General features: G+C 35.9%; 1 protein-coding gene and 1 long non-coding RNA gene across 6 annotated transcripts; one reads left to right on the plus strand and one right to left on the minus strand.

Moving 5' to 3' along the window:
• Nucleotides 1–11,431: 11,431 nt before the first annotated feature.
• LYPLAL1 (lysophospholipase like 1) lies at nucleotides 11,432–50,184 on the minus strand. 5 transcript variants are annotated; one of them, XM_054436971.2, is made up of 6 exons: nucleotides 50,024–50,160; nucleotides 44,743–44,842; nucleotides 44,563–44,589; nucleotides 30,877–31,043; nucleotides 13,645–13,760; nucleotides 11,432–12,796 (listed from the first exon to the last, which is right to left on the minus strand). In XM_054436971.2, the coding sequence occupies exons 1-6, from the start codon at nucleotides 50,112–50,114 to the stop codon at nucleotides 12,560–12,562; spliced, it is 738 nt and encodes a 245-aa protein (XP_054292946.1). In that variant the 5' UTR covers nucleotides 50,115–50,160; the 3' UTR covers nucleotides 11,432–12,559. The 5 variants fall into 5 exon arrangements, with proteins under 5 accessions (XP_054292946.1, XP_063528131.1, XP_054292964.1 ...); XM_063672061.1 differs by having other exon boundaries at nucleotides 30,877–30,995; nucleotides 50,024–50,135; XM_054436989.2 differs by lacking the exon at nucleotides 50,024–50,160 and adding an exon at nucleotides 48,973–49,075.
• Nucleotides 50,185–50,216: 32 nt separating this feature from the next.
• LOC134740317 (uncharacterized) lies at nucleotides 50,217–230,939 on the plus strand. Its single transcript, XR_010127702.1, has 4 exons — nucleotides 50,217–50,537; nucleotides 67,833–67,912; nucleotides 73,999–74,091; nucleotides 228,836–230,939. It is a non-coding gene; the product is annotated as an uncharacterized LOC134740317 (long non-coding RNA).
• The last annotated feature ends 57,419 nt before the right edge of the window (nucleotides 230,940–288,358 follow it).

Below are 288,358 nucleotides of genomic sequence, written 5' to 3' on the forward strand. Positions count from 1 at the left end.
TGATCAGACAGCAGCATTCACGGATCACGAAAATCCGCGGTTATGCAGACACCACTGCTGATACCCAGGCAAACAGGGTCTGGAGTGGACCTCTAGCAAACTCCAACAGACCTGCAGCTGAGAGTCCTGTCTGTTAGAAGGAAAACTAACAAACAGAAAGGACATCCACACCAAAAACCCATCTGTACATCACCATCATCAAAGACCAAAAGTAGATAAAACCACAAAGATGGGGAAAAAACAGAGCAGAAAAACTGGAAACTCTAAAAGCAGAGCACCTCTCCTCCTCCAAAGGAACACAGTTCCTCACCAGCAACGGAACAAAGCTGGATGGAGAATGACTTTGACGAGCTGAGAGAAGAAGGCTTCAGATGATCAAACTACTCCGAGCTACAGGAGGAAATTCAAACCAAAGGCAAAGAAGTTGAAAACTTTGAAAAAAATTTAGATGAATGTATAACTAGAATAACCAATACAGAGAAGTGCTTAAAGGAGCTGATAGAGCTGAAAGCCAAGGCTCAAGAACTACGTGAAGAATGCAGAAGCCTCAGGAGCCGATGCAATCAACTGGAAGAAAGGGCATCAGTGATGGAAGATGAAATGAATGAAATGAAGCGAGAAGGGAAGTTTAGAGAAAAAAGAATAAAAAGAAACGAACAAAGTCTCCAAGAAATATGGGACTATGTGAAAAGACCAAATCTGCGTCTGATTGGTGTACCTGAAAGTGACGGGGAGAATGGAACCAAGTTGGAAAACACTCTGCAGGATATTATCCAGGAGAACTTCCCCAATCTAGCAAGGCAGGCCAACATTCAGATTCAGGAAATACAGAGAACGCCACAAAGATACTCCTCGAGAAGAGCAACTCCAAGACACATAATTGTCAGATTCACCGAAGTTGAAATGAAGGAAAAAATGTTAAGGGCAGCCAGAGAGAAAGGTCGGGTTACCATCAAAGGGAAGCCCATCAGACTAACAGTGGATCTCTCGGCAGAAACTCTTCAAGCCAGAAGAGAGTGGGGGCCAATATTCAACATTCTTAAAGAAAATAATTTTCAACCCAGAATTTCATATCCAGCCAAACAAGCTTCATAAGTGAAGGGGAAATAAAATACTTTACAGACAAGCAAATGCTGAGAGATTTTGTCACCACCAGGCCTGCCCTAAAAGAGCTCCTGAAGGAAGCACTAAACATGGAAAGGCACAACCGGTACCAGCCACTGCAAAATCATGCCAAAATGTAAAGACCATCGAGACTAGGAAGAAACTGCATCAACTAATGAGCAAAATAACCAGCTAACATTATAATGACAGGATCAAATTCACACATAACAATATTAAGTTTAAACGTAAATGGACTAAATCCTCCAATTAAAAGACACAGACTGGCAAATTGAATAGAGTCAAGACCCATCAGTGTGCTGTATTCAGGAAACCCATCTCACATGCAGAGACATACATAGGCTCAAAATAAAAGGATGGAGGAAGATCTACCAAGCAAATGGAAAACAAAAAAAGGCAGGGGTTGCAATCCTAGTCTCTGATAAAACAGACTTTAAACCAACAAAGATCAAAAGAGTCAAAGAAGGCCATTATATAATGGTAAAGGGATCAATTCAAGAAGAGCTAACTATCCTAAATATATATGCACCCAATACAGGGGCACCCAGATTCATAAAGCAAGTCCTCAGTGACCTACAAAGAGACTTAGACTCCCACACAATAATAATGGGAGACTTTAACACCCCACTGTCAACATTAGATAGATCAACGAGACAGAAAGTTAACAAGGTCTTATTGTATAGATTGAGTTTACAAAGCTGAAGAGGTTGATGCCCTGAAGTGTGAGAAACTGACCCCTCACAATCAAAATAAATTCTTGCAAGCAGCTGCCACATTGCTCAAAATTGAAATGTGGTTTGCTGACTGCATAGTGCCACTCTCCTTCTCCATGGAGAGCCCTTTGATCCATCCCTCCTCCTCTCACTGCCTTAAGTGGCATGAGAAGGATGATTTGAGATATGACAACATCTCCCTGCTCCCAAGAGGGATTAAAAGCCATACATCTATTGAATATTTTGAAGAATGTCAGGTAGGGAAAGGATTCCAACTTTTGTGGCTCTGTTGGATTCTAGCACATGAGTTATCATCCTACTGGGTCCCATAGGGTGAGGATATGTCCAAATTTGAGTTGGGGCAGAGATTGTAGTGGAGAAGGGAAGTTACCATAACCTGAGTGTTGAGCCCTCTATTGTTTTAACATATTGTTGTTTTGGCTTCCACTACTGAAAGAATAAGTGGTGTTGATGTTTTACATGACTATACTGTGAATGCCTGCAAGTACCAAAAGGGATTTTACTGATCGGAAACAGCCAGATGTAGAGAGGTGCTAATACTTCTGCAGTCCCACATCTTCAATGATTTCTTTGAGTTACACATCTCTGTGACTCTAATGCTGCCAATGGGAGCCTCTGGCAAACGAAGGTGGCCTCCACTTGGAGGTGCCCCTTAGACTTTGGGCTTTGCCTCCTTGAAACAGCTACCAGCAGATAGGCCTCTTTTGAAAAGCAGCTATTAGTTTACTATTGGGTGCGTTCTTGTTGAAACTGAGCACCTGACCCCCAGGGGAACTGTAACTCTTTGACTTGATATTTCAATTTTGGCAAGATCAACTCAGACTCCATAACTAACAAAGTGAAAAGGGTCCAAAAAAGCTCACTTGTCAAATAGAAATGGCAAATCAAGAACACAGCCAGCCTGGCTTTGGTGACATCTAGGTGCTACATGAAAAGATGCAGCTTTTCTACTCCACCACCTATAGCAAGATGCTGGCCCAGTGGAGCCCCTGATTCATAGAGGTTCCCCATAATTGCTTGGCCTGCTTCCCCAATGGTTTGGCTAAGCTGAAATCTGCTGGTGTCCACTGGGTGGCTTCAACTGCTCAGTCTCAGGCAGGACCAACTATTCAGAACTGAAAATAGACACAGTCATCACTGCACTTAGTGGGCAGAACTCAAGGCTGTTCTCACAGCTCTGGCAAATAATACCCTTGATGCGTAGGCTACAATTGCATGCTAGAATTTTGATTCCTGCTAAAAGTTGACCTGGTTGTCTTGCAATGAGGGCAGCCACACAGCATGGGTCATTGACATCGACCATATCTGTTTCTGACACATTAATCACATCTGCCCTGTGACGTCTCCTAGGGGTTGTAAATGCTGCCTTACTGCAATTAACACTTTTTCAGGTTGTGTATTGGTGTTCCAGTCTCATTAAATTTACTCTGGGCACAACATGGTGGCCCATGAAACTAATCTGTTGTATTTTTGACTTTATGGGCCACTTGGTGTCTGACAATAACGTGCCTTTTATTGCAAAACAATTCAACAATGGGCTAGTAGTCAGATTTGATGGACCTTTTATGCTCACTATAATTCTCAAGGATCTAGAATTGTTTAACGTTGGGCGTTCTCCTCAAAAATCGACTCCAGAAATGTCACGTCTGGCTATACCTCCCACACTTTCTTCTGGTTCACATGCCTTAGTAAGGCAGTTTGGTCAGTAAATGCAGGTGTTCCCAGAAAGAGATCATCTCCTTTCAATGATATCCCAGATAACGGTCAGAAGGAAAGTGCTGGGAGCTACTTTGAAAATCTGGCATTCCACCTGACAATTACTGGGCATGATAATGCTCTTTTACCTAATGGGTAGCCCTAGGGAAAAAGTCCTTCTTTTCCCTAATGGTAGTTGGTACTAGTAGATGGCTGGCCTGGTTGATACACCTTCTGAGAGGCTGCTTAGTAAAAAAGAGGCAGGATATTTAAACTTAATTCTGGTTAACAGATATGGATTTACTTGTTGCAATGACAAGATCTTAGATCAAAAAGATAATGGCTAATTGGTCGAGTACATTACTCGCCAAGTGCCCCTACAGCGGTCCATGTAGGCCAAAGTAGGGTGGCATAATGGGTCTCTTGTATGTTTTTTAAATGCTCTAGTCCTTTTTGCATCTAGTCCTTCTGGAAGAAAGCTCTGGATTAGGGCTGATTGGAAAAAAGATGAAGTTATAGCTTCTGAAATGGAACACAAAATTATAATTATAGGGAAAGCAACAATTCTAGGACCTGAGAACACTCCAGTAGCTACACAGAAGGGAGAAACTTTAATGATTGCTATCTTCCACAACAACTCCTGGAGCTTTCCTTGCAAAGGAAAACATGATGTTGTTCTCCCAAACTGTTGCAAGCACCTTAAATTTAAATTAAAGTTGAAATTAAATTTGACTGCTAGGCCTGCCATACCTCAACAGAGGACTCACTAGTTGATCACTATTCTCCTTTACCTTACTGAGAAGTTTATGGAAATAGCAAAAGAGAGCCCCAGCTCCTGTACCACACCTGGGCTTGTGTGTTTGTGTGAGTTTACACAGACACACGTGCACACACACACACACACACACATGAATCCACCTACCAATACCCCCAGGATCTTCCCCATTTCTCATAGAATAATAGTTGTCACTATTCATTCTGTGGTATGGACAGATGCCACCCAGCCGGTGGTGCCAACAGCACAGGAATGCCCCTGGGCATCCCCTGCATAAACCAAGAACTGCACTCAATTGTTTTAACTGGGAACTCAAAGGCTTACCAGATGGCCAGAAGACCACACTGATGACACGGTCACCTGTTCCTGTGACTGATATTGGTCCTGTCTGAGGTGGCCTAATAAGTGTTAACTTGTCTGTAGAAAACATGGTGACTTTCACCTTTTGTAAGAAACTTTGGCATTTAAGGAAATACCACAAATCACTCTTGTAGACTTCAGGTGACTGCAGGGATCTCTCCAAAATGAGGCTTACCTTGGCTATTCAGGAAAACTTTCTGGAGAGAAAACTGATTTGTTATTTAAGCACAGTCTGAGGGCTCATGATCCCTACAATGGGAATAACTATGAGAATAATTAGAAAAGTTGGTATGAAGTTTGTGCCAGTCTTTAGCTAGAATGATTAATGATACCATCTTGGCCCTGGAAGCATTCAGGTCCACCTCAATTCACTAGCTATGGATGCTGTGAATGGCAACACTGTCCTAGACACTTCCTCCTTGCAGGCCAAAGTGGAATCCGTGTACTTGCTCATACATCCTACAATGCTGGGACTAATGTTTTGGACAAAGCAGGAAGGTCAATACAGAAACTTAAGGAGGAGGACAGCTGGCCTCCTAATGCACACCTTTAATCATGGGATTTGTTTGGCTGGATGGGGCCAGGACCCTGGGAGGCACAGTTGAGGTTAGTACTTCAGGTTGGCCTCATTCTGGTACTTGCATTCTTATTTATGGTTGTCTTAATTCAATGCTACATGAAACAAATTGAACTGATTTCATTGCAGCTAAATGGCAGAATTGAACAAATATGAAAAAGATAACACATGCATGGGTCTGTATCTTACCTTCAATATAGGAAGATGCTTAGTCTTCCCTTCAGAAGAGTTTACATGTGTACACTTAGGGTGTACACATGTAACATTTCTTAAGGGAAACAGAATTATAATATACCAAAAGCCTATTTTTTCTCTCTAAATACAGTTCTAGCTCTTCATGTGTTAAAATTACTCAAAGGCTGGTGAATCGGCTGTCTTGAGTGATCATATAGTCTGAATTTTCTTGAAATGTTTACATCAAGTGTGTCCAATTTTTTGGCTTCCCTGGGCCACACTGGAAGTATTGTCTTGGGCCACACAAAAAATACACTAACACTAACAATAGCTAATGACCTAAAAAAAAAAAAAAAAAAAAAAAGGCAAAAAAAGTCTCGATGTTTTAAGAAAGTTTATGAACCTGTGTTCATTCATTCAAAGCTGTCATGGCCCACATGTGGCCTGTGGGCTGCAGGGTGGACAATCTTGGTTTACATGCTTTTGGCATTTTCTTGAAATATTTGGTAATTTGTAACTACATGGCTTTGCTAATTCTGTGCTCTTGTCATATGTCAAGAAATTCTTTTCATCTAATGAAGACATTGTTTAAATATGTTCTTGGTAATAATAATCTGGACATTTTATTTTACATATCAAAGTACTACACATGCTCAATTATAACCAGTCTGCCTATTTTGTTCTCAGTTCATTTTGTTATACTTCAATTGAACTATCCAATTTCCTATAAACAATATATTTAATTCCCTTACTACTGATGGTCATTGCCTATTCAGTTTTCAGCTGAGAAAAAAATCCTATCAATAAACATTTTACTTCTCTTTAAGGATTATAAAGTAATAAAGCCTGTTATAAAACTTCAAGCAGAAGAAAAATATAATAAAAAATGAAAGTCCCCCTTCACTCACATCCTAATGTGTCTCTCTCCTCCTTTGCAAAATTCCAGTTTCCCCAACACATAAATATAATTTATTGTGATACTGATTTATGCTTTCTTCTTGCTGCAATTTCTCATCACTCACGTAAGAAAGTATCAAGGCTACTTCAACTTCCTGGCCTTAGGAAATGTTTATATGTGCAAAGCAACAGAAAGTTTTGGGGTGGGGGGCATGCAGAGAATGGTTGAGTGGTTTCTTAGGAGAGTAAAACCTTAAACTCCAGGGTTCCCAGCCTTAGCAATGATTTGTCAGGCTCAAATATTTGGCTTTAAGAGACCACACATATGTGGCCAGTCACCCTCTCAAGGTGAATGAGTAGATAGTTGAAGGTCTCCTCTGAATATATTGCCCTGTGCAAGGGGCCCAGACCTTGCATGGTTTAGAATGAAGAGTTCATAACTAAGACTGAATATCCTATCAGCTAATTAGATGGAGGACCAGGATTGAAGATTATATAAAATATTTCGATATATCTTCCACACATAACTCAGTCTGTGAAGAAAGATTTACAACCATCACACACACACACACACACACACACACACACACACACACACACACACCCCAAACCTGGCAAAACAATACTAACGATACCTTGAATCTGTTTAATTTTTCATTTTGTTAAAGACTTACAGAACAAGCATTCATTAAAAAATCCGGATTTCTTTCCTTTATATTTGGTATATACACTGAACATGTCACAGGCATGATATCTATGACACATGCATATAACATGTATGCTACTCTTAAGGCAAAATGCATCCATAAGGATTTTAAACATGAATGGCACAGAATATGGTCAAGATAAAACATTCAATATTTCAAAGTGAAGGTCATTAAAAGCTTTAGAAAATTAAAGCACTGCATGAGTTGAGTCTTCTCTGAAGGGATTTTATTAAATTCTCAGTCTTAGAGGAAGGAAGAGACTTCTACTTTTGACCAATATGATTAAGATGGAATAATGGGGTCCAAATTAATTCTACTTGAAACTAGAAAGCTGTACTACATATATATGTTTTTACATATTGTACTCTGGCAGCACAGGACAGTCATTCCTTAAGAAGGGAAGACAAATGAGGTAAGCTCTAAGGAATGCCCCGGCTTACTGTCTGAATCAGTTTTCAGATTGCAGCCTGAGGAGGGAGATCTACCTGGGGCCATGAGGATACTGAGCTGGGAGTCCACAGAGGTCAAGAGCTTAGAGTTCACAGAGTAGAATACTGCACACAGAGTGCCAGAGATCTGCAGAGGCGTCCCCGCAATTCTTCATTAGAGTATTAGTCATCAGATATGTGTGAGGAAATCATGAACCTCCCGAAAGGAAGAGGAGCAATAGGTGGGGCTCACATGACGATGAGAAGTTTGTGTTCCCACTAGCTATAGTGTAAAAACCTCACAATCCAGACAGTATCATATAGAGTATGACAAAATGTATTGCTTGAGTAGTGTGGCAACATGAGTCCTGAACTAAACACTGCTCTGCTACCACCAGGAAGCCACAAAAGAAAGCCTGAAAGGATAAAACAGTTTTTAATACTTTTCAATAATTGTATTCCATGATAAAACTTGTGAATATTTAGAAATGCAAAAATACCAAGCACTTAACAAGATAGAGCTCACATGTCTAGATATTATAAAGGGACCAACAAAATACTACCCTTAATGAGAATAAAAATATATACAAACTCAAAAATGATAGACTCAGAAAATATTAAAAATTGCTATAATTATATTCCATATATTCAAAAAGGCAGAGATTAAGCCTATTATATAGAAAAATGTAAGAAAAAAACTAGAGATGAACAGTATCTGATATGAAAAATAAAGTGCATTTTAGAATAAAAGATCAATGAACTTCATAAAGTATTTCAGGCAGAAGGAAAATGACACCATATGGAAATTTAAAGCTATATCATGGAATGAAGAGATTAGAAAAGGAAAATGTAAGGGTAATATAAAAAATTTTAAAATCTTTTTAAAGGATCATTTAGCTTCTAGCTGTGATGTAGGAACAGGGAGTCTTATTCTTTCACCTGAAACAAATAAAGAAAGAAACACAGCAAAATAATGGAAAAAATGTCTTTTCAAAAGCAGTGGACATTGGATAGCAAAGGACAGTGAACCCTCAGAAATGGGAAACATACAGGGTGAGCTTTATGACTACTCTGGCTTACTGACTTAGGTGAGTCCCAGTCCACAGTACAGGGAGGGGAAATCCATGCAAAGCCTGGTGGACTCCCTGAGGTGAGACGCAGTTATGAGTCTGAGTAGATCAAGCTGGCTACATTTGATAGGGCAGAGTATCAGAGACAAGTGAACTGCACAGAGAGAGAAGTCCTGAGATCTAGAGATGGTCTATCTTGAGTATTAAGCAGACTACTGATCACCATCGGTGTGAGTAAACACCCTCAGGCTGGGGAAAGAACCACCCACAAAGATCAGAGGGCACTCCAAGCACAAGACATGTGAGAAATTATACCAAGACACACAATAATCAAGTTGGTCAAAATCAGTGATCAACAGAGACTACTAAAACCAGCAAGAGTAAAAAGACATAATAGATACAGAAGAACAGAGATAAAAATGACAGAAAATTTATTGTCTGAAATAATTCAAGTAAGAAGATAGGAAAACAACATGTTTAAAATACTAAGAGAAAACATGTTTATCTGGAATTCTACACTCAGTGAAAACACCTTTCAAAAACAAATGTAAAATACAGATTTCATCAGACACAAAAGCTGAAATTTATCACCAGATTTGCACTCCAAGAAATATTAAAGAATGTACTTTAGTCACAATGAAAATACCAGAAAAAAAATACAGATCTACACAAAAAATTGAGGAGCACTAGAAATGGTATCTTCATGGGTAGATAGGTAAGATTTTTTCTCATTATGTAATTCACTTTAAAGAAAAATTGCCTGGGCCAGGTGCAGTGGCTCAGGCCTGTAAATCCAGCACTTTGGGAGGCCAAGGTGGGCAGATCACTTGAGGTCAGGAGTTTGAGACCAGCCTGGCCAGCATGGTGAAAACCCGTCTCTATTGAAAATACAAAAACTAGCTGGGGATAGTGGCAGGTGCATGTAATCCCAGCTACTCGGGAGGCTGAGGTACACAAATCTCTTGAACCCAGGAAGTGGAGTTGTAGTGAGCAGAGATCACGCCACTGTACTCTTAGCAGACTAGGTGACAAAGCAAGACTCCATCTCAAAAAAAAAAAAAGAAAAGAAAAATTGCTGGTTTAAATAAAGTAATATGAGGTTGATGGTACATGCAACTTATATTTATAAGCAAAATAACAAACGTAGCATACAGGCTGGGAAGGGAAATATGAAAGGTTATTATAATAAATGTGAAGTGGCATAATACTGCTGTAAGAAGATAAAAAGTTACAGTATACAAAAATCTCTGGGCCCAGATGATTTCACTAAAGAAATCTACCAAACAGTTAAGGAAAAATTAATAGCAATACTATATAATTTCTCCCAGAAAACAGAAGAGGAGAAAATACTACCCAATTTATTTTATGAAGCTAATACTGTCCTGATACCAAAACCAAAGATAGTACAAAACAAGCAAAAACTGCAGACCAAAATCTTTCGTGAACATAGACACAAAAATCCTTAACAAAGTGTTAGTGAATACAATTCAGCAATATATAAAAATTATACAATATAACCAAAGGAGTTTATTTCAGGAATGCAAAGCTGACTCAATATACCAAAACTGAGCACCACAGTAACAGACTGAAGAAAAATCATAAATATATTAATTGTTGCAAAAAAATCATTTGACAAAATTCAATAGCCATTCATTGTAATAACTCTCAGAAAAGCATGAACAGAGAGGAACATCATCAATTTGATAATGCATATCTATTAAAACACTACAGCTAACATATTTAATGACGTAAGACTGAATGCTTTCTCCTAAGGCTGGGAACAAGACAAGGATGTCTGCTCTCACCACTCTTGTTCAGCATAGCACTAGAAATTGTAGCCAGTGTAATAAGCAAATAAAAGAAAATAAAAGGCATATATTTGGAAAGGAAGAAATAACACTGTTTCATTTTGTAGATGACATAATGATCTTTGCAGACAATCCTAAGAATCTACAGAAGAACTCCTAAAATTAATAATTGAGCTCTATAAGATCAAGACCAACATATAAAAATTGTGATTCAATATGCTAGCAAAGGGCACTTGGAAACTGAAAATGGTACAAACCACTTATAATCAATCACAAAATAAAATACAAGTATAAATCTAACAAAATAGGTACAGAACTTGTATGGAGAAAGCCTCAAAAACGCTGATAAAAGAAATCAAGTATCTAAATAAGTGGAGTAACCTATCATGTTTGTGGATTAGAAGATTCAACATAGTAAGGATGCAAATTCTCCCCAAATTGATATACAGGTTTAAAATAATTCCTATCAAAATCCTAGCAAGAATTTTTTTTTTTTTTTTTTGTAGATACAGACAAGGTTGTTTATGTGGAAAGGAAAGGAACAAAAATAGTCAAAAGCAATCTTGAAAAAAAAATAAACTGAGAGGACTTACTCTACCTGATTTCAAGACTTATACAGTTACAGTAATTAAGACTGTATGATGCTGGTTGAAGGATGGATACATAAATCAATGGAACAGAAGACAGAACCGAGAAACAGATCCACAAAGGCAAGATCTAGCTGAATTTTGACAAAGGTGCAAAAATATTTCCATGGATGATAGTTGTTTCACCAAATAGTGCTAAGACACTGTTAATCAGCATATAAAAATTAACATATTCATTTAGAAAACATAAATTAAGCCACAATATATTACTACCATATACTTACTGAATGGATAAAGGAGTCGTAATGAGTGTTGGCAAGGATCTGGAGCAATAATACTCTCATACACTGCTGCTAGAATGTAAAATGGCACAACTATTTTCTCAAAGAGTTGGCTATTTCTTGGAAGGTTATAAGTATGCATAAAATATAACCCAGCCATTCTACTCCTACTTATTTACCAAAGAAAAATAACATAGGTTGATGCAGAGACTCTTACATGAATATTCATAGCAGCTTTATTTATAACAGCCTCACACTGGAAGCAACTTAAATATCTGTTAGTGGTGAATGTGTAAACAAATAGTGATACATCCACACAATGGGTTACTGAGCAATAAAATAGATGAACTATTGATGTATACAACATGGAAAAATCTCAAGATAATTTTGTTGAATGAAAGCAGGCAGGTATTGTATGATTCTATTTATACAAATAGGGATAATGTATATTTTATCAAACAAACAGTTGTGAGGATCAAATAAAATTAGATTATGTATGCATGAGAACGAACTAATACATGAAAATGTTGTCATTTGTAGTATTTTCATTGAAGTAATACAATTTTTCAGTCATCTAACAATGTATTTCCTGGAACCAGATCATGACTCTCTTTATGGTTCATCTTTATTGAGTGTTTATTATTTATTGGCTTTTGGCTATTTATTTAAATCTCAACAAAAATCCAATGGGATAAGTACTATTAGTATCATTTTACAGATGAAATTGAGACCTAAAACAGAGTAGCAATTTGGGTTAACAGCAATAGAGCTCCACTGAGAATTAGGAGACCTGAATTTCTTGTCTTGACCCACAAGCTGTGGGAAAGTCTTTAACCCCTCTATTGCTATTATTAAATACCAGTAACAACTTCTCAGCTTACTTCACAAAGCTCTTGTGATGATCAAATGAAATAATGTGAAACCGGTTTATAAACCTAGAGTATTAATGTTATTCCGTGGAAAATTACATAAACACAAATATCTTTGGAAAGGTAATGTAAACAAAGTTGTAGAAAAGATAAAACAACACTATGCTAAGTCCTTTCATGTTTTTTCATTGTCCTTATTTATATTAGTTTAGAATACTTTATTTCAAAAATTTAAATGTTTAAATACTTAAAAGATTTCCAAATATTTACAGAATTGTGTCTGAAAAATTATGCACAGATGTTTGTCTATTGTTTTTCTTTAATAAAATTAGCTACTGTCTACAGTGATAAGCATTTTAATAATAAATAAGTCAGGAAAGTTATTTCTTAATATTTTAATTACCATTATAATTTGGCAGTAAAAATCACTTTTCACAAAGACATTACACTTACATTAACAAATCACTCGATTCACTCATTTTTGTTTTTCCATTTCTCCTGGCAGCTTTCTAAGAATCCATAACTTCAATATGTCTAACTCAGTTTTGCTTAGCTCATGGTAAACATCTGGAAAACTATGCAACTTCGTGGTCACTCCTAGAGATTTTAACATTGAGTTTGTCTCTTCTGCCCAAGAGTGAAGAACTAACTCATCTGCAGTACCATGACACTGAAATAATTCAGGAAGTACACCATTACTCTTCTGAAGAGCCTAGAGAAGAAGATATAAAGACAGAAAAGTTTAAGAAATTCCATTTAAGATCATTCTTAGAAATCAGAGAGAGCAGGAAAATTCCAATTTTACCAAGTCTTCAATAACTAATGGGAAAAAAAAGACAGAGAGAGTACTGTCTGAGGTATACATTGGTGGGCCAGGCCTGGGGACTTAGCTGGTTCCTGGCATCACTCAATTTGTAACCGTGTGTCACTTACATTTATTCTATAGAGGACGTCTTAAAAATGGCCAAAGCATTTCCTAAAGAAACTGATGACTTGGGAAGACAGACCTCTTCATACAGTGTGGAAGGAGGGAGGAGTACAGAGCTAAGGCACAATCAAGGGGACAATTACATTTTAGTTCTCTATTCTGTATCTGCTTTATCATTTCCACTTCTGGTACCGAAGCTGTAACATTATAACTGAAGCTGCATCATATTCATAGATGAGGATATTGCTGCATAATAAGTATGTGCTATGTAATTGATTTTTGTTTTGATTATGTTCATGATGCAATAAGCAAACCCAGCTATAACCATCATGCAGTTTTAATATGTATAAAATTTACATATACGCTCCCCCACAACCACACACATAATTATCCTTTCCTCCTTGACATTTTGCTTAACAATATTTCTTGTACGGGGATTTCCAAAACATTAATGATCGGCTGGAATTTAATCACTATGACTCATTTGGCCATGAATTCCAGGAATGGTCAATCCATATCAACTGTGCATCAACTGTGTGTGTGTTTTACAGCTTTATTACCGATTTTGCTTTAGTTTCAATATGTATATATTTCATCTTTTTTTCATTTCTTTTTTTAAATCTGGAACTTACCTGGTAAACAGCCGATGCTTTATTCAGAAAACTAGAAAGAGCAAATACTCCTGCCACATCTTGATGATTTCTATATGCTAAATGCATTGCCATGCTTCCTCCCATAGAGAATCCTCCTAAAAGCAAAAACATACTTAAAAGAAAAAGTAGAACACATAAAATAATAATTTAGGATATGACATATAACAATTTTCCATATTTTTAAAATATCTGGAGACCTTTAAAGAAAATGCTAAAAAGAAATTTCGTCTACTCTAAGTTTCACAGACAAAGGCCTGTGATACGTAAATAACCCTGTTCTCTCTGTGTCACCACTGGTAGAGAGCTGTGCTCTACAAGGAGCTAGGATTAAACAAATATATCATGTTCACCAAGTAAAATATCTATCGTAATTCAAAATGAGTCATATTACAAGCATTACTTAAATTCTCAATATTTACTTATATTTTGTTTACACTTACAGAAACCCTCACACTGTAACTACAATTAATAATTTGCACCTTTTTGTCTTACTTGCTAAGCTGTGAGCTCCATAAGGAGTTATGTTTCTGGTGTCTGCTATATAATAGATGCTTAGTGAATTGTGAATTAAGAATGATAAAAAAAATTTGAGGAGCTAGTCAACACATTTTTGGATTACAATATTATTTTGGAAACTAATTTATGGTGGTATAATAAAAATGAAACATGTATGCCTATATGTAGTTTTTAAAACCAAAGTTTGAAAAAAAACATTAGTCAAACTGTTATTCTCTCTTTAATGTACCAACTCTATGCCAGTCACTGGATATATGCAGATTAAAATACACAGACCCTCCTGTTCAGGGGAACTTTGACAAGGAAACACATCCAACACAGAATATGGACATAGGTGTATGAGGTGACGGCAGCAGAGGATGGTGATTCCAGGCCTGACAACAAGTCAGTGACTCTGTGTGACATTCCTAAGCTTGAGAGAAAGCTAAATGACATCTCACTATATTCCATGAGAAAATACAGAATGTTAATCATGTAGCCACACACTCATAGAAATACAAAAATATACTTTGATGTAGAATTCAAATCTCCTAATTTCAAGTCTGCTGGCTTTATTTCACTTAATATAAGTGTAAAGCTGAGCTCTTAAGAGACCATAAATTTGAATTTACTACAATAATCTTTTATACATGGAGGGAAATGAGGCCCAAGATTAGGTACACATTATTTTAGATATAAAACCATTAACAGTAATTTTGGAATTCGGATCTTTTGCAACAGAGTTTAATATACTTTCTACCATCCCTTGATATTTATTAAAATAGGACTACTTTATCTAGAATAGGCAGGTAATATTATTTTGGACTCAGAACACAAATACCCGAGAGAGGATTACCAGTCTGGCAAAGTTTAGATTTTTTTAAAAAGGCACACTGTGTAAATAATGAATAAAAGTTATCTGTGATTTTCAACATACCAGCAAGAAATAATAAGGTCTTATCGCAGCAGTAGCCCACCATGGACAAGAGCCACCTGAAAGGCTCTTTCAAAATACCCCCAATAACTCCAGATGCAGATACATCTAATTAGAAGTTCATAAATGAGCTTGGTGGGGGAGAAAAAAGCATAAGCATCTTAACACTGTATGTAAAATTTGCAAATGTACATTAGATTCCCCAAAAGGTTAAAAGCCACTGGGCTACATTATCCATGAATTTGTGCATTAATAAATCTTTGACACGTCCCATTTAGATATGAACAGCTTACATAAATACACAAAATTAGTATTTCTGGTAAACATTTATTGTAAGTACACAGAAATAATTCTCAACTTTATTGTTTTTTGCTACAATTCTAGTTATAGATTTCCCTCTGCTTATGAAGTTTACTATTTAATAACATCATGAGGGTTGTAAAGCGAAGACATTTTGAAATAAAATTCTTATCGATTTAATTTATTGAATATAAATTATTTAGATTTTGAAACTCTTAAGGGTAAGAAACAGTTTTTCTTCAATAATCAAATTTTCATTGAGTGCTTATGATTAGCTGAACAAAGTGTCTCTGTGGTGCACGCATACTAATGAGTCAGTTTCAACTTTACATGCTCAGTGGTAAGTATAGTGCTTTGCACATAGCAGTTAACTCAATAAAAATTTAACTGAATTTTTAGAAACCGTATGTTATGGGTTTCTAATGAAAGTAGTAAAAAATTTACAAATATCTCTTAAGCTTATCAAAGAGACAACACTAAGGAAACTAGTTCTAGTCCTGCCTGTGATACTCCCAAGCTGAATGTCTTTGTGTAAATTATTTAAAATGCTGGATTTCATTTATAGTAAAACAAGATAGATGGACTAATCTCTAGATTTTCCATCAACCTTTTAAATACAAATACTTAATCAGTTATAAAAACTAAAATTGCGAGAGCTTTTAAAATGTACAGTTACTGTAAATACAGAAATCTACTTTCAAGTTTACGAATCCCCTATCTCTCAGAACACAATTCCAGCTTTCCTAGAAGTTCACAGAATAGATCTTAGCAAACACTCACTTCCTTCATCTCTTCCAATCTCCCCTCTGTTCTTTACAGCCCATTTACTTACAAAGGAATTGCTGGTTGCTTAAAATCAAACACACTGTTAATAATAAAACTACATCTCTAAAATAGGAGAGAATGTGAGAGAGGAAGAGATGGGATTTGAGCAAAGAGTGAGACACGGAGAATAAAAAAAGACCATGATGTTAGGGTGGGGGCAGTAATTACATGTGCAACTGGGCATTTAACAGTTTCTCTGTAGCAAGGCAATATTCTTTAACAGAAGGAATCATAACAAGTTATACTAGAAATTTTTCTTAGCATTGAATTCCTTAATGGAATTTATTAAATGGATCTTTATTAAACATAAAAGTTCAAAATCAGACATTCTACATACTGCCACTTCTGCTGCTGATTCTTTTCATAAAATTCTGGGACATAAAGACTTAACTTTCACTAGAATTTAAAGATGATGGGAGCTGGGATTTTTGTGTTTTATTCACCAATGTATCCCTCTACGCTTACAACAGTGCCTGGCACACAGAAAGTGCTTATACTTATTAAACAAATGAACAATGTAACTGTAACTCAGTAACAATATCTCTGCAAAGAGACAAATTTATCATCAGAAAATATAGGTTTTTGGTGATTTAATTTGATATAAAAGTAAAGCTTAAAAAAACCTAGGAAATCTAGGAATGAATGATTAGTGTGCTCCAAGCCCATCATTCCTAATCTGACCTCTTAAAAATAAAGATTTTAGACCCAATCCCAGACTCACTAACAAAATCTCACTGCATATGTCTAATTTTTAAAAGCTCTTATGCCATAAATCAGATGTCTGAGAATCACAGCTGTGTGGCAAATAATTCAAAATTAAGTAAAATGGGTAAAAACAGAAAGTTAAAATATGGTCACCATTTAAAGAAAAATCCACACGCGATAGATAACAAGGCTGCAGGGGCAAATTCATTATTTTTTTCTGAGAAATTTAAGAGCCTGAATTATGTGTCTGCCAAATGTAACTAATTAATATTTGAAATATGCGAGTGTGACCAAGGAACCAATTCTATATTTTATTTAACTGAAGAGCCACATGTAGCTAGTGGCTAGATCATCTAAGCTGTACGAATGATTGAAAAAAGCTTCAAAATTTATAAATGAAGCAAAAATAAAATTAGTATTTCATAGATAATTCTGAGGCTAAGATAAAGATTATTAAAAGATAAAATGTAAATAAAAGATTAGTAGGCAAAAACTTACATTAAAAAGAGATTTTAAAAGCATAACTATCAAGAAAATTTTACATATGAAGTGACAAACACTTCATTTTTGTTGACCAGGGAATGTAATCACTTTATGTAGTTTCAGAGCCTTTTGATGGTAACAACTTAAAAAAAAAAAAAGAGAGAGAAAGAAAACATTTACCGGCACATAAAATGTCATTATGAATACACATAAATGCATCCTGCAGACATTTAACTTCATGTTTAATTCTCATAAGTTACAATGAAGAAAAATACACTCATTGAAATATTATTATTTTAAGATTTAATCTAAGTCCCTTTCCCATTTATGATTTTGTGAGGTAATCTGTAACTCCTCACTAGCCGTCTTTGACAATACAATGACCTTTAGCATAGGACACTACTGTGAAAAGGGACTTTGTGTATTTTTTCCTAACAGAAGAAAATTTAACACAAAGAACTAGTTATTTGAATTCAATTTTCCACCTAAGAGTCTAAAAAATGATATAAAATCTACTGTTCAATAAGTAAATACGAAAATAGTAAATCCACTGTAGGTAATGGTTATAACGGGTATTTACGGTTGCTGGCAAAGTATTTAAAATGTCAAGAGTTAACATTTCAACATACACTTAAGATTAACAAGCTGAATAAAACATGTTAAAAAATAATAAACCTGGCTTTATGAACTCTTTGTATAAAATAAAACAGAAACAATCTATAAAAAGACTATATTGGGAACATTAACATAATCAATCTGAAAGTAAAATCCTTAAAAAAATCCACTTACAATTAAAGTGTGCTATCAACTGAAAAGAACTTTAAACATGCAATAAAGTCCATTACCATTCTAAATTTCAACAGCTCTTCCATTTAACTGGGGTACTATTATAATTATTATTCAGATTTGGGAATACAGAAATTATGACTATTATATTTATTTGTATATCTCCTCTCATACAAAACTTGTGGGATAAACAAAGTATTTATTTTCCTCTATGGAAAACTGTTAGAACAACAGTCCAGAGCCTTTAAAGTCCTACTAGTTGTTGAAGAAACATAAAATGTTTAATTAAAATACATATATGTTCAAAGAAAGTAGAAGAATGCTATCATTCTGAAGTTTTAGCTCCCAGCTGGGCTACAGAGAAAACGTGTACAAGTTCAGAAGAAGGCAGGCTGGAAATTTTGATGCTGGACTTCATCTTGGGAATTCTAACTATCCCTTCATTTATTTTTATTTTTAATCTTATTGCAAAATTAATATACACCCATTGTACAAAATGTTTCTTGTACAAAAGTTTCTTGTACAAAATTTTACAATAGTTTGTACTGTACAGAATAATTTTGACACGTTCTCTTAAATTTCATTTTAACAGTTAAACTACTCTACATGTTCAATTTATTTTTTTCATGTAATACTAATTTGAAAGTCTTTCTACAGAATTACAAAATTTTATAATTATTTTTAATTGAACACATACTTACTGAGTGCTTTTTATGTGTGTGTGCATATAGTACTTAATGGTTACATAATACTCAATTCTATTAATGGGCCATCATTCCCTTAACCATTCCCATCATGATGGATATTTAGATCATCCACGTAAATTACTCCAGTGTAGTTCCAGAAAGACTTGATTCTCTCTGCTTCAAAATTCTGATAATATGCTTATATTATCAAAATTCTGATAAATCTGTTCATATCATTTGTCAGGTTCTATACATCCTAGATCTAAGTTAAGCCTAAATTATATCAGTAGTCTCTCTTAACAACAAATTATCACCACCTAGTGGCCAATAAAGGAAGGTATTATGGGGACCCGGGTTCTAGTCCCAACTCTGTATTAGCCAGGAATCACCTTGAATTTTAGTTTCTTCACCTCTGAAATGAAAATAATTATATCCTATTTTACTTTTACCTACTGCAAGGCCCAGGAGATCTAATGTATATTAAAACAACTTCAGAACTTAAAACATTACCTAAATATAAAACACTGACATGCAATGGCAATTTAAAAACTATCCAGTGCAATATAGATGCCAATTAATTTAAAGCTATCTCTACCATATGTACTTTCTAAGCACAACAGTACACAAGGGAAAAATGATATACCTTTCTCCAGTTTCCTGTCTTATACAGAAACAAACTAGAAGGAAATGAAGAGTTCAAGACAGGCTTTAATAATGATGGAGAATGTACTGCCAATAAAATGCTTATATTCTGCACACTGGACACTTTTAATATGTTAATAAAGCCAGAAGGAGGCAGGATAATCTATTATTAATAATTTTCTCAGAATACAGAATTTGAATCCTGGTTCTGTCAATGACTATATTGCCAACTTTCGAAAAGTAATTTAAAAGTCACTATTTTATTGCCTGTTTTCCCTAAGTTTTATCTTAACGTCTGGTAGAATCATACGAAACATAAATATACAAAAATAAATTTTAAAAAATCAACATTTTTCTTATATTCCTAATGTACAGAGTGAGGATCCATGAATGTCTCCAAGGAACCCCCTTTAATTGAACATCCCCTGTAATAAGCCTTCTGCTGAGTTCTTCCTATCTTAACAAAGTTTGTTACTTTTTTCTATTAAGAAAGAAATGCATATCCATTGCAGAAAGCTTAGAAAGCAAAAAATTTTCATAGCTAAACCCCACAGATAATTAAAATTTTAAATGTAATTTTACTCATCCTGGTATTCCTCAAGTCTTAAAATAGTGTGTCAGTTTAGCATTTCATCATTCTACTAGATCTATTGCATTTGCTTTCTTGCTGTTTTTCTGACCTTCACACTGACTAGTCAGCCCTCTAGAGTTGTCAGCATAATCTTTCTAAAATGCCCATTTGATCATATCATTCACTCCTTGTATATAATTCAATGATACTAGGATTTGGGATGTACACCAAACTATTTCCTGGAAGGATTTAATGTGTCCCTTGCTTTCTTTCATGAACATGTTTCTCTCCTTGTTTACCAGTCACATTCTCAATTATTCTTCAAGACTCAGTTGCCACTTCAACAAAGTAGTTCCCAACTCCCAGAAAGATTTACTTCTCCCCTTGCTGCTTACACTATACCTTCTACATTGTTCTTCAATAATACCTGTACAGTATTAGAATACTTGACTTCCCTATCTGCCTTACTAGACTGTAAATTTCTGTTTCTTTTATACTCCAGCACATAACATTTTATTGACAATTTGAAAATATAATTTAGTGAGAAGTATCATTTTTGACCTGTCCAAGCTAGACACACTACCTAGAAAAGGCAGAAGATCATATACTGTAAAAAAAAAAAAAAAAAAAAAAAAAAAAGTTTCTAAAACTGAGTTCAACCTAACAAAACACCACTAATCAAATCCACAAAGAATGGGCTCCTATCTACATCAAATACAGAGAGTAGTTTCGTTTATAAAGTTACACAAACACAACTACACTCTCAGACATTGGGTCCCATTAGGACATACTGTCTTACATTAAATCAGAAATCTGAACAGATTATTAAACAAAATAAATAAGGTTAACAACTTTTGAACCTATTACCTTCATATTTCTTTTCCAATCTTACATTTTGCTAGTTTTTCCCATTATAATTCATTTTTAAAAGAAACCTAGCCTGGGCCAAGCATGGTGGCTCACAGGTGTAATACCAACACTCTGGGAGACTGAAGCAGAAGATCACTTGAGGTCAGGAGTTTGAGACCAGCCTGGGCAACATAGACAGACTCCATCTCTACATAACAGAAGCAAACAAAAAAAACAGCCAGGCATGGTGGCAAGTGCCTATCATCCTAACAACTCAAGAGGCTGATGCAGGAGGATCACTGAATCCAGGAGTCTAGGTTGCAGTGAGCTATGATCACGCCACTGCACTTCAGCCTGGGCAACACAGCAAGACCCTGTTTCAAAAAACAATTACCTAACTTTATTTCTCACTATGGATTGTGTGTGCTTAACAAAAATTGTTTGGAATCTCAAATGCATTTTTCTTCTATTTCCCACTGAATCCCTCCTTCATTAAAACATTATGAATAGCACTTAAATCTGACCTAACAACTTAAATGTACCCAATAGACACTGTACAAAAGTATAAAAGCTAGTAGAAAAATACTAAACAGTAACTCTTGTTTAAATAATCTAGGAGCAATGAAAAAGAAAGAGGGAAGCAGAGCTCATATACCACTGAGGAAAAAGCAAGCAGCTGGTAGGGAAGAAACAACTAAGCTACCTGTAAGTCTCCAAGTGGTACCACTGTTCCAGTATGGCCTTTTGCTATCCAGGTGACCATAGGATGAGTGGTATGAAGTATGTAATAATGGCAAGAAAACTTTTTCAACATTACATGTCAGACACATTTGTAAGTATTTCACACGAACTGACTAGTTCAACTATCACAACTCTAAAAGGTAGGTATTATTATTATCATCCAAGATACAGAGAATAAGGAGACTGGACACCTACAAACTGGGGAATATAGGATTAGAACTCAGCACTCTGAGTCTAGAGCCCAAGTTCTTAATTATGTTATATGATGTCAGCTTAAGGGCATTTGTAATTATGATGTTTCTAACTCAGGGAATACATACATGAGAAGTTCAGCTAGATCACTGGGGTAAACAACAAATATATACGAGAGGTTCAGTTAGATCACTAAGATAAACAACCACCACAACAAAAAACTGCAACAAAAGACTTGAATACTATTTGCTCTATGAATCAATAACTAATGTATGTGAAGAATCCAGTATATGAAAAGTGGGGTAATAGGACTAATGTTTTGTCACAGTATAAGAGGTCAAGAAACGTGTGTTTTGTGGCATGTGTATAATTCCATAAAACTTAGTGAAGAATTATTTTCACTGGCTGGTTAAAGAACTATACAGTTAACAAAAACAAACATGACAGCATTTGTACTTTTGTGGTCTCTTTCTGTATCTCAATGTAGAAAAAAGAGGCTTTATAGACATTAATTAGCTCATCTCACAAAAAATGTTTTTACCCCCACTTTAATTTGGTATATTATATATTATAATATGAAATTAATAAATCTTAGATTTTATAATTTCATAATAGTCAACATATCTTCCAAAAAGAAATTTTATTCTCATAAACCCAAAAGAGGATTAACAAAATACTGACCATGTAACTGTTGCTTTAGAATTATAAATAAGACTGTCTTTTAACAAGGTTCTCTTGGTACTTCAGAAAATATTTAGTTTTCCATTATATGGTAGAAAGAAACAAAAATAAACTACAGATGAGTCAAATAATTCAGTGTAAAAAAAAAGCAACACTAGAAAAACCAGTAGAAAATTTATTTTATATTCACCCACGTTCTAATGAGAAAACTTACTTAAACTCAGAAATTATTTCAAAAAAATTATAAAAGATTTTAAAAGTTTTTTATGTCAAACTATAATGGAATTGAAAATAACAAATTAAGCGCAAATTAAAATTAGTTACCACTTCCTGTGTACTTATTTTGAGAAAAAATTTTTCAAGACCATATTAATCAATGTAATAAGGTTCTAATTCTTCTAAAGATGGTTGGAAGTATCAACTGGTATGCTTTTTTTGTGAAAGGAATTTGATAATACGTATTAAGAATCTTAAAAAAGTTCAGCTAAATGTAAGAATCGTTGGCTTTAAAATGAAATCAAGTTAGATTCAAAATTCATATTGGCTCCCAAACCTTAAGAAAATCCAGAGATTCCAGGTTAGTGGACTGCTTCCTTGTACCAGGAGGCAACTCCGGGGAGACAGAAGCTCCTGTCCTCAGGACCCTTCCAGACCTTGCCACATATATCTCTTCACTTGGCTGTTCCTCTCTTCTTTATAGTATCTTCTATAATCAAGTGATAAACTTTATACTCAAGAGGAAATAATCCAAGCAAGGAAGAGCAAGCAGATCAAGATGTGTAGTTCTTTTGGCTGCCGAGTTGTGGTTTTTGACAGATCATGGCATCAGGAACACTACCCCCTAAAGAGATCTTGTGAGTGCTGAAGGCCAAATGCTATGAAGGCCAAGGGCTGTGGTGATGGATGAGGTGGTATCAACAATCCAACAAGGAAAGCAGGTCTACAGATCAACTGCTTATCCTACGTGGTGGCAGTGACAGTACCAACCCTTGGGTGATATCAATGTTTTGCACCATCTAGAGAAGATGGAATGCCAGTTGATGAACTGACCTCAAACCATCTAGAGAAGATGGAATGCCAGCTGATGAACTGACCTCAAACCATCCTGAAATGTGCTAATAAGTGGTGGGCATTTCAAGAGTTGGTTGGCCATGGTGTTCCTCTGTCAGATACTCTTTCTTATGATGGCTATAAAAATTTTGCTAAAATGATGGATGAAGCAGAAATACTGGAGCTACCAATGGCAGTGAAGAATACATGGGGTCATAGAGGAAAGCTGTTTTCTTGGCTCGAGATAAGCACTATTTATTTGGCTGATCTAAGCTATTTTATTCATCATGAAGCTCTATACCAATTCCAGAAGCATGTAGAAGAGTTTCAGGGACAGGATATACGTTCCATTGTCATTGGAGGCTGTATGGTTGGCACCATGTTACGTTGTTCAATAGATGGAAGGATGCAAAGCAACTGCTCACTAGGTGGTGTGGGGATGATGGGCTCACTGAGTGAACAAAGGAAGCAGCTAGCTGTCCAGGTGTCTAATATCCTGGGGATGGATGTGTGTGGCACCAATCTCTTGATGAAAGATGATGGCTCCTTCTCTGTCTGTGAGGCCAGTGAAATTTGCTATTTTCCTTCAGATGGACCTTAAAGTTAATTTCTTGGACACTTGAAGGCAACAATATTCGAGACCAGCCTGGGCAACACAGTGAAACCCCGTCTCCACAAAAATACAAAAAATTAGCTGAGCGTGGTGGCGGGCGCCTGTAGTCCCAGCTACTCGGGAGGCTGAGGCAGTAGAATGGTGTGAATCCAGGAGGTGGAGCTTGCAGTGAGCCAAGATCACGCCACTGCACTCTAGCCTGGGCGACAGAGTGAGACTCCATCTCAAAAAAAAAAAAAAATTAGCCAGGCCTGGTGGCGTGTGCCTGTAGTCCCAGCTACTCAGGAGGCTGAGACAGGAGAATTGCTTGAACCCAGGAGGCGGAGGTTGCAGTGAGCCGAGATCTTGCCACTGCACTCCAGCTTGGGTGGGCCACAGAGCAAGACTCTGTCTCCAAAAAAAAAAAAAAAAAAGATCAGTATCAACCAGCTTTAAGAGAGGTTTGATCATGCTTACTTGTACAATTTTTCCCCATTTTAAAAAGAAGTGTTATAAAATTTTTTTCCATAGACTTAAATAATATTAAAATTGAGTGAAAGGTTGATTACTCATGAACAGAATAATACTTCTTGTCTGTACAGTATCTCATTTCACCTCTTAAAAAAGACACAAAAGAGGAGTTTCTAACTTATCTTCGGATATTCTAATCATACATAAAAGAATTTGCCTTGCACAGGGTAATTGAGGGACTCACATACATATATTAGTACCTCCAACTCATTAACAGAAAGAAATACTAAATACTTTTTTTCACTGAATGACCATACTTTGGAGTACACATACTACTTGGTATCGAGAAATAAATGGGGAAGAGAACTGCTTAATTAAATCATCATTCATATGTTCACGTATAGACCTTCTGGTTGCCACATATATTATGATATATATACTTTGAATAGTTATATGTCATGTGTAAGTAGACAAATGCATTTAAAAACACAAACAGAACAACCTCTGTATTTGATGAAAAGCTCAAGTTTGTGTTGGTGGGATATGGGAACCAGGAAAAATGTATGTAGCTTTTTTTCAACTTAACCAACTATATCATAAGAAATGTCTGAAATTAGTTCACTTCTAATTTTACTTACCATCTTTTGTGCATTCACATAATATTAAAACATAGCTTTAGTAACCTATTTCTGGGCTGTAAACTCATACATTAGAATGAAAAGGGGAGAAATGGTCAACTTAGATTTTATAAACATGGATATCTTCTTGAATACCCTTAAAAATTAAGGTAAAGAATAAGAAAAAATTATTCTGGAAGAACCCAAAAGAAACAGCAATAGATATTTAAGTGAATGTTAAATTTATTTTCTAAATGTTTAATAACTTTTATGTAATTTCATTTCCATTATGAGAAAAAATATATCAAATGTGTAATCATGACAGAATCTTAATTACTGTAAATTTTTTGTTAAAATTGTAATGCTAAACTATACTTTAAAAACAATTATTTCTGATTTTTTTATATCACCCATGAAAACTGGATTTTATATATAGCATATATAATATGTACATATATGCATATATTATAAGTATAAGCTATTCTACTTTGAGTTTTTAATAATAGCTTTTTTTCTTTTTTGGTGCCTATAATTGACTGGTCATTTCTGCCAGCTTTTCTACAATGAACTTTGAAATATTTCTGTATATGCTGTCAATCAGAAAACTACCCTGGAGCATTAGAAAAATTCAACAAGAGACTTGATTTAATCAATCACATTGTCGGACTTTGAAAAGATATCAAAGGCACTGATTTTTAAAAATCATCTTTTTCTCAAGAAGAAAATGGAAAAACAAATTATCTTCATTCAGTGAGCCCCAAGTTTGGGGTCTGGGGGGGCTTACAGACATTGCAAAATCAAGTCTTGTGTTGTATTTTTCTCCCAGGTGACCTTTTTTGAGGTTTATGGGCAATCTGGCTGGTAAGACATGATTCCCTCTAAGAAAATATAGGTGCTCAAACAGGTAACCTCTCCTGCTACTGTTTTTATGTGTGTGTTTAACTTCATTTAAGATTTGTTTCTGCTTTGAGAAGTGTCTGTTCATGTACTTTGCCCACTTTTTAATGTTTTTTTTTTCTTGTAAATTTGTTTAAGTTCCTCGTAGATTCTGGATATTAGACCTTTGTCAGAAGGATAGATCGCAAAAATTTTCTCCCATTCTGTAGGCTGTCTGTTCACTCTGATGATAGCTTCTTTTGCTGTGCAGAAGTGCTTTAGTTTAATTAGATACCATCTGTCAACTTCTGCTTTTGTTGCGATTGCTTTTGAAATTTTCATCATAAAATCTTTGCCCGTGTCTATGTTGTGAATGGTATTGCCTAGATTTACTTCTAGGGTTTTTGTAATTTTGGGTTTTACATTTCAGTCTTTAATCCATCTTGAGTTAGTTTTTGTATAAGGTGTAAGTAACGGGTCCAGTTTCAATTTTCTGCATATGGCTAGCCAGTTTACCCAGCACCATTTATTAAATAGGGAATCCTTCCCCTACTGCTTGTTTTTGTCAGATTTGTTGAAGATCAGATGGTTGTAGATGTGAGGTCTTATTTCTGAGATCTCTATTCTGTTCCATTGGTCTATGTGTCTGTTTTTGTACCAGTACCATGCTGTTTTGGTTACCGTAGCCTTGTAGTATAGTTTGAAGTTGGGTAGCATGATGCCTTCACCTTTGTCCTTTTTGCTTAGGACTATCTTGGCCATATGGGCTCTTTTTTGGTTCCAATTTTAAAGTAGTTTTTTCTAATTCTGTGAAGAATGTCAATGGTAGTTTAATGGGCATAGCATTGAATCTATAAATTACTTCAGGCATTACGGCCATTTTCATGATACTGATTCTTCCTATCCATGAGCAGAGAATGTTTCTCCATTTGTTTATGTCCTCTCTTATTTCCTTGAGTAGTGGTTTGTAGTTCTCCTTGAGGAGGTCCTTTGTATTCCTAAGTATTTTATTCTCTTTGTAGCAATTGTGTATGGGAGTTCATTCATGATTTAGCTCTCTGCTTGCCTATTGTTGGTGTATAGGAATGCCTGTGATTTCTGCATATTGATTTTGTATCCTGAAACTTTGCTTTAGTTGCTTATCCACTTAAGAAGCTTTGGGGCTGAAACAATGGAGTTTTCTAGATATTGGATCATGTCATTTGCAAATAGATACAGTTTGACTTCTTCTCTTCCTATTTGAATACACTTTTTATTTCTTTTTCTTGCCTGATTGCCCCGGCCAGAACTCCCAATACTATGTTGAATAGAAGTGGTGAGAGAGAGCATCCTTGTCTTGAGCTGGATTTCAAGGGGACTGCTTCCAGCTTTTGTCTATTCAGTATGATATTGGCTGTGGGTTTGTCATAAATGACTCTTCAGACATTTCTCAAAAGAATACACTTATGCAGCATATGAAAAAACATATAAAAAAAATGAAAAAAAGCTCAACATCACTTATCATTAGAGAGATGCAAATCAAAATCACAATGAGATGCCATCTCATACCAGTCAGAGTGGCAATTATTAAAAATTCAAGAATTTTTGAATTCTTGAATTTTTAATATGCTGGCGAGGCTATGGAGAAACAGGAACACTTTTACACTGTTGGTGAAAATGTTAATTAGTTCAAGCATTGTGGAAGACAGTGTGGCAATTCCTCAAAGACCTAGAACCGGAAATACCATCTGACCCAGCAATTTCATTACTGGGTATACACCCAAAGGAATATAAATCATTCTATTATAAAGATACATGCACACATATGTCCATTGCAGCACTATTCACAATAGCAGACATGGAATCAATCCAAATGCCCATCAGTGATAGACTGGGTAAAGAAAATGTGGTACATGTACACCATAGAATACTATGCAGCCATAAAAAGGAACAAGATCATGTCTTTTGCAGGGACAAGGATAGAGCTGGAAGCCATTATCCTCAGCAAACTAACACAGGAACAGAAAACCAAACACTGCATGTTGGAAGCTGAACCATGAGAACACATGGACACAGAGAGGCAAACAACACACACTGGGGCCTGTCAGGGAGGCGGTGAGAGGGAGAGCATCAGGATAAACAGCTAATGAATACAGGTCTTAATACCTAGGTGACAGGTTGATAGGTATAGCAAAACACCATGACACATGTTTACCTATGTAACAAACCTGCATTTCCTGCACATGTATCCTGGAACTTAAAATAAAATTAAAATTTTTAAAAGATTTGATTTTGTTGTACTAGGATTTTTTAAAATGTAATATACTGCAGAAAATCCATAATATTTCTAGTACTCAAAGATGAACTAGATAAAGTAATGGAGCTGGGAAAGGAAGAGAGAGGATGGGACAAGAGACAAATGGACAGCAGTTACCATTCAGTGTGATAAACTCTTCAATACACACTCATTAAGAGTACTACTCAGAGTATTTTCTCCTTTTATCTATTTTTTTTTTGCTTATGAAGACTGTACTTTTATTTTTTAAAGCAATTTCTCATCCTGATCTTTTCCTTTCCTATTGCCACCACACCACTTCAGACTTTCATTATATTATACTGGTTTCTCCATGTCAGACTTCTCATCCTTTTACTTACCCCTTCTGCCAAATCAGTTTTTCAAAGTACAATTCTTATGACTTTAAGACATTATTTAATGATCCTTTACCAATTATTACATGTTATTATACCTACAAAATAAAGGATTAAAAACTGAACAGAGTATTTACTGAGAGTCTAGAAGAAACCAAATATTTTGTTCATCTCTCAGTAAACAGATATTATATTACTATTTCCATTTTACAGATTAGGTAGCAAAAATTAAGTGTAGGTAATAAGTGGTGAGCCAACTAGGAAGTGATGGACTGTAGATTTGAACTCATTTTTGTCACCATTATGCCATCATGTTCTAGTCTCTTACTGTGGCTATCTGAGTCAACAGGTACTTTCTAGTTAGACACAAACTTTGTTACAGCCAACTACTGTCCAGACAGACAAAAACAAAAATCATTACTTTGTCCACTTCTATTTTACTGTACAAATCATTCCCTATACCTAGACTTCTACACTGTAATAGTTAAAATTTTAATAACTTGTGCATCTTAAATGCCACTGCATCTTAAATGCCACTGCCATCTTTCTATTAAATCTTTCTCTTATAGCCCCAAATGCATGTGACTACTTCTTCCTCTGAATTGCTATAGTACTAACTGACAATTTACTGATTGAGTAATGTTATTCATTATAGATTTCCTGAGTATTTGCTCTGTGCCAGGCATTGTGATAGGTTCTGGGAAATAAAAAGAAATATACACTATCACTGGCTTTGAAAAGCTATTATACCACATTACAGCACTCATCACAGCCTGGCTGGCATTATAGTTACCACTTTAAGAATCTCATTGGCCCTTTCAGGTTGTAAGAAATATGTAAGGCAGATAGATCTTGTTTTATTTATCTGCATGTCCCTGTGAACATCTATAATACTGCGTGGCACATAGTGGGGACTTAAAAAATACTTACTAAAGATTGAATGACGACTGAACGATACATGATTCACATGTTTGGAATTCTAACTACTTCATAATCCCCTAGACTAAGATGGGCATCCCTTCCCTATGCTCTTCCTAGTCCTCCCATAATGCTCCATGTTTATCTCTATTAGAGTTAAACATCAACGTTAAACATGGAAACACAGAAATATAGAGTTAAACATAATGAGGAAACTAAGGACCAGAAAGGTGATGTTATCATGCTAGAGGCCACGCTGCTTTCAACAAAGTGGAAACTAATGCCAAGACAGAATAGAATGGATTTTATCCATTATATCATGTTGTCTCTCATGACTCAACAGACAGTTCAGTACTTCAATAAACACAAAGAAAGTTCATTAGTTTACCCAAATCCCATCTATAAAGAATTTCAATGTGCATTTTAATGTTATTTAGAACATAATGGAGATACTTAATTTGCTTTTTAATTCCATCATTAAATACAACTCATTGTAAGTTAAATAGTTACATTTGGAAATAAAACCCTTTCACCAAAATATGTCGTGTACCATTCATAGTCTACATGCCCCATCTCACTTTTGTATGTATTAGAAAAAGAGATTTTAATAATTTATGTATATGCTAAGTACAGAAACAGAAAAAGGTATTAAGCAGAATAAAGAGCTTATATAAAGCTACTTATATTCCCTTAGGAACAGGGCTTGCTAAAGACAGTTTAACGAAAATTTATAAATACTTTATTCTTGTGAGATTAACTCTGAAGATTTTAATTTTCATAAATTTAATGGTATATTTTGACTGTATATCTTAATAATGGCAATAGATGTTTAAACTTATATTCATAAGTTTAAATAAGTAACTGAAGTAGAATGTTTTAAAAATTGAAATGAATAATCTCTTAACTGAAAATTAAACTAGAAGAAAAATTTTAACTGCCACAAGACTCTCAAAATCCATTATTATTCAAAAAGAAAATCAATTAAAGTTTCATGTGCTGCTGTTTATAATTCTAATATCTTTGAAATCCTCAATATGTACAGTTTATCTGAAACTATGACTGCATCGAATGATATACAAGTGCTTCTAAATAATGTTCCAAGTAAGATTTGATGTATAGAATTAGACAAAAGTGAACAGCTATAAATTACCAACATTTAAAGGTCTTACCTATTAATATCCTGTTCTTCTTGATGCCACTTTTTACTTCATCAATCAAATCAGTAAGCACTTGACACATGACATCAATTGATTCAAGGTGTTCTGGGCAGTCATTGGTTATTTTAAATCTGTCAAACCATACATTGGAGATTCCACCTTTCATAGGAGTATATGATCTGTTTAACAACCGCCCCCCCAAAAAAAAAGAAAGGAAAAGGGAATATGAAAATGGATGCTTTAATTACCAAAATATTAGTGTTTTGAATAAATGATTTCAATTTCCTCTAAGTTTTATAAGTTAAATGCATATTAAAACTACTCTCATATATATTGTATTAACTATCCTATACTTATATTTAATCCATTAAAATTTACTAATGCCAGTTCATATCATCTTTACCTACTCCCTCTATCTTTTAAGAGGTAGAACAGTTACAGTACCAGTGAATCTTAATCCATTCATTGTATATTCATGCTCTGGGATACTATGTTGGCTAAAAAAAAATACACACACATACGTGCACAGGCACACACACCATCAAGATATTCCAAACTGTAATGGAGTAAAGGGGGTCCTGTATTCAACTATTATGCTGGTAGATGTAAATGAAAGGGGAACCAAAAAAAAACCTTAGAGATTTCTGTGGGTAAACACAGAGAGGGATGGGGGATGTATTAGATAAACACAGAGAACAAATGTTTTCCAAATATGAAAAACAGAAGAGTTGCACAGAAGATAATGCTTATCCCTTGGCATGCCCTGCTTTCTCCTCACGTAATGATGAGAAACAGAGTGCCAAAGAAAACATAGCCAGTGACAAAAGTGCCTATAGTAATTTGAAAGAACTCTAAACCAATGACAAGTAATATTTCCCTTTGATGAACCCAGACACAGGATTCTTTCCACACCAATACCTCCTCTACTTTGCCATCTCAAATTTAGCTGTATACTGTCACCCACCAAAGTTAGTAAAGTAAAAGCATGAAATGTGCAGCTAAATTGAAAAACAAAAATAGACAGCTAAAAGACAACAGGTGAGACCTGAACGTGCTTTTGTACTTCTTCTCTAGTGAAAAACCCAAGTAGAACCTCAGCATATTCAAGGAGCTAGAAATATTCAATTGTCATTGGCCTTGGGATACATACAATCTTTAGGACCAGTGGGTGGTGCTGGAAGGGAACAGAATTACACCATTTTTCAATATTGATCATACCACCCCAAAATAAATGGACATCCACTTAAGGAGCTTGAACGTCAAGGTTATATTTGGAAAGTTTCCCAGAGAAACTAAAAAAAAAACCTGGAAACAAGAAAGTTGGACTGACTAAAATTTTAACAGAAATTCATATACAGCGGATCTTTTATTTACTCAAATAGAATCATATAAACATTACTTTGTAACACATTTTCTAAAATTTAAATGGATATGATGAATACCTCTGAAAGTCAGTACATAAAAACTTATATGTTTTCCCTAAGTTTATGCAGATACATAAAATTTTTTAAATAAGAGATTATATATATATACACATTGTTTAGATGTTTTTCATGTAAATCTTATTCATTTTTTACCCATCTCTACATTCCTCCTCTTCTCTCCAACTCCCTCATACATCTTGTCCTTTACATTCGGTAAACTGTGTAAATGATCTGAAATATATCCTTCAATGTTATTCTTACACATTAAAATATGCATATTTACAGGCTATTTCTTGGCGCACTATTTCTTTTCAAAAATAATCTGTCTGATTCTATTATGTGCATCATGCTTTTTTCCTTCAACAATATCTCATGGAAATCCTTTCATCAGTTACAGTTCTAACTTATCCTTTTAATGGCTGTATTATATCCTATGATAAGGATATTCTGCAATTTAATCAGCCATTCCCCTAATAATGGGAATTAATTTGGCACCCAGCTTTTAGCCACTAAGAACAATGCTTCATTAAACATATGTATATATGTTTTTATCTACTGGAACTTTTATTCCTACAGAAAAGAGTCAAGAAACAGGTTGGATTAAAAGGTACAATTTTTGTCTTAACAGATGTCTCAAAGTTGCTTCCATAAAAGTTGTAAAAATTTACCTTTCTACAGGAAAGGTAGGAAAATATCCTTTTGCCCACAGCAGTAATAGCAGTAGGTGCTGACATACATTAAAATGTTACCATTTAAGAGTATCAATTGAAGTTTTAAAACCAACTTTATTGAGGTATAATTTACATATATAAACTATATTGAACTACACACATTTTAGGTGTATAGTTCAATTACTTTTTACAATGCAACCACCATCTCCACAATGATACAGAACATTCATTTTCCTTGGAAAATTCCATCATGCCCCTTCACAAGCAACTCCTGTAACCTTCCCAGGCAACTACTGAGTGAGTCTATCAATATTGATTTCTTTTGCCTGTTCTAAAACTCCACATAAGTGGAACTGCTGACTGATGTCATTTGCTATTATTTTTTCCTATTGTCATTTCAATTTTTTTTCTTGTTTAAAAGAGTACTTTGTCTATTATTGACAAACATTTGCTACATTTATTTCAGGTATTTTCTTCCAAGTCTATTTTGAATATTGATATTATGTTATTATGTACTGAAGGTTTTTTTTTTTTTTTTTTTTTTACTGGATAAAAGACTCTACATTTGATATAATGTCTTTTTTAAAAAAATTTAAATTTCTGGGTCTCCAGATTTGCTTAAGAAGCTCCTGCCAATCCATACTTTTTTTTTATAGAAGCCCAGATTTCCTTTTAAGATTTTTGTTTTCATTTTTACACCTAAGCCTTGAATTTTGGGGGAATTTCATACATGGAGTAACCTAAGGATTCAAATTCATTTTATCCCATAGGATAGTCAGTTGTGCTTGCGCTATTAAAAGGAGAGAGAAAGGGAGGGAAGGAGGAAGACACCCTTCTCAGCAAACAGTGAAATTTTATCTTTGCCATATATTTTATAGTTCTGCATTATCTGGTCTTCTCTCTAACCCTGATTTCTGTGAGAGAAGTAAGCCCTAAGACATATGCTATATATAACGAACTGACTTCCCTCTAATACATATAGAATGGTTCTAGTTCTGTATCGTACATGCAGTGGACGGGGGAACAGTCACTCAAATAATTTTCTATGTCTTGTGATTCAGCTGAAGAGCTTTAGTTGAGAAAGGCTCTATTTTGTTCCACTAATCTATTTATCTATTAAGTTAGTTTCTATTAAGTTAGTATCTATTAAGTTAGTTATTGAGTTAGTATATAACATTAATCATATTATAGTGGTTTTAGAGAATATTTTGAAGTTGTGTAAGGTAAGTTCCCCTCTCCTTACCATCATTACTCTAGTCTGTGTTTTCATACTTGTCCTAGCTATTCTCAGGCATCTATTGTTCTTGATTATCCAATAAATTTATCAAAAAATTTAGTAAACTTTAAACTACTTTCAAATAATTATCCTTAAAAAATCCTTTTGGAATTCTAATTAATATTGCATTATTGTCTGAGAATTACATTTTATGACATAAACCTATGAGGCGGGCAGATTTTTGCAGACTGAGCTTTTCCTCCATTGCTCTTTATCTAGGCTCTCAACTGGTGCAGAAAAGATAAAATCTTGCACCAACTCTATACTAGGACTCCAACACAGCATAAATTATCCCACAACCCCATATGCCTTCTGACCCCAGAAGCTGTGTGGCTCTAGAAAGGTAGATAAATTGGAATCAGAAGGGGAGAGAAGGCAGAAAGCATTTAAACCTTCCTCCTCCCAGAATCCCTTCTCAAAACTAGCTTCTTAACTAGTTTTGAGTTACTCATTTTCATTACTCTGAAAATGAGAGTAGGTGCTTTCCAAATAGTCATTGTCAGACAAAATGAAACCTCAAATTGCAGTCAAACTGTCACTAAAATCACAGTGAAGTTCTAAATCAAAATATCAAAAATACAACACTCACTTTAAAATTCAAATGAGCCTATTACCCTTCTGAATTGTTCTACTTCTCTTTTCATTTTACTCTGCTATTTCTGTGTTTATTTGTCTGTCTAAATACTTAAATAAGGATGATATCATAGGCTAAAATGTGAATCATTCTGGGAACTCAGCCATTAATGGAAAAAAGTGGCATTCACTTAACTTTTTTCTTTGACAATGCCTTAGAGATAGATGCTCAGTAGAGGTAGAATCCCAATGTACGTATTTTACTAATATGGTAGCTAAGAAAATTCAAATTCTGTTCAAACGGAGTGATTGAGAAAATTTAACGAGACAAAAATAATTTAGAACTTTCTTGCTAAGAAAGCATAACCAAGAATGTATAAATCTCCTAAAATATTAGAATAACATTTAAATAAAATATAAAAGTTTGTTTTTTAAACAGCTAAAAACTATCACAGATGTTATACTCATTCACCTTCTTCCTCAAATAAATCACTTTATTAGCTGGTATAAAACTCCTCAGACATTACCACAATAAATAAATATGTTTGGCAAAGAACATCTGTGTGGTTCCTAAGTTAATCAATCAATCAACCCATTACACATTGGTAAAATATTAAGCTAGAATAAAATGTCCAAGGTTAAAAAAAAAATTGTTGACATTCAGCTTGATACCAAGTTGTTTTTGATCTGTGTTGCCTTAAAGTCATAAAATCGAAAGTTCATTCATAACCTTTAAGTTAACAAATTGGCACCAGTCTTCCTCTTTATCCTCATTTCATGCCACTTCTCTCTCCCACCATTCACTAGGTTCCAGTCACATTTGTCACTTCCTTTTCTTCAAATAGGACAAGTTATTATTAGTTGAGTGGCTTTGCATCTGATATCCCCACTACTTAGAGGGCTCTTTGCAACATTTCTGCATGGTGGGCTCTGACTGTTCATTTAGGTCTCAGCTCAAGTGTCACCTTCTCAGGGGAGCTTCTTTGACTCTCCAACTGAAAGTATACCTCCCTTTTACCCTGCAACACACACATATACTCTCTATCCCCAGTCTTAATACCATTTATCACTATTTGAAATTATTACATTTAATTTCCCTTTTATTTTCTGTCTCTACATGAGCTCACTGAGAGCAGGGACTTTATCCTTTCCACAGATACAGCCCCAGTGCTAAGAACAAAGCCTGACATAGAATAGATGCTAAATATTTGCTGAATCAATTTCAGTAATCATTTGTGTCACTTGGGAATAATTTGTGCCAGCTAGAAATAACAATGTCTAAAATTATTTTATTTTTGCTTTGAACATATTTTGACTTTAACTCTTATAAAATCTACACTGTGATTTGTAGAAAACAGTCCATTTTTGTTTCTTTTTTTAAAAAACATATCTAAGAAAACTTTTCCATACTAGTACGTATTTAAACATATCTAATACTTACCAAAGAAGTACATTATTTCTTCAAAATAGCTGTTTTTAGTAGGGTTCCTTACTAGCATACTTGTAGTACAGATCTACTGTTATCAGGAGAGGGCTCTCCTACTATCATGCTTCAGATAGGAATCCTAAGTGATGGAGTAAAGAGGAATTCATTGTTTACTATGCCTAAATAAAAAGTGCCTAGTTTATTTTAGAATACATATTTACTGAAAAATACAAACACGGACTTTGTGTGGAAAAACAGTGAATCCAAAAGTATAGGCACTATGCAAATCTTATTACTTTTAGAATTTTTTAAAACACCAACAGAAACTATATTATCATATAAATCATAAATGGCTTGTTAAAAATTATTTTTAAATGGAAATTCTAATAATAAACACAAACTAAGAAAATCTCTAATTGTAAATATAGCTAAAGCATGTCATAGAAATAAAAATCTTTATTGGGCACTTCAATTAAAGAGTCCAAATTACCACAGTGAAAAAAAAAAGCAGTATTTTCCATCTAAATCAACACAGCAAACTGCTGACTTTTACTGAATATGCCCCTACCTTAGCTGATTTAAAACATCTATTAAACATAGTTGAGGAAAAGGGATACCTTATAATCAAAATGGTAATTCACAATTTAATCAAAACACACTTATATGCTGTAATAGACCACAACTGAGAATATACAATAAACTATTGTTCTCCTCTTAAGCTCTTTAAAATATGGTTGACTGTTGAAAACAAAAATTACAACCTTGTTTGGTACAGTTTTCAATGTATGCAGATGAAATACATATGAAAGCTATAACATACACAAGATGAGGATAAAGGGACCTATATAGTTACAAGGAAAAAAAACAACAACAAAGAAATCTAAGTAGGTAAAAAAGCTTTGCTATGTATATCATAATCCCTATGGCAATCAGAAAAAAAAATAAAGTAAAATGGTGTATTAAAAAACAAATAATTCAATAGAAAGTGTAAAAGGGACAGAGGAATGAAAAGGAGTAGACCTAAATTCAAGCATATTAATTGTTACATTAAATGTAAATTGCTTAAACAAATCACTTAGAAGACAAATTGTCAGTTTGGTTAAAGATGAAAACCAACCCCAACTATGTGTTGTCTATAAGAAATCCACTTTAAATACAATGATATAGGTAGGTTAAAAGCAAAAGAATGGAAAAAGACATATTGTACAGCTCTAATCAAAAGAAAGTAAAAGGATGAAAAATGAAGTGCCATGTAAACAGTAAGCATAGGGAAGCTGAGGTATACTATATTTTTATTAAACACAGTACACTTCAGAGTATTACCACAAATTAAAAAGGAACATTTTATAGATAAAAGTAGCCATAAAAAAGACAATACTACTACATGAATATGCACCTAATAATATAGCCTAAAAATACATAAAGAGAAAACTGACAGAACTAAAGGGAGAAACAGACCAATCTACAATCATAGCTAGAGATTTTAATACCCATCCCTTGGTAACTAATAGAACAACTTAGCAAAATAATCACTAAGCATATACAGTTGGTGTAATGCTTTCAAATACCTTGAACCATTAACATTTATAGAACACAACACACAGAAATGCACAGTTAACAGTCACCAAGATAGACCATATGCAAAGCCATAAAAAGGTCCCAATGAGTATCAAAAGAAGAAAATCATACAGGATATTTTCTCTAACAATAATGAAATGAAACTAAACATCAACAGTAATAAGAATATCTAGAATAGCTCCAAATATTTGGAAACAACATGTTTCTAAATAACTCATGGGTTATTTAGGACCCAGAACTTAAGGGTTATTTAGGTCCCATGGGGTTATATAGGTCCCAGAACTATATTTTCCGTAACTGGCCAGAATAATACCTTCTATCCCACATGCCCTTCTTACAGTGTAACTCTGTCTCACATTTCATTAAGAAACAGAAGTCTATGTTTTCTCTGCTTGATTCTAAGCAGTCTTTTAACTAACGAGGGAAGAGTACTATGTTACTGTTAACACTAGGTCTTTAGGTCTGGTTCTCTTTAGACACTTGCTCTTGGAATCCAGCCTCCATGCTGCCAGGAAGCCCAAGACACTATATGGTGAGGTCTCACATAGGTGTTACATTAATAAGACCAAAGGAAGGTCCCAGTTAATATCCAGCATTATGCCATATATGTGAGTGAGCCTTCAGATGATTCCAGTTCCTAGCAATCACATGACGAGTCATCACCAGTCTTCGAGTTTTCCCACAGGAGAGGCCCCAGATCAAGTCATAACCACTGTCCCCCTTCTGAATTCTTAGCCCACAAAATTTGTGAACATAACAAAACTATTATTATTTGGGGTGGTCTGTTATACAAGTACAGCAATGGGACCATGAAGATTTGAAAACATTTCAACATAAATAAAAAGAGAGAAAAAAATTAGTGGAACTTAGCTAAAGTAATGATTAGTGAGAAATGTATAGATTTAATGTAAATAGAAGAAAATAAGAAATATAAGAATAGATATAAATGAAATACAAAGCAAATAAGAGAGAAAATAAGAAAGCCAAAGCTGGTTCTATAAAAGATTAATAAAATTGGCAACCTCTTGGTAAGATGAACCATGAAAAAAAAGAGAAAATATACAAATTATTACCAGTAATGAAATAAAAGTTATCAACACATCATAAAAGCATTAAAAGGAAATATCATGAACATCTTTGTGTCAATAAATTTGACAAATCAGAAAAAAGATACAAATTTCATGAGAAACACAAATTATCAAAACTGGCCTAAAAATAAATATAAAATCTGAATATCCTGGTTCTATGAAAGAAATTGAATTCATTATCAAAACCTTCATACAAGGAAATCTCAGGTCCAGGTAATTTCAATAGTGAATTTTATCAAATATTTAAGGAAGAAATAACATAAACTCAGACACAGAGAAGGGAATCCTTCCCAATGCTTTTAAGATACTAGCATAACCCTGATGATAAAGTTTTTCAAAGGTTATTAAAGAAAATCACAGAACAATATTCCTCATGAACACAGACATAAAATTCTTTACCAAAGTATTAGCAAAACAAATTTAGGTACATATAAAAAGGATAATACATTACAAAAGGGTTTATCCCAGGAATGTAATGCTGGTTTAAGACTTGGAAATCCATTAATGTAATTCACTGTGTTAACAAAATGAAAAATAAAAACCATGACTATTTCAAAGGACACAGAAAAGCATTTGATAAATTCACAAAGAAACCTCTCAGCTAATTAGGCAAAGAAATGTCCTCGATATTAAAAAAAGGCATATATACAAAAAAACCCTAGAACTAACATCACACTTAACAGTGAAATACTGAACACTTCCCCTCTAAGATTACACAGGAAGGAAGTACTCACTTCTATTTAACATTGTACTAGAAGTTCAAACAAGTTCAAAAAAGCAAGACAATGAAATAAAATGCATACACAAAATTCATAAGGAATATACTAAATAAGTACTAGAAATAAGTGAATTTAGAAAGATAGCAGGATACAAGGACAAAATAAAAAATTAAAATTTATTTCTCTGTACTAGCAACAATTTGAAAATTAAATTTTTTAAAATTCCATTTACAATAACATGAAGAAACAGAATACTTGTAAATAAATTTAGCAAAAGACTTCTACACTAAAAACTCCAAATTGCCTCTGAGAGAAATTAATAAAGACCTAAGTAAATGGTGAGACATACCATGTGTATGTATTAGAAGGCATCTATTTTCTCTAAATCAAACTAGATTCCATGCAATTTCAATCAAAATCCAAACAGGTGTTTTGTAAAATTGAAGAGCAGGTTCTAAAATTTACACGTAAATGCAAGTGACATAGAATGAGCAACACATACACCTCTTGGTTTCAAAATTTTTTATACAGCTGTGATAATTACAACAATTTTGTACTACTGTAAGATTAGACCAACAGACCAATGGAATAGAGTCTAGATAAGAATTCAAATTATGCTCACAAAAAGACTTGTAACAAGAATATTTATGGTAGCATTATTCACTAGATCTCAAAACTGGAAATGATCCAAACATGCAACAACAGTAGATAAATAAACAAATTGTGTTACATTTATATAATACCTACTTACAATTTTAAAAATTGAACTATTGATACACACATACAGATGAATCCCAAAAATACCAAGTTGAATAAAAGAAGCCAGACACAAGATTCCATTAAATCATTCATTAAATGACTCAATTTAACTGAAATACAAGAACAAGCCAAACTATGCTATAGTAATAGATATCCAAACAATAATACATGAGATGGGAATTGACTTGAAAGAAGCACGAGGAAACTTTCTGGGGTGATGAGAATATTCTCCAACTTAATTGAGGTAAATAGGTGCATAATTTTGCCAAAATTCTCTGTACTATAATTTATCAAAATTAACTATGCACATACAATTTTTGTATTTCACTGTAAATTTTAAAGAAACATGTTAGAACATAGTCCACAAGATGTCATTAAGAATGTGAAGACGCAAACCACAAAGAGAAGGTATTTGTATTCATATATCCAACAACAATAATAAACTGTATCCAAAAAACTACAGAACTCCAACAAATCAATAGAAAAAGATGACCAAATAAAAGAATGGGCAAATAATCTGAGTGGGCATTTCTTTTGAGGATATTTAAATGCTCAATAAGCATATAAAACAGTGTGCAACATCATTAGTATTAAAGAAATATTAATTAAAAGCACAAAAAGATACCATTACACATCTACTGGTTTGGCTAAAATTAAAAAGACAATGGAAAGTGTTCAGGAGGATGTGAGACAAATGGGAATCTTGAATACTGCTGGTGAGGCTGTCAATTGTTACAGCCTCTCTGGAAATATGCTTGGCATTGTGTACCAAAGTTAATAAAGCTTAACCTGCTTTTATACATTTCATTTTCACTCATTTCTATAAATACTGGCTTGGGTAAAGCCACATAATAGTAAGCATCACTTCCATGTAATGAGAGATTAGATACATTCTAGGACAAAACTGGCCAACTAACAGGCAGGTAAACCCTGAATATCATTTACATGCCATCAATGGAATGATTTTACAAGCCAAGTGACATCTTCACTATACCCTATAGGAATAACATAGTCAATGAAATATCCATAGTACAGAAAAACTTATGGGTTTACAAGTGGTGAAAGAAAAGAAAACAGGAGAGAGAATAAATACCAGAAATGTGGACAATATCGGAAAGTATGTAGCAACATGTTAAAGCATGAAACCTTGATAAATTTTTAAAAAGGTTATTAAAATTCATTTTTATCCTGTACCAATCACATTAAAAAGAGTGAGAGTTAAGGAAGGCACGTATCTATCACAGGCCTCCTTTTGATGTCACCGGAAAGGTAGCAAGCAAGGTAGATGACACCAGAATCTCTCTTATTAGCAGCACAAAAAACACTGCCATAATAGATGGAAGGTAGCAACTATCCTTAAAACCCCAAATGAAGTCATATTATGCTACAAAAGCAACGACAATAAATCTATGCCCAAACTGCTTGCCTAAACAAGGTAATGTGTTAGGAACATCAGTCAGAAGTCTTAAAACAGCAAAGTACACCATGAATGCCAGAGCATTCTAATAAAATACTATCAAACAGCATTCTGAAGTTTGGAAACCAGTTAAAAGCTACAGGCTTAATGATACCGCAGTGCTCCTCAATTTGAGACTCATTAGTTAAAAGTGGCCCATAATCTTGTGCTCACTCAATTAATCTATTACAGGGTCAAGTCCTAGGACAAGTAATTGCAACCCCTTATGAACAACAATTCTTAGGTTATTTACCACAACAAAATACACTTTTTAAAACCTCACACATGCATAAACTATTACACAATTAAAATGTTAGTATTATATATAAATACCCACAATTACTCATTCCTATTACACTATTTTAAATTATAACAACAAGCAAATACCGCAAGATATTTATTCGATATTCACTAAACATCTTCTATTTGTCAGGTTCTATGCTAAGTGCTTAGAGATACTGTATCCCTCAGTATCTGTAGGGATACGGAAGTAAGTATCATATAAACTGCTCTAGAAAATTAAGTCTAGCACAAGGTAGGAAAAAAATCAGCTAATTATAATATATACCAAGAGTCAACTATGTTTGTTCTGAAATTTGTTTATGCCAGTTTCATTTTCTATTGCAATTAAATAATTTAATATTCAAAGTAATGTGTTGGAAATCTTCTATGTTTTGCTACTAATAAGTGAAAATTTGAGCAAACCAATGAGTATTGTACGCATAAGTAAAAATGATGACTTGATCTAGAACAGTGGCTCCCAATATATTGTATATGGGAACTCCTCTTTAAGTTCTGAAACTAAGCTGTAGAAAATGGCAGCCCCTAACCACATAAGGTTATGAAGCACGTAAATGTAGCCAGGGCAACTTGAGGAACCTAATTTTTACTACTATTTAATTTAAGTGTAATTAGTTAGCATCAGAAGTAAGATGTGTCATACATGTAAAATATGCCAATTTTCAAAAATTTAGTGTGAAAATATAAAATATCACTTTAATAATTTTATACCGATTACATTTTGAATATTTTGAATATACTGGGTTAAATAAAATATATTATTAAAATTAATTTTACATATTTCTTCCTTTTTATAATGTGGTATCAAGAAAATTTAAATTTGTATGTAGCTCATATTACATTTCCATTGGTGAGTATGGTCTAAAACGTCTGATGATCTGTTCAAATAGCTATTGATTATAAAACTGTTTAACAAAAAGTTACTATGAAGCTGGTCCAATGATTTCATATTTTACTAAATCACAACAGCACCCACAAATAATGCTTAGTGCACATGGAGATTTTTGGATTTTCTGAAATATCTCTGGCCTAAAGTTTGAGAAATACTGTCTAGAATTCCTATCACAATTGGTAATGACATGAAATTCTTAAGATAAAAAATATTAATTCCTAGAATAAGGTTTTCAGTGGTCTTATGATTAATCAGACAACTGCATTTATTTCTTAGGCAGAAATGAACTTATCTTTCATCCCTGCAGAAATACCACTATGTTTCTTCCTTCCAACTTCAACTATCCTAAAAATCAGTAACAAGAAGCTTTTTTGACATTTTCAAAGACATGCAATTTATAGCACAAAAATAACCTCTGGAGATTGGGTCTTTTAACTACATCACCAAACTTTTAAACTCTACTAAAATTACATTTAAATAATAACTCCTTTGAGTCTTCAGTCTTACATTATCATTTTGTTCTCCTGTTTTCAATTCTGTCAATTAAAGTAAGTAAATTCTTATTAGTACATATAAAAACGACCTTGAAGTTCTGGTTTTATTTCTCCTTAATACTAAGTTAATGGAAATATAAAGCAAGGCATTTGCATAGTATGCCTGATAAGAAAAAAGTCAAGAACAGGCCAGGCGCAGTGCCTCATGCCTGTAATTCCAGCACTTTTTGGGAGGCCGAGGTGAGTGGATCACCTCAGGTCAACAGTTCCAGACCAGTCTAGCCAACATGGCAAAACCTTGTCTTTAAAATTAGCTGGGCGTGGTGTCACACGCCTGTATTCTCAGCTATTCAGGAGGCTGAGGCAGGAGAATCCTTTGAACTCGGGAGGCAAAGGCTGCAGTGGGCCAAGACTGCACCACTGCACTCCAGCCTAGGCAACAGAGTGAGACTCTGTCTAAAAAAAAAAAACAGAAAAGAAAAAGAAATAAAAAAAATCAAGAACAGATTACGAGAAAAATCAGATTGGGGCGTAGCTCCACACATTTCACTTAACCAAAAAAAAAAATCCCAATCCCTGATTTACGGCATGAGTTCCGAATAAAAGACTATGCAGATGTTAATTTAATATTTACAAAGAGCAGTTTGACCTCAAAACTATAGCAGTTTTATTACTGTGAATTTTTTGCACACACCTACAGGTTATATAACCTAAATATTTATTAAGTAGTCAATTCCATCTTCCTATTCTGGTTTACTGATTAAAAAAGCATAACGTTGTTTCTTAATAATCCTTTTAAATGTGGAAAGAATGCCATAAAACCCTTTCCCAGAGATTATGAACTCTGGCTTAACTAAATTATTAGAAAGATTATACTTGTTGGAGTTATTAAGTTTCCTTTCGGGGTGAATGTAGGGGAGAAGTATGAAAGTTGAGCAATCTGCAGGGCAAGAGGAAGCAGAGTTACATAAGCCATGCTTGGGACACAGTTTAAATTCAGAGCTTTAGGGAATGCTTTACAGAAAGGGAATAAATTACTCACCTGGCAAAACTTGGTCCAACAGTGTAACTGCAATAAAAAATACATTCTGGGGACAAAGTACTCTAAATTAAAGCATCTTAAATACAAAGTTAAGCTTAAAGAACACCTAGCTGGCACATCTCTTTATATATATTTTATGCCACAGAGTTATATTGACAAGTGAGATAAATTACTGCATACCTGGGAGGAGCTGTTGGATAAATAATTTTTATGTGTTGGAATGTTAAATCTTGATTTAAAACCTGCTTGATCCACATTCGTAATCCTTGTCCAGAATCACCTGATGAATCACAAAATCTAGATTAAAATAAATATTTTAGTAATACAATGCATTTCAAAGCAGTCTAAAACTTTTATGTCACACAGAGGATGGAATAAGGGATTTAAAAAAGCTCCATACATCATAATAACCATATAGAAACTGACTTACTAATATGAATTAACTAACTAGGTCTCAATAACTAGCAATAATTTTGATTATTTTACTCCTGGCTTCACCATTGATTACTCTGAAGATCTTGTTTAAGCTTAAGTTTTAAGTTACCTAATTTGTTTAGTGGGTAGTACAGGAATAAATAAATAAATAGATTTTTCTAAAAAAAAAATTATTTCTGTATTTATATGTGACTTTTAATAGTCATTTCTTATCTTATTCTTAATAGTAATAAATTCCTAAAGTGATTGTTAAACTTCTGTAGTTAGAAGAACCTAATATAATTTTCTTGGTTAAAAAAAGGCCAAAATGTGTATTCAGTGTAATTTTATTTTTAACTTGAAGAAATCATAATTTAATTTTGACAACATGTTTACATGACCTAAAAGAATTATCTACTCCAAAGCTGGTAAGTAATAAAAAGCCATACAAATATTAATGTATATGTATTTACAGAAAAAATGGAAAGAAATGTAAGTCCATCTTATGGAGTCCTGAGGAGGAAATTAAGAGGTCACAACTTTAATTTTTTAATCAATTAACTCATTAAGATACCAGTTCAAAAACTGCCTATTGAATCCCTATTAATGTGTCAAGCACTGTGTTCACTGCTAGAGAGGCAATGATGGCGGGGTGAGGGAGGAATAGAGTCCCTATTCTTATGGAGTCTGTAGCATATTGTGAAAAACAGAAATTTGTCAAAAAATCACACAAATAAATGTGAAAGGCAAATGTACTTGCTTCAAAGATGAGACACTTGGTGTTGCAAGTATTTACTTTATTCACAACTGACTGGGTTATGGAGTTCAAGAATAAATGCACTAGCCTATAAACTCTGTAAGAGGAAGTTTATTATGTATTTTATCTCAGTTATTTGTTCACATAGTGCCTAGAACAGGACTGACAAAAACTGGATATCCAAAGATGTTGCTGAATGGTTTGAACTAAAGTCTACAGGATGGTGAGAAGTGCAGGGCAGAAGAAAAAAGTACCCCAGGCCTAGGAAAGGGCAGGTGCCAAGATTCTGGACAAGAGGGAGCAGTATGACATGTAAGAACTGAAAAGCAGAGAATGAAAAGAGCAGTGTCTATAAAATGAGACCAGAGAAACTGTAGGAACCTGACAAATCTGTTCATGGAGAAGCCATGAATATTTCTGACAGAAAGGTTGGCATGATTCTAAAGGATCAATCTGGAAGCTGTGTCAAGACAGAATTGAAAGAGAGCAAAAGTAGATGTACAGAGATCAGTTAGGAAACTACTGTTCATGCTTAGACTACAGTGATGATGTAGATAGAAACATACTAGAGAAATTTAGGTGGTAAAATTAATAGAGATTGGCAACGGATTTGTTATAAAGGGTCAACAGTAAAAGGTTTCATGGATGACTAACTGGCTTTTGGCCGGAGTAACTGGGTGAACAATAATACTAGACACCTGCCTAGACAGGAAACATAAGCAACAGGCATACACAGGTTGAGTGTGAGGTGCCTCTTTGTAATGCATACAAGGTCTTATACCATGGGTTGATTGAGCAACTATGGACAGCTAGAGGGGAGGACAAAATCCAGCCTAGGGTCCTTAAGGAGGATAAGCTAAGAATGAGTTTTACATTATTAAAGACTCCTTTCTTAAAAAGAGAGAGAAGGGAAAAACATGGGGAAGAGACCTTACATGGCCCACAAAAGCTAAAATGCTTACCTGACCTTTTGCAGAAAGTTTGCCAACCCCTGCCCAACACTACCTGGATGCCAGTACCCTCTTGGATATCCCTTCCTATTCTTCTCACTCCAGGCACACTAGCCTTACTGCTGTTCCTTGAACATGTCAAGGAACCTACCCTGGAGCCTCCGACTTGGCTTTAAAGCCAAGTCTAAGTCTAGCTGTAAAGTTTCATCTTCTGTCATCTTTGCAGTGAGGCATAACCTGACTACTTTATTTAAAATTGTAACACTGTTCCAACTTCTCATCCATGGAAGCATCCCCTTATCCTGCTTTCCTTGTTTCCATAAAACTTACTACCTTCTAATATAGTACTTATTTACTTCATTAGAACATAAGCTCCATGAGAGCAGTGATTTGTTTTTTCATTGCTGTATGATCAGAGCACAGAACAGTGCCTTACACATGGAGGCTGTGATATATTTCTTGAATGAACGGATTCATGAATGAATGTCTATCAGACAGTTAGATGAACTTGTCTAGAGCTCAAAAATAGAATCTATGAATCTCCACAGAAATTCAAAGATTCTATTTTTACCTATACACCAGTGACACAAATGGGTATCTCTAGGAGACTTCTGTGATTAGCCTAGGGAGAAAAATGTAGAGTGAAAAGACCTTGGACCAAATTTAGAGAAACCCCATCATTAATGGCCAGGTAGAGGAGGATGAGTCTGCAAAAGAAACTAGAAGGAGCAAATCAAGACAGAAGAAGAACCAGGCAGAGTTTTTTGAGAAGAAAGCTGAATGCAGATGACAGTTCACGTAAGAGGACGACTGAAAATGTCCATTATATTGAGTGACATACAGCTTGAGCTTACTGGTGACTTTACCAAGAAGCTACTCAGTCAACTTGCCAAGCCTTACTACACAAGAAGAAAGCCATAAACAAGACACATGGTTTGGGCTTTGTGGACCTACTAGCTTAGTGTGGAATACAGACATTACATTACATAATTACAAGTATGACGAACACCACAGAAAGAAGAACCAGTGTCCTATGGGAGCAAATAAGAGTGAATTAATCTGATCTGAGAGACTGAACAAAACTCATTAACCTATCATTTATTTTTATCATCTTAAAAGACGGTCTGTCTTTAGTACTTTATTAATAGAAAAGGCTCAGATTAAGTTGGCTACATACAATTTACACTCCCATATGTTCTTCTATGGCTGCTATCTCCTAGAAGAAAATCTCAAGCTTTTAAGGATTTTTATTTGAAAAAACAAAATCTGTCTTTAATAACATTTTTTCAGCCTCGAAGAGTAAGCATGCAGCTGGAAAACAACATCTATCCATTCACAATGTCCACTTTTTAAAAAGCTAGTACCTTATTCCATAGTAAAACTGTTAAAACTGGTTAACAATATGGTAAAACTGAGTGTGATAAAACAGAATTGGTTTGCCCATATTCTAATTAAGCAGAAACCAAACATCTCCTATAACATAACCACATACATTAAAGTTGAATGTAAAATCACTAGCTGCTAAAAACCTACTGGATGATAAAGACCTACTCCCAATGATAAAGATGACAAAGACCTACTCCCAATAAGGTTTTATTTACTTCAGTGGAGATTTAAATATATAGGAATCACATTATACTCGCATACTTGGCAGAATTCTTTGAATAAATTCTTGGTTCAAAGTACAAAGGAAAAAATACATACATACATGACTCTGAATTTTAGAGACATACCCTTACAGGTTATAAAAATGTAATCTGAAATTCAAAAAAGGATAGTTATTTTAAGCACAGAGTTCCAGGGGAAAAAAGAACATAGTCTGGCAGTTCTTCCTAAAGATAATGAGAATTGATTATGAGAAAGGGTACAGTGTTGGGGAATTTCTGGGTACTTAGAAATGAACACTCTTGGAGCCCTAAATAGTACTACCAGTCTCCTAGTTATTAAGAACCGCTGTCATCTTGCACACGTCACCTTCTAAATATATGCCAAGTCTTTCCCTTTAAACACTATTGGCCCTCTTCTTCCCTATCTTCAAAACAATACATCCTAGTTCAAGCTTTTTCACCTTACCCCACTAAAGCCCTGAGTTTGAGGTCGGAGAGCTTTGGGTTCTAATTCCAAATCTGCCACTACTCACATTAACAGCTAAGAGACCTTGGCCAAGCTGCTGAACCTGTCTGGCCTCATTTTCAAAATAAAGAGAATACCTCCCACAATTGCCCTTTTCCAGGTCTCTGCCCAGTACCTTTCCAATTCCCTTCCAATCACCGTCCCTTTTAAGCCTACCCGTCTCGGCTCAAAGACCACTTTCTTCGAAAAGTCTGACAAGCTTTTCATCTTCCAAATGCCTTAATAATGCCTAACCACATTTTTTTCTCTTACAATTCACTTGGCAGGAAACCATGCACCGTCTTGTGATCTTCCATGCACTGCTGACTCAAACTAATTGGATTGTTTTTGTTTTTAACTTTAGGTAGGCCCCCTGAGGACACCGGCTGCATCTCATTTCTTTAAAAAACATTTCCTGAGAGCTTACCCTGGGCCAAGCACTGGGGGTGCAAAGGTTGACACAAGGGCCCTTACTCTCACAATCCAGTGGGAAGCTCACAATCCAGTGGGGAAGAGAGACAAAAGTGATTACAGATGAGTGTTAAGAAACGATACAGCATTAAGTACACATTACTAAGGGCAGGCAGTGGAAGATATACTCCTGCCCCTGTAGTCTATCTTGGAAGTTTAATGACACAGGCGGGTAAAGGGAAAGGAAGGAAAGAGAAGCAGGAAAAAGGAAAGGGAGAGAAAGCACTCCAGCCATGGCACAGTGGCTTACAGAAAACAGATAATCTGTAAACAGTATCTAAGTTAACTGTGAATCTCAATTGTCTACATTAGTATGGGAGCCTGGAGAAAGCAATGGGCAATTAGGACTGAAAAATCACTAGTAGCTGATAATGAAAAACACTAAATAATTTCCCTCTAGCAGAAGACTTACCTTACTAACTTGCTCTGTTTAAACTTGGGGCGAGGAATGGGGAGGTGGTAAAGATTGCACTGGAGAGAATGTTGTGGGGATGGAGGGCTGGCTGAGCGGCGGGACACAAGTCCCCAAAGCGAGGGTGGTGGGCCAGTGACCGCCCGATAGAAAGAGGAAGACTAACTGGGGAGGCTAGGGGCAGGTGGTGCTCCCCGTGCATCCACAGCCGGGGCTGGCGACGGGGAAGCCACCCACTGGGTCCTATTTGGGTCCGGCGACACCTCCACTTGGGCAACACTGGGGTAACCGAGGGGAGGATGTTTCCCGAGCTGTAGAAAACCAGGACGTAAAATTGAAATCCACCTGAGCCATGCAGGAAGATCAGAGAGGCACTATGCCTCCCAGCCGGCGACACGATACAGCGTTGCAGAACCGACGCCGACGCAGCCGCCATCGCTGAGACCACTGCCAGTCATGCGGCTCCGCCCCTGCGTTGCTGCGCGGGGCCGCGCACGCAAATACGCAGGCGCGCGCGGGAGCACGCCCGGGAGCGCGCATGCGCAGCATGGCTGGCCCGCTCTGAGGAGTTTTCAATACTTTGGGGTCAAGTTTGAGGCAGTTGTAACTGTATTGAGTTTAGTTTTGCTAAAAATGGTATTCTACGTGTGTCAGCCTCGTATGGACTTCTGTAATGACTAATGGATATGTTTATATCCTGAGCATTTGCTGTAGAAATTTTAAATGCAATCCCAAAACTCAAGATTACCTTATTTGGAGAAATATTAGTGTTACTATGTTTAAAATTTAATAGATAGAACCATATTTTATCTTTCACTTTGGGACTCGCACAGGATGTTTGCAGCTCTTGATATACAGGGTAAGCAAAGCATATAATAATAAGTTCTCTTCATGTCTCTTATTTTTAATACATAGTTTACAAAGCAAATCTAATTTAATGAGATTCTGCTTTATATACCCATTAGAATGGCTCTTATCAAAAAAACAGAAAATAAGTATTGGTGAAGATGTGTAGAAATTAGAAACCTTGTGCATAGCTGATGGGAATGTAAAATGATGTTGCGGCAATAGAAATAATTTGGTGGTTCCTCAACAAGTTAAACATTGACTTAGCATAGGATCCAGCAGTTCCACTCCTAGGTATATACCCAAAAGAGATGAAAGCAGGGACTCAAACAAATACTTGTACTTCAGTGTTCTGTAGCAGCATTATTCACAAGTACCAAAAGGTGGAAACAACTCAAATGTTCATCTACAGATGGAGAGATAAACAAAATGTGCTATGTACATATTGGAATGGAATATTATTCAGCCTGTAAAAAGAATGTGATTCGGATACATGCCACAACATGGATGAACCTTGAAAACATTATGCCAAGTGAAATAAGCCAGACACAAAAGGACAAATAATTGTATGATTCCACTTACATGAGATATCTAGAATTGGCAAATGCATAGGGATAGAAAGTAAAATAGAGGTTACCAGGGCCTAAGGGAAGAGGGAGTTGGGAGGTTGTTGTTTAATGAGTACAAGAGTTTCTGCTTAGATAGTGAAGCATTTTTAAAAATGGATAGTGATGATGGCTGTACAACATTGTTAATAACTGCCAGTGAACTGTACACTTAGTAAATTTTATGTGTATTTTACCATAATTTTAAAAATACTAAAAAATGGAATTCTTTCCTCTATAAAGGCCAAAACATAGGTATCTTTTAATACTGAAGGCAGTGGCCCCAGCAGGTTGCTCTTGCCTCATGTAAAATTCAACAAAATAACCCAGTAAAAGCTTAAGTACCATTAAACATTGGCCTTCCATTCATTGTAGTCTGCATTACATTTTAGCAATTACAACTTACCTTTTATTTATTCCAGGTAATAACCCTACTTCCAGGTAACTAAACTGTTTACTATCAAACGTTAGTTGCCAAAATCAGCTCTAAGCTATCACGGTGTTGTATTAATACCAATACCGTCAACCAGAATGGTCCTACATGCCATTAGTTAACCAAATCAAAAAGAAATTCTGAGTCCTTTCTCCAAAGCCCATAGATCTGCAGCAGAGAGTTGTATAACTGAAGTCCCTGAGGAGGACAAACTAGGGTAGGCTGAGCTCTGATAGCCAATTCTTAAAAAAAATACCTCTGTCTTTTGACCTGCCTTCCCCATATGAGTTCTAGATAACCTTCCCTACTAGCCAGGTGAGAAGAGGGCAGTGCTACTGGGAAAGACCACTTGGAGATATATAGGGAAGGCTTTAAGTTCTACTCTTAGAACTCCATTTACTACCTGAAAATCTTACCGTGCACCACCCCATGCTTTTGAGACAGCAAAAAATCAGAATATAATTATTTAAGAGTAATGATTATTAATAATAATAAGCAACTAATATTCATGGGATTCACTAGGTGCCAAAAACTGTCATAAATTAATTCCAATAAAATTCAGTACTATTACTATCTGCTTTTGTCGATGAGGCTCAAAGAGGTAAGGAACCTGGCTCAAAGTCGTAGTGCCAGTCAGTTGTAGAACCTGGATTCACATGCTGGGCTTGACTCCAGAGCATAGGTTCTTAACTATCACCCATATTTACACATGAGTGCTCAGAAATAAAGCAAGGGCATGTCCCAACTCTTATTTCAAAAACAAAAGTCTGAAATTTGTGTTGTGGCCCTTTAGAGTCTCTATTTATTAGGTGTTCCTGTGCTTTAGTTTTTCCCAAGTCTCCTGCTATTAGTTCCTGATTTGTTCTTCCAGCTATTCTACCAGTTTAAACAGGTAGATACGCAGGTGGTAAATACCAGAAGAAACCTTCTGTATTCTGAATTTCACCGAGAACTCCAGCCTTCCCAGATTCATTATTAGAATGAGCCAGATTCTTCCAAACTTAACCAAAGCGCTATTTTATTTCCAGTGATTTAAATGCTTAGCTATTGTTGCTATTCCTTTCATCTTTGTTTGTTTATAGGACAAGCAAAGGTTTTAGATTACCTATATTTAGAGATCCCATCTGGTAGGCAAACTGTTGAACAAAAATGTTTTGTTCCTTTCATGTTACTGTACTACTTTCAAATGTAATTAAGTTTCAGGATGACTATTTGCTTCTTTTGTGGTGGATCTTTTCCCTATTGAAGGTGGGGGAATATTATCACTGGAAGAGATTCCTATTCATATATTCTTTTACTCTTTATATAGCTGCTAATTATTTTTTGTTGTTACTCATTTGCTTTCTGCCAATCTATATGTACCTCCTTTTGGTAACTTCAGTTCTAAACTTAAAAAAGCAAGTAAACAAAATAAAAGAAAAAGAAAAAGTTCTCCTGTTTTGCAGGGTTTCAATGTCAATTAGGATCTAATAATATACATGGCAAATTTGGAGTTTAGTTTACTGTTCTTCAGTGTGTTGAGAAATGCTTTAGTCCACACTTGGTTTTCAAAACAGAAAAGCAATTGAAAGTTCAGCCATTAAGATTGGTATATTTTGCCTGGGTGCAGTGGCTCACTGTAATCCCAGCACTTTGGGAGGCCAAGGCAAGGCAGTTCACTTCAGGCCAGGAGTTTGAGACCAGCCTGGCCAACATGGCGAAACCCCATCTATACTAAAAATACAAAAAAATTTAGCCGAACATCGTGGCGCATGTCTGTAATCCCAGCTACTCTGGTGACTGAGACACAATAATTGATTGAACCCCGAGGCAGAGGTTGCAGTGAGCCAAGATCTCACCACTGAACTCCAGCCTGGGTGACAGAGCAAGACTCTGTCTCAAAAAAGAAACAAAAACAATGAACAAGATTAGTATACTTGGTATTTTCAAATGATAACAGTTAAATGAAGTTGCATGAGTCATGCAGACAGTACACAGTTACCCATTTGTTGTTTGGCTCATTCTTAAGCATCAAACCATATCCTCTCTATTGGTTAGTTTTCATCTGTTGCATCATTCAGAGAGAGAGAGAAACACACACACACACACACACACACACACACACACACACACATATAAACAATATATACACATTGCACAAAATGCTTTAGCTTTAGGTAATTTAACATTTTGTCATAGATAAACAAAACGATTTCTTTTATACATTACCCCTGTCCATTCATGAAAGAAAAACTAGAAACAAACTTAAAGGTCTTGAATTCTTACAAAACAGGAAAACTATACTTTTTAAAAATGAGATTATAAACTTTAACATAATCATTGCCTCAGTTCTGGGGACCTTAATCTTTTCCAGTCCAGTCTTTCCAGATACAGATATGGGTCATTCCTCTACTTCACCTTACTACTAGATGTGCATGGTCTCATTCTCCTTTTAGAGCAGATAGGTCACCTGGGGCATTGTGAGATGGACTGAGATGGCATTGGCAGTAGGGGTAGGGGAATACATGAGCTCCTCAAACACAGACCAAACGCAGCCTTGGAGAATGGATATGATTACTCTGCTAGATTATTAACAGTCAGTGTGATACACACCAAAGCAGTGTGTAGGCCCTAGAGGAAGACAGTGAACTTTCCTCCCTTGGGTGCAGGCTACAGGGTCAGTGTTTATGCTTGGACACCAGAACAATGTTCTTTGCATTGCCATTTGTCTCCTCTTTTCTGGGAAATGGGTCTTCTTCCATTTGAACACCTCTCATGGCCAGTTCTCAAATTCCTAAGTTACCCTCTGGTAACACTTCTTATTCAACTTCCACTCAGTGCTTACATGAGTCTCAGGAATCCCTCCTGCAATCTTCATATTTGTCTCTGTGCTCTAGAACCTATTACTTTTTTCTTCTATAACAAATTTTGAGGCTTTTAAAATCCAGGACAAGAATCGACAGCAACTCCTAATCAGGTTTTGGGCCCTTGAGGGCAGGGAAGTTCAAATCCTACCATGAGATGAGGGGAAGTCATTGCATTGCATACGTCTATTACAAAGAAAAGAAATAAAAGCCAAAAGAGTAATTTCCTTATGAATGCAGTCAGAATATCTACTGTATTTTGCTACATTCATTTAAGAGAAGATTAGATAGGTAGATATAAAAAATGTTGAAGTAATGAAATGATAGGAGTTCCTGTTCCAGCTTCGGGGATGACAAGCTATGTAACATTAGACAGGCCATTTAGTCTCACTGGACACGTTTCTCCAATTGTGAAATAAGGGAGCAGGACTTGATGGAGAAGCCCCAGGTTCTGTGATTCTGAGATCCTGAAAGAATTTAAATATGTGACATGTGCCACTCATTTATGAATATACCTCTGATGTTTAACTCTACTTATAAAATAATGGTTCAAAAGTCTTAATTGCACTACATAAACTTTTAGTTAGTAGTATGAGAAAGATCAGCACATGTGATTCTCCTTCCTCCTTGTATGGCTGAGTTTAGCAGCCTTAATCTCTTCCTGCTCTTTCTGTGACTACTTTTAAAAGCCAGGAAAAAAAGTTTAAAAAGATCTTTAAAAAAAGATAATTAGAAAATATAAAGTCAATTTTTGCAATTTGAAAAATGGAAGTGCACTTTATTCTGAAGTAGACTATTTTCAGGATGTGTCTGTGTATGTGCATATTTCTCTGTGTATATATATTTATGAATATTTTCTATATATGTATAATTGGCATCAAGGTATGACAATGGATTTTCTTTTGTTATAACTATATATGAAGAAAATCAAGAAGCTTTGAAAAATCTACCTTAGTTTATATTTGAAAGACAAATTAATACAATTATTTTGTCTATGATAATTTCCAAAGAATTTACTTTCTTATAGATTGATGGCAAAATGTCAGTCTTCAAGAGCAGATATTCTTTGTGTAGGTTAAAAATGGATGCAAGTGTATATACCCAAAAGTATTGAAAGCAGGGGCTCAAAGATGTATTTGTACACTCATGCTCATAGCTGTGCTATTCACAATAACCAAGAGGTGGAAGCAACCCAAATGTCCATCAACAGATAAATGGATAAATAAAATATTATATATACATGTAATGGAATATTATTCAGCCTTAAAAAGGAAAAACATCCTGTCACATGCTACAACATGGATGAATCTTGGGGACATTATGTTAAGTTGAATAAAGCAGTCACAAAAAGACGAATACTGTATGCTTTCCCTTATATGAAATATCTGAAGTAGTCGAATTCATAGAAAAAAAAGTATAATGGTGGTTACCAGGAGCCGGAGAGAGGAGGAAAAGGGGATTAGTAGTTTAATGGATATAAATTTTCAGATTTGCAAGTTGACAAAGTTCAGGAGATTTGTTTCATAACAATGTGAATATACTTAACACTACTGAACTGTACACTTAAAAATGGCTAAGATCATTTTACCTTATGTGCTTTTTATCACAATAGAAAAAGGATGCAAGTGACAAGAGAAGTTTAAAGTAGTGATTATTCAAAATGTTTGTCATTCATTATATATTTTCATTCATATGCATTTATTTAGTTTTCCTTCACGGGGGTTAACAAAATAATATAAGTGAAAACAAATATCTTTATTAGACACTCTTGCAAACCTGAAAACACATACACAATTTCAAAATAATTATAAACAAAATCGTCATTGCACTGTGGTAGAAGGTGCGATGGATTTGAGGTAGGAAAACCTAGGTTTGAGTACTTTTCCTGCATGGCTAGCCCTGTGAACTACTAAATTGTAGTTGCCTTAATAGCAAGAACTGTTTTATTTCTTTGTATCCTCCTGAAATACCTAGAACAGGGTCTCAGATATTACTTGTTGGGGTTACATTATGCTTTTAATTGAGTTATATTTTGAACAGGAAGGATGAACAAAGAGGGAAGCGCTACACTCCTCTGGCATCTACTTGTTATTCCGGCATGTAAGCAGTAACCAGAGGTACACAGGTGACAGGCCACCTGTTAGAGAAAACTAGCCAAGGCCAGGGTCAGGATCACAATATTAGGACTGGTTTTTAGCTTAGTGTAGGAAGCAAAATTTTTGAAAATTACAAAGCCCAATGTCAAATCTTGTAGTGAGAACCAAGCAAAGCTAGAACATGACCCTGAGCAAGAAATAACTAGGTCATAAAAGACAAGGAAACAAAAGAGCCATAATACAGGAAGGCTGGTAGCTTAAAGTGTGGCATGTGTGATTGGAGTACTGAGGTCAGTCAGCCAATGAAGAAGAGACTGTACTATGGCAAGGCAATTAAATTGATGGTGACAATGGTAGGGGGTATTTATAGTCTCATTTAAGATTTAGCTTAAAGTTACAGACCCTCTCAAGTGAAAGGGAAACCAATATACACCACACACACACGCATACACACACACACACACACACACACTACTCTGAATGCCCGTTATAGGGTTTGTGAACCCACCAAAGCTAATGAGTGGACCGCTTGAAATCGGTGGATCTCAGAGTGTGACTCACCTGCCTCATACTTTTATACTTTTGAGGGCAGAAACACATAAAATTAATGGCCACAGGTCCGTTCCAATTCCCAACAAGGTAAAGCTTATGAGAGGTCCTGTGCTTTATGTCCTCAACTAAATCAAAGCAGTACTATTTACCTGGTGCTAGCTACAACTGTCCAGTTTAGTTAGTATAGTAAAAATAATTAACTTTTATGGTGGTTGTCTCAGAAATTCGTCTATTATATATACCTATCAGTAAAAAGTTTTTAGAACATCTCTTATAGATGTGTATTTTTTATTTATAAATTATATGAATGCACTATTGTAATGCATTATGTGCATACTGAACATAGAAAAAAGTAGAAATGTAAAACTGGGAAGAAAAGTAAAATATAAACAAATTCTAACATTTTCTTTCCACATGCCCAAAGAAGTGTCTTGTTCACCCTTAAGGTGTAGTAATCCTATTTAGAAAAATGCTACTCTTTAGATTAATTATGCAAATCTAAGCATGGAAATAAAAGCAAGTAATGTCATTTTGATAGTAATGCCTCATTTTAAGAAAGTATAATTTATATCCCAAAGTCTAAATTTACAAGATAGAGTACGTATAACTTATATTTCAATGAGTGTCTGTTTCTGTGACCTTCTTGCAGGCAAAATTGGATTTCTTTTTTCATTTTGATTTCTCAATGTCTATAAAAGCATTCTTCACAGAGTTGTCTTTTTAAAAAGATGCTTTTACAGTGCATCTAATAGAAGGATTGATACCAGTTTTCCTAAAGCTCTTTAGGAACACACCTCTACTTATGTTCCCAGTTTTATATCTGGAGACATCCGGTCTTATATTCCACTCTTTTTACCATGTTGAACACCAAGAGTGTTAAAAATGTGCTGTGCTACCTCCTGTCCCTTCACCTTTGCCCATTCTAATCTCAGCCAGGCTTGTAGCCCTCCTCTATGTACTTCTTCAACTGCCTACTCATTCTTCAAAACTCAGGTCTGCTGTTTCTTCCTTTGATCAGTCCTCTTCTACTGGCTTTTAGCAAGCTCAGCTACCACTAACATAGCCATTTTCACATTTGACTGTTTACTTTTCTACCTTTCCCTCTTTATACCAACATTGTGGGCCTGAGAAACAATAATATCAACACAAATAAAGAGCTTCCCTTTAGTGTTGGCTCTGTGCTAAGTCCTTAATCATTCTCTCACTTAAAAATAGGATGCAGGTATGTGTGTGTGTATGTGTGTTTCTAGAAAGAATTTTTGCTTATTTTTGTCTCATATTATTAATTTATGCTCACATGGTCATTATAGAATGCATAATACACAAAGGACATTCACAAATTATATTAACCACATCTGTTTCAATAGGAAAAATATAAAAGACAAGCAATTTACTCAATAATTTAGATTAAAAAAAACACACTACACATCAGTTTGGAACCTTAACTGACAATCTCTACTGTTGCTTTAATGTGTACCAATGACAGTCTTTGAAAAACTATTTATCCAGGTATTTTATTTCTCTTTTCTAGCAGTTTGTATATTCTTCTTGCTAGCATTAAAATCGAAATGGAAAAATGTTAATAATATTTTATTTATGAAGACAAGTGAGTTGACTGTAATAAAAATATTGATTCATGTCTTGCTTTTCAGTAAGAAATACCACCCATGAAGTCTGCTGGCACTTGCTGCTAGTAATAATATAATTTCAAGAAAGCCAGAAAAAGTGCATGCCTTCCCTTGCAAAAGTGTGAATTATTTATTTTTCTTAATAAAAAATGTAAAGTGCATCAATGTTTGGCTGAAAACAATTTAACAGCATATTTTTACCTGGAAAATGGAAAACATCGAAAGGGCTTGTCATAAATTAATATAAACCATAATAATTTATCTCCCTTTCTATAGAGTGTAGGCATATAATTTAAAATCTAAAAACAATTAAAGGATTAGATAATGAATTACGTTCAGCTTTCATTAATTTAGCTATTCTTTTTTTTTAAAAAAGAGAAAGTTCACCTATGCTATACAGATTTAAGTCTTCCTCTTCTCCTCAAAAAAGTATCCTATTTATGTAGGATTTTTACATCATGCAGATGGAGGTGATAGACAAAAAAGGTGTTTTTCATGGTTATTGAAATCATCATATATACTAACAATTTCCCTCTCTTGCCACGCTTGTTAGAGAATAGTTGAGTTCGGTCACATGGCATGGTTAACATCTGGAAGTCACTCAAGGTAATAACTACCACGGATTTGTTGCTTATTCAGAGGAAACATACCATAATGGAAGTAAAGAAGGTGAATTTTATGTCTCTTTTGACACACAAGGACTCAAATCCCATCATTGTCTTTACGTCATCCATTACGCCAGTAAAAAGATTGAACTCTCAATAAATACGTTCTTTGTCTTAAAACAAACTTCCAGAAAACGTAAAAATGCACTGCAAATGAAATCTCTTGATTATTTCAGTTCAAACAGGACATGATTTTCATTTTGACCCATGGCCCTGGCCATAAACACAAGGTGCATGCATTTTTTTCTACAATTTGTGCTTTGTGTAAAGCACCAAGTTTCTCTCATAACATTATTAACCAGACTTGTTCATTTCTGAGTATGGAAAAAAAATACAGAGTGTAATACAAAAAGTTTAGCCATACTCTTTATACTGAATAGCAATCATTTCACTGTGTTCCACAGATCTCCAAGGCATTTTCAATAGTATCAATCTAAGAAGCTTCTCTAGCAATTTGTTTAAATCTAGTTTGATAATTACAACATTTTCATTTTGTCCCTATGACTATTCCTGTAGATTCTATGGCATTTGAAAGGTACATATGAGCTCAAAAAAAACGACACAAATCTTGTAAAGAATCAATTTTTGTTTTTCATTTAAATAGTGGCCTATGTCACAAGTTAGAAAAAAAGGAAAGGTTTTTCTTTACATACAAAGCTTATGCTAATTATGGCAATTATTTTGGGATCTGTAACTTAAAATGAAGCTCTTTTAAGGCAGAACTTTAATTTGCTATGGTTCTTGTTCTCAGAAGCTGTATGTGTTTTTAATTATTGTCTTTATTGACCAGTGATTGGCTAAATCCTTTTCTCAAAAGACGTCACCACGTTCCACATTACTATGTTCCTAGCTGTTCTACTGATGTTTCTTGCCAGCCTCCCACATTGTTTGAAGAAGTACTTACTGCATCTGTAAGAGTTTGTCTGTCAGGATCTTGCTGTTTGCAGTTCATCCACTTAAACTCATTAAAGCCTTTAGGGTATTTTGTGCCTAGACCAGTGAAGTTGTATTGTGATCAACATAATTTGAATTCAAGTGGATTAAAATCTCGTTGTAAGGGATACAAAATCAGCAATAACTCACATACCCAGATGTCTCTTTCTAGTGCAAAATTGTCCAGTATTCACCACTTGCCAGTGTGAGCAGGAGAGTCTTAAAAAGTTTTTAATAATCTTCCCTTCCAGAGTAAAATCAGGAATCAGTTAATTTCCCGGAGATTATGTGGAAATGAAGCAAACTTATCTTCACAGTGTTAGTCATCCTCAAAGTTCAACTAGATACCAAAAATTTAGTATCTATTACCTCAGGATGGACAATTTCCTGAGGATCACTAGTAGAAACTTTTCATCAAACTTGATCAAGTTTATTAAAATGTTAATAGCACTGGTAGATTGCCTGCTACCTTGAGCACTGTTACAGAAGGTAATTGATAAGCCTGTACTCTTGAAAAACTTGTTAGAAACTACTACAACTAACCAAAATGGTTGTTGTTTTTCCATTTCCATGATATTTAACATTGGTAACACTAAGTGTGGTAACAGGGTGGGCACGGTGGCTCATGCCTGTAATCACAGCACTTTGGGAGGCCGAGGCAGGTGGATCACCTGAGGTCAGGGGTTCGAGACCAGCCTGGCCAACATGGTGAAACCCCATCTCTATCAAAAATACAAAAAAAAAAAAAAAATTAGCTGAACATGGTGGCGGGCGCCTCTAATCCCAGCTACTTGGGAGGCTGAGGCAGGAGAACCGCTTGAACCCAGGAGGCGGAAGTTGCAGTGAGCCGAGGTTGTGTCATTGCACTCCAGCCTGGGCAACAAGAGCGAAACTCCATCACACACACAGACACACACACATTAGAATAGTAACAATAACGGGAATGGATTTGTTCCTGGAAATCATCTGCTATTTGCAGAATTTGCATTTGTTTGTGAGGGAAAATACTCCAGTGATACATTTTACTGAATTATGGAACATAAAAATGGTAATATCACACAGCTTATGTAACTGCAGTCTTTTATTGTGGCCTTTAAAATACACTCAGTACACTCACATACTTTTTGGGAATTTGAAAAAGGTCACTTTTCAGTGGCTTCTTCATGTAATTCCACATTTTAAAAGGTGCAACCAGAATTTCCTTATTTGGTTCCATTATTTACTAATCTACACATGATTTAGACTACCAAAATTGTACTTCTCTTAAATGTTAGTTATGCTTTTTGGGCTTCTAAACTAATATTTATTTTTTTGTCATTATTTATTACTACAATGTGTTATTCAGATGCTATGAGTACTTTGACTATATATTGGTTGAATTCATTGAAAACTTTATCCAACGAAATAGTATAGAATGTTCATAATTGTAATGTTCTGTGCAAAATGAGAGATAAATCAGACTTTAGTTCTACCTTTAAGGAGTTTACATTTAGTAAGGAGATAAGAGATGTACACCTATAATATAACGTAACTGACAATAACTGCTATAATAAGGCCATAGCAATTTTTTTTTACAAGTTCAGAGGAGAGACTATATTTCTAGCTGCGTAAATTCAAGGAAGGCATCTATAGAACAGACAATCGCAGTTCTCTAAATATTCTAATCAGAAATTCCCAGCCACTTGAGTCAACAGCACCTAGGAGCCTTCAGGTAGGACTTAGAGCTACTCTGTGTCCTCTCATTTCACCGAAGTTTAGTATTTCCCTATGGGAAAGGAATGTACCCTACCAATGCACCCTTGTGCCTCTCTTTTCTTGCTTACCTTGTTCTGGCTGCAGCTCATTTATTTCAAGCCCCTGTGTAAAGAGTTTTTTTTTTTTTTTTCTTCCACGATTGATTTGGGATCTTTTGCTAAAATAGCACGCTCTCTGTGATTTATTAGGCCTGTGTGACTTGGATATAGTAAACTCGCAATAGACATGTACTGATTGAATGTTGAATGAGTGACTAGTGAGTGATTGAGTGAGAGGGTGAATGAGTGGGTGAATGACCATCAGCTGGGAAACAAACCAGCCCAAGAAAAACAGCTGGGCCCTGACTATATTATGTCATGTAAATTTCACAAGCACTCTTAGCATCATTCTTTGAACTCTATTGTAGTTATTCAATAAATATTTGTTGGACATGATGTTCCTCAAAATCCTCAAGTTGTTTGTACACTCATATTACAGTATTTACATTGTTAGGGAAAGCTATCTCCTTGTAAAAGGGATAATCCTGTTTCACTACTGCATAAATAGATCATTATGTAGTGTTTCCAACAGCTTTTCTAGAAATAACCCCTTTGAGGTTCAAAAAGGAACCAAAAGTGATTAGATTTTACAAATGTTGTGCCACTTCTTATTACATGTAGTATTCAACAAAAAGAAAATCCCACAAGACAATTCTGTTTGCCCCATGGGCCAACTACCATAAAGTCTCATTGTTACAGCATCTACATTCTGGCATTTGTTTGTCAAAAATGGGGTGGAGGTAAAAGTATTCTTTTTGCCAGTTTATGTGATGCCATAAAGCAGCATTTTTCATTTTTCAACACTTATTAGCTCAGCTCCCCAGCTGTGTAGCACCACGCCCTGGTGTGAAATTGAGAGAGAGAACTCTGAAAAGTTTATATTGGCTTAAATTTATAGCTTTCTTTTGGGTGGGGGAAGGGATTTTTAAAAAGGACATTGTAATTTTGTGATGTTGTATTACAAAACCTCTATAATATGAAATAATAGCTATGGGAATAATTATCAGTATATTGTGTTTGGCTCCCCTAAAGCAATATTAACAGCTCTGTATTTAGAAGAAGAGTGAAGTAGGAGGTTATTAATTATTAATTAATTGATTCACCCATTTAATCTAAGCACTTTTATATCCTGCAAAATGTACAGCTGAGTGTCTTGCATGAAAAATATGTTCAAATGTGTGAGCCAATAAAGAAAAATACAAGCTCAAACTCCACTTAAACAGTTGGATTTTGACATACTTATTTGTATAATTGCTTTAAAACTTTATATCTCTTGTTTTCTGGAAAGCAATTTCAAAAAGACAAAATTAAATTGATTTCACTGAAGTTTGGTATGGTCACCAGAAAATGGGTTAAAACAATTATTGTAGCATGATGTAGCACATTAAAGTGAAATGATTGACTACAAGCTAAAAGTTTTAAGACGAACTTAATCCTTGGCTTCTTTTTTCCTGCTCTCACACACACTCTAACATGTGACAAACAAGGAGGAGATTTTTTAAAACATTTTAAAAACTACATCTTGAGTGAGACAGTACAAGTAAACTCGATCAAACTCCTTATATTTATGTTGTGTGAAAGGCTTAACTATCAACACAAAATCAGGTTTTTAGCTTTCTTCTAAGTAATACTTTATATTGGAAGTAGAGTGGACGAAGAAAGAGCTTTTACACATCCTAAACAAACTTGAAACAGATGCACAGATATCTTTCCAGCCAGGGCGGGAGGGGAGATCCACGAGTCAAGACTTGCACGCTGCCCAGGCTGGCACTGACAGTACATAAATACCTTCCTGTACTGTCAGAATGAACTGAAAGCAGCCTTAATTGGCTTGATGGCTTTGTTTGCACATGTAAAATGCAAAGTAGCAATTGCATATCTTCTAAAATAATCTTGAAATTCCAGGGCTATCTTCAGTTCAATGAGCTCTTTTAATCTCTATAATCATAATCTTATTCCAGATAGAAGACCAGGACATTGGACATTTCAGCAGGCATTTTAAAAAGTAGCAACACTAATTTTTATGCCAAATGTAAGGATTATTCTTTAGAAATAAGTGAGACATCTTAAAGAGAGCTCACTGATGCCCAAATTCTATCTTTTCGCCATGGTTGTGAGATAGAAGGAAAGAGCAGCAGCTGGAAAATGAGGCTGTTATATAGCCATTTACAGAGAAAGACTCATTTTGAGTACAAAGAACTGCACCTGGAAAGAGGATAAAGTGGTTTCACAGACAGCACCCAGTAGTTTGAACGGTAGAAGAAAATAGGTACCATCACTCAAATAAAATCCACATGGGCAAAAGTTACACATTGGACTTCTTGACCAGCGTTAATATGTAGCCCACATTTTTACTTGGGAAGACACAAAAGACAGGCTAAGATTTAGAAATTCATCTCAGATCAGAGGCCTTTTTTCTATTTTTTTTAACATAGGAGTGACATGTTCATGTACGTAACAGGCTAGCTCTGGCACATAGAAATAACAATAAGAGTGAATGAGAGGCTATAAGAAGACACTCAGTAATCTTTTTCTTTTTCATTCTTTTTTTTTTTTTCTTTTGAGACATAGTCTTGCTTTTTTGCGTAGGCTGGAGTGCAATGTCTCACTGCAACCTCCACCCCCCAGGTTCAAGCGATTCTCTTGCCTTAACCTCCGGAGTAGCTGGGACTACAGGCGTGTGCCACCACACCCAGATAATTTTTGTATTTTGATTAGCGAAGAGGGGGGTGTCTCACCATGTTGGCCAGGCTAATCTCGAACTCCCGACCTCAGGTGATCCTCCTGCCTCAGCCTCCCAAAGTGCTGGGATGACAGGCGTGAGCCACCACACTCAGCCCTTCAATAGACTGAGAAGGATGGGAGAGAGGGCAGATTGGAAAGGTTGAATGGTTTAGGACTTGGTTATCCATTTGACTTGGAGATGAGGTATAGGAAATAATCTAAAATGGCTATTTTAAAGTGTTCTGGTGAAGATATTAACAAGTATAAAGAATACAGATGAAGAAGCAAGTGTAGAATGAAGATAATTAGTTTAACTTTCGGTGGGTTGTTTGAGGTGTTAATGGGAATTTGGTGACAGCTGGGAATTTTGGTCTAAAGCTCAGATTGGGGATAGAAATAAATTTTGGGAGTCATTAGCATATAGGAATCAGAGAAAACTACAGGAATTGAAAAATCATTTGGGGAGAAAATTTGTAGGAGAAGAAAAGATAACTTAGAAATCATTTTTTTAAACCCACATTTAAAAGCTAGATCAAAGAAGACAAATTAGTGAAAACTTCTCAGGAGGAACCATGAAAGTAGAAGGAAATATAGTGGAATGTCATGAAAGCAATGGAGACAGTTGTTTTGAGATGTAGGTAAACAACTGTGGGGTGCTATAGAAGGACGAAATGAATCCATTGGATCTAGCAGGTAAGGAAGAGGTGACCAGAAAAGTTTCTGAGAGCAAGTTCAGTAGAAATGTGGGACTCAGGGTCAGATTGCAGTGACTCAAGTTGGGAATCTGGAATGAGAAAGCGTTCACAGCGAGTGTAGTCTATTCCTTTAAATAGTTTACTTGTAAAGCCAAGGAACAGACAGGGCTGGAAAAAAAGGTATTTTAAAATATGTGGATGATGCTAACTTATTATAAACTGACAAAAGAAGCCAAAGGAGAAGAATAAACAGAACAATCATGTGCAGGAAGTCAAAGATGAAAGGGGAAGGGAGCCAGGGCCTGGAAGAGCAGGGCTGTGCTGCCTCTAACACTAGAAAGGGAAGAATGGGTGAAGAAATAGAGGTAAATCTGAATGTGAGAATACGTTACACCCTGCAATGGCCATTTGCTAAGAATAAAGGAAATAGAAAACAGATTAGAAGCTTAAAAACAGAGGTTTAAAGGAAAAGAGAACAGAGTAAGAATAGGGAATAATTGCTAATTCACTGTAAATACAAACAGAACATTTAAAGGAGCTAATCAACATTGTCATCAAATTTGTACCAATAGCTTCTGGGGAAAAAAAAGAAGAAATAAACAATGTATTGATCTATTTTTGGAAATAGCAAGGCAGGAAGTCAAGGTGGGGTGGAGCTATTAATGAGACTGGCAAGGATGTAGTACGGTATGGTTGAAATAGGAAGAGAATTAAAGCCAGAAAGGGCAAACAGACAGGAAAAATGATGAAGTAATAAAGCGTGTAAATCTTCAATGGGGTCTCTGAGCCAATGTAGTGGGAATGAAGGAATAAGAGCGATGAAAGGACAAGAAATGACATATTAAAACATTGAAAGTTAATTATTTCAGACGTAAGATATTATGATGCAGAGTATGGTAGTGTGAGAAGGCCCCAGACTGTTAGGGTTTTAAGGGTGGGGAATAGCAAGGATATTCTGTGTCCAAAGTCAAAGAAATGGGGACAGGCTGAAAGAGCGCTCATAAGGCCCAGAGAAAGGGGAGGTCCAGCTAGAAAGGAAGCAGTGATCTGTCTGGAACAGTAGCTGCGTGCTGAAATTTGAAAGAGAAAGATATCTATATTTCTTTTTTAAACTGATAGATAGACTGAGCTAATTACAGAAGGGTTTGAAAACCTATTGAGGGATGAGAGCTTTCGTCTAGTGGACAATTGGAAACCATAATGTTTCCAGTGGACAATTGGAAACCAAAATGTTAAGCAGCGGGATGCCATGAAGAAAGTGATGTTTTTGACACATTTACCTGGATGGAGACTGTGGAGGTGATTTCAGAGAAGAGGAGTCTATACCTTCATGGTGTCATCAAGAGGCTCAGAATACAGGAGATGGGGGTCTGAGCTTGGGAACAGTGACATGAATCTAGACAGCCCCAGCTAAGAGAAGACAGGATTTGATGACAAATTGTATACAGGGGAGATAGAGAAGGAAGAGTTAAAGTGGTTCTAACGTTTCCGGGCTGAGACACCAGAAAACTATCTTTCTATTAGGAGATATGGGGAAATTAGAAAGGAAAGGGTGGGGGTGGAGAGAGGGAGCTGGGGAATCAGAAGATCTGCTCTGATGCTTCTTGTTTGTGCTATGAAAAAATTAATTTCTTATGAATCCACAGGATGTCAAAAGCTCATAAACAGAGTTATTATCATGTTGTTTTATTTTATTAAAACTGATGTGTGACAGAGCAGTACACTGCTGAGAGATTGTCAGTAGCAGATATCAACCTGGTGTGAAGAAATCAGAAGTTGGGTGCCTCATTTGGTAATTTGGAAAAAATACTTCTGGTAAACAGACTGTTAATGATGTCCGTGTTCCAATTAAAAAACTTTTTTAATGGAGGATAATATGAAAAAGACCATTTAATCACACCTTGATTTTTTTTCAGTCACAGCTGCATATGGGTAGCAGGCACCATGCAATCAAACCTTTGATTGCAAAGCATAAAATTTTTACAGGCTTTTTTTCCCCTAATAAGTGAAAATTTGGGGTCTCCTCTATGTTGCATTTGGGTAATAATCTGGGACAAAATATTTGAAAGTGTGTAAGTGGGCCTAGTTCAAATTTTTTTTAAGAATCGTCTTTGATGGTTCCTAGTTACTTAGGTTGTGGAAAAAAAGTAGATTAATGAATATTGTAAATGAACTTTACTGTGTAATAGATTTAAAATTGGGCTAGATAGATCTGTAGTAACTAAGAGTAATGAAAATATTTCTTGAATTGGTTGTTTCATAGCAGAAAAATGACGGCATTTTATTATATTTTTGGAATTAATTTTTTTCTAAAATATTTCCTTTAACTTTATTTTTATAGAACTAGAACGTGTCTTTTAAGAGCATGCGGTTTTATAATTATGTGGAAGTATGCTACGCAAGGGAAAAAAGGCTCTTGCTGTAAGTAAATTTTGCCCTAATTATTGGACCATCAAAAGTGAGAATAAATGTTGCCAGTATTGGCTTGTGTTTTCCTCGTGTGGAGTAAGATTCAAAATTTTCCCCACGTAGAGTGTGATTTTCAGAATTTTTACTTTAGTTTTATGTTTTGAATCTCTGATTCTTCAGGGATTCGGAGAGTCATTGAAATACCTTTTCTAATTATTTCTAGAATAAAGAGTAATAGTAGTGGAGTAGTAATAGTCGATTTGTTTTCTAGGGCTGTATCAAATTACCAAAACTCGGGTGGCTTAAAAAGAGAAAAAATTATTCTCTCACAGTTCTGGAGGCTGGAAGTCTGAAAGCAAAATGTCAGCAGGGCCATCCTCCCTCATAAGGCTCCAGGGAAGAATTCTTCCTTGCTTCTTCCAGCTTCTGGTGGCTCCTGGCAATCCCTTGTGTTCTTTGGTCTGTAGTAATATCACTCCAGTCTCTGCCTCTAGCTTTGCATGGTGTTCTCTGTATCTCCAGTTCTTCTGCATCTGTGTCTCTGTGCCCAAATCTCTCTCTCCTTTCTTCATAAGAACACCAGGCATTGGATTTAGTGCCCACCCTAAATCCAGGGTGATTTACACCTGAAATCCTTAACTAATCACACATGAAAACACCCTATTTCCAAATAAAGTGACTTTCTGAAGTTCTGGGTAAACATGAATTTTGGGAGGACAATGCTCAACCCATTAAAAGTAGTAGTAATCATGTGTTAGGCTTGTATTATTTTATGTTTTGAAAGTTATCAGCCAGAACAGCTGTAGAGGGGAGGGCCTGCAAGGGTAAGTGGCCAAAAATGTGGAGGCTTCAGGATATAACACAGGAAGTGGTCTGGCAATAGAGCCGTCCCTCAGGCCTTGCATGTTCCATAGAGGATTCACCAGATGGACCTGCAGCAAGATCCTTGGCCTTGCATAAGTCTTCCAAGACCCCCTGACATTTCTATATGTGGAAATACAGTCAGCAAGTTCTACCCTGATACCTAAATGGAATTCACCACATACTAGACTAGACCAAAAACGGGGTAAAATGAATGTAGAGCTTGGAAGCACACCAATTTAGCCACTCATTCAAGTGTCACTGTTTTTCTTAACAAATATGCTAATAGCACCTAACACTTGTGAAGTATGTGTTTTCTCATGGAATGTCACATGTATAAGCAAGATGGAAAGGTGAACTGGGACTCAGAGATTGGTGAAAGAACATGTGGCTCATCAATGAGTCCAGTGTTTCCTTAGCATCTGCTTGGTTCTAGGCTATGGCTAGGAGGTCTCTGAACCAGAAACAGATTAAAGGTTGGCTGATTACTGGTCCAGTGGCCATTCATTATATCATATGCCTTACGCAGTAGTGGCCATGAAATGGGGCTCTGGGGTTGGAATCTCAGTTGTTCAGTTCGCCTCTCTGAACCTCGGATGTTTCATATGTAGATTGGGAATGATAATAGTAACTACTTCATAGGCTTGCGGTAAAGATTAAATCAGTTTATAGAAGTCCAACATTTAGAACGGTGCCTGACACATACCAAGTGTTCAACAATATTCAATTATTATTACTGCTCTATATGAGGAACTTTAGTTGAGCAAGAGTGTGTATATCTTCCTTTACCTCAAGAAGGTGATTATTATTATCAATACTAACATATTTGCATAGTGCTTACAATTTGCAATCATTTTTATACAATCCTTTTAAAACCCATTCAATTTAATCAGTACAGTTATAGGCTAAAAAACTGTATTTCAGAGAAGTCAAGTGACTTGCTTAGGTACATTGAGTTAGTAACAGTTGTGGACTGAAATCTACGTTGTCAGCCCCATAAGCTACTCCTTATATATTAGGTGAGAGGGAAGATAGTTGGTGAATATACAGTAACTCTATCCTAGGCTCAGCGATATGGAAAATTGAACCGAGAAGCATCCCATGAAATGGAAAATGAACTGATTTCAAAGTCAGAAAACTTGCATTTTAGCTTCTTCTCTGACATTTGAGCTGGAAAATGATGTCCATGCTTTTGCAAAGTCAACTGACTATTAATGAGATGAATCCTCACTCCTCAGGTCCATGTGATATATTTCAAATGGTAGAGCTCTGAGTTGTTAACATGCAAATCCTTCATTCATTTGCTGAGTTTGTATTTTCTGGAAAACGGCAGTCTGGCTTGTGGAGCAAACATATTTGTATAATGTGCTGGTTGCCATGTGTTTGGGAGAGGTTCCCATGCATTGCTGTTGATGCAACAAGGATGGGGCTTTTAAATGTTGATACTATGAAAATGTAATGTGATTGGACTTGGACAAGTGCCTGAACAGACCACCCATCATATTATTTTGCTGCCAAGCAAATTCAATTGAGGGCTTTGAAGTTTCTTGATAGGGAATAATTCACCTTTCATTTTAAATGCATGCTGAGTTGTACTGAAATATTCATGCTGAAAAGTACTTTTTGTTGCATATTTTTTCAAAGAACTTTCCCTTTTTTCATTTTTATTTTTAGTATTTACTTGGAAAAAAAATCCTACCCTGTTGAGGGAAAGAGAATACTTGGTTTTAGGTGTACCATAAGACTTTAATTAGTGTTTGAAGGTGATCTCTCAGAAGAATGACCTATTTTGTGACCTTTCCTGTGTTTGTTCACCAGATCTAGTGACTGGAATTTGCCTTATTCCTTACTTCTTGCCCTGCTACATACTCTTCCATATTCAGAGGAAATTCTCCCACTGGAGACTAGTGTTATACCTGGCATATAGCAGGCATTTAATACATGCTTGATCATTTGAATTGTGCGTCCCATCTCAGTAACACAGGTAGTTCTGGGTCTTAGCTCCCTTCTTAATTTACCTGTGCCCCTGACTACTGAGAACAAAGTTTCTATTTTGAGAACATCCCCATTACTCTCACACTTTCCTTCCCCCACACTGTGAACCCTGATTCCCTGAGTGACAGCTCATACTAAGATTTACCAGAGCCACCTGCTCCAATAAGTACAATTGTGACTGGCGTGTAGAGGGTGTGAGAGCAACTAAGCAACCATTATTTGGGAAAATACTATGAAATCATATCTTCACAGTTGCTTACAGTAACTCACAGCTACAGAAGCACATCATTAGTTTCTCAGTTGGAAGTCTTTTTGTGGCAGCACATGATTTCTTTCGCCCTTGAACTCCCTAAAGGTTTTTTCTTTACTGTCTTTTCTTGTTAGGCAGTTTTGCATAGTGGTTAAACATGTGGATTTTAGAACCACATTGCCGGGGTTTGAATGGCTCTACCACTTACTGTGTGATCACAGGCAAGTTACTTTCCTTTTTTTCCTGCTCCAATTTTCTTATCATAATTCTTATTATGGACCTAATAACATTACCTAATAAATAGGAATTAATGTGAGATTATATAAAGTACATATTTATATACCTATAAAACAAAATCTAGCATAAATACTCAATACATTATAGCCATTATTAGTCACAACTTCCAAACAGCCCTTAATCCTCCACCACTACAATAAAATCTCTGCTGTTAAATTCCCACAAACATGCAGCCTTAGGGGTACAGATGGGATGCTGAACAAAGTTCGTAAGCAAAGGAAAAGTTTAGGTCTCAAGAAATCTCAGAATAGAAGCCATCATTCATGTCCCTGACAGTCACTGGAAATAAAAGGGGTAAAGTACTGATAATTCTCTTAATTGGTGATTCCAAATTTTACATGCATAGAATCTCTCGGTGAGCTCATTAATATGTGAAGGATTTGATATGTTTGAAGTGGGGCCCAATAAAGTGCATTTGAAACAGGGTCTCAAATGAGAGAATGGTGCAAATAGTCTACAGATCGCATTTTGAGAAAGCTTTTCTAGATTTTGGTGAGGTACCGCTCTCCTCTTGCTCATTCATTCATTCATTTGATATTTGTTCTGAATACCTGCGATGGGCAAGAAATATCATGCCTGGAGCTTCGGAGGCTCCAAAATGAATTAAACACTGTCTTTGTTTTCAAGAAACCAAAAATATAGTGAGGAAGATATGTCACACATATTTTTTAATTTTGTAAGGAAATGAATGAAATGCACTACATATATTCTATAGCTAAGCAGTGTAATTAGAGGGCAAAACTTGATCAGTTGGGTTAACATAAGAATGGACTCCCTAAATTCACAAGGGACACATTCAAGAATCTTGATTTAAGAAAATGAATCGTAATATTTTAATAAAATGGACCTAGAATAAACCATAAGATCTAAAAAGTTTTCTATACTAGAAATGTGAGAATGTAAATAGGGAAGGCTTAGAAATACCCATCAAAGCGGACCCTCAATTAGCTCAACTATTTTCTTACTTCATCTTTAACAATTGAGTTAGTATTTGCTCCCAAAGTATGACCATGAAGAATTTTCCTTCCCTGTGTGCATAAATGATTCCGTTCCTAAACCCACCACCAGGGAAATCCTGAGAAGGAGAAAGTGTCGCATCCAACAGTCATGTACAGTAGGATGGTGCTGTTTCTGGCAGCCTCACTGTAACAGTTAAAATAGAATAAACCTTTTAATTTCTTCTTCCACCATTATTAGATCCTCTGCTCTTTGACGAAAGTCTTATTTACCTTTGCAGCCTGTTCATTTGCAAGTCACTGTGAAAGTGAAATTACTGGCTGGGCTCAGTAGCTCATGCCTGTAATCCCAGCACTTTGGGAGGCTGATGCAGGTAGATCACCTGAGGTCAGGAGTTTGAGACCAGCCTGGCCAACATGGTGAAACCCCATCTCTACTAAAAATACAAAAATGAGCCTGGTGTGGTGGTGCGCACCTGTAGTCCCAGCTACTCGGGGGGCTGAGGTAGGAGAATCACTTGAGCATGGGAAGTGGAGGTTGCAGTGAGCTGAGATCACACCACTGCACTCCAGCTGGGGCAACAGAGTAAGACTCTGTCTCAACAACAACAACAACAACAAAAAGAAAGTGAAATTACTGATTTTAACAATCATGTGTAAAAATGATGATTGGCATTTTTCTGATTGGGACCTCAGGCAGTATCTAATTTAACTATAAAACTTGAAATGGAAATTCAGAGAACTAAGTGACCTGTGTAAGGACAAGTAGCTGAGTGGTAACAGGTCACAGTGTCTCAAATCCAGGATTACTGATACATTATTCTTTGTAATAGGTCAGTGGACCTATTACATATTTATGATCATGCATCCCTACTAGTAAAACAAATAAACATTTTGAGCCAGTCCTTCCAACATCTTTGTACTTATGTGTAAAATGTTTACATGTGCTACTAACTAGTATATTAATTGTATTATACAATATATTTTGAAAATAAATTTTTAAAGGATGAAATTTAAAATAAATAGTATACAGATGTAGAAATTTTTTCATCGCCCTGCTTTGGAGCAAGGCCACTCAGACATTTATCTTAATAGGGCAAAATGATTTATGTCATTTATGTCAGGGAAATAAAAAGTCCTTAATGATTATAAGCAAGGGGTAACATACTTCCATCCCTAGTGCCTTATTTCCATAACACCTTGGTCCAGGAATGTTTATTAAATGACTGGCTCAGGACTCATTTCTGCACTTTTTTTCACTAGTTTTTTTGTTGTTGTTAAGTTATACTACTCTAGTTTGATAAAAGAAAAGATTAAGACCTTTATTTGTGAAACTCAGAAGGTAGATTTTATGCTGTGTATTGAAAAGTGCATTTTTTTTCTCTAAATACCACACATATCTGTTTCATCTCTCTTTAATTCCTGGGAGAGCTGATGAAAGAGAGCTGTTTTTCTCCTTAGGAATTTCCTTCGGATTATTCTTATTTCAGTACACTAATCTTCTGTTTTTAAGTTTCTTCTACAGAAATTACACGTATCTCAAAGCCAGAGGATTTTTATTTCGAATTTTCAAAGGGTAGCAGAAGGAAAGGAATGCCTTTAGACCTAAGATCTTGTTTCCAAAGGAGTCCTTAGAAGTAACAGGGAAGGCTTGGAGTTTGGTAATGAAGGAGGTAGTGGGAGTGGGTGGAGGGAAAAATAGATATCAATATGAGCAGATTCTCTCTAATGTTTTACAGAGTGTAAAGGGTCTTTATAAACACAAACCGCAAGGAACCTGGGATCTGACAGCTGTTGGAGGAATGCCTGTGAGGAAGGAGGAGGAACAGAAGGTATGGTTGCTAATTTCCAAAAAAAAAAAAAAAAAAAAAGAGATGTCAGCCATTTTAATGGGAAAAATAAAGCCCCACGGGATGAGATGATAGATGACAGAGCACAACTAGCCAGCATTCATAATGCTGGGACCAAATATCTTTCATGAAACACTCAGACACAGGTCTTTAGTGTATGTTTCCCTGAGTTGGTAGAGAAATGGCATGGATTGATCCCATGCTTCACCAAAGATACTGGAGTTAGACTGGAAAGTGAAGGAATAATTAGCTTGTGGAAATAATCATTAAACAGATAACCTTATACTTGTTCACTCAGACCCCAGAGACAGCCAGGTAAAAATTTCCATCTTTTTCTTTCTCTCTCTACATACACACATAAACAAATTATAGTAGATAGGTCATGGGAGATTACTGAATTGCACTGCTTAATTTTCTTAATTTACAACTGGGACTGATGGGTGGCAGCTAGTTCTGACTCATACAGGTTTTGCACCATCAAAGGTTTATATCCTCTAAAATAAAAGTGACAAGAAAGAGAGTGAACTATCAGAATAATTCCTCCCAGCTGCAAGATTTGGAGCTAAGTACTGTCAAAGGCAAAATGTGCCTGATCCAGTTAAGAACTCCCTCATTCTTTATGGAATTTGAGTATTAAATGAAGCCCCAAGATTTCTGGGTTCAGATTCCAATTGTTTACTAACTAAAATAAAAGAGCCCACAAAACTGTTCAGGAGGCTTTGTGCTTCAAATCATTCTTACCAAACATGTTGATGAGTTAAGTATAAATTAATCAGAAACATATGGTTCAAGTTTCTGTGAAAATCCACAGGGTATATTAAGGGAATTAAAGGGAAATGTGTTAGGCCAAACATATTTAAGAATTTAGCAAAACTGAAATCTACCAAAATAGTTTAACGTTTTCTGGTGCATCTATTCCAGTTTATTCTTTTTTAATAGTGTGTTTTCTCAATTGCCTTAAACTTGCATTTTTATGTGATGTGATACATCCATAAATAATTGTAACATATAATAATGAAGTTGCCAATCTCGTTCTTTATATGAATCTGAAGTAATCAGATTTATCACAGCAAAAGATGCTCTAGTTAGAAAAAATTCAAATATATAAAAACATTAAGGAATTTGGACCAATCACAAATAAGCTAAATTGTGAAATGGTGAACTCAAAGTTATGTAATATATTGAATTTAAGTCATTTCAAGTGTATACATTATTTTTATTTATTCATCAAAATTTAGTATTGTTTAAAGCATTGTCCATAGGTGTTTTGGAGCAAGGAAGATTTTTTAAGAATAAATAAATCAAATGTGGCTCATGCCTTCAAGGAATATAGAAGACTTTAACTCAAACTATGTTAAATTATCATAAACTCAGAGATATGATTACTTACTACATAGTTTAATTATAAATAATATTATAGAATTTCTTTTTAAAGTGGCTCTTCTAAAGTGGGGAAAAGTCTATTATTCCCCAAGGAAAGCATTCATAGAGTTAATATTCGTGTAACTTAGCATATTACAGAAGACAAATTTTTCTCACTGTAAAAACAAATGGAAATTATCTCATACATAAAATGCTTAAACATAGTCCGACTTTTTAAAATTCACAGTGCTTCAAGCGAAAGAAGATTGGGTTAATTAGATTTTGTTATTGTCAGACCCTATGATATTTTAGGGTCCTTCAGTGACTCCTTCTAATTTCACTAAAGAATATTATGCACAAGTGAATATATAAAGCATAGTGGGGAAGAAAATTTCTTATTTGTTTTCTACTATCAATATATCACTCAGAACCATAGTTCATGTGAATGATAAAAAAAAAGAAGAGGAAACGTGAGCTTTAGGTGTCAGAAGATACCTAAAGATAACTCTCAAAAAGCATCTCACCAAACTATATTTCTGAAGGAAACATGAAGTTTTATGTAAGGTGTATGCACTAAGGCACTTACCTCCATATAAGAATATAATTGTCATGGTGTTTATCATTTTCAGACTTTCCAGGTGTCCTGGAGAGATTATTTTCCTTCTTACCTCATCTTTCTTGGAAAATGCAACATGTTAGGCTGACAATATCTTTCAGCCAATGGCATTCGATAGAGGCAGCTCCCTGGATCTGAGCCTTTTTTGGGGCTGTGGTAATTTAGGGTCCCTGCTTAAAATGGACCCCTTCCCTGACAGAGAACTAAGGCATGGGTGAGGCTGCTGCAAAGAGTCAGGCAAGCAGGACCCAGCCAAACTGTGGGGGTGACATTGCCACCCCAGTGTGTCTGGAAGGCAGAACATTGAGCCAAAGAGGATTGTTCTTGAGGTTCAAGGTTTCATGGAGCTTGCCTTGCTAGGTTTTGGACTTGCTTGAGATCTGTCACTCTTTTTTATTCTTTCTTATTTTTCTCTTTGGAAATCCGAATGTCTATCCAATGCCTGTCACACAATTGTATTTGGAAAGCAAATAACCAGCACAGCTGGAGAGAAATTTTGCCTTAGGATAAATTGTACCTTGAGTTTCACCCCTATCTAATTTAGATGATATTTAGATGCTAATTTGGACTTTAGACTAGAGTTGATGCTGAAATGAGTAAAGATCTTTATATAATGTACGATTGGGCTTCTGAAACCCAAAAATCTTGCATCTTCTCAATCTAGCTGTCACCAATGGCTTTCTCAATCTTTTTTAATTAAACAAAAAGATATGGGCTTATCTCTTACTTCAGAGATATTTTTAAATAAAAGAAAATGCAATCAGATGCAGAAAGAAAATACTATCTTCCTATGAGGCAGTTGGGAGGGCAATGAGCACAGAGCAATTTCCCAGGGGGCTCTTGGAATGGAATAAATGTATTTTGCATGTAAGAAGGATATGAATTTTGGAGGGCAAAGGTGGAATACAGTGGATTGAATGTGCCCCCATCACAAAGTTAATATGTTGAAATCCTAACCCCCAATGTAATGGTATTAAGAGGTAGGCTCTTTGAGAGGTACTCAGGTCATTAGGGTGGAACACTTATTAATATTAATGTCTTTATAAAAGGGACCCCCGAGACCTTTTCCTCTCTCTTCCTGCCATGTAAGAACATAGCAAGAACAAGCTGTCTATGAACCAGGAAGCAGGCCTTCACCAGACACCAAATCTTCCAGTGCCTTGATCTTAGACTTTCTGAGCCTTTAGAACAATGAAAAATAAATTTCTGTTGTTTATGAGACACTCAGTTTATAGTATTTTGTTATACCAATCCAAGCTAACTAAGACACTGTCATTAGTTGGCATCCAGGCAGTTATGGTCCTTGAAATATATGTTCTGATTGAGTCCAATCCTATTGGAGAGATGATTATGTCATGGAAACCTCATTGTTGGAGCTGTTAGCTTGAAGTGTAAGGGTGCTAGGAGGGTAGAAAGCAACTGCAGTACTATGGGCAGCTCTGATGAGTGGAGGAGCAGAGCCTTGGAGCTCCCAGTCTGTGGAGAAATCAGACAGTGCGTTTATTATTATTATTATCAGTATGTGGGCAACTATAAAGTAGATCATTTGGTGCCCCTGTGGAGGTGTTTAGAGGCATTTGTGGGGAATTATCTGTGTATCAGGAACTGAGGGCTCTCTAAAGACCATGACTAACTCAGATTCCGGCTTGTCTGGCATCAGTACCTGAGATCTCATCAGTGAGTGTAAGTACAGCAGCTGAATCTTCAAAGAGCTTTGGTTCTTAATGGGCATAGGGGGCTGGGAAGTAGTGGAAACAATAGCAGGAACCAAATGAAGACACCAGAGTCCCAAGAATGGCTTCAAAATTAAGGTACAGTTTTATTCCAGGAAAAATGCAAGGAATTCAAATAAGAGTGAAGTAGGGTAGAATATTGGGGTAGTAGTGAGAAGTAGGAATGAAATTTGGTAAACCTCAAAATCAATTGTCTAATTTAGTTAACTTGGGACACAAATTATGCACCAAGACATTAAAGATTAACTTTTTCTTAGAGGCAATTCCAAAGCAGCTCAAGAAACCTACTTCATTGAGAATATGATTCAGCATTTCAAAAATTTTTAAAAAGACTTCAATGATTTTAAGTATGAGAGAAACTGATAGAACTAAAAATTTGTCATAGCCTAATCTGTCTTAATATATGTCCATTTCATCATATTATTTTCTATATTTGTCTATATTTTGTTTGTTTGTTTCTTTTTTTTTTTTTTTTGAGACAGAGTCTCACTCTGTAGCCCAGGAGGGAGTACAGTGGCATGATCTCAGCTCACTGCAGAGTCAGCCTCCGGGGTCAGGTATCCTTCCACCTCAGCCGCCCGAGTAGCTGGGACTACAGGTGATGTGCTCGGCTAATTTTTTGGTTTGTTTGTTTTGTTTTGTTTTTGTAGAGATGGGGTTTTGCCATGCTGCTCAGGCTGGTCTTGAACTCCTGGGTTCAAGTGGTCTGTCTGCCTCATCCTCCCAAAGTGCTGGGATTACAGATTGAGCCACTGCACCTGGCCAGATTCTTATACAATAAAGATTCCAGGAAAAAAAATAGACCAGATTGTGGTATTTTAAAAATCGCTCAAATAATTTAAAAACAGAGATTGCAAAAACAGACATGTTAATGGTAATAAAGAGAGCTCTGTTATTAGGAAGATAGAGTATCTTGAAGACTTATTCTACAGATAGAATGTAAAAGAGAAAAAATAGTTTTTTGGAATAGTATCTATATAGTTTAGATTGACCAATCAATTACTTGGAACATTTCATCTATTTTGCTTTTTGGTAGAATCACAATACTTGGAATTTGAAATGATGAGGCAGTCACTTTAGCTATCCTAATGAAATTTAATCTACCTTCAGCACACCAATCAATTGCTTAGTTATTATCTCTTAAAGTTAATATGGAAGTCTACTTCACTTGAGGGGAATATATTTTCGGCTTCAGATTAAGGAGGATGAATTTAGCAAATGAATATTTACTTCCTCTGCAGTGAAGTGAAAATAAATTAATGAGAGTTAGTGACTGTACATACTTCTGCTTCGTGTTGTCAACAGCATTTATTTGTCATCACTCTCTTCCTCAAATGCACGCTCTCTCACACCTCTCTGCAAGGATGTCCTTTTCCACCTTACCATCTCAGCAAATTCTTAACTTTCATATAAGAAGTTCCTAACCTTCCCTCCAACTGCTCAGAATTAAGTACATCCTGCCCTGTTCTCAATATGTGTTTTTTATACTTTTAACAATAATTTCAAAAGTATACATCTATCTCCCTGTTTTTGTGATGGTTGCATAACACAGCGGTAAAAAGCCCATGCATGGGCACTAGAAAACTTAGACTCAAATAAAAGGAACTGGCTCTGAGATCTTGGGCAAGTTCCTCAAATCTTGAGGTCTTTGTGTTCTCACCTTACATAATGAAGATGATAATTTAATTTACCTTACAGGCTTTTTTTAAGGAATAAATGAGTTAATATATGTAAAGAACCCACTTATATTAATATATGTAAATGAGTTAACATATGAAAGATTTGTATTTTCTCATCTATTATATCTATAGATTTACATATATATAATTCTATAGTCTATGTTTATCAAAAAATGTATTGGTATAAATATTGCTGAAAAATCTTAAGTTGTATACTCGTATTTCTCCATGCTGTATTTATATAGCACAAAGAGGGCACTTGACAAGACACAGTTAATGTTGTAGAACGTTAATTCTACTAGTAAAAGTTAAAAAAATCCTTTGAAGCTATCCACATTAAAAAAATTAAACAGAAGACTGCCAGATCTTCAATACATACTGCCTGCCCTCCTCTGAATTTAAATTCTCAACCTTACTTTAGAAAAATAATGTTTACCTCTGTTTTGAATTTTTACTAATCCAACCAGGCAGAAGAGACCTAAATAAGCTTACGTCTTAACTAATTTTTTCTTCATTTCTTCTAAAACATGTGGAATATGTTTGCTTTACTGTTTAAAAGTGTTGTTTTATTGATCTTTTTATATGATCCCTTTACAGCAAGAGGTTTTGATATAGTCAAATAGTATGCTATAGATTATGTAATAATAATGATATGTTATTAAGACCTGGTGTATATTTTCCCTTATCACTTGCCTGCCTTTCCATTGATGTTTTAATTTCTATCATCCCACTCTCAAACCTTTTCCCAGTTATTCCAGGAAGTGGGTTCCCAGTGCTAGCCAGCTGCCTTTCTCTTGGCATTGCTTCTTCAGGAAGTAACAATCACTGGGTCTATTACTCATGTCAATTCTTCTTCCCATCTTCAAATTCTGATTTTGATAGAAGAACAGCTTTTTCCTTTGCTCCTTTATTTTGAGAATATATTTCAAGAGCCTATTATTTTCAGCTAAAATACTTTTCCTGTGGTTTGGCACTCATTTCTTTCACCCATCGCTAAAGCTAAAATCCCTTATCTTGCTTCTAGTTATTTTTACATATGGCACCTCCAAGTTCACATTACTAGATTTCTTTATATTTTTTGAAGGATTTCTGCATGTAAAAGTTTTATGTCCCTTTCCCACTTTAGTGTGGTGGCCTATAATTTCCTTGTTCTAGTTGGTTTTAACTTGAAATATTTTCAATTGCTGAATCTTGAGCTCTTTCTTAAATCTGTTTCATCTTCCTATGGTAGGTTTCCCAGAAGCCCTCAGAAAACCAAATCAAGATGCTTTTTTCTTTCTTTCAAAGTCAGTCCTCAATTATTCCTATCATATTCTGAGCTGGATTCATACTGAACTCGTGTCTGGTCATCTTATGTATATTTTCCTAAAAGTTGGATAAAATATATTTATGTTTCCTGCCCTCTTCATTGTGGTTTGTTGGCCTCAAAAACCCTTTACATAATGTACGATTGGGCTTCTGAAACCCAAAAATCTTGCATCTTCTCAATCTAGCTGTCACCAATGGCTTTCTCAATCTTTTTTAATTAAACAAAAAGATATGGGCTTATCTCTTACTTCAGAGATATTTTTAAATAAAAGAAAATGCAATCAGATGCAGAAAGAAAATACTGTCTTCCTATGAGGCGGTTGGGAGGGCAATGAGCACAGAGCAATTTCCCAGTAATATGGGGCCTCTGATGTAGGCTAAGAAAGCGCGGAAAGCCACACAGGAATATAATTAAAGAACTTAAAAATCCAGAATAGATTCTCATACTTCACTTAAAAGATCTCCACCATCAACAAACCAAGCAACAAAAACAATAACAAAAAACACTGTTTCTTTAAGAAAGTCCTCATCCTGGTTCTGCATTAGTCATGGAAGTTACTATATTATTATAGTACTTCTACTGCTAAAAAAAAATTCCCATGTCAAATTCTTCTGCTCTCCTTCTCTCTCTCCTCTACTGCAATTTTAATGTCTATTTCATATAAGCACACTTTACATATTATTTCATTTAATCTTCACAACAATTTACAAATTAGACATTAGTACCTCATTTGCCAGATGAGGAAATTGAGGCTTCAAAGATTAACTTCTCAAACTGATTCAGCTAGAAACTTAATTGGGACAAATACTAACACATATATATTACATATACCCTCTATCCCCTTTCCTGCCCCAATGCATTTTTTTTTTAAGTGTAGAATTCCATAAAAAAGTCAGAGACATGGAAACTCCAAACTGGTAAGCCACAGAAGTATTGGCTGTAGTTTAGTATTAAAGCGCTTTCCTGATGGCCAGAGATTTGGGACTCCAGGAAGTTTCTTTTTGTAGGCCTATGTGAACAAAAACACATGAGTTACCATAAAGAAAGAATATAAAATATTGTGAGGGGCATCATGCCAATGATTCCTAAGTAAGATAGGAGGAACTGCAGACCAGAGATTCTATTGTAACTATCATTGTATCCTCCCACTAAGCACATTAGCTGATGCTACCCAATAGGTACTTAGTAAAAGTTGAATTAATTAATAATGAGTGTATAAAACAAGGTGAATCAAAGAAAAAAGAATTGATGATTGCTATGGAATCAGACAGGGACACTGAGAACATCAACATCTGATCTAGTATCTGACACATATTAGTGGTAGCAATTGAGATTGAATACATGCATGAGCTTTGGATAAGTCTGCTTTTAGGTAGACACCTGAATTTACATCTACCCATCAACCAGTGATGGCTTTTTTTAGCCACCTGAATGGGATTCAGCAATTTACACCTGTGCTTTTTGTTCTTCAGATGCTTCCACAGCCTTTGAGTACTGAAGGAATGGGTAATTGCAGGGGAGGCGGGGACTCCATGGCGTTATCCATGCTGGTCCTAATTCTGTTGTCACAGCTCCATAGAATTCATTTGTGACCCCAGGCCCTGGGAAGAGAGGAAATCTTCAAGCTCCCTTCATGCAGTAGAGAATCACTATTCTAGGACTAAATAAAAACCAGCAGAGAAAACCCCCTATAATTTGCCGAGACCAGAGGTATGCACATCGCTATAGTGGGGTCTGCTGAGAAGTAGCGGGACACAGCAGTTATGATCACAGGCTCTGCAGCCAGGCTACCAGATGCTAATAGTGTGACCAGTATTAGCATCCAGTGCACAGTGCTTAAATAAGGATCAAATGAGCCAATGTATACAAATTGGCTAAAGCAGCGCCTGACGCTTATTAAGCTCTGATTCCATTAGCTGTTAGTAGTAGTAAGGCAACTATTTGTAAAACGGAGAGAAGGAAACCAATGTGATTGGGGTATACGAGGGGTGTGAGATAGGAATTAGAAGTATGTACATAGAAAAGAGGCAGTAGTAGGAGAGAATGGAATGTAGCCAGATGTGTGGAGACATTATTGTTCCTGATGCTGTCTATATTGCTTTGTTGGCTTGCCTTTGTATTAATTCCAAGCAGGTCCAGGTTGGGGAGTCCATGGTTTATACTGGAAGAGGGGAGGAAGATAAATGTCAAGAATAGGGAGAAGGGCAGTTACTCAGAATTTCTGCTTGGTTCTGGCTTTCTAAATAGGCCTACTCAGCTGTTGGATAGGAAAATAGCTGGTAGGTTTCCAGATGTGTGTCAGGAAAAGGAGGAAAAAAAGTAATGACCTAGCAACCTGACATTAGGATCATGACAGGGACATGAACTACGATAAAAAAGCTGAAAGAGCTCACAAAATTTTAATAAACAGCCCAGCACTCTTTCTCCTCAACCCTCGACCCCAACCACATTTCTGGCCAAATAAGTTGTTAAGATGCTGGTAATTCAAACATGGAAAATTCCATGGCTACTTTAATTCTGTTAGAATTTTATAAAGCCACCTTCATACAATTAAACTGAACTCTATGTACCCAGTGCAAACAAGGGAGAAATTTTACAATTACCTGGTTTGCTTGATCGATTCAGACAGCCAAACTGGGTTAGTCATTTTGGTATGATTACTTGATCCAAAAAAATCCACTTGGAGGCTTGAATTATCTAGTTTAGCTGTCTAAATTGATCAGATTAATCAAATTTTAATGAAGTTTTGGGTTGAATTTCATCCAGGTTTGATTTTTTATTCAATCATTGTCTATATCTCTAGCTGAAAATAGCAGTACAATCAAAGGGAGTTAAAGCAATCTGAGATAATTTAGTAATACTATAAAGCACTTTGTCTTTATTCAGTTATTACCAAAAAAATGGCAGTGATTATATCCGAAATATACCCATATGGTCTGTCCCCTAGATCTACAAAGTTAATCAAATCAGTGTAGTCAGAAATCTGTTTTCCTTGATCAGCCGTATTCTTGCATGCCCTTGATCAGGCGTTTGCTGCTGAGACTAAGAGCATCACAGAACAGCAGCTGTGGCAATTGCTGTGACACTTAAAATATTTTCCATGATTATCTTTTTCTCCCACAATCCCTTCCTTCTTTGCTGTCTCCTCCATATATTCTTTTCTCTGTTTTTTTTTGTTTCTCATTTTAATTTTCCTTTTTATTCATTTTCTAATTTTGTAAGAGTTCTTGTGGACCTATTTATGTCCAACTGCTAGGGGCATTCAGTGCCTGGGGTCAAGACAGGGTGCTAACATTCAAAAGCAGTGCAAATATTCAGAAGACTAACAAGCACTGCTCTCACACGTCTCCTAGGAAAAAACTTCAAAGTGGCCTTTGTTTTCCATTTTTTTAATTGTAGTAAAATACACATATAATAGTTACCATCATAACCATTTTAAGTGTACAGTGTAGTGGTATTAAATACATTCCTAATAATTTGCAACCATTACCACCATCCATCTCCATAACTCTTTTCATCTTGTAAAACTGAAACTCTATACCTATTAAGCCAAAGCTTTCCATTTTTGCCTTTCTTTAGCCTGTGGCAATGACTATTATATTTTTTGTCTCTATGATTTTGACTACTCTCAGTATCTCATATAAGTAGGTTCACACAGTACTGGTCTTTTGTAACTGGCTTTTTCACCTAGCCTAATGTCCTCAGGGTTCATCTATGTTTTAGCATATGTCAGAATTTCCTTTCTTTTTATAGGCCGAATAGTATTTCATTGTATTTGTATTACCACATTTTGCTTATCCATTCATTCGTGATAAACACTTGGGTTGCTTCCACGTTTTAGCTATTATCGATAATGCTCATATGAACATGGATATATAAATACCACTTCAAGACCCTGCTTTCAGTTTTTTGGGTATATACCTAAAAGTGGAATTGCTGGATCATACAATAATTCTATTTTAAATTGTTTTAAGAAATACCATACTGTTTTTCACACTTGTTATTCTCTGTTTTTGTAAATAGTAGCTATCCGTATTAGTAAGGATTTTCCAGAGGAACAACCAATGAGAGAGAGAGAGACAGAAATTTGGAGATTTGTCATAGAAATTGTCTCATGTGATTATGGAGGCTGAGAAGTGCCACAATATGCCATCTGCAAGCTGGACAACCAGGAAAGCAAGTGGTGTAATTTAGTCTGAATCCAAAGGTATAAGCTTCAGAGTCTGAAGTTTCCAGAATCAGGAGTTTCTATGTGTGAGAGCAGGAAAAGAAGGATGTGCCAACTCAAGGAGAGAGAGAAAATTTACTCTTTGACTACCTTTTTGTTGTATTTGGGCCCTCAATGGATTGGATGATGCCTACTCACAATGATAATGATGGATCTTCTTTACTCAGTCAACTACTATTAATAATAACTTCTGAAAACATCCTTAATGACATATCCAGAAGTAATGTTTTACCAGCTACTTGGGCATATCATAGTCCAGTCAGGTTGACACATACAGTTAACCATCATACCAACCTAATGGGTGTAAAGTGTTATCTTGTTGTGGTTTTGATTTGCATTTCCTTAATGATTACTGATGTTGAGGATTTTTTCATATGCTTATTGGCCATTTGTACATCTTTTTTGAAGAAATGTCTATTCAAGTCCTTTACTCATTTTTCAATCAAGTTTTTTTTTTTTTTGCTGTTGAGTTTTAGGGATTCTCTATACATTCCAAACATTAATTTTTTATAAGACATTTGATCGTAAATGTTTTCTCCCATTCTGTGGGTTGCCTTTTTACTTTGTTGATACTGTCTTTTGAGGCACAAATTTTAAAAATTTTCATGAAATCCAATTTGTCCATTTTTTCTTTTGTTGACTGTAACTTTGGTGTCATATGCAAGAAGTCATTGCCTAATTCATTGTTTTAAAGATTTTGCCCTAGGTTTTCCTCTAAAAGTTTTATAGTTTTAAGTCTTACACTTAGAATTTTGATCCATTTTGAGTTAATTTTTTATATACGGTATTAGATAAGGGCCCAACTTTCTTCTTTGGCATGTGTATACCCAGTTTTATCGTAACTATTTGTTGAAGAGACTGTCCTTTTCCCATTGTCAAAGTTCTTGCCACCCTTGTCAAAAATTATTTGGCCATATATGTGAAGGTTTATTTCTGTACTCTTTATTCCATTCAACTACATGTCTGTCCTTATGCCAGTACCACACTGTTTTGTTTACTGTAGCTTTGTAATAAGTGTTGAAATCAAAATGTGTGAATCTTTTAACTTTGTTTTTCTTTTTCAATATTGTTTTGTCTATTTAGGATCTCTTGAGATTTCATATAAATTTCAAAATGGACTTTTCTATTTATGCAAAAAATATTATTGGAATGTTGACAGGGATTACATTGAATCAATAAATCACTTTGGGTAGTATTGGCATTTTAATAATACTAAGTCTTTTGATCCATGAATATGGAATGTGTTTTTATTTACTTACATCTTTAATTTCTTTCAGCAATGTTGTGTAGTTTTTATTTTACAAGTCTTTCATCTTTAGTTTCTAAAGTACTTAGAAATTGACTTTTCAGTGCTATTATAATGGAATTTTAAGTGTTATTTTCTTTCAGATTGTTCATTATTGGTGTATAGAAATGCCACCAATTTTTGTGTGTTGATATTGTATCCTGCTACTTTGCTGAATTCATTTACTAGCTCTAATAGATTTCTTATGGAATCTTTAGGATTTTCTACATATAAGATCATATAATACGCAAACAGAGATAATAATTTTACTTCTTTCTTTCCAAGTTGGATGTCTTTTGTTCCCTTGTCTTCACTAATTGCTCTGGTTAAATCTTTTAGTACTACGTTGAATAGAAGTAGTGAGAGTGGGCATCCTTGTCTTTTTTTCTGATCTTAGAAGAACAGCTATAAGTCTTTCATCATTGAATACAATGTTTGCTGTTTGCTTTTTATGTATGACTTTTATTATGGTCAGGTCGTTTCTTTTGATTCCTAGTTTGTTGAATATTTTTATTGTAAAAAGGTATTCTGCATCAGTTGGGATAATGATGTGCTTTTTGTTCATTCTGTTAATGTGGTATATTACATTGATTGATTTTGTATTTGAATCATTCTTGCATTCCCAGATTAAACCTCACTTGGTTATGGTATATAATTCTTCTAATATGTCACTGAATTAAGTGTGCTAGTATCAATGTTCACAAGAAATATTGGCTTGTAATTTTCTTTCCTTGTAGTATCTTTATCTGGCTTTAGTATCAGAGTAAAGCTGGTAAAGCTGGTCTCAGAAAGTAAGTTAAGATGTTTTCTCTCCTCCTTTTTTTTTTTTGGAAAAGGGTAAGAACAATTGGTATTAATTCTTCTGTAAATGTTTGTTAGAGTTCACCAGTGAATCCATTAGGTTCAGAGCTTCTCTTTGTTGGGAGATATTTGATTACTAATTTAATTTCCTTACTAGTTATAGGTCCAATCGGATTTTAAATTTTTTGATAATTTAGTCTTGGTAGATTTTATGTTTTTAGGAATTTGTCAATTTCATCTACTGATCCAATTTATTGGCATACAATTGTCCATGGTATACTCTCTTATAACCTTCTTGTTTGTGTAGAATTGGTAGTCATGTTTTCATTTTCATTTGAGTAGCTTCTCATTTTCTTAGCTCAGCCAACTGAAGTTTTGTCATTGTCGTTAATCTTTCCAAAGAACTAATATTGGAGGGCTTATAATTTTCTCTATTGTGTTTCTATTCTCTATCTTGTTTATCTCTGCTCGAATTTTTATTTTTTTCCTTCCATCTGGTAGTTTTGTGTTTAGTTTGTTCTTTTTCTAGTTCCTTCAATTGTAAAGTTAGATTGATGATCTGAGACCTTTCTTGTTTTTTAATGTAACCAGTTATAGCTATATGTGTCCTCCTTAGCACTATTTTTGCTGCATCCCATAATTTTTGGTATATTTTCATTTTCATTCATCTCCAAATATTTTCTTCATTTTTTGATCCAATGGTTGTTTAAGAGCATGTTGTTTTATTTCCACAAAGTTGTGAATTTTCCAGTTTTGCTTCTGTTACTCATTTCTAACTTTATCCCAGTGCTCTCACAGAAGATACTTTGTATGATATCTATCTTTTAAAATTTATTGAGACTTAATTTGTGGACTAATATATGGTATGTCCTGGAAAATATCCCAAGTGCACTTGAGAAAAATATGTATATGTCTGTTAGATCTTGTTGGTGTATTGTGTTAAGTTCTCTGTTTTCCTACTTTTGTCTGGTTGTTCTATTCATTATTGAAAGTGATGTATTGAAGTGTTCAATTATTATTGAAGAACTGTCTGTTTTTCCCTTCAATTATTTCACATTTTCCTTAATATATTTTGATGGCCTGTCATTAAGTACATAAATGTTTATGTTATCATATAAACTGTTATATCTTCTTGATAACTTGACTCCTTTATCATTGTATTATAACCTTTTTGTCTCTTGTGATCTTTTTGACTTAAAGTCTATTTTGTCTGGTATTAGTGTAGCCCTACTTGCTCTATGTACTATTTTCATGAAATGTCTTTTTCCATCCTTTCAATTTCAATTTTTGTGTGTCTTTGGGTCTAAAGTGAGTCTCTTATAGACAGCATATAGTTAGATTGTGCATGTTCTTTTTTTAATCCATTTTGCCAATCTCCCTTTGATTGAAAAATCTAATCAATTTATATTTAAAGTAATTACTGATAAGAAAGAATTTACTTCTGAATTTTGCTATTTGTTTTCTATGTAACTTTTGTAGCTTTTGTGTCACCCATTTCATGCATTGCTGTCTTCTTCTGTATTTAGTTGATTTTTTGTTTAAACTTCTTTCTCATTTCCTTTTGTATATATTCTATAGCTATTTTCTTTGTAATTGCCAGGGAGATTATATTTAACATCCTAATGATGTAACACTCTGATTTGAATTTATACCAGTTAACTTCAATAACATACAAAAACTGTACTTCTTTAATAGCTCAGTTCTTACCCCATTCAATTTTTGATGTCACGAAATTACATCATTAGAAATTGTGTGCTCAAAAATATAAAATATAAAATATGAATTTTTCTAAATACATTAGAATAAATTATGTAGAAAACAAAATGTGAGGTTACACATCAAAGTTGCAATAATATTGGGTTATAGGACAATACTTTTTAAAATGTCTCTTAAATAAAAGTAGAGTTACAAACCATCATTACAATAATATTATACCAGCTTTTATTATTGCCCATATATTTACTTTTATTGAGATCTGTATTTCTTCATATGGCTTTGCATTACTGTCTAGTGTCTTTTTTTTTTTTTTTGAGACAGTCTTGCTTTGTCACCAGGCTGGAGTGCAGTGGTGCGATCTTGGCTCACTGCAACCTCCGCCTCCTGGGTTCAAGTGATTCTCCTGAGTAGCTGGCACTACAGTTGCGTGGCACCATGCCCAGCTAATTTTGATATTTTTAGTAGAGATGGGGTTTCACCATGTTGGCCAGGATGGTCTCGATCTCTTGACCTTGTAATCTGCCTGCCTTGGCTTCCCAAAGTGTTGGGATTACAGGCGTGAGCCACTGCACCTGATCCTGTCTAGTGTCTTTTTATTTCACCCTGTAGGACTCCCTTGAACATTTCCCTTAAACATTTGCAGGGCAGGTCTAGTGTTTATCCAGATATTTTAAAACTTGTCCTTTATTTTTGAAGGATACTATTGCAAAAATATAGGATTCTTGGTTGACAGTTTTTTTTTCTTTTACTACTTTGAATATATCAGCCTGATTGCTCCTGGCCTCCAAATTTTCTTATGAGAAACCCAATAATGTTATTGAGGTTCCCTTGTATGTGATGAATTGCTTTTCTTTTGGTGCTTTCAAAATTCTCTCTTTGCATTTGTCTTTCTAAAGCTTCATTATATGTCCTGGTGTGGGTCACTTTGAGTTCATCTTAGATGGAGTTTGTGGAGGTTAAAGTAACTTCATCTTGGATGCTAATCTGCCATGTTGACTTCTGATGAACTGCAATTCTGAGAATGCCTCTTAGATTTCTACTTTCACATGCTTATTGCAAATCCTGTCCTTAGGTCAAAACAACTTTGATATTATCATAAATGTATACTTACCATAAATGCTGCCCTTAGACAAATTTTCAATGGTATGTAAGTGCTGGGTCTAGGGGATAATGACATGAGGATCCACCATGTCGTGTTGTGGCCTTCTGAGACATGCCTTCTGTTTCTAAGTCCCTAGTAAGTGTTCCAGCCACACTACCCTCCTAGGTGCTCCTTTGACACACCAGGAGCTACTTGGAGCTTGCTGTATTCCTGTCCACTCTTCCCAAGCTGTTCACATGGCTCACTCTTTCACATCTTTCAGCTCTTTCCTCAAATATCTTTTTAATTAGAGTTTCCCAAAAACTTTAATTAAAATTGCTACTGAAACCAGTTTTGCAAAAATTACAACAGTGAGGAAATTATGACAGTGAAAGTGATCTAACCTAACCAACCCCATCTTACTTTTAATCTTCAAACTGCCCTTTGTCATTCCTAGGCATGGGCCAAAGGAACTTTGGGAAAAATTTATAGTTTAAATAATAATAGCCCCTCCTCAAACTAAACTGCCTTTGTAAAACTAATGAAAGGCCACCAGATTAGGAGGATGAGAGGGGCCTGAATTCTGCTAAGATGTAGGTGTAGTTAAATAATTACCAGCTGTTATTCCAGAGGTCACAAGATTCACAACTTCTTCAATTACTCCTATAAATAACATCACTATTGTAGAACCTAAAATTGGCCTTTTAAGATGTTTTTTCAGGCTTCTGCCTTTTTGACAACCAGATGGTCCCACCTAGACTAGTGAATCCTCTGTGGCCCCCACCCACAAGGGGACTCAGTGCACAATGACTGTTTTCCAAACCCCTATGATTGCATCTCCAACCAACCAGCAGCACCCATTCCCTATCCTCCTACCCACCAAATTGTTCTTGAAAAACCCTAACCTCTCGATTGTTGGGTCAGCTGATTTGGGTCATAATAAAACTCCAGTCTCCTGTTTAGCTGGCTCTATGTGTATTAAACTCTTTCTCTACTGCAATTCCTATCTTGATAAATTGGCTATATCTGGGCAGCAGGCAAGACTAACACATTTGGTGGTTACACTACCCACCCAACACTTCCTATCCTCACCTGCTTAATTTTTTTTGACACTCTTTGTCACCATCAGCACACTGTATTTTATACTTAATTATGATGTTCAATGTCTATCTCTCCCTACTAGAATGTAAGTCCTGAGGACAGAGATTTTTGTCTTTGCTTTTTTTCTCCCTGCTTATATCCCCAGGGCACAGAGCAGTATTTGGCAGCTTCTTGATATATAATAAATATGTGTTAATGAGTGCCTATATAATTAAACTAATTTGCAAATGCATTGGCATGAAAACAACTGCACACATAGGAATTTTTAAAGAGATGTTTATTAATATTTTGAGGATGTGTTTTTTGAATAATGCTTAAAATAAGTACTTCTTTTGCTAACAAACAGGCATCTAATGAAAAAAGAAATTGTCATTTTCTTTTCTGAATTCCAGTCACCTTCTTTCTTCCCTGCCTGGGCCAGCCAGAAGAAAGGGTAGCATTTTGCTAAGTTCTAAAAAATTGTTCATTCTGCTCTATGTCATTTAGTGTTAAATTCAATCTGATTATTGTCTGTATATTATAGTTATATTCTTATGTTATGAATGTCTTATAGAAATGCAATTACTAGGAATTAATGCTGATCATTTCAGAAAAAATACAAAATTAATGAATAAATACATGTAGACCTGGTACACGCTGTGTAATAAAGCAATTATGCATATCCTTCAACTAAAGTTTTGCCTATGTTCACAATAATCACTTCTGCCCATTTGAGGATATATGTGCTTGCACATCTTGAAGCATTTAATGTTCTTCACATCAAGTTTTGGCACCTCATAGAGCATAAGCCATGCCTAGGATAGTTAATCATGGAAGCTGACATTGTTCATTTTCTGACCTTAAAGTTAAAACTTATTTAAGGTAATCTTTTGTTTTTCATATTTTTTCACCAAAGTAAAACTTCCAGAGTATGAAAATAATGCAGTTAGGGTAACAGATAAAAAAAAAAACACTGTAACTTTTTCTCGTGGGTATATAATGGCAAGGTCAAACTAAGGTGCCATCTGTCTAGATTCCTGTCTCAAAATTCAAAAGGAATAACTGAGCATTGGGAAGCCTGCTTCACTGATAAAAATCAGTGACCAACACAAGAAAGGGAAATGGTGAAAATCCTTATCATTGGCCTGTTTTTTTCTGTGTGAATAGGTCGTCAGGAGGAACCATGTATGGTGGCTATCTGGATGTTTGTTTCCTAAGAGCCCAGTGAGATTTTCTACTCCCTCCCCAAACTTCCTGCCTCTATTTGAAGTGTCTCTACAGTCTGATTCTCTTCATCAGCTATCCAAACTTATTTCCCAGTAATTTCATTCTAAAGCCTCTGTTTCTGTCATAATGATCCTGACTGTCTCCAGCCCTATTGCACTCACAGCTGTTTCTGTGCCATGTTTAAGTTGTTCCCTTTGCTCATATTCACCCTCTGTTCCACCCCGCCACAGTTTTAGAAATTTTAAAAACACATTTAAGTTTTACCTCCTCTAAGATACATTTCCTGGAGAAACCAATTCATACAATCTCTTTTCTCATTCTTTAAAAAATTCATTAATTAATTAATTCACACTATATTTGTAATCTACTCATGTGCCAGATCCTGCTGGAAGTAATGAGGACAAAAGTGAATAAGAATTAATAAACTCAGCTAGGCACAGTGGCCCACACCTGTTTTCCCAACACTTTGAGAGGCCAAGGCAGGTAGATCACTTGAGGCCAGGAGTTAGAGACCAGCTTGGCCCACATGTGAAACTCTGTCTCTGCTAAGAATACAAAAATTAGCCAGGTGTGGTGGTGTGCACCTGTAATCACAGCTACTCGGGAGGCTGAGGCATGAGAATCACTTGAACTCAGAGGCAGAGGTTGCAGTGAGCTGAGAATGCTCCACTGCACTCCAGCCTGGGCGATAGAGCAAGACCTTATCTCAAAAAAAAAAAAAAATTAATAAACTCGCAATTCATGGTGAACAATGATGGAAAATAACAGAGTGTTGTGTAAGTACTCAAGAGGAGTCACTGGTTCCTGTCTGCTGCTCTTTATATATTTTACCCAAATTCACCAATTTCAACATTTTGTTACATTTGTTTTCTTTCTTGCTTGCTTTTTCTCCCTACATTTCCTGAACTACTTGTGAATAGATTGCATATATTATTTCCCTTTACTCTTTAATAATCTGTGTATTATTTCCAAAGAACATTTCTCACATAACCACACTCAAATGGTCAAATTCAGAAAATGTACAATTGATACAATATATACTTTTATGCTTTGCTATTTTCCCTTGATATATTATGGAAGTAACTCCCTACTGGTTCAGTGAATTCTTCTTCATTTTCTTTTATAGCTACATAATACTATACTATTGTATTGTGTGCATGTAACATAGTATATTTAACCAATCTCCTATGCCTGGATATTTAGGTAGTTTCCAATATTTTGCAATTACAAATAATGAGGTAATGAATAACCCCTTGCATGTACTTTCATATTGTTCAGGATAAATCCCAGGAAATGGAATGGCTGCACGAAAAGATAAATACATACACAGGTTTGTTAAATATTGCAAAATCTGCCCTTCCACAAGAGTTATGCCATTTTGCCTTCCTTTCAGCAACATATAAAAGAATCTTGCCAGTAGTGTATTTATATGCTTTTGAGGTTTTGCCAATATGATGGATAAGAAAAGTTATCTCAGTGAGTTTTAGTGTACCTTTCTCCTTCTATGAGTAAAGTAAGCTTTACATTAAGGGACTACTTGGTTAATTATAACTTTATGCTTTTGCTCATTTTCAACAAGATTTTAAAAGTCTTTTTTCTCAATTTTCAAAGCTTTTTACATATTAGGAATATTAGCATTTTTCTTTCATATTTGTTGCAGTAATTTTTTTCTGTTTTCCATTTATCTTTGAGTTTACTTATGGTAATTTTTTGTTTGTTCAATTTGTTTTGCCATTCAAAAGCTTTTTAATAATTTTTTATGGTAATTTATCAATCTTTCCTTTTATTGCATCTAGATTTGGGGGCCATAGTTATAAAGTTTGGCTCTATATCAAGATTAATAAGGAAGAATTCACTCGTGTTTCCTTTTAGTACTTACATGATTTCATTTATTACATTTAGATTGCTCGTAACATTTGTAGTTTATTCTTGGTAATGGTGCAAGGAATAAATCTAGTTTTATCTTTTACTAAATGATTACCTAGTTGTTCCAGCACCATTTATTAAGGAGGTCTTCTTTGTCCCATTGATAACATCTTTTACATAGCATGTATATATATACACACACACACACATATATACATGTACATATATGTGTACACATGTATATGTATATGTACATATGTATATGCATGTGTACACATGTATATGTACATATATATACGTATGTGTGTGTATATATGTTGAAATTGGTGAGTCTGGGTAAAGTATATAAAGAGCAGCAGGGAGGAATCAGTGACTTCTCGTGAGCACTTACAACACCCTCCGTTGTTTTCCATCATTGTTCATCATGGATTGTGAATTTATTAATTCTTATCCACTTTTCTGTCCTAATTACTTCCAGCATATCTGGCACATGGGAAGATTTTGTTTATAGTGTGAATGAATTTTTTATAGGTGTGTGTGTGAGAGAGAGAATCTAGTTTTAGACCTGATAGTCTACTTAACTCGTCTGCTTATTCTTGCATCAATTCCATACTTAATTGCAAAGTTATGCTTATTTAATACAGTAGGTCTTAGCCACATGTGGTTACTGAAATTTAAATTTATTATAATGAAATAAAATTAAAACTTCAGTTGTTTAGTTGCACTAGGTATCTTTTAAGTGTTTACTTAGCCACATGTGGCTATTTCATTGGACAGTGCAGATATAATAAGTTCCATCATCACAAAAGGTCCACTGGATAATGCTGTTAAAGAGGTTTTTTAGTATGTCCTAATATCTGGTATGGTTAGTACTTTCTTATATCTCTTTAAAAAATATTTTTTTCTGGCTTTCCCTTTTGGTCTATTTAATTTTTATTTTTTGAGATAGGGTTTCGCTTTGTTGCCAAGGCTGGAGTGCAATGACATGATCATTGCTCATTCATTGCAGTCTTGACTTCCTGGGCTCAAGTGATTATTCTACTTCAGTGTCCTAAAGTGCTGGAATTACAGGCATGAGCCACTGCACTTAGCTACTTTTTAATTTTTTTTTACAGAAACAGGGTCTCAATATGTCGCCCAGGTTGGTCTCAAACTCCTGGCTTCAAGAAATCCTTCCACCTTGGCCACACCTTGGCCTCCCAAAGTGTGGGGATTACAGGTATGAGCCACTGTGCCTGGCTGTTTATTTATTTTTTTATATGAATTTTGTTATCACCTTGCCTAGCTCAGGGAAAAAGCTCCTCGGTATTTTATTAGGAATATATTTAATTTATAAATAACTTTGGGACAGCTGATACAATTGATGATGTTGAGGTGTACTTCCATTTGTTCATGTCTACTTTTGGTTTTTCAGAAGTGTTTTATACAGTAGTTGCCCCTTATCCACCATTTTGCTTTCCATGGCTTCAGTTACCCAAGGTCAATTGTAATCTAAAAATATTAAATAAAAAATTCCAGAAATAAATAATTCATAAATTTAATTTAAATTGTGAGTTGTTCTGAATAGTGTGATGCAGTTTCACACCATCTTGCCTAGGATGTGAATCAGCCCGTTTCCAGCATATCCACATTGTCTATACTACCTGTCAAGGAGTCACATAGTAGCCATCTTGGTTATCAAATCAATTGTTATGATATCGCGATACCTGTGTGTTCAAGTAACCTTTATTTGATTTAATAACGGCCTCAAAGCACAAAAGTGATGATATTGGCAATTCAGAGATGCCAAAAGGAGAATCCAAAAAGTGTTGTTTTTAAGTGAAAAGCTGAAATCTTTGACTTAAGGAAAGAAAAATATTGAATACCACATCTAAATCTTCTATCCATGAAATTGTGAAGAGGAAAAAGAAATCTTACGTAGAAGAAAAAAGAAATCTGTGCATAGAACATGTAGGGTTTAGTACTATCTGCGGTTTCAGACATCCACTGGGGTTGTTGGAATGTAGTTTCCATGGATAAGTGAGGACTACTGTAACTTCCTTCATGTCAGCTTCACACATTTCTTGTAAGTTTATCCCTCAGGATTTTACTCATTTTTATGAAAGCGTTAATGGAATTTTCTCTTCTATTATATCTTCTACCTGCTCGTTATTTATGTACAGGCTTTAATGTTTATCTTATATTCTGCTATTTGACTGAATTATTTTATTGTTTGTTTTATTATTCATTTTCTATTGTTATTGGATGTTATTAAAGGCTTTTTCAGCATCTGTGGAGATAATTATGTGATTTTTCTCTTTAAGTCTATTAATGTGATCATATTATTTAGATTTTTCAATAGTAAACAATTCTTACACTTCTTATATCAATCCTTCTTAGTCATGGTAATGACTTCTTCTAAGATCCCTCTAAAGTTACTTGCTTGCCTGTATTAATGAACATTTTCTGATCCAAATCTTCTTTTTACCAGGCTCCCATCTGCCAACAGAGATATCTTCTGTTATCTCAGTTACAGTTTTTGATACCAAAAATTTCTTCTGGTCATGACATCTGCCACTCATCACTGTCTGAACTTAGTGTCTTCACTGGTTCAATGCCTTTTCCTATCCTCCCCCACCTTCCCATTATTATCCCACCATAGAGAACACATCTAGTCTGAATCAGCTCCATCTACATACATATTGTCGTGTCTCCTGTGTACAGCTACATCATATATAAGTGATAGCAATTACTCTTGTCCATTCATTTGCTTAACAAATATATATTCAACATGAACTAACTACTGCATGCTGTACCATCTGCTCAACTATCTAAACTCACAATCCCTGTCCTAATTGAATTTAAAGTCTTGTGGGAGTTGCAAACAAATTAACAAAAATTATCTTTAATGAGAGGAGCACTGTGTGCAATTAGGAAGTCAAAAAAGACTTCCTGCAGTTAATGATATTTACCCAAATCTGAAAGACAAAAATATGATGAGGGGAAAAACAGAGGGGAGAGTATTCTTGGCAGAGTTTATAGTAGGTACAACAGTGTGAGAAGACCATGACATGTGTGTGGAACTTGGAAAGGTCACTATAAAGAAGGGGGAGGGATGAGGAATGAAGTGATGATTAAAGTATTTCCATGACTGTTCCTATTGTGGTCATCTTTTTCACTGAGTAAATTAATATCTGAAGTGGTCTTCGTTTTTACATTATGTCATTTTGGGTTTCATCTGTGGAACCCTTTCCCTGGCTAGGAATCACGTGTTGCAGAGCAGATATCTTACACTCTACTTTTCAAAACATAAACCAGTAACTGCTCCTAATGAAGAAGAGGCCATTGTTCTCTTTCACTAGGAAAAACTTTATAAACCTCAAATATATTAATTTATTTTGTCAAAACTCACTGCCTTGACAAATAGGACCTAACTCAGAGACCCTAGTGACTGGGTCGGACACAAACTGTGTGTTTCTGGCCAGAGCATGTAAGAGCAAGGAGCTCAAGTAGATCCAAGGATGCAATTGAAATTAAAAGCCAGCACAGTTGAAGGGCTCAACCTTAAGAAGCAAGGCAGAAGGGGCAGAAACTATCAGTTTATTCAGGAATAAGGCATTTGGAACTAAGGCAAGTGAGTATTAGACTAAAACAAGGGATTTGGACAAAAGAGTGGGAGTGGATTCTGGATAAACTCCATGAAATGTTGGAGTAGCCCCAGGGACATTTTTATAGGGCACATATGGTCTCAGCTGTGAGGAAGGAGCTGTTAAGGGCTAAGCTAGATCTTGAGGAGGTCTCAGTCTTTTGTGGATGAAACAATAGCAATGCAGTCTGAGAAGTTGTATACTTAAGGCATGCTCCAAGTAGGAGAAAGCTTTAGGATTTTAATGAGGACTTTATAGGAGTGGCATTTGAAAGATATAAGTTGGATGATTGAACGAAGGTAAGGAAAGCCTAAGAGGAGCAAATAGCATGGGTCAGGGTGGATGTAAAAAGAGCATCATGTTGCATTTAAGAATCAGTGTCTAGACTGTAGAACAGTAACTTATGTGGAATATGCCAAAGGTATGTTGGGTCCTGTTAGGTACAAACTGGTAAAGATGCAGTAATCCTAGAAGAGTAGGGCTAGGATTAGGAAAATTAACCTCAGCATACACTGGCTTCAGATAGCTCATTGGGCACTATTTGGATTGGCATCGATGGGCTAAAGTTCTGACCTATTGCGTACAACACAGCTGTAGGAGTCTCAAGATGATGGTGATAACAAAGTCTCATCTCATGTAAGTGACCATTTAAGTTGGGTCAGATCTCCAGCCGGCAGTGAAGGTCCAGTGATATGACTGTTACTCTAGTTATGTAGCATGCTACAAACCTGTTCAGGCAGGCTAACCTTCAGTACAAAGCTAGAATCCTGGTGTTAGAAGTGGAGGGTGAACAAGGAAATTAAAGCCTAAACATATAAGAATTAGACAAACATTGAAAAGTCAGTGAGAAGGCTGAATCTTGGTGGGCTTATACATGCTAAGGGTTAACACACAGCATAACAATAACCAGTCTAAGGGCAGGAAAACTGGACCCTACGGCCTGATCTTCCCAAAGAGTTTAACTGACTCGGCAGAATCTATTCCAAACCTTGGTATGGGCTGGGCACAGTGGCGCACGCTTGTAATCCTGGCACTTTGGGAGGCTGAGGCGGATAGATCACTTGAGGCCAGGAATTTGAGACCAGCCTGGCCAATATGGTGAAACCCCATCCTACTAAAAATACAAAAGTTAGCCAGGAATGGTGGTGCACATTGGTAGTCCCAGCTACTCTGGAGGTTGAGGCATGAGAATCATTTGAACCTGGGAAACGAGGTTGCAGTGAGCTGAGATCTTGCCACTGCACTCCAGGCTGTGCAACAGACCAAGACTGTCTCAAAAACAAAAAAACAAAAACAAATCAAACAAAAAAACCTTGGTATGGTTGTGTTCTGAGTGAAAATCTTTGGAGTCCATAGCTGAATAGGTTGTAGTTATATCTAATCAGCGAGTTTTCTATGTCTTGTTAAGAAGTCTGGGCTTTATCCCTTAGGTAACTGAGGATCTTTGAAGAATTTTTGGAAGTGAAGTAACCAAACATAATTTTTCTTTTGGAAGATGACTCTGGTGGTAATATGGAGGACCGATCTGGAAACTTGTAATCTCATCAGGAAACTTGTAATCTCATCAGGAAACTTTTTTTCCTTAAGATAGGTTACATAGTAATGGTTTGAATTGAGTCAATGACAATGGACATAGAAGTAGATATAAGGGAATACCAATTTACTCCTTTATGAATTGTTGTTTCTAACAAGATGTGACTTATGACTCTTTGAAAAGGCAATTAATTTACCTGTGTTGTTTTGTAAACACTGCCAACCTCACACGTAAATGGAGAGAGGTAGCCTTTATATGTGTGTCCACCTTTCTCCCAGATCCACATGACAATCCTCCTATTTATTGGGTGATAGATACCCTAGACTGACATTAGTGTCTTTTTGTAAGTGCAAGGCTTGGCTCTGTTAGTTCCTAATAAGGTATTGAACCTTAAGCTATCACTCATTTTTTTTACTGCATCTGAATAAAATCAAAGAATATATTTGGAATGAGGGGGTCAGTAGACATAAAAAGTCTCAATCTGCTAGGTGAGAGCAAAGGAGCTACTTATGTTCCCAGATAGGAAGACTGAGTTCACTGAGAATAAAGATTTTGGCTGCTTCACAGCCTTGACCAGGTGATGCAATAAAGAAATAGAAACCTTTCACCAAAAACGGAGTTCAAGCAGATTGGGTTTCACGAGATGATTTGGAAAGTTTTCATCGAGCGCACATGCAGAGATTCCAATAGCAAGTGATAATGGACTCTGAGAAGCTCTTCACATGCATTGTATTTGTACTAGATAATTCACACTAGAGAGAGGCAATGAGCTAAGCTCAGTATTAATTTCAGGCCTCCTCCCTTCTTATTTAAAGGAAACCCATGCTGTTTTACAAAATTGTCAAATTTGGCTGCATTTTGTCTGTTACTGTAATTGACCTTCATCCCAAATGTCAGGTGGCTTTGTATAAACCAAAGCAAATGGCCTTTTTTCGGTGTGTTTCTTTCTTTCTTGTTTTTATTATTATGGATCACAGTTGTGTGCTAGGTAACTATAGGGTAATATTGGCAAGCATGTCACATTTTGTCTTCTTTGCTATAGATATACATTATAAAACTAAAGAAAAAAGACTTCATTGGCTATTCTCTCTCCATCCTGACCCATGGATAATTTTTTTGTCCCATACTTCTTGCCCCAAATTAAACATTTTAATGTACTCTCAATTTACAAAATGAGAAAAAAATCTATTTACTTTAAAGATGAAGTACCTGTCTAAGCTGCATCTATATGGAGCCTCTGGCTTAAACATTTCTGTCAAAATCTATTTTGTTACCCATTCAAAACCGGAATATGCACATCTCCAAGGGCAAATAAACAGCCCAAGTTAAATTTAAAATTTTGCAATTATTGATTTTGAAGTAGCCAATATGCTTCAGGAAATACCTAGAAACTTTTATGCTTTATTTCAGGACACTCAAGAAACAGAAAGCTTATTTAAGCATGTATCAAGATGCAAAATGTTGTAATAACTAGGTACAGTGGTCATCAGCTATCCAATACCTTTGGACCACCATCTTCTACATTTGTATAGTTCCCTACAGTGTAAATCCCACTTTCCAAGGAAGAATCCCTTTCTCCTGAAACAAACATTTAATTTGGTTTCTATAAATAAAATACACCTGGAGAAGACTTTGCTTAGAAACTGAATCAGGCAGACAAAACTGAAAGATACGATGCCTTCCTTTCTCAGAGTGGACTGTGGCAGAGCTGTAATCACAGCTTTATGAATCTCAAGATTCCTTATTTTGGCAGAGGCATCAGCTTCCTTGGTGGGCCTGTTGGGAGTGTGATTCTGGGAGTCATTCCTGGAACTTAGCCTAATGTCTGTTTCCTCAGCCTCACGATGACTCTGTGAGCCACCCAAATCTTGTAACAAAATCCTTTATTCCTAAAGAAGGTAGAGTGAATTCTGTTATCGCAACTAAGAATACTAGCATATTTGATAATTGCTCTGCAGGATGGATGATACTAGCAGCCAGTTTGAGCTGGGAACAAATCAAATTATATAATAGCAAGAGCCTTGGCATGAAGGAAAATGATTTTAAAAGTGGGAGAGATCTAACTAATTTTGACTGTGTTAATTTAATCTTGTGTGGTCCACAACATGATTTGAGCATCTGAACGACCATGTCTTATATTTATTTAATATAAAATAAAGCCCCTAATGTAGTTTAGAATATTGATCTTGAAAATATTTTACCATAAAAAGTAGTCTGATATTAATGTAGTATTTTCATAGTGCCATTTTTTTAAATGATAATATTTAATTATATTTTCACAGCACATTAGTTGGAACTTGGAATACTGTGTAGAAAATAAAACATTCTTTAGGCATAGAAAAAAGATACCTACCTACACAAATGCCTTTGTTTCACTCCAGACCTCCTGATTCTGAAATTCTAGTAGTAATCCCTAGTACTTTACAGTTTTTAATAAACTTGCAAAATCATTCTTAAGCATAATAAAGTACAAGGAGCAGTGTTTTAGAATACCAAAAGAAAATTATCTTTAAAGAATTCTAATAAATTTATTTCAAAATTGTTGAAATTTGTTAATAAATTTACCACCCAGTTTTCAGTTCAGTGACTTTCACTCTAAAAGTTAAACACTGCATAAGAAAAAGTTGTTCTTAGAGATGAAATTTAAGTAGTTTTTTTTCCAACTATCTTCTAAAATTCACAGCCAACAGTTTAAATATTCAAAACAAACAAAAGTTCAACTTTTACCCAATCATTATTTCTCAACTACTTTTTAGCCTTTTTTTCTGATCAGTATAATAAGAAAAATGATCCAGGGGAATGTGGAGCAGTGTACAATTCTCTTCCACTTAATTCAACATTTATTGAACACATTGTGTAGTAGTCATTGTGCTAGGCTTTAAACTTGACATAAAGTGAAATAAAATAAAATAAATCAAAAGGCCGTGATTCTTGTGTCTGAGGAATCCAGTCCAGGAGGAGAGATGGACATGTGGACAGTTTTGGGGTGCACACATGGTGTTTAGGAACATAGATCAACGATTCTCATCCTTGGCCACACACTGGAATCCCTTGAGATGCCTTAAAAATACTAATGCCTGGCTCCCACTTCCAGAATTTCTAATGTATTGTTCTGAGATGTGTGGGCTGGACGTCAAGATCTTAAAAAGCTCCCCTGCTGATTCTAATGTGCAGCAGCCAATTGAGGATTAAGGTTCACAGTTGGTTCCTAGAGGAGATGATACATAAGGCAAGCCTTGACGTAGATGAAGTAGCTGTCATGAATCAATTGGTAGGTCTGCATCATAATCTAACAAGTCATTTGTTCAATTTATTGTTTACCAGATTAATAAAACTATTTCAAATAACGAAAAAGCCATAATAAAGTTATCTCCCATCTATAAAAATAACTATCTTTATTTTTTATCCTTCTACTTTATTTTAGTATACAAGCAATTTTACCTATTTGATCTCATTTGATTTTTTTCAACAGCACCATGGGAGTGAAAAAAAAATTAGAGGGGCTTTTTTCAAGAATATGACAGTGAAGTTGCTGTGCACGTGAGGGAGTTCTGCTACCCAGATTTCACTGTGTAAGCCTGGGCTTTTTTCCAGCAGCTGTTCTTATTCTTGGGAGAAGTCAAGAAATTCAAGTTAAAATACCTTGGACTTGAATCAAAAAAAGTAGAGACATCTGGAGAAAAGAGTGATGCAAGGCTATATACTTGGGTGGAGGTTAAAGGAAAGGCAAGGGATTCAGTGGCCAAAAAGCAAGCAAAAGGGGTTGATGGGCCATGCTACCATGACTCCGCAATAACAGATAGCACTTGGGAAAATCAGCAGGTCATGTTGAAAACAACACATTCTGAGAAATGATGACAGATCCATTTATTTGCGACTTGGATTTAACTCATAAAAACGAACAAAGGAGGCTGCTGAAAGAAAATGTTCTACAGGAAGAGCCCTCAGAAAATCAGAAAATGCAAACTCAGGTTTTACTTATCAAAGAGCATGCTCTTAGTTTTAAAATAAGTACGGAATCTAAAATCCAGCTGTCAGATGCAGTTTGCATGTCATTTAGCCTTTCTTTTCACTGGTAAAGATATGTATTTTTTGCTCTATAGAATATGAATTAGCTTTGTTTTCTATAACTTGTTTGTGTCATAAAATTATCAGTCTTCTTTAAAAAAATTTAGGCTGCAGAGTCATGCTAAGTCATTCATCCAGGCAGAGCCTGGATTACCTAATCAGAAACAGATGGTGCAAGGGTGGTGCCATCAGTGCACATTTAGTTGCACACCCTTTCAGATTCATATAGAAATGAGTGGAATATTAAAATTGGGACACACCTATATGTCAGGAAAATAAAATAATTTAACGTAGGGAATCATTATTTTCCATAAATATCTCCAAAGCCTTTATGGAGAAATAACAATAGAAACTATGATCTCCTCCTTCTTTCTTATATTAATACTTTGTTTAAGATGGATTGCTTCTCTGAAATTTCCTCCCTGACTCTACCTACCCTTCCCCTATCCCTGAACTTACAAAGCTTCAGTTTGATGTCCCTCTTCTATGCTCTCTCAGTGCCATAAAATTATTACTATTATTGGTTATCTCTCTAAATTTTAATTATATGTTTATATCTTCTCAACAATTAAATTTATCCTTTATGACAATTAGTAACAGTGTAACTTCATAGTTAATCATAAAATTAATAAGCTATATTTGCTTCTCCTGCTAGAAAGCTACATGTAAGCAAAGACTATTGGTTCTGTTCATTGTATAGTCCTATACCTGCTTGGATCCTGCAGATATTAGACACTTAAAACATGTCTGGTGAATCGAAGAATGAATGAATGTAGGTGAGCTATTCAAACACAAGGACTGGATCTTATTTCTCTCCATTCCCAGTATTTAATTGTCTTCTTGGTAGAGGGACTGAGAATCCTAATACTTTCAAAGGCTAGGCAGATGACATAAATGTGTGAAAAAACCCTGCCCCTTGTAAACCTGTCAAGAGTGATGAGCTTGCAACAACCAGAAAGGCATGTATTACTTAAAATCATGCGCACTAAAAACACTTTTCTTGCTGAAAAAAAAATGTCTGCAGGCTAGATTTTCAACTAGTCTACCAGGCTAGATTTTCAACTAGTCTACCAGTTTTATTGCTATTTCTAGGTTTTTAGTAAATATTGGTTAAAAATTGAATATTTTTGTTAATCCTTCTCTGTAGTCTTTGCTCAAAGTATTATTTCTCCATGTAACATTTTACTTTCAAAAACTCATTTATTCCTCTTTGTCATCTGTCTTGGCATATGCTTATTCTATATAACACTACTGAAATCTATCTAAAATGCTGTCATCCCCATCAAAATATTATTTCTCCAGGAAAGCACCATAAAGTAGAGGTTTCAATAATGAGCTCTAGTGCCAGCTGTTCACCTGCCATGCACTAGCTATGGGAGATCTGGACAAGTATCCAATCTGTCTGTATTTCACTTTGCCCATCTGATAATAGGGATACTTTTAGTGCACAGTGTGTGGCACAAACTAAGTGCAATAGAAGTATTTGTTAAATAAACTTTTTAGAAAATAAAATGAATTAGATGTAAACTTGCCTGCTTTTTTATATGTATGACTTCTGTGAAATTGTTGACTATGGATTGTTCAGTACATATTAGTCACATTGCTGTAAAAGTGCAGTAAATTAAAAAATTCAACTGGGGTAAAAGGATACTGAATCCAGATGAAAATTTGGCGGGGGTGGGGGGTGTCAGGAGAAAACATTCTGCTTTATTTTTCTCTTTAGCACTTATGACATAATACATATTTATTAATTTGCTTATTGACCTCACTCCACTAGGATATGTTCCATGAAAGCAGGTAAATTGTTTTGTTCACTGTTATACCTCCAGTGCTTTGCATATATTGAGTGCTTAATAAGTAGTTCTTGACTGAATGAATGAATAATACATTTGAAAGGCAGTCATATTCTTAGTTGAATTTTAATGAATATTAATGGATATTAATATATCCATTATATTAATTGGATAGCTTGGAGTTCGAGGTTTTCTTCTTTGGACAATATCTAAAATGGAGTTGTGATATCACTCCATTTCTCTTTTCTTTATGATATAAAGTAATTAATTTTTCCTGCTCTGAGGGCCTAGAAGATGCTACCATGTATTTATTTTTTATTTTATTTTATTTTATTTTTTAAAATTTAACTTCTATTTTAAGTGCAAGGGTACATGTTCAGGTTTGTTAAATAGGTAAACTTGTGTCATAGGGGTTTGTTGTACAGATTATTTAGTTACCGAGGTATTAAGCCTGGCACCCATTAATTACTTTTCCTGACCTTCTTCTCTCTTTCCCTTCACCCTCTGACAGGCCCCAGTGTGTGTTGGTCCCTTCTTTGTGTCCATGTGTTCTCATCACTTAGCTCCCACTTATAAGTGAGAACATGTGGTATTTGGTTTTCCATTCCTGAGTTAGTTTGCTAAGGATAACGGTCTCCAGCTCCATTCTTTTGCTTAGGATTGCCTTGGCTATTCAGGCTCTTTTTGGGTCCATATGAATTTTAAAATAGCTTTTCTAGTTCTGTGAAGAATGTCAGTGGTAGTTTAATAGGAATAGCATAGAATCTATAAATTGCTTTGGGCAGTATGGCCATTTTCACGACGTTGATTCTTCCTATCCATGAGCATGGAATGTTTTTCAATTTGTTTGTGTCATCTCTGATTTCTTTGAGCAATGTTTTGAGGTTCTTCTTCAGAGATTTTTTCACCTCCCTGATTAGCTATATTCGTATTTTGTGCATGTGTGCATGAGTGTGTGTGTGTGTGTGTGTGGCAATTGTGAATGGGATTGTATTCCTGATTTGGCTCTTGGCTTGACTGTTGTTGGTGTATAGGAATGTTAGTAATTTTTGCACATTGATTTTGTATCCTGAGACTTTGCTGAAGTTGTTTATCAGCTTAAGGAGCTTTTGGGCCAAGACTATGGGGTTTTCTAGATATAAAATCATGTCATCTGCAAACATGGGTAGTTTGACTTCCTCTCTTCCTATTTGGATGACCTTTATTTTTTTCTTTTGCCTGATTGCCCTGGGTAGGACTTACAATACTAGGTTGAATAGGAGTGGTGAGAAAGGGCATCATCATCTTGTGCCAGTTTTCAAAGGGAATGCTTCCAGCTTTCGCCCACTCAGTATGATGTTGGCTGTGTGTTTGTCATAGAGAGTTTTTAACATGAAGGGGTCTTGAATTTTATAGAAAGCCTTCTCTACATTTATTGAGATAATCATGTGGTTTTTGTCTTTAGTTCTGTTTATGTGATTAATCACATTTATTGATTTGCCTATGTTAAACCAACTTTGCATCTCAGAGATAAAGCTTACTTGATTGTGGTTGATAAGCTTTTTGATGTGCTGCTGGATTTGGTTTGCTAGTATTTTATTGAGGATTTTTGCATTGATGTTCGTCAAGGATATTGGCTTAAAGTTTCCTTTTTTGTTATGTCTCTGCCAGGTTTTGGTATTAGAATGATACTGGTCTCATAGAATGAGTTAGGGAGGAGTCTCTCCTTTTCAATTGTTTGGAATAGTTTCAGCAGGAATGGTACTAGCTCTTCTTTGTACCTCTGGTAGAATTCAGCTGTGAATTTGTCTGGTCTTGGGCATTTTTTGCTTGGTAGGCTATTCATTTCTGAGTCAATTTCAGAGCTGGTTATTGGTCTGTTTAGGGATTAAATTTCTTCCTGGCTCAGTCTTGGGAGGTTATGTGTGTACAGAATTTTATCCATTTCTCCTAGTTTTTCTAGTTCATGTGCATAGAGGTGTTCAGAATATTATCTGATGTTTGTTTTTATTTCTCTGGGGTCAGTGGTAGTATCCCCTTTGTCATTTTGGATTGCATTTGTTTGGATCATCTCTCTTTTCTTCTTTATTAGTCTAGCTGGTAGTCTATTTTAGTATTTTTTTAAAAAAAACAGCTTCTGGATTTGTTGATCTTTTGAATAGTTTTTCATATCTCAATCTCCTTCAGTTCAGCTCTGATTTTGGTTATTTCTTGTCTTCTGGTAGCTTCGAGATTTGTTTGCTCTTGGTTCTCGATTTCTTTTAGTTGTGATGTTAGGTTTAACTTCAGATTTTTCTAACTTACTGATGTGGGCATTTAGTGCTATAAATTTCATTCTTAGCACTGCCTTAGCTGTGTCCCAGAGATTCTGGTATGTTATATCTTTGTTCTTATTAGGTTCAAAGAACTTCTTAATTTCTGCCATAATTTTATTATTTACCCAGAAGTCATTCAGTGGCAGATTGTTCAATTTCCATGTAATTGTATGGTCTTGAGGATTTTGAGTGAATTTCTTAGTCTTGATTTCTAATTCGATTGTGCTATGATCCATAAGATTATTTATTATGATTTCAATTATTTTGTGCTTGCTGAAGAATATTTTACTTCTGATCATGTGATCAGTTTTAGAGTATGTGATCTATTTTAGAGTATGTGTCATGGGGCTACAAGAAGAATGTATATTCTGTTGTTTTGGGGTGGACAGTTCTGTAGATGCCTATCAAATTTATTTGATCCAGTGCTGAGTTCATGTCCTGAATATCTTTGTTAATTTTGTCTTGATGATCTGTCTACAATTGTCAGTGGGATGTTAAAGTCTCCCATTATTGTTGTTTGGGAGTCAAAGTCTTTTTGAAGGCATCTAAGAACTTGCTTTATGAATCTGGGTGCTCCTGTGTTGGGTGCATGTATATTTAGGATAGTAAAATCTTCTTGTTGAATTGAACCCTTTCCCATATGTAATGCCCTTCTTTGTCTTCTCTGATCTTTGTTGTTTTAAAGTCTGTTTTGTCTGAAACTAGGGTTGCAGCCCCTGTTTTCCTTCTGTTTTCCATCTGCTTGGTACTTTTTTCTCCATCCTTTTGTTTTGAGCCTACACATGTCATTGCATGTGAGATGAGTCTCTTAAAGACAGCATACCAATGGGTTTTTGTTCTTTATCCAGCTTGCTTACCATTCTGTGTCTTTTAATTGGAGCAGTTAGCCCATTTACATTCAAGGTTAGTATTGATATGTGTGGATTTGATCCTGTCATCATGATTTCAGCTGGTTATTTTGCAGACTTGTTTATGTGGTTGCTTTATAGTGTCACTGATATGTGTACTTCAGTGTGCTTTTATAGTGGCTGGTAACAGTCTTTCCTTTTCATAGTTAGTGCTTCCTTCAGGAGCTCTTGTGTGCCACATCTGGTGGTAACAAATTCCCTGAGAATTTGCTTGTCTGAAAAGGATCTTATTTCTTCTTCACTTAATGAAGCTTAGTTTGGATGGATATGAAATTCTGAGTTGGAATATATTTTCTTTAAGAATTTGAATACTGGCCCCCAGTATCTTCTGGCTTATAGGTTTTCTGCTGATAGGTCCACTGTTAGTCTGATGGGCTTCCCTTTGTAGGTAGGTGACCTGGTCTTTCTATCTTTCTGCCTTTAGCATTTTTTCTTTCATTTGAACCTCGGAGATTCTGATGATTATATGTCTTGAGGATAATCTTCTTGTGAAGTATCGTACTTGAGTTCTCTGCATTTCCTGAATTTGAATGTTGGCCTCTCTAGCTAGTTTGGGGAAGTTTTCATAGATGATATCCTGAAATATGTTTTCCAAGTTGCTTATGCTGTCCTCATCTTTTTCAAAGACACCAATGAGCCACAGATTTTGTCTCTTTACATAATTCCATATTTCTCAGAGGTTTTCTTCATTGAAATATGTTTTTCAAGTTGCTTATGCTGTCCTCATCTCTTCCAAAGACACCAGTGAGTCATAAATTTGGTCTCTTTACGTAATCTCATATTTCTTAGAGGTTTTCTTCATTCTTTTTTATTTTTTCTCTGTTCTTATATAATTGTCTTATTTTTGAATGCCAGTCTTCAAACTCTGAAATTCTTTCTTTGGCTTGGTCTATTCTATTAATACTTGTGATTGCATTATGAAATTCCTGTAGTGTGCTTTTCAGCTCATCATGTCGGTTACATTTTTTTTCTATACTGGCTATTTTGTCTGTCAGCTCCTGAATTGTTTTATCATGATTTTTAACTTCCTTGAATTTGATTTCAATGTACTCCTGTAGCTCAGTGATCTTTATTCCTATCCATATTCTGAATGCTATTTCTGTCATTTCCACCATCTCAGCTCAGTTCAGAATCCTTGTTGGAGAGTTGTTGTAGTTGTTTGAAGGAAATAAGGCATTCTGGCTGAGTTTTCAAGGTCCTTGCACTGATTCTTTCTCAACTTGTGGGCTTATTTACCTCCAATCTTTGAGGCTGCTGACCTTTGGATTTTTTAAAAAATCTTTTATCCTATCTGAGTATCTTCAGGATTTGATTGTCATATAAGGTGGATTCAGCTGACAGGCTTCATTTCTGGAAAATTTTAGGGGCCAACCCTTGGCTCCTAACTCCTGGACTAAGTGTTCTTACTCTGGGATACTTGTATTGGTCCTCAACTTTGTTCTCTTGCTCCTTGAAATTAGGAATCCACTGCACTTGGGGAGCTAAGGTGTTCCCAGTGTTGGGTTGGTTGCTACACTCCAGTGGGTGGTGTCAGGCAAAGTGTTTCATAGTGCAGTGACAGCAGGCTCTGTCCGCATTAGCCTGTGCCAATAGCAGAAGTAGTGGCAGCTGAGGCAGAGTGCTAGCAGGCGCCTGGATGCCCTCCTCTCACTCAGGGGCAGGGCACTGGTGGGCACAGGTCTGGTTTCCTTCTCTATGCCCTGCAGTCAGGGATGTTCACTCAGCATAGGGGAGGATCCATTGTTCTCTGTGTAGTGTTAGTGCAAGGGCAGAGCACTGGCAGAAGTGGGGCTGGCTGGCTCTGTGCCTACCAAGGCTCAGTCTCCATTGGAAGTCTGTGGGTGATGTGGGAATGGACTGCATTCCTGCCCACTGGTGGGGCAAGGAAAACAAAACCCACCTGCACAGATATGCACCAGCAAAATGATGTGGGAAGTTGCCATGAGCTGGGAGGAAGCTGCAGTGTGGTGAAGGAGCAGGTGGGCTGGTGCGTAGGGGCTGCCTTGCTAGAGCTCTCTGCTGGTCAGGCACAGTCTGCAAATGCAAAAGCTATGGCCTGGGCTCCTCAGGCACCTAGGACTGTCCTGCAAGCAGGCATGGCCAGGGTGGGGCCTGAGAGAGGCCAGCATACCAAAGAATGCTCAGGTCAGACTGGCCCTGTCTGATGGGCAAGACCACCCTGCAGAGTTCAGGTCTGATAGTTCCCCTAGGTCTAAAGCCTCCTATAGGAACAAGTCAAGCTTAGAGGGATGGCCACCCCTGGCTGTCCTCTGCTACAGATGCTCCCACACCAAACTCTCTGGGCCCTACATCTGCTGGCTTCCTGCCCCATCACTTCACTAAGCAGCTCTCTGCCAACTTGAGTGTCTGTCGTGGTTAAGGGAACTTCTCCTGCTGGGATATAAGAAGCCCATGGTGAGAGGGGGTTTTTCCTTGCCAGTTCAACTCACCCATTCCCCTGGAGCCATTGGGGACTGGGAATAAGTCCTCATGTGTGGTAGGCCCATGCAGATTCCCAGCTTTCTCCTCCTTCAACTCAGCTTCTGTGTCTTCCCTCTATCCACTCGCAGATCCTTCCCTCTGAAGATCTATTAGGAGCATGCCGGTTGTCTCAGTCCCTCAGTGGGAGCTGTTCTACTTGGTTGTGTCTAGTCAGCTATCTTGCCCTCCTTCTCAATTATTTTTAACAGCATCATTGAAGTATAGTAAAAATACAATAAACTAAAGAGATTTAAAGTGCAATTTTATAAGTTTTGTCATATGTATACACCTGTGAAACCATTACCGCAAGCAGGATAGTGAACATAATGTATTCATTATCCCCAAATGTTGCCTTGTGCCCTTATGTAATTTCTTTATCCTTTCTTTCCTGTCCCACACTCCCCAGGCAATCATTGCTCTGCTTTCTGTCACTATAGATTAGTTTCCATTTCTTATAGTTTTATATAAATGAGTCATTCAGTATCTATTCTTTTTTCTTTCTGATATTTTCACTCACCTTAGTTAGAGATTTATCCATGTTGTTGCATGTATCAGTAATTTGTCCATGTTGTTGCACATATCCATGTTGTTGCACATGTCATTCCTTCTTATTACTGATTAATATTTAATTGTATGGATCATTCATAATTTGTTCACTCATTCACCTGTTTATGAACATATAATTGTTTCCAGTTTTGAGTTATTGTGGGTAAAGCTACAATCAACATCTTATACCAGTCTTTGCATGAATATATTTCTTCTTTTCTTTTGGGTAAATGTGTAGGAGTAAAATGACTAGATCATATTGTACCATTTTACATTTCTACAAGTTCTTCCACATCCTTACCAATACTTGGTATGGTCAGTCTTTTTAATTTCAGCCATTTTAATAGGTATGTAGTGGTATCTCATGAAGGTTCTGATTTGCATTTTCCTAATGAATAATTATGTTGAGCATATTTTTATAATTTTACTTGACAAATATATGTCTTCTTTGGTGAGATGCTTGTTATAATCCTTTGCCCATTCAAAAAACTGGGTAATTTTTCTTTTTGTTATTCAATTTTGAGAGATCTTTATAGACTGTGAATATAAGACTTTTATCAGATATTTGATTTGCAAATATTCTGTCCTCATTTGTGTCTTGTCTTTTTATGTACTTCACAGTGCCTTTGAGAAGCAGATATTTTAAGTTTTGATGAAGTCCAAATTATCATTTTTGCTTTTTTCATGGATTATGCTTTTGATGTCATGGTTAAGAAATATTGGAATGTGGTGAGTCTCATGGCAGCAAGGATGTTTTTGATAAGCAAGTGTTGGTTTCGAAGAGGCAATGGGAAGCAAGAAGGTCAAGAACACAACCCTAAGATATAAAGGCATGAAAGGCTCAGTAATACTCAATTTAGAGGTTTTAATAGAAATCTAGTTTTAAGTGAAGAGAATAGCTACTACCTATAGTTGCTCATTGGAAATTTCTAGTGTGCTTTAGCCAAATCCTAATGCCTGGATGGACCCCACCCCCAATACATTTAACTATAATATCTATGAATCAAATGCAGGCATTAGTATTTTAAATTTCTCCAGACAATTCATATATGTAACCAGGATAGAGTATTATTGAGTTGAAGCAAAAAGATAAAGGAACATTCTGGAGTTACATCATCAAGATCATGGAATAAGAAGTCCCAGAACTCATTCTCCCACATTTAACAACAAAATGCTAAATAAAATCCCTTTATAAGAGGTTTAGAATATAGTTAAAAGTTTGCAGTATTCCAGGTGAGCACAAAGCTGAGAACCTATGAAAATGGGTAAGAAGAACTGTTTCACTTTACCCATGCCAGTCCCTCCCACAAGACAGCACAGTTAAGTGTCAAGAGAGCTCATCTGGACCATGACTTCTCTCTTGAGGGGAAATAGTGAAGCTTCATGTCACTCTTCTTTCAGTGTGCTGTCAAAGAATCTGGTTTTTGTCTCACCTCATATGTAGTGTTTATGGATCTGCCATAGGATCAGATGCCTTTGGGAAGTTAAGAACAAAGAAAAACGGGGAGCTTCTTGCTATGACTGGTACAGCACTGTGAGATTGAGAGAAAGTGCAGAACTGAGGAGTTTTCCACAGTAGGAAGGAAGAGGCAGAGTACATGAACATCTATGGAAACAGTTTAAGAGTCTCCCAGAATCTCTAGCAATAAAATCTGGTTGATGAAAATCTATCTCATCTAAGTTAGTCTATGAACACTGGGAAGGGTGGCTGATAACTCTAATGTGCAGATACCAAGGCAAAGCTACACGGATCATGATGAATCAGGGAAATGTACCATGACTAAAGGAAAAAAATAAATCTTCAGTAAGCATCTCTTAAGAAATGGAGATCTATGAATAGCCTAACAAAGAATTAAAAATAATCATTTGAAATAAGCTCATTAAGTTATAAAAGAACACAGACAGACAACTAAACAAAATCGGGAAACTAACACATGAATAAAATGAGAATATTAACAAGGAGATAAAAACCATAAATAGAAAACCAAACAGAAATTCAAGAGCTAAAGAATGCAAAAACTGAATTGAAAAATTAAATAGCTTCAAAAGCAGCCTTCAGGAAATAAAAGAATAGCAAACCCAAAGAGAAATCATGTAAAATCGTCTGTCAGAGAATCAAAAATAGAAAATGAAATACAAAAGAGTAAAGAAAGCCTAAGGGACTTATAAGAGACTATAAAAAGAACCAATATGCATTATGGGGGACCCAGAAGGAGAAGAGAGACAGAAAGAAGAGCAAAATTTATTTAAAAAAGAATGACATGTTTTAATAAGAGATCTGGGAAATAAAAACAAAAACAGACAAACAAAAAAAGAAATAATGCCTGAAAACTTCCAAAATCTGGAAATGTAAATGGACAACGAGATTCATGAAGCCCAAAGAATGCAAAAAATAGTGAACCCAAAGAAGTGTACACAAAGACACATAGGAATCAAATTATCAAAATTCAAAGACAAGGAGAATTACGAAGGGAACAAAAGAAAAGTGACTTGCCATGTACAATGGAAACACCCTCAAGACTAGTAGTGGATTTACCAACAGAAGTCTTGCAGGCCAGAAGAGAGTAAGATGATATATTCAAGTTGCTAAAAGAAAAAACAAACAAAAATCTATCAACCAGAATACCATATTAAGCAAAACTATCCTTCCAAAATGAGAAAAAGATAAAGACTTTTTGAGGCAAACAAAACCTGAGAGTTCCTCACTACTATCACTGTCTTATAAGAAATACAAAAGGGAATTTTTCAAGTTAAAATGAAAGGATGCTAAATAGCAACACAGAAACATAAGAAAATGTAAAACTTACAGTAAAGGTAAATATATAGACAAATACAGAATATCATAATATAATGTTGGTATGTAAATTGCTTTTAATTTTAGTTTAAAAGCAAAAGACAGAAGTATTAAGAATAACTATAAATACAAAATTTGTTAACAGATATACATAAAAAAGATGTAAATTGTTTCATTTATAACATAAAGTGTAGGGGGTTGCTAAAGTGTAGATCTTTTGTATTCTATTATATTACGTTGGTGCAAAAGTAATTGTGGTTTTGGACCATGGATTTTAAATCATTATAACTAGGCTCAAACACATCTTTATTAATCAAAATAGGAACCATTACAATCAACACATTTTTGCCAATGAGAAATAAGTTTGTTTATTCCCGTAGCATAAAATTCCGTGCTTTGGGATTTGACGAACTCTTGGAAACCATTTTCTGCATCCTGCTCATTGTGGAAATGTTTTCCCTGCAAAATGTTGTAGAGATGCTTGAAGAAGTGGTAGTTGGTTGACAAGAGGTCAGGTGAACATGGTGGATGGGGCAAAATTTCATAGCCCAATTCTTTCAACTTTTGAAATGTTGGCTATGCAATGTGTGGTCAGGCATTGTCATGGAGGAGAATTGGGCCCTTTCTGTTGACCAATGCTGGCTGCAAGCGTTGCAGTTTTTGGTGCATCTCATTGATTTGCTGAGCATATTTCTCAGATGTAATGGTTTTGCCAGGGTTCAGAAACCTATAGTGTATCAGACTAGCAGCAGACCATAACCTTTTTTTGGTGCAAGTTTGGCTTTAAGGAGTGCTTTGGAGCTTCTTCTCGATTCAACCACTGAGCTGGTCACTGCTGGTTGTATAAAATCCGCTTTTCATCGCATATCACAATCCAACCAAGAAATGGTGCCTGTTGAATGGAATAAGAGAAGATGACACTTCAATATGACAATTTTTTTCATTTTAGTTCAGCTCATGAGGCACCCACTTGTTGAGCTTTTTCACCTTTCCAATTTGCTTCAAATGCTGAACAACCATAGAATGGTCAATATTGAGTTCTTCAGCAACTTCTCGTGTAGTTGTAAGAGGATTAGCTTCGATGATTGCTCTCTGTTGGTCATTGGCAACTTCCAATGACCAGCCACTATGCTTCTCATCTTCAAGGCTGTCATGTCCTTTGCAAAACCTCTTGAACCACCACTTCATTGTACGTTTCTTAGCAGTTCCTGGGCCAAATGCGTTGTTGATGTTGCATGTTGTCTCTGCTGCTTTACGAACCATTTTGAACTTGAATAAGAAAATTGCTCAAATTTGCTTTTTGTCTAACATCATTTCCATGGTCTAAATTAAATATAAAATAAACAGCAAGTAATAACTCATTAACAAAAAAGAAAAGCAAGAAATGCACATTAAAATGACGTATAACATAACCACATTTACTTAAAAATGTATTCCAATATCAAATGGCAAATTTCAACAATGCAAAAACTGCAATTACATTTGCACAAACCTAATAGTTATGTTTCTAATGAGCTTAGACTGTTATACCTATAAGATGTTTTATGTAAGCTTCATGGTAACCACAAAGAAAATATCTATAGAAAATAAACAAAATAATTAACCAGGTATGGTGACATAAGTCTGTAATCCCAGCTACTCAGGAGGCTGGGGCAGGAGAATCACTTGAACCTGGGAGGCGGAGGTTGCAGTGAGCTGAGATTGAGATGGTGTCACTGCACTCCAGCCTGGGCAACAGAGTGTGACTCTATCTAAAAAAAAAAAAAGAAGAAAGGAAAGAAAGGAAGGAAAGGAAGGAAAGAAGGAAGGAAGGAAGGGAGGGAGGGAGGCAGGGAGGAAGATAGGGAAAGGAATCAAAGGCTATCACTAAAAAATCACCAATGAAACACAAAAGAAGACAGCAAGAGAAGAAAAGAAAAATGAAAGAACTACAGGACACTTAAAAATTTAACAAAATGGCAATAGTGAATCCTTCTGTATTAATAATTACTTTAAATGTAAACAGATTCAGCTGTGTAGTTGAAAGATATAGTAGCTGAAGCCGAATGGATTTAAAAAAAAAAAAGACCCAACTATATGCAGTCTATAATAGACACACTTTAGATTTAAGGACACACATAGGCTTAAAAGGGGAAGGTTGTAAAAAGATATTCCATATAAATGATTAACAAAAGAGATTATCTATTGCCTCTAAGGGTGGCTGCCTTTGAGACTTCACCTACATAATAAGAACCTTCATCTCCACAACCATTCATCTTAACTCAGACGCTCCTTTCTATTGATTCCAGGTCTTTCAATGATGACTCCATCAATCAATTGCCAATCAGAAAATCTTTGAATCCACCTATGACCTGGAAGTCCCTGTTTTGAGTTGTTCCACCTTTCTGAACCAAACCAATATATACCCTACATGTATTGATTGATGTCTTATGTCTCCATGAAACACATAAAATGAAGCTGTAACCCAATCACGTTGGGCACATGTTTTCAGGACCTATGTCTTATACTTATATAAAACAAAATATACTTTAAGTTAAAAAAAGTCACAAGAGATGAATAATAACATTACATAGTGATAAAAGAATCAAATGATCAGGAAGGTATAACAATTATAAATATGTAGCACCCAACATTAGTGCACCTAACTATGTAAAGCAAACATTGACAGACGGAAGAAATAGAAAGCAATAGATAATGATAAGAGACTTTAACATTCCTCTTCCAGTAATTAATAGAACATCCTGAAAAAAAAAGCAGTAAGGAAACAGTGGACTTGAAGAAAACCATAACTCAAGTGAACCTTTCAGAAATATAGGTAATATTCCATCCAACAACAGCAGAATACACATTCTCTTCAAGCACACATAAAAGATTCTGTAGGATGGATTAGATGTTAGGTCACTAAAGAAGTGTTAACAAATTTAAGAGTATTGAAATCACTCCAAGTACATTTTTCAACCACAGTGAAATAAAACTAGAAATCAATAGTAGCAGAAGTATTGGAAAATTCACAAATATGTGGAAATTAAATAATACACTTCTGAAAAACCAATAAATCAAACAAGAAATCAAAACAGAAATGAAATATCCTGAGACAAATGAAAACAAAAACACAACATACCAAAATTGTGGGACACAAAAAAGAAAGTACTAAGAGGGAACTTTATAGTAAGAAATACCTACATTAGGAAATAAGAAGGATCTCAAATAATATAACTTTATACCTCAAGAAATTAGAAAAAGAAAAATGAACTAAGCCCAAAGTTAGCTAAGGAAGGAAGCAGTATAGATTAGAACAGAAATAAGTGAAATAGATGAAAGAAAAACAATAGAAAACATCAATGGAATTAAGTTGATTTTTTAAAAGATAAAATTGTCAAACCTTTAGTTATATTCATTATAAAACAGAGAATACTCAAATAAAAAAATCAGAACTGAAAGAAGAGACATTACAACTAATGTCATAGAAATAAAAAGGATCACAAGAGACTCCAATTAACAATTATACACCAATAATTTGGATGGTGTTCAAGTTAAACAAATTTATAAGAGTTACAGGAAAGAAAAACAACATACAAAAATTATTTGTATTTCTATATACCAACATGAAACTCTCTGAAAAGGAAATGAAGAAAATGATTATATTGATGAAAAAGCCAAACTCTGTAAAATATCTAAAGATATTTATTCTGAGCCAAATATGAGTGAACAAGGCCCAAGACACAGACAGTCTCAAGAGGTCGTGAAAACATGTGACCAAGGTGGTTGGGTTACAGCTTAATTGTATATGTTTCATGGAGACATAAGACATCAATCAATACATGTAGGGTATATATTGGTTTGGTTCAGAAAGGTGGAACAACTCAAAACAGGGACTTCCAGGTCATAGGTGGATTCAAAGATTTTCTGATTGGCAATTGGTTGAAAGAGTCATTATTTAAAGACCTGGAATCAATAGAAAGGAGTGTCTGGGTTAAGATGAGTGGTTGTGGAGATGAAGGTTCTTATTATGCAGATGAAGTCTCAAAGGCGCCACCCTTAGAGGCAATAGATGGCAAATATTTTCTAATTCAGTCCTTTTAAAGGTGGTAGATTCTCAACTAATCTCCTCAGGCTCAGAAAGAGACCTGGAAGGGGAAAGCAATTCTCTACAAAATGTAAATTTCCCCCACAAGAGAGAGCTTTGCCAGGCCACTTCAACTTATGTCAAATAAGTATATTTTGAGATTAAATACTTCAATTTCCTTTAGGGCCTGCTATTTGTCATGTGATGCTCTGCTAGGATTGGATTGAATTTGGTATCATATTGCTACGAATAATCAGTTTGTCAGTGTAAAGATCTCTATTTTAATGTTAATGCTGGTCAGTTGTGCCTGAATTCCAAAGGAAGGAGAGTATAATGAGACATAACTGAACCCCCTTCCCATCATGGCCTGAACTAGTTTTTCAGATTTTTTTTTGGAATCTTCTTGGCCAAGAGAAAGGGTCCATTCAGTCAGTTGGGGGGCTTACATTTTTACTTTTGGTTTATAATTCCATTTATGATAGCATCAAGAATAATAAAATACTTAGGCATAAACTTAAATGAAGAAGTGAAAGACCTGTACATTGAAAACTACAAAAAAATGCTGAAAGAAATTAAAGAAAACCAAATAAATGGAAAAACACCCCATGTTAAAACCTATCAAATTTTGTACGTTAATTATGTACAGCTTTTTGTGCATAACAATTACACCTTAATAAAGCTGTTAAAATAAAGGGAACATTCTGAACAATAGTAGAGGATTAAGAGAGTTGGCTGACTGCAAAGGAGAAGATTCAAGAGTTTCGGAATTGAGTGGAGGAATCAGAACTGGATCAAGGGTCAGCAAAGTCAGTTGAATGAAATATTAAGAAAACATGTAGAATAAGCTTTGAGATCACAACACCTTTGAGGAGATGAGTACAGTAGCTGATGACCAAATGATGTAATTACCCTGGGATGGAGTGATGCCAGTGCCTGTTCACCTCTCTGTTGGCAACCGGAGACACTGTCAGTTGGATTGGATGATCACTATGCTTAAAATGTTTCTATTATTATTACTGCAACTGCTGTGACTCTAAGGACAGACATGATGACAATTACAAAATACCTCTTGAATCTTTTCATTTTCCTCCACATTTACCATTTTATTCTACTCCAGGCCACCATCATCTCTTACCTGGAACATTGCAATAGCCTCCAGACTGTAATCTCTGCTTTTGATCTTCCCTAGTTCTAGGATAATTCACCAAAAGTCAACCAAATGTGGGATAGTTTATTTGCTAACTCTCTTTAAAGTATTTGTTTCTTTTTTTATTCTTTTTTTTTACCATTTATGGCTATGTTCACCTTGTCTCTGCCTCAGTTTCCTGATGCAACTGTAGCCAGAAGAGGAGTGAGAAGAGGGCATTGGAGTGAATGAGAAGAATATATTATAAAAGAATATTGCTTGATTAAAAAACATTTTTTACTGGATAATACTGGTTAATTTACAAAAATACCAAGGAGGGCTTTAAAATTGTATCTCACACATATCTGGATCTCTTTCACAGTCTCTGCACTTTCCCCACATTCCCTGTGAATTTTTTGTTTCTTCTTCCTTTTGACTCATTTTTTTTTTACAGACAGGGTCTTGCTCTGTCACCTAAGCCAAACTGCAGAAACATGACCATAGCTCACTTTAACCCCCAACTCCTGGACTCAAGTGATCCTCCGGCCTCAGCCTCTGGAGTAGCTGAGACTACAGGCACACACTACCACAACCAGCTAATTAAAAAACAAAATGTAGAAACAGGATCTCACACTGTTGCCCAGGCTGGTCTCCACTCCTGACCTCAAGCAATCCTCCTGCCTTGGCTTCCCAAAGTGCTGGGATTATACACATGGGCCACCATGCCCAGCCTCTTCATCCTCATTAAATAGTATTGTTATCACAAATGCATGTATACCTAAAGTAGCTATATATTTAGTTGAGCTTGTTTTACATTTCTACACACATAGTATTGTTACTGAAAAAGCAGAGGTTCAGTTTAGGTCCTGTCGCTTGCCACACAGAAAGCCATTCACTGAGATGCCAATTATTGACAAGGAAGAAGGCTTTAATTGGATGCTGCAGCTGAGGAGATGGGAGCTCAGTCTCAAATCCGTCTGCCTGACTGACTAAAACTATGAGTTTATATAGCAGGGAACAAATGCAACAATATGCAAGAAACGAGAACTAGGGAGGGGCAAGCAAGCAATCATAATGAATGAAGGATCTGGCATCTCATTGTCTGGATGTGGTACTCTGATAAGTTTCAGTTCTTTGGTACTTTGAGAGGCTTGAAGGTCATTTCCTGAGGAAGGAACTCAGATCAAACAGATGTAAGTTTCAAGCTTTAAGACCATAAGAGTCAATTTCTATGTTTACCCAAACAACTATCTATGGGACTGCTGGGTTGATTTCAGCATTATATTGTATGCAGTCTTCTGGGTCTTGATGATTTTTATTCAACAGAGGCTTTTGTGGTTTATATATGTTACTGCATACAGTAGATTTTTTTTTCATTTTCACTGTCATGCAATATTCAAATATGTGATGGCACCACAATTTTTCATCTATTTCCTGTTAGACTCTGGGAGACTTTCAGTTTTCTGATAATATAAAGAGTACTGCTATACACATTTTACATATCTTTTTTTTTTAAGAAGGTAAACAACATAGTTTTTATTTTTATTTATTTTTCTTTTTATTATTATTATTATTATTATTATTATACTTTAAGTTTTAGGGTACATGTGCACAATGTGCAGGTTAGTCACATATGTATACATATGCCATGCTGGTGTGCTGCACCCATTAACTCGTCATTTAGCATTAGGTGTATCTCCTAGTGCTATCTCTCCTCCCTCCCCCCACCCCACAACAGTCCCCAGAGTGTGATGTTCCCCTTCCTGTGTCCATGTGTTCTCACTGTTCAATTCCCATCTATGAGTGAGAACATGCGGTGTTTGCTTTTTTGTCCTTGTGATAGTTTACTGAGAATGATGATTTCCACAGTTTACATATCTTGCAGTCACTTGAATAGTTTTTCTAGGATATATACCTAGGAGTGGAATTTCTGAGTTATGGTATATACAATGCTCAACTTTGGAACATAATGATACACAGTTTACCAATGCAGTTGTACAAATTTATGCTTTCAAAAGCAATGTATATAAATTACTCACTCCAACACTAGATGTAGTCAGACTTCTTAATTTTTGCCTATCTCTCAGATATAAAGTTTCTCATTCTGGTCTTAATATTCATTTCTCTGATTGCAAATGAGAGGAAGCATCTTGTATAGCTAGCAATTCCTTATCCATGAAATATATATATTTGTGTCAGTTTATCTATTAACTTATTTGTTTTTATTATTAATTTGTGGGAATTCTTTACAAATACTTAATTTGAACTCTTTGTTAATAATATATGTTACAAATATTTTCCCTTGGTTTGTGGCTGGTTTTTTACAATCTTTCTTTCATTGACATATCTTTTGCTGAACATATGTTCTTAATTTTAATGTAGTTAAGTTTATCATATTATTTTGATTAGTGATTTTTGTATTTTATTTAAAAAGCCTTCCTTAACCAAAGGTCAGAAAGATATTCTCCTATATGTTCAACTTAATGCTGTTTTTCACATTGAATTTCTTACCTACCTAGATTTTTAAAAAATATTTTCCTTTCTGGATAATGACAATGATACTACCATTTACTGATGAGTCCCTTTCTCTACTGACCTGCAATATATATGTGTCATATATGAATGTTTCCTAAATATTGGGTCTGTCTTGTATTTAATTTCATTTCATTGGTAAAGTTTTCTTTCTCTGACTCACTCAGTGTCCTACTTTGTAGTTTTAAAATAATATATCTAAATATCTGCAGGGTAATTTACTTACTTTCTTCTTTTGTTTCAGAATGTCTTGGTTATTCTTGATCCTTTGCTCTTTCACATAAACTTTATTATTAGCTTGTCAAGTTCCACTTGACTCCACTCTAGGTTTGGCAAGCATTAAAGTCCTTACAGTTTTAAGTTTTCTTATCCCAAAACTCATGTCTCTTTCCAAGTTCTTTTTTTTTTTTTTTACATTTCTTTAGCAGATTTTTATAATTTTCTGCATATAGGTACTGTCTACATTTCATTAGATTTATTCTCAGGTTTTATATAATTTTCATTGCTGCTATGAAAATGTCACCTTTTAAAATTATATTTCCTACTGAGGACGTATATTGATTTTTGCCTATTGATCTTACAGCTGGCTCTCTTGCTAAACACCCTTATGATTTCTAATTATTTGTCTTTGGATGTATTCGTCCATTTTCATACTGCTATGAAGAAACACCTGAGACTGGGTAATTTATAAAGAAAAAGAGGTTTAATGGACTCAGAGTTCCACATGGCTAAGGAGGCCTCATAATCATGGAGAAAGGCAAAGGAGGAGAAAGGCATGTCTTACAAAGCAGCAGGCAAGAGAACATATGCAGAGGAACTTCTTTTTATAAAACCAATAGATCTCATGAGACTTATTTACTATCATAGAATGGCAGAGGATAACCCAATCCCATGATTCAATTACCTCCCACTGGGTCTCTCCCATGACACCTGGGGATTATGAAAGCTACAATTCAAGATGAGATTTGGTTGGAGACACAGCCAAACCATATCATTACACCCCTTGCCCCTCCCAAATCTCATGTCCTCACAATTCAAAATACAATTATGCCCTTCCAACAGTCCCCCAAAGTCTTAACTCATTTGAGCATTAACTCCAAAGTCCAAGTCCAAAGCCTATAAAATCAAAAAAGTTAGTTACTTCCTGGATACAATGAGTGTACAGGTATTGAGTAAATAGACCTGTTACAAATGGAAGAAATTGGCCAAACCAAAGGGGCAACAGGCTCCATGCAAGTCCAAAATCCAGCTGGGCATCAAATCTTAAAGCTCCAAAATGATCTCCTTTGACTACATGTCTCACATCCAGATCACACTGATGTAAGAGGTGGGGTCCCACGGCCTTGGGAAGCTCCACCCTTGTGGCTTTGCAGGTTATAACCCCACTCCTGGCTGGTTTCATGAGCTGGCATTGAGTGTTTGCAGCTTTTCCAGGTGCATGGTGCAAGCTGTTGGTGAATCTACCATTGTGAGGTCTGGAGAATGGTGACCCTCTTCTCACAGCTTTCACTAGGCAGTGCACCAGTGGGGACTCGGTGTGGGGGCTCCCACCCCACATTTCCCTTCCGCACTGTCTTAGCAGAGGTTCTCCCTGAGGGTTCCTCCTGTGCAACACACCTCTTCCTGGACATCCAGCCATTTCTATACATCCTCTGCAATCTTGGAGGAGGTTCTCAAACCTAAGTTCTTGATTTCTGTGTACCCACAGGGCCAACATCATGTGTAAGCCACCAAGGCTTGGGGTCTGCACCCTCTGAAGCAATAGCCTGAGCTGTACATTGGTCCCCTTAAGGCATGGGTGGGTCACAGGGCACCAAGTCTTGAGACTATACAAACCAGCAAGGCCCTGGGCCTGACCGATGAAACCATTTTTTCCTCCTAGGCCTACAGACCTGTGATGGGAGGGGATGCTGTGAAGACCTCTAACATGCCTTAGAGGCATTTTCCCCAGTGCCTTGGCAATTAATAGTTGCTTTTAAGAGCACCAAAGTCACCTCTTGCATGCTTTGCTGCTTAGAAATTTCTTCCACCAGGTACCCTAAATCATCCCTCTCAAGTTCAAAATTCTACAGATTTCTAAGACGGGGACAAAATGCCACCAGTTTCTTTGCTAAAGCATGAGAAGAATCACATTCGTCCCAGTTCCCAGTAGGTTCCTTATGTCCATCTGAGACCACCTCAGCCTGGACTTCATCAGCCATATCACTATCAGCATTTTGGTCAAAACCATTCAACAAGTCTCTAGGAAGCTTCAAACTTTCCCACATCTCCCTGTCTTCTTCTGAGCCCTCCAAACTGTTCCAACCTCTGCCTGTTGCAAAGTTGCTTCCACATTTTCTGGTATCTTAATAGCAGTACCCCATTCTACGAGTACCAATTTGCTGTATTAGTCCATTTTTATACTGCTATGAAGAAATATCTGAGACTGGGTAATTTATAAAGAAAAAGAAATTTAATGGACTTACAGTTCCACATGGCTTGGGAGGCCTCACAATCATGGCAGAAGGCAAAGGAGAAGCAATCACATCTTACATGATGGCAGGCAAGAGAGTGTGTGCAGGGGAACAGCCCTTTATAAAACCATGAGATCTCATGAGACTGTTTCACTATCACAACAACAGCATGGGGAAACCAGCCCCGTTTATTCAATTACCTCCCACCAGGTCTCTCCCATGACATGTGGGGATTATGGAAGCTACAATTCAAGAAGAAATTTGGGTGGGGACATTGCCAAACCATATCATTGGATAATCTGAGATTTTGAAAGCAACCGATACCACTTGAAAATTATGATAATTTTGAATTTTTTCCTTTCTAATTCTTATGCATTTATTTGCATTTTCTTGAATTACATGCTAACTAAACTTAAAGGAGAATGTTGAGTAAAAATTGTAATATGAAATATACTTGTATTAATTCTAAAGGGAACTCTTCTAATGCTTCTCCATACTGAAAGATGTCTCATTTTTGGTAGACATACATTATAAGACTAAGGAAGTCCTTTCTTGCTACTGTTTGGTAAGAGGTATCATCGTGAGGGTAGGTTAAATTTTATAAATTATTATTCTTCATATAGAATAAAACATTTCAAAATTTATTCTGTTTATTTGCTTAATGGCATTTATTGATTTTCTGATTTAAACTGCCTTGCAAGTTTGTGATAAAACCCAACTTGATTATTTGTGCTTGTATTTTTTTAGCTTGTTAAATTTAGTTTTGTAGTATCTTTAACAAAAACTTAAATCTTTTTGTGAGTGAGACTCACCCACAATTATCTTCTCTATTGTGTTTGTGTGGTTCTGATACTAGGGGAATACTGCCCTTATAGAATGAGTTGAGAAATAGCCCCTCTTTTTCCATATTCTAGAATTGCAATGCAATAGAGTGGCTGCTCCTTGTAAATCAACTAAACAATCTTAGTGTGATATTTTCTTTTTAGGAAGATTTTCAACCCCCAATTCATTCTCTTCAGTATACACAAGATTAATTAATACAGGCTCTCAATTTGTGTCTTGAGTAAGTTTGGTATGGTTTTTATTTTTAGAAATTTTCTTTATCTAAATTGAAATTTATTGTTTTTATTTATTTTATTTTGCTTTCATATTTAAAAAATCCCTGTTATGTTTGTGATATACCCACATTTTCATTTTTAAATTTTTCCATTGAGATTTCTTTATATTTTTGATTAAGTTATCAGAGGTTTGTATTTTTTATTTCAATGTAACCAACTTCTGGTTTATTTATATTTCCTATTATATCTGTTTTCTGTTCATTGATTGGCATTGATACATTCATTCTATTATTTTTTTAACATGACAATTGCATCATTAATTTTCAGCATTTATCTTTTCCAAAAAATAAGCACTTTAAAGCTATAGATTTTTCCTCAAAATATCAATTCGGCTTTATCTCTTGCTTTGATATTTTCATTCTTATCTAAGCATTTTATAATTCCTATTATGGTTTATTTTTTATGAGGTATCTTAACTTATCAATGGTTTTCTATTTTCTATTTTTATTTTTTAGGAATGCATAATAGGTATATATGCTTATGGGGCATATAAGACATTTTGATAAAGGCATACAATGGGTAATAATCACATCAAGGTAAATGAAGATCTTATTCATTCTATATTTTTGTACTCATTTCCTTCCCAACCTCTGGTAACGATTATTCTACTCTCTATTACCATGAATTAAATTGTTTTAAGTTTCAACTAACAAAAATAAGGAAGAACATGTGAAGTTTGTCTTTTGGTGACTGGCTTATTTTAGTTAACATAATGTTCCATCCATATCATGGCAAATGACAGGATCTTATTTTTTAAGGCTGAATTATACTTCATTGTGTATGTGTACCACATTTTCTATGTCCATTTGCCTGTTGATGGAAACTTAGTTTGCTTCTAAATTTGAATATTGTGAATAGTGCAGCAATACATATGGTAGTACAGAAATATCTTCAACACACTGATTTCATTTTCTTTGGATAAATATTCAGAAGGAGAATTGCTGGATCATTTAGTAGTTCTATATTTAGTTTTTTGAAGAACCTCCATACTGTTCTCTATAGTGGCTAAACTCACATACATTCTCACCAATGGTGTTTGAGGATTCCCTTTTCTCCACATCCTTGCCAGCATTCATTATTGCCTTTATTTTGGATAAAAGCCATTTTAAGAGGGATAAGATAATATTCGATTTGCATTTATTTGATGATCAGTGATGTTGAGCATCTTTTCACATACCTATTTGCCATTTATATGTCTTCTTTTGAGAAATGACTATTTGGACATTTTGCCCATTTTTAAATTGGATTGTTAGATTTTTTTCCAATTGTTTGAGCTCCTTGTATATTCTGGTTATAAATTCCTTGACAGATGGATAGTTTGAAAATTTTTCTCCCATTCTGTGGGTTGTCTCTTCACTTTGTTAATTTTTTTATCTGTGCAGACACTTTTTAACTTGATGTGATCCCATTTGCCCATTTTTGCTATGGTTATCTCTGTTTTTGAGGTGTTATTCAAGAAACCTTTGCCCAGACCAATGTCCTGTGGAGTTTTCTTTTGATAGTTTAATAGTCTTAGGTCTTAGATTTAACTCTTTAATACATTTTGATTTGACTTTTGTAGATGATGAAAAATAGGGTTCTAGCTTCATTCTTCTGCCTATAGACATCTAGTTTTCCTAGCACAATTTATTTAAGAGATTGTCTTTCTCCAATGTATGTTCTTGGCACCTTTGTCAAAAATAAATTCAACATAGCTGTATGGATTTTTTTCTGATTTATCTATTCTGTTTCTTTGGTCTACATGTCTGTTTTTATGCCAGTACCATGCTGTTTTGGTTACTATAGCTCTATAGAATAATTCAAAATCAGAGAATGTGCTTCCTCTCATTTTGTTCTTTTTGCTCAGAATGACTTTGGCTATTCTGGGTCTTTTGTGATTTCACATGAATTTTGGAATGATTTTTTTCTATTCATGTGAAGAATGTATTGGTATTTTAATAATGATTGCATTGAATCTGTAGATTACTTTGAATAGTGCAGACATTTTAACAATATTGATTCTTCCAATCCATGAGCATAGAGTATCTTTTCATTTTTTTGTGTTCTCCTCAATGTCTTGCATCAATGTTTTATAGAGTGCATTGTAGATATCTTTAAATTCTTTAGTTAAATTCATTTCTAGGTATGTTATTTTATTTGTAGCTGTTGTAACTGGGATTACTTTCTTGATTTCTTTTTCAGATTGTTCACTGTTATAATATGTAAATACTATTGATTTTTATATGTTGATTTTGTATCCCTCAACTTTGCTGAATTTGTGTATTGGTTCTAATAGATTTTTGGTTAGGTCTTTAGGTATTTTTCAGATATAAGACCATATCATCTGCAAACAAAGATGACTTACTTCTTTTCAATTTGGATGTTTTTTATATCTTTTTCTTGTCTGATTGCTCTAACTAGAACTTCCAGTACTATGTTGAATAATAGTGGTGAAAGTGGATGTTTCGGTTTGTTCCAGATCTTAGAGAAAAAGTTTTCAGTTTTTCTGTATTCAGTATGATGCTAGCTGTGTGTCTGTCATATATGGTTTTTATTGTGTTGAGATATATACTTCTATACCACATTTTTAGGGCTTTTATTATGAAAGGAGGTTGAATTTTATCTAATGCTTTTTACCATCAATTGAAATGATTGCATGTTTTTGTCCTTCATTCTTTTGAAATGATATATCACATTTATTTATTTGCATTTGCTGAATCATTCTTGCATCCCTGGCATAAATCCCTCTTGGTCATGATGAATTGTCTTTTAAATGTGTTGTTGAATTTGGTTTGTGAGTATTTTGTTGGGGATTTTTGCATCAGTATTCATGTGGAATATTGGCCTGTAGTTTTCTTATTTTGATGTCTCTTTGTCTGATTTTGGTATCAGGGTAATACTGGCCTCACAGAATGAGTAAGGAAGTGTTTGCTTCTTTATTTTTTTGGACTTGTTTGAATAGGATTAGATTAATATTAGTTCTTTAAATTTTGGGTGAAATTTAGCAGTTGAAGGCTTTGGGTCTCTGATTTTTCTTTGCTGGGATACTTTTTATTATGGTGTTGAACTCATTACTTGTTTTTGGTCTATTTAGATTTTGGAAATCTTCATGATTTGGTCTTGGTAGGTTGTATGTGTCTAGGATTTAATCTATTTCTTCTAGGTTTTCCAATTTACTGGCATGTAGTTGCTCATAGTAGTCTCTAATGATTCTCTGAACTGCAGTATCAGTTGTAATACCTCCTTTTTATCTCTGACTTTATTTATTTGGGTCTTCTATCTTTATGTCTTTGGCTAAATGTTTATCAATTTTATTTTTTTAAATAAGCCACCTTTTTGTTTCACTGATATTTTGTATTGTTTGTTTTGTTTCCATTTCATTTATTTCTGCTTTGATCTTTATTATTTCTCTTCTCCTACTAATATTGGCTTTGGTTTGCTCTTTGTTTTCTGGTTCTTTAAGATGCATTATTAGGTTGTTAATTTGAGGATTTTCTGCTTTTTTGATGTGGAGTTCTTATTGCTATAAGCTTTCTTCTTAGTATCGCTTTTGCTGCATTCCATAGGTTTTGATATATTGTGTTTCCATTTTTGTTTGTTTCAAGGAATTTTTAAATTTTATTCTTAATTTCTTCATTGACCCACTGGTCACTCTAGAGCATATTGTTTATTTTCCATGTGTTTGTATAGTTTCCAATATTGTTCTAATTATTTATTTCTAGTTTTATTCCATTGAGAATAAAACTGGAAAGATGAGACACTTGATATTTTTTCAATTTTTGAATTTTTTAAGACTTGTTTTTTGTTCTAACATATGATCTATCCTTAAGAATGAGCCATGCCTTGAGGAGAAGAACATGTATTCTGCAGCTCTTAAATGAAAGGTTGTGTAAATATATATTAGGTCCATTTGGTCTATAATGTAGATTAAGTCCAATTTTGTTGTTGGTGGTGGTTTTCTGTGTAGTGGTTCTGTCTAATGCTGAAAGTGGGGTGTTGAAGTCTCCAGCTAATATTGTATTAGGGTCTATCTCTCTCTTTAGCTCTAATAATATTTACTTAATATGTTTGAGTGTTCCAGTGTTGGGTGTATATATATTTACAAGTGTTATACCCTCTTGCTAAGTTGACCTCTTTATCTATAATGACCTTCTTTGTCTCTGTTTATAGTTTTTGTTTTGAAATCTATTTTGTCTGATGTAAATATAGCTACTTCTGCTTTTTTTGTTTCCATTTTCATGCAATATTTTTCAGTTCCTGTATTTTAAGTCTAAGTTAGTCTTTGTAAGTGAAGTGTGTTTCTTATGGGTACCAGATTGTTCGATCTTGTTTTTTTATTATTATTATTGTTCAGGCTCTCTATGTCTTGTGATTGGAGAGTTTAGTCCATTTACATTCAATGTTATTATTAGTATGTAAGGACTTACTACTGCCATTTTGTTATTTGTTTTCTGGGTGTTTTATATGTGCTCTTCTCTTTCTTCCTTCCTTCTTCCCCGTATTCCTTTTTGGGAAGTTAATTTTCTTTGGTGGGTTGTTTTAATTTACTGATTTTCAGTTTTTTGCGTATCTGTCGTAGGTTTTATGATTTGAGGTGACCATGAGGTTTGGAAATAACATCTTAGAACTCATTATTTTAAACTGATCACAACTTAGCACTGGATACAAAACAATCCAAACTAACAACAAGGAAAGAGAAAACTAATAAAAGCTCTACACTTTAACTTAATCCCTCTGCTTTCTAACTTTTTGTTGCTTCCATCTGCGTTTTATTATACTATGTCTTAAAAGTTGTAGTTATTATTTTTGATAGGTTTATCTTTAGTCTTTCTATTCAAGATATCAATAGTTCACGTACCACAATTACAGTGTTATAATATTGTGTGTTTGTTTGTGTACTTACTATTACCAGTGAGTTTTGTACGTTCAGATGACTTCCTATTGCTAATTAGTGTCCTTTCTTTTTAGATTGAACAGCTCCCTTTAGCATTTCTTATAGGGCAGTTCTGGTGTTGATGAAATCCCTCAGCTTTTGTTTGTCTGGGAAAGCCTATTTCTTCTTCATGTTTAATGGGTATTTTCACTGGATATACTCTTCTAGGATAAAAGTCTTTTTTCCTTCAGCACTTTAAATATGTAATGCCACTCTCTCCTAGATTGTAAGGTATGTTATTTGTGTCTTTTCTCTTGCTGCTTTTAGAATCCTTTCTTTATCCTTGACCTTTGGAAGTTTGATTATTAAATGTCTTGAGGTAGTTTTATTTGGATGAAATCTACCTGATGTTCTGCAACCCATCTATACTTGAATTTTGATATATTTCTCTAGGTTTGAAAAGTTATCTGTTATTATCTCTTCGAATAAAATTTATACCTTGATCTCTATACCTTCTCTTTAAGGCCAGTAAATCTTAATTTGCCCTTTTGAGATATTTTCTAGAACTTATAGGCAAGCTTCATTCTTTTCTATTCTTTTGTTTCTTCTGACTGTGTATTTTCAAATAGCCTGATTCTTTCTTGTGCTTGATCAGTTCTGCTGTTGGGAGACTCTGATGCATTCTTCTGTATGTCAATTGAATTTTTCAGCTCAGAATTTCTACGTGTTTCAAAAATTACTTCAGTATCTTTGTTAAATTTATCTGATAGGATTCTGAATTCCTTCTCTGTGTTATCTTAAATTTCATTGAGCTTCCTCAAAATTTATATTTTGAATTTTCTGTCACTCTTGGATTGATCAGTGGTGACTTTTTCAGTTTGTTTGGTGAGGTCATGATTTCCTGAATGGTCCTGATGCTTCTGGATGTTTGTGAGTGTCTGGGCATTGAATAGTTAGATATTTATTGTAATATTTGCAGTCTGCACTTGCTTGTACTCCTCTTGTAGAGGGGTGATGCAAGCTCCACTGTGACTACCACACTGAGACCGTGCTGAATCACACCCAAAGATAGCACAGCACTGGGTCTTGCTCAAGACCCATGGTGACCACTGCCTAGTTACTGCCAGTGGAAGGAAGGAGTCTCCCCCAGGTTACTGAGCTGCACTGCCTGGGTTGGGGGAGGGGTGATGCAAGCACTCCCTTGTCCACCTGGCTGGTGTCTCATTAGGTCAACCCAAGTCTACTGCCTTCTAGCCCAGCACAGCACCAAGACTTGCCCAGGAATTGCAGTCCTTGTCGCCTAGACTGCCTTTGAGGTTTTTGTAGTATCCCAGAGTGCTTTGGCCCATGGTAGTGGGGCTAGCCAGAACTCTGGTTCCAACCACTGGGAAGGGCAATTCCTCTCTTGCTGGGACTGATATAAGTGTTCCCTCCATGGGCACTGGCTGAGTTCTGCCATATGTTGTTTTCTACTGTGGCTGGGCTGCCCTGAGTTCCAATGCAAAGTCCCACATCACTGCACTCTCTCCCCCACAAGAACACAGATCCTCTCTGCAGCATCAGCAATTCAAGACTATCTTTCCTAACCTCTTCAATGCCTCTTTCTTTGATATGATGTTAGAACCTGGTACTGTGATCACTGACTTGATTTTTGGTTCTCATAAAAGTGCTTTCTTGTGTGGATAGTTGTTCAATTTAGTGTTCCTGTAGGGGGACTATTGTTGGAGAGTTCTATTAGGCCAACCTGCTCTGTGTCTTCCCCTATAGTTTCTTTTTGACTGAGTTACATTCAAATTTATTTTTTACACTTTATAGAAATATTAGGGAGGTTAAAATTTATCCTTTATTTACTGAGCTCTAATTTAACAGAATTGAAATTGTGGTCAGAGAATGTATTATGTTTGACACTAAGTCTTTGAAATTTATTGAGATTTGCTTTAAAGCCTAGTGATATGCCTAATATCCCATTCTATTCCTATGTGGAGGAATCATAAGGTGAGAGACAGACCCTTTCTTTCAATATATAGCACAAGGGTTCTTATTTATCCTCTAGACAATAGCATACAGATACATGTCTCAAGTTTACCTAGTAAGAGTCTCTTGCCTGTAGCTTTGAATAATGAGGGTTAGAGATTTTTCCCAGCCAATGTGGAAGGTTCGAGAGACTACTGGTGTGGCAGCAAGAATCCAGTATCAGCAGTATCAATTTCTGTGTCCTAAGCAGACTTCACGCTCATAACCTGCTTTCTTTATTTTTCTGCCAGAGTCTCATTTTCAACTCCTGATTAATTCTCTAAGTTATTGATATCTTGCCAATACATTCCTTTTCTGATTAATGTAACCAAAGTCAGTTTCTGTTGCTTAGAACTCAGAATTCTGACAACTGTGAAACACAATGCTTCTGAGGGAATTACAGCATATTACTTTTTGCTTTATTTTATTTAATCTTTTGTTTCTCTCCTCAGGAAGTGTTATTTATTATCCTCATTTAACAGATAGGAAAACTGGGGATTCAATATTTGAAGCACTTTATTCAATACCACACAGCCTGTAAACTGTGAAACCAGAATTCAAGCCAGCTCTGCCTGATTCTTGAACTGCTACTCTTTAAGCCTTCCAGATATTCAATGGGTGATTTTAAACCTTTCTTCCTGACTCTAATATTCTATGAACTGAAGAATAAATACAGATTGCCAAGTGTAAATCAGGAATAGCTTAGGTACTGAGAGGTCAAACTCTAGAAGCCACAGATATTCATATATTCTTAAGTTTTAATTGGGAAAAGTACTTCTCCTAGGCTTTTTACTTCATATACTCTGTGAGATGAATTTTTAGAAAATGACCTTCTCTTATTCACTGCCCCAACTCTGCAAATTTGCCACACGTGCCTTGGCAACATGAACCACCATAACACAGAGGGGCTGGTGACTTAACATACTTTGTCATCCCTCTGGCATAACAGAGGGGTTCTTTTAGGTCATGGGTCACTTTTCTTCTTGTAGGTTTATTGAAAGTTTGTGTGTTCATGCTCATTAAGTAACTTCTAGCAACCTTGGCTAAATAAGTTGGTAAAAGGCTGAACTCACAGTCAGTATTGCTTCATAATACACACATGCAGAGCTCATAATATATGTGACAGTTGACTCACTTAAATCACCCAATTAACTTTTTGCAGTCCTGTATAAATATAATAAAGTAGCTATAGAAATGAAAGATGTTTTCAAGTTAAATTTAACTCCACTGAACTCATAGAATCAGAGTTAACTTATATTTCATTTTAGGTGATTTTAGAGAAAGTTGTTTTAAAGGCAAAACATTCTTAAAAGATTGAATTTGTTTCTACCCCCATTTTTCTTAATTACTTTCATGAAAAACCTATTGATTTTATAATCTATTAATTTGCAGTGGAGAAACTGTGCTCTTTTGTTGATGTAGAACTAATAATGTACATAAATGTTTATAACTTTTAACCTCATATTAAATATTTTTTGTTTTAAATCACACATAGCTGGCATTTTAAGGTATTTCTTGTTTTTTTTTTTCCCCACTTGCAGAATACTTTGATGTCTTACATGGTACAACCAAACTTAAGTGAAATAGAGCTGTGAGGACATTTTGGGGAGAAGTGACCTAGATAAGCACTGACTGTTGCATTCATCTCTCTTCTTGCTGATTGTGATGATTTCCTGTGCCATAGCAGTTCAAAGTCTGCCAAAAAAGGGAAGTAATTGGGGTCTCACAGATAGTATCCAGGTACACAAATGAAATTAAACTATCTCTGTGAACAGGAGTTTGCTTTTTGAGAGGAGTAGAATAGAACAGAGTTAAGGAAGAAGTGTTAATTTTAGCTGGCACATACCAGTTGAACAATTCTGGTAGTGATACTGTTGTTTTCCAGGTGAGTAAAAGAGTCATGGAAATTAGCATACAACATAAAAATCTGTAGAAATCAAGGGAGATGTGTTACAAGAGTGGCCTAGGGAAATCCATTTGGGGATGAACAACAGGAATTCCTCATTTGGGCTGCTTCTGTTATTACTCACTCAGAGACTAGAGCAAATTGTTAGATTGTCTATGGTGTCCTTTATCTATCCTAAAATGTAGAAAGTGAAGTAGGGAAGGATGAGGAGTTGATGTGCAGAAGAAGAAGCTGAAATAACCTTCCCTCAATTATTTTTCTTAAAATTGGCCTCTGAAGGGAACCTGAATGTTTATGCATTATTTCACTCTGTCTTACACTCTATTTGTGACAGATAAATGAAATGGTAGACTGGCCATTCTTTGGCTAATGTCAGCAGCCGAATTAATCAAACTGTGGGAAGTTGCTGATGTATTTATATGAAAATAACTTTAAAAAGGCCCAATTGTGCATCTGATTTGTTTCATGGTTCAGGCTGAATATATTTATCTGATATATTGTGTGATAATATTAGTAACTAAAGCCCCTAAATTAGCAAATGGTTTGCCTACATCTCCAAGTCCTTTTTCTTTCCATCCTATGTGACTGATATTCCACCTGAATTGGGGAAATTAATTATCAAAAAGTGCCTATTTGTTTCCATCTTCTTTCTTATTCAAATACTATTTATTTTAAATTACTGTTTACTAATTAATGCTAAATAAATGTAATGCACTTTTAGCTAACCAGAGATTTATAAATAAATTTATTTCTTCATTTTCTCCCCGGATTTTCTGCTATTTATTATTATTTAAGTTTTAGTGCTTTGAGAGTACAGCTGGTATTTCAACAGCACTTTCCTCTAATGCTTAATCCTAACTCATAACAGAAATATGTATTAAAAGCTTGCGTACATGCATATAAAGAGAAAACATTTTTCTCAGTCATCAACACTTCACATTAAATCTTTGGAATATTTAGTGCCTTATCATCATTTTAATTCTTATTCTGAGTCACAGACAGCATGAACTGAGTTTACAGGGTAATCACTGCAGTAACATTTTCTTCCTCTAGGATTATCTTTCCTGGGATTAATTATATTGAGATCACTGCCCTGAGTCATAGTCTTCTGTATTTTAATAGGGTATCAGGCATGGTTCAGATAAAGAAACTTTATTGGGGCTATTTTTGTATCCTCTGTGGATTGGGTGAAGATGGAATGTTCTTTGAAGAAATTGTGAGGAAGAAAGAACACAGTTTTCTCCATTACTATTTAACTTAACAGAAATTTTGATCAGTTGGATTTTAAAATCCATATTTCAAAACTTTCTTAAAAGTTTACATACTTTAAATTCAACATTTTAAAAATTAAAATTAAAAATAAAGTATGTGTGTATGTATATATTCCTTAAATAATTTTAATAAAAATTTTGTTTACATTTATTTAGGTTTTTTGAAGTATAAATTATATTATAGTTTTATTTTAATCTCTCAGATGAATGCTTTTTTATGTACCAGGTAATTTTCTTGGTACTGGGATACATCAGCAGATAAAAAACCAAGAACATGTTAAATATCTGTTCTCCTGGAAGGTATAGTCTGTGACAAATGGGGGAGGCTGAAAAATAAATAAACAAGTATATGGATATTATGTCAGATGTTAATGAGTGCTGTGAAAGCAGGAGAACCCAGCAGGGTTAGAGGAATAGGGAATGTGTACGTGTGTTTTTTTATTTTTTCTTTTTTGTTGGGTTGCCATGGAAGGTAACAGAGTACTAAAGCAAATTAGAGAGTGAATGGTTCATGTAATACACACAAAATGGAGGAAATAGCAAGAGTGAAGTGTCTGTGGTGGTATCTTGCTTAGTATTCCAAGGAACAATAAGTAGCCTAATATGACTGGACTGAAGTGGGCTAAGAGGAAAGTATTAATAGTAAGAGATGAGGACAAAGAGTTATCAGGGGGTCAGATTTGCAGGCCCTTTTTGGTGCATGTGAAGGACTGGGTTCTGTACTTAATGAGATGGAAAGCCATTGAGAGTGACATGATCTGATTTAAATTTTAAGAGAATCACTATGGCTGTCTGCTATGGGGAAAAAAGTGGTGTATGTATCTCTCCATATTTTGGTATAATAGGGAGTTAGGCACTCTAGAAAATGTATCTTAAATATAAAATCAGAGAATGAAATAATTACTCAAGCCAGTCCTCTTATTTAATGTTCTAACCTAAATCACTACTAATTACAAGCAGAATTTATTTTTGCATGAAGCCTTTTGTATGATCACTCTTCAAATATAAACACAGAAAAATGCCTCATATAATACCATGTAAATTAATTAAGAAAAAATATAGTGAATCTCAAAAGAAAGAAAGGAAATCACTAAGTGCCAGAAACAAATAAAGAACTCAGTTCCAAAAGGAACCTTGAAGTGATACCCTAGCAGTTCATAAGACTGTCAGATGCAGCCTTGAGTCCCTCCAGGATAGGGGATTAGAAAAAATATCTTCGAAGATTTTGAAGACAGCCCTAGCGAAATGCAAAAACAATCTTACTGACTTCCCAGGCTCTGGAAGTAGCTATAAATCATCTCCTGAGAGAAAAGTCAAGAACCCAAGCTGCACCAAAAGTATGTGGTCAAAATTTGCAGTAATACATAAAGCAGGAATAATAAGCTTTGAAATTCATTTTTAAAAACTGGTCTGATACCAGAGGAATCTTCTGTACTGAGGCATAAACAATAAAACCTCAATAACTCTATAAAGAAAATTCTGCATCCCTGGATGTATGGGACACACAAAGGAAAAAATAAATCACCCACTGAAAGTGATCTCTCTCTGTGCGTATACAACTTATTTATTTTTCACAAAGACACAATCTATAGAGAGAGTTAACAGAGGAAAGCAGTCACCAACTAAAGATAATATGTCGCATGTATACATATACAGACACAGATGCACGCACACACACACACACACACAATTTTTATTTACAGAGACACAATTTTGAGAGAGAGAGTAGGCAGAGAAAAGCATGAAAATAACATACTAAAAACAGAGATAATAGAACAATTTGGAAGAGATTAATAAGTATGTTCATAGTTCTTTAACAAAATATAAAATTATCAAAACATTTGAAGAAGAAATAATAACCTAATGTAATGACAGATCATAAACACTAAAGAACAAAATGAAACTATTAGAAATAAAAGTAATATAGTCATTGCTAAAACAAAACCCTGGGGAGGAGGCAGAGCAAGATGGCCGAATAGGACCCTCCAGCAATTGTCTTCCCCACAGGAACACCAAATTAAACAACTATCTGCACAAGAAAAAGTCTTCATAAGAACCAAAAATCAGATGAGTGATCATTGTACATAGTTTTGACATCATATCAAGGAAAGAGGCACTGAAGAGGGTAGGAAAGACAATCTTGAACGGCCAACACCACCCCAACTCCATCCATCAGCAGCAGCTATATGGAATGGAGAGAGAATATGTGTGCTTGCAGGAGAAAGAGCTCAGTGATTGTGGGACTTTGCATTGGAATTCAGTGCTGCCTGCCACAGTGGAAAGCAACATGTGCAGAACTCAACCAGCAACCACAGAGGGAACATTTAGACCAGCCCTAGCCAAAGGAAAATAATCCATGCCAGCATTTGGAACCTGGGTTCCTGCTATTACCACCACTGCAGGCTAACACTCTCTGGGGTCCTAAATAAACTTGAAAAGCAGTCTAGGCCACAAGGACTGCAATTCCTGTGCAAGTTTTGGTGCTGTGCTGGGCTCAGAGCCAGTGAACTTGGGGTGCACACAACCTAGTGAGACACCAGCTAGGGTGGCTAAGGGAGTGCTTGTGTCACCCTCCCACAGCCCCAGGAAGCGCAGCTCACAGCTCCTTCTTTCCACTTGAAGAGAGAAGAGGGAAGAGAGTAAAGAGGACATTGTCTTGCAACTTGGATACCAGCTCAACTACGGTATAATAGGGCACCAGACAAATTCCTGAGGCCCCTATTTTAGGCCCTAACTTCCAAATGACATTTCTAGACACACCCTGGGCCAGAAAGGAACCCACTGCATTGAAGGGAAAGACCCTGTACTTGCAGGATACATCACCTGCTGACTAAACAGCATTTGAGCCTTGAAAAAACATGAGTGGTAACCAGGAAGTACTCACCACAGGCCTTGGGTGACACCCATGTTGGCTTCAGGTGTGACCTAGTATATTCCCAGCTGTGGTGGACACGCAGAGAGACTCCTGCTTGAGGAAAGGAGAGGGAAGAGTAAAGACAAGTTTGTCTTGCATCTTGGGTATCAGGTCAGTAAAAAACAAACAAACAAAAAAAACAACAGGCTTCTTTTGTTCCAGGCCTTGCCTCCTGGATGGCATTTTTGAACCCACCCTGGGCCAGAGGGGAGCCCACTTCTATGAAGACAGAAACACAGGACTGGCAGCATTTACCATAAGCTGACTGAGCAGCCATTGGGCCTTGAGTGAACATTGGTGGTAGCCAGGCAGTACTTGTCTTAGTACTTGCCTCAGGCCTGGGGTGTCGGTGACCACAGGGAGATCATCCATCTGCTTGAGGAAGGAGAACAAAGAAGGTAAAGGGCTTAATCTTGCACCTTGATTGCCAGCTCAGCCATAGTAGAATACAGCACCAAGTAAATTCCTAAGGATCCTGATTCCAAGTCCTGGCTCCCAGATGACATTTTAGGACTTGCCCTGGGCTTAGGGGTAGCTCGTCATCCTGAAGGGAAAAACACAAGCCTGGCTGGATTTGCCACCAGCTGAATAAAGAGTGCTTGGGCCTTGAGTGAACATTGGCAATAGACAAGGAGTGGTCACCATGGACCTTAGGCAAGAGACCCAGTGCTGTGCTGGCTTTGGATCTGACCCAGCATAATCTCATTGGTATTTTACCTCTTGCCCCTTTACTTTTTAGTTTATCATATACACCATGTTTACTAGTACTAAAACTGTCTTAAAATATTGCAATTTTGACCCTTTTTCTAATTGAACTTTATGTTTTTATAAGCACATTTTATTACATATGAATGAGACTTTACTATGTTATATATAAATCTTAATTCTGTAAATAATATATCGCTTATCTGAAATATAGCTGATATTTGTTTCTTAATTATTTGGCTATTCCCTATATGTTATACTCTACTAAAGATCATGGGATTTAGATTCAAAAAACTTACTTCCTAGCTCTTATTATTTCTGTGATCTTGCAAAAGAAAACAAAAGTGAACCATTGTTTTTTTTATCTGTGAAACAGGAAATGTACTTCACAGGATTGTAATGAGAATTAAATTAGATAATATACATGAAAATCACTTCTGAATTGTCAAGTAATTTGTTAATACTGTCACTATTATCCAGATGTTTGGTAGACTTAAATGATTTGCCTTTGCCTGTATACTGTAAAGAAGCAGCATTTTGGCATTACCAGTTCCAAAACCCAAAAGGATACAGAAATCCCGTAACAGAAAATTAAACAGTCTAACCTGGATTCCTCCTACCCCCGCCCACCACCTTCATGCTGTGATTCCCAAGATGATTGGAGGGAAAATGCCAGAAACAGATCCATAAACTGCCCATGAGACATACTATAAACAGAAAATGAACCTGTCTTATGTCAGGGCAGGTGACTGAAAAATTAAAAGAGCTTAAGGATAGAAAACTCTGCAATTCCAGATGGTCTCCCTCTAAGGAGTGCACGGGCAATAAGTGACTTGGGGAACCTGTGATGAACATGTGCGAGTCATCTCTGAAAACGGAGGATGCACAGGTGGCTGGTTTTGAATTGAACACCACACCTGTCTTTGTAATAATGCTTGCAATTCGGCACTGCCTTTCATCAGGGCTTCTTGACAGGTTTTGCAGATATACCACTGCAGCTTTTAGAAGGGATGTTAAACGCATTTTGGAGAGAGAAATCTTAGAATTCTATGATAAAATAAATGAAGGTTGCAGAGTGGGCTAGAATAGAACAAAGAAATCCTGATAGCCCCCTTTAAGGAAATATGTTGTATGGTTTCTTTTTTTTTTTTTTAATTAAAGCTGATCTCTTTTAAAATTTCACTCAGAAATTAAACAAACATTTACAAAGCACCTACTCTGGGACAATACACGAGGCACAAGTAATATACAAAAATGAGTAGAGATTAGTCCCTGCAAACAATAAATTTATATTTAAGGGCTAGAGAAAGTAGAGAGGCATTCATTTATAACATGGCTATAGGCCAACATTTTTAAGTAGAATAATATTGGCATAAACAAATGTTAGGTAATCATGGAAGACAGTGATTTTGGTGAGTAATTGTGGAAGACTTCACAGAGTAAATGGCAATAGTATAGTTAATCGCATTTTTACAGAAATGTAAATAAGGAGAGAATGGTCCAGACAGAAGCAGTGGCTTAGGTAAAAGTACATGCATGTGAAAGTTTCTGACAAGTTTATAAATGTTCAAATAGTCTGGGATTAACAAGTATCTAACAAGTCTGTATCGTCTAGATTATAGTGCATGCATGTATGGCTGTGTAGATGAGTGTGAAAAAGAAGAGATAAGAATGATTGGGGGAAGTAAGCCTGATTGTGGGGGTAGGCTCTGGTTATATTGTGGAGACTTTGAAACTATGAATAGGAATTTGTTTTCTATAGAAAATGGGGCAGGGATCAGGGATAGGAGGGGAATGTGAACATAGTAATGCTGGTGGAAATGTGGACAGTGAATTAAGGAGGGAAAGGAAGAGGGTAGTAAAATGGCTATTAAAATGAATCAGCTGACAGATGGGGCTTGAAAGGAGAAGATGGAGTCAAGATATTTCAGTCATATAATATATTTTATCTCTGATTAAATGCTGAGGGTTAGGGAAAAGAAAAGTTGAGAATGACTCCAAGACCTATAGCTAGGGACTGAGTGGATAGTGATGGCATTAACTAAGAGAAGACACAAACATAGGCAAGTAGCTTTAAGATAAGGAGGAGAATATCAACTCAGCTTTTGATATTTTAAGTTAGATATGCAAATGAGGCACCCTTAAAGAGAAGACCAATAGGAACTCAGAAATTAATCTGGCCTTAGAGAGAAAAGACTCAGCTCTTTCTCTAAGATTTGTAGGTCCTAAGACAAGACTGCAAATGGAGGACTGTGTACCATATGTTAAATATTTAAAAGTTATAAATCAAGCCACAAACTGTTAAATAAAGTATCTAACCTCCTACCATGACAAATATGCTTTCATATCAACCTCAAAGGCCAAGTTCGAATTACAGTTCCATGATAAAATATGGTGGCAGTAACTCAAAAAGGACCTCTTCTCCTCCCGCTTTACCCTCCTTCCCACTAGCCCTATCCATGCACAGGCCTCAGGGTCACTCATGGGAAATCCCAGGCTTGGAGCTATGTGAAGCCATTATGAAGATCTTGAAACTATGAGAAGAAATTTGTTTTCTATTCTATAGAAAATGGGGCAGGGATGGGGCAGGGAAGGAATGTGAACTCGATGATACCTCCACTTCATCCCCGCTTCTCACAAACAACCACTCCTTAGTCACCACTTGGATCTTGGGATACACTGGATGTTTAGAAGTATAGTCCTGAAGTCAAGAAGCCACTAGGCCCTGGAAGTAGATTCAATGAGATAGAGAATATGAATAGGAATTATGATGGTCCCAGGTACCCAGCGTCTGAATCAGAAGGGAGAGTGTGGGCTGGGAGACAACTGGCCCTGGAGGGGGAGGATAGGAGATAGAGCAAATGTCTAAAGCTTCGAGTCTAGAAGGGGACTTCTCTTGCCCTGGTCTAAAAGGGTTGATGAGAAGAGACTCCTAGAAAAGTAGATTTGACAGTCAAATATTTATGGGAGTGAATGAAATAAAGAAAGCATAGAGGAATAGGAAAGATAAAGTATTAAAAGGTAATTTAAATTACAAATAAAAGGTCATTACCACTTGTTTTAATTTTAATTTTAAGTTCTGAAGTACATGTGCAGGTATAGGATGTGCAGGTTTGTTACATAGGTGCACGTGTGCCATGGTGGTTTGTTGCACCTATTAACCTATCACCTAGGTATTAAGCCCAGCATGCATTAGCTATTTTTCCTAATGCTCTTCCTCCCGCTTTCCCCCAACAGGCCCCAGTGTGTGTTGTTCCCCTCCCTGTGTCCATGTGATCTCATTGTTCATCTCCCACTTATGAGTGAGAACATGGTGGTATTTGGTTTTTCTGTTCCTGTATTTGTTTGCTGAGGATAATGGCTTCCAGCTCCATCCATGTCCCTGCAAAGGAAATGATCTCATTCCTTTTTATGACTGCATAGTATTCCAAGATGTAGCTGTACCACATTTTCTTTATCTAGTGTATCATTGATGGACATTTGGGTTGATTTCATGTGTTTGCTATTGTGAACAGTGCTGCAACGAACACACATGTGCATGTATCTTTGTAATGGAATGATTTATATTCCTTTGGGTATATACTCAGTAATGGGATTGCTGGGTCAAATGGTATTTTTGGTTCTAGACCTTTGAGGAATTGCCATACTGTCTTCCACAATGGTTGACATTACCACTTTTAAGAAGTAGATCATATAGTACCCAAAGATGGACCTGGGAGGGGAGGAAACAAAGGTACCAAGTGCAGTGTAGCCTTACAAGAAATGTATCAGAAGAAAGAAGCAGCTACAGGAAGAACTTACAAAGATCAAGAATTAGGGATTTTTTAAAAAAAATAATAAAGGGTTAGTTTTTCTTGTTAAAATGTCTTGTTGCCATAGTGAAAGCTACCCAAAAAGATTAAAGGGTTAAAAACCAGGTGTCATTTAGAACAAGGAGTTTAACTGATTAAGCCTAGGTTTGTATACATGAGGGAAAAACTAAAAATGAGGCAGAAATATTAATTTTTATGAAAAATGTAGCTGTACTGACTACTATTAATGTCAACATTAAGAAATAGTTTCTGTGTAGGATGCAGTTTATGTTATTTCAGTCAATACATGGAGTTGATTGTCTAAGTACTGGCTTGTCTAATTTTATATATGAATCAAGAATGTCTATCCTGGGAAGAAAAGTCAGCAATCATACTGTGAACCCAGTTCTCTGCTCAGAGAAGAGTGGAAGAGCATAAATTACACTCAGCCATGGAACAGCCATACTCAGTGTATTAGACAAGACACATATGTGTAAATAACAAAAGACACTATAGAATCATCAATAGGAAATTGTAAGTGTTTTGGTGATAAACAAAATAGGGATATCAATGTAGCTGGGCTGGCAGTCCAGAGATCCTAGGGTTTTAGCTTAGTTTGCTAGATTGTTTGTGAATCAGGATAAACTATTCAACTCAGCCTTAGTTTCTTCATTCATCATGTTGAACTGTGGATTTTTATGATCTAAAGCTCTGGAAACTTTTGTTCAAACAATGTCTTTCTGGGAAAGGTAAATAATTAAAATGATGAAAGCAGTGCTGGATTAAAGTAGGTGAGAGCTCCCGAACTCTGTTGCCCACTTTGCTTCCCTTCCCATTTCTAACTCTCTTTCAAAAGCCTTCTAAGTGTCTCTATGTTGCACAATGGAAAATATTTGAACTAGATAATCTCTAAGAGTTATTCCAAGTATAAAATCCTGTGACTCTACTAAGTCAGGTACAGCTTTGCAGATGAAGTGGCGCTTGAGTGGGCCTTTGAAACTAGGCCATATATTTGGATTAGTGGGTAGGAAGAGTTAAGATATTTAAAACAGGAAGAAGAGCATAATAAAAGAAACAGTGAAAGGAATAATACTGGTTTCCTTGGCAGAGGATGTGTGGAATAATAAAGAGACTTTTCTAACTAAACTGCAGGGATTGTAAGGTAGAGCTGTGGGAAATAAAATTTAAGTGCAGGGCACTTGCTTTTCATATGAGAGAAGTGTTATTCCTGGATACTTGCATAACTTAAAACTCAAATAATTCAAAACAAATTTTCCCAAAGGGGGAATGCATTTTTGGAACTTACGAATTTCTAATTCTTTAGTATATATTTAGTATATATTTGCTTTGAAATTGCTTTTTACATTTTGTTTATTATTTTGCTGAGGACTCTTTCATACATTAATATTGGTGGTTGTATGCTTTCCTTCATAGTGCTTTATCACATCATATGTCTATTCCAGAGTTATTAACTTTACTCTTTTTTTCTCAGCACTAACTTTAGCAGCACCATTTAATGAACTTGAGTAACATTGTGCAAGGATATGAAAAACAAGATAAGAAATGATAATAACAGTGCTTGCTTAGATTCTAAAACCAAGACTCACTTTCAGAAATTCTGATACAAAAAGTAATCGATAATGGTTCTCCTAATACTGACAAAGGAGAGTTTGTGTTTCATTTTCCTAGTGGCGTGGGTGATGACAATAACATAAACACAATTTGCAATTAACTATGTTTTCAAATTAGGCTATTTTGCAAGAATTATATAACTTGGATTTCTCATCAGTTCAAATTTGGCATGAACATTTCTTTAATCTCACAGTTTCATAATTTACAATCCTACTTCTATGTATCGTGAAAATGGTCTGAGGATAGGGAATGTATGCTATTTATCTTTGTAATCCCTGAGGCATCTTAGCACTCTGCCTCTCAAGAAATACAGCATTTGCTAAATGGAATTGATTTGTTCCACAGATAGTTTGCGCTGGTCAGAGGTAAGATTAAGGAGTGGAAATTCATAACTTAGGTTCTCCAGATCTGGTTGCACACTAAACATAAAGGAAACACAGAGTAAATGCTTATTGATTTCTGAACTAGGAGGGTGGGTTTTTCTAACCACACCAATTTTAGCCATTGCTATATCTTGTAAAGCTATAAAGGATTGATTAAACACACTGACTTGTTACTGAGCAAGATTCAAGGAAGATGTGTGTCTTGGACAGGGAACAGCTAGAGACTTTGTGCTCAGTTAGGCTGGGATGACACGTGGAGAAAAACATATGGAGTCAAGGGTGAGTGTAGCCAAGAAGAAAGGTGAAGCAGAATGTGGAGCAAAACATGCAGCTGGAAGCAAGTGGCTGACTACAGCCCAAAGTGCTACAGCTCTGTCTAGGCAATGCCAAAAGTCTAGGTGAGGAGTGGAAAAATCAAATCAATCATCAGGATGATTCAAAACATCCCGATGTGTGTTGTCATCAGGACCATCACTAGGGGTATGTGGGGATAAGGCAAATAGTCTTCCCACACTCCTCCAGCCCAGATATTTTTATTCAGTTGAAATCATCCTGGAAATGGAGGCTTAAATAAAACTAAGGCATCAAAGAGCTCTGCATATTCAATCTACAAAGAGCTCACGTAAAGGTGGGAGTAGTAATTCCTCTTAGTGCCTTAGGGGCCCTAAGAACCATATCAGGGTTTCAAATTGTTAGATTCTAGTGATAGAATCAGATATGGTATATTAGGAATGGTTGAATAATTCATTTTTAAATATGAATATTATCTAGTACTTTAAGCCTATTGTCTGAAAGTCAATTAAATGGGTTTATCCAGTACATAATGTCAGCAGAAATATAGGAAAGCAGCTATAAACGAATGGAATTATTTGGAATAGTTCAGCATAGGCCTATACAATGTGATAATTAAAAGTAAATCTTAAGGTCAAACACAGGGAAAATAAGTACACCCTCAGAAATGAGGTGACAGATTTCTTTTTTTCAGAGATCTCTGTGACTAGTTTTCCTGAGGCCACAGGCTGTGACTTGCATATCCCTAGAATATTTGGTTTGGCCAAAATATGCATTTGGAATGAACAGTAGCAGATAAGAGAAAGACCTTTAGCCTTTGATTTGGCCACTGCAGCACTCGTAATCAGAATTTATTTCCAGGTTAGAGCCTAGATTCCCAAGCCAAACTATCCAGCATACATTTCAATTGGGAATAAGGGTTACATTTCTAGGCTTTCGGAAACACTTGACAAGATCTTTGAGTGAAGCGGATACAGAAAGCAGAAGATGAAGGTGGGAACACTGACATTTAGAGCTCAGAGGGCCAGGCATGTATAAGAGCTCAGTTTCAGAGGCCACAGGAATATGTGCAAGTCCCTATCAGAAATGAGAGGGCTTAGGGGAGAACTTGACACTCTTGGCTTTAATTATTGGATAACTCTATTATTTTTATTCCTTCCCATCTCCCACTGAGGAAAAGCACATGCTCAAATTTTTCTTACTTAACAGGTTTTTCTTCAGTGCCTCCCTTGCCCTGCACCAAGTATTGTTCCAGGTGCTAGGAAAACAGCAAGGAACAAAACCAGCTTTCCTGTCCTGTGGGACTTAAGTTCTAAACAGGGAGATAGGCAATAGATAATCAAATAAAAATGAAAAGGTACATGATATGTCTCATTTTTATGGAAGACAAATCAAGAGGAGTAAGTCAAGGAAGAGTAAAGGGTTGTGTATCTGGAAAGGTGACTGTTAAATTGGAAAATGGTGATTGTGTACATTGGTATGTACTATTCAGATTGTATCCAGAAACTTCTTCTAGGAACCATTTTGACCTACCAGGTACACGAGGCATTTCTAGATACAACAACAGATAAAGATATCACTCAATTGAATCCTTATTTTGCATTGAATCAGACCTGGTTGAAGAGGGAATTGCTAGTTTTGGTCTAGATGGGTTGAGACATGGAAATGGCAACTAGTATTTTTAAAAATGCTTTAAAAATTGTGATCTTATACACTTCTAGTGAGAATGTAAATTACTACAACTTTTATGGAAAGCAGCAAGGAGATTTCTAAAAGAACTAAAAATAGATCTACCATTCGATCCAGCAATCCCACTACTGGGTATCTACCCAAAGGATAAGAAGCCACTATATGAAAAAGACACGCACACACATGTTTATTGCAGCCCAATTTGCAATTGCATAGATATGGAACCAACCTAAATGCCATTGACCAATGAGTGGATAAAGAAAATGTGAGATGGATATATATATATAGATCAAGGAATACTACTCAGCCATAAAAAGAAATGAATATGCCTTTTGCAACAACTTGGATGGAGCTGGAGGCCACTATTCAAAGTGAAGTAACTCAAGTAACTCAGGAATGGAAAACCAAATATTGTATATTCTTACTTATAAATGAGAGCTAAGCTATGTGTATGCAAAGGCATACAGAGTGATATAATGGACTTTGGAGACTTAGAAGGTGGAAGGTGGGATGTGAGCAAGGGGTAAAAAACTACATATTGGGTACAATGTACACTACTCAGGTGACAGATGCACTAAGATCTCAGAATTCACCACTACATAATTCATCCCTGTAACCGAAAGCCACTTACACATTAAAAGCTACTGAAATAAAATAAAATTCTTAATTCACATATCATAAAATGTGTACATTGCTTGGTTTTAAGCATATTTACAAAGTTGTGCAACCATCATTACTAATTCCAGTACATTTTCGTTACCCCTGCAAAAATTCTATACTCATTAGCAGTCACACTCCAACATCCACTCCCCTCATCTCCTAGCAACTACTAATCTACTTTCTTTCTGTATGGATTTTTCTCATATCAAAGGAATTATACATTATTTGGCCTTCTATGTATGGCTTTTTTCATTTAGTATAATTGTATTAGTGAGTTTTCATGTTGCTGATAAAGACATACCCGAAACTGGGCAATTTAAAGAAGAAAGAGGTTTAATGAACTTGCAGTTCCAAGTGGCTGGGGAGGCCTCACCATCATGGTGGAAAGCAAGGAAGAGCAAGTCATGCCTTACATGGATGGCAGCAGGCAAAAAGAGAGAGCTTGTTCAGGGAAACTCCCCCTTATAATACCATCAGATCTCGTGAGACTTATTTGCTATTACGAGAACAGCACAGGAAAGATCTGCCTCCATGATTCAGTTACCTCCCACTGGATCCCTCCCACAACATTTGGGAATTCAAGATGAGATTTTGGTGGGGACACAGGCAAACCATGTCTTTCCACCCTTGGCCCCTCCCAAATCTCATGTCCTCACGTTTCAAAATCAAACATGCCTTTCCAACAGTCCCCCAAAGTCTTAACTCATTTTAGCATTAACTTAGAAGTCCACAGTCCAAAGTCTCATCTGAGACAAGGCAAGTCCCTTCTGGCTATGAGTCTGTAAAATCAAAAGCAAGGTAGTTACTTCCTATATACAATGGGGATACAGGCATTGGGTAAATACAGCCATTCCAAATGGGAGAAATTGGCCAAAACTAAGGGGCTACAGGCCCCATGCAAGTCCGAAACCCAACAGGGCAGTCAAATCTTAAAGTGCCAAAATGATCTCCTTTGACTCCATGTCTCACATCCAGGTCATGCTGATGCAAAAGGTGGGTTCCCATGGTCTTGGGCAGCTCCACCTTTGTGGCTTTGCAGGATACAGCCTGCTTCCTGGCTACTTTCACAGGCTGGCATTGAGTGTCTGTGGCTTTTCCAGGTGCATGGTGGAAGCTGTCAGTGAATCTACCATTCAGGGGTCTGGAGGACGGTGGCTCTCTTCTCATAGCTTCACTAGGTGGTACCCTAGTCTGGACTCTGTGTGGGGGCTGCAACCCCACATTTCCCTTCTGCACTGCCCTAGCAGAGGTTCTCCATGAGGGCCTTGCCCCTGTAGCAAACTTCTGCCTGAGCATCCAGGCATTCCATACATCCTCTGAAATCTAGGCTGAGGTTCCCAAACCCCAATTCTTGACTTGTGTGCACTGGAAAGCTCAACACCACATGGAAACTGCCAAGGCTTAAGGCTTGCACCCTCTGAAGCCACAGCCCAAGCTCTATGTTGGCTCTTTTCAGCAATGGCTGGAGCAGCTGAGACACAGAGCACCAAGTCCCTAGGCTGCACACAGCATGGGGACCCCAGGCCCAGCCCATGAAACCATTCTTTCCACCTAGGCCACCGGGCCTGTAAGGGGAGAGGCTGCCATGAAAACCTCTGTCATGCCTGGAGACATTTTCCCCATTGTCTTGGGGATTAATATTTGGCTCCTTATTACTTATGTAAATTTCTGTAGCCAGCTTGAATTTCTCATCAGAAAGTGGGATTTTCTTTTCTATCGCATTGTCAGGATACAAATTTTCCAAATTTTTATGCTCTTCTTCCCTTATAAACTGAATGACTTTGACAGCACCCCAGTCACCTCTTGAATGTTTTACTGCTTAGAATTTTTTTCCGCCAGATACCCTAAATCATCTCTCTCAAGTTCAAAGTTCCACAGATGTCTAGGTCAAGGGCAAAATGCCACCACTCTCTTTGCTAAAACATAAGAAGAGTCACCTTTGCTCCAGTTCCCAACAAGTTCCTCATCTCCATCTGAGATCATCTCAGCTTGGATTTCGTTGTCCATATCATTAGCAACATTTTGGGCAAAGCCATTCAACAAGTCTCCAGGGTGTTCCAAACTTTCCCACATTTTTCTGTCTTCTTCTGAGCCCTCCAAACTGTTCCAACCTCTGCTTGTTACCCAGTTCCAAAGTCGCTTCCACATTTTTGGGTATCTTTTCAGCAGTGCCCCACTCTACTGGTACCAATTTACAGCGTTAGTCAGTTTTCATGCTGCTGATAAAGACATACCTGAGACTGGACAATTTAAAAAAGAAGAGGTTTTATGGAGTTACAATTCCAAGTGGCTGGGAAGGCCTCACAATCATGGCAGAAGGCAAGGAGGAGCAGTCACATCTTACATGGATGGCAATAGGCAAAAGAGAGGGCTTGTTCAGGGAAACTCCACCTTATAATACCATCAGATCTTGTGAGATTTATCTGCTGTCATGAGAACAGCATGGGAAGACCTGCTCCCATGATCCAATTACCTCCCAAAGGGTTCCTCCCACAACATGTGGGAATTCAAGGTGAGATTTGGGTGGGGACACAGCCAAACCATATTAATAATGTTTTCAAAGTCCATTCATATTACAGCATGTATTAGTGCTAAATTTCTTTTTATGAATTTTATTCCATTATATGGATGTATCATATTTTACTTATCCATTCAGCAGTTGATGGAAGTTTGTTTCTACTTTTTGGTTATTATGAAGAATGCTGGAATGAAAATCCATGTACAAGTTTTTGTTGTATATATGTTTTCAATTCTCTTAGGTATATTGCTAGGAATGGAATTGTTGGGTCATATGGTAACTCTGTGTTTAACTTTTTGAAGATTTGCCAAACTTTTCGAAAAGCAGGTGCAACATTTATAATCCTGATTGCAATGTATTGAAGTTGAAATTTCTCCACATCCTCCTCAACCCTTGGTATTTTTTGTCCCTTGATTATAGCCTTCCTAGCGAGTATGAAATGGCATCTGATTGTGGTTTTTAATTTGCTTAATGACTAATGATGTGGAACATATTTTCATGTACATGTTGGCTATCTGTATAACTTTGTAAAAATGTCTATTCAAATTCCTTGTCCATATTTGAATTGGCTATTTGTCTTTTTATTAATGCAATGTAAGATTTCTTTATATATATACTATACATATAAAATATATATAAGCTATATGTATACATGTATATTTTATATGTGTGTATATATATATCATATATATTTTTACAAATCATGATTATAAAAATCCCCACTCCAGGTACCCAGAGATACAAATATATACAAGACATAATTGGCACCAAGTGGAAGAATAGGCTAAGAATGAATCTACCTAAAGTCAATTAGTCAGGATAGATTGCCAATGCTGTACTCTAACAGATCGAAAGGATCTCCCAAGCTGAATCCTTGTCAAAATTTACTAGTTGCACCTATAGAATGCCAGAACATATTTCAAATTATATGTCTGATAAGCCCAACTTCCAAATACTGTCATGCACCAAATAAGGACATTTCAGTCATTGACTAACCACATATAAGACAATGGTCCCATAAGATCATAATACTGTATTTTTACTGTACCCTTTCTATGTTTAGATACGCAAATACCATCGTGTCACAATTGCCTAAAGTATTCAGTGTAATAACATGCTATACAGGTTTGTAAACGCAGAGCAATAGGCTATACCATATAGCCTAAGTATGTAGCAGGCTATACAATCTAGGTTTCTGTAAGTACACTTTATGACGTTTGCAGCGGGATGAAATCGCCTAACAATGCGTTTCACAGAATTTTCTCCATCATTAAACAACACATGACTGCATGTATCCTATTATCATTGGCTTTGTCCTGACCACAAGTATGAGGAAACTTTGGAGGACACCAAATTTATATGTGAATGATGACATTAATAAATGGCATTTTGGACAGGTAAGGTGGAGCAAAAAGGAGTTAAGGAAAGAAAACGGCAAGGAGAAGGGAGGAAAGACCAGCGATAAAGACAAACCACATTTCCCTTATATGTTTACTTAGGATGCAGCTTTAACCTTTCTTTGACCATAAATTAGATCCACTATTCACGACTTTGTTTGCAAAATTACTTCTATGCCACACTTACAATGCATATGGCATTGTGATTATATATAACGCTAGATGTGTCTTTTTTTACAGAGAGCTGAAAGATGTAATAATTTATTTTGTTCATGGAGAAAAGTCTTTTCTTATAGGTGCAGAGAAGGCCATTTCCCATCTAATTTTCTTATTTCAGATTAATAAAGGAGAGTATGTATTTTCTTATAGGTGCAGAGAAGGCCATTTCCCATCGAATTTTCTTATTTCAGATTAGTAAAGGAGAGTATGTATATCCAAATATACATCTACAATTTAACCTATACGCATAGACATTGGAGTCTTTCTTTAAGACCATTTTGCCTGAGTGTCATAGTTAAAAACAAAGCACAGTGAAAATGGGGAAATTGGCCAGGCGCGGTGGCTCACACTTGTAATCCCAGCACTTTGGGAGGCCAAGGCGGGTGGATCACGAGGTCAAGAGTTCAAGACCAGCCTGGCCAAGAGGGTAAAACCCCGTCTCTACTAAAACTACAAAAATTAGCCAGGCGCGGTGGCAGGCATCTATAATCCCAGCTACTCAGGAGGCTGAGGCAGAAGAATCGCTTAAACCCAGGCAGCAGAAGTTGCAATGAGCCGAAATCACGCCATTGCACTCTGGCCTGGGTAACAGAGTGAGATCCTGTGTCAAAAAGAAAGAATGAAAGAGAGAAAGAGAGAAAGAGAGACAGAGAGAGGAAGGAAATGGGGAAATTGACATTTGTTGATTATTTCTTAGGTGCCTGGGGTCTGCCCATCCTGTAAAAGTGGCACTGACGCTACACACTCTAGTTTAATCTGTATCCCTGTATTATCAAATCAAATCATTCCTCAATCCACTAATAAGATAGTCAAGCTGGTAGTTAGCTTTGTGCAAATAATATACCTTCTGCTTGACTAAATCATAGAATTTTTAGACGAAATACATTCTGAGGAGATAGATATGTTCATAATAGGTAGTTCATAATAGGTAGTCATAAAAACAGGGTATGTTTTTAAAGGTAACATGCTACTTTAAATACACAGTATTATTGAGAAAATTCAAAGAGATACTGTGTCCACTCAGAGCTTTTTTTAAAAAGAGAGATAATAATAAGACTATATTGATTTTATAAAATGGATAACTAAAGAGTAAAAAATGAAGATTCTATAGTATTGACTCAACACAGCAGAGGAATCAAGATGGCCTCCCTGAACTCCTTTTATCTGATAATGTTCCATAGCACTTACGCCAAATGACCAAAGTTTTAGCCAGTTTTTAAAAAATGAACTTTGACACTTGGCAAATTCATGAGGAAGACATGTATCCAGGTCTTATGGCCCAGCTCAACATTGGACTGTCTTAGGCCTAGCACTCTTTCTGCTCTCTAAATCTCTGAATAATGTCCGCCTATACAGCTGAGAGAAATTTATCATCTTCTCAGTTGTTATAAGTCATCACTTTCATGCCCTACCTACAGCACATGTGAATTGTGGGGGCTTAAGGGAAAGTGCACTTGTGCATGTCAAATTGCCTACAAGAATGGACATGGGGGTTGGAGGCAAGCCCTTTCCCACCTCTCCAAAGAGCAGCAGAGATGAGATTCCTATAGTTATTTATTGAACTTGGATTTTCAATCATTGCTGAGGTATAATCATGCCTTCTCTTGTTTTGTTTTTTTTCTTTTACCATTACAGTACTTCATTATTGCCACAGGGGGAACTGTTGGCTTAATTTTGCTTTGGAGACTGCTGCTGAAATTATTAAGCTAATGATTTATGCCCTGTGTGATACAGCAATCTCTTGTGCTTAAAATGGTTACTATGTTTTGTTTACTGTTTATAACTACCAGTGGTTGTGCCACAAGAAACCTCTGCCAGCTTGCAGGGTTTATTTATCCCTGTGGATCTTTAGAAACCACTGATTAATATAGAAAAAATTTGAATGGTTTATATTAAAAAAATCCCATAAGCTATGAATTAAACCACTGTGCTCTGCTATATAGGAGGAAAAGTTAAGTGAGAATGAACAATGGATGTCAAAACCTACTGACTCTCATATTTGCTTCTGGTTTTATCAAAGTGGAAAATATGAGTGCTTTTCAGGAATACGGTGCTGTGACTCCATCAGTTTTGGGCAATGAGATCACCAGTATTTCCCCTAGGGTGCTGCACATTTTACCATATTAAGGAACCAATTTGCTTAGAGAAATGTTGCACATGTTTAAAGGCTGTTAAGTTTGATGGCTGGCAGAACTCTCCCATTTAGCCCTGAGGCTGGGCCTTCGTGAATGAAGGCTTTACAACTGGCCTGCATTTTTTGTTCTGAGGGCTTTTTGTAACCAAAAGCTTACACGGGGCAATCATAGGGCAGGGAGGGACATGGTTTGAAAGTGTTGATTTGTTTAAAATGGCAAAACGGTTCTTATACAATGTTTAAGTCTTGACACTGCTCTTTCACCAAGAGAAGCAAAGAAAATATCACTGTTGTTTTGGGCAGCTTTAGCCCAATTCCACACCTTCAGTCTTAAGCATCACTTGCTTACACTTCAAGTATACCTTCCTGCTGGTTTCTTAACCTCATCAGTTCTTTTGGCTTGGTTTTGACTTCAAACTAGTTCTCCACCTCTCTCTTTTGGACAGCTCCACATTTCTGTTCCTCCTCTGATCAGCCAGTTCTGATCACTCCCAGGGCACCTTTTCTCTATGGTCTCAAGTGATTCAGTCAAACAAAGAGTACCCTTCCCTGAGTAGACCTTGGCCATCACACACAACCAGCCATCCCAAGTACAAGACAATGCTGACATTTTTGCCACAAAGCTGAATATAATGCTAAAACTTTTCTCAGTCAGGAATCTGTAAATGTGATGAATGTAGACAACTCTGACTAAAAGATAGAACTTGAGCAATTCAGTTTCTAAGCAGGAAAGTGAGGGACAGACCTTAATTATGGGAACAAAACTGTCCTTATGTTTTAATTTCATAATTTGAGCATCTGTATATAGCTTTAGCCACAGATATTCCCTTTATATCAGACTTCCTGTACTAAAGTGCTGTCAGCCATTTAAGAGGAAGATATGGGTAGATGGTTAAAACACCAAAGAATAATAACATCTGTTTTATTTCTCCTCAGAACCCATTAATTTTCTTCACAAAGATACACACTTTGGGCATAAAGAATATTTACAATATTACAGTGTGTGGGAGTATGGAAAACATATTAGCCAAGTAGCAATTTTAATTAAGTATACTTGCCTAATTTCATAGGGGTTTTCATTCAGTATGTGTTTTCATCTAGAGGCTTAGAACACTTCCCTTCTTGTATTAGAAAAATAAAATTAAAGAAACAGAAACTGTGATGTAATTGAATTTAAATTAAATTACTCTAAATGTTTTTTGATGAATTCTGTTTAAATTTTAACACAAATTTAGAAACTAAAACCTATACAGCTTAAGTGTCTTGCAGATCATTTTTAAAAACTCAAAAAATGTAATTTAATTACAGATTTTTAAGTCACAAAATCGAAAACCAGTGTGGTATATGATTTGAAATTTTATACTAACCATAAAACAGATTAAAATATAATGCCTAATAAACATGGCAGGCAAAATATCTATGATATGTAAAATTTTATAATATGAAAAATTCTAAGCTATAGTAGATAGATACGGAGATTAGACTTCTTAGTGTTAACCAACTGAATAATGTTCAAGTATCCCCAGTGAAAAAGATTGAAAAGAACTGGAAAACCAAATGCTTTTTCAGGGAAACCAGAGACCAGAAATTAAATATATCAACAAAAACAACTGATATTATATTTTTAAACATCATGTGTGATGATATATTTTCTGTCCACAAAATTGTAATATTGGGAATCATTTTGTGAAATTACCCTATACATAACCATATTAGGAATCTATTTGTACCCTAGCAGCTCCTCTTGTTTTTTGAAGGCTACATTCTGAGGGTTGAAGGAAGATTGTGCAGTCAAAAGTTAACAGAAACACCTCAAGATTTTAACTCAACTCCAGAACACACACATAAGACTTCCTTTACAAGAAGAGTATTAAAAGTACTCCACTTACTTGGTTATTTTGGGGGATTTTAAAGAAAATAGGACATGACAGAGTAGTGATCTTACCCTAATTTGTTCATGTAACTAGCTGTTATTTAAGTATAATATGTATACAAAGAATGTACCAACCTTAAAGGACTAACATTTGGTTAATTTTGACAAATTAAGTTGTGTAACCACCACCACAATCATGACATAAAACGTTTCCATCAATCCAAATTCTCCTTCACGACCCTTACAGTAAATCTTTACACCCTCAATCCTTTTTCAGCAAACACTCATCTCCTCCTTTGACTCTAGTTCTGTCAGAATTTCATATAAATGGAGGTGTATAGGTCATGTAATATGTCACTAGGCAGTCTTTGGTACTGGGTTCCTTTCATTTAGCATAGTGCTTTTGAGATTCATGTATCGAAAGTTTAACTTCTTTTAAACTTCCTTTTTTAAATTCTTGAGCCTATTATATGATTATAACAAAATGAGTTTATCCATTCACCATATGATGGACATTTTGTTTGTTTCTAGTTTGGACCTATATTAAGAATAAAGTTCTATGAAAATTCCAGGCACACATTTTTTGTGGCTATATGTTTTCCTTTAAAAAAAAGTAATACCTAGAAGTAGGATTGCTAGAACATATAACACCTTTCTAAAAAACTGCCATATCGCTTTCTAAAGTGGATGCAATATTCTGCAATATACTAGCAATATATGCAATATATGTAATATATGCAATCTCCAGTCACTTCATATCCTTTTCAGCCCTGGGGATTATCAGCTTTTAAAACTGTAGCCGTTTTAGTGGTCATGTAGAGATATGTCATTGTTCTTTTAACTTTAATTTTTCTAAACATTGCTGATATTAAGTATTTTTGTGTGTTTATTTGCTATTTGTATGTCTTCTTTGGTAATATGTCCATATATTTCTCCCTTTTTAAATTGCAAATTTTTTATTACAGAGTTGCGAGAGCTCTTTATATATTTAATATATACCTCATTTATCATGTCATGAACATATTACCTCTTAGTATGTAACTTACACTTTCATTTTTAAAACAGTATTCCCTAAATAACAATTTATAAACATTTTGATGAAGTTCAATTTATCATTGTACGATTTGTGCTTTTCATTCCTATCTCTTTTCTACTCCCAGCTCAGAGGAATTTTCTGTTTTATTCTAAAAGTTTTAAAATTTTAGCTGTTCTATTTAGATCTAGCATGCATTTGAAATTAATTATATATATAGTATTAGGTAAGGGAGGTTTATTTATTTTCTTGCATAGGAATATCCTCAATTGTCCTGAAACATTCATTGAAAAGACTATCTTTTCCCTTTTGAATTGCCTTGACACCTTAGTTGAAATTAATTGCTATATTTGTATGTGTTTATATCTCTTTTCTGTATTCTGGCCCATTGATCTGTATATCTTTGTTCATACCGATAACCAGTATCTTGATAGCTATAGCTTTAAAGTCTGAAATAAGATAGCGTAACTCCTCCAGATTTGTTCTCCTTTTTCAAAATTGTTTCAATTATTCTGTCTTTTGCATTTCCACATAAAATTAACATCAGCTTGTCACTTTCAACAAATAAGCTTGTTAGAATTTTGTGATTGCCAATTTTAATGAATAAGTTCATTGATCAATTTGAGGAGATGAATTTGAGGAGAGAATTTGGAGAGACATCTCAACAATATCATGTTTTCCAATCAACAAATATGGCATATACCACCCTTTATTAAGTCTTCTTTAAATTGTCTTAGTATTTATTTATAGTTTTAAGTGTAGAAGAATTGCATGTATTTGGTCAAGTTTATCCATAATTCATACTTTATGCTATTGTTAATATCCTAATTTAATTTTTAAGATACAAGTGTTAGCTCACTTATTAGTTCTAATAGGTTTTTGTTAGACTTAAAATTTTCACCATAAACAGCTATGGCATCTATTCATAAAGAGATTTATTTTTCCCTTTCCAATTTGTATGTCTTTCCTTTCTTTTCCTTGCCTTTTGCTCTGGCTACAACTATCAGGATAATGTCAAAAAGAGCTGGTGAGGACAGTTATTCTTGTCTTGTTCATGATCACTCAGTGTTCCACCCCTAAATATGATGTCAGTAGTTGTTTTTTTGTTGATTTTTTTTTTCAGAATATCTAAGTTGCCTTCAATTTTTGGTTTGCTGAGAATTTTTATATTATGAATAGGTGTTGATTTCTGAGGGGAAGCTTTCAGTGTTTCACCATTAACTATTGTGTTACTTGTATAAACACACACACACACCCCCCCCCCAAAAACCAAAAACCAAAAAATATATATAAAATTTGTTTAAACTGAGGAAATTTCCTTCTTCTTTTAGTTTGCTGAGAGTTTTTAACATAAATGGGTAATAAAATTTGTCAGGTACTTTCGCTGCATCTATTATGGCTGATAAAAGAAAAACTTCAGCCAAATTAAATTTAAAAGAGTTTAATTGAGCAATGAATGATTCACAAATCGGCAGCTTCCTGAGTCAGAGTAGGCTCAGAGACTCTAGTGCAACCATGTGGCAGAAGAAGATTTTATGGAAAGAAAAAGGAAAGTGAGGTACAGAAACAGCTGGATTGGTTATAACTCAGAGTTTGCCTTATTTGAAAATGGTTCAAACAGTTGGCTACATTTGATTGGCCAAAACTTGGTCACTGGCACAAGGGTAGGCTAGGGTCTGTTTACACCTCCGCTTGTTATAATTCAAGATGTACAGAGAAGTCTTTAGGCCGAACTTAAAATATGTAAGGAGGCAGCTTTAGGCCAAACTTGATTAAACAGGCTTTTCTCCTTTATTGTAATAAACAATGAGATACATGGATTGATTTTCAAATGTAAAATCAACCTTGCATTCTTGAGATAAAGCCGGTTGGTAATGATGTGTTATCTTTTTAAATATTTTCCTTAATTTAATTTTCTGAAAGTAACAACTGTTGTGTCTGTGTTAACAAGACACAATTTATTGGTCAACAATTTATTATTTTTTTGTAATATCTTTGACATTTTTGACATCAGGGTACTGCTTGCCTCATAAAAGGAGTTGGGAAGGTTTCCTTCTCATCTATTTTCTGGAAGTTTGAGGAGAACTCCTAGTATCAATTTTCTACTTAAATATATTTCTTTAAATTCCCCAATGAAATCATCTGGACCTGAAGTTTTCCCTGTGGGAAGATTTTTATCCATAAATTTAATTTCATTACTAGTATAGGACTATATTACTAACATTTGCTTATTATCCTTTTAATTCCTGTAGAATCAGTATTAATGTTCCCTCTTTCATTCCTGATATCCTTTTTGGTATGTTTAAACTAACTAGTTGTTTATCAGTTTTATTGACCCTCTCAAAGAAGCGTCTTTTGGTTTTATCCGATTTTCCCTTGTTTTTCTGTTTCCATTTTCAATTATTCCCATACTTTTTTTTTATATTGTGTTTTATTGCACATTTTGGTTAAATTTCCTCTTTTTTTCCTAAGGTGGAAGAATATATCACAGATTTTTTTTTTGAGAACTTAAGGATGATATATTACAGATTTGAGACCTTGTTTATCTTCCTGATACAAGCATTTTATGCTATAAATTTCACTCTAAATCCTACTTTTTTGCCTTAGTCTATAAATTTTGATATGTTATTATGCTGGTTATTAATTGATTCTCATCTCCCATCCGTCTATTTTTGTCCTGATTTGGGAAACTGAAAATGAACCCTGTAAAAATTTCCCTTTAGACAGCTGCTCAGTGTTAGCCTTTGTGGGTGCTGGGGGATCACTGCAAGACAAAGCAAAGGAAGAGGCTTCTTTCTGGTGTGATTTTTCTTTTTCTCCCATAGTAACCAGTGATGTGCAGGCGGCTCAACAATACTCAGTCATCAGTGAGTTTCTCCAGCAGTTCAGAGGGCTGCTTCTGGTGGAAGAGCTCCAGGAAGACAGTGCTACATGAGGAACTCTTTTTTTTTTTTTTTTTCTTTTGAGACAGAGTCTGGCTCTGTTGCCCAGGCTAGAGTGCAATGGTTTGATCTTGGCTCACTGCAACCTCCACCTTGTGGGTTCAAGCGATTATCCTATCTCAGCCTCCGAGTAGCTGGGATTACAGCCTCCGAGTGGCTGGGATTACAGGCACCCGCCATGAGGGCCTGTTTCTGCATAGTGGCCGTAGCCCTCCATTATTTCAGCAATGGATTGTTTCTTTGGACCACCTTTGACCGGACTGTCACTTCATGGACACCCTGCAGGGAGTTTCCATAGAACAGCTCCAGCCGACCCGACCCTCTACTGAATTTTCCAGATACCCAGTGGATTCCTCTTATGAATGAGCTCTGGCTGCAACCTCTGGCAAGTTTGTTTGCCATAGGTAGATTGTAGTTGCTTGTAGTAGTTATACTCTCTCTAATAAAGTCTGTAACTTAGACAAGGGAGGGGAGTGGAATATCTTCCAACTTCTAAACTCATTTCATCTGTATTCTTACTCACCAGAAATAATAGATGGTTTCTGCATTTATTACTCCTATATTCCACTAGTTACCTATATTATTAACCCTTTACTAGTTAATAGTTCTTCACCCTTAAATGTTCATGTTAAACATATTGCTGTGGTTTCTATCTACTGATTGGAACCTGACTAACTTGTGTTTTTATTTACCTTTGGTTCAAAATATTTTCTAATTTCCCTTAGGAGTCCTTTTTTGACCCAGAGGTCATTAAGAAGTATGTTGGGCTGGGCGTGGTGGCTCACACCTGCAGTCCCAGCAATTTGGGAGGCTGAGGTGGGTGGATCACCTGAGGTCAGGAGTTTGAGACCAGCCTGACTAACAGGGAGAAACTCCATCCGTACTAAAAAATACAAAATTAGCTGGGTGTGGTGGCACATGCCTGTAATCCCAGCTACTCAGGAGACTGAGACAGGAGAATTGCTTGAACCCGGGAGGCAGAGGTTGCAGTGAGCCAGGATTGCACCATTGCACTCTAGCCTGGGCAACAAGAGCGAAACTCATCTCAAAAAAAAAAGATGTTGCCTTATTTCCATATATTTTAGTATTTTCAGGATGAATTCACATTATTTAATTTTAGTTTAATTTTGTTGTGGCCAAAGGTCATACTTTATATTATTTATTTTTTTTCTTTATTGTGGTAAAAAAAAAAACACATAACATGACACCTACTCATTGTTGTACAACACATCTCTAGAGCTTTTTCATCTTGCATGACTGAAACTCTAGATTCATTGCATAGCAAATCTCCATTTCCCCCTACCCTGAGTCACTGGCAGCTAACATTAAACTTTCTATTTCTGTGAATTTTTACTACCTCTGATACCTCATATAAGTAGAATCATGTGGTATTTGTCCTTCTATAACTAGCTAATTTCACTTAACATAATGTCCTCAAAGTTCACCCATGTTATGGCATAGGATAATTTTTTTTTCTTTTTAAAGGCTTAAAAGTATCCCATTGCATGATTATGCCACATTTTCTTTATCCATTCATCCATCAAAGGATTTTAGTTGTTTTTACATCTAGGCTACTGTGAATAATGCCAAAATGAACATGAAAGTGAAAGTGCACATATTATTTCAAGACCCTGTTTTGAATTATTTAAATAAATACCTGGAAGTGGGATTGATGGATCATATGATACTTCTACTTTCAATGATGAGAAACCTCCATATTGTTTTTCATAAAGATTATACAAGTTACATTTGTACCAATAGTGCACAAGGGTTCCCTTTTCTCCACACCCTTGCCTAAACTTGTTATTTCTTATTGCTCTCTGTTTCATTTTTGTCGTTTCTTTGATAATGGTCATCTTGAGAATTATGAGGTGATATCTCATTATGGTTTTAATTTGCATTTTCCTGAATATTAGTGATATTGAGAGTCTTTTCATGTACGTGTTGACTACTTGTATGTCTTCTTTGGAGAAAGGTCTATTTAAGTTCTTCGTTTTTTTTAAAAATCAAATATTTCATTTTTTTTCTTATTATTTAGTTGTAGGAGTTCCTCACATGACTGGATATTAACCCCTTATCAGATACGTGGTCTACAGATATTTTCTCCCATTCTGTATGTTCCCTTTTCACTCTGTGATTGTTTCCTTTGCTTTACACAAGCTTTTTTGTTTGATTTAATCCAGCTTGTGTGTTTTTGCTTTTGTTGCCTCTGCTTTTAGTGTTATATCCAGGAAATCATTGCTAAGATCAATGTTATGAAGCTTTCCTCCTATGTTGTTTTCTCTGAGTTTTATAGTTTTAGGTATTACACTTAAGGATTTAATACATTTTGAGTTGATTTTTGTGTAATGTGAAAGATGAGTCCAATTTCATTTGTTTGCATGTGGGCATCCAGGTTTCCTAAACTCATTTGTAAAACAGACTATCATTTTCCCATCTGTGGTCTTGGTACCCTTATCAAAGATCATTTGACCCACTATGTAAGGGTTTATTTCTGTACTCTCTATTTTCCTCTGTTGCCTATAGATTTGTCTTTATGCCAGTACCATCCTATTATGATTATTCTACCTTTGTAATATGTTTTGAAGTCAGAAAGTGTGAGGTGTTTTTAGCTATCTGGGTTTTATTTTTTTGTGGTTTCATATAAATTTTATAATTTTTTTCCTATTTCTGCAAAAAATACTATTGGGATTTTTATGGTGGTTGCATTGAGTCTGTAGATGACTTTGGCTACAATGGACAATTTAAAAACATTAAATTTTTTATTCCATGAACATGGGATATCTTTTCACTTATCTGAATCTTCTTTAATTTTTTCATGAATAAATTGTGTTTTTCAGTGTACACGTCTTTCATTTCCGTGATTAAGTTTTATCTAAGTATTGTATTCTTCTTAATAGTATTGTAAATGAGATTGTTTTCCTTATGTCCTTTTTGGATGTTTATTATTAATTAATAGAAATGCAACTGATTTTTGTATACTAAGTTTGTATTCTGCAACTTTGCTGAATGTGTTCATTAGCTCTAACAGGTTTGTTTTAGTGGGCTTCTTCATGGTTTATATATATAAGATCATGTCATCTGTTAATAAGGACAATTTTATTTCTTCTTTTACAATTTGCATGCATTTTATTTGTCTTTCTTGCCTAATTGCTCTGGCTATGACTTTCAGTACTAGAAATAGTACTGAATAGCAGTGGTGTGAGTGAGTATCCTTGACTTGTTCCTGATCTTAGTAGAAAAGCTTCCAGGTATTTTTTAAAGCATTCATTTTGATATTATCTGTGAGTTTTTCACATATGACTTTTTTATGTTGAGGTAATTTCTTTCTATTCCTAGTTTGCTCAGTGTTTTTGTCTTAAAGAGGTATTAAATTTTTTTCAAGTGCTTTTTCTACATCTACTGATATGATCATCTGATTTTTATCACTTGTTCTGATAATGTGAAGTTTCATATTGTTTGGTTTTCATATGGCAAACTCTCCTTGCATTCCAAGGACAAATTCCACTTGGCCATGGTGTATATCCTTTTAATATGCCATTAAATTTGATATTAGATTTGGTTTGCTACTGTTTTGTTGATTATTTTTGCATGTATATTTATCAAGGATATTGGTCCATAGTTTCATTTTCTTGTAATATTTGTTGGCTTTGGAATCAGAATTCTAAATTGGCCTCATAAGTTTGGACTTCCCTCTTCTTCAATTTTTTGAAGAATTTGAAAAACACTGATGTTAATTCTTCTTTAAATGTTAAGTAGAATCCTCTAATGGTTCACTTTACTGTAGTCTGTAAGTCCCTTAGGCTTTACTTACTGTTTTTTTTTCTTCTTTGCTCCTCTGACTGGTTAATTTCAAGTGACCTGTCTTCAAGGTTGCTGATTCTTTCTTCTGCATAACTGAGTCTCTGTTGAGCCTCTCTAGTAAATATTTCAATACAGTTATTGTATTTGTCTACCCCAAATTTTGTTTCAATGTTTTCTCATGTTAATTTCTCATTTTTTTGATTCATTGCTTTCCTGAGATCATTGAACATCTTTATGGCAGTTATTTTGAATTATTTGTCACGTAATTTATACCTCTATTTCTCAGAGTCATTAGCATATTTAAATTGAATCAAATTAGAGTGCCAATTCCAGAAACCCTAGAATCAATTCAGAAAAGTCATCTTTAAAATTGTGTTCCCCTAAAACCACTCTTAGTACCAAAATATGTGTTAGTCATGATTCTCCAGAATAACTGAACCAGTAGTATATATGTATATATTTTATATATATTTATGCATATATTATATATATATATATAGTGTGTGTGTATATGCTTCATATATGTTCATATTATATATATGGAATTGGTTCATGGAATTATGGTGGCTGAGAAGTTGCAAGCTGGAGAAAGAGGGGAGCCTGCACTGTAATTTAGTTCAAGTCTGAAGGCCTGATATCTAGGGTAGGGGGATAGGGGCAATGGTGTTAAGTTCCAGAACACTGATGTCTGAAGATAGATGTCCCAGCTCAATATCAAGATTAAGTTCTCATTCCCCGACCTTTTGTTCTATTTGAGTCCTCAGCAAATTGAATGATGCTCAGTCAATTGAGTAATTATCGCATCTTTATTTACCTGTAAACAGTTAAAACAGGGTAACTGGTCATTTTTAAAAAGAAATGTCTTAATAAAATTTAGTTTGGCTAGATCGCTTTAAACAAAGTCAAAACTTAGACACACATACACACATAAAACAAACAAAAAACAAAAACAATTGCTTAGGTAAATGTTTCATAGTAAATACAGGATGCTTATCCCAGTGACTTCTGGCCTTTCTGGGTAGAATTGTTGAGTATGCACTGCATATGTTTAGGGAGAATTGGAAGATCTAAATATTCTTCCATAATCTTTCTTCCCTCTTTTTCCTTATCTTTTTCTCACTTCTCCACCTCCTTTTTCCTTCCTCTAATGTTTGGATTCTTTTCTGATTCTTCTCTGTGGCATACATTGCTGTTCACTTAAAAACAAAAAATCAGATGCAAAAAAAATACTTTTAAAACACATGTCACTCACTTATTTGTACAAATCTGAGTAAAGTATGTGCTTTTAAATGTTTAAATGGTAGTGACTAGAGAATATGCTGGTAGCAAATGAAGATAAACTATAAATATATCTCTTGTTGATATTTTACTTTAATATTTTAGGTGAAAACAGTTATTATAAACACAAAATCATACAATCACTTAATTCCTTTACATCATTTGCTAATATATCTCTTGTTGATATATATTTTGCCTACCATCAGGCTTGCCAGTCTAAGCTCAAAACTGGTATAGTTTATCATTTAACATAGTAGTTGACATATAGTCCATGTCTAGTAAACATCTATTGAGAGAATAAATATAACTTTTAACTCTAGAATTTTTCTTCCATTTCTAGCATATTCAGCTACCCCATTCATTTTATCTCATGTCCTAAAGATTTTTGTTGGTTTGAGTCCCACCTTTGAAATATTCCTTGGGTTGGCATTGTGAAGCTTGTCAAGATAACATGGGCCTGTCACGATTCCATGATCTCTATGTATTTTTACAATGTTTCTTCAACGAATACTATAGAACCTAGCCTTCTAACTGTCTCCTCTCTCCTCCTTACTTTTCTTAAACAACTCCACAGAAGGAAAAATGCATGCTGTGAAGATGAACATTTAGTTGATTGCTTTTTTACTCTCAACTTTGTGTCCTCAGGAGGATCTATTAAGAACCTGCTTTCATGTCAGTTGTAGATGGGGCTCATTTCCAAGAGCTAAATAGAGTTAGACTCATCCTCTAGCAATATATTCTCTGATGATTAATCAGAAATTTAGAATGAACACTTATTTTCTTACCATTTTCCTCAGTTCTGTAATTATAAGCAAATCAAGAAAATGCTCTCTATGGCTAGAAGAGAACATAACCTAAGATACCTTGTAAGAAGACCTCATGGCATTTTTTAAGAATCACAGACAACCCCGCCTCTACTAAAAATACAAAAAAATTAACTGGGCGTGGTGGCATGTGCCTGTAGTCCCAGCTACTCTAGAGGCTGAGGCAGGAGAATCGCTTGAACCCAGGAGGTGGAGGTTGCAGTGAGCTGAGATCGCACCACTGCTCTCTAGCCTGGGTGACAGAGCAAGACTCTGTCTCAAAAAAAAAAAAAGAAAGAATCACAGACAATTTAGACTACATCGCTTTCCTGATAAAAATATAATAATGTCATAGGGAGGCTGCTGAGCATAATTCATGCTCATCTGAATTGTCTTGTTAATATATTATTTTCAAGGGATAAGTCAGAACAACGTGTCTGTAGGTTTGTACTTAGTGCCTATATTAGTCAGGGTTCTCAGGGAAACAGGACCAGTAGGATATTTATAATATTCTCTGGGTTGGCATTGTGAAGCCTTTCAAGATAACATGGGCCTGTCATGATTCCATGATATCTATGTATTTTTACAATGATGTATGAGTGTGTGTGTATACATATATACACACGTATTATATGTATATACACACATATGTACACATGTGTATATATAGTAGGTTGGTACAAAATTAATTGTGGCTTTTGCCATTGAAAATAATGGCAAAAACCACAATTACTTTTGCATCAATCTATATATACACATATATATACACACATTTATATGTAATGTGTATATATGTATATATACACACATACTTATCATAAAAATATTTATTATAAGAAATTGCTTGAGAAAAAACTGTGAGACCTGAACAAAAAAAATTGCTCACATGATTATGGAGACTGGCAAGTCCAAAATGTGCAGGGTGGACTGGCAGGTTGGAGACCCAGGAAAGCCAATGCTGCAGTTCAAGTCTAAATGCTGTCAGCTGTAGAATTCTCTCTTGCTTGAGAGAGGCCAGTCCCTTTGTTCTCTTAAGACCTTCAACTGATTGAAGGAGGCCCACTCATGTTATGGGGGGGCAATCTGCTTTACTGAAAGTCCCCCAATTTAAATATTAATCTTATACAAAACCACCCTCACAGAAACACCCAGAATAATCTTTAACCAAATAACTAGGCATCCTGTGGCCCAGCCAACTTAACACATAAAGTTAACCATCACTATGCCCAGGAAAACTTCAGGATAATTTTCTTTGCCAGATACACATTCAGAAGACAAATCAAATGTGAAATGAATTACTTATTTTACAAAGAATGCTCTAGTATAGAATATTCTTCTGGGAGATTTCAAGAATAAGAAATTCCTAAATGAAGAGAACTTATAAGAGAATTATACCTCATGAGTAAATCACAGTAGTGAGAAAATCTCCAAAGAGCTATAATTATAGCTGGATGTTTCTGTGAGGGTGTTTTTGTATAAGAGATATATTAGCAAATGATGTTGTCAGAGATAAAATGAAAAGAAGCTGTCAGCAGGCAAACTAGATAATTTATACCAGCACACCCAAAATTCCTTTATCCTAAGTTTTGTGATAGCTCATCACACAGATCTCTTCTGTCCAGGTAACAGCTGAACTTAGCTCTGCAATTCGTTTTGCAAAGGTATTTTTAAAATATTTGAGACTGAATTACTTTAATATTTTAGGTGAAAATAGTTATTATAAACACAAAATTATGTACAGAATCACACAACTCCTTCACATCATTTGCTAATATATCTCTTGTTGTTATTATACCAAAGCATATTTAACTTTAAACAAAGTAGCAATTCCTTTTACACACTTTTTTTTTAAGTAGGTCATTGTTATTCAGGTAGAAAAGGACTGTAAAAATTCTCTAGTGGCATGTTTGCTACTTCTATTGAACAGTATAAAGACTTAGCACAGAGCAGTGTTTTTATTATTCAAAATGCGTTAGTCTTTTAAAGTATTAATATGTTTTGTCCTTTGTTTTTTATTTCTGTCTATAAAACCCAAATTTTACATAAATAATGGTACCTTGGGCTTTTCACTAAAATATCAGGGCCAGGACTCTTAGCTTCCTGGAGTCCTATTATAGTACCTAAATAACTTTGCAAATATGGCTCTTAAAACTTTTAATTGAATAGTGTCATAAAAATACACCTGGCATACTTATTTTCAAAAAATTTAGTCTCGAACACTAAAGTCACCTTATCCATTGAGACTTTCAATACCATTCCTTTTATATTTCTCTTTCCCCTAAAGGCGTTTCTGCACTTTAGATTATAGGACCATTATAGTCCCTAAAGCAAATCTTTGATATTTCAATGTCTGCTCCTAAAAACCTCAAGACATACAAATCAACTTGTATGTCATTATTATGACTTTAGTCCTTGACTTCTCATTTTCTAGTCCAGTGTTTTGTTTTGATTTTAAATATGTGCTTGGGCATTTGTGTAGGACAATGAAGATCTTTGATTCTTTTGATAATTTTGTATTTGGATTTTGTCACTACCTTTTAGATGTCTAAAGTATAAAACATCCTTAAAGAATTTTTCAAATAAAGTTAACAATATAGCCTAATCACTGTGCATTTATCTTTCCACTCAAAACCACTAGTGACTCAAGTAAACATGAAATAATAGGATAATATATTGTATAATAATTATAAAAGCAAAAACAATACTGAGACAAATATTAAACATTGAGGCATTGCTGAAATGTAAGAGAAGGCCCCTGAAGTGTGCAAGTGCCACATGGTGGCGTCACCATTCCTACCTGCATCATAGTTGTTATTTCAAAGGGTCGTTTTGTATTCTGCATCCTCTAAAGAGAAGAATCAGCAGAAATTACTCATTGCATTTATATTTAAATGTTTAGCTCCAGCAAAAAGTCCAGAGTGTTAAGACCATATAGCGAATATACCCTTCAGATAAAAATAAATAATGCCAAATTGGACATAAAATACTAGTACTATAGCTAAGAAACAACCATGGTGCCAGGCTGGAAAATTAAGACAAAAGAGGAATGAAATATTTTTTAATTGAGAGAGCAGACCTCACTGCCATGTTAAGGAATTGGAATAACATGATTTTATGCTCATTACCAAGGAGCTATGCATCATTTTGGTCACTGCAGTAATAAGGATTATGCTAGGCAATATTACAATAACAAACTACACATTCTCAGTGGCTTAACACAAGACAGACTTTATTTCGCATTTATGAAAATTCTGATGCCGGGTGGAGGGCTCTCCTTCATATGGTCACTTCACCACTCGCTGCACATCTCCTTCAGGGCTGTGGTGGCTGAGGAAGAGAGAGCTGAAGGCTTTATAGGTGGGCCTACAAGTGTCATTCATCACTTTCTCCTGTGCAGTGACCAGATCACAGCTACGTGGTCTCAATCTAACTGGAATGGAGGCTGGGAAATATAGGGAATACATTTGATCTATTGCATGAAATATCTCTGGCATACAGACTACAATTAGATGGTAAGACAATGTTGTGCTTTATTAATATGGGTACAGGGGAAGCAGATTCAACCAAAATTTATTTATTCATCTGTGTTCTTCAACCACTTATATGGCAGAAGGTAATCATAGCAATAGCCATGACTTACTAAATTCCCAACACCGTTCTAAGGACTTTACTTGTGTTATCTCATTCAATCCTTATTTATTACCTTCTAGTAGGCATTAGGATTATTATCTGTATAGGTGGGGAAATTGTGCCAGGAGATGTTAAATGACTTGTCCAGTGTCACGTGGTGGAGGAAGTGGGAGAGCCAATTTTGAATTCAGGAAGTCTGGCTCCCGAGCTAGGTGTTTTGCTTTTTGTGTTTTAAGGTGAAGAGTAATAGAGAGCCACCAAAAAGCAAATCAGCCCAGGTCAGTGGCTTTATTCTCATGAAAAACTTGCCATTTCTGCAATTAACAACATCTTATAAAAACAGCAGTACATCAGTGGACAAGTTAGTGTAGATGGTAAATAGGGAATGAAGAACACATTACAGCTGTCTCCACCATTAACTATCATCTCTCTAAATAAGAACATGCAGTCAACTGGGAACTCAGAAACAACTTTTTGTACACGTTTTACCTGTATGCCTTGCACCTTCAGTTATTTCTAATGTCATTAGAGAATAAAAATTTACCATCAGAAACTGCATCTTGACACTCTCAAAGTTACTATTGAATAGAACAAAATGAAAATAAAGTTAAAAACCTCTCCCCTTGGTCCTCTGTATTTCACTCTTTATTCATTGATCTTTTTCTTCCTTCCTTTCACTCCCCTTCTTTTCACTCCCCTCCTCTCCCGTCCCCTCCCTTTTTCCCCTCCCCTTTCTCCCCTTCCCTTCTCTCTCCTCTCCTTTCCTCCCCCCTTCTTTCTTCCTTCCTCCTGTCTTTCTTTTCTTTCCTTCCTCCCTCCATCTCCCCCTCCCGCTCCCTCTTCTTCCTTCCTTCTTTCTTCCCTCCCTTCCTTCTTCCCTCCCTCTCTCCTTCCCTCTCTCCCTCCCTTCTTTCCTTCCTTCCTTCCTCTGTCTCTCCCTTCTTTCCTCCCTCCCTCCCTCCTTCCTTTCCTTTCTTCCTTTCTCTGAACTCTTCATTTTTGCTGACACTCTGTTTCCTATGTGCTTGCCAAATTTTAGTCTATTTTAATAGTCTAGTGTTGGTTGCATGTAGTTTCTGACTTTTAAATCAAATCTTTGATGAATTTTGTTAAACCTGTAAATCTCACATAATGATTTTTTATAATTGTGTTCATGTCTTCAGAAGGAATAACAAGTGTAATTAAGGTTACTATTATCTGTGAAGAATTAAACCCTTCTTTTAAAAGCAATGGAGTTCCTTCATCATATTAATTAAAAAGACTTAAATACTTTCTAAAATAATATATTTTCTCACAGCACAGCAGGTCTGTTAACTAAGATAATTGTAAATATAGCTTTTCCATGAAAATAACAATTTTTTTAACCCAGGACCATTTCAGTCTATGCTGTGATTTGAGCCATGTTTCACATGCATTTCTTTGTCCAAACTATAATGTTTACATTTATTCTTTAGTATCTTACTACATCATGTTTAAATGTAAACAATTGAGATTTGTTTCTCTCTGTTGGAATTTCTAAATAACAGTTCTGCATATTACAATGTTAAAGATGTGTCATGGCAGCTGCAAATAACTTTTAAAAAGAAATTTTGTGCAGCAAACTATCACATTTCATCTGCACTCTGGCAAATGGTGCTTTCTTTTTGGCCCCAATTCAGCCTTCATTTTTCAAAACCAACTTCCTGCGGCATGAGAATATACATTTTCTTGGGCCAAATATTCCAAAGTGGACACCAATTTGGTACTCCCAGTGTTTTTCAGCTCTCCAGCTTTGGGACATATGAGCATTGAAAAATGCCAGATTTCTATATTCGTGCCAAACATTTAGGCTTTGGAGGCTGAAAAGTCAAGCATCTCAATTTTAGCATAGAATGCCAGAAGCAAGCTGTCCTTATGAAACAATTACTTCCAGGCAATGGATCAGCAAACAGCACCACGCTTCCAGGCAAACTTTATGTTGTCTGCTCAGCACCCTCAAAATAGTCAGTTACTTCTAGCTCTGGAAGGGAATTTGGATCACATGATGAGAGATGAAGAGGTTAATGGATGTCAACAGTGTGGAAATTTGATAAAATGGAAGTTAGGCTTTCTACTTTTTCATTTTTGTTCTATTTTTCTTTTTCAGCTAGCATGTAATTTTCTTTCTCTACTTCTCTACATTTGGAGGATGGAAATGTAGCTCCTCTTCCATTGGGCCAGCCTCCTCATTCTTCTTTCTCCAATGCCACATCTTCCTGCAAACTTCCTGCCACAACTCAAACAACAGGAAAATAAAAGATCTGAAATCCTCCTGAACTGCAGCCTACCTATCGTGGTCTCCATGGGTGCAAACTTCCTTCCAGAAGCTTGTTTAGCTGGCTAAAACAGGACATTACCAATGCAGCCAAAAGTTGGGTCTCATACTGGCTACCTCCTATGCAGAGTGAAAAACTTTTCTTTCTCCCACAGCCACAGACATCGCTCCTCTTCCAGCTCAACATCTTTCAAAGGGATGGCTCTCAGTCCTGAAATGAAAACAAAAGGTGGCTTGGTGCAAATCATTCTCTTTATCAGCAAAAGAAATACCAAAGTCTGTGTCCTTCTGACACAGTGAGCTGTCGAGGTAGTCCAGGGAAAAGATGAAAGGGAATTGAGTTATGGGATGGCAATGGAGACTGAAAATAATCTGTATTTAATATATGTATATATATCATGAAGGTAGAACTAGTGGATTTTCTCTGGCACTGCACATGGGAAGCAAGGGAAGGAGAGTGATCTAGAATGACGCCACCATTTTTGCCTGAGAAATTCAGTACTCAGAGGTGTCATTCAGAGAAATGAAGGAAACAAGAAGAGGAGCAAGTTGGGGGAAAGGGTAAGCAGAATCAAAAACTGTGTTGATACCTTAACTTTAGGATGCATAATAGACATCGGAGTACAGATGGAGTTTAGGAGCAAAGTTATATAGAGAGGTAAATTTGAGAATCTGTAATTCTTTTATTTGTGGCAGATAATTAGACAAATGATTTCTAAATATTCCCATGACTACTACAGAACATCAATAAATTCCTTAATAATACTAGAAGGAGAAATGTGGTTTAAATTTTCCTAGGGGTTTTCTAACCTTTCAGCAATTCTCTTTCTTTTCAGCAAATGTTTGGTAATTTTGCTGGAATATTGGGGTGGGGGTGCTTTCTTCTGAAGGCTGCTATTTATTTATGTATTTCTCTGGTCTTTAAGCTCTCAAGTAGAATCATCTGATGTGATTTCTCAGCTAATATGGGCATTTTATAACTTGCCCAGAGCCTTATTGTTTTCAATCTGTTCTTTTTTCCCCTGTTAGTTCTTTAATCATATTTGTGACTTTGTATTTTGGGACATTCTGGAACATTCTCCAGTAGAATAAAACTATAATACTATAGGAATAAAAAATACAATACTATACTTAGAAAATAACCATAGGGCTGGGCACAGTGGCTCACAACTGTAATCCCAACACTTTGGGAGGCCGAGGCAGGCGGATCACAAGATCAAGAGATTGAGACCATCCTGGCCAACAGAGTGAAACCCCATCTGTACTAAAAATACAAAAATTAGCTGGGCATGATGGCGCACACCTGTAGTCCCAGCTACTCGGGAGACTGAGGCAGGAGAATTGCTTGAACCTGCTCTTTTTTTTGACATGACCACATCCTGCAGCAGCTTCGCCCACTTACTCCACCACGTGACATTGGACAAGTCATTTAGCATCTCCTGGCACAATTTCCCCACCTGTACGGTAGAAGTAATAATCCTAATGCCTACCAGAAGGTAATAAATAAGGATTAAATGAGATAACACAGGTAAAGTGCTTAGAATGGTGTTTAGAATTTAGTAAGTCATGGCTATTGTTATGATTATCTTCTGCCCATATAAGTGGTTGGAGAACACACATGAATAAATAAAGTTTGGTTGAATCCGCTTCACAGTTAGAAGAGTGTTATTATAATCTCAACAAGATGCTTAGGGTGTAGGAACCAATATTCAGCATGTGATTAATCTTTCATCCACAGCATGAAACACAGAGCCTGGCACAAAGTATCTTCTCAATAATTAGTGTTAAATGGAAAAGCAAAGTAGATGTAGAGAGATAGGAAAATAAGAAACTTAAAAAGATTCCTAGTTTTCTGGCTTGAATCACTAAGTTGATGCTTCTGTCATAACACTTTGGGAGGCTGAGGCAGGAAGATCACTTGAGCCCAGGAGTTCAAGACCAGCCTGGACAACATGGTGAAACCCCATCTTATACAATTTGGCTCTGTGTCATCACCCAAATCTCTTATCGAATTGTAATCCTCGATGTTGGAGGGAAGGGCCTGATGGAAGGTGACTGGATCATGGGGGTAGATTTCCCCCTTGCTGGTCTCATGATAGTGAGTGAGTTCTTACAAGATCTAGTTGTTTAAAAGCATGTAACACTTCCTCCTTCACTCTCCCTCTCTCCTGCTCTGCCATGTGAAGATTGTGCCTGCTTCTCCTTCACCTTCTGCCATGATTGGAAGTTTCCTGAGGCCTCCCCAGACATGCTTCCTGTACAGTCTGTGGAACCATGAACCAATTAAATCTCTTTTCTTTATAAATTACCCAATCTTGGATAGGTCTTTTTAGCAGTGTGAGAATGAACTAGTACACCATCTCAACAATTTTTTTTAAATTAGTTGAGCGTGATGGCACCTGTGTTTGGTTCCAGCTACTCGGGAGGTTGAGGCAGCGAGATTGCTTGAGCCCAGGATGCTGAGGCTACAATGAACTGTGATCATGCCATTGCACTCCAGCCTAAGTGACAGAGTGAGACCCTGTTTCAAAAAAAAAAAAAAAAAAAAAAAAAAGAGAGACGTATAGAAGGAATTATGTATTTCAGGGGGAAGAAACACATGAGATTTGAGGTTATATTTAGTTTGAAATGCTCATAAGACGTTCACATCTAGATGTTAGGCAGAAAGTTTGAGATATGGCACTCAAATTGGAGATATAAATTTGGGAGTGTGAAAAGAAACAATTACAATAATTGTTGTAACAATAATTACAACAGTTACTACAAATTTGGCTTAAAGATCTTAATTGACTTTTATATGCAATTCTAGAATCATAAAACACCTCCTTATATAAAATAGAATGAGTGTTCCAATGAGCTGAACAGAGATTGGTTTATAGACAGAAAAGGACTGAGGAAAGCAGAAATAGAGAACAAAAAGTGGATTGGTTGTTTCAAAGTTACTTTCCTTATAAAGGTTAAGGCAGAGGGAGCTTCCTTATCACACCAGCTAAAATGGCCTGTTTGGGGATTTGGCTATTTTCTCTCATTCTTTTGATTTCTCAGGTCAGATAAACAACTTAGTTTTGACATGGAGGTGTGGAACTTTAGCATGAGTGCCTCCATTTTGGTTTGGTCTGTTGGGCCTAGGTGAGAGTGTGACCAAAGCTTAGGGCATTATTGCTGCTCTCAGTTGTCAAAATTCTGAGTTTCCATACTCAACATGCCTATAGATGACAGTATCCTTATGATGATGCATTTCTTTGAATTTTTGTTGTTCCGGCTAAAGAGAGATCGTTTGACATTAGACATATGACTGCATGCAAACATTTAAAATATTTGAGAGAATACAGCACACCAGGGAGAATACTATTATGGCTGTCTAGATAATAATATTAGGAGTTTCGAGTTTGTCACTTAGCTAGGATCCCCAGAAACTAAACCAATAAAAATCAAATAGGTGAAAGAATGAACCAGATGAGGAATCTACCCATTTTGGCCAAGCAGCCTCTCTTCTACTTATTCATGTGCAACAAGAAGTGTCAGCTACTGTGCAGATTCCTTCCTGTTCAGCCAGTAGGTAGCGATTCCATTACCTAGTATCCCATGACTTGGTTACGTTAAAGCAGGGAGTCAGAGCAAGTGGGTCTAGAGGTCTGACTCTATAGAAAGGGGCCACTGGTACAAGTCAAAGGATAATTGCATTAGAGATATTGCTACAGTTTACCCACTGAGTGGGCTAAAAAGTCACTTAGGTCATGTAAAGATCTGGGTTTGGCATGAGAAATCTGACATTTTGTCAGATTGCCTGCATAAACTACTGATTTTGAAATTTTAACCACAGCATTATCCTGCCAAGTGAGAAAGGTAGGCATAAGCAAGGAAAAATTAAGAGAGGTAAGGGTTTCATTACTGATAGGAAGTCTTAGTTCAACATCTTGAGAAAAGCTGTCCACTGCATGAAGTCATCAACTTCTCATTCTGGGTTGCAGTTTAAATGTCTCTGGTTAGGGCATCAGGCATTTTGACGAACTATCTGTGTATCCCATACATCAGGCATGAGACTAGTTCCTTGAAATTTACATTGAGTTGTCCAGCTTCAGCTTACAGGGCTTCAGGAACAGAGCAGTTCTTGTTCTTAGTTGAAGAGTTGTAGCCAGACATTGGAGAAAATGAAAATAATTCAGAATCTAGTTCATCCTATAGGTAGATGTTAAAAACTTGCAAACAATTAACAGCTAGAATTTTTTAAAGGTGAACTATAATTTTTATTTAGAAAAATATTTTTTTCTCCATAGTCACCCCTATTTCTACCAAAGATAATCAGAATAAGACAAATTTGTTTACAAAATATATCTAGTTGACTAAACTTGGCCTGATTATTTACATAAGTATGCCCAAAATAGCAATTGACCACATAGACTATTTTTAAGTTTGCTTCATTGGAATGTTTGACAAAGAATCTCAGATTGGACTTTGAAAAACCTCTAGAGGTTAGGAAGCCAAACCAAGGCCGAGTTCAGACTTCACCTGTAGTATCTGTAAATTCATCCTAGCCACATTCACAAATGTGTCATTCCAGCCTAGGCTTTAATATAATCAATATTTCCAATTTTATTCTGTTAAAAAAGAACATATTCTTATTGAACTTATGCAAATAACTATATTGCCATAAAAGTAAAATACTCAATGATTGTTTCCAAATCTTGGAAGGAAGGGTCAAAGGGAGAGGAAAAAGTAAATGTTTTATTCTGTTTACAGAAGTATAATTTACCAAATTATTCTAAGGTATAGACAGATAGCTTAAGAGAAAAAAATATTAATTTAGATCCGGAAATTTTTTCATTTTCCAGCAAGGATGAGCAATGTTTCAAATTAACAACATAAAACCCCATAATTCTTCATTTTCTCATTTAATCTCATATAATTAATTTTTGTTCTGCTTGATCTTAGCAGTTTCCCAAACTTATCAGTTTCTTCACTAGAGTTCTAGAAATTCTTATCCAGTCCAATGGTATGATCTTAAAGTTATCAGAACCCTGCACTTATAATTCCATTCTAACCTTTTCATGAATCTACTTGAAAATATAGTACTATAAATCTATAAAATCTATAGTACTATAAATCTATAAAATCTATAAAAGTATAGATTTACATATCACATATTTAGGAATTTCATGCAACTTTTGAGACAGTCAATCAATAATGTATCCATAAATACAACCTAAGGTTTAGCATCATGTATTATTTTACAATGCTTTCTATATCAAATATACCTAATTAGTCCAAAATCTCTCTTTTACAAGGTGAGAGAAACATCCTTTAAGGTTTTTCAGGGGTACAATTGGAAAATTCAAAAGTTATTCAAGGTTGAAAAGACCTAAGTTAGAATTTGATTTTGGGAGATTTGTCAAAAATATCAAAAGCTTTAAAACACTTGATCAAAACAGGATTACAGGTTACTGTGAAATAACAATCATTCATTTAAACATAGTGACAATTTTAAAAGCTCCTAAAGGCAAATTTAAAAAGTTAAATAGTTGTCGAAAACCTTAGCTCTTTAGTAAAGAAGACTCAGTTTTCTTAAATAATCAAAGGCTCAATAAATTCAACATGAAGGATGAGGAATCATCTTGATAAAACCCAGAATCTTTGTTTCCTAGGCCAATTATCTAAAAGGTAAAGAAAGACCTTCTGCTGTTTCCTATTAAGAACACATCAATACTCCAAGAAAACTTTATTGTTTTAACTCAGAGAATGAAATTCTAGTTTTGCATTAACATTTGATATTAATGGTCAATTTTTAGAAAAACTTATATAAATGTCTTTGTGATTTTTGCCAGCTTGATCCCAAATAAAATTCATTTTACAGGATTAATCTTCTATAAACCTACAGCATTCTGATTCATTCAATTTTTGTTCTTTACCTTTCCCCTTTTTAAATTTTGAAACAGCTAGTTACTCTACTTTAGGAAAAAAACTACTCTCTTTCTCCCTTAACAAGAACACATTCTTATACTTTATAATATGCTGTATAAACATGCCTTACATCCCTCACACATAGAGTTGTTTCCTTATTATCCCTAGGTTTACTTACCATATACTAACTAAAATTTTTAACACTTAGTGACCTTAATTTCAGTGAAAACTAGCAAGAAGGCAAATTTCAACTATTTCATATCAGGATTTTTTTAGATGGGCACCATTTCATAATTTTTACAAATATGTTTTCTTATAATACTATTTTTAAATGTTTATTAACAGAATAAAAAATACTTAGCTTTTCTGTATCATATAAAAACAAGACACCAAAATTTATGTTCAGGAATTAGTGTTTCAGTATTTTACTTAGAAATGACCCAGAAATTTCATGTATGTTTTTTATTTTGCATGACATGACATTAAGATTTCAAGTGACTGAAAAATATTTTTGAAATTATGACAAGTTCATCTAGAAACTTTTACAGTAGTGTAATTGCCTGATGGGTTCATCTTGCCCACTGCCCAGAAAAGCCAATACACTGAGAACAGCAGATTTTTGCAGCCAAGAATGAGTTTAATAATTGCAGTGCTGGCTAAGTGGAAGAACAAGAATGTATTATTATTCAAATCAGCTTCTCTGAGAACTCAGAGGCTTGGGTTTTTATGTATAATTTAGTGGGTAGGGGGCTAGGGAATGGGTGCTGCTAATTGGTTGGGGATGAAATTATAAGAATGTGGAAAATGGTCTTCATGTGCTGAGTCAGCCTCTGGGTGGGAGGTCACAGGACCTGTTAAGTTATGAGTCAACTGTCCAGGTGGAGTCAGTTGTAGGTCTTGGAATGCAAAAGTCTGGCAAACATCTCAGAAGACCAATCTTATGTTTTACAATAGCAATGTTATCTATAGGAGCAAGTGGGGAAGTTACAAATCTGTGACCTCAGGCTTCATGACTCTTGAGCAGTAAAGGATTACAGGAAAGCAGGCTATGGAACAATGGCTGGTTATCATTTGACTACACACACCAACATTTTATCAGAATTCAGGCTCCTTGCATAATCCTAATCTTGTGGCCTTTCATTAGTCTTACAAAGGCAGTTTCAGTCCCCAGACAATAAGGAGATCAGTTTTAGGGAGGGATTATGACCATTCTTGTTTCAAAGATAAACTATAAGCTAAATTCCTCCCATGGTTAGCTTGGCCTGTGTCCAGGAATGAGAAAGGACAGCCAGCCTGTGAGGCTGAAAGCAAGATAGAGTCAGCTGTGCTAGACCTCTCTCTCTCACTGTTATAATCTTTGTAAGGGTTATTTCAGTAGCCCCCCCTTATCCACAAGAGATATGTTTTAAGACCCCCAGGAGATGCTTGAAACCACAGATAGTACTGAACCCTGTGTACACTATACATAAATTTCTTTTTTCTTCTTCACAATTTCATAAATAGGAGATTTATTATTATCACAGATCTTAGCAACCTCACACACATTTTTTTTCCTTTATTAAGTCAAAAACTTTTACCTCTGATCTTTCAAACAGTTATGCTTCTCGTTGGCATACCTGAATTGTCGACATCACTACTCTTGCACTTTGGGGCCAGTATTAAGTAAAATAAGGGTTACTTGAACACTAGCACTGTGATATGAGAACAGTTAGTTGATTTGATTGTTGAAATGGCTACAAAGTGACTCACCAGTAGGTAATGCATACAGCCTGTTTATACTGAACAAAGGGGTGATTTACATCCTGGGTGGGCTGGAACAGAACAGCGTGAGGTTTCATCGTGCTACTCAAAATGGCAGGCTATTTAAAATTTATAATTTGTTTATTTTGGGAATCTTTTATTTAATATTTTCAGACTGCAGTTGACCCTGGGTAACTAAAACCACAGAAAGCAAAACCTTGGCTAAAGGAGGACTAATGTATCCCATAATGTCCACCTAATTTCCTCATTCTTAACAATTATACTCAAATTGCTTCTTAAACAAAACTAGCCATTGAAGCAGCTCAGGGCACAGGACATGCCATCCCAAAATATATTGCTTTGATATATTATTTCGAGCTAAACGCACTTGGAAAATAGTACAATGCAAGATGAGTCTTTCTGAATTTCCCTTATCTGCCTAAAGACAGATTTTCCCAAAGGGCCTCCATTGTCATCAACCCTTTCCCCAGGGAGTTACAGCAACCAGAGAAGAGGAATTTTATCACAGGACAGGAGACTTCATCACATTCACACAGAACTTGTTAAAAATTATCATCTATTCTTTGAAGATCCCATTTATCCTAAGCAAAGAAAGGTGTAGGTAGAAAGCCTGGTTAAGGCAAAATGGTCAAAATTGAGGCTTGTTTAGATCCAGGTTCTCTCTTCAATGTAAAAATTTCCAGGAATTTTCCTTTATAGATGTAAATTTTTACAAAAACCTTCAAAACAGCCAGCCAAATGCCATAAAGGTGTATTTTGGAGACTGACTTCGTTTCATGAGTGGTCTTTTCAATTTAGTTTATTTCTTAACTAGATTAATGACTCCAGGGAGGAGCCCATTAACAAATAGGACAAAGAAAGCATTCTTTATGCCTGGACTCAGCATGGATAGCTCTGATAAAGAAGCAAACCCACTTGACCTGAGAGCCTAACCTTTATAAACACTTTAGCATTCTTTTGGCCTTCTTCTTCGATAGGATAGTGACTAAGCAAAAGATTAGGCAATTCCATTTTTGTTATCAATCAGTCACTTAAGCTTTTCATTTGCTTTTGAAAAGCATTCTTTAAAAGAGGCAATAAAATATTTGGAAATCTTTTCAGAAGCTTCTGCACATCAATAGGCGTGACCCCAGATGGACCTAATTTGGGAACCCTCATTTTTAGAGTCACTTCTTTAAGTGCAATGTTCTTCATCTAGAATATTCCATCTAATGGCCATTGTAATTTTAAATTATCTTTAGTAAAATTTCATCATTTTTGTAAGTATTTGCATCTTCTGGTGCCTAATACTTTTATATGTAAAGGCAGAAATAGCTGGAAAGTGTAGTACTCAGTTCTTTAGAAATTAAGGATTCTGATTTTTCACTGAATCTTGGATCTCTCAAAGCCAAGATAAAAGCCTGAGAGGAAAACCCCACTGGGTTGGGTTGTGTAATGCTTTCACAGTGTAGTTTGTTTCAAGGGCATTTTCTTGAGCCTCACAGGCAGTACCCCATTCTGTGTCCAGTTTATCCTAAAATGGGAGATTTATTTTTTGGTGGTAAGCACTCTATAGCTATGAAGTGCCCAACTCATGTCTACCAGTCAAGTTGTGGTTTTGGCTCTGAGATCCCCTTGATCCACTTAGCCAGTAATTTTTCAGTTTCCATCTGACCCAGTCAGACACCTGAAGACTCCCTTACTTAAGTGTGCAATAAAAAGAAACAAACAGATAACACCTGTATTAGTCCGTTTTCACACTGCTATACAGATACTACCTGAGACTGGGTAATTTAATTACAAAAGAGGTTATTTGACTCACAGTTCCACATGGCTGGGGAAGCCTCAGGAAACTTACAATCATAGTGTAAGGCGAAGGAGAGGCAAGCACCTTCTTACACGGCAGCAGGAGACAGAGCACATGCTGCAGTGGGGGTGAGGAGTGCCACTTTTAAAACCGTCGTATCTAATGAGAATTCCCTCACTATCATCAGAACAGCATGGGGGAAACCACCCCCATGATCCAATCACCTCCCACCAGGTTCCTCTCTTGACACGTGGAGATCACAATTTGGGATAAGATTTGAGTGGGGACACAGAGCCAAACCATTTCAGTACCCAAATGCTTGCAAATTCCAAGAGCTGGTGTTTGTGCCTCCTGAAGTAAAAACCACTTACTGCAGTTGCTGTCACTTACCTTTAAAACTTCAGTTCTTGCCAGTAATTCATCAGCTCCTGCAAACCCAAAGGTCAAGTACTCTCTCACAATACAAGCTAACGCTGGATTTGAAAGCCATAAGATCAAACAGCTCAATGAAAAAAGAGCAGAGTTTGACCTAAAAGAGAAACTCACAATCCCCAGGCTCTGTGAAGACAGAGAACCTCAAAAGGGGTCAGCAGTGTCTCTCTTGTGTTCCTCAAGGGACATGTCATTGGGGTCCCTTCATGGTTGCCAGAACTATAAAAGATAAAATTACAACAAATTTAGTTTCAAGATCTTAACTGGCTTTTGTAATTCTAGAGTTAGAAACACCTTATTCTATAAAATAGAATGAGTGTTACAATGGGCTTAGTAAAGGACATTGGTTTTGTCCTTTACTAAGGACAAATGGGTTACTAAAGAGAAATGGGTTGATGAAAGCAGAAACAGAGAACAAAAAGTGGATTGGTTGTTTCAAAGTTACTTTTCTTGTAGATCAAAAGCAGGGAGGGCTTTCTTACCATGCCAGTTAAAACTGGTCGGTTTGGGGTTTTGGCTATTATCTCTCACGTTTCTGGCTTCTCAGAATGTCAGATGTGAAGTCAGTTTTGGCTTGGGGTGTGGAACTTTAGCATGAGTGCCTCCATTTTGGTTTGGTCTGTTGGGACTAAGTGCAGGAACTCAGTCCAAACCAATGGCTTCCTATGCATTTTATTTAACAAGAGTTATGAGCATATTTGTTGACAACTTACTCCATAGCAATAGACAAGATGTAGAGAGAGAAGAAAAGTGAGCCAAATGGTATACAAAGCATACACCAGTCTCCAAGTCTTTTCAGATGCTTTCTCTTTGCCTGAGTGGCCTCCCTCCAGATAGCTCTTTTTTGTACCCTCACTTCCTTAAGTTTTAATTACCTGCCAATCTTACTAATAGGCCCCTTCCCAGGACTTTCTTTCATCCCTCTGCTTTAGTTCTCCCCATAGCACTTAGAGCTATCTAATATATTAAATATTTTAATTATTTGTATTGCTTATCTGCTTACTCCCAATACGAGTTGTGTTCCATGAGAGCAGGATTTGGGGTTTTCTTCCTTTGTTTCTTGCTTTGAATTTGGTGCATGTAACAGTGCCAGGCACACAAAATGTGCTCAATGTGCATGTACTATGTGGATGAAAAGTCCAGAAAATACCAAATAATGCAGGATCATTCAGAGTAAACAAAGGTCAAAGCAAAAATTGAGAAGATGTAACTGCAACTGGAGCATCAAGAGATGAAGTATTTCTAGATGGAGTATTGAGAAAAACCAATGCCATGGAGGATTAACAAAGAAAGAGTTTCAAGGAGAGAACAGCGACCAAAACTACTAGAACATAATAGAGATACTAAGCTTTCTTCAGATGAGAAGATAAGTTCAGAAAAGAACTGAAATTTCGACTGGGTAAAGACAATATCGAATTTGAATTTGAATGGATAAAAGTCCCTAGGCATCATGCATTCAGACTTAATGCGTGTAAGAATTTCTGTGGAAACCTGTTTCCCACAATGGAAGCAGGAAGTAAAGAAAACCTACAAGAGCATCTGTTCTCATGAGATTTTCAGGCTTGAATCACAAATTAAAGGAAGTTTGGATAGTTCGAGTGAAGTTCAGATAACAAAGTTCAGATACTTATCTGAATTTTGATGGGAGTTACTAAAACCAAATGGAATACAATATACTACAGTTTATCTCCTGAAGATAAAAATGTATTTGAGAGCACTGACCATAATGGTAGTCACATCGAAGGTGTAGCTACAAACCTTTCATATATGTTCTACATACTATAGTTGAAATGGAGAAAATACAAAGGATTTTTTCCATTGTTATAGTTATTAGAGGTGAAATTAAACAAATCACATTAATCTGTTTGCCTGATATTTAACAAGCCAACCTGTTTGTATACTTTTTAGTCTTAAAGTAACATTTCATAAGCTGTAATGTAAGTGACATTTGAAAGTAAGATCAAAGGCATTAAGACAAGTGACACTGAGAATAACTTTAAACCTTTTACAGATGCACATCAATAGAGTTTTTATTATAATACAAAACAATAGCTTTTTAGGTACTAAAAAAAACATTTTTTTTTTACTACACAAAAAACAAGCCCAATGATATAGAGTATAAATTATATGTTAGATTGCATTTCGGTTTTGACGCAGGAGAACAAAATATTCCTTTCTGTTTATATCATTTTTTGCTAAAATTGATCTATATTTCAAAGCAATCAACAGATAATGCACACCCTGGGAAGCAACCCAATGGGAAGAGGACTTAAATCCGTGGTATAAACCAGAATTGGGTAAATTTAACTGAGTTTTGGTTTTGCTAACACTTTAAGCCATTTCAAAATTTCTATATTCAGCAAAATCTAAAATGCATATTGTACAGCCCAATACTCTTTCTTTTAAACTTATGTGCAGTTAATAGGACATAGAATCCATAAATCCTTATGCTTTTATAGCTAACTCATCGTCATGCCTCATGAAATCTATGCAATCTTCAGAATGCCAACAGATCCAAACTTTCTTAAAAAGTGACTCTCACAAGGAATACCCCAAACTGAAACCTTAAGCTCTAAATGTATGAAATGTTCAAACCTAAATTGATTACTAGGGCATTATGCTCTAAGTAACACTCTTCTATCTTGAATTGAAATATGTTACCTAAAGAAGGGACCTCTGGCAGAAACGCCAACCTAAAAAAGCTGTCTTTCAAAACAGTGCTACACTATTTTTTTTCACTAGTCTCTAGGCAGCTTTTTTGAGATGGAATCCAACTCTGTTGCCCAGGCTGGAGTACAGTGGTACAATCTCAGCTCACTGCAACCTCCAACTCCCAGGTTCAAGCGATTCTCTTGCCTCAGCCTCCCAAATAGCTGGGATTACAGGTGCCTGCTACAATTCCCAGCTAATTTTTTTTTTATTTTTAGTAGAGATGGGGTTTCGCCATGTTGGCCAGGCTGGTCTCCAACTCCTGACCTCAGGTGATCCGCCAGCCTCGGCCTCCCAAAGTGCTGGGATTACAGGCATGAGCCGCTGTGCCTGGCCTTTAGGAAGCTTTTTATCTTGGTTCCTAAAAAGCTCATTTCAAATAATTTTGTCACAGACAAATTAAAAATTAGGATTACAGGCAATGGCATGATTCCGTTCTAACGGAAGAGCCTTTAGTACATTTTAGTTTGTCCATGAGTGGTCAGGGAATGGCTAATCCTCCACTTCCTCACTGTTCTAGTGAACTTTTCATCTCAAAAGATCTTAGGGAAAGAGGGTTTAATAGCAAATGTTAAGAGAAAATGTGGGAAAGAATAGGATTGCAAACAGGAAGCTGTGGAAATCAGTTAAGCAAAGAAAATAAGGCTGTGAATTCATCTAATTAATGACATTTTCTATTATTCTTTTTTAAGCACTTATTAGGAAGTGAAGGTTAAAAAAGTGTGGGAGCTCTAGAGATTCAAGAAGGGGATTGAGGACATTACAAATAATTAATTTGTGAGCATTTGTGTTGAGGCTTCAAAATGTCTTTGAGCGATGACAAGAAGCTTGCTGTTAAAACTGCACTTTGAGTAGTTATACAGCTGTATTAAATCATGACCTTGTTCTTTGATTTTCCTGAGCATACATCTCTGAGGATTAAAGAGTAAGAGAAGGTCACCAATATAAATGAAGAATAGAACCTAATGGTTAGCCAAAAGTCTCAGCTTCATATTTCTTCTAAATTACTACAAATACTCTGATACATCTTCCCAATTAGATAGCACTGTCATAATCAGCAATGAAGCTTAGTTGTTATTGATAATATTTATGAGAAATATTTTAATATAAACTATACCCTCCCAATTCTTCCTTTAAATAACTAATCTATGTAGTTATTATTTCTATAATGTAGTTAGTCATATGCATCTAAAATATGCTTAAATGATGAAAAGTGGTAGAAAATTAGGTTGTCTACAAAATTTAAGAAGACAAATAGGGATCATTTGAAGGAGAGATAATAATTTAAAAACTAGTTGAAATAACTCTAAACAAACCCCCAGAAAGCTACCTGCTTGACATTCAAATTTCCATAGGGAGCACTCAGGTCAATTTTCAACTCAATTTTGCAAAATTCTGATACAATGTCTTGCTTTATCTTTTAGCTGTAGCAATTACTACTATTATATGTATATATTTTATTGTTTTAAGTCATTAATTTGTCAGTTATACAATACATAATATGAAGGATCACATAATTTTACTAGCTTTGTTAAGAAAAAAAGAAGCAGCTACCCAAACTCACTCTCCTTGCTCTCTTTCTCTCTTCCAAAAATAAACACCTTCATTTTTTTAGATAATTCTTTTGTCATTTAGCCTGTATCCTGTGTCATTTAGCATGACTATAGGTGCATGCCACTGTGCCCAGCTAATTTTAAACTGTTTGCAGAGATGGAGTCTTGTTTTGTTGCCCAGGCTGCTTTTGAACTCGTGGGCTCAAGTGATTCTCCTGCCTCAGTCTCCCAAAGTGCTGAAATTATAGGTGTGAGCCACTACTCCCGGCCAGCACTGTATCTTTAATCAATATATACACTCTTGATTTTTAAATTATTTAATCACCCATGATTAAAATGGGTATTCCCATGATTAAAAAAATTAAAAATCAAGGAGCTGGGTGTGGATGACTATTTTTTCAGATTGCTCAAATAATACTGCATGACAAAGGACCCCCTAAATATTATTGGTTATATAAACAAATGTTTGCTTCTTGATTATAAGTCTACAGATTGGTGTGAGGAGCTCTGCTTCAAGATGTGGAGTTATTTTCAGATCTGCTGCATGGGTCATTCTGGAGCTAGTAAACTACCCAGGGCATGCTCTGCTTATGAGGAAATACATGTGACAGTCAAGTCAAACCACACAGGCACCTAGAAAGCCTCTGCTCACATTGCTTCTATATATGTTGCATTGGCCAAAGCACATGATATTCCGAAGTCTACACCAAAGGGGCGAGGCAACAAGAAAAGTAAGTATTTGCTGAATACTAGTATAATCTACTGCAGAAAACCCTCCCTGCCAAAATACATACACACTGGCCTCACCAAACACTCTCTCAATTTCCCTATCCTCTTGTTATCATTATACTAAAATAATTTTAGTGAGACCAGTATTATTTACATTTTTATGACTATGTAAATGTAGTGAATGTTTCATAGCTATACCACTTAGTATACTTTGAGTACTCTCTTTTGTGTACAGATTGTTTTCTTTTGTAATTAATTATTAATTTGTTTTTAAATTTGCTTACTTTTTGTGTATTTTTAAATTGCTAAATCATTCTCATACACCCCACAGATTGTCCATATCTTTTTGCAGTACATTCAGGTAAATCAGTTATTCTACCAAAGTAATCTTAGAGTTTTCTGATCTGCAGTTGTCCTCAATCTGTTCTGGTACCCCAGCTGTCACCTATGATCTTCAACACTCCCCTAGGAGTTTCTTTGACTCTTTCTTCTGAAGTGGATCTTCCATTTCCTGTATCCATGCATTCCTCCTTCTTGGTTTACAATATCGTTTTAGTAGATAACATTCTCTGGTAAATTCCTGAGAAAAGGTGCAATAGAGATGCACTTTTGAGACCCAACTTGTTTAAAAATATCTTTATTTAGAAAAAGAAAATAAAGATATTTTTAAACAAGTTGGGTCTCAAAAGTGCATCTCTATTGTACCTTTTATCAGGAATTTGAAAAGAAAATGTGGCACATATACACAATGGAATACTATGCAGCCATAAAAAAAGGATGAGTTCATGTTCCTCACAGGGACTTGGATGAAGCTGGAAACCATCATTCTCAGCAAACTATCATAAGATCAGAAAACCAAACACTGCATGTTCTCACTCATAAGTGGGAGTTGAACAATGAGAACACATGGACACAGGGAGGGGAACATCACACACTGGGGCCTGTCGGGGGATGGGGGGCTAGGGGAGGGATAGCATTAGGAGAAATACCTAATGTAGATGACAGGTTGATGGGTGCAACAAACCACCATGGCACGTGTATACCTATGTAACAAACCTGCACGTTCTGCACATGTATGCCAAAACTTAAAGTATAATAAAAAAATTTTTAAAACTTTATTTTACCATCACATGTAATTTTTAGCTAAACTGAGTCTAGATTTCTAGATTAGAAATGATTTTCCTTCAGAGTTTTGAAAACCTCACTCAATCATCTCCAGTTTTAGTAATGTTGATAAAAATTAAAAAAAATTAGATTCCTAGTATTTTGAGAATATTATGCATTTTCAATACATAATCTCAGAGAATCTTCTCTTTGCTCCCAATGTCCTGAAAAATTATAATGTGCCTGAGCATAGGCCTTTCAATTTGAAATTTTATTCATTGACTTTGGAAAAATTTCTAGAATTATTTCATTGATAATGAGGTTACCAAGCAGTTTTCTCTATTCATTGTCTCTGGCTGGTGTACTCTTGTCTGGTCTTTAAGTTTTCTCTAATTTTCCATCTCTGTCTTTTTGCTCTACTTTTTGTGAATATCTTCACTTATATCTTTCCTCTGCTTTGAGACATTTTTCCTAATTTACTATCAAATTTTACTTTCTAAAAGTTTTTAATATTTTGTTCTTTGACAATTCCTTTTTATATTTAGTTATTTTTTATTATTTCTCTGAATACTATATATTTCCCTTATCTCTCTGAAAATTTATTTATGCTTCAGAGCCTTTATTTATAAAATTAATATGTATTAATAATTCACATACCATAAAATTCACCATTTAGAAGTGTACAATTCAATGGTCTCTAGTATATTCACAAGATTGTGCAAACATTACTAACTCCAGAAGATTTTCATGAACCCAAAAAGAAACCTTATGTTATCAGTCACACCCCATTCCTACTGCCCGAGTTGCTGGCAAATAATCTCCTATCTCTATAAATGTTCCTATTCTATACATTTCTTATCAATAGAATCATATAAAAAATGGCCATTTTTCACCTAAACTAATATTTTTGAGGTTCATCCAAGTTGTAGCATATATTAGTACTGTATTTCCTTTTTAGTGATCAAGTAATATTCCATTGCATGGATAAACAGTCAAGCAACATTTACTAATGGGATGCATTGAAAAATGCATCATTATGTGATTTTGTTGTCCTGCAACATTGTAGAGTGTAGTTACACAAACTTAGATGGTATAGCTTACTATACACCTAGGTTATATGGTATAGCCCATTGCTACTAAGCTACAAATTCATACAGCATGTTACTGAAGTGAATACTGTAGGCAAATGTAACACATTGCTAAGTATTTCTGTATCTAAACATAAAAAAGGTATAGTGAAACTACAGTATAAAAGATAAAAAATGATACTGCATAAGGCACTTACCATAAACAGAGTTTGCAGGACTGGAAGTTGCTCTGGGTGAGTGAGTGAGTGGTGAGTGAATGTGAAGGTCTATGACATTACTAAACATCACTGTAGACTTCAGAAACACCATACACTTAGGCTCCACTAAATTTATTTAAAATTTTTTCTTTCCTCAATAGTGAATTAATCTTAGCTTACTATAACTTTTTAACTTTATAAGCTAATTTCTTTTTTTATTATTTTTTTTATTATGATCATTCATTGCTAATATATATACAATTGACTCTGTATATTGAGCTTGTATATTACAACCTTGCTGTAAATATTTATTACTCTAACAGTTTTGTGTGTGAGTGCATGTATGTGCATTATTTAGGATTTTTATATAACATGTCTCTAGCAAATAGAGATAGTTTTGTTTTTTCTCTCCAATCTGGATGCTTTTGAGTTTTCTTTTTCTTTTTTTTTTTTTGTCTAACCTCCGGCACAATATTGAATGAAAGCGGCAAGAGTTAATATCTTTCCCTTTTCTCATGATCTTAAGTGACAAATGTTCAGTTTTTTCATGATTAAGGATAAAGTTAACTGTGGGTTTTTCATAGATATGATTTATTAGATTAAAATAGTTTCCCTCTTTTTTTGTTTTTTAAGTGTTTCATCATGAGGAGTATTGAATTTTGTCAAAAGATTTTCTGTCTGTTGAGATGATCATGTGTTTTTCCCCTTTATTATATTATTATGTTACATTATATTGATCAATATTCATACATTGAACTATGCATACATTCTGAGATAAATCTCACTCATAGTTTATAATTCTTTATATGTGCTGATAAATGTTTGCTTCATCTTGATGATCTAATTTGTTGGCATATAATTGTTCATAATATTCTCTTATTTCTGTGATGTTTTTAGTGATGTCTCTTCTTTCATTCCTGGTGATAGTAATTTCTCTTCTCTCTTTTCTTCTTGGTTTGTATTGCTAACATTTTGTCAGTTTGTTGATCTTTTCAAAATAATCGGCATTTGGTTTCATTGATTATTTGTCTAGTTTTCTTATTGTCAATTTTGTGTATTCAGAATCCAATCTTTGATGTTTTCTTCCATCTGCTTTAATTGGGTTTAGATTTTTCTTTCTTTTTTTTTTTGTTTCATAAGGTAGAAGTGTAAGTGACTGATTTGCAAACTTCTTTTTAATGTAGGTGTTTACAATGAGAAATTTCCTTCTGTGTCCTACTTTCACTTCATTCCTTAAGTTTTGGTATGTGGTATTTTTGTTTTATTCATCACAGAACATTTTCTAATTTACTTTCTGATTTCTTTTTTTGACCCATTGGTGGTTTAGAAATGTTATTTAATTTCCCTGCATTTGTGAATTTCTCAAATTTTCTTGTTATTTACTTTAAGTTTCCTTTCTTTGGGGTCAGAGAACATAATTTGTTTGTTTTCAATTCTTTTGAATTTGTTAGGATGGGTTTTGTGGCCAAACATATGGCCTGTCTTGGAGAATGTTCCACGTGCACTTGAGAAGAATGTGTATCATGCTGTTGTTGATGGAGTGTTCTACAGATGTCTTTCAGGTCTAGTTCATTTACAGCATTGTTCAAATTTTCCACATCCTGGGATCTCCTGTCTAGTTGTTTATCTAGTATTGAAGTCACCAACACTGATTATTGAGTTGTCTCTTTCTTTGTTCAGTTCTATCATTGTTTACTTCATGGATTTTTGGGGCTCCATTGTTCTGTTAATAATTGTTATATCCTTTTGATGGACTGACATTTTTATCATTATAAAACACCCTTTGTTTCTCTGGTAACAATTTTTTTTTGTCTTAAAGTCTATTTTTTATTTTTGATATTAGTATAACCACTCCAAACTCTCTTTGTGTTACCGTTTACTTGGTATACATTTTTTCTGGCCTTTTATTTTCAATCTGTTTGTATCTTTAAATCTAAAGTATCAACAGCACATAGATGGATCATTGTTTTAGCCATTCTTTCAATCTCTAACTTTAATTGTAGTATTTGATCAATTTACATTTAATGTAATAACTGACATGGTAGAATTGACGTCTACCATTTTGCTATATACTTTTAACCTTCCATGTCTTTTTTGTTTGTTATTTTCTTCATTACTGCCATTTTTTTGTTAAATTGATTTTTTTTGACATTTAATTCCGTCATCATCTTTTACTAAATATTTCTCAGTTGTTTTCTTAGCAGTTGTCCTTGGAATTTCATTAAGGATCTTAACTTATAATAATCTAGTTTGAATTAATACCAATTTAACTTTAATAGTACATATTATGGGCTTATGTTCCCCAAAATTAGTATGTTGAAGTTCTAACACTCAGTCTTTCAGAATATGATATATTTGGAGATCGGGTCTTTAAAGGGGTAATTAGGTTAAAATGGGGTCATTAGGATGGACTCTAAATTAAGATGTCATGTTTTACTATTAGAAGAAGAAATGTAGACACAGATATGTATAGAGGGAGAAACATGTGAACACACAGGGAGAAGATGGCAATTCACAAGCCAAAGAGAGAGGCCTCAGAAGATACCAGCCCTGCTAACACCTTGATCTTGGACTTCTCTAGCTTCTAGACCTGTAAGAAAATAAATTTTATTTGTTTAAACCACCCAGTCTGTGGTGCTTTATTATGGTAGCCTTAGCAAACTAATATGGCATACAAATATTTTGCTTCTATATTGTTTTGCCCCCCCTTAATGCTTTATTGTTTCAAATTATATCTATATACATTGTATATCCATCAACTTAACATACATTATTAAGATAGGAAGCAAAAGTTACAAAGGATATATTTATACATTATACAAATAGAAGATGTATTTCTATATTCTTTGATATTTATCTATGTCATTACATTTACTATGCTTTTTAGTTTTTCACGTGGTTTTGAGTTACCATTTAATATGTATGATGATTAATTTTGTGTCAACTTGACTGGGCTAAATGATGACCAGATAAGCTGTAAAACGTCAGTTCTGTTGTGTGTCTGTGAGGGCACTTCTACAAAATATTAGCGTTTGTATCAGTAAACTGAGTAAAAATGTTCTGCCCTCACCAAAAGTGAGTGGTCATCATCTAATGTATATTGAGGGCCCTAATAGAACAAAAAAGTAGAGAAAGAGCAAATTTTCTGTCTTCTAGAGCTGGGACCATCTTCTCCTGCCCTCAGATGTCAGAGCTCCTATTCTTAGGCCTTTAAGCTCCAGGATTTACATGAGTGCGCCACCCTGCCCCTTGATTCTCAGGCCTTTGAATTTGGACTGGGAGTTGCACCATTGGCTGCCTGGTTCTCAGGGCTTCAAACTCAGACTGAATTACGCCACTGGCTTTCAGCTTATAGAGAGCAGATGGTGAGACTTCTCTGCCTCCTAATTACAAACATCATATTCCATAATAAATTACACACACACACACACACACGTAGGTCTTCTACTGGTTCTGTTTCTGTGCAGAATGCTGACTAATACAATGTGCTCTCATTTCAGTGTGAAATACACTCTTTAGTACTTTTTATAAGACAGGACTGCTAGGGACATATATCAGTTTATATGTATCTGGGAATGTATTCATTTCTTCTTCATTTTGGAAGGATAGTTTTGCTAGATACAGAATTCATGATTGTCAGCTTTCTCTTTCATCACTTAGTATATGTCATCTCACTGCTTTCTGACCTCCACGGTTCCAGAAGAGAAAAAACTTTTCAATCTTATGAAAGATCCCTGTCCATAATAAATCATTTGTGGCCTTCAAGATTTTATCTTTGGACGGATGCAGTGGCTCATGCCTGTAATCCAGGCATTTGGGGAGGCCGAAGCAGGCAGATCACTTGAGGTCAGGAGTTCGAGACCACCCTGATCAACCTGGCGAAACCCCATCTCTACTAAAAATACAAAAATTAGCCAGGTGTGGTAACACATGCCTGTAGTCTCAGCTACTTGCGAGGCTGAGGCAGAAGAATGGCTTTAACCTGGGAGGCAGAGGTGGCAGTAAGCTGAGATCATGCCACTGGACTCCAGCCTGGACAATAAAGTGAGACTCTGTCTCAAAAAAAAAAAAAAAAAGAAAAGATTTTTATCTTTTTTTTTATTTTCGCTTTCCACAGTTTGATTGTGATGTATCTAGGTGTGGATTTGCTTTAGTTTGTCTTACTTAGAGTTTGCTGAGGTTTTTGAACGTGTAGACCAATGTTTGTTTATTTCTATCAAAACTGGGAAATTTTTAGCCATTTTTTCCTCAAACTACAGACTAATTCTACGAAGTCTCTACTGCCTGACCTCTACTACCTCAAACATTTTTCTTTTTCTGTTCTTCTGGGATGTGTATTATGTATATTTACATACTTTTGATAATGTCCCATAGTTCTCTGAAGCTCTGCTCTTTCTTTATTGCTCCCTCCTTTTTGTTCTTCCTTTTTTCCTTCCATTCTTTTTGTTGTTGCCGTTGTTTCTTATGCTAGATAATTTTAATTGATCTATATTTAAATTCGCTGACTCTTTTGCCTGATCAAATACGCTGCTCAAGCCCTTTATTGAATTTTTCTTTTTTTATTTAACTTTTATTTTTAATGTTTATGGGTAAATAGTAGGTGTATAATTTATGGGGTAAGTGAGACATTTTGATAAAGGCATACAATGTGTAACAATTACATCAGGGTAAGTGGGATATATATCACTTCAAACATCTATCATTTCCTTGTGTTACAAACAATCAAATTATATTCTTTTCGTTATTTATTTATTTATTTAGAGACAGAGTCTCACTCTGTTTCCCAGGCTGGAGTCTAATGGCTTGATCTCGGCTAACTACAACCTCTGCCTCCCAGGTTCAAGCGATTCTCCTGCCTCAGCTTCCCAAGTAGCTGGGATTACAGGCACCCGCAACCTCGCCCAGCTAATTTTTGTATTTTTAGTAGAGATGGGGTTTCACCATGTTGGTCAGGCTGGTCTCAAACTCCTAACCTCAGGTGATCCATCCACCTGAGGTCTCCCAAAGTGTTGTGATTACAGGCATAAGCCACTGCGCTCTACCTTTTTTAGTTATTTTTAAAAGTACAATAAATTATTCGTAACTGTGATCATTCTGTTATACTATCAAATACTAGATCTTATTATTCTATCTAACTATATTTTGTCATCATTAATCATCCCCATTTCTTCTCTGCCTCCCACTACTCTTGCCAGCTTCTGGTAACCATCATTCTGCTCTCTATCTCCATCAGTTCAAGTGATTTAATTTTTAGATTTCACAAATGTGTGAGAGTGTGTGAAGTTTGTCTTTCTGTGCCTGGTTTATTTCACTTAACATAGTTGATTTACAGTTCCATCTATAATGGTGCAAATGACAGGATCTTTTTTAGGGCTGAATAGTACTTCTTGTGTACATATACCACATTTTCTTTATCCATTTGTCTGTTGATGGACACTTAGGTTGCTTCCAAATCTTGCTTTCCTGCAGTATTGGTGAACAGTGCTGCAATAAATATGAAAGTGTAGATATCTCTTCAATATACTGATCTCCTTTCATTTGGGTATATAACTATCAATGGATTACTCGAGCATATGGTAGTTTTATTTTTAATTTTTGAGGATCCTCCATACTATTCTCCACAGTGGTTGTACTAATTTACACTCTCACCAACAGTGTTACAGGTTTCCCTTCTCTCCACATCCTCCCCAGAATTTGTTATTGCCTTTCTTTTGGATAAAAGTCATTTTAACTAGGGTGAGACAATATCTTATTGTAGCTTTTCTTTATATTTTTCTGATGATCAGTGATGTTGAGCACCTTTTTATATACCTATTTGCCATTTGTGTGTCTTTTTTTGAGAAATATCTATTCTGATCTTTTGCATATTTTTGATCAGATTATGAGATATTTTCCTATTGAGTTGTTTGAGCTGCATATGTATTCTGGTTACCAATCTTATATGAAATAGATCATTGGCTATTGCATTTTTAATCCATTCAGCCACTCTATGTCTTTTGGTTGGAGAGTTTAGTGCACTTATATTCAATGTTATTATTGATAAGTAAGGACTTACTCTTTCCATTTTTGTTGTTTTCTGATGGTTTTGTGTTTTTCTCTTCCTTCCATTCTTTCTGCTTGTCTTCCTTTTAGTGAAGGTGATTTTCTCTGGTGGTAAGTTTTAATTTCTGGCTTTTAATTTTTTTATGTATCAGTTGTATGTAGGTTTTATTATTTAAGGTAACCACAAGACTTGCAAATAACATCTTAAAACCCATTGTTTTAAATTCTTGACAACTTACCACATTGCACAAACAAACTAACAACAGGCAAAGTGAAAACTAATAAAAAATCCACCTTTTAACTTCATGCTCCCACTTTTCAACTTTTTGTTGCTTCTATTTATATCTTATTATACTATGCCTTGAAGTTGTTGTAGTTGTTATTTTTGGTAGGTTCATATTTCAGTCTTTCTTCTCAAGACATAAGTAATTTATATACCACAATTACAATGTTATAATATTCTGTGTTTGTCTGTGTTTACTATACTTACTACTACTAGTGAGTTTTATACTGTCAGGTGATTTCTTATTGCTCATTAATGTCTGTTCAGATTGAAGAACTTGTTTTAGCATTTTCTGTAAGACAGGTCTGGTGTTAACAAAATCCTTCAGCATTTTTTTTTTTTTTTCTGAGAAAGTCTTTATTTCTCCTTCATGTTTGAATGATAATTTTATTGGATGTACTATTCTAGTATAAAAAGTTTTATTTCTTCAGCACTTTAAAAATGTAATGCCTCTCCCTCCTGGCGTGTTAGGTTTCCACTGAGAAGTCTGCTGCCACGTGCATTTGAGTTCCTTTGTATGTAATTTATTTCTTTTCTCTTGCTGCTTTTAGGATCCTTTCTTTATCTTTAACCTTTGGGAGTTTGATTATTCAATGTCTTGAGATAGTCTTGTTTGGGCCCAGTCAGCCTGGTGTTCTGTAATCTTTTTGTACTTGAATCTTGATATCTTTCTCTAGCTTTGGGAATTTCTCTGTTAGTATTTCTTTGAATAAAATTTCTACCTTGATCTCTACCTCCTCTTTAAGGCCAATAGTCTCATATTTGTCCTTTTGAAGCTATTTTCTATATCTTGTTGGCATGCTTCATTACATTTTTTGCTTTTCATTTGCCTCCTTTGACCGTGTATTTTCAAATAGCCTGTCTTCAAGATCTTTAATTTTTCTGTTTGGTCCATTCTGCTGTTGAGAGTCTCAGATGCATTCTTCAGCGTGTCAGTGGAATTTTTCAACTCCTGACATTTCTGCTTGATTTTTAAACATTATTTCTATCTCTTTGTTAAATTTATATGATAGGATGCTGAATTCATTCTCTGTGTTATCTTGAACTTCACTGAGCCTCTTCAAAACAATTCATTTGAATTCTCTCTCTAAAAAGGTCACATTTATCTGTAACTCCAGGATTGGTCACGGGTGTTTAATTTAGTTTGTTTGGTGAGGTCTGTTTTCCTGGATTGTCCTGATGCTTGCTGATGTTCATCAATGTCTGGGCATTGAAGAGTTAGGTATTTATTGTAGTTTTTGCAGTCTGGGCTTGTGTGTACCTGTCCTTCTTGGGAAGAGTTTCCAAGTATTCAAAGGGAATTGAGTGTTGTAATCTAAGTTTTTGGTCACTACAGCTATATATGCATTAGGGAGCACCCTAAACTTAGTAATGTTATGCTTCTTGCAGACTCAATTAGGTACCACTTCGGGGGTCTTGGATATAATCTAAGAGAATTCCTTGGATTACCAGACAGGGATTCTTGTTCTCTTCCCTTATTTTCCTCCAAACAAATGAAGTCTCTCTCTTTGTGACGAGCTGCCTGGATCTGAAAGAGGGGTGACACAAGTACCCCTGTGGTCACTACTACTGGAACAGTGCTTCGTTTAACCTGAAGCCACTACAGCACTGAGTTTCAACCATGGCCCATAGGAATCACTCCCTGGCTACCACCAATATTCACTCAAGGCCCAACGGCTCTTCAATCAGTATATGGCAAACCTAGCCAGGCTTGTGTCCTTCCCCATCCAGGTGGCAAGCTTTTCCCTGGTTCAGCACAGATCTAGAAATGCCATCCAGGAGCCAAGGCCTGGAGTGTGGAACCTTAGAAATCTCCTTGGTGTTCTATTCTGTTGCAGCTGAGCTGGCATCCAAGCCACAGGATAAAGTCCTTCCCACTCTTCCCTCTCCTTCTCTCAAGCAGAAGAACTCTCTTCCCATGTGCACTGCCACCCCAGGCCCATGGCTACCACTGATGTTTACTCATGGCCCAACAGCTCTTCGGTCAGCTTGTGGTAAACGCTGCCAGGTCTCTGTCTCTCCCTTCAGAGAAGTGGGCTCTCTTCTGGCCCAGGTCAAGCCCAGAAATGTTATCCAGGAGCCAATGCTTGTAATTGGGGCTCCCAGGAGCCCACTTGGTGCTCTGTCTCACTATGGCTGACCTGGTGCCTAAGCTGCAAAACAAAGTCCCCTTTATTCTTCCCTCTCCTTTTCTCAAGCAGAAGGAGGCTTTCCTCATGGCCACCACAGCTGGGAAAGTGCTGGTCACACCTGAAGCCAGCACAGCACTAAGTCTTACCCAAGGCTCATGGTGAATACTGCTTGGCTACTACTGGTGTTTATTTAAGGCCCAAGGGCTCTTTAGTTAGCAGATGATGGATCCCACCAGAACTGTGTTCTTCCCTTCAAGGCAGTGTGTTCCCTCTTGGCCCACAGTGTGTGTAGAAATGTCATTCAGGAGGTAGTGCCCGGAATGGGGGCCTCAGGAATCCACCTTGTGCCCTATTCTACTGTGGCTGAGCTGGTATCCAGGTTGCAAAGATAAATTCCTCTTTACTCTTCTCTCTTCTCTCTCAAGTCCAAAGAAGGTATCGCTCCCAAAGCTGCATTGCCTGTGGTTGGGAGAGGCATGATGCAAGCTTTGTTGGCCACTTTAGCTTGCATCTCACTAGGTCATGTATACCCCAAGATTATTGGATCCCAGCCCAGCACAACTTCAAGACTTGCCTAGGAATTACAGCCCTTGTTGCCTAGACTGCCTTTGAAGTTTATTTATGTCCCCAGAACACTGTAGCTGGTGGTGGTGGGATTAACAGGAACTCAGGTTCTGACCACTGGGATGGACAATTCTCCTCTGGCTTGATCCAGTCAAAATGCTCTTTTCTGGGTGCTAGCTGAAGTTTGCCCTGTGTTGCTTTCTGCTGTGATAGGCAGCACTAAGTTCCAATGCAAAGTCCCAAAATTACTGAACTTTTCCTCCTCTAGATGGACAGATTGTCTCTCCACGCCATGCAGCCACAGCTAAGGGATGGAGGAGAAGTGGTGTCAGCAATTCAAGGCTTTGTTTTCTACTCTCCTTTGTGACTCTTCCATTGATATGACATTGAAACCAGGTACTGTGATCATTCACCTGATTTTTGGTTCTTATGAAGGTGCTTTCTTATGTGGAAAATTGTTTAATTTATTGTTCCTGTACAGGGATGATCACTGGAGGTTATAATTGGTCATTTTGCTCCATCTGCACCTGAGTTTTTCATAGTGGTATATTGTACTTTGCAACTCCAAGTGTTTATTTTTTTTTAAAATTTCCTTTTCTGTATTGATATTTTCTCTTTAGTGTGATATCAGTCTTAAAAAAATTCTTTAGAACTAGTTTTCTCTGGGTCTTTGAATATAATTATAAATGCTGACTTAAGGTATTTGTCCAGTAGGTCAAGAATCTGGGCCTCCTCAAGCACAGTTTCTAAGAATTGCCTTTTTTTCCTGTCTATGGTTCATATTTTCTTGTGTTTTTGGCAAGTCTCATTTTGTTGTTGTTGTTGTTGTTAAAAACTGAGTATTTTAAATAATATAATGTGGCAACTCTGGAAATCAGATTCACCCTCTTCCCCAGAGTTTTTTATAGCTACTTGTTTAATTGTTGCTGTTGGTTGGTTTAGTGACTTCTGAACTAATTCTATAAAGTCTGTATCTTTCTCATTTGTGGCCACTGTAATCTCTACTTGGTAAGTTTGATGGTTAGCTAATCATTAGAAGAGGTTTCCTTAATGCCCTGGAACCAATAAATCTCACAGCCTTTGCTAAGGGGTCTTATATATATGATGAAGTATGCTTTCAACACTCAGACAGACAGTTTACAACTCTGCCTTAGTCACCACTTCCTTTGCTCAGAGACTCAAGGCCACTTAGAATGTGAGGGCTTAGGGCCTTCTCAGATGTCTAATGAGCTTGGCACAGTGCTACATATTCACACAGTCTTCTACATTCCCAAGTATAAGTCAGAGCTTTTCAAAGCTCTTATATACATCTCACACATAAGCTTTTCCTTTAAGGTTTTTGGCTACTCTATAGTTTTTCCCAACCATTGTCTATTGTCCCAAGCAAAAATGGATGTCAAAACATTCAACAAACACTTCCCAAAGAGAGGCTTCAGTACCTCATAAGTTTGAATGGGGTCAAATAAAGACATGACTTGATTGGGGTCATCGTAAGACCCACCAGAGAGACCGGATAATCATTCTTTGAAAAAAGAGTCTTTTAAAGGGTTCTAACTTTGTTTTACTCCCTTAGTTTTTAGGAATCTGGAGTGTAATTTTCAGGATGACAGATAAGCTTGAGAGCAGAAATGAGAGGAAGGTTAGTTAGAGTACCACAAATCATTTTGGCATATTTTTATTAAATCGTTGTCTTCTTTTCTTCCAAAGTGTGATTTTTTTCTTTTCTAATATGTACATTCAAAGCTATGCACTTCCTTCTAAACACTGTTTTCATTGCATCCTAAAATTGTATTAATTTGTGTTTTTATTTCCATTTAGTTAAAAATATCTTGTTTTATTGACTATTTCTTCTTTGACCCATGTATTATTGACAAGTGTGTTGCTTAATCTCCAACTATTTTGGAAATTTTCTGTTATATTTCTGTTACAGACTTCTAGCTTAATTCCACTGAGTTCTGTGAGCAGATGCTTTATGATTCCTTTTTCTTTAAATTGGTTAGTGTGTGTTTTATAGCCCAGAATGTGATCTATATTGGTAAAGGTTTCATGTGAGCTTAAGAAGAATGTGTATTCTGCTGCTCTTGGGATAAAATACTCTATAGGTGTCCCTTACATTTAGTTGATTGATGGTGTTTTTCAGTTCAACTATGTTCTTACTGATTTTCTCCATACTGGATCTGTTCATTTTTGATAGAATTTTTGAGGTCTCCAACTATCACAATGAATTAATCTATTTCTCTTTGCAGTTCTATTAGCTTTTGTTTCATTTAGTTTGGTGTTCTGTTGTTAGGCATATATACATTTAGAATTATTATGTCTTATTGAATAATTGAACCCTACATCATTACGTAAAGTCTTCTTTATTCTTGATAACTTACATTGCTGTGAAGTCTGCTCTGTCTCAAATTAATATACTCTTGTTTTCTTTTGATTAGTGTTAGCATGACATATTTCCACATCTATTTACTTTTATTCTATATGTCTTTGTATTTAAGGTGGGGTTCTTGTAGACAGCACATAGTAGCATCTTATTTTTTGTTCTGTTCTGACCATCTCTGCCTTTTATTTAGTGTATTTAGGCTATTGATGTTCAAAGTGACTACAGATATATTTGGACTAATATTTACCATATTGTTACTCTTTTCCTTTTGTTACTCTTATTCTTTGCTACTACTTTTCTACTTTTGTCTTCCACTCTTTTTTCTTTGCTTTTTGTGGTTTTAATTGAGCTTTTTATATAATTTTGTTTTCTCTCCTGTTTTAGCATATCAGTTGTATTCATTGTTTATTTGTTTTGTGCTTGCTTTATAATTTGTAAAAATAAAAAAACCTAATCCAAGTCCACATTTAAATAACAGTATACCATTCACAGTTAGTGTGAGTGCTTTATGTTAACCAGATACATTTAATGCTCCCCATTCTTTGTATGATTCTTATTATTCATTTCATTTGTATGTAAACATGCATATATATGTATATGACATATACATAAGCATACCTAATTGAATACATTGTTGCTATGACTCTTTTGAATAAGTTGTTATCTGTTAGATCAATTAAGAATAAAAAAAGGTTTTATTTTACTTTAACTTATTTCTTCTTTAATGCTTTCTTCATGTAGACCAAGTTTCTGACCTATAAGATTTTCCTTCTCTCTAAAGAATTTTGTTTTTAACATTTCTTGCAAAGCATGTCTACTGTCAAAAATTTTTTTCATTTGGGTTTGTCTAAGAAAGACTTTATTTCTCTTTCACTTTTGAAGAATAATTTTACATGATATAGAACTATAGGTTGGCAGTTTTGCTCTCAACACTGTAAATAGTTCCCTCTACTCTCTTCTTGCTTACATGGTTTCTGAGGAAAGTCGTGCAATTCTTATCTTTGTTTCTCTATAGCTAAGGTGATTTATTTTTCCCCTCTGATCTCCTTCAAAAATTTTTCTCAATTGTTTGGTTTTATATAGTTTAAAAATGATATGCCTAGGTGTGGGTGTGGGTGTGTTTGGCATTTATCCTCCTTGTTGTCCTGTGAGCATCCTGGACTTGTGGTTTGGTATCTCACATTACTTTGGAGGTCATTTTCAGTCATTATTGTTTCAAACATTTCTTCTGTTTCTTTCTCTGTTTCTTCTCTTCCAGTATTCTCATTATGTGTAAGTTACACATTCTGTAGTTGTCCCACTACAAAAGTCCTTAGATGTTCTGTTATTTTTTTTCCCTCAACCTTTTTTCCTTTGCATTTCAGTTTGTATGTTTCTATTGACATATTCTCAGACATTCTTTCCTCAGCCATGCCCAGTCATCTCAGGAGTCTACAAAAGGCATTCTTCATTTCTGAAACAGTGTTTTTAATCTATAGCAATTTTGGTTTCTTTCTAATTTTTCATCCCTCTGCTTACATTACCCATTTGGTTTCGCATGCCATCTGCTTTATCAGTTAGAGCCTTTATCATATTAGTCATAGGTGTTTTAATTCCCAATCTCATAATTCCAACATTTCTCCTGTGTCTGTTTCTGATATTTTGTCTCTTCAAATTGTATTTTCCCTCTTGGGTATGGTCTTAATCTTTTGGTAAAAACTGAGCATAATGTACTGGGTAAAGTGGTCTGTGGTAAATTAGGCCTTTAGTAATGTGATGGTAAGCTTTGGGAGTAGGGGAAGCATTTTATAGTCTTACGATTAAGTCTTATTCTTTTGGTGAGCTGGTAAACTGAGAATTCACCAGTTCGTCTCATTTTCCCACCCCACCCACCCACCCCTTATGTGAGATAGGATGGCTAGTAGGGGCAGAAGTTGGGTAGTTTTATTCCTTTATGTGAAAGGCTGGTGTAAGCTGAACTTGGGTATTTTACATCCCCCAGACGGAAAGAAGGTGATACTAGGCTAAAGTTGAATATTTTCCTTCCTCCAAGTCAGTTATGCGCTGATAAAAACTCAGTAGGTAGGCTCAGATAAAATAATTTGTCTTGTGGTCAGGCCTTGTTAAAAAGAACAGAATACTCTGCCGTATCTCAAAATAGTTACTTTTCCCCTCCCCTTTTTGGAAGCATGATGGAATTTTTCTCTGGTATTTACAATGAAAACCTAGTAGAGTTTCTGGAGGTAAAGCTCTCAAAAATGTATTGGCCCCCCCATTATCAGGTCTTCCTGGAGATTTTAACTCTTAGAATTGTCCTCATGAAATCTCTATTTCTCAATTACAGTTCATATTTTCCTACTTCAGTCCTCGTTCCTGTGAGGTTCCGGCTCTTGTCAGTTGTGATTCTCTGTAACTTCCTGACTGTCTCACCAGTTTTGGGGGCAATAGTTGACCCTGTGACCTCATTTCTTTGAGGTGTAGATACCTCTTAGAAGAAGAGTGATTGATTTTGCAGTTTGTTCAGATTTTTACTTGTTAGAATGGAATGACAGCTTCCAAGCTCCTTACATGCCAATCTGGAAACCACTCTCTGTCCTTTTATTTCAATGATTAAAATGATAATTTTCATAATCTCTTATTGTTTTTTTTCCAAGGCTTTGCTCAGTTATGCCTATGCTGTGTAATAAATGTTTGCCTTTTTTGAATAGAAATTATTCTTTAATTATTGTCTATGAGGGTACTAATTGTCTCAAATTATTTGCCAGACATCTATAAAATCAATTTCATTTGAAGTGAAATATCTTTTAATTATTGATTTTGATACTTTTTAACTTTAAATTTTGTTCAATTCTTCATGTGTTTTGGAATTTTTGTTTGCAGGTTTATTTTTTGTGGAAGATATCTTTTGGTTTTCTTAATTTCTCTGTGTGTACTTTCTAACAACTTTTTGGTTACCTTCCTAGTTTGCAGTGCTGCAAGTCCAAACTAGGTAATATAAAAACACTCAGGGCTATTACTTTATGATATTAAATATATTAAAAATTCAATTACCCTGCCAGTGGGGCACTGTTCAGTTCCTGAGGAGGAGACTGTGCATTTCTTCTACACATTTAGATATGCAGCTTATTAAAAGCTGTAGTCTCAGGCAGTTGTTAACACTTTTTGTTTTAGTCTACTTTTCTTGAGATAGGGCACATAACTCAGTTCTTTGGTCCAAGTAGTAAGCCTCATTACTCCCAACTTCTGTACGTTAATTCTATCATCTATATAGTTTTATCTAAATTTACCAACTCCATAAAGATGTTAATACTTTGAGCCTCTCTATGTCTTTTTTCTCCCATATTTTCCTACTTCATTAGCTACTGCTTTGCATTTGGGTTGAAGGAAGTGAGTCAAACATGAATTCAAGACATCGTATTTCTAAGACACCTTTTGACTAGTTATCTAACATATTCTTTTACTCCTTAACCCCTGGTTCATCATGCTCTTCCATATGTTTTTATTTTTTTTAAAAAAAGAAATCCTTGAATATATCAAACTCTTCTTCATCTCAAGGTCTAAATATACAGTTTTCTCGACCGAAAACACTCATATTCAACTTCGTTCCATGGCTGGCATCTCATCTCCCAGGTCATAGCTCAAGTCACCTTGTCAGAGTGGCAGTCCCTGATTACTAAATACAAGTGGATCCTCCTCCTCTTCCCCATTATTTTTTTTTTACCTTAGAATCTTGTTAGGTTCCCTGAGAACATTCCTTAAAATGCGTAATTAATTTATTTGCTGGTTATTGGCTGGTATGAACTCATCCCCCTATCAGGAGGTAAACTGTATAGAGGGCATTTCCATGAAAGTTCTGTGGTTCAGTCACTGTTTGGCATTTGTTGAATGAACACATAGAGTATGGCTTTTTAATGTATTAGGTAGAGCACTGCTAAATGGGGATCTACTTTAAATACACAAACATTGTAAGACCCTAAATCATTAAAACACCCTTTTTTTTTAACTCTTCATAAATATAAAGGGCCTATTAAATTCTAAATTAGTAAAGTCTATAAATAGTGTAAGGTAAAGAGATGTACATTTATAGATTACAAATCAGGCACAGTTATTGAACTTTTATTTAAAATTATCGTAAGAAACAAGTCTTTGCTTCCAAAGGTAATTCCTTAAGTTGTTTACGCTGAAGTTCTCTGCGTTGCTTTAGGTTTTCAAGAGAACTCTATTGTGTCAACTCAAGGACAGTCAACTTTGAGGGTGGGCAATAGAAAATTATTGTCATAGTTATTTTAAGCTCAGAAGCAAAACTCTAAACATGTGCTCAAGCCTTATCTTCATTAGTGAAACATATCACCTTAACCTGAGTAAAAGCCTGCAGTGACTAATTCCCACATGAATTTTCTGTTATTCTTTTACTTCAGAAATATTTTGAAGCCTCTTAAAGGTGTAGACTTAGACAAAAAAAGAAAAAGGAATAAGTACTTAAGACTTCAGTTTCTGAGAGCTTCACAGGAAAGAGTTTGATTTTCAGATCAGTCAATACTTAAATATTATTCAATTGCATCTTTTCCTGTTGACAAAAATAATTGATGGAAAATATGCTTGTTCTATTTTCTTACCAAAATATGTAAATTATTAGTGGAATTCTATGGTTTGGAACAAGCACAAACTTGAATAAGGAAATTTAATTAAATGTGAGGCTGTGGGGAAATTGTGTGTGGGGCAACCAAAACTCTAAACTCTTTCAGCGTATGCAGTATTTACTAAAACCTGCCAAATTTTGAATCCCTGTATAACCTGAGATGAAGCACAATAGGAAAATTCAGCTTCTGTCTTAGTCTTCTATTCATACACATAATATTAGCTTGGGATGTTAAAGAAATATTTTAGTAACACCGCAAGAATTGCAGCCAACAATCTTTTCTGGATTATGTGCAAAACAATAACTAAAAGGAAATCTTATTCAGTAAGATAGCTATAAAATTTAGAAGCTATCTAATTTTCTAAATTTTATAGCTATCACTTTTGGTAAAGGGCAAGAAATAAAATTAAATTTCCAGTCTGTCAGTGAATTCTGGTTTTGCTTCAGCCTAGTATCATTTCACCGTGAAGATATGCTGCATATCCTTTAGCATGATAACATCACAGAAAAAAAAATCAGGGTTGTTCTAATTTGAGCACGAACAGTAAACAAACTATTTGTGGATTGGCAAATGAAGTATTTGCACACCAGGAAATGGATTTCTTTGAAGGCAAGGTGGTTTCAACTCCTTTCTACTATTAAGAGGAGCCAGTGAGTAGATTTTGCACCAAGAGAGATTTTACAGAAGAACAGGACATTTTAGTATTCCATGTTATTTTTGCTCATATATTTTGAAGATAATTTTATGTTTTCATGCCCCCTTGTAGGTTATCTGTGTCACTGCTATTTTAGGAACTGAGAATAGAAGCTTTATTTAGTTATTTTTGTAAAGCACCTAGTAGTGTTGTCAAATAAATTATGGATACTTTTTAAATATCCAAAAATGTAAAAAGATGATAGATTCTTTATATGTTTGTATTGTTTTCTTTAATGTTTCAAAATGTTGTTTATATTCCCTACTGAAGTTGAAGATATGTCAGTCCAGCAGAAAATGTTCATTGTCACTGTTATTATACCCCTATATTGTAAGCTCTTGAATTTCATTAATACCACAGTAGTCATTTCCCTGGAGGTCTCCCTACATTTTATATATGCTGGTGTGTGTGTGTGTGTGTGTGTGTTTGCATGTGTGTGTGTATAGGTAGTACATATATAATATATGTGATATCATATAATTATATAATGATATATAACTATACATATAATAAGAAAACATGCTGATTATATTTCTTCAGGTTTTCCACTCAGTACTTAACATTTATGTTGCTTCTCATTGAGATAGGTATTATCGTAATAATTTTACTTATCCAGGAAAAAAAGGTAGACTCTAAACAGCTTCATTGTTGATATAGGATATTTGCCTCTGTGCAGGTCTCTGATGTTCTGAACTTCAGTGTTATCATTTTTTTTACATTATTATCCTGATTTATTTTATCTTCACACTCACTCTCATATCTGTGGATGCTCATTTCTAACAAGAAAGGCTGAATGGAAGTCAAGAAAATATTTACCTCATAACCAAGAATAGAATTGGCTTTCACTCTGAAAACCCATCACATATGGGACCAGAGAAAGACAAATAGACCACTGGGCATCAGTAATAGTCATTTAACCTTGTTGCCCCAAGCCTGGGAGGTAGCATAGCAAAGTAGTTGAGAACTCAGGTTATGTACTATTTTGATAAATGAGAATTTAATCTTGTCCCTGCCACTTGTTATCTGGATAACCTTGGACTTATGTTGTAGTTTTAAAAATGCAAGGGCCTGCTTACAGGATTCCTTACAAAAAAAGAGGGTATAGCATCTCTTCTGATTAATAATTATCAACTCTCCTGATTAATGATTAGCTTCTCTTTACATCTTCCTAAACTGAGCCTTCATAATCTGTACTTTAATATTACATCTCTTTTCCTTTTTTGTACTAGGATTGTTTTGCACACACACAGACACACACACACACACATACACACCAAACACAAATAAAAACTAAAAAACAGATTATGAAAGAATATTCTTTGTATATATGAAAAAACAGCTAAGACCAGTTAAAACATAATATGCCACAGGAAAAGTTTAAAAGTCTTTAATAAGCAAATCGAGAAATTAGAAATATTGAAAAATCTCATTCAAGAGAAAACTATGGGATGTAATCATATATATATGTTATGACAAGATTCTAAAGGAGAAAATCAAGAGAAAAAAAGAAAGACAAATAATATAGTTATATGATTGAATATTGATCTTGTCTTAGGTTTAGATGTGGTGATTGCAAATGTGTAAAGTACTGAAAACTTAATCACAATAAAAATCTCAGTCATAATTTTGCAGGAAATGATGTTGTCTTGAAAAAGACTCCTCTAGCCTTGAAGTTTTAAATTGAAAATATCTGTTGTCTTCTTGCCTGAACATTTAGCTTCATTATTGAGTAAATAATGAGTAAATATAGTGGAAATAGATGCCTGAAACTTAGATTTTCATTATGATAGGTAATACTCCTAATGTTAACTCTGTTGTCTGAAAAAGTCAGAAAAAATTAACAAAGAAATGCTTTTTGTGAATGTGTGTGAATTATTAGTACTTTATTTTGTTTGAGAATATTGAGAATAGTTGAATTTCCTCATACTTTAAAAAACTTTTTCAATCAAAGCATGAAAATAATTATAATGCTTTTAACATGAAAATAAACCAAAACAGCCAGTTTTATGCAATTTGGCAAATGTGTTATAAAATCACAGGTGTGAGAAAAACCTTATTCTGAGACATCAAATATCATTTTTACTGATATTGGCAGCTGTTCTCAGTCCAATACAATTTTATAATATGTGAATTTTTAAGCTGTGTGCTATGGTCTAATAATCTTGTGTTTCACTCTTTTCTCATAGTATTTTCTGTAATAATTAAATTCAAAACACAACCAGATCCTAAAAATTAGCACTTAGTTAAGTGATAGGAAAATACAATCAACCCTAGAGGACTTTTTTTTAAACAAGATAATTTCATCTGGGTTTAATTTATTTCTCATTGATGAGCGAATACAATTGAATCAACATGTATTTTGCTCATTTAGTGATCAGAATTTTAATATTTGAATTACTTAGATTTATGAGAAAGAAAATGTTCCCTGACATCCCATTTATTCTTGAGGTGCAATTGGTTACCAAATTGCTCAGTCTATGACTATGAGATCATAGTACCCTGATCTGGCATCAGTAGACAGTAATAGTGTCAAGAAGGAGGCCAGAGGCCATTTGCCACTAACCCTGCAACTTTTGGAGTCTTATCCATGTTTCCACTGGCAAAAACATTTGCTTTTGCCTGAAGATACTGTTTAGAACTAAAAGAGAAAGTTTATGGACACAAAGTCAACTGGCCAGCAGTCGTAGATCCCTCAGAGAAGTGAGGTCACAGGGCAAACCACTGCCCCCGGCATGGGAGCATCAGGTGAACGTAGAGAGTCACAAGGTACTGCAGCAGAAACCCATAAGCAGAAATCTCCATGGACCAGGGCCAGAGTTAAGAGCTCCTAAATGGTAAATGATGAATTTCTGTAGGCTGAGTGTGGACAAGTTTGAGTTAAAAACTTCAAGGGACCCAGTCATAGGGGTGCCTTCACACTTTTGTGAGTTTTACCTCTGCAAGCTTGATTAGATTCTTGCAGAATATTTGGGAGAAAAATCCCCTTATAGCACAGGCAGAGGGAAGGAGAAAGTGCTCAATTTGAAACACTTCAGATCACTCTGTTTTTCACAAGGCCTGTCTTCAAAAGAAACTATTTTTACCAAAACCTAACCTACTAGGGTTTTTTCTGAGCCTAACTGACCTGAGGGAAGGGAAGTACCCAACTCCAGCCCACTGTGGTCATCCTGTTCCACCTAAGGTGAGGCAAATAAATTGAAGCACTGGTGAACTTGACAGTCCAGGGGTACAGGCTCACCAATAGACTGACACTTAGTCATAGGACTATAGAATAATCAAATTCTCCCCAAAACTTACCACACATCACTAAAGACCTATTTAGCACAGTTATTTTTACCCAGTACATCATGCCTAGCTTTTAAAATATTAAAAGGCATAAAGAAAGGAGAAAAAGCCCAGTGTGAAGAGACAGAGAAATAATCAGAAACAAATACGGAAGGAATGTTGAAATTATCAGATCAGGAATCTAAAGCAACTATGGTTAATATGTTAAGGACTCTGAAAGATAAATAGACAACACGCATGAACAGATGGGCAATATAAGGAGAGAGAGAAAAATTCTAATGAAGAACCAAAAAGAAATGCTAGAGATGAAAAAACAACATTACACAAATGAAGCATGCCTTTGATGAGCTCAGGTTTCTGGATATGGCTAAGGAAAAGCTCTCTGAGGATATATCAGTTGGAACTTACAAACAAAAGCAAAGAGAAAAAAAGACAAAAATTGTGAGAGAACTAGAAAAGGTGTAACTTATGGATAATGGGAATACCGGAATAAGAAGAAGAGAGAAAGAAACAGAAGAAATATTTAAAACAACAATGACTGAGAATGTTCCCCAAATAAAGTCAGAAACCAAATCACAGATGCAGGAAGCTCAGAGTACGCCTGTTATTTTTGTAGGAAAAACAGCAAAAAGAAAGACAAAAAAGAAAAGAAAATTCTAGGCGTATCATTTTCAAACTACAGAAAATCAAAGATAAAGAAAAGTATATTAAAAGATTCCAGGGGACAAAAAAACCTTACTTCTAAAAATCTTACTCCTAAAAACCTTTTAGGAGCTGGCTTTTGGTTTTGTTAGTTTTCTCTCTCGATCTCCTGTTTTCAATTTTATTAACTTATGCTCTAATTCTTATTTCTTTCCTTCTGCTTACTTTTGATTTACATTGATCTTTTTATCTGGTTTTTAAGATGAGAGCTTAGATTCTTGATTTTACATTCTTTTTCTTTTGCAATAATGCATTCAATACTATAAATTTCCCACTAAACATTGCTTTTGCTGCATCCCCCAAATTTTGATGTTACATTTTAATTTTAATTGAGTTCAAAATGTTTTTAAATTTATCTTGACAGTTTTTTGACCCATGGATTATTTAGACATGTTGCTTAATCTAACTGTTTGGGGAATTTCCAGTTATCTTTCTGTTATTGATTTCTAGCTTAATTTCATTGTGGTCTGAGGGCAAACATTGTATGACTTATATTCTTTCAAATTTGGTAAGATATGTTTTATGGCCTAGATTGTGGGTTATCTCAGTGAATGTTCCAAATGAACTTGAGAAAAATGTGTATTCTGCTGTTGTTGGATAAAGCAGTCTAGAGATATCCATTATATCCCACTGATTGATTATGTTCGTTAGGTCAACTATGTCTCTACTGATTTAATGCCTGCTGGATCTGTCATTTCTGACATAGGGGTGTTGATGTCTCCAACTATAATATTGAATTCAACTATTTCTCCTTGTAATTCTATCAGTTTGCCTCACGTGTTAAGATGCTCTGTTGTTTTACATTACAATACATTTTGAGAAACTTTTAAAAACACAACCTGTAGCAGGTTATAAACAGGTTTTCAATTTCTCTCCCCAACTTCTCAATAAAGTATGGTCAATAGGCATTTATACATTTTCAGAATTATTTTCTTAATTCTGCAACTCTAGTCAAATACAAAAGTAACTACCTAATGAATATATTATAGTAACTTGTAAACTATGCTAATACTTCATTTATACATTTCACAGTGGTAGTAAGCGCAATACTTTCTACAGTTAAATACATTGTGTTTCGAATAAAATATAGTAATTTTATGTGTATACAATTACAACAACACTCTCGTGGCAATAAATCTGTCATATTTACTATACAAAGAAAGCAATAGTAAGTTCTAGCTTACATGTACAAGAAATTTATATTTAAATTACTACAGAAAAGCAGACTGCTATATTTTACATGCACCACAATTCTAATTACAGGAAAAGTTTTTGTTTTATCAGGTATGTTTGTATATTTTCCAATTTGTTCAAACAGCTAATTATCACTGGAATTATTTAAAAATTATAAAAAATCAGTACTTCTTTTAGGTGATGGAAGATTCAGCCAAAAACTTAACTTTGAAAATTTACATTGATATATTCTGTATCTATCATATTCTAATGATGCAGACTGACTTTCCTCATTTTACATAAAGTTGTGTATTAGTTATAAAACACTAAAATCTCAAGGCAAAATTAATTATACTTGAAATTGTCATATTCTTCAAATATACGATAATGTGTATAGCCATTTTCTTTGATTCTCAAATGAAGGTAATAATGAATCACTATTTGCATCTCTGAAGTGATAACAAAACAAGCAAAAAATTGGATTCGTGTCAACTCTTTAGCTTGAGAGGTTAATATCTATAGCAAAGGAGAGTTGACAAATTTTATATGTGAGCCAAAAGTATGAATTTTTTACTTATTTTAGAAAAACAAATAGCTAACAGCAGAAAGCTTGTGTCATATTCCATGTAGATATTTCTCTAAGAGTTGTAGGTATTCCATTCTCCATTCACTTATTCATTTACTAACATCTAATATGTACCAAGAACCATGGTAGGCGCTATAAAAGTTTTTTTAAAAAGATCTTCAGCTTCTAGTAACCTTGCTGATAACAATTACAGACTCTAGACAAAGTGAAACAAAACAAAACTCTTTGAAGGAATGGAAGAGTGAATAAAAAGGCAGAAACTTGGCCAGGCATGGTGGCTCACACGTTTAATCTCAGGACTTTGGGAGGCCGAGGCAGGCAGATAACCTGAGGTCAGGAGTTCGAGACCAGCCTGACCAACATGGAGAAACCCTGTCTCTACCAAAACTACAAAAATTAGCCAGGTGTGATGGTGCACGCCTGTAATCCTAGCTACTTGGGAAGCTGAGGCAGGAGAATCGCTTGAATCCAGGAGGCGGAGGTTGCTGTGAGTCGAGATGGTGCCATTGCACTCCAGCCTGGACAACAAGAGTGAAACTCTGTCTCAAAACAAAAACAAAACAAAACAAGGCAGAAACTTGAAGAAGGGGAGTTACACTAGGTGAGATCCACATTTAACCAGCTTGTCAATAAGGACTCTCCTGGTCTATTCCATGTGTGGAGGATAGAGCTAAAGGAAAAAGTGTCATTCTTATTGGCTGACAAGCCAGCGATTGGAATATGGTGCTTCCAGAATGTCTGGAAACAAACAAACAAACAAAAAATCCCTGCAAAGAGGGATTCATAATGTTGTGAAGCTGAAAAATATGCAAGCAAATTTTTCCAAGTTTTATTTTGACCATTAAACAGTGAATGCACATTACAAGACCAAGGAGCCTACACTAAAAACAAAAACAAAACAAAGCAAAATAAAAAAAAAAAAAAGCTGGAAGGTTAATAGAGAGGAGCAGACAATTCAGTAGTCACAGTCACATACTATAAAGAGTTTGGAATTAATTCCAACCAAGTTAGAGGGACTTGGAAAACACATCACACTTTTGTAAACTGATATGTATTAGGAGCAAGAATTACGTCATGTTCACTTTTAAAGTTTTGTCCTGTAAGTAAGGAAAATATTAAAATAGATACATTATATGAGAGTAAAACAAAAGGTAAGTTAAGGTACATTTACTTAATAATATACAATAAAAAATTAGTAGATATATGAAGAAGCAGAAAAATGTAACCAATAATCAAGATGACTATTAATCATTAGATATTAAAATAATTAGTTGACAAAGAATCTTAAATAACTATGATGGCTAGAGGTTCTGCAGGGAAAAATTGAATAACATGGGTGAAGTGATGGGTAATATCAGTAGAGATAAAAAAACTCAAAATGAGTGAAATGGAAATAATAGGACCCAAATATATATATGATATGGTTTGTCTGTGTCCCCACCCAAATCTCATCTTGAACTGTAGCCCCCATAATTCCCACGTCATAGGAGGGACCCAGTGGGAGATAATTGAATCCTGGGGGCAGTTTCTCCCATACTATTCTTGTGGTAGTAAATAAGCCTCACGAGACCTGATGACTTTATAAAGGGAATCCCCTTTCACTTGGCCCTCATTCTCCTCTCCGGTCTGCTGCTTTGTAAGATGTGAATTTCACCTTCTGCCATGATTGTGAGGCTTCCTCAGCCATGTGGAACTGTGAGTCCATTAAAAGTCTTTTTCCTTATAAATTACCCAGTCTCAGGTATGTCTTTATCAGCAGCATGAAAATGGACTAATACAATATATATAGATATAGATAAAATTTGCATTAGATTAATAAATGAAGAAGAAAGGACCAGTGAACTTTAAAACAGTTAAACAGAAAGCATTCAAACTGAAGAAAAAAGAAAGAAAATTTACAAATAAACAGCACTTTATGACCTGTGTGACAGTATCAAGTGATCTAAAAACACTCAATTGAAGTCCTAGAGGCAGAAGAAGGTATGTGTCAGATTTTATGGAGTACTGTGCTGTTTTAGTTAATAGAACTTTGTAGTATATTTTGAAGTCTGGTAGTATGATGGATCCAGTTTTATTCTTTTTGCTCAGGATTGCTTTGACCTTTGAGGTCTTTTCTAGTTCCATACAAATTTTAAGATTTTTATCTATTTCTGTGAAGAAGGCAATTGGTATTTTGATAGGGGTGCATTGAATCTGTAGATTGGGTAGTATGGTCATTTTAACAACATTAATTTTTCTGATTTATGAGCATTGGGTGGATAAATTAATCTATGTGTCTACAGCTAACTGATTTTTGACAAAGGTGACAAAAACAGTCATCGGGGAAAGGATTATCTCTTCAATAAATGGTACTGAGAAAACTGGATATTTCATGCAGAAGAATGAAACTAGACCTGCACCTGTCATCCTATACAAAAATCAACTCAAAATGGATCAAAGACCTAAATGTAAGACCCCAAACTATAAAACTACTAGAAAAAAATATAGGAGAAACACTTTAGGGCATTGGTTTGGGGAAAAATTTTAAATAAGACCTCAAAAGTACAGGCAACAAAAGTAAAAATAAACAAATGAGATTGTATCAAACTAAAGAGCTTCTGCAGGGCAAAGAAAACAATCAACAACAGAGTGAAAAGGCAACTATAGAATGGGAGAAAATATTTGCAAACTATTCATCCAATGGGAAATTAATATCCAGAATATAGAATAAACTCAAACATCTCATCAGTAAAAAAAACCCAACAATCTGATTTAAAAATGGGCAAATAATTTGAACAGACATTTTTGAAAGAATACATACAAATAGTAAACAAATATATGAAAAAAAGCTTAACATCACAAATAATCAGGGAAATGCAAATCACAACCACAATAAGGTATCATATCACCCCAGTTTGGATGGCTATTATCAAAAAGACAAAAAAAATCCACTAATGTAAAGGAAAGGAAGTCAATATTTCAAAGAGACACCTGCACACCCCATGTTCATTGCAGTGCTATTCACAATAGTCAAGATATGGAATCTACCTATGTGTCCAATGACAGATGAATAGATTTTTAAAAACGTGATATATACATCATGGAATACTATTCAGCCATAAAAAAGCTGGAATTATGTCATTTGTAGCAGCCTGAATGGAACTGGAGGACATTGTGTTAAGTGAAACAAGCATGTTAACAGAAAGCTAAACACTGTATATTTGTATTCATATGCAGAAGCGCAAGTATGTGGATCTCATAGAAGTAAAAAGTATAGTAGGGGATACTAGAGGCTGGGAATTGCCAGGAGAAGGGGAGATAGGGAGAAATTTGTTAAAGGATACAAAATTATAGCCAGATACAAGGAATAAGTTGTAATGATATATAGCACTGGAGAATGACTGTGCTATCTATCTATCTATCAATGTACCTATCCATCTAGTTTCAAATAATGAGAAAGAAGATATTGAATGTTACCAACACAAAGAAATGATAAATGTTTGAGGTAATGGATATGCTAACTACTTGTATCTGATCACTATACAAAATATGTATCAAAACCTCACTATGTACCCCATAAATATGTAGAGTTATTATATGTCAATTTAAAAAGAGTAGAAAAGAAAAGAAAGTAGCCAGAGATAGTGGGAGGTACTTATTTCATCCTACCTGCAAGGGAACAATGGTAAAAAGTTGGCTGATCTCTCATGAGAAACATTCTATTCAGAATAAAACAGAGCTATATTTTTAAGCTACCATCCTCCAAAAAACAAACAAACAAAAACCATTTGACCCAGCCATCCCATTACTGGGTATATACCCAAAGGATTATAAATCATGCTGCTATAAAGACACATGCACACATATATTTATAGTGGCACTATTCACAATAGCAAAGACTTGGAACCAACCTAAATGTCCAACAACGATAGACTGGATTAAGAAAATGTGGCACATATACACCATGGAATACTATGCAGCCATAAAAAATGATGAGTTCATGTCCTTTGTAGGGACATGGATGAAGCTGGAAACCATCATTCTCAGCAAACTATCGCAAGGACAAAAAACCAAACACCGCATGTTCTCACTCATAGGTGGGAATTGAACAATGAGAACACATGGACACAGGAAGGGGAACATCACACACCAGGGACTGTTGTGGGGTGGGGGGATGGGGGAGGGATAGCATTAGGAGATATACCTAATGCTAAATGGAGAGTTAATGGGTGCAGCACACCAGCATGGCACATGTATACATATGTAACAAACCTGCACGTTGTGCACATGTACCCTAAAACTTAAAGTATAATAATAATAAAATAAAAAAAACCCAAAACAATAAAAAACCCTGTCAACCTATAATTTTATATCCAGCAAAAATATCCTTCAAAAATGAAGAGAGGATGAAGTACCATGTTTGCATTAAAAGAAAAAAAATCTAAATTGTTGCACACTTGTACTATAAGAAGTGCTAAAAGAAAATTTTAGGTTAAAAGGAAATTATGTCAGATAAATGTGCCAAAAAAGGGAACACTGGAAAGAAATAAAACATTTTTAAACTAGTATTTTTTGTTAAATTTCTTAAAAGTTGATTGGCTTATTAAAGCAAAAATAATAACAGTGCATTTCTAATAAGATATAAACAGAAAAATATGTATATATGTAACACATATTTATATATCTGTATATTGATATCTGTATATAGTAGCAAAATATATAACATAACAGTGAGAATTATAAAACAGACTATAAATTGATTTATATTGTTTTAATTTTTTATGTATTTATGAGGTATTACAATATTAATACTGGGTAGACTGTGATAATTTAAGTATGCATATTGCTCTCCAAGAGAAACAACTGAAAATATAATACACACTGATATGTCTAAGAAGTCAATAGATAAAAAAGTGGGATTCTAAAAGATGCTTGATTATCCTAAGAAAAGAAAAGAGAAAAAGATTTAAAAAGAGAGGGACAAATTGAAAACCAAAGGCAAGATGTAGATTTAATCCCAGTCATATCAATAACTAACTAATAACCAAGGTAAATTAATAACTAATGTAAATAAATTGTTACAATTAAAAGAGATGTCAGTCTGAATATGGGAGAAATATTCAGCTGTATGTTGTCTAAAACAGATGTCCTTTTTATATAAAGACACATATAGGTTGAAAGTAAAAAGATAGTAAAATAATTACCATAGAAATATCAAGAAAGAAGGAGATATTAAGACAAAAGTATTATCAAAGATAAAGAGGGTCATTTCACAATATTGAAAAGATCAACTCAACAAAATTATTGCAATTTTAACTTGAAAGACGTGGGTTTAAACTGTGTGGGTCCACTTCTATGCAGACTTTTTTCCTTCCTCTGCCATCTTTGAGACAGCAAGACGAACTCCTTCTTTTCCTCAGCTGACTCCATATGAAGATAATGAGGATGAAAACCTTTATGACAATCCACTTCCACTTAATGAATAGTAAATATACTTTCTCTTCCTTATGATTTTCTTAATATAATTTTCTTTTTCTAGATTACTTTATTGTAAGAATATAGTTTATAATACATATAACAGACAAAACTACATGTTAATAGACTGTTCATGTTATTGGTAAGGCTTCCAGTCAATAGTAAGTCATCAGTAAAGTTTTGGAGGAGTCAAAATTTATACATGGATATTCACTTGTACTAGGAGTCAGTGTCCCAACCTTCATATTGTTCAAGGGTCAACTGTATAACAAAATAATAGAACTTAAGCATATATGAAACAAAAGTTTACATATCTACAGTTAAACAAATCACCTGTATCTATTAAAGACTTTAGCACCCTTCTCTAAGTAATTAGTAGAACTAGAAGAAGAAAAAAGTAGTAGGAATATGCAAGATTTGAGCAATGTCATCAACTAATTGAGAATTCCAGAACACTATTGCAACTTTCTTTTTATGTAGATATACAACATTTGGCAAGAAAGACTATATTTAGCTGTTTCAGTAAAATTCAAAAGACTCAAATCATAGAGAGTGAGTTCCCTAAGTTAATAGAATTAACTTAGAATTTAATAACAGTAAGATATATAGAAAATCTTCAAGTATTTGCGGATTAGTCAACACGCTTCTAAACAATTTACAGATAAAAAAGAAACAGTTAAGAAAGTTAAAAAATATGATTAACTGAATAATACAAATATATCAAAATTTGTAAGATGACACTAAAACATTACTTAGAAAAAATGTATAGGTTGAAATGTGTATGTTTGAAAAAACAAATGTTTAAAATCAATAATATAAGCTTCCAGATTATGAAGCTTGGAAAAAAGGAGCAACTTAAACTCAGAGTAAGTAGAAATAAGGAAATAAAATCCTCACACTAAAACCTTATTAACCTCAATCTCTGTTACCTGAAACAACAGATCTAGTTTAAAAAAATTATAAGCATGACAAACGGGAATAAATAAAATGGTCTGAAGAGAAATCAAATATCAGAACCATGCTTTATTATGAAACAGATGTTGCAATTTTCAGGGAGGGAACAAAATAACTAAAGTTAATATAATAAAGGATCTAGTGAAAAAAGTATACAACATGTAAGAACAGGTGGGTAATGTAAGCCGAAATATGTAAACTCAAAGAAAGAATTTTTTAAAATGCTAGAAATAAAAAACACTGTAACAGAAATAAGCGAGGCTGAGGATGGAGGATTACTTGAGTCCAGAAATTTGAGACCAGCCTGGACAACACAGCAAGACACCATCTTTACAAATAAAAAATAAATTTAAAAAAGTAAAAAATTTAAAAAATTTTTTAAAAGAATGTCTTTGATAGGCTCCTTAATAGACTGCACATGGGCAAAGAAAGACTCAATGAGTTTGAAGATATAGTAATGTTAATAAACACTTCCTAAATTGAGAAGGAAAAAAGAAAGAAAATCAGAACAGCATATCCAAAAATTATGAGGCAATTTGAAAGTATAGCCTATGTATAGTTGAAATACCAAAACAAGAGAGATGGAGCAGAGTACATATCTGAAGTAAAAATGGTGACAACTTTTCAAAACTAATGATAAACAAAAAACATGGGTGAAGTATAGGAGATTTTTAAGGGTAGTGAAACTCTTCTGTGTAATACTATAATGGTGAATAAATAGCCATATGCATTTGTCAAAACCCGTATCAACTTAATCTGTGCAAACTTTCAAGGAATCGTTTGATAGGTTGGAGGATACCAGAATGAAATGCAGAATGTGACAAAGCAATCCAACTCTATTGTAAATGTATAAGACAAACTTACTGAAGTGGGTAAGCAAAAAGGTGCTGACCTGAGTAATTTTGGAACTGAGTAGTGTGTGAGAATAAGAGCTAAAGAAACTCTGCATAAAGCACTGTACTCTAGTTGATGAAGTGGTTTCCTAGGGAAATACAAATGATGAATTCTGACACTTTTATACATATACATTGTAATTGAACAATTAAGTAAATGGGTAGAAGAGAGTAGGAGCCAGGCTTCTTGCTGTTGGAGTGCAACCTTAAAAATAAGCAAGAGGATGAAGATATAATCATCCCTGTGGTAATGGATTACAGTTGGAGACAGCAGTATGAAATCATGATTAGCTAACTACAGATACAGATGATTACACATAGAAATATATATGGGTTGGGGCTAGGCACGGTGGCTCATGCCTGTAATCCCAGCACTTTGGGAGGCTGAGACAGGTGGATCACGAGGTCAAGAGAGCGAGACCATCCTGGCCAACATGGTGAAACCCCATCTCTACTAAAAATACAAAAATTAGCTGGACATTGTGGCCCATGCCTGTAGTCCCAGCTACTTGGGAGGCTGAGGCAGGAGAATTGCTTGAACCCAGGAGGCAGCGGTTGCAGTGAGCTGAGATTGCACCACTGCACTCCAGCCTGGTGACAGAGTGGGACTCCATCTCAAAAAAAAGGAGAAATATATATGGGTTGCTATACACACGTTTCTCTTACTTTTTCAGCTAAGAGGACTTAGAAGCAATGACACCCCAGTAGAAATAAGCGTACCATCTAGTACCCAGATCTTGTTTTTTAATAGCAATTTCCAGCAAAAAGGGAACCAGAGTTCCTTGATGAAATGACTGTTTACATTGGTGATTCATTTACATTGGTTATTCACAGGACTGGGGCAAAAAAATATGCAAGATAAGGCTGGAGCATTTTGTAGTGCCAGAAACAAAAAAGTGCTAAACAAAAGAAAATCCCACAATGATGGAGATATGTCAGTGGAGCACAAAAGCCCACTGAAAGAGCTCCAATGGCCAGAGCTGGAACAATTGAAGTGATGAAATAAATGAAAGAGTATTGAATTATCAACAAAAGTATAAGATAAATATCTATGAGTCTATACTAATATAAATACATAACTGAAAAAAATAAGGAATTGGGGAGATTAAACAAACCTGCCATGCAGAATAAGACCAAATAATTTATATAAAGTAGTTAATCTGACTTCAAGGAAGTGGAGCTTAACTCCCCACTCCTACAGTGTGGGCTGTACATAGATACTTTCTTCTAAATAGTCTAGTATGGAAAGGGGAAAAAATATTAACTTTACAGTGAAAAAGGCAAACTTTACATCAGCCAGGTGGTCAAGATTAACATCAACAGTGATAATTCACATCAATAGTATATACACTTTATATGATATAATGAAAAGAAACTTTAGCTTTTTAATCATTCCTGACAAATCACATAGCGTCAGTCAAAGCATGAGAAAAACAATTTAAATCTTGATTGAAGGACATTCTTCAAATGCCTTCTCAAAACTGTCAAGGTCATCAAAAACAAGGAAAGTCTAAAACACTCTAGAAGCCTAAGGAGACATGATAACTAAGTGTAATGTGGCATCCTATATGGAATGTTGGAAAAGAAGGAAGAATACTAGGTAAAAATTAAAGAAAGCTGAATAAAGTATGGACTTTAGTTAATAAAAATGTATTAATATTGGTTTATTAATTGTAATAAATCTACCATTCTAACATAAGATGTTAGTAATTAGGGGAACAATGTGTGGAGTACATTGAACCCTCTGTCCTGTCTTCACAATGCTTCTGTAAGTTCCAATCTATTATAAAATAAAAAGTTTATATAAAAGTGAAAATAAATTACAAGAGGATCTTGGTATCTGGAGTAAATTGATTTTTAAAAATAAAAATTTGAATACATGTATATTATGTTAATCTGTCAGGAGTTATATATACATATCGTTTTGGGAATTTCAGGGGATATGAAATACAACAATAATATTACTTTTACTGAGCACAATACTAGAACTTTGCAGGCATTATCTTACATATCAAAAAAGCCTGCAATGAAAATGCTCTTATGCTAAACAAACTGAAGTTAATTTTTTTGGTTCTAATTTCAAAATTAGTGGGAATATACTCACTTCTGGTTTCCTTTATCATGCACCATTTCCAGTTTTGGTTTCTTTTATCCTTGTTTTTCACCACATGGTAATCACCTTATAGATTATATTATGCATCTGAGAAATATGTAAAGCCTCTATAGTTTCTAAGATCAACAGTAATATAATTCAACTCAATTAGAATTATTGTTCACTACAAATAAAATGTGCTTCCCTTCTTTAAAAAAAAGAATCTAATTTTCTTTCTCATTCGCTATCCAGTTATATATATATATATATATATATATATATATAAAATACACCTTGTCATCAGTGGTTTGCAATAATGCCTTTCTTGATTGCATAAGTGATCAATGTATTGTTTTTTCTGTTACAATGGTCTGTGTATTTATGTACTGATACTGCATTATTTTAATTATAAAGGCTTTGTGATATGCTTTAATATCTGTTTAAGTTATTCTTCATTTCTTGCTTTTATTTTTCTGGGATTTCCTAGCTATTCTTGCTTTTTTATTCTCTCTAATGAACTTTATAGTTTATTCGTCTAGTCCCAAAGGGGAAAAATAAGCCCAATGGCATGTTTAAGGTTGTGTTAACAACAATTTGCTGTATATTTCAAAATAGCAAGAAGAGATTTGTAGTGTTCCCAAAACTAAATTATTTGAGGCAACACTATCCCAATTACCCTAATTTGATAATTACACATTGTATATATGTATAAAAATATCATGTGTACCCCCAAAATATTCACACCTAATATATATCAATACCCAAAAACTACCAGTCATGGGAAAAGGCACAAAATTACAACATTTAATGAAGATAAACACCAATAAATCAAACTGATAGACAAAAAATATCTCATTAAATTTGTAGATTAGGAAGACCAGCCTGACCAACATGGAGAAATGCCATCTCTACTAAAAATACAAAATTAGCCAGGCATGGTGGTGAGGAAGACCAGCCTGACCAACATGGAGAAATGCCATCTCTACTAAGAATACAAAATTAGCCAGGCATGGTGGTGCATGCCTGTCATCCTGGCTACTCGGAGGGCTGAGGCAGGAGAATTGCTTGAACCTGGGAGGTAGAGATTGCGGTGAGCCGAGATCATGCCATTGCAGTCCGGCCTGGGCGACGAGAGAACAGAGCATTTCTTCCATTATATCTTCTTTCATGGTTTTAATATATTGAAGACTATTAATTTTTATAATTTTATAACTCCTTATTTTACTATATTATTTGGCTTATGTTAGTACTGAATTGATACTTTCAGGTTTTTCTATATATGCCATCATATCATCTGCAAGTAGAGATAATTTTACCTTTTTCTAACTTTTATGCCTTTACTTTCTTTTGGCTATTTGCATTGGCTATTACATCTATACAGTATTAAATAAAAGTAAATATAATGAACATCCTTATTTTCTTTGATGTTATTGGAAAAAAATCCAGTGTCTGTATATTAAATAAGATGTTGGCCTTGTGGTTGAAAAATACATAAATACATACATATACGTATGACACACTGAATGGCACAAAGTAGGCTTGAAGAAATAGAAAGGTTAAATATGTTCTTGCATGGTAATACTCAACATCATAAAGACAAAAATTCTTCCTAAATTAATTTACAAATTTAACAAAATTTTTTTCTGGATCTGTTTGACTTATTGATGTTTATCCTCATTAAATGTTGTAGTTTCGTACCTTTTTCCATGATTGGTAATTTTCTTTGGTATTGATATATATTAGTTGTACATATATATACATATGTGCACACATACATAAAATATGTATACACACAAATTAACTCAGCATGTTAAAAAACAATGATATATAATTGAACTGAATGCCCTTTTAACATTGATGAATATTCACGTTAAACTCATTTTACATTGATATGTAAAATATATATTGCATTAATATATGATTGAATTTTTAACATGAATGTGTATTGAATTTTTGTTAAATGCCTGTTCACATTTACAAGTATATCACATGATCTTTATCCTTGTCTCTGCTAATAAAATTGATTACATTAATGAATTTCCTTAGTTCAAATCACCTTTGCTTTCCTGGAGTGAACCCTTCTTAAGTAGAATGTGGGATTCTTGATGTGCTGCTAGTTGTTTGCTAATATTTCACTTAAGATTTTCAAATTGATATTCACATGTGAGACTGGCTTGTAGTTTTCTCTTCCTCAAGGAATGTGTCTGTCACCTTTACTAAACTGGAAGCTCTTGAGGGTATGTTCAACAGTAATTTTCTTATACACGCTGAGTGTCCAACAATTCAATTCAATTCTAACACCAACTACCTGGAGTCAGCACAGACCCCACAGGTTAAGGGGCTCAGTCCACCATAAGACTGTCCTCACTTCAAATACTAGCTGAAAGTCCAGCGTCTTTAGGCTATTTTTCATTCTGACCATATTCAAGGGATCCCATGACCTACCTTCGGTTTTGATGATTTTCTAGAATCACACACAGAACTTACAGAAGTCACTGAAAGCATTGTATCATATAACCAAATGGAAGATACAGATGCAGCAAGATATTTATTGAGGAAACAAAGGGAATACACAGCTTCCATGTCTTCTGTAGGCATACCACCTTCCTGGAACATCAATGATTTTACCAACCCAGAAGCTTCCTGAACTTAGTTATTTCAGAGTTTTATCTGGATGTTTGTTACATAGGCATGATTGTCTAAATCATTGGCCATGTGATTTGAGATCAATCACCAGCCCCCTTCTCTTTCCTGGAGGCCAGAAAGTGGTGCTGAAAGTTTCAACTCTATATTCAAGTGCTTGGCATTATTTCTGCAGTGGCCAGTTTCTCCCTGGAAAGTGTCTGAGACCCCACCATGAGTCAGCTTGTTAGCCTAAGCTCAGGTATGTTACAAACAGGGTCACTATGAATAATAGAAGACACTTTTATCACTCAGAAAATTCCAAGTGGTTTAGAAGCTCTGTGCCAGGAACTAGAAACAAAGACCATATATATATATTTCTTTATTATACCACAGAGATCATACTGTGTATTTTTTTAGTGGCTAGCTAATATAGTGACTAGCACCAGTAGTGGGTACAAATAATTATATATTAAATGAGTGAATACAAGAGTGAATGGGCTGTATTAGTTTCAACTAAGCTGTGGTTTATTTCAGGGAGGAAATTTGAACTTGCTCTGTGTACATGATATTTGGGAATGTTAATTCATTGAATATCCTTTAAGAGTTTCCCAAAGAACAGGTCACTGCAATCCAAGGACTTGCAATCCTGATTTAAGAATTACCAATATGAGGCTTTTCATCAAAGTTTTCATTGTAACTTATCAAGTCTACAGTTATTTGAAAGCATGAACCTTGCATTGATTCAAGTAAGAAGACATTCAGAATAGGTCCAAACATCAGATTTTCTTACTGCTTTCTTCTTACACAGGTACAGATTAAGAGGGTTTTTTTAATTCTATTTTATTTCATTATTTTAGAGATAGGGTTATCAATATGTTGCCCAGGTTGGACTCCAATCCTAGGCTCCAGCAATCCTCCTGACTCAGCCTTCTGTATAACAGACGTGTCACTGCACCCAGTGGACATTTTAAGTGTTTTTAATTGTATTTTCTTTAAAGATTTTAAATTCTAGATTCTCTCTCTTTCTCTCCCTCTCTACGTGTATGTATATGTATATAATCTCCCATGTATACCAATGCGAAAAGTTCTAGTTTTCAGATCAGTTTGAGAATAAAAACCAATTCAATTTGACAGCCATACCTGATACTCAGTTATTCCTCCACATTTTTAATCATCTAGATCTTGTAATTCTGTCGTGTTTTGCAGGAAAAGCAACTGTGTTATGTGAGAGATAAAACTTTTCAGTTTTCTCATCTTTTATTTTTTCAAGCCTGTCAGAATTTTTCCATCTGGATAAGCAATGCAGAGGGATTTTTTTCTTCCATTGCTATCGTCCCTTATGTGAATTATTAATATATGTTTCTCTTTATAATCCATTATCTTTAAAAAAAAAAAAAAGAGTCATGGCTGAGCAAGATCCAGCTGCACTTGGGCTCATCAAATGTCCCTAAGTATTTTTCAAAGTTTTAGCATATTCCCAAACATGTTTCCATGACCATTTTCCCTTTATTTACAATCTCTTGTGTGTTTAAGGGAAATGTAAGCCTTATGTTTCTATTTCATTTATACTTAACTCATCAAAATGTTTTGTAAAGCAATTTAAATGTCCAAGAAGATTTTTATTGCTGATTTTCTAAGAAACAGAAAATCCTATTTTGCCAACAAAACCGATGACTACAGTTTGGGCCAGAACTTGAAATCAACAAGGTTTCAGTAGGTTCTAAACTTGGCAAATGTTTCTCTAAATCACTTGTTAGGAAATCTTCATTTGATAGCTACAAAAAGGCAGTTTCATGAGCAAACTGGTCATTACAAGCCTCACTGCTCAATTTCCTTTTGCTAGTATCTAGCAGTGGGCCAAACTATAGTTTTTCAGAAGTACAGAATGACATACAAACCATGTGGGCATATTGTAGAATGCACCTATCAGCTAACATGGAATGAATAGTATTTAAATTCTAGTTTGTGAGGAAACATTAAGGAACTAAATTATTCCACGCCTTCATAGAGTTTTCCATGCTAATTCAATAAGCGAGTAAGATTGAGGCAACTTAGAGATTCTTCACTTATTTAAAAGCTCAAAATGCTTCTCAAATCTTTTAGCAGATTTTACATAGGCAATCAATACAGCAACTCAGATTAGTCTTGGCTAATCATTAAAGTAAGCTAAGACTGATTTTGCAACAATATTAACAGGTCAAATGAGTATATTGGAGGGTAAAGTAGAAACACTTCCTGCGCTAATTGAAAATAAAAAAAATACTGCCTTTTATGAAGCATAATTGATTTATCCTTCAGTTTATTCAAATCAGTAAAATGAATTTTGATTTATTGAACAAGGTTCTTAAGCAAATAGAGATGAAATTTATTCTTTCATAAATTTGGGGGTTCAAGTTTGTGGTAACACTGGGAGTTACAGCATCATTTTTTAATGTTGTACATACTTGATTTTAAATACTGGTTCAGCCATTTGACTACTCTGAGCTGATTTTCCCATCTTTAAATAGGAAAAAAAAATCCCCTTTTCAGGGTTGCTGTGTAAAGGCAAGTGTTTTAGAAATGCAAGTTCTCATAGCATGAGAGCTCATAGTATCTGGTGGTGTTCAAGCCCGGGGGAGACCACTGCCTGAAGGAGATATTGTAAACATGGTTTTAGCATCATCTGGGCATCACACTTGATTTCAAGGCATTTTCCAACACTAGTCTATTCCTTTCTGACTCCTTCACCCAGGGATGTGTCTACTTTTTTTAAGTGTGTCCTAGACTCACATAGCATCATTCTGACATAAGATCTGTAATCTAACAACCCACTAAATAGCTACTAAAATTCATTTGAGAAACTGCATTTGCCATTTTGACAGAGAAGTTAACACTTCAAGTAAGGGAGTTCTTGTTTTAATAAGACCTGAAAATATCCAGAAAGAGGCTTAGGGAAGTGTATGAGTCTCAAAAAGCCACATATTGAGTACGCCAATGCTGGCTGGAGAACAGTATAGCTCATGGGAGCTTTTTGATTGTTTGTTTTTGTCTAGGATTTTTAAAAGCATTAGTTCATTATAAAACAAAACAAAAAAAAACCTTTTCTTTATAAAACCGTGGAAATAGAATAGATTCTAAAAAGAACCAATAAGAGGATTTCCACCAGGCACACATGCCACTCCCTTACTTCACATTCCCAGGACAACCTTGACAAGTCAGTCACAGCTGTTTTCGCCATTGAACTCTTGCTGAGCCTCAACGTTATTTACAATGTCTCATTCCATTAAGTTATTATAAATCTATTGGCGCTAACAAGTGCACTTTTGTTTTTAATCTAGGCCATTCTTTTATTCAAAAACTATTCTTAGACGTACCATTATCAACTTCATCCCTAACATTATTAGAAAAACAAATTGGGGTCTTTCTTTATTATAAAAATTCTCAAAGGAGAAATTCTACAAAGAAATTTATGTTTGGAAGTTGACATAGTTTACTCTAATTGGCCACCATAACTAGTAAATATCATGAAGATACTAGCAAGATGAAAGAGATCCTAGATCTGTCTTGACAAATATGAACTTACTAATGGAAATGTATGCTTTCTTATTTGTATAAAAATGAGAATTTCTTGTTGTTATATTTGTTGCATGAGAAACAACTCTTCGTGACATTGATGAATTGTGTTGGTTGTTTCTGAGAGGTGGTTAAAACAATTTTGATGAAAAAGGCCACTGAAGCATGGAAAACAGGAAGAAACCACAAAGGAAAGAAAAAAAGAATAGTTTTAACTACCTGAAAATCTAAAACCCACTACCTCAAAAAGACCAAAATCAAAGTTTAAAAACAAAAAGCACTAAAAATATTTTGTAGTATTTAATTAAAAAATAGAAATACGCTTGCTTAATAAATCTCACTGAACAATCAATAAGATAAAACAACACTACTACAGAAAAATGAGCAAGGAACATGAATGACTGCACAATTCACAAAAATACGTGATAGAAATACACTCTGAAGTGATTTAACATGTCTAGTTTCTTTAATAATAAAATAATTTCTAATTGAATGATCAGTAAAATACATTTTTCACATATCCAATCAATCAAAAATGTTGACATATGATTGTCACCAGCGTTGTTAAATATGGTAAACCAGGCTGGGCGCGGTGGCTCACGCCTGTAATCCCGGCACTTTGGGAGGCGGAGGTGGGTGGATCACGAGGTCAGGAGATCGAGACCACCCTGGCTAACACGGTGAAACCCCGTCTCTACTAAAGTACAAAAAATTATCTGGGCGTGGTGACAGGCGCCTGTAGTCCCAGCTAGTCAGGAGGTTGAGGCAGGAGAAAGGCGTGAACCCGGGAGATGGAGCTTGCAGTGAGCCGAGATCGCGCCACTGCACTCCAGCCTAGGTGACAAAGCGAGACTCTGTCTCAAAAAAAAAAAAAAAAAAAAAAGGTAAACCAGAGACTGTACAGCTTACTGGAGGGAAGGAGAACTTACTTTTGAAAGTCACTTGAGAAATATGTGTCAAGGAGCTTTAAAAGTTTAATCCTTTTAATTCAGTATTTCAAAATATAATAAGTCTCCTTATAATGAGAGATGATAATCATTGGAGGTTCACAACAATACTATTTATAGAAGTGAAAAAATGAAAACTATCTAAAATGTCCATTAAGGGAAATTTTCATCACAGAACACCCATGTAATAGGATATTATAGACCTATTTAAAGTGATGTTCATAGCATTTTTTAGTTACAGAGACAATGACGGTGATATGTGTTCAACTGGGAAAAAATCAAGTGAAAAAGCTTTACTGTAGCTGACATTTGCTGACTGTTTATTACATGACAGATATTTATCTTATTCATTCTGTAAAATATCATCATGTGATATGTGCTATTTTTATTACCAGCTTACAGGTGAGGAAACTGAAGCTCAGAGAGGTTAAGTGACTGGCCCAAAGACATACATGTAAAAAGAGACAGAATCAGAATTTTTCCCCATGCAGTCCAACTGTAGAACCTGCGTGCTTTTCAACTCACAATCTTGCCTCAATTTTCTAACCATTAACAAAATTGTATGTGTATGTTTAATACAAAAGTATGGGCGGGGCATGGTGGCTCACATTTGTAATCCCAGCACTTTGGGAGGCAGAGGCGAGCAGATCACCTGAGGTCGGGAGTTTGAGACCAGCCTGACCAACGTGGAGAAATCCCGTCTCTACTAAAAATGCAAAATTAGCTGCGAGAGGTGGCGCATGCCTGTAATCCCAGCTACTTGGGGGGCTGAGGCAGGAGAATCGCTTGAATTGGGAGGCGGAGGTTGTGGTGAGCTGAGATCGTGCCATTGCACTCCAGCCTGGGCAAACAAGAGCAAAACTCCATCTCAAAAAAAAAAAAAAAATGTAAATATAGCAAAAAGAGTGAAAGAAAACACAGCATACTATTAACAGTGTATACCTCTCTGCAGCAAGGCTTTTTACTTCTTCTTACATATTTTATATTTTTCAAAATTCTCACATAAATATGTATTAATTTTATATTCAAAGACACAATTAATATTAAATATAAATAGAAAATTGTAATTCCATCCTAACATATTTAGACATTTGTGTAATTGTGTATGTCACATGCTCATTCTTATTCTTTAATTTTAGAGTGGAGAAGGAGCAGTTTTTCCATTTCCCTGAAAAGAATTGAGTGAAGTTGACAGCAGGATTGCAGAAGTGGGAGGACCCAAGGTGAGAGAAGCATGGTTGGGAATTTCTGCTATCTGTTTGTCATTAGGGTTTGTTTTTCTTTCCCTCTAAGACTTAAATGTCTTTTAATTATAGGTCAGCTGATTCTGTAACTGAAGAATTGAGTAGCAGATTAAATACAGCCTGCTGTTACTGTAATAAGGAATGATTAGGATCTAGAACAGTTTTCTCTCTTGCATGGAAAAAAAAGCACCAATTAGTATTAATGAATCACTGCTTGTATAAGGCAGCCAGGTTTCTAGTTTCCCCAAAATATGAGAATGACCTAATTTTGCCCAAGAAATTTTGTTTTATTATTATTATTACTGTAGTTGCACTGTTTTTAAATGAAATCTTTTTATAAAGGACTATCTAAAGTTTTTAGATAAAATGTTTAGAAATAATGATTAAGAGTATATTTAAATTTCTTACATTAAATATCAATGTACTGAGGCTGAAAACAAGAGCTTATTTTTGGTTACGTATCTGAATTAAACCTGTGTACTCTTATTTTGGTAGCTTAGCCAAGGATTGATTTTATTGTCTTAATGGAAGGAGAAAGGAGGATACAGTTTGTCAGGGACTGTTGAAATAGTCATGCTGTTCATTTGTGGTGTGTGATATAAATGTAAACCTTTTGGAAGGTAATTTGGCATATTTGTCCAAAAGCCTGAAAAACGTTTGTACTGTTTGATAATATACAAGCATTTCTAGGAATATATAACTAAGAAATAATTACAGGCACAGGAAAGATTCATAGTTACAATGCGTAAAGTTGGAAACAGCCCAAAATGATCAACTAGGGATTCCTGTTACAGAGGAAGAAACTTTCTTCTGTCTTGTTCAGGACAGTATCCCAAGTGTCAAAAACAGTGGCTGACTGGCCTGAACACATGCATGGAGGGTGCCAGCCCCACGCCTGCCAGTGCTCTGCCCCTGTGCCACCACCACTACTGGTGCAAACACACCCATGGATGCCAGAAGCCCCACACCCCTCTCCCATGTCACTCTGTCACCACCACCACTGCAAACACCCTGATGGAGGCCAGCACCCATGTGCCTGCCAGTGCCACACCTCAGTCAACAAGGGTGCACCCTGCCATGCTGCTGCTGTTGGTGGTACTTGCAAATGATCACAGATCCCACTACCATCACTCAATGAAGCACTTTGGCTGGCACCACCCATCAGAATGTTGTGACCAGTGGTCTGGGAACACCTCAGCCTCTACAGTACAGTAGATCCCTAACCTCAAGGGGACAGAGAACAAAGCCAGGGGCCCAATACCAGCTCCCCAGAGTTAGAGGATGCAGCCCAGGAATCCTGAGCTGGGACTTGGCCCCCTAAACCATTCCAGAAACAAATCCGGTCAACCAATTTACCTTATACCACAGTCAAACCCCCAAGGACATAAAAGAGGTTAAAAGAAAAAAAAAACCTATCCAAAGGACAACAACTTCAAAAAATAAAAGAACATCAGCCCACAAAGATGAGAAAGAACCAGCACAAGAACTCTGGCAACTCAAAATGCCAGAGTGTCTTCTTACCTTTAACAACTACACTAGTTTCTCAGCAATGGTTCTTTACCAGGCTAAAGGGGCTGAAAGGACTGAAATAGAATTCGAAATATGAATAGGAATGAAGATCATTGAGATTCAGGAGAAAGTTGAAACCCAATCCAAGGATTCTAGGGAATAAAAATAAAATGATACAGGACATGAAAGACAAAATTATCATTTTAAGAAAGAACCAACCTGATCTGATAGAGCTGAAAAACTTACTCCAAGGATTTCAGAATACAATCAAAGAATTAATAGCAGAATTGACCAAGCTGAGGAAAGAATCTGAGAGAACAAACACTGGATCTCAAAAATAACTCACTCAGGCAAAAATAAAGAAAAAACAGTAAAGAAAAAGGAAAAAAATCTCTGAGAAACATGAGATTATGTAAAGAGACCAAATCTATGACTCATTAGTGTCCCTGAAAGAGAGGGAGAGAAAGCAAGCAACTTGGAAAACATATTTTAAGATATCGTCCATGAAAATTTCCCTAATCTCACTAGAAAGGCCAACATTCAAATTCAGGAAATGCAGAGAACCCCTGAAAAACTCTTCACAAGAAGATTGTCTCCAAGACACATAGTCATCAGATCCTCCAAGGTCAAAATGAAATAAAAAATGTTAAAGGCAGCTAAAGAGAAGGGGCAGGTCACCTACAAAGGTAACCCCATCAGGCTAACAGCAGATCTGTCAGCAGAAACCCTACAAGCCAGAATAGATTGGGGGCCTATATTTAGCATTCTTTTTCTTTTCTTAAATAATATCTTAAATAAAATAATTTCCAACAAATAATTTCATATTCATCGAAACTAAGCTTCATAAGTGAAGCAACAATAAGATCCCTTTCAGACAAGCAAATGCTAAGGAAAGTTATTACCACTAGATCTGCCTTAAAAGACGTCCTGAAGGAAGTACTAAATATAGAAAGGAAAGACCATTACCAACCACTACAATAACACACTTAAATACATGAACCAGTGAAACTATATAGCAACCACACAAACGGGTCTGCATGATAACCAGCTATTAATAATAACACAATGACAGAATCTAGTCTTCATATATCAATACAAACCTTGAATGTAAATGGGCTAGCCCCGGTTAAAAGGCACAGTGTGGCAAGTTGGATAAAGAAGCAAAATCCAATGGTATGTTGCCTTCAAGAGACCCATCTCACACGCAGTGACACGCATAAGCTCAAAGAAAGAGATGGAGAAAAATATACCAAGGAAATGGAAAACAGAAAAAGCTGGAGCTGCTATTCTAATTTCAGACAAAACAAACTTTAAAACAATAAACATAAAAAGACAAAGAAGGCCATTATATAATAATAAGGGCTCAATTCAACAACAAGATCTAACTATGATATATATATGATCTTATATATATTATATAAGATCTTATCTATATGATATATGATATATGATATATTATATATCTTATATATAATATATAATCTATAAGATATATAATATATACCATATGTATTATGTATATAATACATAATATATGTATCTTACATAATATATGTATCTTATAATATATATTATATATCTGATATATAATATACATAATATATATTTGATATATAATATCTGATATGTATCTTATATATAATATATAAGATATTACAAGATAGAGATATATTATAGATCATATATAATAGATCTATTATATATCATATAATATATGATATATAATATAAAATATAAATATATAATAGAATATATATAATATATATGGATATATATGATATATATACTATATTATATATGATCTATATAATGTATCATATGGTTCTTTCTTAAAGTGATAATATATATATATTCCTTAAAATGATATATATATATATTCCTTAAAATGATATATATATATATATCCCATATAGGAGCACCCAGATTCATAAAGCAAGTTCTTAAAGACCTAAGAAGAGACTTAGATAACCACATAATAATGGTGGGAGACTTCAACACCCGACTGACAGCATTAGATCATCAAGGCAGAAAACTAACAAAGATATTTGGTGTCTGAACTCATCACTTGGCCAAATGGACTTATTACACATTTACAAAACTCTCAACCCCAAACAACATACTATACGTTCTTCTCATCTGCACATGGCATGTACTTTAAAATTGACCACCCAATTGGTCATAAAACCATCCTCAGCAAATTAAAAAAAAAAAAAAAAACTGAAACCATACCAACCACATTTTTGGACCACAGAGCAATAAAAATAGAAATCAATGTTAAGAAAATCACTCAAAACCATAAAATTATAGGGAAATTAAACAACCTGTTCCTGAATGACTTCTGGGTAAATAATGAAATTAAGGCAGAAATCAAGAACTTCTTGGAAACTAGTGAGAATGAAGAAAAACATATCAGAATCTTTGGGACACAGCTAAAGTAGTGTTAAGAGGGAACTTTATAGCAGTAAATGTCCACTAACCAAAAAGTTAAAAAGATCAAAAATTAAGAACCTAACATTTGAACTAGGGGAACTAAAGAAACAAAAGCAAGCCAACCCCAAAGCCAGCAGAAGAAAGTTTAATATCCAGAATTCATAAGGAGCTTAAACAAATGTATAAGCAAAAAAAAAAAAATCCCAGAATGTATAAGGAGCTTAAACAAATTTGTAAGAAAAAAAAACACTTAAAAGTAGGCAAAAGACGTGAACAGATTTTGCAAAAGCATGTGACCAACAAGCATATGAACAAATGCTCAACATCACTAAACTTGAGAGAAATACATATCAAAATCACAATCAGATTCCATCTCACACCAGCCAAATGGCTATTACTAAAAAGTCAAAATTAACAAATGCTGGCAAGGCTGTGGAGAAAAGGGGACTCTTATATACTGCTGTTGGGAACGTAAATTAGTTTAGCCATTGTGGAAAGCAGTTTGGCAATTTCTCAAAGAACTTAAAACAGAACTACCATTTGACCCAGCAATCCCATTGCTGGGTATATACCCAAAGGAATATAAATTGTTCTACCATAGAGACACATGCAAGCATATGTTCATCGCAGCACTTTCCAGAATAGCAAAGACATGGAATCAGCCTAGGTGCCTGTCAGTGGTAGACTGGATAAAGAAAATGTGGTGCATATACCTCATGGAATACTATGCAGCCATGAAAAAATGAGATGAAATCATTTGCAGCAACAAGGATGGAGCTGGAGGCCATTTTCCTAAGCAAAGTAATGCAGGAAAAGAAAACCAAATATTGCAACTTCTCACTTGAATAAATAAATAACATATAATTAATAAAAGTAATTTTATCTGAAAATATTTAAGAGAAAATTAAAAATTAAGTTAAAAAGGCAGGATAAATCAGTGTGTGCAGTATATTAAGCTTATTTAAAGTGAATTTATTTCTACAATTTGCATACTTTTACATGCCAGTGAACATTTGGAAGGGTACAGAATTAAATGCTAACATGGGTTGCTCCTGGGAAACAGGATTAAGGTTGTGAGGCAAGGGAGATAGATTTACTTTCAATATATAACTTTTTGTATTATTGGTCCTTGATCCAGGCATATTCTTTTCAGTTTTAAAAAGCTGGCTAAAAGTGTATGTATATTTTTCTTTCTGTGTAATGTTTGAAAATTAAAAGTTAATTTGAAAGCCTCACACCAAAATAAAAATATTACAGTTTTCTGTTTTGTAGAATTACTGTAGGATTTTTTTTCATCATGCTCTTTTTGTATTTTTCTAATTTTCTTAATAAGCATGCATTACATTGTTGTAAGCCTTAAAAGTAGTTAAAAGTTACATAGATATAAGTTGAAGCAAATGATCTCCTTATAAAACAGTTTATCCGAGCTGTGGATTATAATTCCTGGGAGGTGCAGGTATGATACAAAGAGAACATTGGTATTCTTGAGATTCAGATATCCTGGCAACTAAAAGTGGGGATTAATAGAGAAAGTTTCTCATGCTGACAAAATGTGATAAATCTCTAGGTTTTATTGGAGAATAGAGAACTGAGGGAAGAGAAGAGATTAAAAAAAAAGGTTTTATAGCTTGATACAGTTTGGCATCTCTACATCCCTGCTAGATCCACAGCACTTAAGGAACTCTGAACTCTGCTGAGTGCTGTAACAAACATAGCAGAGTCTGGGCAGGGAACTGAGATTGAGCAAAGTGATGGGAGTGAAAATGGAAATATGGAAGCAGAGTGAGGGTGACAGAATGGTCTGTGGGGGCCATGACCCTAGGGAGACATTGTGACCTACTACAGTATTAGTCCGTTCGTACACACAGTGATTTGCAAAAGTGTTTTCATTGATGCTTTTCCAAAATTTCAGGCACTCCAGAGTAATGCATACCTTTATGCTTCTCTCCTCTAATTATACCTTGATTTGTAACATGATATTCAGGCAGGAGGAAACTGGCAGCCTAACTCCCTTGTGGGCAGCAAAGTTGCCCTTATGCAAACACTTTGGTGACAGTAAAAATGCTAAATGTTTGTAGTTGTAAATCAGGAAAGATGCAATGGGCTTCGTTATTGCTAAGCAAGACCTCCATTGCCTCACCTTTGTCACCTTGCCTTCACTGCTCTGCCAAATGCACTCTGGCTTCTGGCTTCCCCAAACATCACTAAGCTGCAGCTGATCTCATCCTGGTCTCAATCACCTCTAATTTTCAAGTCAGGAAAGTGGCATTTTAAATTCTTCATCTTATTGGATCACTCTGAATAATTAGGCACTGCTGACCACTTTCTCGTTCATTATATTTTCTTTTTTGAAAATTAAAGAGAGGTATTCCCAAGTGGTCCAATACCAGTTGTTTTCCATTGTAGATACTTACTCTGGGAAATCTCAAACACTGAGATGTAACTCCTTTATATCCTTTCAAATCTCCACGGAATCCTAATATCTCTTCTTAGTTCAAGGCTCATAGTTCTAAACACATTCTGACAGTGTGATCCAAAAACCTTATAGACATTCAAACCTCATATTTTTAAATTGTGCTAGTTATCTTCTAGCAAATATGCTCCTCTATCTTTATTTCTCTTAATAAATGTAAAAATAATCTAGCCATTCTTCCAAGCTAGAATGGTAGAGGCTTCCTTCTCTCCTCTGTTCCTTTTATCCACTGCCTTATTCTAACCCTCCTGTATATCACAAGGGTCACCATCTGGCCTCAAACCACATTGGCTTCCTACCACTACTCCTCTCATGAGAGTTTAAGATTCAGCCCCCCGGAATATCTCTCTGGCCCCTGAAAACAGCACATTTTGTAATGACACATGATGCCCTTAAATATGTTCTTTCTTCTGCCTAAAATAACATTTGCTGACTTGTTCAACTGATGGAAGCATACTTGTCTTTCCAGAGCTATGCCATGTGTACCTCCTGCCTGATGTCTTCCCAGATGTATACTTCAGGAAGAATTAAATATTCTTGCAATTCTGGTTTCACAAAATATTATATGTAGTTCTATTAATTTCCATTCCATTGTATTTTCATTTCTCCTTTCATGGCTTTATTTCCCATAGTTTCATGAAAACAGGAATTAAATCAACTTGAGAGGTTTTCCAAGAATATAAAATAAAACAAATAGATGAACGTGATGAAAGAAAATATGAAAGATGTGGAGGACAGAAAACACTCATCTAATATAAGGATTCTGGGTTTTTTATTCTGGAGAAGAAATCAAAATATCAGGAAGAGAAGAAATAACACAATTACAGAAAATTTCGTGGAGCTGAAAAATGTTTACTTATGAAATTGGAAAACCTCAGCAAATTCTTGGCAATACTAATAAAAAAGAATTTGCATGTTATTTGGGTAAAAATATAAGACAGCAAGAAGAAACAAAAAACAGGCTAGATTTTCATTTTTCTGCCATAGTTATACTTTTTCAAGGAGAAATGTTGAGATATAAGCATTTTATTCACAAATTAGTTTTTCCTATGTGAAAGCAATAGAAAGCTATCATCAGAAAGGCAAGGGTTCAGAAAATATGTTATAAACATTTTGAAAAAAAAGTCCTAATATGTAGTTCACCTTAACTGTGCTGTGAATGAAAATAAATGCTCAAAATAGGATGAGTAATGACAGCAGGTGGTCCATCAGAAGAAGCCGCTACGGGGACACCAGCTGCAGCAGGGGAGGTGTGGGCCAGGGCTGCATACTCAGTGGAGCTGGCAGGCCAGAGACAACATTACTGAGTTGGTGGGGCAGGAACCCTGCTCTCCCAGCTGCAGCTGCAGACCAGGCATCTGTGTACTCCCAGGGACCCAGAAAGCCCCCCATTCCCTGTAGGCTCAATAGTGCCTGCTTCTGCTGTCTGGCTTCTCTCTGCTCCTGGCACCCACTCCAATTTTGGAGCAAAATTGAGGCCAGTCCAGGTGCTGTCATGATCTGACCAGGTGTATCTGTGCTTAGGGCAGTGCTGACATGCCAGCCCCCTTCCACCTGGGACCCCTCTGGACTTTGGGCACTGATAAGCATGGGAGGGAGGCTGAGGGGGTGCTGAGGGCAGCTCGGCGTAGGCCTGCAGGTGCCCCTCAGCACAAACAGCCTGGGTGCCATGTGCATCATGGATGGCAGGTTGATGGCAACAGGAGGCAGGCAGGCTCCTAGGCGGAAAGGGGCAAGTCCCTAGTCAAGCCCCACCTTCAAGCCAGGGACGGCCTGAAGCCAGGTGGCTGGACTGCCAGTTTCATCGACTAGAGTGAGAACTTACGGTGCTTTTTCCGGGCTGCCCATAGCTGCCCAGGAACTAACCAGCATGCACTTCCCCCGTTCTGAGCCCGTAAAAATCCTAGACTTAGCCAGACTTGGACAGAGATCGAGACTACCAGCTGCAAGAAGGAGCTACCTACTTTAGGTTTCCTTGACTCATCAGGACCAACTGCCTGTGGAAAGGTGCTAGAAGCTACTGACTAGAGGTCTCCTCTCCACTGAGAGCTGGACACTCTTTGGGACAACCTGCCTGTGGAAAAGAGCTACCCACTTCAGGTCTCCTGAGAGCTGTTCTGTTCCTCAATGAAGCTCCTCTCTGCCTTGCTCGCCCTCCAGTTATCTGCAGAACTTATTCTTCCCAGATGTGGGACAGGCTACGGATGATAAGGAGAGAAGAAAAGAGCTGTAGCCCTTTGGGGAGCCTAGACCTTAGGGGCTCTCCAAGCCAGAGTTGTGACACCCTCTTTGGGGCTTTGTGGTTCCTGGCATCTCCAAGTTTCCAGGCGCCACTGCATTCCCCTCATCCAGATGCGGGTGCCCACAGCAGAAGCTGCATGCAGTACTTCTGGTCCAGCCACAACCTTGAATGGAGCTGGCACCTGGAGCTGACAACCTCATCACAGCCACTGGTGTGCATGGTTGTGTGTAGTGGCAGGACCCTCCACTGCCTTACCCACACACCCCTCACCACTTTGTGCCTGCTAGCCCTTGGCAGGTGTGAGATCCGGGCCAGTAGCACAAGCCACGTGCAGCCTGCCGGGCTGAGTGGGTGGAAGGAGCCCAGCAGGTGTGAACAATACTCAGGCAGAAGGCACTGCCAGCCACAGAGGTTTCCAGTTGGCGAAGCAACACCCCAAGGATCCCATGACAGTAATATTATAAAAGGTGATAGATTAACCTACAAGATTATCGCCAACTATGATGCACTATTATCACAAAAGTTGTAATAACAATTTGTACCTCAGAGCCACAAATGTTTTAAATGATCACCAAAGTGAATTTTAAGAAAGTATATAGCATGGTAATGGCTTTCACAGTGGTACCTGGATAAAAATTAAACTAAAACAATTGTAATTTCTTTAAGTTATTATTGAAATAAACTGGTGATTTGGTGCAATTATTCCCAATCTAACAGAAACATCTCTGTTAGTCAGAATGTATCTCCAGATCTATGATTTCTACTAAATAATATTATTAAATAATATTACAACTATCTATTTTTTTAGCGCTGTGGTAGAGACTGTTTTGCTCAGTAAATCCATGATAACCTTTTCTTAGTCACACAGCAAGATTGTAGTTTCCAGGTTCCTTGCTTTAGGTATTGAGGACTGGGTTCCAGAATAAGTAGAATATTCTGGAGCCTGTACTGACATACAGCAGTTCCATGTCTGACCTATATAGAACATGCAGTCCTCACTTTCTTTACTCACCTACTGGCTGAATGGAGAGGAATCTAAGCATATAGAAGAGGACAGAGCTTCAAGATATAAGGAAACTTTGTCACTGAATGACTGTGTAGAACAGAGTCCCTCATTCGACTGTGAATTATTGAGAGTTAAGCCACTGAAATTATGGAATCACTTGTTAAAGTTTCTGTTTATTCTTATAAATACAAACACCTGAAAAAAAAAACAATAAAAATAAGATACCAAGGTGTCATGGTTGTGGGTTTTTTTAAATGCTTTTCTTCTTTCCATTTGTTCTCTATATTCCATAGTTCCTTTTATCAGTAATTTAAGTGAAAAAGTCTAGAGTCTTGCATATGGTAATAAACTACATTTATTTTATATCATCTCAATTGCTCCATGCTTGGACTTCTTGTCATACGTTTTTCCTATTCTTTAGAGCTCTTACCACAGTGCTAAATATGTGGTAGGAGTTTAGTAATTGATGTTAATTTATCTTATAATTGTCTGTATGAAAGACTTACATTTTTTGCAACTTGATATCAAAGCTTTGTTTCAGGGATGATAAACTTTCAACTAACAAATGTTGAGTGTTCACTTTGGAAAAGTACAGTTGTGGCACTGGAGATATGATAGGGAACAAAACAATGTTGCTAATGTCAAAAAACTTAACGTTCAATGGGGAGACAGAGAAAGGACAGACAAGCAAATAAACAGATAGCATAATTTCAGGGAGCAATAACATCTACAGGAAAGAAAAATAAAGCAGAGTTAGGGCACGGAAGAATTCTGGGTGAGTGACAGAGACGATTTTATTTTAGGCAGAAGTGATATCTGAGCAGAGACTGAAGGGTGATAATTGAGTATATCTTGTGAATTTTGGGAGAAGAATGTCTCAGGCAGATGTAGCAGCTGGTGTAAAGTTCTCCAGGCAGGAAGAAGATCCAAATGTTGATAGTAGAATGAGTTTGACCATAAGTTACGAAAAGAATGGGAGGAGATGATATCAGAGAGACAGTGACTTATGGGCCATATCAAGGAGTTCAGACTTTATACAAGTACTAAGCAGTGTTAGAGTTTCTTTACCCATAAAACCTCATTTGATTGTTACAACACACCTGAACGTTTCAGGTTACAGTTTGAAATACAAAGGAGAAGGTAGGAGAATTTAAGTAACATACCCCAAAGAAGAAAATAAATGAGAAACAGAATCTGGATTATATACCAAACCTGATTGGCTCCAAAGCCTGTTGTTCAAACAACTGCTAAGAAATATTGCCTCCAGAATTTGGCTAAGCCTTTCAATGTATGTAAATATATGTTATACAGCACCTCACATATTCAAGATTGTGAGCAATCCCCTTCTAAATCTTTCTGGTACTCTAAACATATTCTTTCTTGAGGAAAGCCAAAAGTTTCTACTGAAAAATACAAAAAATTAGCCAGGCGTGGTGGTGGGCGCCTGTAGTCCCAGCTACTCGGGAGGCTGAGGCAGGAGAATGGCGTGAACCTGGGAGGCGGAACTTGCAGTGAGCCGAGATCACGCCACTGCTCCCCAGCTTGGGCGACAGAGTGAGACTCCGTCTCAAAAACAAAACAAAACAAAAAGTTTCTCCTCCACACAGGAAGGTTGAAGGAATCTGCTGTGAATCAATGATACACAATTTCTTTGCCTTTTTCACTAGGGCATACGGGGGTTTAGGGGGTGTATTAGTCTGTTCTCGCATTACTATACAGAAATGCCCGAGACTGGGTAATTTACAAAGACAAGAGGTTTAATTGGCTCATGGTTCTGCAGGCTGTACAGGAAGCATGGTGGCATCTGCTTCTGGGGAGGCCTCAGCAAGCTTTTACTAATGGTGTAAGGCAAAGCGGGAGCAGGCGTCTTACATGGCAGGAGCAGGAGGAAGAGAGAGAGCGGGGAGGCACCACACACTTTTAAACAGCCAGATCTCATGAGAACTCTATCACAAGACAGCACCAAATGAATGGTGCTAAACCATTCATAAAGGATCCACCCCCTACGATCCAATTACCTCCCACCAGGCCCCACTGCCAACATTGAAGATTACAATTCAACATGAGACACAGATGTGTGGGGACACAGATCCAAACAACATCAGGGAGTTTGTTACAAAACTTTAAAAGTTTACAGTTTGTTTTTGTGCTATTTTTTAAAAAATAATTAATTATATCCTGGGTTATATGACCTCCTTAAACCCAAGAACAACCTGGTAAATTCAGTGCCTACATTTGCATTTATATTTAGGATGATGCTGGCACCCAAGCTAAGTTGTGCTACCTTTTTGTTGGGTTAATGGAGGTTGGGGAGTGAGTGGCAGCCAGTACTCAAGTGATGAACACCAGCAAAATGAAGGCTAAGCAGTGTTTAGGTGGCTTGTAGGAAAGAATGTTTTTCAGTACTTCAAGCTGAAAAAAGCTTGAGGAAAACAAAGCCATTGCAGGATACAGACAGTCTTCCATGTCTGCCTAGTAGAAGGAAAACTTGGCCATCACTCTAACAAGCAGCAATTCACTTTTAGCAAAACAACACCAGGTGGCATATTAAATAACTGTTTGTTTGAATTGCATTGGTCCTGAAGTTTTACCTATTTTGTAAATTCATTTTGGTTTTATAGTTGTACAGAGCTGTAGCGTTAATCATTTATACCTACTTTATGTTACTAAATATTAAGAAGGCACTTGATAAAAAAATTAAACATAAATTGAAGTCTGCAGAAATGTTTTCTTTAAAAGAGATTCACATATTTTTTAAATTTAAGAAATACTGGGCCGGGTGCAGTGTCTCACGCCTGTAATCCCAGCACTTTGGGAGGCCAAGGTGGGTGGATCACCTGAGGTCAGGAGTTAGAGACCAGCCTGACCAACATGGAGAAACCCCGTCTCCACTAAAAATACAAAATTAGCCAGACGTGGTGGCGCATGCCTGTAATCTCAGCTACTCGAGAGGCTAAGGCAGGAGAATCACTTGAACCCGGGAGGCAGAGGTTGTGGTGAGTCAAGATCACGCCATTGCCTGGGCAACATGAGTGAAACTCTGCCTAAAAAAGAAAGAAATACTGATTTATATTGTACATCACATGTAGAGGAGAGAATTGTGAATATACTTTGATGACTTTGTTAGCATCCAAAATATATACAAAAAAATGTAGCTCAAGCTAGATGACATGCAAATTTAACTACAAGATTGTTCATTGCAGTGCATTTTATGACAATAATGATTAAAAACATTTAAAAAATAGAAAATTAAAATGTTTATTATTAGAGAATTAAATAAATGATAAACATTACACAGTTGAATACATTTTACACTTCAAAATGATATTATAGATACATTTTTGTTGACTTGGAAAAATGTTCACTATATATTGCTAAGTGAAAAGACAAAATGTATAGGTAATATAATCCTATTTGGTGAAAATATGCATGTTTGTGTGTGTGATGTGTAGTGAAAATTTATGCATGAGGAAAGGCATAGATACACCATGTGATTTAGAGTCATCCTTCTGGGCTGTGGGATTATGGGACGTATTTTCTTTTTTGATTCGCCTGTGTTTTCTAACTTTTCCACGTTGATTAGAAATTGATTTTGCCATTAGAAAGAATTAAATTTTAAAATGTAGTTTAAACGTTCCAAAAAATATTCAAAATAACCATATCGGTTTGGAAAGAAGCATCAAGGAGAACTTTCAACAGATTACATATGAAAGATTGAAGAGTGGGTGAGGCAAAGATGGTTCACAGATTGTGATAATCCTTTGAGAAATATGAAATAACATCAGAAATAGTCATTGGAAATAACAGGATGGGGCATCACAAAACCACCCCTGGGAATAACTCACTTAAACACTGAAATGTGGATAGTTTCTCACAGTTCTGGGATGTAATAGTACTCTTTTATCTTTCCTAAATGAAAATAACAGATACCACTGGAGTCAGGTTGTACTTTTCTACCAAGAGACTAAAATTAAAGAGTAAAACTTTAACCATGAATTCCTGATGATTCATGGTTATAAAAAGAAAAATTATAATCATTTATGTACCTCATCATTTTGAGAAATTAAATGACATGCATAACTCCAAAAAAGTAAAACTTGAGAGGATTATACATTTCCTCCCCAATTATTTCTGTAGAACATTTAGAAAGTATAGAACATTTCAAAATATAAGCCAAAATATTTGCATTTTCCCCACCCAGGGAAATGACTATTAACATTTTAATGCATGCATTTGGTCTTTCTCATCATTATATATATTTTAAAACTATTTGGATGTAGTAAACATACTATTTTTTTATTTATTTATGTAAAATATGCTCAGAGCTATTTTGTTTATGTAAAACTATTTATTTATGTAAAATATGCTCAGAGCACTTTTCTTCATGAAAAAATCTTAGCAAACAAAAATATTAACTATTTCTAGTAATCTTTTATTAAATAGTTTTCAGGTTGTTGTAGAGTATTCTAATTTTTATTTTTCTATTACAAACAATACTGAGAGAAACATAAAACTTTGAGCTTCTCTTTAATTATTACTTTTTAGAATATAGTCCAGAATTAGAGTAAATGGGTTAAGATGTAGACAGTTTAAAACTACTTTAAATGGCAGGAAGGCCATTTTTAAAGAGAAAAATTGGCTTGAGATCATGGAATTAAAAACATCCAACACGTCAGGTTAATCTTCATATTATATTATAAATATTTACAGTTTCCTCTTCTTAACAAAAAGTGGGAGTAGTTTTATGCTTGTTTGTTTCTTTATTTTCAATGCTGAGAAAGAGAAAATGTGCTCTTCCATTCCCTAATCCTGATTCTGGCCCCACCTGTGGGATGGTTTTAATGAGAAGCCTACGATGGAAACATACCTTGTATGCCACAGGCATTCCAAAAGACTGGATTCTGGCCTTTCTAACCCATGTCTACACCACAGAGTTCAGATGAAGAGTTGGGTAATGAATGTGGGTTCTACCTGACAGCTACACCCAAAATCCACCCTGACTATTTTATTTCTATCTGTGTTTGTGATGCTTTCCCCACAGACCTTGAGTTCCATGGGGGCTGGGTCTGTCTTTCTCATTTACTGTTGTATCCTCTACACAGAAATACTGATGAACCAGCAGAGTAGAAGAGTGTCTGCTTTCCCATAATCTTCCATCACAGGGAATTCATTTCAGTTGTTAACCTTCGCCAATTTGATAGCCAAGAATGGAACTTATTGTGTGATACTGGTACAGTTGAATTTAAACTCCTATGTTTATTTTCCTTTTGTAATTTGCCTCTTTGTATTCTTTGCCTATTTTTCAATTAAAGAATTCCTCTTTTTCCTGTTTATGTAAAAGAACTTTTTTTATGTATCAGATAGTAACTCTTTGTCTACCATGTATGTTGCAAATATTGCATCCTGGTTTCTTATTTATAGTGTTTTTAATATATTGAGAATTTTAATTTTTTTCTCAAATATATGAATGTTTTCCTGAATGGTTTTTGCTTTATACTTAGAAAGCCTTTCTCTAATGCTTGTCAAATTTTTTGTGGCTTTATTTTTAAAAATTTCAAGCTTGCTAATCTGCAAATGTCATTATGATGAGCATTCAGTACTGGAAGATCTTATTGGTCCCAAATGCTAAAGAAGAATAACTCTGCTTATTGTTACTGGGATCCTGCATGACTTCCTTCTTGCATGGAGTTACTTCAAAAAAGCCTTAAAAAATAATGTTGATTTTTTTCCTATAGTTTAAAAGGGTGTAAGCCAGGGGTTGTACTCCGTGCAATATGAGAAAAACTTCCTATAAATACTCCAAATAGTTTTCTCTTTCCCAGAAATTCCATACTCATAGTGATAGCTCAAAGTAGCTATCACAGTTGTTCTTTTTCAAATAGCCCCCTATATTTGCTCTATCCCTGTTCCTTTGAGACTAGGTGCCAGAGAGTCAACTTTCCATTCTGCCACTCACTGACTACCTGGAGAATCTTTTTGTTAGCCAGAACTCAGTGTGACAAAAAAAGCATAAATTATGACATAGCAACCTACAACTCTTCTTTTTGGAGAAATTTGTAGGAAGGAAATCTGCAGATATTGATCCAGTAATAATTTTCAGTGCCACCACAAAGTAAAAGCTACTATTCTTACACAGAAGGTAACGGCCACTTAATGCCATCTATGATAAAAATGGTAAAGTTCATAAGCTTTGCTTGTTAAATCATTAGCTAAAGTCTCTTTAACTCTGATTCTCTTATAATGTCATTATGACCCTTTCCCCAAAGGAGGTGCTTCACAATAAATTTATTAATTGTTTTATAAGCTTCCCTGATTTCATTGTGCTCAAAGGTGAGTTTACTCAGAGGTGGGCCAGGCCTCAGCAAGCTCATACAGCTCCTTTGATCTAACAAAACAAAAAGGTGCTCTTCTTCCAGGTGAGTGCCAGGTGAATTCCTGAGTGTAGGACATATTTCAGCCTCAAGATAGTCTTCAGCCTATCCCTCTTATGCAGGGCACAACCTATACAATTGTACAGAGTGGCAGGGTCTTTGATGCCTTTTATTAATATATATGGCATACAATTGAAAAGTGGCAACATGGAGAACAGCCTCCATATTCCTCCATGAAGTTCCTATGCCAGGATCTTGAGCTGGATGAACCATGGCTCTGATGAACAATTTGGGATACTCTTCCATAGAAGACAGATACTTTGAAGAAATTAAATTATCATTAAAAAACTAGTGGTGCCATTTAGGCCCCTGTTTTCCTCAACATGTAATTAAAAGAAAAACAAAACAAAACAGGAGTTTCTCCTGAATGTAGTACAAATTTGGTTTTATTTTGCCTGTGATGTGCTTTTATATTGAGAGACTGGAAGAGTTGACATTTATTTTTAGTGAGTATTACATGAATTGGTGCTCTACTCATATTAAAATGTACACAAAGAAAGACAATTAAAAATGTTTATATTTTTGGTTTCTAAGGGAGATGCATGGAGCACCATAATTAATGCAAGTATCTGTGGAGGCAGTGCTCCTAAGACTAGTAGAAACATCTAGCTAAGCTGGAACCAGGGTCTGGTTACTGAAGTCCATTAATTTGGGATGCATTTCTTTGATGCTTGACTCCTGTCACATGCCTTCTGCTTGAGATTTGGATAGACTTTGTTTTTTAGGGCCATATAGTCCAAAAACACTAGGTAAATCTTCATGGAAAGAAGATATTCTGCATTACTACAATTTTGTCTTTAATATTTTGGGGGAGGTTGATGGGGTAGAGAGAAATTGGAGACAGGTGGGCGAGGCACCAAGCACAACTGTGAGGTACAGGCTGCCTGGGAGCAGTGGGAGGAGCTGGCAGTAAGACGTGCTGCACATTTGATGAACTCAGTTACAAGGAACTTTCTTGCATGACTGATGGAAAGACTCTGCAGGTGTGTTGTGCCAGGAAGAGCCACATCTGTGTCTCTAACCAAATAACCTTTCTCTTGGGCTTCACTTTTAGTGTAAACTTTATCCTGTTCACTGATGTCTTAATGGAAGTGTGTGAGTCCTCTTAGGCAACTCACAGCTTTTTGAACCCTGACTGATGGCTATGGCAGAACTTCTGGTTAGCAGTGCCTAATTAGCTCTGCTCCAGACTCATCAGTAAAGATGAAATCATTCCCACACAAGGTTTGAAGGGACCATTTAAAACATTTAATTATACTAGATTGTATTTCCTGAAAGAAGCTTTATGTTCTCAAGGTATTTATTAATATAATCCTTGAGAATGACAAGTATTATCTGTACTCCTCTCACTCTGTCATCAGAGTATATCATGGTCTCTTAGTGGGTCCTGATCCTCAGTTTTAAAAACAATGCAATGCATCTGCATCTCCAAACTTATTTTCTCTGTTTGAGGTTTGGGTTTGGGTGGGAAGGGTGTATCAGTCCAATATCACACTGGTATAAAGATACTATCCGAGACTGAGTAATTTATAGAGGGAAGACGTTTAATTGACTCACAGTTCTGCAAGGCTGGGGAGGCCTCAGGAAACTTTCAATCATGGCAGAAAGGGAAGCAGCCACCTTCTTCACAAGGCACTAGGAGAAAGAAGAATGAGTGAAGGAGGAACTTGCCAAACACTTATAAAACCATCAGATCTCCTGAGAACTCACTCACTATCATAAGGACAGCATGGGAGAAACTGACCCCGTGATCCAATCACCTCCAATCAGGTTCTTTCTTCAACACCCAGGGATTACGGGGATTACAATTCAAGATGTGATTTGGGTGGGAACACAAAGCCTAACTATATCATTCTGCCCCAGGCCCCTCCAAAATCTCATGTCCCTTTTACATTTCAAAATCAATCATGCCTTCCCTGCAGTCCCCCTAAGTCTTAATTCATCCCAGCATTAATCCAAAGTCCAAGTCCACAGTCTTATCTGAGACAAAGCAAGTCCCTTCTTCCTTTGAGCTTGTAAAATCAAAAGCAAGCTAGTTACTTGCAAGATAAAATGGGGGTATCAGCACTGGGTAATGCTCTTATTCCAAATGGAGACATTGGCCAAAACAAAGGGGCTATAGGCTTCATATAAGTCCAAAACCCAGCATGGTAGTCATTAAATCTTCAAACTCCAAAATGATCTCCTTTGAGTCTATGTCTCACATCTGGGGCACACTGATGCAATGGCTGGGCTCCCACAGCCTTGGACAGCTTCTTCACAGGCTAGCATTGAGTGCCTGTGGTTTTCCAGGTGCATGGTGCAACCTGTCAGTAGATCTACCATTCTGGGGTCTGGAGGATAGTGGCCCTCTTCTCACAGGTCCATTAGGCAGTGCCCCAGTGGGGACTCTGTGTGGAGGTTCCAACCCCACATTTCCCTTCTGTACTGCCCTAGCAGAGGTTCTCCATGAGGGCTCTGCCCCTGTAGCACACCTCTGTCTGGACATCCAGGCATTTCCATACATCTGAAATCTAGGCAGAGGTTCTCAAACCTCAATTCTTGACTTCTATGTACCCACAGGCCCAATACCATGTGGACGTCATCAAAGCTTGGGGCTTGCACCCTCTGAAGCAATGGTCCGATCTGTAGCTTGACTCCTTTAGCCATGGCTGGGACACAGGGCACCAAGTCCAGAGGCTGTACATAGCAGCAGGGTCCCTGGGCCTGGCCCACAAAACCATTTGTCCTCCGAGGCCTCTGGGCCTGTGATGGGAGGGGCTACCACCAAGCTCTCTGACATTCCCTGGAGACATTTTCCCCATTGTCTTGATGATTAACATTTGGCTCCTCATTACTCATGCAAATTTCTGCAGCTGGCTTGAATTTCTCCCCAGAAAATTGGTTTTTCTTTTCTATCACATTGTCAGCATACAAGTTTTCCAAACGTTTATGCTCTGCTTCTCTTGTAAACATAAGTTCCATTTTCAGATCATCTTCTCAAGTTTAAACTTCCACAGATCTCTAGGGCAGGGGCAAAATGCCACTAGACTCCTTGCTAAAGTATATCAAGAGGGACCTTTGCTCCAGTTGCCAATAAATTCTTTATTTCTGTGTGATACCACCTTAGCCTGTACTTCATTGTCCACGTCACTATTGGCATTGTGGTCAAAACCATTCAAACAAGTCTCTAGGAAGTTCCAAACTTTCCCACATCTTCCTGTCTTCTTCTGAGCCCTCCAAACTGTTGCAACATCTGCCCATTACCCAGTTCCAAAGTTGCTTCCACATTTTCAAGTATCTTTATAGCAGTGCCCCACTACTTCAGTACCAATTTTCTGTATAAGTACAATTTCACATTGCTATAAAGATACTACACAAGACCAGGTAATTTATAAAGGAAAGAGGTTTAATTGACTCATGGTTTCTCATGGCTAGGGAGGTCTCAGGAAACTTAAAATCATGGAGGAAGGGAAAGCAGGCACCATCTTCACATGGCAGCAGGAGAGAGGAATGAGCAAAGGAAAAGTGTCAAACACTTATACAACCATCAGATCTCATGAGAACTCACTCACTATCACAAGAACAGCATGGGGGATATCGCCCCCATTATCCAATCACCTCCCACTAGGTTTTTCCTTCAACACCTGGGGATTATGGGAATTGCCATTCAAGATGAGATTTGGGTGAAGACACAAAGCCTAACAGTATTAGAGGTGAACCTGATTCATGATAAATTCTCTGTTCTAATGATAGTTGCTCATTTTTCATAGTGTGTTAGAATATTTATCCCAGTTTAGGTAGTCACACAGGAACATAGATCAATATTGAGCTGTGTGTCAAAGGATGTTAGATCTGATTCTGGCAAAGTCTCTAATAAACCTTGAGAAAGTCATCTTGCTTTTCTGTTTCAGTTGCTTCACGTGTTGAAAAAGGAAAAGAATGCCTGTATTACTCACTTCAGAGGCTTATCCTGAGAATCTTAAATGTGAGAGTACTTTGCAAACTACATAGCACTCCCTAAGTGCATGGTTTTTTATTAGGAGGCCCTGCTACCTCCCTACCTGAGGGAGTCTTTCCAGAACCTCCCTGCTCCCACCCCTCACTGGCACTCCTGCTGCTCTGTTTGGAGAAACACATTTTATGGCAGCACAGATACAGACCTGGATCATGGGGTCACTGCTGTGTTTCCATTACAAATACACAGGCTTCAAGCTTCAGCCCTTTCCACATGCTGAACTTCATCGGAGTCCCATGTGTTGAGAGCCTTCTGGAAGAGACCCAACAATTACAGAGGGCTGCACCATGCAGACTTGGCCTGCATGTAATTTCAGCCTGAACTTTTGGGGGATTGTTATGGGGTCCCATCCTGCAATCTTTCAACATGGAAAACTCTCCTGGGCCTGGAAGGTTTGGAAATTCTTCAAGAGTGGGAGGTATAGCCTCTAGGATTGAACATCAGGGAGGACACTGAACCAGAATGGAACTTAAATCTTATTTCATGAGCCTCCTAATTTTCTGTGTCTGTGTGGCCTTTTACTTGAAATAAATAAGCAAAGGATATAGTTTTAAGTATAGTGGTTTCCACGCTCCTGGGGCTGATTTCTCCTTTGCCCCCCAGGTTGATAGTAGATCACAGTTGTAGAAATAGATCCAAATGGATTTTGCAGAGATAGTCGAAAGCCATGCCAATTTGGCCTCTTTTGTGCAGTAAGTACAGTGTAAGTAGCTGCCAGGTAGAGAAGAGAGAACCTCAAGTCAATTATTAATTACTTTAGCTCCCCTTAGGGTCAGCAAATCGCAGCTGCGCAATGTGCTACAGCACCTAAAGTGTGACCGTGGAGAATTAGGGGCACATGTATATACTATTCTGCAAAAGCAAGGATGTTAGCCATGGTGTCGAATGAGTAATGGAACTAGTCTCTAATCCATGTTTCCATGAATCAGTCTGTTTTTGTCACATTGTTGTCCAGTATCTGTAAGTGGTAGGATTATTCATGAGGCTAAAGTAGACACACAGACCCAGGGAAAGGCTGGAGATGAAAACAAAAGCTGTAGTATTCATTCATCAGCTTGTGGTGACAACACTGCTGTCAGTATACTGAAAGTCAGCGTGGAGGGGCTGAGACAAGAGCCCCTGGTTCATTGCCTCCATTATAGTATCCTTTGCTGATCTGTTCAAAGTTCCCACTGTGGCTAGCAACGTGTCTCTGTACCTCATAAGCACCCATTCTTTTTCATTTTTAATGAAATCAGTTTCTTTTTCTTCTTTTTTTTGAAAAAAGCAGTACACCAATATCTTCTGGGGGAAAATGGAGTAATCACATTAAAACATACTCCTGAAAGAAGTCCATAACACCTGAACTAAGGAGTTCTTCAGGAAACCCTGTCCCGAGGCAAGAGTAAATAGGTAACTCAATTTTGTAGGTCAAAGTATGGCAAATTTTTCTGTGAAGGGCCAAGACCAGATAGTAACTATTTTTGGCCTTGTGGGCAATAAAAGGGTCTCTGTTGAAAATACTGAACTCTTCATTGTAGCACAAAACAGCATAAACAATGCTTAAATAAAAGGGCATGGCTCTGTCATAATAAAACTTTACTTATAAAAATAGACAGTAGTCCAAATTTGGCCCACAGGCTGTAGTTTACTGACTTATACAATAGGCTGCTGCTATGTACAGTGTTATATGTGTTGACAGTAAAAAATTCTGCAGACAATAATTAGTGTCTCTTATGTGCCACAGTAGATACCAAAATGAGTTAAGACTCAGTGTTATTCATATACATTGCCTATTAACTATGCAATGGGTGCAGAGAATGGTGTTTTTATTCTTATATTAGACAATAGATATATTAATATATGTAGCTTCAGTTCACAGTGTGTGAGGCACTGTTATATGCCTTCTCTTACTTAATCTTCAAAACAATATAGTGAAGTAAACTCCATTATTCCTAGTTTATGAATGAGACAAATATAAGCCCAGAAAGGTTAAGTCATGTCCCCCATTAATTTTGTACTAGTTGGTAGTGGAGCAAGGGTCCAACCCAGACCACAAGAACATTATCACAGATGTCCTAGATGACAGATATTCTTTGAGCATAAATAGTTTATTTTGAAAAAGAGGAGAAAAGATAGGAAATATCTTGAATCCAAATAAGGGAGCTGAGAGGAGGGCTGGGTGTCCAAGACCACTTTTAGGGTGGGTTTTTGTTTTGTTTTGTTTTGCTTCGCCTTAACATTAACATTGTGGCTATGTACTGGAAAGGACATGCATTCTTCATTCTTTTTTCATTACTTGAGAATTGCTGCAACCATTATGCAAAACCAGTAAAAGGAAAACTTTTCAAAAAACATGTCCTTTGGCAGGCGATGCCCAGCTGAGGAGCAGCACAGGTCTCATGGGAGAACAATATGCATTTTGTAAAATTTCTTAAGAGATGATTTATGGTTTTGAGAAAACAAAACAGGAAATTGAATTAAAAGGAGAAACATATTTAAATAATGCTCAAGTGATGACATAACCAACTAAAGTCCAAAAATCACAACCTAGAGTCAGGCATTGTGAGCTACAAGAATTTTCTGGCATCGGCTGGTAGTGTCCATAAATGAAGAGAGGTGTTTCATTAGTTAATTGGTGCTACATCATAACTTTTGAATAGATAAAAACTAATTTCTTAAATTGGAAATATATCCCTAAATACAAGGCTCTTGGCATATCTTTGCTGAAAACACTGAAATATTACCTTTATTCTGATGTCACAAATTTTGGTGCCTATCTCTGGACTGACAGAGCTGCACTGTAGGGCACATCAAATGGATATCTTTCTTCCATGCTCAATACCTCTTGGAGAGTTAGGAATTTAAAAAATGTCCACTATAAGAAAACAGTTTCTATCAGAAAGGAAGAGAATCAAGAGTCATTTGCTATCATCAGTAGTAAATACATACATAACAAATACACACTTTTTGCTTTGTATTGTGTTCAGTGAATCAAGTTTCAGGTAGAGAAAATGGATTCCTAATTTGAATCAGCATACTATCTCTACAACTGTCTCATTTGTTTTTTCAAGATTCTTGAATATTAGGAGGTAAAAGTGAGAAACTCTGGGTACATGAGTACATTCAAATTCTGAATCTTCACTCAAACATTTCTGAAGAGGGTTTATATTTTTCATTAGTTATAAAATAATGCTTTTATATCTGAAGAAGATGATTTTTACATACTTTGCATTTTGTTCTCTGTTCTAAAGTATAAGTAAGTGAGTTAGATTATAAAGCCTTTATTTTACAGTGAGGATACTGAGACACTAGGCTATTTTTTAGACAGCCAAGCTCTTAACTACTACCCTAATCTGCTTCTAAAAAGGGACCTAAAAACTGTGCTGTCATTCAAGTGTGATGACATTGTCACTGATACAGTTTCAGCAAGAAATGTATCTTGACTTGCTTGATTCTCTTATTTTGTTGCAATGGGGTTGGGTTTGCAAACAACACACATAAACTTTCTTGCTCAGTCCATTTTGTGATGAATGACACACATTTCTGGAATGCCTCACCAGATTCAGCAGTTCAGCTGAACACAACTAACCACATCAGATGGTCATTGAGCCACTAACCATCTAGGAAGTCTATTTCTTTGTTATCTTTTCTATCAGACATAAAATTCCCTAGAGTAAGAGCTGTATCTTTTTTCTTTTGTATCTCTAGCACCTGTCATACAGTATATAGTTTAAAAGAAAAAGTCATCAAAAAGAATCAGGATGGTAAGTAGAAATTATACATGACATGATTTATTTTTATAAAGTTTTTATGTGGTATAGTAGATTATTTGCAACATAGCTACTATAATTCTCCTCTAAGTATGCATGCCTCTGGGCTTATCCAGCTGACTTTCATTGACCAATAGAATGCAGCAGAAGTGATGGGATGTGATCCTAAGTCTCAAGAGGCCTTGCAGCTTTTGCTTCTGCACTCTTGGAAACTGGCTACCCATCCAGACTATTCTCTTGGAGACATGTGGCCCAGCTGATAGTGACCACAACTCTAGAGACATCTTTGAAGCCAAGTTAGCCCATAAAGCCCCAATTTAGCCACTGGATAACTGCTAACTGCAGCTTTAGAAGTGACCCTACACGATATAAGCAGAAGAACTTCCCAGCTGAGCTCAGCCCAAATATGAGCAAATAAAATGGTTACTACTTTAAGTCATTAAGTTTTGGGGTAGTTTTTTTTTCATAGCAATAGATAACTGATACCTATGAGCTTATGAAAGCTGAATATTTTCATCTATCACATCCTCAAAGTGAATAAAACCATACAATTTAATCATAAGAAACCAACTGGAAACACGCACTTGAAAAACCTCTTACAGCTGAAAACATCTCCATCCCATGAGGTTCATCAAAAGTAAGCAGCAGGGATGCTGTTTCTCTATTTTTATTTTTCTTAGAGGAGTCACTGATATGAAATTAACTTTACGGGTCAACCTACAGGCATTTCTTCAGAGACTGAGGACACTTGTTTGGTTAGGCCTATGTTTTATATTGTTTGATAATATATTTAGTGAAATCTACTGACATTGTTTTTCTTTGGAATTTGACTTATTACAATAATAGTTTCGTGATAATAAACTTAGATTTGAAGAGTTTATGAGCAGCAACCATGTGCTGGAAAGCTAAGGGTCTTGTCCTGAGGGGAAGAAGAAAGGGGTATCCACATTTTACAAAGTTTTATAGGTTTTCTTAGCGTGATTACTAAAGGCAGCAGAAAAATCACTCTCTTATTATAAAAACATTTAAAAAGTTGCCAATATAACCATAAATATAATGCAATTACCTTATCATTGGCAGTGAGTAAAACACTTTGGATGTATTATCTCCATTTTAGATTGATTTTATGCCAGAAATATTGTCACAATTTTATAGATGAGTAAACTGAGGCTCAAGAAAGTTGAGTGACTTGCTAAGTTCATACAAGTTGCTAAAGGATTACTCAAGGACTGAAACCCAGGCTGTCTAACTTCAGAGCATCTTCATTTAACTACAATACTAAATTTATTACATTCCTTAGAAACTAAAATACGATGAAAGACATGGGGAAGAAAAACGCCCAATGAGCTGTGACATCAAGCCATTATAGAACTGCAAGAAATTGTAACTAAAAATTATTTTGCTCATATCTTTACCATTATGCCACCTAAGTCATTTCAGATGAAAATGTAACTTGTTATGAGGAAGAAATTAATTCTCTCTAGTATCATTTTTCCCCTCACAATACCAAGTGGATAGCTTTACTTGAAAAAATCATTTTTCCCAAACTAAAACAATATTATTTCCACTTAGGATTTGCCATTGTATAGAAATATGTTTTATTCATTGTGTAGACTGTAATCAAGATTGAAACAAGTTCAAAAATCTGTCCCAGGGATATTGTTCGAAAGTACCAACAGATGTGAATTCTCTAATAATGCAGGACTACTGTTAGATATGTTTTCTGCTTCCAGTGAAATTGGGAAGATTTTATACCTGAGAAAGCAAATTAAGAAAATAAACCCCTTCCTGAACTATCTCCACTAAGAGAACTCTCCATGGAATACCAAATATGTTGAATTCTTTTTGTAATTCAGCTGCAAGGCATAGTGTTCTGTTATATATCTCTGGAATAGAGAATCACATACATAGAAATACAGAGCTGTTACAGATGTCAGATGAATGAGCTGGGTAGAAAAGCTTTCTGATCCCCTGTGTACACACCACCAAATAAAGTTGTGAAATCAAACCACTTTAGAGCTCATGAATGAGAATGGAGTTTGGGGCGCTCTGAGAAGTTTTCCCCTACAAATTTCCTTGTAAATTGACATTGCCCACAAAGATAGGAAAGGTTTCCAATGTGAAAGCAGCTACTAATTGAGGTGCTCATGCCCCAACCTGAAAGCAAATCTCTGCTGTAATAGATCCTAAGATATAAAAAGGATAGGATCTATGGTATTAATTAATCGATTCAGGATTCCCCGCTAGCATGCCTTTGACATCTACTATCTTTTTCTGTCTCTCAGTTTTTTTAATTGCTCCCCTAGGCAAGTACAGACAACTATAGACAGGAACAAAGTAGAGAATACAACTGAGGCCATTTGAAAGTCTTGCGTCATGTCATGAAGTGACATCTGTATGATTGAAATAAACCAGACTGCTACTCGTGCTGTGACCACTTCAAGTTACCTTAATAAAAGGAGATTGCAAAGGGGTCTTTCAGTACCAGGTGTACCCGACAACCTTGACTGTGAACTGGCTGACCCAGCTCAACTTCTCACTTACTCTCTCAGCTGGCTTTTAAATTTTTCTTACCAAATTTTGTTTCAGTTTGAGTAATCTTTGGTCATTTAGAATATACTGTTTAAAGTGTTCCTATCAGACAGGAAAACATGTTTTGGGAACCTTTCTCACATCATGTTCTCTTTGGTGATTGGTAATGAAAGGAAGAAAGCAAGCAGTTTGAACATGGACTCTCTCTGCTCCAGGTTAAGGGGGTGTGAAACTTAGAAGAAAGGAGATGAAAGGCTAAGATGTGTTTTCTCACCAGTGTGGATAGTGAAATACACAGAACACCATTGTTTACAGTATCTCTGGGCGGTGAAGCTGCCGTGATTGCAGCTGGCTGGGGCAGACCGAAAGGGTAGCATCACCAAAACCCAATTCGTTTTTGAAAAACACAAATCCTTTTCACTGCCTGTGGACAAAATTACTGACTGACATGCTAAACCTATTAAATATGTATTTTGCAAATTTTGAAATGAGGAAACATGCTACATAAAAATTTTTACAGATACTGAATGATTGTAAATGTGGTTAGAGATGTGGGACTTGCTCCAACTTTGTTCTTTCGTGGATTGCTATTAGCTTACATTTGAAATCTCTGTTGGCCACGTATTTCACATTGTTCTTCCAAATGTAATCATTTCTTTATTTTATCTGATCTCCTACAGTCTCTCTGTTTTTTCATCAATATCTGACAGCAATTCCCAAAGATCCAATATGGTCCACTCTAATATCCTTATGTGTACTCTCTTCTCTCTTTGAAATTTAATACCTTAGCTGTGAAATAATTTATTGTGCTTTATTTAGACTTTTATTTTTTCATGTGCTTTGATATTATCCTTTTGAAAGGAGTTATTTGGAAATTTAAACCAACTGTTCACCAAAAGTTATGAAAGCATGATTAAGAATTTTTCTCTCTTTTAAATCCCCTTAAAACCTTCATTTTTTTGTGTGTGCTATGGCAAATGCCACAAAATCCATGGGTCTGGCAATGATGGGAAAATGAAGATGAATACTTTTTAGAGCCCCAGCTAATGGGTAAAGCCATACAGAAGATCCAATGAGCCAGAAAAATCAGTGACATTTTATGTTTCTCAGTAACCCTTAGTTTATGTGGTTGTCAGAACCTGGAGATGTTTAATTCATTGAATATGAACTTCTGGTGAAACGACTATGCCACCAACGTACTTGCTAATAAATAAATGAGAGCTACTTGGTTCCAAATTGCATATACTATATTTCTGTTTATCTTGAGTCTTGAAGACATGCATTTTATAAGCACTATCTCAGAATAAGTTTTTGTGGGTACAGTACAGTAATATGTGCACTGTTAAATTAAAGGGAAAGCTTATTCCAGCGAAATAGTTGGCAGAAAACTATAAAACTTGATGGATAGAAAAATATGCCTTTCAGTGAAAAAGAAAAAGCAGATACAGAAAGCAAGCAATCAGGCCTCTGAGCAGCATCTAGCAATATTCATCCCTTTCCAATGTTTAAGATCAGTCCACTCTCATATTGCCATTTTCTTCTTTGCTCTTCCCTTTTACTCAAGAAAATTGTCCCTTGGTTGTGCCAAAAATTTGGGGCAAGAATGAAAAATATTTTGCTTTATTGCTAACCTGTGAAAATGTGTTTTTTTTGCCAGTGTTGTGGTGGTTGGGATTTTTTTTTTCTTTCTTTCTTACATAGCTCTATTCCTGGCAGGATAGATCTTGACATACAAATAAAATTCCATCATAAATAAGTAACCTATGGTTGGAATAAATAAGCAAAATTGATTTGGAGTCTGGAAAAAAATCTATTTCTTATTCTTCTGCTCATGCAAGATATGCTTTTCACTGCTTATTACTGAAGATCATTCCTCACCACCAGAGTGAGCAAGCAAAGGGAATACCCAGAAAAGAAAAGAAGCTTTCATTCTCTTTTTGTTATGGAACAGAGCCTCGCTGTGTCACCCAGGCTAGAGAGTAGTGGCATGATCACGGCTCTCTGTAACCTCGACCTTCTAGGCTCAAGTGATCCTCCCACCTCAGACCCCCGAGTAGCTGGGACTATAGATTTGCACCACCATGCTCACCTAATATCTAAAACTGAGGGAATGGGGGAGTTTCTTTCCTTTTTTGGAAAGAGGAGTTCTCACTATGTTGCTCAGGCTGTTCTTGAACTCCTGGCCTCAAGTGATCCTCCTACCTTGGCCTCCCAAATTGTTGGGATTACAAGTGCCACCCACTACGCCAGGCCTCTGTTCTTCTCTAACCAAGATATGAACATATGAATCAAGCAGTCTTCGTAAGTACCGCCTGCAGTCCTGAGCATCTTGAAGATAGCTACAAGATGCTCACTCTATCAACAGAGTTTTATCGTAAAGACCATGTCTTTTCCATATATAGATGAGTGACCATACTCATTCATTCAATAGAAGCATATTAAATGTTTTAGGTGCTCTGGATACAAAGAGTGTACAAATCAAAGATAGCTGTCTTCACTCAGCTATTCACATTTGCATAATGTTTAGTGGTTTTAATTGTTGAACCAACCAATTAAATATATGATGTTGATTAAACCTGAATTATGTACCAAAGTTGTGTTACTCTATTAGGCATTAAGACATAAAGACTTGATCCTAATTCGCAAGGAGCTCTCAGTCTAGCAGTGAAGAAAGACATCTAAGCCAATATATATGGTAAATTACTGTAATTGCCCTGTTGAACCACAATAGAGGGAATGCTCAATACTAGTGGGCCACGTAATTTTGGTAGTCAGTGTTTTTTTGCATCCAATAGCCAATATTTTCTCTAGACTTGTCATATCAGAAGTTGGCATCAACTAGATGTGACCTCCCTTTTCTTATGTGTTTACCTAGGCTTTACAAAATCTGCACTATGAACATTGGTTGTTTATCTATGTCAAATTTAATTCATCACATAAATTCAGACTTTACCAGTTCAAAAATTGTGATGCACCAGATGCTTGGTATCATAATTACTCTGGAGATTAAAGTAGATCAATCTTGGTCCTCATACACTAAAATTTAGTTATTAAAGGATAAAACTGGTCTTAACAGATATGTTTTTAGCAGCACGGAACTCTCATAATCTGGAGCCCAGAGATGGCTTTGTTATGTGAGTGACAGTATAAATTCGACATAGGATATATTGATGCAAGCAAGAATGAATATTTTAAACAAACAAAAATCAGCAAGTGTGATGACAATGCTTAAATATTAGCTATTCTGAAGATACAGACTCTTCCAGAAAAACTAAAATAAGATTAAGATTGCTTTTATGGCATTTGATATGCAGCTGTACAAAGATCTCCCTGATCATATCTGGATGAGATACTCCTTCTAAGAGCTATTGTGGCACCACATGTATACCTTAGACTAATACCACATGACACTGAAATTCCCTGCTTCAATGTCTGTGTCTCCAGCTAGAGTACAAACAATGAGGGACCAGCGATATCTGGTTCTGGCTGTATGCATAGTAGACACTCAATATTTCTTCATTTTGGATGGACCCACAGGCACAAGTTCCAGTCAAATGTTTAATTATCATTCCATCAACCTATATGGTATTTTCATTAATCATGATAAAGAAAGGGATAAATTGGACTCCAATATTATTTTGACAAGGGGTGGTACTACATCAAAAAGTCCTGCTAGGGCATAACATTAAAAGGAGTTTTAGTATGATGAAGTCTATGTTTTTCTTTTTTAAAACAGATATTGCTTAATCTTCATGCTTGTCAACTTGTAACTCAAAAGGCCTCAGGAGTTCATGCTAAAATTGAGACATCAAGGAATAAATCTGAGATGTTTGCCTCATTTGAGGCAAAGTGAATGTACCAAGCATTGGCAGGGAGGAAATGCCATCTCTGATCACCTTGTAGACTACTGACCTCTCGAGATATGTCCAAGGATAAAAATCAAAACAGTTTCCAACAAGGCTCTGTTTAGTGGTCACATTCTTGAATATTTCTTCTTGTCACAATTTTTATCCACATTATATCTAGAAAATGATCTCAAAAGTTTTCTTTGTTTTTCTTTTTCTTTCTGAAAAATGGCAGAATTATTTTTGCTTAACTTGGAGCAGCACAACTTACTTTTTTTCCTTAAACTTTTTGATAGGCTTTTAAAAAAGTCTCCTTTGTAATGGCCTTACCTTCCTTTAAGTAAAGTCGATGGATACAGGAAGAATAAATAATAATTTCTATATTTATTTATGTAGAAAAAACTGGTTGAATACATACTAGTTATGAGAGAGCAGAAAGAATTGCCATAGTAAAAAAGAATCTAAAATGAATAAAACAGGAATCTTTTATAAGAGGCTCACAATATCATCAAGATGATATACAGGCAAATGTTGTATTGCAATATTATTTGTAATAAATAATTATGGTTATTCTAAGTAGCTATATTACAATTCATTTAGTCAATAAATATTTATTCAGCATCTACTTTGCTAGACATGAGGCTAGGCACCAGGAATGTAATAGTGAACAAGACTCAGCTTACTACCCTCATGGAGCTTGCATTCAACGGGGGAAACAGACAATAAATGAATGAATACATTAAATAATAAAATATCTACAATAATAAAGAGGGTGATTTGCTCTAAAAAGGAAAGAAGAGGGAGCTGTGATAGAAAATGGCCACGTTTACCATCACAGAGAGTCTACCATTACAGAAGTGTGATAATGAAGACCCCTCTAACTGCATAACACTCAAACTAATACCTGAAGAAGAGATGTCAGTCATGCAAAAGTGTTAGGGAGAGGATGCCACTGGAAGAAATAATTGCTAATGCTGAGTGTTACAGGTGTAATTCCATTCAAATGTCACATCCTAAGGACATAGATGGAGCTGGAGGCCATTATCCTAGCAAACTAATGCAGAAACAGAAAAGCAAATACCATACGTTCTCACTTCTAAGTGGGAACTAACTGATGAGAACACATGGACCCATAGAGGGGAACGACACACACTGCAGCCTATTGGAAGGTGGATGGGGGAGGAGGGAGAGGCTCATGGAAAAAAAACTAATTGACACTATGCTTAATACCTGGGTGATAAGAGAATCTGTACAACAACCCCCCATGACAAAAGTTTACCTATGTCACAAACCTGCACTTGTACCCCTGAACTTAAAATATAAGTTAAAAAAAAAAAAACTCGCCTGAAACCCTCCAGGCAAAGCAGCAGAATGAATGCTCCTTTCCTGGTACTTGATTACATCATAAATCATGCTGCTTTGAGCCATTCCACATTATGTTGAATTATTTGTGTAGCAGCCTGATTTATCACTAGGCTGAGTTTTCATTCACCATTGATTTACTGTACCTATGGCAATACTGTACCTATGGCAATATGTGTCACAATGTTTTTTTGGGTTTTCTTCCCTCTCCTTTCTTCTCTCAGGTTCAAACACATACCAAAGGGAGGATATGAGAAGGATGCAGACTCTTTTGCATAATGTCTATAGAATAACTAATCCACATAGTGTGAACATTTTCTCATTTATCCCACATGCTAAGAGTAGAATAGCTTACTTTTCCCATCTACTCTTCTTCACCAGAAAAGAACCTATCATAACCTGGGCCATCGCAGTAGGGAGCCATGGGGGGCAGAACTGATAAGCACACAGAGAAGAACATGGGAACTCAGGGGTGAGAAACAAAAAAGGACCTAGAGTAGGTGAAAGAATAGAGGAAGAGATAGGAGATAAATGGGAACAAAGCTTCTCTGTACCTTAAATGATGAGAAGGCCTTTGAGGATGGAGGACTGAGGCTCTGAATACATAAAAGAATCTGATCAGTTACCCAAATCCCCAAATTGTCTTGAGAATTTTGTTCTACTTTGTTATATATTTGTTATAATTTTGCTATAAGAATTTTATTATATACTTCCCAATTGGAGAACTTACACAAAATTCTTACATCAAAACTTTTTTGTTATAAGAATTCTTCTTTTGTTGTAAGAATTTTGTATACGTTCTCCTATTGGGAAGTATATAATCCCAGTCTGAATAGTTGGACAATTTTATGTAATTTTCTAAACTCTATGTGTGTTTTCTCTATTAATAGTTTGGAATATTTGAGCCTCAGGTAGCTCTACTCTTGCTTATCAAAGATAGAAGCAAAATGATGGGTTTGTAAATAGTAGAGGTTCAATAATTTCTCAGTGAATGTTAATTAAATAAAATTCAAAGCAAAATCAATTTCATTGTTATTCTAATTCTATTGTATGATATGAAATAAAATTAGCTTTCTCAAACCAGACTCCTGCAACTGGAGGGAGTAAATACACATGGATTATAAAAACACAGGGGAGAAAAGGCACACAATATTCTATAATAAAATAAAACTCATACACAAAGAATTAACTAGTTTGGATACAATGTTTAAGTCTTAAAAGCACAGTATGGGGAAATATAAAATGTCTAGAATAATTTAAATTGTGAGGAAAAATTTTCTTTAGGATGTCTCAAGGGAATCTTCATAGGCAAGAGGGTATGGTACTAATATTAGGAAAACCAGTGATGAATTATATAATTTTTCACACTGTGCAAGGGTTACTTTTCTAAAAAGTACCATAACTGACAAAATTTATTTTTTCAAGATCAATGCCCTACAGAAAATTTATGCAAGTCAACAAAAAATAGCACTGTATTTTTATACACCATCATAAAAGCTCAAGAGGCTCTGCTTCTAAAACAAACTGAGTATCTTAAAATCAAAACAAATGCTTCACTTGGTAACTAATGTTAATCAAGATAGGCTAAATCATGCTGTAGTAACAAATCACTTCCAAATACCAGTGGCTAACCACATAAAGCTTATTCCTCAATTATGGTGGGGTTTGGTTCTGGTAATCGCTCCTATTGGACTATCCTCCAGCAGGTAATATTTGCAAACACAAAATATAGAGAATAAATACCTGGAGGCCCTTGAAAGTGACCAAACCAGGTGAGTACCCAAGAAAAGTCAATAGTAAGAGAAAGGAACAGCACTGGGTAAGTTTCTGAATTTTAAAAGCACTGTAGCCTGATGGCAGGCCCCAACCTGACCTCTCAGGGCTGAGAAGATGGAGAAAGCATTCATATACGTAGCTTCAAGAACCAGGCTCCAAGCAGCATAGCAAAGGCTAAAAGAACAGAAATGAGAGTCTGCTATTGTTAAGTACAGGAGAGGCAGAGTTTGTATTTTGAGTTCAGCCCACTTAACTATCTTCCATAAAAAAACTAATACTCTTTGAAGGAAATAACAATTGAGTGTCTCCACAACAAAACATTCACAATATCCAGAAAAGATACAAAATTGTTTTACATTCAAATAAAAACCAGAAAACAATCCAAATTTAAAATTAGCAGGCAAGCATTTTAAAATAGCGATTATAATTATGCTTAAGAATATAAAGAAAAGTAGGTTCAGAATCAATTAAAATGTTCAAAATTCTAACAGAGAAATAGAAAGTGCAAAAAAAAAAAAGAAAAGAAAAAACAAATGGAACTTCTGGAACTGAAAAATACAATATCAGGGAAAAAAAGTTCACTGGCTGGGCTTAACAGCAGATTGGAAATGATAGAGCAAAAAGATAGTAAACATGAAAATAGATTAATAGAAATTATCCAAACTTAAAAACTGTGAAAACAACATGTTTTAAAATAATTTAAAAAAAAGTCTTAGGGACCTTTTGAACAAATTTCAAGCAGTAATTATAACCCCATAAGAAAAGATAGATAATAGCAGAGAATAAATTTTTGAGGAAATAATTACTGAAATTACATAAGTTAATAAAAATTAAAAGAAATTAATTTCAGATTCAGAAAGTCCTATGTTTAAGACAGATATATATATGTAAATAAAATTGACTAGGCACATTATAGTCAAACTGCTCAAAACCAATTATAAAGAAAAAATCTTGAAAACAGGCAGAGGAAAAAAGTCACATTACATGTAAGAGAGCAAATATTTGATTAAAGCTATTTGTAACTTCTCATCAGTCACAATGGAGGCCAGAAAATATTGGAACAACATCTTTAATGACAAAATAGAAAAAAAAAACCCAACAACCTCTCAACCCAGAAATTTTTTTATAAGAAAATTTTTATTAAAAAAAATATTAAAAATTTTTATAAGAAAATGAGAGAATTTGTCACCAGCAAACCTATACTATAAAAAGTAATAAAGGGGATACTTCAGGCTAAAGAAAAATCATGCCAGATAAGAAAGTCAGACCTTTATAAAAGAATAAAGAGCCCTGGAAATCATAAATATAAAACTCTACATTTTACTCTTATTTTTTTAATACAATTTTTTAAAGCAAAAACAAGAATAATTTATTGTGGCATTTTATAATGTATGTAGATGCAATATATGTAACAAATCCAGCACATATAGGAGAAGAAAAGAGGTAAATAGACATATATGGTTGCAAGTTTGTTATATTTTATAGGAAGTGATGCAATATTAATACTAAATCGACTCTAAAACTGAAAGATATATATTATAATCTCTTAACCAGTAAAAATTAATGCAAAGGAGTATAGCTAAAATGCCAATAGGTACGTTAGAATAGAATTTTAAAAACACTCAGTTAATCTAAAATAAGTCAGGACAGGAGAAACTGAGGAACAAAAATTGAAGGGACAATTATAAAAAAAAAATGTTAGACCTAAAGCCAACTATCTCAAAAATGATATTAACTATAAATGCTCTAACACTCCAAGCAAAAGGCAGAGACTGTTTGATTAAGTTTTTAAAAGGAAGACTCAACTACATTCTATCAATAAGACATGTACTTTAAATGTAAATGCACAGATACGTTGAAAGCATGGCTATATCAAGATCAGACAAAGAATATTTCAAGACAAACAGATAACCAGAGAGAGGGATATTTCATAATGATGTAAGGATCACTTCCTCTGCATAATACACCAACACAAAAATCATAGATATAGGCTGGGCGCAGTGGCTCACACCTGTATCCCAGCACTTTGAGAGGCTGAGGTGGACGCATCACGAGGTTAGGAGATCAAGATCATCCTGGCTAACATGGTGAAACCCCATCTCTACTAAAAATACAAAAAATTAGCCGGGGGTGGTGGCAGGCACCTGTAGTCCCAGCTACTTCGGAGGCTGAGAGAGGAGAATCGCTTGAATCTGGGAGGCAAACGTTGCAGTGAGCCGAGACTGGGCCACTGCACTCCAGCCTGGGCGACACAGCAAGACTTCATTTAAAAAAAAAAAAAAAAAATTCACAGATGTATATTAATATCTACCTAATTACAGAACTTCAAAATACATGAAATGAAAATTGGTAGAATTACAGGGAGAAATAGAAAAATCCAAAATTGTAGTGAGAGATTTTAGGAGCCCTCTCTAAGCAATCAATAGAACAACTTGAGGAAAAAAAATTAAAGATATAGAATATTTCAATGAACAATGCCATCAACCATTTTGACCTAATTTATACTCATAAAGTACTCCAGCCAACAATTACAAAGTGCATTTTCTTTTGAAGTGCACATGGAACATTAAATGCTTATATTCAAAAAAAGGCTTAAAACCAATGACCAGAATAGTCCTTAAAAGCTTTTCCAATTCAGGAACCTGGAAAAAAAAATACAAATCCAAAATAATTAGTAAGGAAAAAATGATAAATATGAGTAAAAATCAATGAAAAAGATGAAGGACTGAAAACAGAGATAAATTAACAAAGTTCCTGTATAAACCTATTGGTTAGTGACTGACTGAATTAAGACTTGTTGAGACAAAGTGAGCCAGAGAATGAAGTCCTGAAATACACAGTGTGAACATCAGTAATACTCTAATTTCAAGATGTTCCTATATCTGACCAAGTTCAGATATATCTGACCAAGTCCTTTCGAAAGAAAACAGCAGGACCAAATGGCTTTCCTATTGAATTATATTCCTCACTCACACAAAACCTGCTGTAGGTTTAGGTGACTCTCCAGGATGACTTTTTCCATGACTCAACAATGCAGCCTATTTTATGTCTCTACCATCTCAATAAGAGACCCCCCTGGATCACTGAGGTAGGGAAAAAAATTGAATTTCCTTTTCATAGTCTCATTCTGGAAGTGATTCATCACTCCTATTCACAGTTTATTGGCTAAAACTCATCATTTGACTTCACTTACCTTCAAAAGATTGAAAAATGTAGCTTTTTAAAAAATATTTCTAGGAGTGAGGACTATGAAACAGGATTTGGTGAACATTTAGCACTGCTGCTTACAAAGAGCTCTTTTCTATTATCATTTTTTGTCAATTGGTCAGAAAGTATCATAATAGGTCAAACCAACTTTTTTATAAAAAATTTTATTTGGATTGGACTCTGAAATTTGTATATTGTTTTCCAGTTAGCCTTCTTACTATTTTTACTTTTGTAAGTCTCTACAAAATGTCTGATCATTAAAAAAAAATGTATTACTTAAGGGCAATTTGGCTGAGTTGGAACTTCTAGTCTTGTATCTACATCTGAAAGAATGAGGCATAAAAAATATCTACTCTGTGTTTGCATACTTCCAGGGACTTACTCGAGTTCGGCAATGAAGAAGGGAAGGATGTGCAGCAATCATTTTTTCCCTGTTCTTTTAAGTAAATAGAATAAAATCAAATTTTAATATACAGATACAAGAAGTTTTGTCTTTCAACTATAGATGGTAAATCCAACCATATTTGCTATAGTTATATTTGCTATTTGCTATAGTTAGCAAATGAGTCCTGTGTTTTGCAGATTGTACAGGAGCCTTAGCAGAGTTTGTGCAATCACTCTGCTCCGAAAAGGCTACAGGAAAATCCATTGTTTGCTGTAAGTACAATCCCACTGGAGAAGGCATTGAAATCAAATGTATGTGAGATTAAGCCCGGGTTGCATTTTGTGATTTGATTCTTTAAAAATCTTTAATCTGAGAAAGATAAATCTATGCAGCTAGTCCTCAATACATTGAAACTACATCTACAGAACAGTAACAAGCACTAAGTGGGAGGAAAGGCATTGAGCAGGGCAAGGTGGACATCATCAGCTAGAGGGGTCAAGTACAGAGGGGAAAAGTAATGTGGGAACTTCCAAGTCCAACAAACAGCAGCTCAAATCTTGTCCCTTTCTCTGGGTAGCTTTGTTAGCTGGGAACAATTATTCCACTTGTGGAAGCTCAGTTTCTACCTCTCCAAAATGGAGATAGTCATATTTATTTTATAAAACTATGATGGGGCTTGACTGTAACTGTGTCTGGGACATAGGAAATGCTAAAAAAAATCTAGTGATGGTTATTGCTAAGGAGGTAGGGGGATTCAGAAAGCTTTTGGCTGAAAAATGTTTTAGAGTTGTGGTGGTTTAATTATAGTCACAATTTATTTCACTTCACTTAATATAAATGGGCATCACCAGAAGCAAAAATATTATATTATACTTTTTGTAGTTTTTCCTATTTCTAATTTATTTACACTTTTAATATACACACACACACGCAGAAAGAAAGAGAGAGAGAGAAATCTCCATCCTTTTTACTTTCTCTGTGCTGGTTAGCACATGATTGAACTGAGACTTGTTGAGACAAAATGAGACAGAGTGAAGTCCTGAAATAAACAGTGTGAACATCAGTAATGCTTTAATTTCCATGTTTCATGGTTATGCAAGCCCACTGCCTTGGAATTTCAACATAACCTTGAACAATCACCAACTTTAATTTTCTTCACACTTCAACCAGTAGTAATTGGGCCCTCCCTCCCTCCTGCTGCTGCTGCTGCTGGCATTTTTGTTATTGCCTTTCCTTCACTTTCATTGACTTCGTTTAATTCTTTTTGGCAGCTGTGAGAGCTGGATGCCAAACCCCTGTGCTTGTCACATCAGAGCTATGATTCCCACTCTTGCTGCACGGCGGGCTGAATTGTGCCTCTGATTCCTAAAGAAAGATGCCTTGGCGAGATCTCTGGACTTACCAAGAGCTTTTCTTTCAAGCTGCCATTGGAAGCAGGGGCTTTAGGGTCCAGTACAACTGGATTCAAATTCTGGCTCAGTTTCCCATTGTTGGAGCAATATTGGGCAAGTTATGTGATCTATGGGAGCCTCAGCTTCCTCTTTTCTAAATTGGAGATTAAAATAATATTTGCCTCAAAGGGTTGTTTGGGATTAAACTAACTAGCGTAGGTAAAGTGTGCCTGGATGGTATTAAGCTCAATAAATGTTAGCTACTACTATTTCCCTTTTCCACGCTAGCTTCCCCCTTCAATTCGTCCTTAGTTGCAGTGTTTGGACACCCATGAATAGCTTTTCATGGTGGGTCTAGAGGGCTGTGGGGTCATTCTTAGCACAGTGCTGAGACTTATTCCCATATGTATAGTGTGACCTAGGTTTGTCATAACAAGGTACCACAAACTAGGTGGCTTAAAACAACAGAAATCTAATTTAACAGTTCTGAAGACACAAGTGCAAAGTTAAGATGTCAGCGGGACCACAATCCCTCTGAAACCTGTTGGAGAGAATCTTTGTCTCTTCTTAGCTTTTGTAGTTTGCCAGAAATCCTTGGTGTTCTTTGGGTTTTAGCTGCATCACTCCAATATTGGTTCCTATTGCCATATGGCCATCTTCTCCCCATGTGTCTCTGTGTCATCACATGGCATTCTCTTATTTGTGTCTCTCCCTCTCCTCTTCTTATAAGAACACTCGGCCAGGCCCAGTGGCTCACACCTATAATCCCAGCACATTGGGTGGCCAAGACAGGCAGATCACCTGAGGTCTGGAGTTCGAGACCAGCCTGACCAACATGGAGAAACCCCGTCTCTTCTAAAAATACAAAATATTAGCTGGGCTTGGTGGCGCATGCCTGTAATCCCAGCTTTACTCAGGAGGCTGAGGAAGGAGAATCACTTGAACCCGGGAGGCAGAGGTGGCTGTCAGCCAAGATCACGCCATTGCCCTCCAGCCTGGGCAACAAGAGTTAAATTCTTTCTCAAAAAAAAGAAAAAAATTCTTCATAATGGATTAAGGGTAAACCCTACTCCAGTATGACCCTATCTTAACCAATTATATTGATAATAACCCTATTTCTATTAAGGTTACATTCTGAGGTTCTGGGAGTTAAGACGTCAATATATCTCTTTTGGGGAGAAAATTCAACTCATAATACGTGGGCTGTTTTTGTTTTGACCAGTGCCAGTTACCATTTGCATCTACTCACACTTCATGGTAGGTGAGTTGCTGTCAGGATGTGGTAATGGGAAGTGGCTGGTGTGGGCTTCTGGTTGGCTCCTCTAGAAAGGACTGCATTGGGTTAGCACCAGAACAGTTATTCTTAAACTTGGGAAGACGTTGGAATTGGCTGGGGAGTTTACGATGCCTAGGTCCCATCCCAAGTGATTCTAATTTGGTCTGAGATGAAGCCTAGGTATTAGGATTTTCAAAAGCTTCCTAGGTGATTGCAATGTTCAGGCATGTCTGAGAACCACTGGACTAGAAAAACTCAAAGCTAGTAGTGGCAGCTTTTCTGCTTGATTTAAGTAACCCAAATTGAAAAAAATAGGCCTGTATTTGCTTATCCAAAATCCTTAAAGTCATATGTATTTGAGAATTCATATTTAAGATTCTCTTTGTAGAATTTTAAAAAGTAATACAGAGCATACATAGCATAGTAGCTTATATAGTATATAAAACTCCTAGTGGGATCAGGATAGCACCCCTAATCAAACAATACTTTTGTAGTGAAACATGTAAACATTTACATTATAAAGAAAGCTATGTGAGTTCAAGACAGATTTTGACACCAAAGAAGAATTGGTGTCATGTTTAGACAAAAAAATAAAATAAAATAAATCAGTTCTGTATAGATTCTGGAACTGAGGATAAGGAATTGTGAATGTAATTATAAAACTCATCATTAAAGAGTCCAATTATTATGTATCAACACTGTATTCTTGGCTGAAGTAGTCGTAGGTGTAAGTAAAGAAAGAGTTCTGCTGTAGGGCCAGAAAATCACTACTGATCACCCGGTTCTTTCTAGCAGGACCTACTCCCAAAGCCATTTTCACTTCTGCAGAGTTATGTTAGTTGTTTTCAAACTGACCACCAAAGCAACAAAGAAATTCCAGGTGTTCATTTCTGGCTGCTGCCTCATTTGAAACCTGTACTAGATTGAATTATGCTGCCCCAAAATTTATGCCCTTCCCCAAATTTGAGAATGTGAACTTATTTTGAAATAGAGTTGTAGAAGGTGTAATTTAAGATGAGAGCATATTAGAGAAGAGTGAGTATTTAATTCAATATAATAATCACCCCTATAAGAAGAGGAGAAAAGACACAGAGATAGACACATACAGAGGGAAGACAAGGTGAAGACACATGGAAATCACCATATGATGATGGAGACAGGATTGGTTTACACAGCTGCAAGCCAAGGAAGGCCAAAGATTGTTGGTAACACCGGAAACTAAGAGAAAGACATGGAGGAAGTTCTCCCTTAGAGCCTTCAGGGAAAGCATGGCTCTGCTCACTCAGATTTTGGACTTCTATCCCCTTGAATGGTGAGAGAATAAATTTCCATTGTCTTAAGCCACCAAGTTTGCGGTAATTTGTTATAGCAGCCCTTGGGAAATAATATAAAACCCTAAGAATAGTATTTATGAGAGAGAGAAAACCTAGCTTGTGCTTTATTTGATAAGACTCTTCTTTACCATTATTCTTTGATAAGCTGCACAATGAGGATAATCATAATACAACTATTATTTATGTATGTGGAGTCGGGGGTGGGAGAGAGAGAATAGGAGTATATTTTCCTCCAATAGGGAAAAAGGGGGTCTTAAGGCACACTAGGACACTAGAAATATTTATTACTCCAAGACTTTTTTTTTTTAGTAGTATTTCCCTTAGTTTCTAACTGCAAAACCAGAAAAGGGATCATAGAAATGTTTGTGTAATCAAAGAAATGAATTCATTCAAAAGATGTTTATTGAACTGATCAGTACAAGCAAGTCACAGGGACAGATGATTGTCAATGTAGAATGTATAAGAAGGGGAATAGACAAATAAGTCAGAGAAGAAAGCAATCATTTGCTGTGCTAATGATTATGTATCTCGGGAACATTGGACAGGTAAAGTGACAAATAGAAAGAGATGGATGAAAATAACACAGATAAAGGAAAACCTGGTCATGTATTTATTTTAAGAGACATAGGTCAAAGCTACAGCAGTTGGCCTTTCCACCTTCTTCAATCTGTGCCTCTCAACAACAAATACACACCTCCCTACACATTCTAGAATTCCTGTCAGCAACACCCAGCAGTCATAAACTCTAAAATTCTCCACTGCCTTCTCTCTCTAAGGGACGGGAGAGTGCACTAATCAATCATGTAAAATATGTATGAGACATGAATGGGTGGATTAGGGTCAGGAAGTTCTTTCATATCAGGCTCAAGATGAGTTCTGAGAGTAAGGCACTCCAATAAATGATAGGCCTCATTTCCACCATTAAGGAGCTTCCATCCGTTTTTAGACATATTATTTGCATTAAAAAGTGACTTAAGAATGCTTACAAAGTCACATAATGCCAAGTATTTAACTGTACTTTGCAGCTTTGCAAACATTTCCCATGTTATTGAATTTGATTTCTGATAAGAAAGGTAAAGTTATTATTATTAATATCCACTTAATATATGAGGAAAGTAGGTCACTTGCCACAACTGGCAAGTGAAGGAGAACAGTATTGGAACCAGGTCTTGTGACTTCAGATCCAAGCTTTTAGCTTTTAGCACTTTTACCAATAACACCACACAGAGAAACACATTGTAGTATAAGAAGTGAACTCTATAACTTTGAATTTAAGAGGCTGGACTTTAGAATTAGACACATATAGGTTTGAAAAATAGTTCAATCTCTTAACTTCCTGGGTAACTGCAAGTAAGTTATTTATTTCAGCCTCTGTTTTCTCAGCAGAAAAATGAGGTGTCTTATCTACCCAAAGATGTTGGTAAGGATTAATGACCTAATAACCACAAAGCTTGGTGATTGGAAGATGGTACAGTATTAATAATTGAAAAATTACACGGAAACTTTTTAGAGGCATTGAGCATATACAAAATGTCAGGTATATACAAAACGTCCCAGGTGAGATACACTGGGACAGAAAGCGGATTGTTCCTCCTTCTGTGGCATCCATGACCAGGTATTTGCTGTCATGTTGGCCACAACAAATGCTCTCTTACCCACTTTACCATCCAATTTGGAGAGAGGAGGGGGTTTGAGATAAGATATATGAGTATGTCTATAGAGTTATTAAAGTGTTGTTATTGTCATCCCCAGCCCTGTAATCATGTGTAGGTGACCAATAAATAGCAGTTCTTCCAAGGTGGCATCAGGGTGGATGCCCACAATTTCGCCGATGACTTTTGTAATCAATAGCTCTGTCTGAAACTGACGGTTATGACCTTTGTTATTATGGTGAAAGTTACTCTCTAATTACTAATTTCGCAACTTATCACAGGATATGTGACTTGCTCATAGGAAATAATAAATAACCATAGTCATGAGAAATAATTTCCTGAAACATTAATTGCTACGAAGAAACACTGCCCAGTGAAAGGAAGTGATTTACTCAAAGAACAGGACTGTTCCTGGCCTAATGATTAACTTGGAGTTTCAGGAAGTGTGGTACCTATCTCCAGCAGGTAGGGGAAAGCATTCCACAGATGCCTTCAAGGTGGAGACCTCCATTTTGGGGCTAAAAAAATTAATGATCAGGAGATTTCCAAGGGCATTTAACCAGTCTTGGTCCATGAAAAAAAAAAAGTGAACATGGAAATGGAAAAGTCAGATACAAAGTACAGCTACTGCATAGTTGATGAAAATGCAAAAAAAAGAAAAAAAAAAGGTTTAGGAAAAGCTGCCCGAGTATTTTTTGAAAGCTAAAGACAAAAAATTAACAGTATTTTATTTCTCTTTTTTTGCTAGTGAGGGGTAACGAGTACAGAAGAAATCGTATGATTCAGGTCAGGGAAAAGAAGGGTAAGGAGAGGAAGGGAGTCATTTATATTATCTGTCGGCAGAGTGAGGCATGAAAGAGCACAATCTCTAGACTCAACACTGTTTTGAGAGGAGGATTAACTAGGAGGAAACATTTCTGAGAGAGCCATGGGGCCTGTATCAGCAGGAAGAAAAGGAGGTGGTTCTGGCAACTGGAAGAATGAAAAGCTAATTATGCATTTAACCTACAGTAATCTCTGTTTTCATCTTTCAATTAAAAGGAGGAAAAACCTTTTTGAATTGCTGGGATGTGTGTCTTAAAGAATGTGTTTAAAGATACAAGATGCTTGGGCCCATGAACAGCTTCTAGGATATCTTTGTGCAAATGTGAAGAAGGTACTTCTTCTGGGGGGCCACAGCCCCATGGGCACGGGGTTGGCTTGGCTAATCCTTGGCACTTGTGCTCAAAGAAGACAGAAAGGTGCCTTTGCCTTGGGAAGGGCACAGCTTCACACCGGGACACATGGCCTGGAAAGTGGAGTGTGGGATGAATTGCAGTCCCCAATGTCCCCTTTATCAGGCACTTTGATGCAATACACAATCCATACAACCGCATGCGGTAGCCCTGGAGATGTGTCATTGTCAGTCAACCAGATGACACAAAAAGTAGAGCTTCTGCTTTAGTGAGTCAAAAATATTTATTATGAGCACTGTCTGTATACTGGAAACAAACAGGCCAAAACCATTTAACTGTGTGTTTTATACAAACTTGTTCTGCAATTATGTTTAGACTGTTCTTTTACCCTGTTACCCATAAAGAGTTAAAAGATAAGCTTCAATCTAAGTCAAAAATAATATGTGTGATAATTAATTTTGGTGTCACTTGAGTAGGCTATGGTGCCCATTTGTTTGATCAAACACCAGTCTAGATGTTGATGTAAAGGTATTTTTTTAGAGGTGATTAACATTTAAATCAGTAGATGCGTAGTAAAGCAGATTACCATCCAAAATCTGGATGGGCTGTATCTGATCAGTTGTCTTTAAGAGCAAAGACTGGTATTTTCCAAGGAAGGAATTCTCTTCAAGACTGAAACAGAAATCTTGCGTGAGTATCCAGCCTCTTGACCCAAACTGTACATTTCAAACTTGCTAACCCTCACAACTGTGTGAGATAATTCCTTAACATTTCTCTGTGTCTCTCTGCTCTCTCTCTCCATGTCTCTCTGTCTCTGTCTCACTTTGCCTTTCTCTCTCTAAATATATATATGGATGGATATGTATGTGCATGTATGTATGTATACATCTTACTTGTTCTGTTTCTCTGGAGAACCCTGAATAACACAATGAATTTGTCAAGTAGGAGAAACATCTTCTATTTTGTCTCTAGCTAGTGTTCACCAGGATTCAGAGCGCTGGCTGAGGACATGGTTGGTTTAGCCAAGGTTCAGGCCCACTTATCAAATATAAGTAGCCTTTCATTCCTGGAAGGAAATATCAATCTTCCGATTGATTTCTGATCTGTCTCTCTCCTGGGTGAAGAGCACTCTCAAAAACATTGGCTTCTACCAATACAAAAAAAAAATAAAAAATAAAAAATAAAAAAATAAATTGAAGAAGGTAGTCATGACATATGAGCAAGATTGCAATGCATGCCGTAGACCAGGATAACCTATTCCTTCTTAAAATGTGTGGTACATTTTCCACTTTTTTTTGTTATTCCAATATCTCCACCCTGGGATGTGCTTGTGGTATTTTGGGATCCTTGTAGTAATTTGGTCGTAGGTAAGTGTGGGAGGTAACAATGCTTAATTTGCTTGGAAATGGAAGGTATCTTGACTATTCAGTGCCCCGGGTTATCAAGAACTCTGGAAGATAAAGAGCAAAAGGTAAAAACTGTGTGTGTTAGTCACTAAGTACACTGTCATTTATGGCCTAATTTAATGTGCAAAAATGAGCAATACCCTCTGCTTACCCTAGGAAGTGGGAGTTCATTACAAGGTCATTTGAGAAGAAAGAGAAATGACTGGTCCTCACAGAAAACAGGACACAGCAGGAGTTCTGAATTGATAGTAACCTTAATGATCAATAGGAACTCTGGTGGTTGCTTTCTCAAATTTTTAAAATTTACCATTGTTGTTACTTAATCACTTAATTTTTGCTTTCAAACTAACTCTTTGTATGTGTACATATTCCCAAGATATACTCTATGAGTTCATACTCTGAAGAAATCCAGTGAGTGCAGCCATTAATAATCCAAGAGAAAATGTATGAGTTCCCCAAGCTCTCATGTCATCCTACTTAATAGGCTACTGACCAACCTTTATAGTTGCTTTTGTTTTGGGCCCAATCAATAATGGACTGATAGTACATTCTTTTGGTGACCTGTGTGTAAGGAGCCCCTCAGAAGGGGTATCTGAATGTGGTAGATATTTGGAGATGTATAGAAAATATACCAAAATAATGCAAGATAACTTTTTTTTTTTTGGATATGGCCCTAAGCAATCTATTATGGGCACACCAATGCTGCCATCTTTATGGTACTCTTTCAGGCGGAATTATAAGTTATTTCTAAGGGTTGCCATGAACAACCCCTTCCTTTCTGATGGCTCTGCTGTTCTTAAGGAGTCTTATTCTTTCTTTTCTGGCACCCAGTCTTCCAAAATGGAATCAGCCTTCAAAACTCAATCCACAGATGGAAGAGAAGTCACCAATGATATACGCCTACACTCCAAGCTTCTATGACCTCTCTGTTCCAGCCAGCTCAGTGATTCCAGGCATGGTCATAAGGGACCCAGCCGATGACCATTAGGTTACAACGTCTGAGCTGTGGGGACTGGGGACCAAGGTGGTGTGAGAGTTATCACATCTCCAGCCAGAAATACGTGGTCAAGTCCTGCTATGCCTACTCAGCTTTCTTCAGGCTACATCTTGCTATTTCCACTGGAAAAATAAATAGGAGGGAGGCTGAGGGGAGAAAAACAGCATTTTTATACTAAGGAGGCACTAATAGATTTGCTGATGCTGAATCACATAGCTCAATGTTTTTGGCAACACATGAAAAGTGATGAGTCATCACATGAAACAATGAGCACTCTATTAGCCAATACCTACCTTTATTTGTAAGGCAAAACAGAACAGTTTGATAAATACTGTATCATCACTTCCAATCATACTGGATACATTTTGTAATAAGTTATATACGAAGGAACAATATCCATTTAACTTTAGTTGTGCAAGGATAAATGATGTGTGTCTACAGGAATAGTACACAAATATGCCCACATAGGATATTACATAGACTATATAAATACATACATATATGAATGCATACATACAGAGACATTCCCATATAAATATAATACATAGATAGCTAAACTTTTTAAAAAAGTATAAAACTGTCCTTGATTAATTGAAACACTCTAGTAGCATACTTGATATGAATGGTAATGCTCCACCAGGATGTAGCCAAGATGGGCCAAATGAAAGGCAACTGAATTGTTCCCTAGACAAATAGAAAAGGTAATATAAATATTCAAAGATATACTCACTTCAATCTTATTATTCTTTATATTTTACCAATGAGAAAAATAAAATTTTAAAAAGTTGAATGACAAGTCCCACATGTTTACTTAATCTACAAACATATATTGCCAGGCACTAGAGATCCTACCCTCATGAAGCGTATATTCTGCAGGGTGGATGGGAATGAGGGGACAGAGCATGAAAAGTAAATAATAAAATAGGTAATATAATTTAAAGTGAACATAAATGCTATAAAGAAAAAAATTAAGAGCTAAGAAAATAGAACATGTGTACATTCTAGTTTAGGACAATCCAATTGCTACCAACTCCCATAGTGTGGATTCAAATTAATCTTATTATGTTAAAAAATTGTTAACTAAATTACAGACCATAGAAAACTGATGAAAGAGCATTCCATGTAGACTAACATCAAGTACTAACATTACTGTCCTGAGACAGAAGGAGCTTGTTGCATTAAAAGAAGAAAAAGAAAGCCATGGTGGCTGGAGCTTGAAGATATCATGGAGAACATGACAGGAAGTGAAGACAAGAAGGTAGGTAGGTGAGGGCAAGGTCATGGTGGACCATATACACGAAAGTGTCTGAATTTTATTGTAAGTGTGAGCAGGTGCCACGAGACAGTTTAGAATGTGAGAGTGACATGATTTGACAGATGTTTTGGAACATCGCAGTGATTTTTGTGAAGAGATTAGAATGTAGATGCAAGCATGGAACAATAGACGGTAAGACAATAAGACAACAGACAATAAGAGGCTACTGCTGTTGTCTAGGTGAGGCACTATGGTAGTATCAGAGGGAGTGAAAAATGGTTGAATTCAGTATTTATTTTGAAAATAGGGCAGGCAGGTTACAGGGTATGTGAAAAAAAAAGGAAAGTCGAAGATGACTCTTGGTTTTTAGCCCCAGGAGCAAGATCAATGGTAGAATCATTTTCTGAGATGGGGAATATTTCAGAAACAGGTGTGGAGTGGGGGACAAGTCCAACTTGGGGTACTTTAAGTGTGAAATGCTTGTTAGATATTTAAATTGAGTGTTGAAAAGGCATTTAGGAAATGTATTCCAGAGCTCAAGGAGGAAATCAAATCTGGGAGTCATTGGTGTATGTGCAACATAAAGAAGAAAGCAGCCTCTAAGACTCCAAACGTAACCACAGCAGGAAATTGGAGCACAAGAGGATGAGGCAAGGTGACCGGAAGAAATACAGCCTCCCACTCCATCCCACCTGCTCACTCTCCTTCTAACACCCTTGGAGATATCAAGAGGAACACTACATAGGATGTAGTTTTCAGCTTTTCTTCCTCTTTAATTATTAAAGAATTCCAGGTGTCTGGATGTTTGGAGGCATTCAGGTGGCAGACACTTGTGTTATGAATATAAAAGCCAATTTAAGACATCTGTAGCAACATACTCATGCTTTTTATTAAAGAAACTTTACACAAATGTTTCACCTAAGGTGTTTTGAACAAGATTCATCTAGATAGAGTATATAAGTTATAATATTGATAATTGAAAATATGGATCTGGATCTCAGAAGAGAGGTCAGGGTCAGAATGAGAGTTGGGGAACTATTTATGTAGACATAGGAGCTGAGATTAAGTGTGATGTCGAGGGAAGGGCTGATATGGAAAGAAAAATAAACGATGGCCTTTGGGGAATTCATGTGCCTAGGATCTGAAAACAGCAAAGAGAGTTAGAGAAAATGTCAAAGAAGAGGACAAACAATAAGAATGAATAGTGTAGTTTAGTAAGGCAAGAGAGAAAAGATTTCACATTCTACAGCAACAGCTCCAATCTGATAAATATTTTCTGCACTGGAGCCCTGAATGATCTTGAACTATGGAAGGTTTTATTATGCTCATTTCTTCTGTGTTTGCTGGCAAAGCACAGTGTCAGGCTACACCTTCAGATAATGTTTTCACAGTAAGCACTAAGGTGCTTTTTCTGGTAAAGCTTCAGTGTAAAACTCACTTAGAAAGCGATCCAGATGCCAGATCCCATTTCTGGTGACCTTCATAATAGTTTAGAAATGGCATCCACCCTAATGATTCCGTGCAAGAGATCTAAAATAGAAACTCAGAAAGTCAGCAAACCACAGCCAGCCTCCACCCTTTTCTCATCTTCCTTTGTTTTCATTTGGTCGTTACTGGGAGCCCCTGTTCTAAGGAGGGTTCCCTTCCTTCCTGCCAACCCCTGAACTCCGGCATCCTGCCCAGTGCTGAATAATAATCCAGAATTCTTTCCCCAGAGAGACAAACAAAATTGGGAGGCGACAAATCATGGACTGCTCTTTGGTATCCTGGCTCATCATTCGTAAATAAAGCCAACAATGGGTACAAATGGAGTCATTTGTGTAGCAGCAGTTCTGATGCACTGGAATTCTCCAGAGTTTTCTGCTTAAATAAAATCTTTGGGGTATCTGCTTTTTGATGAAGATCACTATCTGTCTAAATTTTAAAAAAATATATGAGTAAAAGGAAATTACATTTTGGATTCAGAAAAAAAGTGTTTTCCAAATAATAAATAACTTCCAACCCAATTTTTAGCTGTTTGGGTCTTAAATAAGTTAGTCCTCAGTTTATTTTCAAGCATCTAAGAACACTGTAGCACATTCTTTACCGTTTAAAGTGAAATGGATTGTTAATAATGTGACTTGATTATTCTCTCACTGGAAATTTCTATGTTTTCACCACCCCACATCCAGCTCTTGCAGAAAGAAGCATGATTCTAAAATGAGAAGATGCTGGGAGAGGAGAGTGGTAAAATACGGAAAACGGACAAACTTAGGGCACAGAAGAATAATTGTATCTTTGTTACTTTCCCATTTCCTTTTTTGGACCATATGGAAACCTCTGCTTCCAACACAGCATCCTAGAGGCATGCTTCCTTTGGTGGCTTAAAGTGTCACATAGAAATATTCAGTTCCCAAACTGCCTTCTGTAGGCAATACACAAGCAATCAAATGAAATTCATAGATCTCCTTTCCCTTTGTCTTCAGTTTCTGCCTCACTTCTACTGCTAAGTTATTTAATTAAATTCACTTATACCCCCTCTTCAAAGCATATTACCAATGGCTCATGGAGAAATATCAAATCAATATTAGAACGTATATGATGTATTAGTCTGTTTTCATGCTGCTGATAAAGACATACCCGAGACTGGGCGTTACAAAGAGGTTTATAATAGACTTACAGTTCCACATGGCTGGGTAAGCCTCACAATCATGGCGGAAGGCAAGGAGGAATAAGTCACATCTTACATGGATGGCAGCAGGCAAAGAGAGAGTTTGTGTAGGGAAACTCCCCCTTTTAAAACCATCGGATCTCGTGAGACTCATTCACTGTCACAAGAATAGTGCAGAAAATACCTGTCCTCATAATTCAGTCACCTCCCACAGGGCTCCTCCCACAAGATGTGGGAATTGTGGGAGTTACAATTCAAGATGAGATTTGGGTGGGGACACAGAGCCAAACCATGTCATTCCACCCCATCCCCTCCCAAATCTCATGTCATCACATTTTAAAACCAATCATGCCTTCCCAACAGTCCCCCAAAGTCTTAACTTATTTCAGCATTAACTCAAAATCCACAGTCCAACGTGTAATCTGAGACAAGGCAAGTACCTAATGCCCATGAGCCTATAAAATCAAAAATAAGTTAGTTACTTCCTAGGTACAATGAGGTACAGGCATTGGGTACATACAGCCATTCTAAATGGGAGACATTGGCCAAAACAAAAAGGCTTCAGGCCCCATGCAAGTCCAAAATCCAGCAGAGCAGTCAAACCTTAAAGCTCCAAAATGATCTCCTTTGACTCCATGTCTCACATCCAGGTTATGCTGATGCAAGTGGTGAGTTCCCATAGTCTTGGGCAGCTGCTCCCCGGTGGCTTTGCAGGGTACAGCCTCCCTCCTGGCTGCTTTCACAGGCTCTTGTTGAGTGTCTGCAGCTTTTCCAGGTGCACAGTGTAAGCTGTCAGTGGATCTACAATTCTGGGGTCTGGAGGGTGGTGGCCTACATCTCACAGCTCCACTAAGCAATGTCCCAGTAGGGATTCTGTGTGGTGGCTCTGACCCCATATTTACCTCCCATACTGCCCTAGCAGAGGTTCTCCAGGAGAACCTTGCCCTTTAGCAAACTTCTGCCTGGACTTCCAGGCATTTCCATACATCCTCTGAAATCTAGGCAGAGGTTCCTAAACCACTGACTTCTGTGCACTGGCAGGCTCAAGATCACATGGAAGATGCCAAAGCTTGAGGCTTGCACCCTCAGAAACCATGCCCCAAGCTCTACATTGAAGTCCCTAGGCTGCACACAGCACAGAGACCCTGGATCTGGCCCACAAAATCATTTTTCCCCCTAGGTCTCTGGGCCTGTGGTGGGAGGGGCTGCTATGAAGACCTCTGACATGCCCTGAGACATTTTCCCCTTTGTCTTGAGGATTAACTTTCAGCTCCACATTATTTATGCAAATTTCTGCAGCCAACTTGAATTTCTCCTCAGAAAATGGAATCTTCTTTTCTATCGCGTTGTCAGGCTGAAAATTTTCCAAACCTTTATGCTCTGTTTCCCTTTTAAAACTGAATGCCTATAACAGCACCCAAGTCACCTCTTGAATGCTTTGCTGCTTAGAAATTTCTTCCACCAGATACCCTAAATCATGGCTCTCAAGTTTAAATTTCCACAAATCTCTAGGGAAGGGGCAAAATGCCACCAGTCCCTTTGCTAAAGCATACCAACAATCACCTTTGCTCCAGTTCCCAACAAGTTCTTCATTTCCATCTGAGACCACCTCAACCTGGATTTCATTGTCCATATCATTATCAGCATTTTGATCAAAACCATTCAACAAGTCTCTAGGGAGTTCCAAACTTTCCCACATTTTCCTGTCTTCTGAGCCCTCTGAACTGTTCCAGCCTCTGCCTGTTACCCAGTTCCAAAGTCACTTCCACATTGTCAAGTATCTTTTCAGCAACATCCTACTCTATTAGTACCAACTTACTGTATTAGTCCATTTTCATGCTGCTGATAAAGGCATACCTGAAACTGGGCAATTTACAAAAGAAAAAGGTTTATAGTGGACTTATAGTTCCATGTGGCTGGGGAAGCCTCACAATCATGGCACAAAGCAAGGAGGAACAAATCACATCTTACACGAATGGCAGCTGGCAAAAAGAAAGCATGTGTAGGGAAACTCCCCCTTTGAAAACCATCAGATCTCATGAGACTCTTTCACTATCATGAGAATAGTGCAGGAAAGACCCAACCCCATAATTCTATCACCTCTTGCCAGGTTCCTCCCATGACACATGGGAATTGTGGGAGTTACAATTCAAGATGAGATTTGGGTGGGGACACAGCCAAACTATATCATGATTTCTTCTTCTTTTTTTCGAACTTTTAAAAAATGTTTTATTGTTTTTCTTAGAGTCTTGCTGTGGATTTTTACAAAGTAAAGCTCATGCTAACGATTTATAGTTAGGTGAAGAAGGTAACTATGTTTCAGTGTAAACAATGATTCATACTGTTCTTGGGGAAAAAACACAAGAATGCTATTATTGACTTTGACTATTCTTTCATTATTTTCTCTGTATTGATTTTAGAAATATCTTGTCTAACTACAAACAAAATTAGTATTATAATTGAGATCATGTAACATTTAAAAAATTAACTCAATGAGAATTACATCTTTTTCATGATGAATCTTCTTCTTTAAGATCCTGGTGTGGCTGTTCATTAACTCAAGTATATTTTTGTGTCTTTTCATAAGCTTTCAAAGTTTTTATTATATAGTTTTCAACATTTTTGATAATGTTTATTACAAAGTATTTTACTTTTATGCTATTATTGTATACTATATTCAATTATATTATGTAACTGATTATTGTTTTTATACAGAAGGCAGACAGATTGGGCTAATTCATTTATATTCTGCCTTTCTTATTATTTTTTAGAAGGTTTTTCATTAGTATTTAGAAGCCAAAATTTTCAGTGCTCAATATACTCATTGCAAATATTGTGTGATTGCTTGTAAACCCTACAAGCAAAGAACTAGTAAAATTATGTAATTATGCAGATACACACAATTATGCACACACAGATACCTAGATGTATTTCTCCAACATCTGAATATAATCAAGGTGATTGGGTCGGAATTTGGCAATTGAACTCCCATCTCTGACTATGTTAACAAGAATCAAACATGCCCTCTCACCATAAACAACTATAAAACTGGGCAAAATATATAAGAAACCTGTTTTAGATATTAAAAACCACAGTCTGGAGACTGTGATCTTTGGAGAAAGTAAATACATGAGGCAAACCCTACTCTCACCCCTGCTAATTGCCTAAGTGCATACAAGCAAAACCCAAGAAAAGATTTGTCATCATGCTGAACTGAAGAAGCAGAGATAAGAATTTTTGATGACATAAGTCCTGGCATTTCCAGAGCAGAAAACTATGGAAAGAGAGCTGTGAAAGGGGTGAGAATGGAGAGAAGGATAGCAAAAGCAGTTTATACAGGGATTCACCATGTATTATTGGCCAACTCCTAAGCTGTGTATATCATAGAAAAGTGCTAAAACCAAAGAAAGAGAAATTTCTCAAAGAAGACAGAGAAGAAAGACATATTAAAGTCATTGGAACAACTATAGAAATGACACATTCCCTCTCCTGAGGAACAATAAATGATGGACTATAATACACTATAATAAAATATGTGATATATAACACCATATAGTAATATACATTATATATGATATATAACATATATTTAATTATATGTCATATAATAGGGTATAATATCTTCAAAGTGATTAAAAAAACCCTGACAACCAAGAACTCTTGGCTAGCCAGAATAATCTTCAAAATAAGAATAGAATTAAAGAGAATTCATTGCCATAAAACTGAACTAAAAAAAAATGTTCAAGGGAGTTTTTCAGGTTGAAGGGAAATGACACTAGTTGGATACTCAGATATAGAGAAAAAAAGAAAGAATATAGGGAAAAGTGGCAAATAGGAGGCAGGACTAACTTGCAGCTCCCACTCGGATGGACAAAGTAGTGTGTGGAGATTCATGTTGTGAATGTTTATTCCAAGAACTACCACAGGAACATACCAGGAAAGCTGAGAGAATCCACAGACCCTTTGAAGGAGGTGGATTGCTGCTGCAGGCTCTGTGGGACAACCACGGAACTCTGAGTCGGCTTGCTTTCTCGGCTGGGAGGCTTGTAGCCTGGGGCAAGATTTCAGCCCTGCTCACTGGCTGCCTGGAAGTAAACTTGGTGCTATTGCAGGGAGCACAGTGGGAGTGAGACTGGACTTTCAGGCTGCGGGCTGAGTGGGAGCTGGGTGAGGCATGTGGCTGCCAGCTTTCCCCCACTTTTCTGGCAACCTGTGTGAGGCAGCAGAAGTAGCATAATTTCCCTGGGAACATAACTCCATTGGCCTGGGAACCACAGCACCATCACCCACAGCATCTGCAGCAAGCTCTGCCTAAAGAGACATACCTAACCCTGCCCTACTTGATAATCTTTCTCTATGTGCCCTGGTAGCCAAAGACAAACAAAGTAATCTCTTAGGAGCTCTCTGGCCCTGTCCACCACCTAACCTTAGGGCAACCTTATATTCCCCTATACTACTACAGCTGACACACTCTTGAAAGCACCACCTCCTGGCTGGAGGCCATCCAACACAAAACCAGAGCACTTAAGAAAAATACAACCAAGGACCCTCACAGAGTCCACTTCACTCCTCTGCTACCTCCACTGAAGCATGTGCTGGTATCCAAGGATGAGAGACCTGAAGACGGATCACATCACAGGACTCTTTGTGGACACCTCCCAGTACCAGCCCAGAGCCTGGTAGCTCTGCTGGGTGGCTAGATCCAGAAGAGAAATAACAATCACTGCAGTTTGGCTCTCAGGAAGCCCCATCCCTAGGGGATGGGGGAGAGCACCAATTTAAGGGAGCAACCTATTGGACAAAAGAATCTGAACAGCAACACTTGAGTCCCAGATATTTCCTCTGACACAGTCTAACCAAATGAGAAGGAACCTGAAAAACAATTTTGGTAATATTACAAAACAAAGTTCTTTAACACCCCAAAAGATCACACTAGCTTACTAGCAATGGATCCAAACTGAGAGGAAATCTCTGAATTGTCACAAAAAGAAAGTTGATTATTAAGCTAATCAAAGAGGCACCAGATAAAGGTGAAGACCAACTTAAAAAAAAAAAAGCTTTTTTAATGATACACAATGTGAATGGAAAAATCTCCAGTGAAATATGTAGCACAAATAAAAAACAATCACAACTTCAGAAATGAAGAAATACATTTAATAGAATACAAAATGCACTGGAAAGTTTCAACAGTAGATTAGAACAAGTAAAAGAAAGAACTTCACAGCTCAAAGACAAGGCTTTTGAATTAACCCAATCCAACAAAGACAAAGAAAAAAGAATTTAAAAATGAACAAAGGATCCAAGAAGTTTGGGGTTATGTTAAACAACCAAACCTGAGAATAATTAGTGTTCCTGAGGAAAAAGAGAAATCTAAAAGTTTGGAAAACATATTTGAGGGAATAATGAAGAAATACTTCACCAGACTTGCTAGAGATCTAGACATCCAACTACAAGAAGCTCAAAGAACACCTGGGAAATTTGTTGCAGAAAGATAATCACCTAGGTTCACAGTCATCAGGTTATCTAAATTCAATACAAAGGAAAGAATCTTAAGATCTGTGAGGCAAAAGCATCAGGTAACCAGTAAAGGCAAATCTATCAGATTAACAGCAGATTTCTCAGCAGAAAACCTACAAGCTAGAAGAGATTGGGGGCTTGTCTTTGGCCTCCTTAAAAACAGCAATAATCAACCAAGAAACAACAATAATCAACCAAGAATTCTGTATCCAGCAAAACTAAGCTTCATAAATGAAGGAAAGATACAGTCTTTTTCAGAAAAACAAGTGCTGAGAGAATTTGCCAATACCAAGCCAGCACTACAAGATGTACTAAAAGGAGCTCCAAATCTTGAAACAAATTCTCAAAATACACCAAAATAGAACCTCCTTAAAGCATAAATCTCACAGGACCCATAAAACAATAACACAATGAAAAAAAAACAAACATACAAACAAGGAATTCAGGCAACAAATAGCGTGATGAATAGAATAGTACCTCAAATCTCAATACTAACATTGAATGTAAATGGCCTAAATTCTCCACTTAAAAGATACAGAATGGCAGAATTGATAGGAATTCACCAACCAAGTATCTAATGTCTTCAAGAGAGTCACCTAACACATAAGGACTCACATAAACTTAAGGTAAAGGGGTGGAAAAAGATATTCCATGCAAATGGACACCAAAAGCAAGCAGGAATAGCTATTCTTATATCAGATAAAATAAACTTTAATTTAATAAATGGTATTTACAAAAACCCTATAATTAAGATTACAATAAAGTGAATACTGTCCCCTTGAGATAGTAAGCAAGGCAAAGATGTTCACTTTCATCATTTACATTCAAAATTGTGCTGGAGATTCTAACTAGTACAATAAGGCAAGAAAATAAATAAGAGGCACATGAATTGGAAAGGAAGAAATAAAACTGTCTTTACAAAATGACAGCATTATAACATACATAGTAAATTACAAGGAATCTACAAAAACAAAAATTAAAAAAACTACTAGAATTAAGTGAAGTTAGGAAGGCTGTAGGACACAAGTTCAATATTCTGAAATCAATTATATTACTATTCATTAGCATCACTATATGTAACAATGTAGAAATAATATTTAAAATATTATTTACAAAGGTATCACAAAAACAAAAAACTTTAGAATATATTTAATAAAATATGTGCAAGACCGACATGTTTTTTGCATAGAACTTGACAAGCTGACTCAAAAATTTATGTGGAAATGCAGAAAATTCTACAACGGCCAAAACAATTTTGAAAAAAGGAAAAAAGTTTGTTTCCCACTCTTAATATAAAACTAGCAATTAAAACAATGGTGCATTGAAAAACAGATCAAGGTTCAATGAAACAAGATTAAAAGCATAAACATTGATCCAAAGATACAAGATCAATTTATAATCTGAATTATTTGGGTCATGATTCAACAAATGTTACTGGTCATGTACCTAGAAAAAAATGAGTTTGCATTTCTACTTAACGATATAAGAAAAAAATATGTAATAATTTTGTGTCAACTTGGCTGAGCCATTTGGTTCCCAGACATCTGATTAAGCATTATTCTGTGTGTGCCTGTGAGTGTGTTTCTAGATGAGATTAACATTGGAATCAGCAGACTGAGTAGATTGCCCTCCCCAGTATGGGTGGGCCTCATCCAATCTGTGAAGGCCAAATAGAACAACAGCCTAAGTAAGGGAGAATTTACTCTCTGTGACTGTCTTAGAGCTAGGAAACTGGTATTCTCCTGCCTTTAGACAGACTCAGACTAGGACTTACACCATTGGCTCTTCTTGTTCTCTGGCCCTCAGACTCAGATGGGAGCTACACCATTGGCTCTTCTGGGTGTCCAGCTTGCCAACTGCACATCTTGAAACTTCTTAGCCTCCTTAACTATGTAAGCCAATTATATATATATATAACATATATATACACACACACACAGACACACACACACACACACACATTTTTTCATGTCCTTGGGATAGGCACAGTTTTCTTAAATAGGAACAAAAAAGGGGCAAAAACTGTATAAACAAAAATTTAAAAATTTGACTTTATCATAATTAAAATTTTGCTTTTCAAAAACAGTTAAGAAAATAAAAAAAGCAAACCATAGCTTGTGAGAAAATATTTACTCTCTGTATATCTGTTAATAGACTTCTACCCAGCATGTAATAAAGACTCAAGAACGAGAAGGCAACCATCTCTATTTAAAGTATGGGCAAAATGTTTGAGTGAATGCTTCACAATAAGGCACCCAATAAGCACATGAAAAGATGCTCAACAACAATGACTCAACATTGTTGAGTCAACAGTCGTTAGGAAAACACAGATTAAAAACACATTGAGATACTACATATTCATTAGAATGGCTAAAATTTGAAAGACTAGTTATGCTGTGGAGCAACTGGAACTCTTGTACATGGCTGAAGGGAGTTATAAATTGGTTAAAACTTTGAAAAACAGAGTTTCTTATAATATTAAACATGTAAGTATCATATGACTCAGGAATTTTATTTCCAAGAGAATTGAATGCATATGTAATATACGATCCAGTAATTCATTCCAACAGAGGTGAATGCATACAGACATAAAGACTTGCACATAATTACTGTGAACACTACTATGTTCATAGTAATTTTGTTCACAAAAGTTACAAATTAAAAGTAAGCCATATGCCCATCAACAGGTAAATGAATAAACAAACCGTAGTATAGTTATGCCATGGAATATTAACAGCAATAAAAATGCATGAACTGCTGATACCTGCAACAATGAGGATGAATTTCACCAATATTATAGTGAGTAGAAAAACCTAGATTTTAAGTGTTCTCACCACAAGAAAAAGTGACGAGTATACGAGGCAATGCATATATTTTAGCTTTTCCACAATGTATACATATTTTAATGCATCATGTATATAATGAACAAACTCAACTTCTATTTATCAATTTTTTTAAATAAATATATATAAAAAAATTGAGATCCAGCCTTCCCCACCAACCTCTACAAAGAAAAAGAAGAAATCAAGTCTAAATAGGTAACATTAATCTATGGTGATAGAAATCAGAACAGTACATCCCTGTGATGAGTAGATTCATTACAAGGGGATCATGGGAGAAATTTATTGAATGCTGGGAATGTTCTTGATTAGGTTGTTGGTTATTTTAATGCGTACATTTGTCAAAAGTCACTGAAATTATTTTAGAAAAATTTTATTTCAATAAAATTAATTTTTAAAAATTGAATCACCTCCTCAACAATGCAGACTGAATTATTTGTTTGGTGCAAAAGTACTTGTGATTTTTCCAAATGATAGGGTCGTTATTTTTTTTTTAAATGTAGTTCTCTACTGCTCTTTGTCTACTTTTTATCACCAAAGGAACATAAAAGGTAGCTTCTTTGACAAATGTGACTAAACTTGGAGGTTTTAGAGATGCAATTAATTGGCTGCATCTTGAAGATATTTCATTCTGAATATGAATTCATTTTAGATTCATGCAGTGTCACTGAAATTACTGAAATAACATTCTTTTATCTTTGGGATATATAATTTGCTCCTGTAAACATATCTGGAGTACCATATGGACAGAAAATATACATGCGGCCTCATTTACTTTCTAATAGAGCTTATAAGAAAGAGAACGTTTGTTAGACAACTACTGTATATCTCGTCCTTACATATATGACCTAATAACAATTCTAAGAGTAATTTTGTCATCTACTTCAAAGATGAGGAAACCAAGCTTAAGTCTAAGATGAATACAAGAGGCAAACCTATTCCATAACTAAAAGTCCTCAAAAACTGTGCTTCTCATTT

This window comes from Pongo pygmaeus, chromosome 1 (assembly GCF_028885625.2).
Source record: "Pongo pygmaeus isolate AG05252 chromosome 1, NHGRI_mPonPyg2-v2.0_pri, whole genome shotgun sequence".
NCBI lineage: Eukaryota > Metazoa > Chordata > Mammalia > Primates > Hominidae > Pongo > Pongo pygmaeus.

What these genes read in the sequence shown, in the direction of transcription:
- LYPLAL1 (XM_054436971.2), bottom strand. Translation starts at nt 50,114, where the DNA reads ATGGCGGCTGCGTCGGCGTCGGTTCTGCAACGCTGTATCGTGTCGCCG. An exon ending in TATCCAACAGCTCCTCCCAG is followed by an intron (nt 44,590 to 44,742) that starts GTATGCAGTAAT and finishes TTTTTATTGCAG; the next exon opens with TTACACTGTTGGACCAAGTT. An exon ending in AAGCATCGGCTGTTTACCAG is followed by an intron (nt 12,797 to 13,644) that starts GTAAGTTCCAGA and finishes CTTCTTCTCTAG; the next exon opens with GCTCTTCAGAAGAGTAATGG.